The sequence below is a fragment of the Dendrobates tinctorius genome, unplaced genomic scaffold, assembly GCF_039654945.1.
Source record: "Dendrobates tinctorius isolate UK_male_01 unplaced genomic scaffold, ASM3965494v1 ptg000099l, whole genome shotgun sequence".
NCBI lineage: Eukaryota > Metazoa > Chordata > Amphibia > Anura > Dendrobatidae > Dendrobates > Dendrobates tinctorius.
In genome coordinates, this window is record NW_027361767.1 from 2814520 (window position 1) to 3058312 (window position 243793).

Here is a 243793-nt window from a genome sequence, read left to right on the forward strand (position 1 = left end):
CTACCAGGGGCAACAGAAGGTCTGCCACAAGTGCGGCGACCCCACTCACTTCAGCGCTAGCACAGAAATGTGCCTTGTGTGGTGGGGTAGGTCATCTGGCCGCCTCGTGTAAAGACATTCGGTGTCACCTGTGTGGTGACCTAGGTCACCCTCTCAGCCGCTGCCCTCGCTCCTTTTCTAATGCCGCTGCAGGCCCGGCAGGAGGAGTCCGTGAGGGAGAAACCTCTGGCGGCGCTCCTGCAGCTGTGGCAGGTGGTGGTGGAGGGGAAGGGGCTGAGGGACCGGTGAGGAAGGGCAGTGCCAAGGTGAGGGGCCCCGCGTACGTGCGGAGGCAAGAAAAACGCCATTGGGGTGGGGGGCAGGTGACGTCTCGGGCAACCGGGTCGATGCCTGCTCCTCCCTCCAGGCCCGTGGCAAAAGCCTCTGAGGTCCTGAGGGAGAGTGTGGTGAGAGAGGAGATCAGGAGGATGGAGAGGGAGGATAAAGCGGCTGACTCGGACGGGTCCTCACAGTATGAAAGTGTTGATGAGGAGGTCCAGGAGCAGACTACAGCAGCGGGTGGCAAAAGTAAACGTGCCAATTGTAACAATTCGGGGGGAAGAAGGCTGGCAAGCCTTCAAAATCTCCCCCACCCCCGACCACCAGGGTGCGCACGGAAGGGCCCGCTGACCCCCCTCTGATTGATCTCTCCAACCGGTTCAACGTCCTCTGAGGCTCTGATGATGGGCCGCAAGACGAGGATGCTGGGCCGGGGGTACCACCGGAGGGTCCTTCGGGGGATGGTGGGGTCCGTCTCTCAGGGGGCAGTGTTCCTCCTGGGGAGGGGACAGACCTGGAACCCGGGGGCGAGGACACCGGGGGGGGGGGTGGGATGGACACAACGGGAGCTTCCCTGAAAAGGAAGGTGTCCGACCTCTCCCCAGGTGGAGGTGATAGCAGTGGTAAGAAGTTGGCCATCCAACTTGATCACCCATGATGGCGGAACTCGCCCCGTTGATGCTGGCATCTATTAATGTTGCCAGCATAAAGTCAGATGTGGCTCGCTTCACGGCCTTTGATTTTTTCTCCCGAATTGAGGCAGAAATTTTATTCTTGCAAGAGACCAGACTAACAGACATGGGGGCCATCTATAAAGCACGGAGGGAGTGGAGGTGCGGGCCCTCATACTGGTCTCTTGCGGCCGAGCCGTATAGCGGGGTGGCAGTCCTGGCCTGGCTTATGATAGCGTCGCGTTGAATAGCATAACCAGTGAAGCTCGCCTGGTGGATGTCCACATCCGGTACACCCCAGGTCACGGGGGTTTCACCTAACATAGGGGTAGCAGTAGGTCTAGAATAGACAGGTTTTTTTTGAAGGAGGATGCCATCTTTTCTGCTGTGTCCGCCGTTGAGGTGGAGTTCTCCGATCACTGTCTAATTTTCTTTTCTCTGAATGTAACAGAGACTCCTCGGATGGGAAGAGGGCTGTGGAAGCTCAATTCGTCCCTGCTGGAAGAAGCGGAGGTGAGACAATCCTTCGAGGATTTTCTTCAGAGCCAGGTACCGCTGTTGGATCTCTGTAGTAGTAAGTCAGAGTAGTGGGAGATCTTCAAAAAGCGGGTGGCGGGGTTCTTCTGCCAGCTCTCGAACCTCAGAAGTCTGAACAGGCACCGCTTGTATCAGGCTCTGGGGAGGAAACTCGAGCAGCTTGTCTCGACTGGAGGTGACCGTGAGGAAATCTCCAGAGTGAAATCTTTACTCAAGAGGTGTCAGTATGATAGACACACATCTTTGGTTTTTGAGAGGGACTTCGGGAGGTACCGCTCGCCCGACCCTTACAGAAACTGTAAGATGTCAGTGAATTGTAAGATGGTAACAGGACTGATCGACAGTACGGGGTCCCTGAACAGATCCAAATCAGGGATCCTGGAGGTGGTCAGATCCTTCTACTCACACCTCTTGGAGAAGAAAGATCTGGATCGGGACGGGATGTCGGCTTTTCTGGCTGAAACCGTCCCTGAGCCAGGGGGTGATCCCTCTCTTGGTGTTTTGGCAGAAGAAATCAGGGAAGAGGAAGTGAGACTGGCCATTGATGGGCTTCGGCCCAAGAAATTGCCAGGTCCGGATGGCTTAACATCCGAGTTCTATAAGACTTTTAGGGACTCCTTGGTCCCCCTCTTGACAGGGGTCTTTAATGAGTGTCTCTCCTCGGGCACTCTTCCCGACTCAATGAGGAAGCCAGCTCTCATTATTCTGTCAAAGGGTAAGGATCCGTCCCGTATCGAGAATTGGCGTCCCATAGCGCTTCTCGATACGGACCAGAAGGTTCTGGCCAAGGTGCTGTTTAATCGGCTGGTGAAGTTTGCACCCCGACTCCTTTCAGGGGCCCAGCATTGCTCTGTTCCAGGCCGCAGTACTTTTAGTGCTGTGCTCGGTGTCCGAGAGGCAGTGGAGCAGGGTAGGGCAGGTCACTGGAAGGGGTACTTGCTGTCATTAGATCAAGCGAAAGCCTTTGACCGGGTCAACCACGAGTACCTCTGGTCCGTCCTTTTGAGGTATGGTCTGCCTGGGAGGTTTGTAAAATGGTTAGAGATCTTGTACCAAGGGGCTGAGACTTTTCCGCTGGTGAACGGTTGGTCAGGTCGCCCTTTTGAGGTGGGTTCTGGGGTCCGTCAGGGCTGTCCGCTGAGCCCGCTTTTATACGTGTTCGCGATCGATCCCTTCCTAAGGAGGGTATATCGTGGACCGTTGGCGGGAGTCGGGATGGACCAGGCGGGCTCTGGGTCCTCTCTGAGGGTGGTGGCATACGCCGATGATGTTTCCCTTTTCGTGTCCTCGAGAGGGGAGGCGGATTGGGTCATGTCGGAGGTAGTGCGCTACTCGGAGGCATCCGGGTCCTTGATCAACCGGGATAAGTGTGAAAGTCTCTGGCTGGGAGGGGGAGATCCCAGGTTTGATCTCCCGGACACCCTTCCAGGGCCCCAGGTCACCGCCAAAATTCTAGGCATCGAATTTGGCCCCGGGGATTACCCCCAGCAAAATTGGGAGGGCAGACTTAAGATCGCCGCCCAAAAGGTGGACCAATGGAAGGGTTGGTCTTTAACCCTGAGGGAAAGGGTTGCCCTGGCTAAAGGCTTTCTGCTACCTTTATTAATATACCTGGGCAGTGTGTGCATCTTGCCGGAACCTCTCTGGACACGGGTCTATAGCCTGTTCTTCCAATTGTTATGGGGGAATAGGCTTAACCTAATCAAGAGGGAGGTTACATACCGTACGAGGAGACTAGGCGGGTTGGGTATGGTCAACCCGGTGGTGTTTCTAGTAAACACCTTTCTTAAGACTAACATCTCCAACCTCTGGCTAGAGAGGGCTCCTCCGTGGGTAGTCTCTTGCAAGGGTTGGCTTTGGCCTTTCTTCCAGGAATGGGAGACAGGAGGGCAGGTGAAGGACCTACGCACACCTCATGGGCATCTCCCGGCTTACGCTACCCCGGTTGTGAAGGTGATCCGCCGGTGGGGTCTGGGAATGTGGGAAATCAGGACCATGTCGAGGCAGTGCCTTGACAGGAGGGTCCTGTTGACCCATTTCCAGAAGCCCCTGGCCCTTAAGGATTGCCCAGGCCGGGATCTGGAGGTTGGGCTGGGGCTTTTAAATTCTAAGCGGATCCCCATGAAGTTTTGGGACTTCACCTGGCGTTGCTTCCACGGGAGGCTGTATGTAAAGGATAACTTGAAGTGGAGGAAATCCGATGATCGGGGTTGTCCCCGTGAGGAGTGTGGCGACGTGATGGAAAGCATGGAGCACTTCCTGCTTCATTGTCCCTTTAATGCAGAGGTTTACAACAGGGTGGGTGCTTCCATACGTTGGCCGCGGCTGGCGTCCCTCTCCTACGCTGAGTGGGCCTATGGAGCGTTCAGATCCCTGGGTGGCCGGGACCCGTGCACTTTATTCCTAGTCAGTGTAGTGGTTAGGTTCTACACTTGGAATGCACAGTGCCTAGTTTCGACGCAGAAAAAAACCCTCACAAGGGATGAGGTGGTAGGAAACATCTTGGGTGACCTGGTGAAGGTCCGTTCTTTGGAGTTCGAAAGGTTGGGTGTGAGGAAGGCCTCTTGGCTTTGGAGAGGCCTCTCCTCTTAAAAACGCACTCAAGGGAGAGCTAGCTCCGTATGAATGAGGGTAGGGATAGCATAAGTTTCACTGGGTGTGTTAGGGACAGAAGTAGGGGCACATAGGGACAGGGAGGGGCAGGCACTGAGGGACAGATAGAGAGTTAGTTATGTTAAGTTAGGTAGAGTAGGGACAGGAAGGGACAGATAGGGATAGTTTTCTTTAGGGACAGAGGTAGGGACAGTTTTAGTTTTAAGGGACAGGGTGAATGAGTTAGTGAGGGACGGGGCCTTTTGAACTCCCATTTCCTGGTGGTGGGCTACTGCATGGCACGCCTAGATTTTTGTTTTGAGATAAAGGCAAAATGGATATTGGGCATGCAGGCACTGATCTTGGGTCTGCAAAGGAAAGTGTGTGGTGGCAAGCCAAAACAAAGATGGTAATAATGTTATGTGGTGTATATGTAGATATATATTGTATATTTGTATTATTGTTGTGTATTATGCATATGTACATACTTTCTTTTGTTTTAGTTAGGAGTGCATGGTAGGGTATAGTGAGGTTGGGAGGGGGGTGAATGGGGGGTGAGAATGGGAAAAGAGGACCTTTATCTGAAGGGAAAGTGGATGGACAAATCGTGGAAAGGAAAAGAAGAATGGACCACGTGGTAAATAGCATAGGTTTTGGGTGGAGCCGGGTGAGGGTTTTCCTCTTGGAGCATAAACTGTTGTTGCCAAGAGATAGATGTGATAGGCCATGAACATTGATGGACCTTTTGTGTTTCGTGTAATGGGCCATGGACCTTTGGACCTTGGGTGTGGTGGGGGGATGATAAATAAAAAAAAAAATAAAAAAAAATATTAAAATTGAAAAAAAAAAAATTTTCGTAGAGGTGTTAGGCTGGTGCTGGGGTTTTACCAGTATAAGTGGCTATGGTTTTTTTTTTTAAGGCAGAAGGGCCGGAATATGTTTTTTTTTTTCTTTATTACTTGTATATAGGTATGGGTGCAAAGTGCGAATGGAGTGTGAAAGGGTGTGCGTAGGGGATGAATGTGTTATATCGGGGTTTCTTTATTTCAAGTTGTATAGGGGTGGAGGGATCCTGCTGGGGCCCTCTAGGCTGGAAAGCCTGGGGGATCAGGTTAAATTGCAAGGTTTGCACAAATATTTATGTCGGGAGCATTGTTTGTCTGCTATGTATTGTGTTTTGTATTATATAGTCTGTTATGTGTTTTTGCTACTTTTATAATAAAGAAGAGCTACAGGATGTAACTCAGGATCAGTAATGTAATGTCTGTACACAGTGACTGCACCAGCAGCATACTGAGTGCAGCCCTGTACACGCCCAGGAAGAGGAGGAGCGTCGCAGCTGAGCGTCTGCAGGCTGGGGTTTTGCTAAGCTCCTGGGAAGGGAGGTTTTTTTTCCTGCAAGGACTTTCCATCTGCCCCCTTCCCGGGAAAGAGGACTCTCCCTGGGACTGAGCGCCGGGGCTGTGCCCCTGGCTCCCACCCCCCGGCAAGCCAGCTGGGGGTGGGGGGCCTCATCCACCACCAGGAGGCCCAAGGCACAGCCAGCCAGTCCCAGGGATGGGGAAAAAGCGGACCCCAGGGGGCCGCAAGGCTCCAGGGTCCGGGACCCCTGAAGTGAAGGCTGTGGCGGGCCCTTCCCCCGGAGGTGCAGCAGCCGGCAGAGGTGAGGCGGGGCCCCCCCTTAACATCTGGGGCTCCAAGGTTGCGGGAGAGCCAGCTACCACCTACGCCTCCCGCATTCATGCCCACCTCTCCGAGTACGAGGAGGCCGGCAAGCAGCTCAGGAGACTCCGGGGGGAGTTGGAGGGAGCCCGGGTCATCAGTAAAAACAGGCTCCCTGCCTCAAAGAGAGCGGAGGTCACCGCCACGGTCAAGCGGCTGAAAGGGGAGATTCGGGCCCTGGAGGACCGGCGAAGTTCCATCATCGCTGGCAGTGGCCCCTTCCAGGAAAAGCTTCAAAACGAGGACCGGTTCAGGGCCTTGGCCGGTGGGTCTCCTGGGGAGTCAGGAGGCCTCATCCAGGTGGAGGAAAGCGAGGAGGAGGAAGAGCAAGATGGCGCCCACATCACACCCGGGCCACCTCCACCTGAAGACCTGGCGGACACCAGCGTGAGCCAGGTAACATGCAGTGGGATAGCCCCCGAGCAGATGGCCCTCCCGCTGGACTCCAGTAACGCGGAGGAAAGCGGGAGCGAGGGGGAGGATGGAGGGAGCGGGAGTAGTTCTGAGGGGGGCTGCCTCATCCTTAAACAAGTACGGCAGACGGAATCCCCAGCACGGTTTGGCACGCTGTTGTTTGGGTATGAAGTCTGCCCAGAGGATGAGGCAACCGGGAAGAGGAGAAACAGGAGGCGCAGGCGTAAGGCCTCTGAAGGCGTGGAGGAACAACTGGTTTTTGCTCCTCTTCCCGGGGCCCCTCTGTCCCGCTGTGTGGAACCCGCTACCCACCCCGGCTCGGGCCCTGTGGTGGGTCCGCAGCGAGGAAGCGGGGAGAGAGATGACTGTTGTGACCTGACTGTCGCATCTGGTTACAGTTCAGACCAGGGCAGTGACATGGAGGTCGGTGCTGGTTGTGGTGTTGGTGGTGGTGTCCAGGCTCGGCCCTCGGTGGCAGGGGGGCTGGCCTGGCACCAGGTAAAGTTGGTACAGCCAGGGCCGAGTGCTGGGGCTTCTGGACCCCCCACGCATGGATCCGCTAAGTCTGGATCGCTATTGGGGGTCCAGAAGCCTAGGAAGGGCGAACAGAACATCAAGCAGCAGCTGAGGTGGTGCAAAGTGCTGGTCGCTCCCATGTCGGCGCCTGTGGTGAGAGCAGGGTCTCCGGCACGTCGACCCAAAAAGGGGTCCGTGCAGGGGGCTCCGTCGCCGCTGGGTGACGAGGGGGAGTGGCCGGCCTTGCCTGTCTCAAGTGGTGGGCATAGGGTGGTGGCGGTGGTCCATGAGGGGGGCATGGCCTCCCCGAGTGTTGCCCGGCCTGCAAAGGCTGGGGCGTGCGGGGGGGCATGTCCTCCTCGGCCGTAGTCCCACCCGCTGCGTCTGCGTCGCCCGGGGGGGCGTGGCCTTGCAAGGGGTCGCTGCTCTGCCCGTGGTGGCTGTGACTGGCGGTGGGCGTGGCCTCAGCGGTCGCAGCTCCGCCCGCTGTGCTTGCGTCATCCGGGGGCGTGGCCTCGCAGGGGGCCGCGGCTCTGCCTGGGGTGGCTGCGACCGGCGGGGGGCCATGGCCATGGCGGGCCCGCTGCCCTCTGTCCCATCCACCCTTCCAAGTATTGCTGTGCTGCCCCCAAAAGCTGGTGGGGAGTTGTCGGGGTCCCCGGCCCACCTATCTTCCTCTGAGGGTGCGGGGACTCTGGCGCTCCCTGGCAAGCCGGCGGCAGGGGTGAAGAAAAGTGCAGGGCAGGGAGCGGTGCCAGTGGCCGTCCCTGCCCAGAGCAAGGAAAACTCAGGAAAAGAAAAAAAAATGGAGCTGAAACCAGGAGCTGCTGTTGCTCCTAGGCCCAGCCAGGGCAGAGTGCAGGATGTCATCAGCACTGAGGCATTTAAAGGGGCAGCGGCGCTCCTGGAGAGGAGCTGGAGTAGCTCCCAGCAAGAGAGCTCAGGGCTCCCAGCAGGCAAAGAGAGGAACTGCACTGGTTCAGGAAATGTAAAAAATGTAAATAATGTTGCTATGTACACCAATTGTGCGAGTGAGAGTGAGTACGAAAGCGGAGTGTACATATTTGAGGAGATGTTTGCTGAAGTGAATGGTGATATGAGTGACATGGATGAGGGAGTGAGTGCTACTGTGAATGTGGGTGAAAGTGCTGGAGTGAATGCTGGGGTGAATGCAATTAATAAAAGAGTGAATGGGAGAGTGACTGGGAGGACGAATGAGGGTGCTGGCACAAGTGGTGGGAGGGCTGGCCAGTCTGCCCCTCCGGCCGCGAGACCCCAACGCAATTATGCGGGGGCCGCGTCTGGGGGTCGGGGTGGTCCTGGGGGGGTCTCCTCGCCTCCGGGCTCCAGGGACGGCGTTTCGCACCGCCGTTTCCTGGAGGCTCTCAAAAGGGGAGATAGATCAATAGTGGTAGAGAGGAGGATGGTGGACTTGTCTTTCTGGATAGAGAGACATGGCCTTGCTGCCTTCCAAAATCAAAGGGAGGGAGGGACTGTTTGGTCTCTCCCCACAGCCGGGCAGGGGCCGCCAAGAAGGAATGTGGTCCGTCTTAGGTGGGGGGCAGGGAAGCTTGTCCACCTAGGAGCAAGGTGGTGGAGCTCATCCTTAAGATGGGCTTCGGGGCGAATGACATCTTTGCCCTGATACATCCTTCGGCGTCCTGCTTCTTCGACGTCAGCTTCGCGCGGTCAGAGGGGCTTGAGCTCTTCTGGTCAAATTACGAGCTGGTGCGAGAAGAGCCCGGATGGCGAGACTTCGTGGCTCGAGCGGTGTCTCGCCAAAATTCCGTCAAGCGAGTGACCGTGGTTACATGTAACGAGTCACTCGCAGGCGTGGACATCATGACGTGGCTTTCCCGTTATGGGGAGGTCACCGAGGTCCCAAAAAAGAACAGGGACGAGTTCGGCATCTCGTCGGGGGGCTGGACCTTCATGGTTAAATTGAAAGTTTCCGGCGGCACGGTCACCCACATCCCTTCCTCGGCGTTCCTGGGAAGGGACAGGATCCTGGTCTTCTACCAGGGGCAACCGAAGGTCTGCCACAAGTGCGGCGACCCCACCCACTTCAGCGCCAACTGCAAGGTGCAGAAGTGCACGTTGTGTGGTGGGGTAGGTCACCTGGCCGCCTTGTGTAAGGATATTCGGTGCCACCTGTGTGGTGACCTAGGTCACCCTCTCAGCCGCTGCCCTCGCTCTTTATCTAATGCCGCCGCAGGGCTGAGGGGCCAGTGAGGAAGGGCAATGCTGCAAGGGGCCCTGCGTACCAGCGGAGGCAGGAAAAGCGCCAGGGAGGTAGGGGACAGGTGGAGCCTCGGGCAACCGGGGCGATGCCTGCTCCTCCCTCCAGGCCCGTGGCCAAAGCCTCTGAGGCCCTGGGGGAGCCCTGGGGGAGAGTGTGGTGAGTGAGGAGATCAGGAGGATGGAGAGAGAGGAGAAAGCGGCTGACTCAGACGACTCCTCTCGTTATGAAAGTGTCGACGAGGATGTCAGAGAGCAGCCTACAGCATCAGGTGGCAAAATCAGGCGTGCCAAGCGCAAAACGGGGGGAAGAAGGCTGACAAGCCTTCAAAGTCTCCCCCGCCCCCGACCACCAGGGTGCACACGGAAGGGTCCGCTGACCCCCCTCTGATCAGACTCTCCAACCGGTTCCGTGCCCTCGGAGGTTCAGATGATGAGCTGCAAGACGAGGGTGCTGGGCCGGGGGCAACACTGGGGGTCCTTCGGGGGATGGCGGACTCCATCCCTCAGGGGGCACTGCTCCTCCTGAGGGGGGGGACAGACCTGGAACCCGGGGGCGAGGACACCGGGGGGGTGGGATGGACACGTCGGGAGCTTCCCTGAAAAGGAAGGTGTCTGACCCCTCCCCAGGTGGAGGTGATAGCGGGGCAGGGAAGAAACTGGCCATCCAACTCGATAACCCATGATGGCTGAACTCGCCCCGTTGACGCTGGCGTCCATTAATGTCGCCAGCATTAAGTCAGATGCGGCTCGCTTCACGGCCTTTGATTTTTTTCTCCCGGATTGAGGCAGAAATTTTATTCTTGCAAGAGACCAGACTAACAGACATGGGGGCCCATCTATAAAGCACGGAGGGAGAGGAGGTGCGGGCCCTCATACTGGTCTCTTGCGGCCGAGCCGTATAGCGGGGTGGCAGTCCTTTTTAAGACTGCAGCTGTTGAATGCCGACGGGTTACTGAGTTGGAAATGGGGAGGTGCCTGATCCTAGATGTCTTCATGAGGGGACAAGAGCTCCGGCTCATCAACATCTACGGCCCGCAGTCCAAGTGGGACCGCAAATGTCTCGTCCTGAGGATCAAGCCCTTTCTTTTTATGAGCCGACAGGTGGTCTTCGGTGGGGACTTCAACACCATTACGAGGTCCCGTGACCGGGGGGGTCCCGGAGATCGCCTGGCTTATGATAGCGTCGCGTTGAATAGCATAGCCAGTGAAGCTCGCCTGGTGGATGTCCACATCCGGCACACCCCAGGTCATGGGGGTTTCACCTACCATAGGGGTAGCAGTAGGTCTAGAATAGACAGGTTTTTTTTGAAGGAGGACGCCACCTTTTCTGCTGTGTCCGCCGTTGAGGTGGAGTTCTCCGATCACTGTCTAATTTTCTTTTCTCTGAATGTTGCAGAGACTCCTCGGATGGGAAGAGGGCTGTGGAAGCTCAATTCGTCCCTGCTGGAAGAAGCGGAGGTGAGACAATCCTTCGAGGATTTTCTTCAGAGCCAGGTACTGCTGTTGGATCTCTGTAGTAGTAAGTCAGAGTGATGGGAGATCTTCAAAAAGCGGGTGGCGGGGTTCTTCCGTCAGCTCTGGAACCTCAGAAGTCTGAACAGGCACCGCTTGTATCAGGCTCTGGGGAGGAAACTCGAGCAGCTTGTCTCGACTGGAGGTGACCGTGAGGAAATCTCCAGAGTGAAATTTTTACTCAAGAGGTGTCAGTATGATAGGCACACATCTTTGGTTTTTGAGAGGGACTTCGGGAAGTACCGCTCGCCCGACCCTTACAGAAACTGTAAGATGTTAGTGAATTGTAAGATGGTAACAGGACTGATCGACAGTACGGGGTCCCTGAACAGATCCAAATCAGGGATCCTGGAGGTGGTCAGATCCTTCTACTCACACCTCTTGGAGAAGAAAGATCTGGATCTGGACGGGATGTCGGCTTTCCTGGCTGAAACCGTCCCTGAGCCAGGGGGTGATCCCTCTCTTGGTGTTTTGGCAGAAGAAATCAGGGAAGAGGAAGTGAGACTGGCCATTGATGGGCTTCGGCCCAAGAAATCGCCAGGTCCGGATGGCTTAACATCCGAGTTCTATAAGACTTTTAGGGACTCCTTGGTCCCCCTCTTGACAGGGGTCTTTAATGAGTGTCTCTCCTCGGGCACTCTTACCGACTCAATGAGGAAGTCAGCTCTCATTATTCTGTCAAAGGGTAAGGATCCGTCCCGTATCGAGAATTGGCGTCCCATAGCGCTTCTCGATACGGACCGGAAGGTTCTGGCCAAGGTGCTGTTTAATCGGCTGGTGAAGTTTGCACCCCGGCTCCTTTCAGGGGCCCAGCATTGCTCTGTTCCAGGCCGCAGTACTTTTAGTGCTGTGCTCGGTGTCCGAGAGGCAGTGGAGCAGGGTAGGGCAGGTCACTGGAAGGTACTTGCTGTCATTAGATCAAGCGAAAGCCTTTGACCGGGTCAACCACGAGTACATCTGGTCCGTCCTTTTGAGGTATGGTCTGCCTGGGAGGTTTGTAAAATGGTTAGAGATCTTGTACCAAGGGGCTGAGACTTTTCCGCTGGTGAACGGTTGGTCAGGTCGCCCTTTTGAGGTGGGTTCTGGGGTCCGTCAGGGCTGTCCGCTGAGCCCGCTTTTATACGTGTTCGCGATCGATCCCTTCCTAAGGAGGGTATATCGTGGACCGTTGGCGGGAGTCGGGATGGACCAGGCGGGCTCTGGGTCCTCTCTGAGGGTGGTGGCGTACGCCGATGATGTTTCCCTTTTCGTGTCCTCGAGAGGGGAGGCGGATTGGGTCATGTTGGAGGTAGTGCGCTACTCGGAGGCATCCGGGTCCTTGATCAACCGGGATAAGTGTGAAAGTCTCTGGCTGGGAGGGGGAGATCCGAGGTTGGATCTCCCGGACACCCTTTCAGGGCCCCAGGCCACCGTCAAAATTCTAGGCATCGAATTTGGCCCCGGGGATTACCCCCAGCAAAATTGGGAGGGCAGACTTAAGATCGCTACCCAAACGGTGGACCAATGGAAGGGTTGGTCTTTAACCCTGAGGGAAAGGGTTGCCCTGGCTAAAGGCTTTCTGCTACCTTTATTAATATACCTGGGCAGTGTGTGCATCTTGCCGGAACCTCTCTGGACACGGGTCTATAGCCTGTTCTTCCAATTGTTATGGGGGAATAGGCTTAACCTAATCAAGAGGGAGGTTACATACCGTACGAGGAGACTAGGCGGGTTGGGTATGGTCAACCCGGTGGTGTTTCTAGTAAACACCTTTCTTAAGACTAACATCTCCAACCTCTGGCTAGAGAGGGCTCCTCCGTGGGTAGTCTCCTGCAAGGGTTGGCTTTGGCCTTTCTTCCAGGAATGGGAGACAGGAGGGCAGGTGAAGGACCAACGCACACCTCATGGGCATCTCCCGGCTTACGCTACCCCGGTTCTGAAGGTGATCCGCCGGTGGGGTCTGGGAATGTGGGAAATCAGGACCATGTCGAGGCAATGCCTTGACAGGAGGGTCCTGTTGACCCATTTCCAGAAGCCCCTGGCCCTTAAGGATTGCCCAGGCCGGGATCTGGAGGTCGGGCTGGGGCTTTTAAATTCTAAGCGGATCCCCATGAAGTTTTGGGACTTGACCTGGCGTTGCTTCCATGGGAGGTTGTATGTAAAGGATAACTTGAAGTGCAGGAAATCCTATGATCGGGGTTGTCCCCGTGAGGAGTGTGGCGACGTGCTGGAAAGCATGGAGCACTTCCTGCTTCATTGTCCCTTTAATGCAGAGGTTTACAACAGGGTGGGTGCTTCCATGCGTTGGCCGCGGCTGGCATCCCTCTCCTACGCTGAGTGGGCCTATGGAGCGTTCAGATCCCTGGGTGGCCGGGACCCGTGCACTTTATTCCTAGTCAGTGTAGTGGTTAGGTTCTACACTTGGAATGCACGGTGCCTAGTTTCGACGCGGAAAAAAACCCTCACAAGGGATGAGGTGGTAGGAAACATCTTGGGTGACCTGGTGAAGGTCCGTTCTTTGGAGTTCGAAAGGTTGGGTGTGAGGAAGGCCTCTTGGCTTTGGAGAGGCCTCTCCTTTTAAAAACGCACTCAAGGGAGAGCTAGCTCCGTGTGAATGAGGGTAGGGACAGCATAAGTTTCACTGGGTGTGTTAGGGACAGAAGTAGGGGCAGATAGGGACAGGGAGGGACAGGCACTGAGGGACATATAGAGAGTTAGTTATGTTAAGTTAGGTAGAGTAGGGACAGGAAGGGACAGATAGGGACAGTTTCTATAGGGACAGAAGCAGGGACAGTCTTAGTCGTTGAGGGACAGGGTGAATGAGTTAGTGAGGGACGGGGCCTCGAGAACTCCTTTTCCTGGTGGTGGGCTAAAAGCATGCCACTCTAGTCTTTTGTTTTGGAAACATAGAGCATTAATGGATATTGGGCTTGCAGGCACTGAACTTGGGCCTGTAAGAAAAGTTTTGAAGGGTATGGTGTATTTAGTAATTAATTATATTTAATTGGTTATCTTGTATTGTATTGTATGTTATTATGTGTTGTGTATGTGTTATTATTTTCTTTTAGTTAGAGGGCATGGGAGGGTATAGTGAGGTTGGGAGGGGGGTGAATGGGGGAGGTGAGAGTGGAAAAAATCAAAGGACCCCAAGTCAAAGGGAAGTGGCAAGTGGAGATATCATACCACGGACCATGGAGGGAAAAGGCATGCTGGAGCACATCGGAGGCAAATGGTGGAGGGTTTTTTTTTCTTGAGGGGCATAAAACTGTCGTGCTCCTCAAGTAGATGTGATAAGGCCACGAACTGTTATAGACCTTGTGGAGTGATAGGCCATGGACATATATGGACCTGTGGTGAGGAAAAAAGGTGGGAGGGAAAAAAAAAAAAAAAAGATAGGGGTGTTAAGCTCGGTGGGGGTTTCTTGCCAAGTTAATGGCTAAAGTTACTTTTGAGGCAGTATGGGCCGGAAATTTTTCTTTTGTTATTTGTATATAGGTATGGGTGGGAAGCGTGAATGGGGTGTGAAAGGGTATGCATGAGGATGAATGGATTATATCTGGGTTTTTATTTTTATCTTTTAAATTGTATAGTGTTGGTGGAGAGTTCCTGCTGGGGGCCTTCCAAGCTGTAAAGCTTGAGGACCACAAGGTACATTGCAAGTTTTGCACAGGCGTTGTATGTTTCTGTATGGTTTTGTCTTGGTTTTTAGTTCTGGAATGTTGTTTTTGTCTGTCTTATGTATTATGTATTGTGTTTTGATATTTTTATAATAAAAGAGATACAGGAGGTAACTCAGGATCAGTAATGTAATGTATGTACACAGTGACTGCACCAGCAGAATAGTGAGTGCAGCTCTGGAGTATAATACAGGATGTAACTCAGGATTAGTAATGTAATGCATGTACACAGTGACTGCACCAGCAGAATAGTGAGTGCAGCTCTGGAGTATAATACAGGATGTAACTCAGGATTAGTAATGTAATGCATGTACACAGTGACTGCACCAGCAGAATAGTGAGTGCAGCTCTGGGCGCGCCAAGGAAGAGGAGGAGCGTCTGTGCTGAGTGTCTGCAGGTTGGGGTTTTGCTAAGCTCCTGGGAAGGGAGGTTTTTTTTTCCTGCAAGGACTTTCCATCTGCCCCCTTCCCAGGAAAGAGGACTCTACCTGGGACTGAGCGCCGGGGCTGTGCCCCTGGCTCCCACCCTCCGGCAAGCCAGCTGGGGGTGGGGGGCCTCATCCACCACCAGGAGGCCCAAGGCACAGTCAGCCAGTCCCAGGGATGGGGAAAAAGCGGACCCCAGGGGGCCGCAAGGCTCCAGGGTCCGGGACCCCTGAAGTGAAGGCTGTGGCGGGCCCTTCCCCCGGAGGTGCAGCAGCCGGCAGAGGTGAGGCGGGGCCCCCCCTTAACATCTGGGGCTCCAAGGTTGCGGGAGAGCCAGCTACCACCTACGCCTCCCGCATTCATGCCCACCTCTCCGAGTACGAGGAGGCCGGCAAGCAGCTCAGGAGACTCCGGGGGGAGTTGGAGGGAGCCCGGGTCATCAGTAAAAACAGGCTCCCTGCCTCAAAGAGAGCGGAGGTCACCGCCACAGTCAAGCGGCTGAAAGGGGAGATTCGGGCCCTGGAAGACCGGCGAAGTACCATCATGGCCGGCAGCGGCCCCTTCCAGGAAAAGCTGCAGAACGAGGACCGGTTCAGGGCCATGGCCAGTGGGTCTCCTGGGGGGTCAGGAGTCCCCAACCAGGTGGAGGAAAGCGAGGAGGAGGAAGAGCAAGATGGCGCCCACACCACATCCGGGCCACCTCCACCTGAAGACCTGGCGGACACCAGCGTGAGTCAGGTAACATGCAGCGGGATAACCCCCGAGCAGGTGGCCCTCCCGCTGGACTCCAGTAACGCGGAGGAAAGCGGGAGCGAGGGGGAGGATGGAGGGAGCGGGAGTAGTTCTGAGGGGGGCTGCCTCATCCTTAAACAAGTACGGCAGACTGAATCCCCAGCACGGTTTGGCACGCTGTTGTTTGGGTATGAGGTCTGCCAGGAGGATGAGGCAACCGGGAGGAGGATAAACAGTAGGCGCAGGCGTAAGGCCTCTGAAGGCGTGGAGGAACAACTGGTTTTTGCTCCTCTTCCCGGGGCCCCTCTGTCCCACTGTGTGGAACCCGCTACCCACCCCGGCTCGGGCCCTGTGGTGGGTCTGCAGCGAGGGAGCGGGGAGAGAGATGACTGTTGTGACCTGACTGTCGCATCTGGTGACAGTTCAGACCAGGGCAGCGACATGGAGGTCGGTGCTGGTTGTGGTGGTGGTGTCCAGGCTCAGCCCTCGGTGGCAGGGGAGGCTGGCCTGGCACCAGGTAAAGTTGGTACAGCCAGGGCCGCACCTCCGGCGGCGAGTGCTGGGGCTTCTGGACCCTCCACGTACGGATCCGCTAAGTCTGGATCGCTAGTGGGGGTCCAGAAGCCTAGGAAGGGCGAACAGAACATCAAGCAGCAGCTGAGGCGGTGCAAAGTGCTGGTCGCTCCCATGTCGGCGCCTGTGGTGAGAGCGGGGTCTCCGGCACGTCGACCCAAAAAGGGGTCCGTGCAGGGGGCTCCGCCGCCGCTGGGCGACGAGGGGGAGTGGCCGGCCTTGCCTGTCTCAAGTGGTGGGCATGGGGTGGCAGCGGTGGTCCGTGAGGGGGGCGTGGCCTCCCCGAGTGTTGCCCGGCCTGCAAAGGCTGTGGCGTGCGGGGGGGGGCATGTCCTCCTCGGCCGTCGTCCCACCCGCTGCGCCTGCGTCGCCCGGGGGGCCGTGGCCTCGCAGGGGGCCGCGGCTCTGCCTGGGGTGGCTGCGGCCGGCGGGGGGGGCGTGGCCGCTGCGGGCCCGCTGCCCTTTGTCCCACCCACCCTTCCAAGTAATGCTGTGCTGCCCCCAAAAGCTGGCGGGGAGTTGTCGGGGTCCCCGGCCCACCTACCTTCATCTGAGGGTGCGGGGACTCTGGCGCTCCCTGGCAAGCCGGCGGCGGGGGTGAATAAAAGTGCAGAGCAGGGAGCGGTGCCAGTGGCCGTCCCTGCCCAGAGTAAACAAAACTCAGCAAAAGAAAAAAAATGGAGCTGAAACCAGGAGCTGCTGTTGCTCCTAGGCCCAGCCAGGGCAGAGTGCATGATGTCATCAGCACTGAGGCATTTAAAGGGGCAGCGGCACTCCTGGACAGGAGCTGGAGTAGCTCTCAGCAAGAGAGCTCAGGGCCCCCAGCAGGCAAAGAGAGGAACTACACTGGTTTGGGAAATGTTAAAAAATGTAAAAAATGTAAATAATGTTGCTATGTTCACCAATTGTGCGAGTGAGAGTGAGTACGAAAGCGGAGTGGACATATTTGAGGAGATGTTTGCTGAAGTGAATGGTGATATGAGTGACATGGATGAGGGAGTGAGTGCTACTGTGAATGTGGGTGAGTGTGCTGGAGTGAATGCAAATAATAAAAGAGTGAATGGGAGAGTGAGTGGGAGGACGAATGAGGGTGCTGGCACAAGTGGTGGTAGTGGTGGGAGGGCTGGCCCGTCTGCCCCCCTGGCCGCAAGACCCCAACATAGTTATGCGGGGGCCGCGGCTGGGGGTCAGGGTGGTCCTCGGGGTGGTCCTGGGGGGGTCTCCTCGTCTCCGGGCTCCAGGGACGGCGCTTTGCACCACCGTTTCCTGGAGGCCCTCAAAAAAGGAGAAAGGTCGATAGTGGTAGAGGGGAGGACAGTGGACTTGTCTTTCTGGATAGAGAGACACGGCCTTGCTGCCTTCCAAAACCAAAGGGAGGGAGGGACTGTTTGGTCTCTCCCCACAGCCGGGCAGGGGCCGCAAAGGAGGAATGTGGTCCGTCTTAGGTGGGGGGGCAGTGAAGCTTGTCCACCTAGGAGCAAGGTGGTGGAGCTCCTCCTTAAGATGGGCTTCGGGGCGAATGACATCTTTGCCCTGATACATCCTTCGGCGTCCCGCTTCTTCGACGTCAGCTTTGTGCGGCCAGAGGGGCTTGCGCTCTTCTGGTCTAACTATGAGCTGGTGCGGGAAGAGCCCGGATGGCGAGACTTCGTTGCGCAAGCGGTGTCTCGCCAAAATTCCGTCAAGCGAGTGACCGTGGTCACTTGTAACGAGTCACTTGCCGGCGTGGACATTATGACGTGGCTTTCCCGTTACGGGGAAGTCACCGAGGTCCCCAAAAAGAACAGGGACGAATTCGGCATCTGGTCGGGGGGCTGGACCTTCATGGTTAAACTGAAGGTTTCCGGCGGCACGGTCACCCACATCCCTTCCTCGGCGTTCCTGGGAAGGGACAGGATCCTGGTCTTCTACCAGGGGCAACCGAAGGTCTGCCACAAGTGCGGCGACCCCACTCACTTCAGCGCTAGCTGCAAGGTACAGAAATGTGCCTTGTGTGGTGGGGTAGGTCATCTGGCCGCCTCGTGTAAAGACATTCGGTGTCACTTGTGTGGTGACCTAGGTCACCCTCTCAGCCGCTGCCCTCGCTCCTTTTCTAATGCCGCTGCAGGCCCGGCGGGAGGAGTCCGTGAGGGAGAAACCTCTGGCGGCGCTCCTGCAGCTGTGGCAGGTGGTGGCGGAGGGGAAGGGGCTGAGGGACCGGTGAGGAAGGGCAATGCCAAGGTGAGGGGCCCCGCGTATGTGCGGAGGCAAGAAAAACGCCATGGGGGTGGGGGGCAGGTGAAGTCTCGGGCAACCGGGTCGATGCCTGCTCCTCCCTCCAGGCCCGTAGCAAAAGCCTCTGAGGTCCTGAGGGAGAGTGTGGTGAGAGAGGAGATCAGGAGGATGGAGAGGGAGGATAAAGCGGCTGACTCGGACGGGTCCTCACAGTATGAAAGTGTTGATGAGGAGGTCCAGGAGCAGCCTACAGCAGCGGGTGGCAATAGTAAACGTGCCAATCGTAACAAATCGGGGGGGAAGAAGGCTGGCAAGCCTTCAAAATCTCCCCCGCCCCCGACCACCAGGGTGCGCACGGAAGGGCCCGCTGACCCCCCTCTGATTGATCTCTCCAACCGGTTCAGCGTCCTCGGAGGCTCGGATGATGGGCCGCAAGACGAGGATGCTGGGCCGGGGGTACCACCGGAGGGTCCTTCGGGGGATGGTGGGGTCCGTCCCTCAGGGGGCAGTGTTCCTCCTGGGGGGGGGACAGACCTGGAACCCGGGGGCGAGGACACCGGGGGGGGTGGGATGGACACAACGGGAGCTTCCCTGAAAAGGAAGGTGTCCGACCCCTCCCCAGGTGGAGGTGATAGCAGTGGTAAGAAGTTGGCCATCCAACTTGATCACCCATGATGGCGGAACTCGCCCCGTTGACGCTGGCATCTATTAATGTTGCCAGCATAAAGTCAGATGCGGCTCGCTTCACGGCCTTTGATTTTTTCTCCCGGATTGAGGCAGAAATTTTATTCTTGCAAGAGACCAGACTAACAGACATGGGGGCCATCTATAAAGCACGGAGGGAGTGGAGGTGCGGGCCCTCATACTGGTCTCTTGCGGCCGAGCCGTATAGCGGGGTGGCAGTCCTTTTTAAGACTGCAGCTGTTGAATGCCGACGGGTTACTGAGTTGGAAATGGGGAGGTGCCTGATCCTAGATGTCTTCATGAGGGGACAAGAGCTCCGGCTCATCAACATCTACGGCCCGCAGTCCAAGTGGGACCGCAAATGTCTCTTCCTGAGGATCAAGCCCTTTCTTTTTACGAGCCGGCAGGTGGTCTTCGGTGGGGACTTCAACACCATTACGAGGTCCCGTGACCGGGGGGGTCCCGGAGATCGCCTGGCTTATGATAGCGTCGCGTTGAATAGCATAGCCAGCGAAGCTCGCCTGGTGGATGTCCACATCCGGCACACCCCAGGTCACGGAGGTTTCACCTACCATAGGGGTAGCTGTAGGTCTAGAATAGACAGGTTTTTTTTGAAGGAGGACGCCATCTTTTCTGCTGTGTCCGCCGTTGAGGTGGAGTTCTCCGATCACTGTCTAATTTTCTTTTCTCTGAATGTTGCAGAGACTCATCGGATGGGAAGAGGGCTGTGGAAGCTCAATTCGTCCCTGCTGGAAGAAGCGGAGGTGAGACAATCCTTCGAGGACTTTCTTCAGAGCCAGGTACCGCTGTTGGATCTCTGTAGTAGTAAGTCAGAGTGGTGGGAGATCTTCAAAAAGCGGGTGGCGGGGTTCTTCCGTCAGCTCTCGAGCCTCAGGAGTCTGAACAGGCACCGCTTGTACCAGGCCCTGGGGAGGAAACTCGAGCAGCTTGTCTCGACTGGAGGTGACCGTGAGGAAATCTCCAGAGTGAAATCTTTGCTCAAGAGGTGTCAGTATGATAGACACACATCTTTAGTTTTTGAGAGGGACTTCGGGAAGTACCGCTCACCCGACCCTTACAGAAACTGTAAGATGTCAGTGAATTGTAAGATGGTGACAGGACTGATCGACAGTACGGGGTCCCTGAACAGATCCAAATCAGGGATCCTGGAGGTGGTCAGATCCTTCTACTCACACCTCTTGGAAAAGAAGGATCTGGATCGGGACAGGATGTCGGCTTTCCTGGCTGAAACCGTCCCTGAGCCAGGGGGTGATCCCTCTCTTGGTGTTTTGGCAGAGGAAATCAGGGAAGAGGAAGTGAGACTGGCCATTGATGGGCTTCGGCCCAAGAAATCGCCAGGTCCGGATGGCTTAACATCCGAGTTCTATAAGACTTTTAGGGATTCCTTGGTCCCCCTCTTGACAGGGGTATTTAATGAGTGTCTCTCCTCGGGCACTCTTCCCGACTCAATGAGGAAGTCAGCCCTCATTATTCTGTCAAAGGGTAAGGATCCGTCCCGTATCGAGAATTGGCGTCCCATAGCGCTTCTCGATACGGACCGGAAGGTTCTGGCCAAGGTGCTGTTTAATCGGCTGGTGAAGTTTGCACCCCGGCTCCTTTCAGGGGCCCAGCATTGCTCTGTTCCGGGCCGCAGTACTTTTAGTGCTGTGCTCGGTGTCCGAGAGGCAGTGGAGCAGGGTAGGGCAGGTCACTGGAAGGGGTACTTGCTGTCATTAGATCAAGCGAAAGCCTTTGACCGGGTCAACCACGAGTACCTCTGGTCCGTCCTTTTGAGGTATGGTCTGCCTGGGAGGTTTGTAAAATGGTTAGAGATCTTGTACCAAGGGGCTGAGACTTTTCCGCTGGTGAACGGTTGGTCAGGTCGCCCTTTTGAGGTGGGTTCTGGGGTCCGTCAGGGCTGTCCGCTGAGCCCGCTTTTATACGTGTTCGCGATCGATCCCTTCCTAAGGAGGGTAGATCGTGGACCGTTGGCGGGAGTCGGGGTGGACCAGGCGGGCTCTGGGTCGTCTCTGAGGGTGGTGGCGTATGCCGATGATGTTTCCCTTTTCGTGTCCTCGAGAAGGGAGGCGGATTGGGTCATGTCGGAGGTAGTGCGCTACTCGGAGGCATCCGGGTCCATGATCAACCGGGATAAGTGTGAAAGTCTCTGGCTGGGAGGGGGAGATCCCAGGTTTGATCTCCCGGACACCCTTCCAGGGCCCCAGGCCACCGCCAAAACTCTAGGCATCGAATTTGGCCCCGGGGATTACCCCCAGCAAAATTGGGAGGGCAGACTTAAGATCGCCGCCCAAAAGGTGGACCAATGGAAGGGTTGGTCTTTAACCCTGAGGGAAAGGGTTGCCCTGGCTAAAGGCTTTCTGCTACCTTTATTAATATACCTGGGCAGTGTGTGCATCTTGCCGGAACCTCTCTGGACACGGGTCTATAGCCTGTTCTTCCAATTGTTATGGGGGAATAGGCTTAACCTAATCAAGAGGGAGGTTACATACCGTACGAGGAGACTAGGTGGGTTGGGTATGGTCAACCCGGTGGTGTTTCTAGTAAACACCTTTCTTAAGACTAACATCTCCAACCTCTGGCTAGAGAGGGCTCCTCCGTGGGTAGTCTCCTGCAAGGGTTGGCTTTGGCCTTTCTTCCAGGAATGGGAGACAGGAGGGCAGGTGAAGGACCTACGCACACCTCATGGGCATCTCCCGGCTTACGCTACCCCGGTTCTGAAGGTGATCCACCGGTGGGGTCTGGGAATGTGGGAAATCAGGACCATGTCGAGGCAATGCCTTGACAGGAGGGTCCTGTTGACCCATTTCCAGAAGCCCCTGGCCCTTAAGGATTGCCCAGGCCGGGATCTGGAGGTCGGGCTGGGGCTTTTAAATTCTAAGCGGATCCCCATGAAGTTTTGGGACTTGACCTGGCGCTGCTTCCACGGGAGGCTGTATGTAAAGGATAACTTGAAGTGCAGGAAATCCGATGATCGGGGTTGTCCCCGTGAGGAGTGTGGCGACGTGCTGGAAAGCATGGAGCACTTCCTGCTTCATTGTCCCTTTAATGCAGAGGTTTACAACAGGGTGGGTGCTTCCATACGTTGGCCGCTGCTGGCGTCCCTCTCCTACGCTGAGTGGGCCTATGGAGCGTTCAGATCCCTGGGTGGCCGGGACCCGTGCACTTTATTCCTAGTCAGTGTAGTGGTTAGGTTCTACACTTGGAATGCACGGTGCCTAGTTTCGACGCGGAAAAAAACCCTTCCGAGGGATGAGGTGGTAGGAAACATCTTGGGTGACCTGGTGAAGGTCCGTTCTTTGGAGTTCGAAAGGTTGGGTGTGAGGAAGGCCTCTTGGCTTTGGAGGGGCCTCTCCTTTTAGAAACGCACTCAAGGGAGAGCTAGCTCCGTGTGAATGAGGGTAGGGATAGCATAAGTTTCACTGGGTGTTAGGGACAGAATTAGGGGCAGATAGGGACAGGGAGGGACAGGCACTGAGGGACAGATAGAGAGTTAGTTATGATAAGTTAGGTAGAGTAGGGGCAGGTAGGGACAGATAGGGACAGTGTTTTTTTTTAGGGACAGAAGTAGGGACAGTCTTAGTTGTTGAGGGACAGGGTGAATGTGTTAGTGAGGGATGGGGCCTCCAGAACTCCTTTCCTGGTGTTGGGCTGGTGCATGTCACTTTAGCTTTTTGTTTTGGAAGCATGAAATTTAATGGATATTGGGCTTGCAGGCACCAAACTTGGGCCTGTGGCAAGGTTTTTGGAAATGTGGTTAATACTTATTGTTTGGGTAATATTATCAATGGTTATAGCAGGTCGTATCTTAGGTGTATAACAAGTGTAGTATGTGCTTTTTGTGTATCTGTACATGTATGCAGTATTGTATGTATGTCGCTAGGATGGTGCTTTTAAAAAAAAAATGTATATATTATAGTTAGGAAAGGGGGAAGGGGTACAGTCAGGTTGGGTGGGGGTTTCTTGCGGGAGGGAGGGGGGAAGTTTGGACCCTGGAATGGACCCTGAGAAATCAAGGGCCGAAGATCAGAAGGAGATGGCCTGGGAACTACACCAAGGACCATGGGAAATATATAAGGAAATGTAGATACGGGCCATAAACTTTCCTGGACCCTGAGGTGCTGTTTTTTTTTCTGAGGCCATAAACTTTCATGGACCTAGGTGTGGAAAAGGCTACGAACTTGTGGACCTGTGGTGTGGGTGGTGGGAAAAAAAAAAAAAAATATATACATATATATAAAAAAAAAAAAAAGGGAAAAAGGGGGGTGGTTTCTTGCTGTGTTGAGGGGAAGTAGTTGAGGGTCTGCCAAGATGGCTGTTTTTTCTGTTTAAGGCAGTGGGCCAGAAAAAGTGTTTACTTTCCTGTTTTAAATCCAGTATATAGGAATGAATGGGAGCATGAGTGAAGGTGTGAATGGGGTTGAATGTGAAGGAATGGATTTTTGTTTGTTTGTTTGTTTTCTTTGTTTTTTTTTTTTGGAGGTTCCTGCTGGGGGTCCCTCAGGCTGCAAAGCCTGGAGACACTGCACTATGTTCTTCAGAGATGGACTGTCGTAAACTAGCATATTTGCACAAGTTTTTTTTGTATGTCGGTGTGGTTTATTTTAGTTCATGTATCGTGGTTTTTGATTTCTGGAATGTTGTTTTTGTCTGTCTTATGTATTGTGTTTTTGATATTTTTATAATAAAAGAGATACAGGATGTAACTCAGGATTAGTAATGTAATGCATGTACACAGTGACTGCACCAGCAGAATAGTGAGTGCAGCTCTGGAGTATAATACAGGATGTAACTCAGGATTAGTAATGTAATGCATGTACACAGTGACTGCACCAGCAGAATAGTGAGTGCAGCTCTGGGCACGCCCAGGAAGAGGAGGAGCGTCTGTGCTGAGTGTCTGCAGGTTGGGGTTTTGCTAAGCTCCTGGGAAGGGAGGTTTTTTTTTCCTGCAAGGACTTTCCATCTGCCCCCTTCCCAGGAAAGAGGACTCTACCTGGGACTGAGCGCCGGGGCTGGGCCCCTGGCTCCCACCCCCCGGCAAGCCAGCTGGGGGTGGGGGGCCTCATCCACCATCAGGAGGCCCAAGGCACAGCCAGTCCCAGGGATGGGGGAAAAAGCGGACCCCAGGGGGCCGCAAGGCTCCAGGGTCCGGGACCCCTGAAGTGAAGGCTGTGGCAGGCGCTTCCCCCGGAGGTGCAGCAGCCGGCAGAGGTGAGGCGGGGCCCCACCTTAACATCTGGGGCTCCAAGGCTGCGGGAGAGCCAGGTACCACCTACGCCTCCCGCATTCATGCCCACCTCTCCGAGTACGAGGAGGCCGGCAAGCAGCTCAGGAGACTCCGGGGGGAGTTGGAGGGAGCCCGGGTCATCAGTAAAAACAGGCTCCCTGCCTCAAAGAGAGCGGAGGTCACCGCCACGGTCAAGCGGCTGAAAGGGGAGATTCGGGCCCTGGAGGACAGGCGAAGTTCCATCATGGCCGGCAGCGGCCCCTTCCAGGAAAAGCTGCAGAACGAGGACCGGTTCAGGGCCATGGCCGGTGGGTTTCCTGGGGGGTCAGGAGTCCCCATCCAGGTGGAGGAAAGCGAGGAGAAGGAAGAGCAAGATGGCGCCCACACCACACCCGGGCCGCCTCCACCTGAAGACCTGGCGGACACCAGCGAGAGCCAGGTAACATGCAGCGAGATAGCCCCTGAGCAGGTGGCCCTCCCGCTGGACTCCAGTAACGCGGAGGAAAGCGGGAGCGAGGGGGAGGATGGAGGGAGCGGGAGTAGTTCTGAGGGGGGCTGCCTCATCCTTAAACAAGTACGGCAGACTGAATCCCCAGCACGGTTTGGCACGCTGTTGTTTGGGTATGAGGTCTGCCCGGAGGATGGGGCAACCGGGAAGAGGAGAAACAGGAGGCGCAGGCGTAAGGCCTCTGAAGGCGTGGAGGAACAACTGGTTTTTGCTCCTCTTCCCGGGGCCCCTCTGTCCCGCTGTGTGGAACCCGCTACCCACCCCGGCTCGGGCCCTGTGGTGGGTCCGCAGCAAGGGAGCGGGGAGAGAGATGACTGTTGTGACCTGACTGTCGCATCTGGTGACAGTTCAGACCAGGGCAGCGACATGGAGGTCGGTGCTGGTTGTGGTGTTGGTGGTGGTGTCCAGGCTCAGCCCTCGGTGGCAGGGGGGGCTGGCCTGGCACCAGGCAAAGTTGGTAAAGCCAGGGCCGCACCTCCGGCGGCGAGTGCTGGGGCTTCTGGACCCCCCACGTACGGATCCGCTAAGTCTGGATCGCTAGTGGGGGTCCAGAAGCCTAGGAAGGGCGAACAGAACATCAAGCAGCAGCTGAGGCGGTGCAAAGTGCTGGTCGCTCCCATGTCGGCGCCTGTGGTGAGAGCGGGGTCTCCGGCACGTCGACCCAAAAAGGGGTCCGTGCAGGGGGCTCCGCCGCCGCTGGGCGACGAGGGGGAGTGGCCGGCCTTGCCCGTCTCAAGTGGTGGGCATAGGGTGGCGGCGGTGGTCCGTGAGGGGGGCGTGGCCTCCCCGAGTGTTGCCCGGCCTGCAAAGGCTGCGGCGTGCGGGGGGGGCATGTCCTCCTCGGCCGTCGTCCCACCCGCTGCGTCTGCGTCGCCCGGGGGGGCGTGGCCTCGCAAGGGGTCGCTGCTCTGCCCGTGGTGGCTGTGACTGGCGGGGGGCGTGGCCTCAGCGGTCGCGGCTCCGCCCGCTGTGCTCGCGTCGCCCGGGGGGGCCGTGGCCTCGCAGGGGGCCGCGGCTCTGCCTGGGGTGGCTGCGACCGGCGGGGGGGGCGTGGCCGCTGCGGGCCCGCTGCCCTCGGTCCCACCCACCCTTCTAAGTAATGCTGTGCTGCCCCCAAAAGCTGGCGGAGAGTTGTCGGGGTCCCCGGCCCACCTACCTTCATCTGGGGGTGCGGGGACTCTGGCGCTCCCTGGCAAGCCGGTGGCGGGGGTGAAGAAAAGTGCAGGGCAGGGAGCGGTGCCAGTGGCCATCCCTGCCCAGAGCAAGGAAACCTTAGAAAAAGGAAAAAAAAATGGAGCTGAAACCAGGAGCTGCTGTTGCTCCTAGGCCCAGCCAGGGCAGGGTGCATGATGTCATCTGCACTGAGGCATTTAAAGGGGCAGCAGCGCTCCTGGACAGGAGCTGGAGTAGCTCCCAGCAAGAGAGCTCAGGCCCCCAGCAGGCAAAGAGAGGAACTGCACTGGTTCGGGAAATGTAAATAATGTAAATAATGTTGCTATGTTCACCAATTGTGCAAGTGAGAGTGAGTACGAAAGTGGAGTGGACATATTTGAGGAGATGTTTGCTGAAGTGAATGGTGATATGAGTGACATGGATGAAGGAGTGAGTGCTACTGTGAATGTGGGTGAGTGTGCTGGAGTGAATGCTGGGGTGAATGCAAATAATAAAAGAGTGAATGGGAGAGTGAGTGGGAGGACAAATGAGGGTGCTGGCACAAGTGGTGGTAGTGGTGGGAGGGCTGGCCCGTCTGCCCCCCTGGCCGCAAGACCCCAACATAGTTATGTGGGGGCCGCGGCTGGGGGTCGGGGTGGTCCTCGGGGGGTCTCCTCGCCTCCGGGCTCCAGGGACGGCGCTTTGCACCACCGTTTCCTGGAGGCCCTCAAAAAAGGAGAAAGGTCGATAGTGGTAGAGGGGAGGACAGTGGACTTGTCTTTCTGGATAGAGAGACACGGCCTTGCTGCCTTCCAAAACCAAAGGGAGGGAGGGACTGTTTGGTCTCTCCCCACAGCCGGGCAGGGGCCGCAAAGGAGGAATGTGGTCCGTCTTAGGTGGGGGGGCAGTGAAGCCTGTCCACCTAGGAGCAAGGTGGTGGAGCTCCTCCTTAAGATGGGCTTCGGGGCGAATGACATCTTTGCCCTGATACATCCTTCGGTGTCCCGCTTCTTCGACGTCAGCTTTGTGCGGCCAGAGGGGCTTGAGCTCTTCTGGTCTAACTATGAGCTGGTGCGGGAAGAGCCCGGATGGCGAGACTTCGTTGCGCAAGCGGTGTCTCGCCAAAATTCCATCAAGCGAGTGACCGTGGTCACTTGTAACGAGTCACTTGCCGGCGTGGACATTATGACGTGGCTTTCCCGTTACGGGGAAGTCACCGAGGTCCCCAAAAAGAACAGGGACGAATTCGGCATCTGGTCGGGGGGCTGGACCTTCATGGTTAAACTGAAGGTTTCTGGCGGCACGGTCACCCACATCCCTTCCTCGGCGTTCCTGGGAAGGGACAGGATCCTGGTCTTCTACCGGGGGCAACCGAAGGTGCGGCGACCCCACTCACTTCAGCGCTAGCTGCAAGGTACAGAAATGTGCCTTGTGTGGTGGGGTAGGTCATCTGGCCGCCTCGTGTAAGGACATTCGGTGTCACTTGTGTGGTGACCTAGGTCACCCTCTCAGCCGCTGCCCTCGCTCCTTTTCTAATGCCGCTGCAGGCCCGGCGGGAGGAGTCCGTGAGGGAGAAACCTCTGGCGGCGCTCCTGCAGCTGTGGCAGGTGGTGGAGGAGGGGAAGGGGCTGAGGGACCGGTGAGGAAGGGCAATGCCAAGGTGAGGGGGCCCGCGTATGTGCGGAGGCAAGAAAAACGCCATGGGGGTGGGGGGCAGGTGAAGTCTCGGGCAACCGGGTCGATGCCTGCTCCTCCCTCCAGGCCCGTGGCAAAAGCCTCTGAGGTCCTGAGGGAGAGTGTGGTGAGAGAGGAGATCAGGAGGATGGAGAGGGAGGATAAAGCGGCTGACTCGGACGGGTCCTCACAGTATGAAAGTGTTGATGAGGAGGTCCAGGAGCAGCCTACAGCAGCGGGTGGCAAAAGTAAACGTGCCAATCGTAACAAATCGGGGGGGAAGAAGGCTGGCAAGCCTTCAAAATCTCCCCCACCCCCGACCACCAGGGTGCGCACGGAAGGGCCCGCTGACCCCCCTCTGATTGATCTCTCCAACCGGTTCAGCGTCCTCGGAGGCTCGGATGATGGGCCGCAAGACGAGGATGCTGGGCCGGGGGTACCACCGGAGGGTCCTTCGGGGGATGGTGGGGTCCGTCCCTCAGGGGGCAGTGTTCCTCCTGGGGGGGGGACAGACCTGGAACCCGGGGGCGAGGACACCGGGGGGGTGGGATGGACACAACGGGAGCTTCCCTGAAAAGGAAGGTGTCCGACCCCTCCCCAGGTGGAGGTGATAGCAGTGGTAAGAAGTTGGCCATCCAACTTGATCACCCATGATGGCGGAACTCGCCCCGTTGACGCTGGCATCTATTAATGTTGCCAGCATAAAGTCAGATGCGGCTTGTTTCACGGCCTTTGATTTTTTCTCCCGGATTGAGGCAGAAATTTTATTCTTGCAAGAGACCAGACTAACAGACATGGGGGCCATCTATAAAGCACGGAGGGAGTGGAGGTGCGGGCCCTCATACTGGTCTCTTGCGGCCGAGCCGTATAGCGGGGTGGCAGTCCTTTTTAAGACTGCAGCTGTTGAATGCCGACGGGTTACTGAGTTGGAAATGGGGAGGTGCCTGATCCTAGATGTCTTCATGAGGGGACAAGAGCTCCGGCTCATCAACATCTACGGCCCGCAGTCCAAGTGGGACCGCAAATGTCTCTTCCTGAGGATCAAGCCCTTTCTTTTTACGAGCCGGCAGGTGGTCTTCGGTGGGGACTTCAACACCATTACGAGGTCCCGTGACCGGGGGGGTCCCGGAGATCGCCTGGCTTATGATAGCGTCGCGTTGAATAGCATAGCCAGCGAAGCTCGCCTGGTGGATGTCCACATCCGGCACACCCCAGGTCACGGAGGTTTCACCTACCATAGGGGTAGCTGTAGGTCTAGAATAGACAGGTTTTTTTTGAAGGAGGACGCCATCTTTTCTGCTGTGTCCGCCGTTGAGGTGGAGTTCTCCGATCACTGTCTAATTTTCTTTTCTCTGAATGTTGCAGAGACTCATCGGATGGGAAGAGGGCTGTGGAAGCTCAATTCGTCCCTGCTGGAAGAAGCGGAGGTGAGACAATCCTTCGAGGACTTTCTTCAGAGCCAGGTACCGCTGTTGGATCTCTGTAGTAGTAAGTCAGAGTGGTGGGAGATCTTCAAAAAGCGGGTGGCGGGGTTCTTCCGTCAGCTCTCGAGCCTCAGGAGTCTGAACAGGCACCGCTTGTATCAGGCCCTGGGGAGGAAACTCGAGCAGCTTGTCTCGACTGGAGGTGACCGTGAGGAAATCTCCAGAGTGAAATCTTTGCTCAAGAGGTGTCAGTATGATAGACACACATCTTTAGTTTTTGAGAGGGACTTCGGGAAGTACCGCTCACCCGACCCTTACAGAAACTGTAAGATGTCAGTGAATTGTAAGATGGTAACAGGACTGATCGACAGTACGGGGTCCCTGAACAGATCCAAATCAGGGATCCTGGAGGTGGTCAGATCCTTCTACTCACACCTCTTGGAAAAGAAGGATCTGGATCGGGACAGGATGTCGGCTTTCCTGGCTGAAACCGTCCCTGAGCCAGGGGGTGATCCCTCTCTTGGTGTTTTGGCAGAGGAAATCAGGGAAGAGGAAGTGAGACTGGCCATTGATGGGCTTCGGCCCAAGAAATCGCCAGGTCCGGATGGCTTAACATCCGAGTTCTATAAGACTTTTAGGGACTCCTTGGTCCCCCTCTTGACAGGGGTATTTAATGAGTGTCTCTCCTCGGGCACTCTTCCCGACTCAATGAGGAAGTCAGCTCTCATTATTCTGTCAAAGGGTAAGGATCCGTCCCGTATCGAGAATTGGCGTCCCATAGCGCTTCTCGATACGGACCGGAAGGTTCTGGCCAAAGTGCTGTTTAATCGGCTGGTGAAGTTTGCACCCCGGCTCCTTTCAGGGGCCCAGCATTGCTCTGTTCCGGGCCGCAGTACTTTTAGTGCTGTGCTCGGTGTCCGAGAGGCAGTGGAGCAGGGTAGGGCAGGTCACTGGAGGGGGTACTTGCTGTCATTAGATCAAGCGAAAGCCTTTGACCGGGTCAACCACGAGTACCTCTGGTCCGTCCTTTTGAGGTATGGTCTGCCTGGGAGGTTTGTAAAATGGTTAGAGATCTTGTACCAAGGGGCTGAGACTTTTCCGCTGGTGAACGGTTGGTCAGGTCGCCCTTTTGAGGTGGGTTCTGGGGTCCGTCAGGGCTGTCCGCTGAGCCCGCTTTTATACGTGTTCGCGATCGATCCCTTCCTAAGGAGGGTAGATCGTGGACCGTTGGCGGGAGTCGGGATGGACCAGGCGGGCTCTGGGTCCTCTCTGAGGGTGGTGGCGTATGCCGATGATGTTTCCCTTTTCGTGTCCTCGAGAAGGGAGGCGGATTGGGTCATGTCGGAGGTAGTGCGCTACTCGGAGGCATCCGGGTCCATGATCAACCGGGATAAGTGTGAAAGTCTCTGGCTGGGAGGGGGAGATCCCAGGTTTGATCTCCCGGACACCCTTCCAGGGCCCCAGGCCACCGCCAAAATTCTAGGCATCGATTTTGGCCCCGGGGATTACCCCCAGCAAAATTGGGAGGGCAGACTTAAGATCGCTGCCCAAAAGGTGGACCAATGGAAGGGTTGGTCTTTAACCCTGAGGGAAAGGGTTGCCCTGGCTAAAGGCTTTCTGCTACCTTTATTAATATACCTGGGCAGTGTGTGCATCTTGCCGGAACCTCTCTGGACACGGGTCTATAGCCTGTTCTTCCAATTGTTATGGGGGAATAGGCTTAACCTAATCAAGAGGGAGGTTACATACCGTACGAGGAGACTAGGCGGGTTGGGTATGGTAAACCCGGTGGTGTTTCTAGTAAACACCTTTCTTAAGACTAACATCTCCAACCTCTGGCTAGAGAGGGCTCCTCCGTGGGTAGTCTCCTGCAAGGGTTGGCTTTGGCCTTTCTTCCAGGAATGGGAGACAGGAGGGCAGGTGAAGGACCTACGCACACCTCATGGGCATCTCCCGGCTTACGCTACCCCGGTTCTGAAGGTGATCCGCCGGTGGGGTCTGGGAATGTGGGAAATCAGGACCATGTCGAGGCAATGCCTTGACAGGAGGGTCCTGTTGACCCATTTCCAGAAGCCCCTGGCCCTTAAGGATTGCCCAGGCCGGGATCTGGAGGTCGGGCTGGGGCTTTTAAATTCTAAGCGGATCCCCATGAAGTTTTGGGACTTGACCTGGCGTTGCTTCCATGGGAGGCTGTATGTAAAGGATAACCTGAAGTGCAGGAAATCCGATGATCGGGGTTGTCCCCGTGAGGAGTGTGGCGACGTGCTGGAAAGCATGGAGCACTTCCTGCTTCAGTGTCCCTTTAATGCAGAGGTGTACAACAGGGTGGGTGCTTCCATACGTTGGCCGCGGCTGGCGTCCCTCTCCTACGCTGAGTGGGTTTATGGAGCGTTCAGATCCCTGGGTGGCCGGGACCCGTGCACTTTATTTCTAGTCAGTGTAGTGGTTAGGTTCTACACTTGGAATGCACGGTGCCTAGTTTCGACGCGGAAAAAAACCCTCCCAAGGGATGAGGTGGTAGGAAACATCTTGGGTGACCTGGTGAACGTCCGTTCTTTGGAGTTCGAAAGGTTGGGTGTGAGGAAGGCCTCTTGGCTTTGGAGAGGCCTCTCCTTTTAAAAACGCACTCAAGGGAGAGCTAGCTCCGTGTGAATGAGGGTAGGGATAGCATAAGTTTCACTGGGTGTGCTAGGGACAGAAGTAGGGGCAGATAGGGACAGGGAGGGACAGGTACTGAGGGACAGATAGAAAGTTAGTTATATTAAGTTAGGTGGAGTAGGGACAGGAAGGGACAGATAGGGACAGTTTCTTTAGGGACAGAAGCAGGGACAGTCTTAGTTGTTGAGGGACAGGGTGAATGAGTTAGTGAGGGACGGGGCCTCGAGAACTCCTTTTCCTGGTGGTGGGCTAAAGCATGCCACTCTAGACTTTTGTTTTGGAAACATAGAGCATTAATGGATATTGGGCTTGCAGGCACTGATCTTGGGTCTGCAAAGGAAAGTGTGTGGTGGCAAGCCAAAACAAATATGGTAATAATGTTATGTGGTGTATATGTAGATATATATTGTATATTTGTATTTTTGTGTATTATACATACTTTCTTTTGTTTTAGTTAGGAGTGCATGGGAGGGTGTAGTGAGGTTGGGAGGGGGGTAAATGGGGGGTGAGAATGGGAAAAGAGGACCTTTATCTGAAGGGAAAGTAGATGGACAAATCGTGGAAAGGAAAAGAAGAATGGACCACGTGGTAAATAGCATAGGTTTTGGGTGGAGCCGGGTGAGGGTTTTCCTCTTGGAGCATAAACTGTTTTTGCCAAGAGATAGATGTGATAGGCCATGAACATTGATGGACCTTGTGTGTTTCGTGTAATGGGCCATGGACTTTTGGACCTTGGGTGTGGTGGGGGGATGATAAATAAAAAAAAAAAAAAAAAAAATTATTAAAATTTAAAAAAAAAAAAAAAAAAAAAAAAAAATTTCGTAGAGGTGTTAGGCTGGTGCTGGGGTTTTGCCAGTATAAGTGGCTATGGTTTTTTTTAAGGCAGAAGGGCCGGAATATGGTTTTTTTTCTTTATTACTTGTATATAGGTATGGGTGCAAAGCGCGAATGGAGTGTGAAAGGGTGTGCGTAGGGGATGAATGTGTTACATAGGGGTTTCTTTATTTCAAGTTGTATAGGGGTGGAGGGATCCTGCTGGGGCCCTCTAGGCTGGAAAGCCTGGGTGATCAGGTAAAATTGCGAGGTTTGCACAAATATTTATGTCGGGAGCATTGTTTGTCTGCTATGTATTGTGTTTTGTATTATGTAGTCTGTTATGTATTGTGTTTTGATACTTTTATAATAAAAAAGAGCTACAGGATGTAACTCAGGATTAGTAATGTAATGCATGTACACAGTGACTGCACCAGCAGAATAGTGAGTGCAGCTCTGGGCACGCCCAGGAAGAGGAGGAGCGTCTGTGCTGAGTGTCTGCAGGTTGGGGTTTTGCTAAGCTCCTGGGAAGGGAGGTTTTTTTTTTCCTGCAAGGACTTTCCATCTTCCCCCTTCCCAGGAAAGAGGACTCTACCTGGGACTGAGCGCCGGGCTGGGCCCCTGGCTCCCACCCCCCGGCAAGCCAGCTGGGGGTGGGGGGGCCTCATCCACCATCAATAGGCCCAAGGCACAGCCAGCCAGTCCCAGGGATGGGGGAAAAAGCGGACCCCAGGGGGCCGCAAGGCTCCAGGGTCCGGGACCCCTGAAGTGAAGGCTGTGGCAGGCGCTTCCCCCGGAGGTGCAGCAGCCGGCAGAGGTGAGGCGGGGCCCCACCTTAACATCTGGGGCTCCAAGGCTGCGGGAGAGCCGGCTACCACCTACGCCTCCCGCATCCATGCCCACCTCTCCGAATATGAGGAGGCTGGGAAGCAGCTGAGGAGACTTCGGGGGGAGTTGTAGGGAGCCAGGATAATATCTAAAAACAGGATCCGTACCTCAAAGAAAGCGGAGGTCGCTGCCACAGTCCAGCGGCTGGAAGAGGAGATTCGGGCCCTGGAGGGCCGGCGAAGTGTCATCATGGCCAGCAGCGGCCCCTTCCAGGAGAAGCTGCGGAACGAGGACCGTTCAGGGCCATGGCCGGTGGGTTTCCTGGGGGGTCAGGAGGCCCCACCCAGGTGGAGGAAAGTGAGGAGAAGGAAGAGCAAGATGGCACCCACGCTACACCCGGCCGCCTCCACCTGAAGACCTGACGGACACCAGCAGGAGTCAGGTAACATGCTGCGGGATAGCCCCTGAGCAACTGGCCCTCCCGCTGGACTCCAGTAATGCGGAGGTAAGCAGGAGCGAGGGGGAGGATGGAGGGAGTGGGAGTAATACCGAGGGGGGCTGCCTCATCCTCAGGCAAGTGCGGCAGATGGAATCCCCAGCACGGTTTGGCACGCTGTTGTTTGGGGATGAAGTCTGCCCGGAGGATGAGGCAACCGGGAAGAGGAGAAACAGGAGGCGCAGGCGTAAGGCCTCTGAAGGCGTGGAGGAACAACTGATTTTTGCTCCTCTTCCCGGGGCCCCTCTGTCCCGCTGTGTGGAACCCGCTACCCACCCCGGCTCGGGCCCTGTGGTGGGTCCGCAGCGAGGGAGCGGGGAGAGAGATGACTGTTGTGACCTGACTGTCGCATCTGGTGACAGTTCAGACCAGGGCAGCGACATGGAGGTCGGTGCTGGTTGTGGTGTTGGTGGTGGTGTCCAGACTCAGCCCTCGGTGGCAGGGGGGGCTGGCCTGGCACCAGGTAAAGTTGGTACAGCCAGGGCCGCACCTCCGGCGGCGAGTGCTGGGGCTTCTGGACCCCCCAAGTACAGATCCGCTAAGTCTGGATCGCTAGTGGGGGTCCAGAAGCCTAGGAAGGGTGAACAAAAAATCAAACGACAACTGAAGCGGTGCAGGGAGCTGGTCACTCTCATGGCGGCGCCCGTGGTAAGAGCGGGGTCTCCGGCACGTCGACCCAAAAGGGGGTCCATGCGGGGAGCTCCACCGCCACTGGGCGACGAGGGGGAGTGGCCGGCCCTGCCCGTGGCAAGTGGTGGGCACAGAGTTTTGGAGGAGGTCTGCGAGGGGGGCGGGGCCTCCCCGAGTGTTGCCCGGCCTGCAAAGGCTGTGACATGCGGGGGGGGGCATGTCCTCCTCGGCCGCTGTCCTGCTCGCTACGTCCATGTCACCTGGGGGGGCGTGGCCTCGCAAGGGGTCACTGCTCTGCCCTTGGTGGCCATGACTGGTGGGGGGGCGTGGCCACGGCAGGCCCGCTGCCCTCTGTCCCACCCACCCTCCCAAGCAGTGCAAGCAAGCTGCCCCCAAATGCTGGCGGGGGGTTGTCGCGGTCCCCAGCCCACCTACCTTCATCTGAGGGTGCGGGGACTCTGGCGCCCCCTGGCAAGCCGGCGGAGGGGGTGAAGAAGGATGCAGGGCAGGGAGCGGTGCCAGAGGCCGTCCCTGCCAAGAGCAAGGAAATCAAAAGAAACTCTGAAAAAAAAAAAAAAAATGGTGCTGGAGAAACCAGGAGCTGCTGCTACTCCCAGGCCCAGCCAGGGAAATGTGCAGTATGTCATCAGCACTGAGGCACTTAAAGGGGCAGCAGCACTCTTGGCCAGTAAGGGCAATCATGGAGCACCTGGCCAGCTAGGGCCCCCAGCAGGTGGGAGGGAAAATTGCGGCAAAGGAACTGTTAATGCTGATGTAAATAAAAATGTAAATATAAATAAAATTGGTGCTGAGGAGTATGAGGAGTGCGTGAGTGAATGTGAGAGCGGGGTGACTGATATTTTTGAGCAGTTGTTTGCGGACGTGAATGGGTATGTGAGTGACATGGATGAGGGAGTGAATGTGGCTGAAAGTGCTGGAGTGAATGCTGGGGTGAGTGGGAATAATAGAGTGAATGGGAGAGTGAGTGGGAGGACGAATGAGGGTGCAGGCACAAGTGGTGGTGGGAAGGCTGGCCCATCTGCCCCCCCGGCCGCGAGACCCCAACGTAACTATGCGGGGGCCGCGGCTGGGGGTCAGGGTGGTCCTGGGGGGGTCTCCTCGCCTCCGGGCTCCAGGGACGGCGCTTTGCACCATCGTTTCCTGGAGGCCCTTAAAAGGGGAGAAAGGTCGGTAACAGTAGAGGGGAGGACAGTGGACCTGTCTTTCTGGATAGAGAGACACGGCCTTGCTGCCTTCCAAAATCAAAGGGAGGGAGGGACTGTTTGGTCTCTCCCCACAGCCGGGCAGGGGCCGCCAAGAAGGAATGTGGTCCGTCTTAGGTGGGGGGGCAATGAAGATTGTCCACCCAGGAGCAAGGTGGTGGAGCTCCTCCTAAAGATGGGCTTCGGAGCGAATGACATCTTTGCCCTGATACATCCTTCGGCGTCCCGCTTCTTTGATGTCCGTTTCGTGCGGCCAGAGGGGCTTGAGCTCTTCTGGTCGAAGTACGAGCTGGTGCGAGAAGAGCCCGGATGGCGAGACTTCGTTGCGCAAGCGGTGTCTCGCCAAAATTCCGTCAAGCGAGTGACCGTGGTCACTTGTAGCGAGTCACTTGCCGGCGTGGACATTATGACGTGGCTTTCTCGTTACGGGGAAGTCACCGATGTCCCAAAAAAGAACAGGGATGAATTTGGCATCTGGTCGGGGGGCTGGACTTTCATGGTAAAGCTGAAGGTTTCCGGCGGCACGGTCACCCACATCCCTTCCTCAGCGTTCTTGGGGAGGGACAGGATCCTGGTCTTCTACCAGGGGCAACCGAAGGTCTGCCACAAGTGCGGCGACCCCACCCACTTCAGCGCCAGCTGCAAGGTGCAGAAGTGTGCGTTGTGTGGTGGGATAGGCCACCTGGCCGCCTTGTGCAAAGACATTCGTTGCCACCTGTGTGGTGACCTAGGTCACCCGCTCAGCCGCTGCCCTCGCTCTTTCTCCAATATCGCTGCAGCCCCGGTGGGGGGAGGCCGTGAGGGGGCAACCTCTGGCGGCGCTTCTGCCGTGGCAGGTGGTGGCGGAGGGGGAAGGGCTGAGGGGCCGGTGAGGAAGGGCAATGCTAAGGCAAGGGGCCCCGCGTATGAGCGGAGGCAAGAAAAACGCCATGGAGGCAAGGGGCAGGTGGAGCCTCGGGAAACCGGGGTGATGCCTGCCCCTCCCTCTAGGCCCATGGCAAAAGCCTCTGAGGCCCTGGGGGAGAGTGCGGTGAGTGAGGAGATCAGGAGGATGGAGAGAGAGGAGAAAGCGGCTGACTCAGATGACTCCTCTCGTTATGAAAGTGTCGACGAGGATGTCAGGGGGCAGCCTACAGCATCAGGTGGCAAAAACAAGTGTGCCCACCGTAAATCGGGAGGGAAGAGGGCTGACAAGTCTTCAAAGTCCCCCCCGCCCCCGACCACAAGAGTGCATACGGAAGGGCCCGCTGACCCTCCTCTGATCAGACTCTCCAACCGGTTCAGTGCCCTCGGAGGTTCAGATGATGATCCGCAAGACAAGGGTGCTGGGCCGGGGGTAACACCGGAGGGTCCTTCGGGGGATGGTGGAGTCCGTCCCTCAGGGGGCACTGTTCCTCCTGAGGGGGGGACGGGCCTGGAACCCGGGGGCGAGGACACCGGGGGGGAGGGATGGACACGTCGGGGGCTTCTCTAAAAAGGAAGGTGTCTGACCCCTCCCCAGGAGGAGGTGATAGCGGGGCAGGGAAGAAACTGGCCATCCAACTCGATCACCCATGATGGCTGAACTAGCCCCGTTGACGCTGGCTTCCATTAATGTCGCCAGCATTAAGTCAGATGCGGCTCGCTTCACGGCCTTTGATTTTTTCTCCCGGATTGAGGCAGAAATTTTATTTTTGCAAGAGACCAGACTAACGGACATGGGGGCCATCTTTAAAGCACGGAGGGAGTGGAGGTGCGGGCCCTCATACTGGTCTCTTGCGGCCGAGCCGTATAGCGGGGTGGCAGTCCTTTTTAAGACTGCAGATGTTGAATGCCGACGGGTTACTGAGTTGGAAATGGGGAGGTGCCTGATTCTAGATGTCTTCATGAGGGGACAAGTGCTCCTGCTCATTAATATCTACGGCCCGCAGTCCAAGTGGGACCGTAAATGTCTCTTCCTGAGGATCAAGCCCTTTCTTTTTACGAGCCGACAGGTGGTCTTCGGTGGGGACTTCAACACCGTTGCGAGGTCCCGTGACCGGGGGGGTCCCGGAGACCGCCTGGCTTATGACAGTGTCGCGCTTAATAGCATAGCTAGTGAAGCTCGCCTGGTGGATGTCCACATCCGGCACACCCCAGGCCACGGGGGTTTCACCTACCATAGGGGTAGCAGTAGGTCTAGAATAGACAGGTTTTTTTTGAAGGAGGACGCCATCTTTTCTGCTGTGTCAGCCGTTGAGGTGGAGTTCTTCGACAACTGTTTAATTTTCTTTTCTCTGAATGTTGCAGAGACTCCTCGGATGGGAAGAGGGCTGTGGAAGCTCAATTCGTCCCTGCTGGAAGAAGCGGAGGTGAGACAATCCTTCGAGGATTTTCTTCAGAGCCAGGTACCGCTGTTGGATCTCTGTAGTAGTAAGTCAGAGTGGTGGGAGATCTTCAGAAAGCGGGTGGCGGGGTTCTTCCGTCCGCTCTCGAACCTCAGAAGTCTGAACAGGCACCGCTTGTATCAGGCTCTGGGGAGGAAACTCGAGCAGCTTGTCTCAACTGGAGGTGACCGTGAGGAAATCTCCAGAGTGAAATCTTTGCTCAAGAGGTGCCAGTATGATAGACACACATCTTTAGTTTTTGAGAGGGACTTCGGGAAGTACTGCTCGCCCGACCCTTACAGAAACTGTAAGATGTCAGTGAATTGTAAGATGGTGACAGGACTGATCGACAGTACGGGGTCCCTGAACAGATCCAAATCAGGGATCCTGGAGGTGGTCAGATCCTTTTACTCGCGCTTCTTGGAAAAGAAGGATCTGGATCGGGATAGGATGTCGGCTTTCCTGGCTGAAACCGTCCCTGAGCCAGGGGGTGATCCCTCTCTTGGTGTTTTGGCAGAATAAATTAGGGAGGAGGAAGTGAGACTGGCCATTGATGGGCTTCGGCCCAAGAAATCGCCAGGTCCGGATGGCTTAACATCCGAGTTCTATAAGACTTTTAGGGACTCCTTGGTCCCCCTCTTGACAGGGGTCTTTAATGAGTGTCTATATTCGGGCACTCTTCCCGACTCAATGAGGAAGTCAGCCCTAATTATTCTGTCAAAGGGTAAAGATCCGTCCCGTATCGAGAATTGGCGTCCCATAGCGCTTCTCGATACGGACCGGAAGGTTCTGGCCAAAGTGCTGTTTAATCGGCTGGTGAAGTTTGCACCCCGGCTCCTTTCAGGGGCCCAGCATTGCTCTGTTCCAGGCCGCAGTACTTTTAGTGCTGTACTCGGTGTCCGGGAGGCAGTGGAGCAGGGTAGGGCAGGTCACTGGAAGGGGTACTTGCTGTCGTTAGACCAAGCGAAAGCCTTTGACCGGGTCAACCATGAGTACCTCTGGTCCGTCCTTTTGAGGTATGGTCTGCCTGGGAGGTATGTAAAATGGTTAGAGATCTTGTACCAAGGGGCTGAGACTTTTCCGCTGGTGAACGGTTGGTCAGGTCGCCCTTTTGAGGTGGGTTCTGGGGTCCGTCAGGGCTGTCCGCTGAGCCCGCTTTTATACGTGTTCGCGATCGATCCCTTCCTAAGGAGGGTAGATCGTGGACCGTTGGCGGGAGTCGGGATGGACCAGGCGGGTTCTGGGTCCTCTCTGAGGGTGGTGGCGTACGCCGATGATGTTTCCCTTTTCGTGTCCTCAAGGGGGGAGGCGGATTGGGTCATGTCAGAGGTAGTGCGCTACTCGGAGGCATCCGGGTCCATGATCAACCGGGATAAGTGTGAAAGTCTCTGGCTGGGAGGGGGAGATCCTAGTTTTGATCTCCTGGTCACCCTTCCAGGGCCCCAGGCCACCGCCAAAGTTCTAGGCATCGAATTTGGCCCCGGGGACTACCCCCAGCAAAATTGGGAGGGCAGACTTAAGATCGCCGCCCAAAAGGTGGACCAATGGAAGGGTTGGTCTTTGTCCCTAAGGGAAAGGGTTGCCCTGGCTAAAGGCTTTCTGCTTCCCTTGTTAATTTACCTAGGCAGCGTGTGCATCTTGCCAGAACCTCTCTGGACACGGGTCTATAGCCTGTTCTTCCAGCTGTTATGGGGGAATAGGCTCAACCTAATCAAGAGAGAGGTCACATACCGCACGAGGAGACTAGGTGGGTTGGGTATGGTCAACCCGGTAGTGTTCTTAGTGAAAACCTTTCTTAAAGCCAACATTTCCAACCTCTGGCTAGAGAGGGCTTCTCCGTGGGTAGTCTCCTGCAAGGGTTGTCTTCGGCCCTTCTTCCAGGAATGGGAGACAGGAGGGCAAGTGAAGGACCTCCGCACACCTCATGGGCATCTCCCGGCTTATGCTACCCCGGTTCTGAAGGTGATCCGCCGGTGGGGTCTGGGAATGTGGGAAATCAGGACCATGTCGTGGCAATGCCTTGACAGGAGGGTCCTGTTGACCCATTTCCAGAAGCCCCTGGCCCTTAAGGATTGCCCAGGCTGAGATCTGGAGGTGGGGCTCGGGCTTTTAAATTCTACGCGGATCCCCACGAAGTTTTGGGACTTGACCTGGCGCTGCTTCCACGGGAGGCTGTATGTAAAGGATAACCTGAAGTGCAGGAAATCCGATGATCGGGGTTGTCCCCGTGAGGAGTGTGGCGACGTGCTGGAAAGCATGGAGCACTTCCTGCTTCAGTGTCCCTTTAATGCAGAGGTTTACAACAGGGTGGGGGCTTCCATACGTTGGCCGCGGCTGGCGTCCCTCTCCTATGCCGAGTGGGCCTATGGAGCGTTCAGAACTCTGGGTGGCCGAGACCGGGGCACTTTATTCCTAGTCAGTGTAGTGGTTAGGTTCTACATTTGGAATATAGCCACATTAAGGATAAGCAACCCATAAACACTAATGTATACAGTAAAGTAAAGGGTTTAAGGAACATATGGACAATCGCAAAAACATAACCATAGACACAGAAAAGAAAAGCGATCAAAAAAAGTCCAAAAGACTAGATAATTCAAAAGATAAAACATTGAATCTTTATTGAAATATGACCAAGGTACAGGGAAAGTGAAAACAAGTCAAACATGACCATGTAGCACAAGGGCGACAAAGTGGGGCATACATTGGGCTTGTGGACAGTGTAGGGGAAAACAAGTTGCTTAGGCATTGTTATGTTGGCAATATTGAAAATATAGCACCCATCCCCAAGATACACATATTATAAATACCACCCAACAGGATATATTAATATAAAGACACTAAGTCAAGGTATACACATCTTTACCTGTTGGAATGGGAGATGGAGGTCCACCCAAGTATGACCCCCCCCAACGCACGTTTCGGCAACTGGCCTTTCTCAAGACCAGTTCTCAAGAAAGGCCAGTTGCCGAAACGTGCGATGGGGGGGTCATACTTGGGTGGACCTCCATCTCCCATTCCAACAGGTAAAGATGTGTATACCTTGACTTAGTGTCTTTATATTAATATATCCTGTTGGGTGGTATTTATAATATGTGTATCTTGGGGATGGGTGCTATATTTTCAATATTGCCAACATAACAATGCCTAAGCAACTTGTTTTCCCCTACACTGTCCACAAGCCCAATGTATGCCCCACTTTGTCGCCCTTGTGCTACCATGGTCATGTTTTTATATTAATAAAACTTTCCCTGTACCTCACTTTCCCTGTACCTTGGTCATATTTCAATAAAGATTCAATGTTTTATCTTTTGAATTATCTAGTCTTTTGGACTTTTTTTGATCGCTCTACAATTGGAATGTACGGTGCTTAGTTTCGACGTGTGACCTGGTGAAGGTGCGTTCTTTGGAGTTCGAAAGGTTGGGTGTGAGGAGGGCCTCTTGGCTTTGGAGGGGCCTTTCCTTTTAAAAACGCACTCTAGGGAGAGCTAGATTTTGTGTGAATGTGGGTAAGGACAGCATAAGGTGGTGTGGGTGGTGAGGGACAGAAGTAGGGGCAGATAGGGACAGGGAGGGACAGGCACTGAGGGACAGATAGAGAGTTAGTTATGATAAGGTAGGTAGAGTAGGGGCAGGTAAGGACAGATAGGGACAGTTTCTTTAGGGACAGAAGTAGGGACAGTCTTAGTTGTTGAGGGACAGGGTGAATGTGTTAGTGAGGGATGGGGACTCTAGAACTCCTTTTTCCTGGTGGTGGGCTATTGCATGGCACACCTAGATTTTTGTTTTGAGATGGAGAAATAATGGATATTGGGCTTGCAGGAACTGAACTTGGGCCTGTAAGTAAAGGTTTGTGGTGTGGTAATATTCAGTAAAGCAAATGATTTAATGACATTGCATTGTAACATTGTATTGTAATATGTATTGTAGTATATGTATTGTAGTATGTGTTGTTATTCTTTTCCGTAGTCAGAGGTGCATGGGGGGCGTAGTGAGGTTGGGAGGGGGGTGAGAGCGGAAAAAAAAGTAAAAGGACCCTAAAACAAGGGGAAAGTGGCAAATGGATATACCATATACCATGGACCATGGAAATTATGGAAAATGGACCATTTTTGAGCACATCGGGGGCAAATCGGTGAGGGTTTTGCTTGTGGGCATAAACTTTCGTGCTCATCAGGCCTAGACGTGATAAGGCCATGGACATTTATGGACCTGTGGTGTGGGTGGTGGGAAAAAATAATAAAAAATAAATAAATAATAAAAAATAATTAAAAAAAATAATATATATATATATATGTATAGAGGTGTTAAGCTGGTGTAGGTAATTTTGCCAAAAAAGAATTGGCTAGGTTTATTTAAGGCAGCATGGGCCAAGAATATTATTTTTGTTTTCCTGTATATAGGTATGGGTGGAAGTGTGAATGGGGAGTGAAAGAGAGTGAATGGGGGTGAAAAATTAAAAACTGTTTTTCATTATTTTATGGGAAGAGTTTTCTGTTGGAAAGTTCCTGCTGGGGGTCCCCTAAGCTGGAAAGCTTGGGGACTATAACAAGTTGCGGTTTTGCACAAGCTTCTGTATGTCCTAAGTGTATGATTAATGTGTGTATTTTGGTTTATGTGTTTTCTTTTCTGGAATGTTGTGTTGTATTGTTATTGATATTTTATAATAAAAGAGATACAGGATGTAATGTAATGTAAGTACGGAATGGCTATTTCTGTCGTCTATCTCTATAGGTAACCTGTGAAGTAGTGTGCAGCATTTTGTGCTGACCTTGGATCTTCCCCAGTTTTATATTGGCACAATACATTTCCTTTAGTGCAGAAAGATGAAAACCAGAGTGAACCAATTATTCGGTGACAAATAGTGTGGGTTTCCTGTACTTTTCCTGTGTTGATGTCTAGGTTTCGGTGTTTTCACCCCACATTTTCCCAGTACTCGGCTCTACTCTTTTCCAGTACTAATACACCAGTTACTCAGATTAAGATGTTTTGTCATACGTGAAGTATAATAAAATAATGGAGTACAATGTGGTAAAAAAAACCAAACACATTTATTACAAAAAGTGGTAAAAAAATACAAAAAGGTATTCACAGTGGCTTGTCAGACTACACAGGGAGCAGGAGGGCATTACACTGCGGGGGCCTATGTACAGAGGTTGGGGCTACAGCACGATGCTATGGGCTCAGTTCTCGGCCCACATGTGGGGTATAGAGATATACATGTGACTACATACAATTGATCAGATTAAGACAAACCCCGGTGGGAATACATGAAATCACTTCACTTCATTGGAACTTCTCTAGGGATGGACCAAACCTACATTTGCGATCTCATCCAAGGAAAGGGATGTAACATATGCCTATATCCTAGATGTCATGGAGAGAACAGGAGAAGGTCGCTACCTTGTGGAAACTAGACTGTAAGAGCAAAGAGAGCGCAAAGTCGAGAACACAAACACTGTGATGATTGTGCATATGTTACGATATGTCCAGTCCCCATAGTATGTCCACAGACCATGCGCACTCCTCTGTCTTTATAGTGCATGTCTATGTGTTCTCCACACTTCGCCCATGGCTTCTTCTCAACACTGGGAGTAGATGTGGGTCGGTAATTGGGCACAGATGCTGTTCTGGTAAATGTTTGGAGACGGTGGAGGACTTTCTTCCCCCGATTCGGACATGAGAAGGTAAGCATACTTCAGAGGGTGGCGCGGAGGAATGGAGCGTGTCCTGGGGGATAAGAGCCCCTCACACGTCTGTAAGGCTGTGTACTCAAAGCTGGACCCTGGACTCGGCCTGCTATCCTCCGAGTTCAGCGAGTCCTCTCTCTGGATGGTCAGAGAGCCCGGCTTTTCTTTGGTAGGATATCTCTCGTTGCCCCCCACAGGTGGGACCTCCTCAGCTGTTATCTCCACCAAGTCTTCTTCTGCTCTACCCTCACCCCTGGAGGTTTTCTGGCCTGGAGCCTCTGTAAGACCCAGCCGCTCCATCTGGGCATCCATTTGTCTCTGAGTTATCATCCATGCTGGAAACTGAGGCAGGAAAGTCTTGTCCAGGGTCACATAGCTGTCTTTGTGAGGTGGTTGTGTTGAAGGAAGAGGTGGAGGCATAGGAAGTTCAGACAGGACCTCGAGTGTAGCGATGGGGCCTTCATGATAGATGTTTCTGGAGATCCACTTGAGGTAGGAGTCCGTCTGATCTACCCACAGCTGCCACATAAAATGGAAAATAATATGGAAAATCAGCAACGCATTTATAAAGCTATCTACTATCATGCTTCATAAGAGGCTTTGTCCGTACCATAAAATTGCCTTTATGAGTTGTGTATAGCTCCTTGAAGTGATGTTCTGGACTCGGTATTTTTGGCCATACCTTCTTCTTGAGGAACCTGTGGCAGTACAGGAGATGGGTCTCAGTCATGGAGTTCAATTTCCTAACTTGTCATAATAAGCTTCAAAAATGTCAGGTACCTTCTATGATACACAGTGATCAGGATGATGGCAGCACTCGGGATCAGGCCGCAAATCACGTACAGGATTATATACAGAACATCAACTGAGGAAACACAAGGTCTGTTTTTAGAGAGCTCTCTGCTGCCTCCTGTTACTGAAGCGCTGCTCTCTGCTGCCTCCTGTTACTGAAGCGCTGCTCTCTGCTGCCTCCTGTTACTGAAGCGCTGCTCTCTGCTGCCGCCTGTTACTGAAGCGCTGTTCTCTGCTGCCTCCTGTTACTGAAGCGCTGCTCTCTGCTGCCTCCTGTTACTGAAGCGCTGCTCTCTGCTGCCTCCTGTTACTGAAGCGCTGCTCTCTGCTGCCTCCTGTTACTGAAGCGCTGCTCTCTGCTGCCGCCTGTTACTGAAGCGCTGTTCTCTGCTGCCTCCTGTTACTGAAGCGCTGCTCTCTGCTGCCTCCTGTTAGTGAAGCGCTGCTCTCTGCTGCCTCCTGATACTGAAGCGCTGCTCTCTGCTGCCTCCTGTTACTGAAGCGCTGCTCTCTGCTGCCTCCTGATACTGAAGAGCTGCTCTCTGCTGCCTCCTGTTACTGAAGCGCTGCTCTCTGCTGCCTCCTGTTACTGAAGCCTGCTCTCTGCTGCCTCCTGTTACTGAAGCGCTGCTCTCTGCTGCCTCCTGTTACTGAAGCGCTGCTCTCTGCTGCCTCCTGTTACTGAAGCGCTGCTCTCTGCTGCCTTCTGTTACTGAAGCGCTGCTCTCTGCTGCCTCCTGTTAGTGAAGCGCTGCTCTCTGCTGCCTCCTGTTACTGAAGCGCTGCTCTCTGCTGCCTCCTGTTACTGAAGCGCTGCTCTCTGCTGCCTCCTGTTACTGAAGCGCTGCTCTCTGCTGCCTCCTGTTACTGAAGCCTGCTCTCTGCTGTCTCCTGTTACTGAAGCGCTGCTCTCTGCTGCCTCCTGTTAGTGAAGCGCTGCTCTCTGCTGCCTCCTGTTAGTGAAGCGCTGCTCTCTGCTGCCTCCTGTTACTGAAGTGCTGCTCTCTGCTGCCTCCTGTTACTGAAGCCTGCTCTCTGCTGTCTCCTGTTACTGAAGCGCTGCTCTCTGCTGCCTCCTGTTACTGAAGCGCTGCTCTCTGCTGCCTCCTGTTACCGAAGCGCTGCTCTCTGCTTCCTCCTGTTACTGAAGCGCTGCTCTCTGCTTCCTCCTGTTACTGAAGCGCTGCTCTCTGCTGCCTCCTGTTACTGAAGCGCTGCTCCCTGCTGCCTCCTGTTACTGAAGCGCTGCTCTCTGCTGCCTCCTGTTACTGAAGCGCTGCTCTCTGCTGCCTTCTGTTACTGAAGCGCTGCTCTCTGCTGCCTCCTGTTACTGAAGCGCTGCTCTCTGCTGCCTTCTGTTACTGAAGCGCTGCTCTCTGCTTCCTCCTGTTACTGAAGCGCTGCTCTCTGCTTCCTCCTGTTACTGAAGCGCTGCTCTCTGCTTCCTCCTGTTACTGAAGCGCTGCTCTCTGCTGCCTCCTGTTACTGAAGCGCTGCTCTCTGCTGCCTCCTGTTACTGAAGCGCTGCTCTCTGCTGCCTCCTGTTACTGAAGCGCTGCTCTCTGCTGCCTCCTGTTACTGAAGCGCTGCTCTCTGCTGCCTCCTGTTACTGAAGCGCTGCTCTCTGCTGCCTTCTGTTACTGAAGCGCTGCTCTCTGCTTCCTCCTTTTACTGAAGCGCTGCTCTCTGCTGCCTCCTGTTACTGAAGCGCTGCTCTCTGCTTCCTCCTGTTACTGAAGCGCTGCTCTCTGCTTCCTCCTGTTACTGAAGCGCTGCTCTCTGCTGCCTCCTGTTACTGAAGCGCTGCTCTCTGCTGCCTCCTGTTACTGAAGCGCTGCTCTCTGCTTCCTCCTGTTACTGAAGCGCTGCTCTCTGCTGCCTCCTGTTACTGAAGCGCTGCTCTCTGCTGCCTCCTGTTACTGAAGCGCTGCTCTCTGCTGCCTCCTGTTACTGAAGCGCGGCTCTCTGCTGCCTCCTGTTACTGAAGCGCTGCTCTCTGCTGCCTCCTGTTACTGAAGTGTTGCTCTCTGCTTCCTCCTGTTACTGAAGCGCTGCTTTCTGCTGCCTCCTGTTACTGAAGCGCTGCTCTCTGCTGCCTTCTGTTACTGAAGCGCTGCTCTCTGCTTCCTCCTGTTACTGAAGCGCTGCTCTCTGCTGCCTCCTGTTACTGAAGTGCTGCTCTCTGCTGCCTCCTGTTACTGAAGCGCTGCTCTCTGCTGCCTCCTGTTACTGAAGTGTTGCTCTCTGCTGCCACCTAGCTGTGGCGCAGGATGGATAGCAGTGTTTTTGTTCTCAGTGTGTACTCACCATTTGATATCTTGATGTGAACATCTTCAGGCCATTGGCTCCAGTAGCCGTTATACTCCTGATACGCTTTGGCTCTGACACTCAGTGTGTACTCGGCTCCATTTAGAACACCATAGAGGAAAAGCTTCACGTAGCCCTGCTGCGCTCTTACCTGAACGAAAACAAACAAGCTGGTGATTAGAAAGCAAACCATGAGTGCAGTGATGTTATTGTAGGACCGCATTATGCCTTGTTTAGTGCAAATGATGTTGTTGTAGGGCCGCATTATGCCTTGTTTAGTGCAGTGATGTTATTGTAGGACCGCATTATGCCTTGTTTAGTGCAGTGATGTTATTGTAGGACCGCATTATGCCTTGTTTAGTGCAGTGATGTTATTGTAGGACCGCATTATGCTTTGTTTAGTGCAGTGATGTCATTGTAGGACCGCATTATGCCTTGTTTAGTGCAGTGATGTTATTGTAGGACCGCATTATGCCTCGTTTAGTGCGGTGATGTTATTGTAGGACCGCATTATGCTTTGTTTAGTGCAGTGATGTCATTGTAGGACCGCATTATGCCTCATTTAGTGCGGTGATGTTATTGTAGGACCGCATTATGCCTTGTTTAGTGCAGTGATGTTATTGTAGGACCGCATTATGCCTTGTTTAGTGCAGTGATGTCATTGTAGGACCGCATTATGCCTTGTTTAGTGCAGTGATGTCATTGTAGGACCGCATTATGCCTCATTTAGTGCGGTGATGTTATTGTAGAACCGCATTATGCCTTGTTTAGTGCAGTGATGTCATTGTAGGACCGCATTATGCCTTGTTTAGTGCAGTGATGTTATTGTAGGACCGCATTATGCCTCATTTAGTGCGGTGATGTTATTGTAGGACCGCATTATGCCTTGTTTAGTGCAGTGATGTTATTGTAGGACCGCATTATGCCTTGTTTAGTGCAGTGATGTCATTGTAGGACCGCATTATGCCTTGTTTAGTGCAGTGATGTTATTGTAGGACCGCATTATGCCTCGTTTAGTGCGGTGATGTCATTGTAGGACCGCATTATGCCTTGTTTAGTGTGGTGATGTTATTGTAGGACCGCATTATGCTTTGTTTAGTGCGGTGATGTTATTGTAGGACCGCATTATGCCTTGTTTAGTGCGGTGATGTTATTGTAGGACCGCATTATGCCTTGTTTAGTGCAGTGATGTTATTGTAGGTCCGCATTATGCCTTGTTTAGTGCAGTGATGTTATTGTAGGACCGCATTATGCCCTGTTTAGTGTGATGATGTCATTGTACGACCACATTATGCCTCATTTAGTGCGGTGATGGCACTGTACACCCACATTACACCTCGTTACATTGTTTTCTTACATTTGTAAACATCTCGGTTTTCTGCAGGCTGCTTTCACCGCTCGTGTATTTCACTTCGTACATCAGGGAGTTGGACAGCATAGAAATATTAGTATTGTTGAACGTGATCAATAATCCCAGTGGCTTGAATTGCTCTTTTACTGTGATGTTTACAATGGGCTCTAAATAGACTTCAAAGAGAAAGAGAAAATGTTTGGAAAGGTTTCTATTAAGAAGCCAAATTGACAAATACTAGTCATAGCCCCATTATGATATCTGGTGGCCCTGGCTATCCTCATGGTAGAGGTTCACCGGACACTTAAAAATCTTTTAAATAAATAACTCAAAAATGGTATCAAATAGTAAAAAGTTAATAATCACCGCAACATCAATTGTGACTCCAGCCTCTATGCTTCTCTGGAATCCCACCTGCCTCTGCGCATCCTGCTTTGTTTTGTTAGATATTTAACATCTGCAGCCAATCACTGAACTGTAGCCAGTGATTGGCCGCCTTCATCTGGAAAGACTAACTAGTTCAAAGTCTGTCTTGGCAATGACTGGTCTTTTTGGACAGAGAAGTGATTGCTGCAGACAATCACTGTCCGCAGTGCTAATCAACATGGTAATATAACTACAGTGATTGGTCACATGTCTGCCAAGAAAGGATGGGTAGTATTGAGTTGGTCTTTCTACTTCCTGCTCACATGTGATCACTGCAGCCCATTACTGGCTGTATTAGGGATGTGCTGGTCTCAGCTTCAAGCAGTGATTGTCTGCAGTGGTCATGTGTCTAAAGCAGGAAGTATAAATGGTGACTCTGTACTACCCATTCTGTGTGGATGGACATGTGACAGCTGCAGACATTCACAGCCCATGGCAGTAATGTGTTGGCGGGTGATTGGCTGCAGCAGTCACCTGCACAAATGGAGCAGAAACTATAAAGGATGGAGGCGAACCCAAGAAGCACGGGAGCGGTGGTGAATCAGTAACGTGGTACTGTGAGCGCTTTATAAAGGCATTTAGCAGCGCCGCTATTATATGCCAGTCAGTATGAACATCCAGAAGCTCAAAAGTGATCACTAGTGGTCGTTGGCAAAAAAAAAAGTGCTGAATGTAAGGCAGTGGTCCCTCTTCTTAACTGAGCTGGCCTGCCTGGGGGTCTTCCTGAATCCCCCATTACACATGGGCTAACCATTATGACTGTGAGGTTTCTGGTGCCGTGGGTCAGTACATTACATGCAGAGGGTTTCTTACCAACTTCTTCAGGGCTGCAGTTTCGGCTGAAGCTGCTGTTCTCCCAGGTGTCCGTCACTGCGATATGATATGGATCCAGATTAAAAGCACGAACCTTATCACCGGGAAACTGGCAGACGTGCCACCAGGTGCCATTGCGAGCAGCCACCGTCCTTAAGGTGCAAATTTCTGTTTTCCCGTCACTGATAAAAAAAAACATCAATTCATACAGTGGGACTTAATATGTTAGAAGTGCGTGTAAATACCCGGGTAATGGCGGCCAGACCAGGCGATTGCTGGCAGCGGTTTCTGAAGTTTTTTTTGATACTCACAGTTCATAGTGAAAGGTATAGCTGGAGGCGTCCGATCTGCCGCTTTCCCAAAAACACTTCAGGTCAAACAAGGTGGTTGTGAAGCAGAAAGGAAGCACGGACTGATCTTCGATAACGCTGGACACTGTAGAAACGAGGAGAGTAACATCGATGGCTTTTTCCAAACTGATGCCTGCGACGTGCTCCATACAGCGGCGCAGGGCACAGTCTGCAGCCTCTCCTGTGCCTCCTAATCTCTTGCTTAAAGCTTCATTCACACCTCTGCAGGTGACCGCTGCAGCCATTCACTGGGTCCGAAGCCTGCGCCGTCTACATCTACAGAGCTGCTGAGCCCGCTGTGGCTGCAGCGGTCAAGTGTTCTGGAGTCACCGCTGCAGACAATCAACAAAGACCAAAGCAGCAGCAGAGAGGCATCGCTGAGCCTGGGAGAGTGAGTATTGGTGTGTTTGGGGCTTTCAATGTCTGCAACCCTATATTAAAAGAAAAATGTATATATTCCCGGACAACCCTTTTGAGAAAGTCATTTAAAACTTAAAATATGATGTAGATGACCCAATAGAAGAGGCAGAGCATCTCGGGTACGGTCACCCAACAGTCCAAATTCATCCATTTTTGGGCCGGTCTTTATGAAGTTGCTGGCATATCTCATCAATTGACTGGATTGGCTCTTTTTCCTGCCCAGACCTGAAGACTAGTTTAATGTCCTTCCAAGTGTCTGTTCACACTGCATTTTTTTCTGCCATTTTTTAGGAGGTGGTTCAGTAAAAAAAAATGGCTGAAAAAGAGCTAACAAAACGATGAAAAGAAAGGTCCTGTTGATTTCCATGGGAAGACGACTTGCTGTTCAGACGTCTGTTAGCCAGGTTTTCACAAGATGCCGAGCGTTTAAAAGAAGTGAGGCCGTGTTCCCACGACGTACGGGCGTGAAAAATCTGCTGCGCCAAAAATATCAAATAAAGAGGAAAGTGCATAAAAGATTGCAGCAAAAACACAATAATCAGAGAAGCTCTGCAGGTCACTATTTTGTGTGGAGGATTAACAAAAATATCCTGGGAAACGCTTAGGGGTGACGGACGAGGCACTCGGCACTTTATATGTGAGTTACTAGTATGATTATTTAGCGGAGACTGAGCCCGGGCAGTGTGGACATATATTGTATCTGCTCCATTCATTATTCACAAGTATTGGCTATAGCTTGCTAGGCATTGAGATATGTGTTTAAGAGGTTTCATATTATTAACTCCTTACAGCTACAATTAAAGGGCCAGTACCTGTTTATTTTGATATATGTATAATCACATTTTTTAAGTGCTCTGTAGCCTCTTTTGTTTGTCCCACCACAGAGGTGAATTTTTGGCTTGCACTATTTTCTTTGTAATTTATGATATTTTTAAATAATTTTCCACGTGGAATAATAAAACAATTTTTTAATTTGTTGAAATATGGTGCCAGTTTCTGTTTATTAAATTAATATATGTAACAGATAAGTGGGTTTAGCATCATCCACAACTGTTGTCTTACATAGAGTCCAGGCATTTTTGAGTTCTCAAGTTCATCACGGACCTCTTTTTTTTTTCTTCTTTTTTTTTTTACAGAATGTACCAAACTGCTGATTTGGCCACCCCTAACATTTCTGCTATCTCGCTGTTGGATTTCTTTTTTTTCACAGCCTAAATAAGGTCTCTTCCATTGAAAGCTCCCTTGATTGCAAGTTGTGGGTTCACAGCAACAGCTTCCAAATTCAAATACCTCACCTGGAATCAGCTCCAGACCTTTCACCTGCTTAATTGATAATGGATTAATGAGGGAATAGTCTATATGGCCCATTTAAGAGCTTTTGAGATAATTGTCTAATTACTTTTCGTCCCTTTAAAAAGGGGCAGCTACATATTAAAGAACTGGAATTCATAAACCTTTACTCCAGATAGATTGTGAATACCCTCAAAATAAATCTGAGAGTCTGCACTTTAAGCCAATATTGATTATCTAACTGAATATGATTTGGTAAACAATTAAAATTACAAAATTTGTGTCATTGTCCAAATATTTCTGGACCTAGCTGTATGTATGTCATGTTGTGACTGAAATCATAATAACAGAGACGGCTGAGAGGTGGATGCCTGATAGTATAGAAAAGTCAGTTCAGAGCAGTATGGACGCCAGTGTTATAGTCAGAGCTGTTGGCGTAACTTTTACTTCCAGTCCGGATAGTGACATGTGAGGGTATATGGCCTGAATGCTGCAAGGAGAACCGAGCACTGCACATGTCCTGGCACACCTCCTAGTCCTGTACATCTGCTGCACCAGATAAGACGTTCTGTGATAACTACTACAGGACGATGACGACTGTTCTCCCAGGACATGGCCACAGCCTTCTTCTGCTCGAACACAAAATATGTTTTCTCACATTCCTGGAGATTTAGGGTTTAGATCAGAACTTGTTATTGTAAATGTGAACATGTTTTTGGAAACATGTTATTTCATCATGAGGTGCCCAACCCCACTCGTCCATCCAAATGTTCTTCGTTCCCCACTCTTTTCTCCAAACGTGTCTCCTCCTCAATTCTTCTCTCCAAATGGGACCACTCTCCAACTCTTCTCTATAAATGGGACCACTCTCCAACTCTTCTCTCTAAATGGAACCACTCCCCAACTCTTCTCTATAAATGGGACCACTCCCCAACTCTTCTCTATAAATGGGACCTCTCCCCAACTCTTCTCTATAAATGGGACCACTCCCCAACTCTTCTCTATAAATGGGACCACTCCCCAACTCTTCTCTATAAATGGGACCTCTCCCCAACTCTTCTCTATAAATGGGACCACTCCCCAACTCTTCTCTATAAATGGGACCACTCCCCAACTCTTCTCTATAAATGGGACCACTCCCCAACTCTTCTCTATAAATGGGACCTCTCCCCAACTCTTCTCTATAAATGGGACCACTCCCCAACTCTTCTCTATAAATGGGACCACTCCCCAACTCTTCTCTATAAATGGGACCACTCCCCAACTCTTCTCTATAAATGGGACCACTCCCCAACTCTTCTCTATAAATGGGACAACTCCCCAACTCTTCTCTATAAATGGAACCACTCCCCAACTCTTCTCTATAAATGGAACCACTCCCCAACTCTTCTCTATAAATGGGACCACTCCCCAACTCTTCTCTATAAATGGAACCACTCCCCAACTCTTCTCTATAAATGGGACCACTCCCCAACTCTTCTCTATAAATGGGACCACTCCCCAACTCTTCTCTATAAATGGGACCACTTCCCAACTCTTCTCTATAAATGGAACCACTCCCCAACTCTTCTCTACAAATGGGACCACTCCCCAACTCTTCTCTACAAATGTGACCACTCCCCAACTCTTCTCTACAAATGTGTCCACTCTCCCACCACTCTTCTCTGCAAATGTTTTTAGTTCCCCATTCTTCTCTCCAAATGTGTCCACTCCCCCACTCTTTGCAAATGTGACCACTCCTTCACACTTCTTTCCAAATGGTCCACCTCCCCCACTCTTCTCTTCAAATGTCTCTTCAACCATTCTTCTCTCCAACTATGTTCACTCTCCCACTCCTCTCCAAATGTGACCACTCTCCCACTATTCTTCTCTCCAAATATGTCCTCTCCCTCACTCTTCTCTCCAAATGTGACCACTCTCCCACTCTTTTCTCCAAATGTGTCCCCTCCTCCATGTCTCTTCCTCCACTCTTCTCTGTCTCTTCCCCCACTCGTATCTTCCTCTACTCTTCCAATCATGTGTATCAGGCCAGCACCTAAAGATGTCGTCGAGTGCGTATAACTTTAGACCTGCAAGCGCGGTAGCAATGTCATCAGCAACACGAGATCACATTGTGGGAGGCTTATGAGGGGACAGAGGGAGCTCCCTCCTTCTGTCTAGCCACCTAGATGCTTTGGTCAGTAATGAATCTCGACATTTAAAGGGTTAAAGAGTCAGAATCAAATGTTTCCGCCATTACGCCAGGAACTCAGCCATCAATCGTGATGATTACACGAGCAGTGCTTCTGAGCCCAAGCTTTCACTGTGACATACAGGTATGTCTTAGTGCCATAACTGAGGGAATTCCATGATCTACCTGTACCTCATGGAGCCTCAGGGGGATACCCAACTGTAAGCTTTTTGCCAAAAAAAAAAAGAGCCTCTACTCCATTTTTTTTCTATGATTCTGATGCAGAAAGCTGGATACTTTTCTCTTCTATTTCCCATAGACAATGAATGGGGCAGAGGTCGAGCCTGGGCAACTAAAGGCTGAAGTGCAGAACCCGGGTCCTGGGTACCTGAGCCCCATTTTCAGGATTGGACCCCAGTGATCAGTAAGTTATCCCCCTTCCTATATAATTGCCTATTAAAAGTCTCAAGTTGGAATAGTGCAACATTAAAACCTACTGAGCACAACAGGCGGCCAGGAGATGAATGAAGCGACCAGTGCCCTGATGCTCCACTCAAAGTCTGTAACACCGACAGAGCTATCGACGCTCCATTCACCTCTTTCTTCTGGCTTCTGTCGCCTGACCAGGACAGGAGGAGACATAACCCACTCACCGCGGGGGTCCCGATGTCAAGAAATTTACCAATCTAAGAATTCATCAACTGTCCAGCAACAACTATACCAACTATACCTGTACAACAAAGAAAATCTATAGCTGATACTTTACAGCAAGTAGCACAAAAAAGCATCAAACCACGGCAGCTCAAGACGAAAAGTAACAAAAACATAAAAAAATAAAAAACTTCAATCTTCAAAAATAATTAAAAAAAACAAAACACGTTCCTTTATGGCTGTGTCAATGTAAAATAAAAAAAAAGTAAAAAAAAAAATGATATGTACCCATCATACATATTCGCCATCCCATAATCCAGTGCCCATATACCCATCACACATCCTCCATCCCATAGTCCAGTGCCCATATACCCATCATACATATCTTCCATCCCATAGTCCCATGCCCATATACCCATCATACATATCCTCCATCCCATAGTCCAGTGCCCATATACCCATCATACATATCCTCCATCCCATAGTCCCGTGCCCATATACCCATCATACATATCCTCCATCCCATAGTCCAGTGCCCATATAGCCTATGACACTCTCGGGGTCCAGACGTGTGACTGTGCCAAATTTTGTGGCTGTAGCTGCGACGGTGCGGATGCCAATCCCGGATATACACACACACATACACACTTTGAGCTTTATATATTAGATATATATACTATATATAATATATACTAGCTGAAGAGCCCGGCGTTGCCTGGGCATAGTAACCAACTGTGGTTAGTTATAACAAATTATAATTATTATATTGCACATAAAACCATTTCACATCATATATTCAACACTACAGATTTGCAACACAAATTAACTAAACGATTACCCAAGTATCCTCTCCTGTGTGATACTTTCTGCTGAGCTGTGTATCTAATCCTCTCCTGTGTGATACTTTCTGCTGAGCTGTGTATCTAATCCTCTCCTGTGTGATACTGACTGCTGAGCCGTGTATCTAATCCTATCCTGTGTGATACTGACTGCTGAGCCGTGTATCTAATCCTCTTCTGTGTGTTACTGACTGCTGAGCCGTGTGTCTAATCCTATCCTGTGTGATACTGACTGCTCAGTCGTGTATCTAATCCTATCCTGTGTGATACTGACTTCTGAGCTGTGTACCTAATCCTATCATGTGTGTTACTGACTGCTCAGCCGTGTATCTAATCCTATTCTGTGTGATACTGACTGGTGAGCCATGTATCTAATCCTATCCTGTGTGATACTGACTGCTGAGCTGTGTATCTAATCCTATCCTGTGTGATACTGACTGGTGAGCCGTGTATCTAATCCTCTCCTGTGTGATACTGACTGCTGAGCTGTGTATTTAGTCCTATCCTGTGTGATACTGACTGCTGAGCTGTGTATCTAATCCTATCCTGTGTGATACTGACTGCTGAGGCGTGTATCTAATCCTATCCTGTGTGATACTGACTGCTAAGCTGTGTATCTAATCCTATCCTGTGTGATACTGACTGCTGAGCCGTGTATCTAATCCTATCCTGTGTGATACTGACCGCGTATCTAATCCTATCCTGTGTGATACTGGGCTCCCCCTGCAGTCTGTGTCAGAGGGTGGTCTGTGTTGGCACGGTAATATATTGTGTTATTTCCAGCTTTACAGAAGGACGATAACACCATAGAAATGATAAGAATAATAGGCCTCAGTTACCACAACTACAACTGTCTACAAAGCGTGGCGAGTTTTGAGTGGCGACTTTTGTGTTTGGACTTTTATGTGGCGAGGTTGGTGTATGTGTGGTGAAATGTGTGCTGAGGGTGGTAGATGTGGTGAAGCACGTGGTAGTGTGTGGCGCATGTTGTGTGTTCATATCCCCGTGTGTGGTGAGTATCCCATGTCAGGGCCCCATCTTAGTAACTGTACGGTATATACTCTTTGGCGCCATCGCTCTCATTCTTTCAGTCCCCCTTGTTCACATCTGGCAGCTGTCAATTTGCCGCCAACACTTTTCCTTTCACTTTTTCCCCATTATGTAGATAGGGTCAAAATTGTTTGGTGAATTGGAACGCGCGGGGTTAAAATTTCACCTCACAACATAGCCTATGACGCTCTCAGGGTCCAGACGTGTGACTGTATCAAATTTTGTGGCTGTAGCTACGACGGTGCAGATGCCAAACCCGGACATACACACATACATACACACCCACATTGAGCTTTATATATTAGAGATATATATATACATATATATAATCTTATTATGTTATTAATATTCATTATATATATATATATATATATACACTGTATATACATACACACACAGTTGTGCTTAAAAGTTTGCATACCCCGGCAGAATTTTTGCTTTCTTGGTCTTTTTTTCAGAGACTATGAATGATAACACCAAAACTTTTTCTCCGCTCATGGTTAGTGGTTGGTGAAGCCATTTATTGTCAAACTACTGCGTTTTCTCTTTTTAAGTCATAATGACAACCCAAAACATCCAATGACCCTGATCAAAAGTTCACATACCCTGGTGATTTTGGCCTGATAACGTGCACAGATGTTGACACAAATAGGTTTGAATGGCTACTAATGGTAACATCCTCACCTGTGACCTGTTTGCTTGTAATCAGTGTGTGTGCGCATAAAAGTTGAGTGAGTTTCTGGGATCCAGACAGACTCTTGCATCTTTCATCCAGCCACTGACGTTTCTGGATTGTGAATCATGGGGAAAGTAAAAGAATTGTCAATAGATTTACAGGAAAAGGTAGTTGAACTGTATAAAACAGGAAAGGGATACAATAAGATATCCAAGGAATTGATAATGCCAGTCAGCAAACTGTGATTAACAAATGAAAAATCAGGGGCTCTCTAAAAACAAAACCACAGTCAGGTAGACCAACAAAAATTTTGTCCACGAAGACTTCCGGTTCCGGCGCCCGCATGTGAGGAGCAAGGCTTCCAGCGCTCCCCAACCCCCTGCTAAAAGGCAGCATCTATACCGCAAACTTGATCCCCGGATTACCGGGAACGGGAGGAGAGGAAGCCCCGGCCCTGCTGCACCGCTGCATGGACAGATACGTCCTCAGGAACAGCGGTAAAGAGGCAGCTCAAAACCGAGGGGGAGAGACACGCGCGCCTTCCAAGATGGCGCCGGCGCCGACCTCAGCGGCGGCAGCAGCTGCTTCAAGGCAGACGGTGAGGAGAGGGGAGCAGGGAGGAAGGAGAGACGGCAGGGCTGAGACACACAAGTCTGGGAAATCCGCGATTGAGAAGCTCAGGGAGACCCAGGGCACCCCTAAGCCATGTACTCTTCCTGACGCGATTTATGCCCCTGCATCCCCCACTGCTATGGAGGACTGCGGTGATTGTGAGGAGCGTGACCTCCCTGGATCGCACATACCTGAGATGGACTATAAAAAGCTGGCAGGGGAGGTGGCAGGTCATTTACTGCCTGAGATCACGTCAAAGCTGAGGGAGTACATAGGAACGGCCTTGCATGATATGCAGAAGCATCTAGATGAAACCGCTGAGAAGGTGTCCGCAATGGAGACACGTGTATCTACACTGGAAGACAATGTATATGATGATCAGTCAACAATATCTAGATTATCTAAGGAAAACCTGATTTTGAGAGATAAAATTGATGATCTGGAAAACAGATCCAGACGGAGTAATATTCGGATTATAGGAATCTCTGAAAAATTCCCCATAAAGGACTTAAGAAATCTGTGCGAAAAGATGATCCCCGAGGCTTTGGGGTTAGAGGCGGGGAAGATAATTGAGCGGGTACATCGCATTGGCCCCCAAAAGAACCCGTCCGAAATGGGCAACCAGATAAGACCTAGACAAATCATTACCAAGTACCTGAACTTTTCGGACAAAAATGATGTCATTCAGTCCTATAAAAGACTTAGACGACCCCTTGAAATTAGGGGGGAAAAAGTGCTCTTATTTGAAGACTTTTCTGCTGAAGTGACCAGGCAACGCAGAGCTTTCAGTGTGATATGCACAGAACTACACAAAAACAATGTGCGGTTCCAATTGAGATACCCGGCAACCCTCTACATTAGGCATCAAGATGGCTCTTCACATTCATTTTACAATCCCAAAGAAGCAGAGAAGTTTCTCAAGACCTTGAGAGTCGTTCACACAGAGGATGCAAGATCGCAGGGAAGCGCAAACAGTCCCAAAGAGCATCTAAAGGACTGGCCGACATACACGGAGGACAGAAGCCCGAATCTAGTATCGGATTCACCGAAGGCCCAGAGAACGTCCAAACAATCCGGGAAGGTTTGAAGAAGGGTGTATGGATCGCTACTGAGGACAGATTGGGGTTTGACGTATAGTTGTTTTCTTCTCTTTCTGGGGTCTGATCTCCTCTCGGACCGCCCGAGGGATTTGTATTCTATATGTCTGTTTATAACTGATCACGCAATAATGGGAGAGGGGAAAGGGGGGAGGGGAGCAAGGGAAGGAAAAGGTGCGGGGAAGAAGTGAAGTCAAAAATGGTATGCCAATCTGGACAAGGATCCTGGAGATGTTCTCCAGGCTCCTTAGGGGATAAAGGGGCAGGGAAAAGGTTAATCTTGGTTCAACTTGTTTGTGGGGGATATAACTGTATTTTTGATTTTGAAATTGGCTCACATGGACAGAGAAGCTTTGCTCGTATCCCAGTGTTGGGTGTCACTAAGTTAACTACAGTTGGCCCACCTAAAAAAAAAAAAAAAAAAAAAAAAAAAAAAATATATATAATTAATAAGAATTTATGAGGATAGTTACCTGGAATGTAAGGGGCCTGAAGTCCCCACAGAAGAGGTTAATGATTCTCAGACATCTTAAGCGTATTAAGCCAGATATAGCCCTATTACAAGAGACACATTTGGAATTGTCAGACTTTAAGAGGATGGAAAAATTGTGGGTGGGCAAAACATACGGGTCACCAGCTGTTAATAATAAGGCAGGAGTACTAATGTTGATAGATAAAAATTTCCAACACCAGGTGGTGAACACTAAAACGGATCATGAGGGGAGGCTACACTCGATTACCATAACGGCATCAGGCAGCACATACAAAATAATGAACGTATATGCCCCCAATGAAAATAATAAAACATACTACCATTTTCTAGAACAGGAGATACTGAAAGATCCCATACATGACCTGATAATCGGGGGGGATTTCAACTCGGTGGTAAATGTCTCAGAAGATAGAAAAAACGAATCACAGGGGACACCGGGGCTGAGAGGCCAAGATAAAGTAATTTCCCCAATGCTAAAAAACACGGGCCTGACTGACACTTGGAGATATCTGCACCCGCAGGATAGGGAATTCACTTTCTATTCACCTGCCAGAGACGCGTGGTCGAGGATAGATCATTTCTTGGTCTCCCCGACTGTCCTTGGCAGGGTGTTGTCGTCTACAATACATGATCTGGTGATATCGGATCATGCGCCTGTGATAATAGAACTGGCAGATGCGTTCCCTAGAGGAACAGACTATTTATGGAGATTTCCTAGATATTTACATGACAACGAAGATTTCGCATTAAAACTGAAGGAGTGGTGGGGAGAGATAAGAGAGGATAATAGGTCTCACGAGACTAACTCACCCCTAATATGGGAAACAATTAAAGTAGTCATGAGGGGAAAAATAATTTCATACACGTCAGCTTTAAAAAGGAAAACACAGGAAAAGTACACAGAACTCACGAACAGGCTCAGACAGACTTATACCCTGTTTCAAAGTCACCCCAACAAAATAAATAAAGATAACTGGTTAATGGAGCAAAGAGAATTTAATACTTGGATGACTAAGAGGGAACAATTATTTAAATCATCTCATGAAGCCAAATTCCATAGATTTGGAAATAAAGCAGGAAAACTGATGGCCTCTATGGTCAGGAATAGATTCTTTGCACAAGGCCCTTTTCATCTAAAAGACCAAAATGGTAACATACAAATTAAACCAAAAGAAATAGCCAATATTCTGGGAAAATACTATAAGAACCTTTATATGGATAAGGTGGATCGGAGATTTCCGAAGACCACATTACTCGATCGACCAGATATCCCGAAGTTGTCAGATGAACAAAAACAACTCTTAAATTCACTCATTACACAAGAAGAAATTAAACAGACAATTAGGAACTTGGGGAATGGGAAAGCCCCGGGCCCTGATGGCTATTCGGGAGAATTTTTTAAGATTTTACAGGATGAAGTATCCCCTGTTTTAGCAAAAATATTTAACGGGATACTAGAAGGGAAGCCCATGACGAGGCCCAGCAAATTAGCATATATCAAAGTTTTACCAAAACCAGGAAAGGATCCCCTGTCGCCGGGATCTTATCGTCCCATTTCCTTAATAAACGTAGATAATAAAATTATGTCTAAAATCCTGGCTGATAGATTGGCAGAAATATTACCAAATCTAATATCGGAATCACAGGCGGGTTTTGTTAAGGGTAGGTCAGCAACGAGTAACTTGAGAAAAGTCATGTTGGTCTTGGACAGGGTAAACCTTAATCCCACTCCAAGTGAAAAACCAGCATTACTAACAATCGATGCTGAGAAAGCATTTGATAATGTCAGGTGGGAATGGCTTTTCAGGGTGTTGGTAAGAATGGGTTTTGATGGCTCCTTCCTGACCTACATCACAGAGTTATATTCAAGGCCGGAGGCCCAGATCTACATTCCAGGTTTCCTCTCGGACAGGTTCCCACTGTCCAGGGGGACAAGGCAGGGGTGTCCTTTGTCGCCTCTGCTATTCAATATAGCTCTGGAACCTTTGGTGAGAGAGTTGTCTGACCCGCAGCGGTTTCCTGGCATTCAGATCGGTGGGGAGACAGTGCGTGCTACTTTCTTTGCCGATGATATTTTGCTTTTCCTTAGGGATCCCTTTGCGCAGGTGGAACCGGCTATAGAAACGATAAATACATATGGGGATTATGCGGGCTTTAAAATTAACAAGATTAAATCCGAACTGCTTCCCCTGGGAAGGTGGGACGAGACGAATAGACAGGAATTAAATAGAGCTCAATTGGGGGTGGGTATGGCGAAATCTTATATTAAATATTTAGGCATTAAAATAGGGGGAGAGCCATCTTCTATATACAAATTAAACTACCCTCCTTTAATAACAAATATAGTAAATGATCTAGTAAAGTGGAAAGATCTGCCATTAAATTTAACAGGGAGAATACAACTTATTAAAATGATGAGTACTTCGAAATTAATGTACTACCTTCAAACAATCCCACTCCTGCTGAAACACACGGATGTAAAAGCATTGACTTCTGCGTTCTCCAAATTTATTTGGAGGAACAAAAAACCACGCATAAGTCTTAAAAAGATGATGAATCCAAAGACGGAAGGGGGCTTAAACTTATCAAGTATTAGAAATTATAATATAGCGTGTCTGACAAGGTACTTTTTAAATTGGTTGCATGGTGAGAGTAAATATTCGGCCTATGTCATAGAGAAGGAATATGCCCAACCTTGGGATCTTAGGTCCTTGTTACATGCAAGATTAAAGATGCTCCCAGCCAAAATCAAAAATTCTTTGATATTCCGGGATACTATTGCCACCTGGAAGACGGTGAGAAAAAAATATAAACTTTCGTTCCGAATATCTAAATACCTCCCAATGTGGAACAACATAGAGTTTTTACCGGGAGTAGAGAATAAACTGTTTAAGGAATGGAGAGATAGGGGTATACAGGAGATAGCTCATCTGGTTCATCCTACAGAGAACAGATGGCTAAGACAAAACGAAATAATAGAAAAATTTGATCTCCAAAAATTTCAAACGTTACAATTTGAACAGATTAGGTATCATATCATGTCCCACTTAGTAGACACGCAGGCGGAGTTCACATGCAACGAGTTTGATAAAATGGTTGATGCAGCAAAAAATTTTTCGTCTATTACATTGCTGTATAACACGATGAGAGGGGTGCTCTTAGATAGTCATCCAGATACCTTCTATAAAAAATGGGAATCGCAGCTGGAGGACAGGGCTATTGGAGACAAAATAAGGAAGGGGTGGACTAAAGCTCGTCAGTCCCTTATTAATGAGAGTTGGAGAGAAACTCAATTCAAAATAATACATAGGGCAATATACGCCTTCCAGTTTCCAAGGAGTTCTGATAAGCCAGATAGAATCACGCAGTGTCCCAAGTGTAATGTCCCATTTACTGACTTACTCCATGGCCTACTAACTTGCAAGCACGTGGCGGATATGTGGGGTGCGGTTAGAAAATATATAAAGAACATATGGGATTGGGGTGATGAAATCCCGAGAGATTTGATCTTATTTCATTATTGGGAGAAGCCCCCCGTTGCTCATGAAGGGGGGGGAGGACCCCCGGATGTCGTCCATATAATCATAATGCTCATGAAAAAAATATTACTAACAAATTGGCTGCAAAAGGACATGCCCACCATAAAAGAACTCTCGGGTCGCCTGAAACATGTAATGCTAATGGAAAGGTTGGAAGCAGAAAAGAGGAAGTCTTGCGAAACATCTAGATTTTTTACAAAGTGGAGGCATTATATTGTGGAACATTGTAACAAGGAGGAAATTCAACGCATAGTTATTCCTTTCAGGGACACAACATGGTACCACAAGGAATCTTTGGGGGGAACACTGGGAAGATTAAAACTGAACTGAGGCAAATGATTTCTGTGAGCCAATGAAAGTCAATTATGGAGAGTCATAGAGCCTGTGAGTGGGTAGGCTCTCCACAAAGCAAGGGAGGAAAAGGTTATAGGGTGTTGGGGGGGGGGGGGGAGAGATTCTTGGGGAGGGAAGAGGGTAGCAGAGTTAAAGCTGTTCTTTAAATATGTAATCTTAAGGAAGAAGTGGACGCCATCGACTTCTGGACAGATTGTTACCAGAGATACATGCTCTTGATTAGAGCCGTGATATTGCGTCTCTCTGAAGAATGCAAATTTGTAACATGATATGTACTTGTATGGCTTTTTCTTTTTGTACTTTCTTTTGTTGTTAACAAAAAAAAAATTTCTAATAAAAATTTTGTCCACAACTGCCAGAAAAATTGTTCGGGGCGCAAAGAATAACCCACAAATAACATCAGCTGAAATGCTGGACTCTCTGAAAACTAGTGCTGTGGCTGTTTCAAGATGCACAATAAGGAGACACTTGAAGAAAAGTGAGCTGCATGGTAGAGTCGTCAGAAGAAAGCCATTACTACGCAAATGCCACGAAGTATCTCACCTACAATATGCAAAACAGCACAGAGATAAGCCTCAAAACTTCTGGAACAAGGTAATTTGGAATGATCAGACAAAAATTGAACTTGGCCACAGCCATAAATGTTACATGATGAAAGGAACACCATTCCTACTGTAAAGCAAAGGCACAGGAAACTTGGTCAAAGTTGAAGGAAAGATGAATGCAGCATGTTATCAGCAAACACTGGAGGCAAGTTTGCAATCATCAGCCTGGAAGCTGTGCATGTGATGTACTTGGACCTTCCAACATGACAACGATCCAAAACACAAGGCCAAGTTGACCTGTCATTGGCTGCAGCAGAACAAAGTGAAGGTTCTGGAGTGGCCATCTCAGTCTCCTCACCTCAATATCATTGAGCCACTCTGGGGAGATCTCAAGAGCGCAGTTCATGCTAGACAGCCCAGAAAATTACAGGAACTGAGACATTTTGCCAAGAATTACCATCTGAGAAAATAAAGAACCTTATCCACAACTACCACAAAAGACTTCAAGCTGTCATTGATGTTAGAGGGGGAAATACACGGTATTAAGAAATGGGGTATGTGAACTTTTTATCAGGGGCATTTGGATGTTTTGGGTTGTCATTATGATTTAAAAAGAGAAAACGCAGTAGTCTGACAATAAATGGCTTCACCCAGCCACTAACCATGAGTGGAGAAAAAGTTTTGGTGCTATCATTCATATTCTCTGAAAAAAGGCCAAGAAAGCAAAAATTCTCCCGGGGTATGTATACTTTTGAGTACAACTGTATATCTTTGCTGGCGCGTTTGTACCGCCCCATAGAATAAATGTGGCCATATTATTTATAGTTAGGAACAAAAGTTAATAAATTAAATAACTACGACATATCCTGCTAACAAAAAAAAAGCCCGTATTCGGCTTAATGGTTGATAATACGGTTACGTTCACACAGTGTTTTTTTTTTTTTGCTGAAATCACAACAATAAACGCACTACCCCCACGGTGACAAAAGAACTGCAATGTGTGAACAACTGAGTTCCCCAATAAAAAAGTACAGTTCTGATGGGATGGCGTACTTACCTTCATTCAGTAGAGAGGACAGCGTGGTATCGTTCACCTTCCCACTACACACCGCCATCCACATGCTCAGAAACAGACATTTGCTGTAAAGTGCCCGCGGCTTTCTGGACATATTCTTGGGATAGGCTGTACCCGTCCAGCTGGGCATGTTGTCCTCCAGTTGGCTCACATGAATCTTTCCTGTGGCATCAGTCCATGTGCCCCTGAATGCATTGGTGCATGCTGGCTGTTGTAGTTCTCAGTGCGTGTCTTCGGTGGCTCTGTCTCCGCTGTGTGACTCGGTTTCTGAATACTGAGGCGAGATGAGCTCTGCAGTGGGAGATAAGGCCGGGTGTGTACGAGGGATGGATACGGCAACAGTGCAGTTCTATGACAGGCTGTATCACAGGCTGTATGTCTGTGGTTTGTAATTAGAGATCACTTAAAGGGGATGTGACCCTTCATGGGAAATCCAGCGCTTCCCGGTTATGAGGCTCCTCCATTTTTGATAGCAGGAATGAGCAATGTGATTTGTGCTGGACTGGTTGGTCAGGTACACTTACTAGGCCCTACATAGCCATGGCATCACGTGAGGCCTAGTAACCCAACCACATGAAGGACACTAACGAGCTTCAGTGAATAACATACTGTGATCGATTGTTTTTTTCTTCCATCTTTGACGAATCTTCAACTGAGGCTCCGACAGAAAGCGATGAGCTGCAATCTGTGAGAAAGTCTGGCAGAAAGTGTTCAACCCCCCTTTTGCCCCTCGTTCAGTCTCCCCCCCACCCCATGCCCCTCACTCAGTCTCCCCCCACCATGCCCCTCACTCAGTCTTCCCCTCACTTCATGCCCCTCACTCAGTCTTCCCCTCACTTCATGCCCCTCACTCAGTCTCCCCCCCACCCCATGTCCCTCGTTCAGTCTCCCCCCACCACATGCCCTTCGCTCAGTCTCCCCCAATGCCCCTTGCTCAGTCCCCCTCTCACCCCATGCCCCTCACACAGTTTCTCCCCCTCCACATGCCCCTTGCTCATTCTCTCCCCAAGCACATGCCCCTCGTTCAGTCTCCTTCCCACCCCATGCCCCTCGCTCAGTCTCCCCCCATGCCCCTTGCTCAGTCTCTCTTCCACCCCATGCCCCTTGCTCAGTCTCCCTTCCACCCCATGCCCCTCGCTCAGTTTCTCCCCCACCACATGCCCCTCGCTCAGTCTCCCCCTTACCCCATGCCCCTCGTTCAGTCTCCCCTCCACCCCATGCCCCTAGCTCAGTCTCCCCCAATGCCCCTTGCAAAGTCTCCCTCCCACCCCATGCCCCTTGCTCAGTCTCCCTCCCACCCCATGCCCCTTGCTCAGTCTCTCCCCCACCACATGCCCCTCGCTCAGTCTCCTCCCCACCCCATGCCCCTCGCTCAGTCTCCGCCCACCACATTCCCTTTGCTCAGTCTCCCCCAATGCCCCTTGCTCAGTCCCCCCTCACCCCATGCCCCTCACACAGTTTCTCCCTCACCACATGCCCCTTGCTCATTCTCTCCCCATCACATGCCCCTCGTTTAGTCTCCTTTCTACCCCATGCCCCTCGCTCAGTCTCCCCACCACACCCCATGCCCCTCGCTCAGTCTCCCCCCCATGCCCCTTGCTCAGTCTCCCTTCCACCCCATGACCCTCGCTCAGTTTCTCCCCCACCACGTGCCCCTCGCTCAGTCTCCCCCTTACCCCATGCCCCTCGTTCAGTCTCCCCTCCACCCCATGCCCCTCTCTGTCTCCCCCAATGCCCCCTGCTCAGTCTCCCTCCCACCCCATTCCCCTCGTGCAGTTTCTCCCACACCACATGCCCCTTGCTCAGTCTCTCCCCACCACATGCCCCTCGCTCAGTCTCCTCCCCACCCCATGCCCCTCGCTCAGTCTCCCCACACCCCATGCCCCTCGCTCAGTCTCTCCTCCCTCACCACATGCCCCTCGCTCAGTCTCCCCCTCACCTCATGCCCCTCGCTCAGTCTCCCCCCACCCCATGCCCCTCGCTCAGTCTCCCCCTTACCCCTCGTTCAGTCTCTCCTCCCTCACCACATGCCCCTCGCTCAGTCTCCCCCTCACCTCATGCCCCTTGCTCAGTCTCCCCACATCCCATGCCCCTCCCTCAGTCTCTCCGCCTCACCCATGCCCCTCGCTCAATCTCCCCCTCACCCCATGCCCCTCGCTCAGTCTCTCCTCCCTCACCACATGCCCCTCGCTCAGTCTCCCCCTCACCTCATGCCCCTCGCTCAGTCTCCCCCCACCCCATGCCCCTCGCTCAGTCTCCCCCTTACCCCTCGTTCAGTCTCCCCCCCACCCCATGCCCCTCGATCAGTCTCCCCTCCATCCCATGCCCCTCGATCAGTCTCCCCTCCATCCCATACCCCTCGCTCAGTCTCCCCTCCATCCCATACCCCTCGCTCAGTCTACCCTCCACCCCATGCCCCTCTCTGTCATCCCCCAATTCCCCTTGCTCAGTCTCCCTCCCACCCAATGCCCCTCGTGCAGTTTCTCCCACACATGCCCCTTGCTCAGTCTCCTCCCCATCCCATGCCCCTTGCTCAGTCTCCCCACATCCCATGCCCCTCCCTCAGTCTCTCCGCCTCACCCATGCCCCTCGCTCAATCTTCCACTCACCCCATGCCACTCACTCAGTCTCCCCCCACCCCATGCCCCTCGCTCAGTCTCTCCCCACCCCATGCCCTTCGCTCAATCTCCCCTCCACCCCATGCCCCTCGCTCAGTCTCCCCTCCACCTCATGCACCTCTCTCAGACTCCCCCAATGCCCCTTGCTCAGTCTGCCCCCCACCCCATGCCCTTCACTCAGTCTCCCCTCCACCTCATGCCTCTCTCTGTCTCCCCCAATGCCCCTTGCTCAGTCTCTCCCCCTCACATGCCCCTCGCTCAGTCACCCCCCCACCCCATGCTCCTTGCTTAGTCTCTCTCGCACCCCATGCATCTTGCTCAGTCTCCCTCCAACCACATGCCCCTCACTCAGCCTCCCCTCCACCCCATTCCTCTCATTCAGTCTCCCCCACCCCATGCCCCTTGCTCAGTCTCCCCCCTGGTCCCTTGCTCAGTCTCCTTTCCACCCCATGCCCCTTGCTCAGTCTCCCCCTCACTCACTCGTCTCCCCTCCACCCCATGCCCCTCGCTCAATCTCCCCTCCACCCCATGCCCCTCTCTGTCTCCCCCAATGTCCCTTGCTCTGTCTCCCTCCCACCCCATGCCCCTTGTGCAGTTTCTCCCACACCACATGCCCCTTGCTCAGTCTCTCCCCCACATGCCCCTTGCTCAGTCTCCTCCCCACCCCATGCCCCTTGCTCAGTCTCCCCCCCACCCCATGCCCTCGCTCAGTCTCCCTTCCACCTTATTCCCCTCTCTGTCTCCCCCAATGCCCCTTGCTCAGTCTCCCCCCCACCTCATGCCCCTCGCTCAGTGTCCCCTCCACCTCATGCCTCTCTCTGTCTCCCCCAATGCCCCTTGCTCAGTCTCCTCCCACCCCATGCCCCTCACTCAGCCTCACTCAGTCTCCCTCCCACCCCATGCCCCTCGTGCAGTTAATCCCACACCACATGCCCCTTGCTCAGTCTCTCCCCATCACATGCCACTCGCTTAGTCTCCTCCCAACCCCATGCCCCTAGCTCAGTCACCCCCCACCCCATGCCCCTCGCTTAGTCTCTCTCCCACCCCATGCATCTCACTCAGTCTCCCTCCAACCACATGCCCCTCACTCAGTCTCCCTCCAACCACATGCCCCTCACTCAGTCTCCCCCTCACCCCATGCCCCTTGCTCAGTCTCCCCCACCCCATGCCCCTTGCTCAGTCTCCCCTCCACCCTATGCCCCACATTCAGTCTCCCCCACTCCATGCCCCTCGTTCAGTCTCCCTGTAGGAGGGAGGGCCCCCGAAGAGTGTCCGGGCCGGAACCAAAGGGACCGCCATCTAGGTTCCTAAGGGAACTGTTCCCGGGGGGCAGAGGGAGAAGGTGGACGCGGAGACTGACAGGACAGCAGGGGGAGGAGCCAAGATAAAAGGGGCAGGGAGCGCGCAGGGGAGTGAGACAGCAGAACGGCAGAGATGGAGCAGGAGACTGTGGGAGCGCCAGAGAGCCAGAACCACAAGCAGTGACCAGAGAGGAGGCCAGCAGCAGACAGGAGAGTTTCGGTGGCTTGCTGGGAGAAGGCGCTGGGCTGACCGACAAGAGACTGCCACTTCACTCCAGCCCGGGGTCGCGGCCTGCCCACTGCCGCCCGCGGCCGTTGCCGCTGTACCCCAGCCTGTTGCGGCCTGTCCGCTACCGCCCGCGGCCGTTGCCGCTCCACTCCACCCCGCGGTTGCGGCCTGTCCACTGCCGCCCGCGGTCGTTGCCGCTCCACTCCAGTCCGCGGCTGCGGCCTATCCGCTACCTCTCGCAGGCGCCACCACCCCGCTGCAGTCGGCAGTTGGGGCCTGCTCCTTGCCATCAGTGAAACTCTCCGCACAGCCCCAGGCCGTGCGTGCGGTCTACCAACCGCCACTCCACGTAACTGTGGCTCACCTCTGCCCGGGGACTACGGCCTCCCTCATCCCGCTAACAGGCGGAAACCCGCTGCCTTTACAGGGGGTTGCTCCAGCAAAAGACTCGCCTAGGGCCTGTTGTGTCCCCACCTCGCCTGGGTGTCGGAACGCCCGAAGACTACGACAGATCCTCAGCGGCTGGGCCCAGTGGCTGCGACGCCAAAGCACCATCCTCTGGGACGCCGAGGGACCTCAGGACGGATAAGTGACACAATAGAACTAAGGACCCGTAGTCGGCCATACCGCGGCCCTATAGTGCCTTGCCTTCGCTGGGGTAGTCATGTTCTCATTATTAGTGTTTATTTGTGCTGAGTACCTGGGGGGACAATTACTGTTATTTTGTTTGGTTGCTTAGGATAGCCCTAGCGGCTTCCAGTTATAAAAGTTACTATCTAAAGCCCAAATTAGTCTCGCGTCTTGTCACTGCATCCCGCGTACCTGCTATTACCACATCCCCCCCACCCCATGCCTCTCGCTCAGTCTTCCTCCCACCCCATGCCCCTTGCTCAGTCTCTCCCACACCACATGCCCCTTGCTCAGTCTCCTCCCCACCCCATGCCCCTCGCTTAGTCTCTCTACCACCCCATGCACCTCGGTCAGTCTCCTTCCAACCACATGCCCCTCGCTCAGTCTGCCCACCACACCCCATGCCCCTCGCTCAGTCTCCCCCCCACCCCGACCCCATGCCCCTCGCTTAGTCTCTCTACCACCCCATGCACCTCGCTCAGTCTCCTTCCAACCACATGCCCCTCGCTCAGCCTCCTTCCCACCCCGTGCCCCTCGCTCAGTCTCTCCCCCACCCCATGCCCCTCCCTCAGTATCTCCCCACCCCATGCCTCTCATCCAGTCTCCCCCCCCCTTGCCCCTCGCTCAGTGTCCCCCCCATGTTCCTGACTCAGCCTCCATTCGGGGAAGTGAAGTATTTCATAGATCTCATGGAAATCTATAGCAATTAAGTCCACAAGGCCATTATGAGAAATCCATCATGTCTGTGACGGACGTCCATGACTATAAGGCTATGTGCGCACGCAGCGGTTTTTGCTGCGGATCTGCAGCAGTTCTGCAGACAGTGTACAGTAGCATGTTATCCTATGGGATTTACAATCTGCTGTGCACACACTGCGGATTTTTAACTGCAGAAAAGCTGCGGTTTTGAATCCGCAGAAAGAAATGACATGTGACTTCTTTTCTGCGGATTCTGCTGCGGTTTACCATCTCCTCCATTGCAGAGGTGATAAACCGCAGGCCATTTTACCAATCCGCAGCGTGTGCACATAGCCTTAGGCCCCCGTGCACATTAAAGTCAGCTGAACCCACTTATCTTGGGAGGATCGTACGTCAGTCTAATAGGTATGTGGCAACAAATAATGGATGTAATTTTAATCTGATCGTTTTGAGTCTCTCTCATAGTGAACTCAAGGGCCCCGAGACGAGTGTTTCTGTGTACGAGGTGGGAGAAAGCTAACCTAATGTATATTATTATTATTTATTGTTATAGCGCCATTTATTCCATGGCGCTTTACATGTGAGGGGGGTATACATAAAAACAAGTACAATAATCTTAAACAATACAAGTCATAACTGGTACAGGAGGAGAGAGGACCCTGCCCGCGAGGGCTCACAATGTATATGGGGGGCTTTATACTATAGGAGTCACCCCTGTACCTTAGGATATTGGCACACAACATATTTTTCAGGTGAATTGTACTTGGAATCCTCCTGAAGAAGAAAAGCAGAACCGTCGCAAAAAGTGAACATCGTGCACAGCAATGAAAGAACAACACTGCTGCGCACAGGGTCGGACTGGCCCACCAGAGAACCGGGGAATCCTCCGGTGGGCCCTGGCTTCTTCTTCAGGAGCGTTCATAGTGCAAACCTTGCAGCTGCATTGGGTGTCTTGAGTGGGGGAGAAAGGTGGGCCCTCAGAATCAAATTCTCTGGTGGGTCCAGTGTTCTTCAGTCTGACTCTGGCTGCGCACATGTTAATGCTACAGCTTCAGGGTCCGGAAACTATGAAGCGAGTAGAAGAAGCTGTGTGTTCAGTGTACGGTGCTCAAAATCTCATAAATCGGTAAGTTCAGCTGATTTTCTTGTGTTTGCAGTGTTTTCTATCAGGATCCTCTTCAGAGAAGTGACCTGCGATTTCTTTTTATAACACTAGGCGTTTTTTAAAACCTTTTCAGGAAGCAAAAAAAAACAACCTAAAAAACCTCTTTGTATGGACAGCAAAGTAGATTTCCCATAGAAATTAATAGGGAGAGTTTCCCAGATGCTTTATTTAGGAGGAGGATTTTGGAGACGATGTGGTAGAGAAAACTTTAAAAAAAATGTAGGCCCGATACATAAAAACGTTTTTGCCATAAATCTGGTGGAACACACTTTGATAAGTCACAAATTTTGTGCGCAACTTGAAATTGCACAAAAACACTGCAAGAACTTTTGGCCAGTTGTTGGCGCTATGAAGGGAACTAATTCATGATCATCTGTGGCGTTCCTTACATCAGAAATCTTTCTCCAGTCCTTAACTGGAGTAAGATATGTGGTGAAGCGCACGCCACTTCTCAGATGCGCTGGATTTATTAAGAGGTGTGCGCCTCTTAGTGAATAAAAGTAATATAGAAGAAAATGCCCCCTTATCAAGACCATCGTGAAGAATGCCGGTCATGATGAATCGGCTCCTTATAGTGTGAACATAGCCTTACATTTTGCCATAACTTCCTGTTCTGGCCCATTGGAGACTTCCTCTATTACCTTCATATATAGTAATAAGTCCTAAAGGACTTCTCAATCAGGAGTGTTCAATCAACTAGCTGAATGCGAGAACTGTATTAGATCTGATTTTGGCACTGATGACATGCGAATGGTCACTATTATTTTTCATTGACCTGAATAAGCAACTTCTGTCATAAAAATGACCCAGAAGAGGGCCACATTCACACGTCCGATTATCACGTACGAGCGCTGTGTTTTCTCGCATAACAATCATACCTGTGAAGGTGCCATTCAAATGGCTGTGATTTTTCACGGGCCGAGCGCTCTGCAGAAAAATTGCAGAGACATGTCTCATTTTGCAAGTTAATGGGTCTGTTAAAAAAAATTGGACCGCACTTGGATGACATCTGAGTGCGGTCCGATTTTCACGGATTGCCAGAATGGAGGAGGTGGGGTTTTTTTTTTCGTTTCTCCACATATGTGAAAATTGGATTTTTCTATGTGGACCATCGAAACGTGTAATGGGTCAGTGCCAGTGGACAAAGTGGCAGCACACGAACGGCAATCACTAACGAATAAATGAGGCCTTAGGAGGCTGAACAGTAATCTGTTCCACTGAACACTACAGGCAGGTCTACAGACCACAGGCACTAGAGGAAACTTAGGGGTCATTTCTGATCATCATGAGCTATTGAGAAAATGTGGAGACCCCAGAGGTCACATTTTAGTGACCTAGTTGTTTGGTCTGGTAAAGAGGTCCGATGTCAGGCCAGTGAATGTTACATGATGTAAAAGGGAGGCGCACACCAAGAGATAAGGTGGAGGACGAACGTCCAGGACGGTGCCCGCCGTATTCTTATCTGTCGCAGCAGACACAGTCCCTCCTAAGCAATACTCCCGCCACTACGCTCTGTGCTGCCTGCACCAAAACCAATCTCTATCAGATTCTACAAAATGAGAAACGTTTTACGCTAGGAAGATAATCTCTATTTTCATGACATTTTATAACAAGTACATTTCCGGATTATATACCGGCCGTCTGGATGCTACAAGCGCCCTCCAGAATGGCATGCAGAATGGTGGGTGCACCATTAAACGTGACTCTCTCCTGACGGGCAACTGCGTTACAACCTGAACGCTGCCATCACCCTTACAGGTTTTTGTATAAAATCCGTGAGATGCGCCCCATGTGGAGGTAGAAGCGCCCCATGTTGAGGTAGAAGCACCCCATGTGGAGGTGGAAGCGCCCCATGTTGAGGTAGAAGCACCCCATGTGGAGGTGGAAGCGCCCCATGTGGAGGTGGAAGCGCAAAATGTGGAGGTAGAAGCGCCCCATGTGGAGGTGGAAGCTCCCCATGTGGAGGTAGAAGCGCCCCATGTGGAGGTAGAAGCGCCCCATGTGGAGGTGGAAGCGCCCCATGTGGAGGTAGAAGCGCCCCATGTGGAGGTAGAAGCGCCCCATGTGGAGGTAGAAGCGCCCCATGTTGAGGTAGAAGCACCCCATGTGGAGGTAGAAGCGCCCCATGTTGAGGTAGAAGCACCCCATGTGGAGGTGGAAGCGCCCCATGTGGAGGTGGAAGCGCAAAATGTGGAGGTAGAAGCGCCCCATGTGGAGGTGGAAGCTCCCCATGTGGAGGTAGAAGCGCCCCATGTGGAGGTAGAAGCGCCCCATGTGGAGGTGGAAGCGCCCCATGTGGAGGTAGAAGCGCCCCATGTGGAGGTAGAATCGCCCCATGTGGAGGTAGAAGCGCCCCATGTGGAGGTGGAAGTGCAAAATGTGGAGATAGAAGCGCCCCATGTGGAGGTAGAAGTGCCCCATGTGGAGGTAGAAGTGCCCCATGTGGTGGTAGAAGTGCAAAATGTGGACATAGAAGCGCCCCATGTGGTGGTAGAAGTGCAAAATGTGGAGATAGAAGCGCCCCATGTGGAGGTAGAAGTGCAAAATGTGGAGATAGAAGCGCCCATTGTGGAGGTAGAAGGGCCCATTGTGGAGGTAGAAGGGCCCATTGTGGAGGTAGAAGCGCCCCATGTGGAGGTAGAAGGGCCCATTGTGGAGGTAGAAGGGCCCATTGTGGAGGTAGAAGTGCCCCATGTGGAGGTAGAAGCGCAAAATGTGGAGGTAGAAGCGCCCCATGTGGAGGTAGAAGCGCCCCATGTGGGAGGTAGAAGCGCCCCATGTGGGAGGTAGAAGCGCCCCATGTGGGAGGTAGAAGCCCCCCATGTGGAGGTAGAAGTGCCCCATGTGGAGGTAGAAGCGCAAAATGTGAAGGTAGAAGCGCCCCATGTGGAGGTAGAAGCGCCCCATGTGGAGGTAGAAGCGCCCCATGTGGGAGGTAGAAGCACCCCATGTGGGAGGTAGAAGCGCCCCATGTGGAGGTAGAAGCACCCATTGTGGAGGTAGAAGCGCCTCATGTGGAGGTAGAAGCGCCCATTGTGGAGGTGGAAGAGCCCCATGTGGAGGTAGAAGCTCCCCATATGGAGGTTGAAGCGCCCCATGTGGAGGTAGAAGCGCCCCATGTGGAGGTAGAAGCACCCATGTGGAGGTAGAAGCGCCCCATGTGGAGGTGGAAGCGCCCCATGTGGAGGTAGAAGCGCCCCATGTGGAGGTAGAAGCGCCCCATGTGGAGGTAGAAGCGCCCCATGTGGAGGTGGAAGTGCAAAATGTGGAGATAGAAGCGCCCCATGTGGAGGTAGAAGTGCCCCATGTGGAGGTAGAAGCGCCCCATGTGGGAGGTAGAAGTGCCCCATGTGGTGGTAGAAGTGCAAAATGTGGACATAGAAGCGCCCCATGTGGTGGTAGAAGTGCAAAATGTGGAGATAGAAGCGCTCCATGTGGAGGTAGAAGCGCCCCATGTGGAGGTAGAAGCGCAAAATGTGGAGATAGAAGCGCCCATTGTGGAGATAGAAGCGCCCCATGTGGAGGAAGAAGGGCCCATTGTGGAGGTAGAAGGGCCCATTGTGGAGGTAGAAGCGCCCCATGTGGAGGAAGAAGGGCCCATTGTGGAGGTAGAAGGGCCCATTGTGGAGGTAGAAGCGCCCCATGTGGAGGTAGAAGCGCAAAATGTGGAGGTAGAAGCGCCCCATGTGGAGGTAGAAGTGCCCCATGTGGAGGTAGAAGCGCAAAATGTGGAGGTAGAAGCGCCCCATGTGGAGGTAGAAGCGCCCCATGTGGGAGGTAGAAGCGCCCCATGTGGGAGGTAGAAGCGCCCCATGTGGAGGTAGAAGCACCCATTGTGGAGGTAGAAGCGCCTCATGTGGAGGTAGAAGCGCCCATTGTGGAGGTGGAAGAGCCCCATGTGGAGGTAGAAGCGCCCCATGTGGAGGTGGAAGTGCAAAATGTGGAGATAGAAGTGCCCCATGTGGAGGTAGAAGCACCCCATGTGGGAGGTAGAAGCGCCCCATGTGGTGGTAGAAGTGCAAAATGTGGACATAGAAGCGCCCCATGTGGTGGTAGAAGTGCAAAATGTGGAGATAGAAGCGCTCCATGTGGAGGTAGAAGCGCAAAATGTGGAGATAGAAGCGCCCATTGTGGAGGTAGAAGGGCCCATTGTGGAGGTAGAAGGGCCCATTGTGGAGGTAGAAGGGCCCATTGTGGAGGTAGAAGCGCCCCATGTGGAGGAAGAAGGGCCCATTGTGGAGGTAGAAGGGCCCATTGTGGAGGTAGAAGCGCCCCATGTGGTGGTAGAAGCGCCCCATGTGGAGGTAGAAGCGCCCCATGTGGAGGTAGAAGCGCCCCATGTGGGAGGTAGAAGCGCCCCATGTGGGAGGTAGAAGCGCCCCATGTGGAGGTAGAAGCCCCCCATGTGGAGGTAGAAGTGCCCCATGTGGAGGTAGAAGCGCAAAATGTGGAGGTAGAAGCGCCCCATGTGGAGGTAGAAGCGCCCCATGTGGGAGGTAGAAGCGCCCCATGTGGAGGTAGAAGCACCCATTGTGGAGGTAGAAGCGCCTCATGTGGAGGTAGAAGCGCCCCATGTGGAGGTGGAGGAGCCCCATGTGGAGGTAGAAGCGCCCCATGTGGAGGTAGAAGCGCCCCATGTGGAGGTAGAAGCGCAAAATGTGGAGGTAGAAGCGCAAAATGTGGAGGTAGAAGCGCCCCATGTGGGAGATAGAAACACCCCATGTGGAGGTAGAAGCGCCCATTGTGGCGGTAGAAGCGCCTCTTGTGGAGGTAGAAGCGCCCCATGTGGAGGTAGAAGTGCCCATTGTGGAGGTAGAAGCGCCCATTGTGGAGGTAGAAGCGCCCCATGTGGAGGTTGAAGCGCCCCATGTGGAGGTAGAAGCGCCCCATGTGGAGGTAGAAGCGCAAAATGTGGAGGTAGAAGCGCAAAATGTGGAGGTAGAAGCGCCCCATGTGGGAGATAGAAGCACCCCATGTGGAGGTAGAAGCGCCCATTGTGGCGGTAGAAGCGCCTCTTGTGGAGGTAGAAGCGCCCCATGTGGAGGTAGAAGTGCCCATTGTGGAGGTAGAAGCGCCCATTGTGGAGGTAGAAGCGCCCCATGTGGAGGTTGAAGCGCCCCATGTGGAGGTAGAAGCGCCCATTGTGGAGGTAGAAGCGCCCATTGTGGAGGTAGAAGCACCCCATGTGGAGGTAGAAGCGCCCATTGTGGAGGTAGAAGCGCCCCATGTGGAGGTAGAAGCGCCCCATGTGGAGGTAGAAGGGTCCATTGTGGAGGTAGAAGGGCCCATTGTGGAGGTAGAAGTGCCCCATGTGGAGGTAGAAGCGCCCCATGTGGAGGTGGAAGCGCCCCATATAGAGGTAGAAGCGCCCCATATGGAGGTAGAAGCGCCCCATGTGGAGGTAGAAGCGCAAAATGTGGAGATAGAAGCGCCCCATGTGGAGGTAGAAGGGCCCATTGTGGAGGTAGAAGGGCCCATTGTGGAGGTAGAAGCGCCCCAAGTGGAGGTAGAAGCGCCCCATGTGGAGGTAGAAGGGTCCATTGTGGAGGTAGAAGTGCAAAATGTGGAGGTGGAAGCGCAAAATGTGGAGGTAGAAGGGTCCATTGTGGAGGTAGAAGCACCCATTGTGGAGGTAGAAGCGCCCCATGTGGAGGTAGAAGGGCCCCATGTGGAGGTAGAAGGGTCCATTGTGGAAGTAGAGGCGCAAAATGTGGAGGTGGAAGCGCAAAATGTTGAGGTAGAAGGGTCCATTGTGGAGGTAGAAGCGCCCCATGTGGAGGTAGAAGCACACCATGTGGAGGTAGAAGCACCCCATGTGGAGGTGGAAGCGCCCCATGTGGAGGTAGAAGCGCTCCATGAGGGAGGTAGAAGCGCCCCATGTGGAGGTGGAAGCGCCCCATGTGGAGGTGGAAGCGCCCATTGTGGAGGTAGAAGCGCCCCATGTGGAGGTGGAAGCGCCCCATGTGGAGGTGGAAGCGCAAAACGTGGAGATAGAAGCGCCCCATGTGGAGGTAGAAGCGCCCATTGTGGAGGTAGAAGGGCCCATTGTGGAGGTAGAAGGGCCCATTGTGGAGGTAGAAGCGCCCCATGTGGAGGTAGAAGCGCCCCATGTGGAGGTAGAAGCGCCCCATGTGGAGGTAGAAGCGCCCCATGTGGAGGTAGAAGCGCCCCATGTGGAGGTAGAAGGGTCCATTGTGGAGGTAGAAGGGTCCATTGTGGAGGTAGAAGCGCCCCATGTGGAGGTAGAAGCGCCCCATGTGGAGGTAGAAGCGCCCCATGTGGAGGTAGAAGGGTCCATTGTGGAGGTAGAAGGGCCCATTGTGGAGGTAGAAGGGCCCATTGTGGAGGTAGAAGCGCCCATTGTGGAGGTAGAAGGGTCTATTGTGGAGGTAGAAGTGCCCATTGTGGAGGTAGAAGGGTCTATTGTGGAGGTAGAAGTGCCCATTGTGGAGGTAGAAGGGTCTATTGTGGAGGTAGAAGTGCCCATTGTGGAGGTAGTCTAAGACCAGGCTCCAATGTGAAAAAACACATTTGTATTTTTCCTCTACTTTTTCTCCAGTAATGAAAAATAAATGACATATGGACTGAAGTAAGCATTAAATACCATAATCTTAACATAATTAACAATATCTCCTGTGAAAAGGTCAATAGGTCATGCAAAAGAACAATATTATAGGCGTGCTATGAAAGTGTCCTGCAGACGGAAAGGAATCAGACACATCCCATTGTCCCTACAGGGGAGAAATCATCTCAAAATGTTGAGCTTTACACATTAATATTACTCTGCTTTATTCAGCCTCTTTACATCTTTATGGATTGGTCTTCAGGGAAAACAATAATGTGTTAAACTCACCATTTTGAGAAGCTGATTTCTCAACAGTAGGGACAATAGTAGACCGTGCCACCTCTTCAAATGTGCGACCCAGGACTGTGGAGTCAGAGGTGTGGAGTCGGTATAGAATGGACCAACTCCGACTCCTAAAATATATAATAAATTGATACAGTAGTTCAATACAGGATGTGATGTAATTTTTTTCATACGAATTTGGGAAAGATATGAAATGTTCTAAAAATGTCTGTTCTATTCCTTATCTAAGGATCTCGGCTTTTAATTGAATGAATCTGTGCTGCACTTTATGCACATGCTCAGTAGTGACCAGTGCTGTGGAGCCATAGATGAGATGAATCTGTGCTGCACTTTATGTACATGCTCAGTAGTGACCAGTGCTGTGGAGCCATAGATGAGATGAATCTGTGCTGCACTTTATGTACATGCTCAGTAGTGACCAGTGCTGTGGGGTCATAGATGAGATGAATCTGTGGTGCACTTTATGTACATGCTCAGTAGTGACCAGTGCTGTGGGGTCATAGATGGGATGAATCTGTGCTGCACTTTATGTACATGCTCAGTAGTGACCAGTGCTGTGGAGTCGTAGATGAGATGAATCTGTGCTGCACTTTATGTCCATGCTCAGTAGTGACCAGTGCTGTGGGGTCATAGATGAGATGAATCTGTGCTGCACTTTATGTCCATGCTCAGTAGTGACCAGTGCTGTGGGGTCATAGATGAGATGAATCTGTGCTGCACTTTATGTACATGCTCAGTAGTGACCAGTGCTGTGGAGTCATAGATGAGATGAATCTGTGCTGCACTTTATGCACATGCTCAGTAGTGACCAGTGCTGGGGAGTCGTAGATGAGATGAATCTGTGCTGCACTTTATGCACATGCTCAGTAGTGACCAGTGCTGTGGAGTCATAGATGAGATGAATCTGTGCTGCACTTTATGCACATGCTCAGTAGTGACCAGTGCTGTGGAGTCGTAGATGAGATGAATCTGTGCTGCACTTTATGTACATGCTCAGTAGTGACCAGTGCTGTGGGGTCGTAGATGAGATGAATCTGTGCTGCACTTTATGTCCATGCTCAGTAGTGACCAGTGCTGTGGGGTCGTAGATGAGATGAATCTGTGCTGCACTTTATGTACATGCTCAGTAGTGACCAGTGCTGTAGGGTCATAGATGAGATGAATCTATGCTACACTTTATGTCCATGCTCAGTAGTGACCAGTGCAGTGGGGTCATAGATGAGATGAATCTGTGCTGCACTTTATGTCCATGCTCAGTAGTGACCAGTGCTGTGGGGTCATAGATGAGATGAATCTGTGCTGCACTTTATGTCCTTGCTCAGTAGTGACCAGTGCTGTGGGGTCATAGATGAGATGAATCTGTGCTGCACTTTATGTACATGCTCAGTAGTGACCAGTGCTGTGGAGTCGTAGATGAGATGAATCTGTGCTGCACTTTATGTTCATGCTCAGTAGTGACCAGTGCTGTGGGGTCGTAGATGAGATGAATCTGTGCTGCACTTTATGTACATGCTCAGTAGTGACCAGTGCTGAGGAGTCGTAGATGAGATGAATCTGTTCTGCACTTTATGCACATGCTCAGTAGTGACCAGTGCTGTGGAGTCGGAGATGAGATAAATCTGTGCTGCACTTTATGTACATGCTCAGTAGTGACCAGTGCTGTGGAGTCATAGATGAGATGAATCTGTGCTGCACTTTATGTACATGCTCAGTAGTGATCAGTGCTGTGGGGTCATAGATGAGATGAATCTGTGCTGCACTTTATGTACATGCTCAGTAGTGACCAGTGCTGTGGGGTCATAGATGAGATGAATCTGTGCCGCACTTTATGTACATGCTCAGTAGTGACCAGTGCTGTGGAGTCATAGATGAGATAAATCTGTGCTGCACTTTATGTACATGCTCAGTAGTGACCAGTGCTGTGGGGTCATAGATGAGATGAATCTGTGCCGCACTTTATGTACATGCTCAGTAGTGACCAGTGCTGTGGAGTCATAGATGAGATGAATCTGTGCTGCACTTTATGTACATGCTCAGTAGTGACCAGTGCTGTGGAGTCGTAGATGAGATGAATCTGTGCTGCACTTTATGTTCATGCTCAGTAGTGACCAGTGCTGTGGGGTCGTAGATGAGATGAATCTGTGCTGCACTTTATGTACATGCTCAGTAGTGACCAGTGCTGAGGAGTCGTAGATGAGATGAATCTGTTCTGCACTTTATGCACATGCTCAGTAGTGACCAGTGCTGTGGAGTCGGAGATGAGATAAATCTGTGCTGCACTTTATGTACATGCTCAGTAGTGATCAGTGCTGTGGAGTCATAGATTAGATGAATCTGTGCTGCACTTTATGTACATGCTCAGTAGTGATCAGTGCTGTGGGGTCATAGATGAGATGAATCTGTGCTGCACTTTATGTACATGCTCAGTAGTGACCAGTGCTGTGGGGTCATAGATGAGATGAATCTGTGCCGCACTTTATGTACATGCTCAGTAGTGACCAGTGCTGTGGAGTCATAGATGAGATAAATCTGTGCTGCACTTTATGTACATGCTCAGTAGTGACCAGTGCTGTGGGGTCATAGATGAGATGAATCTGTGCCGCACTTTATGTACATGCTCAGTAGTGACCAGTGCTGTGGAGTCATAGATGAGATAAATCTGTGCTGCACTTTATGTACATGCTCAGTAGTGATCAGTGCTGTGGGGTCATAGATGAGATGAATCTGTGCTGCACTTTATGTACATGCTCAGTAGTGATCAGTGCTGTGGGGTCATAGATGAGATGAATCTGTGCTGCACTTTATGCACATGCTCAGTAGTGACCAGTGCTGTGGGGTCATAGATGAGATGAATCTGTGCTGCACTTTATGTACATGCTCAGTAGTGACCAGTGCTGTGGGGTCATAGATGAGATGAATCTGTGCTGCACTTTATGTACATGCTCAGTAGTGACCACACTGACCAGTGCTGTGGGGTCGGACTTGGAGTCAGAAGTCAGGGATATTGATGAGTCTGAGTCGGAGGTTTGGCTTATTGACTCCACAGCCCAGTGACCTATACTTATTCCCAAATATTTTACATATGAGTTGGCTATCGGGCTTCCATGATGATTATTCATCTGCTAACAGAAAATGTTGTGAATTGCAAGTCAAATGCCACACCTGAAAACGCCGTAACACTACTAGCCACAGCCCCCACATATCAGTGTTATCCGTTAGCAAGCCTGATTGGTTTCAATGAGAGCATTATTACTGATGTTTGTGGGGTATTGTGACTGCTACTTATGGGGGTGATATTGGCATTTATGAGGAAGGTGTAGTAGAGTCTTATGTGGAAAATTGTTCTATAGGAACCATGGTGGAATTGGCTTGGTGTAAAAAATCACTTTACTTGTTGTAGTGAATACCAGGGTTCATAAAGGGCAGTGGAACGTGTTACATCTAAAAACACAAATATAACACTTTGCCAGGATTGTTTCCTGAAGGTCGGGGCTTTACGGCTTTGGCTGCGACACAGGTCATACGGCCAAAGATAGCGATGTGTCGGTGCTACAGAGAAGCGCAATATAAGTGAAAGGGGGTCGCGTTGTGACCACTAGACTACCGCAATATCAACATGAAAAATGGAAAAAAAGGTATAATCCCGTCCAATTCTTTTCTGCTTGCTTATCCCGCTAATCTGTGGGGTCGCAATTTCACCCTATTCACTTATAATGTGCTGCAGTGTAGCAGTGACACATAGCAATCTTTGGCCCTGGGACCCGTGTCATCGCCAAAGTAAAGGAGCATCAACCTTCTTGAATAAGTGATAATAACTAGATGTGACCCGTACAAAGAATCAAATCGGAGGCAAATTCGCAGCAATATCTGTTAGATTTTTGTTCCAGACTTGGTACTGCTCAGCAGCAAAATGCAAAGTTGAAAATCTACAGCCTGTGAACGTGCCCCTGAAATCTAACTCCAGTTTCAACTTTTCTGATAACATGTCAGACGTTTTGATTGTTGAGTGTCCAGGTGCTGTGAGTCTCCAGACACCGAACAATGGCTGAAACAAAGGGGAATAAATGCTGAGCCCAGTGCATCTCCCCATAGACTTTGCTTGGAGTGGTGGGGTAGGAGTGTATGTAGAAAGCCATACACTGCTCTGCTCACGTCTCCTTGGGTCATCTGAATACAGTGGAAAGCGCACAGAACTCCGACCACCACCTCTAACCCTCAGTTTCACCGATTGGTGGCAGTCTAACCACATTGACCCTTAAAGGAAATCTGACAGAATTTCACCTCCCAAATAAAAACTATTTACGGTATAAGTGCATGTAGCTCTTTCAAAGACAAGTCCAGTGATACCTTAACATGTTGAATTGATAAGGAAATGGATATGGAAAATATGAAACCTCTGTCACTCCAGCTCTATACCCCATCAAGCACCGCCACCTCCTGCTTGATTCTTGGCTCCTTTGCCTGGAGTTACACAGCACAAAGAGTCAAGCAGGAGAAGGCGGCACTGTGCGTGGAATAGAGCTGGAGTGACAGAGGCTTCAAATCCTGCTGACAGATTCCCTTAAAGACCACATTCATATTGGACCAAACAATAATTCGGCTGACCGCTCTCTCCCTGCCCCACGTCTATGCATTTTCAAAGTGGACGAGGCAGGTATTGGTGGGTTCAGAAGACTTTAGTCAATTCTGTTTCCGGACCTTTATTGAGCAAAACTTCTGAGCTGATGTCATGCAAATATTTAGGCGCGATTTAAGCTGTCCGTCCACTTGAGATAAAAGTTGCTAGAGCTTGCCCTCATTACAAGCCCCCTCCACCTCCAACTGCATTGGCTGTATGTCCGGCCCTTTACATAGGAGTCTTCTGACATTTATTTTCCCTTTCTTTCCTATAAAAGAGCCCTCCAGAGCACTGCACAGAGTGAGGGCTACTTATCTGTGGTCACATAGGAGGTGCTCCATTACAAAAGTGACCTGTGACGGAGAGATAAGAGCCCGGAAGGCAGAATAGAAGGAAGTACAACTGTGTTTTTGTTTACGAACCTGTCATCATCATCATCAAATATTTGACTGAAGCATAAACATCATTATCAGCCGCCACCAGATTATATTCAGTTTTTACCGTACACGCTAGGGCAGAAAGGAGGGAAACGGTTTATGATATTTTTGGGTGCAGGTAGAATCATAAACCCTTCCCTAAAGGGTAGCAAGGAGGCAAAGTTGGCCGAGATTAAAGTTACATGAGCCAGGAAAAATACTGGGATTAGTTGGCTCTCGGCTATGCTGTGCTTAGATTGGTTGCCACATTTTGCCCTCCACCAAAAAAAAAAAAAATATATATATATATTGACTTTTTAGGATTGCTACTTAAAATTCCCAGGGGCGCATTGCATGGGGTATAATAAAGCCCGACATACACATTAGATAGCTGTCGGATGAACAATGCTTCCACTATACATGGAAGCGCTCGTTCAGCAGAGCACTCCTGTGTTCTCTATGAGAAAGCTGCAGAATGACTCGGCGGCTGGTGTCTTTTCTCCAGGAAAACAATGCAATCGTCAGTCCGAAATCGGACATGCCTAGAAAACTTCCATGACCATCAGTTAGCTGGCCCTCCATACTCCTTAGACTGTCGGCTGCACCTGTTAATTTGGCCAACATTAGGCTAATGTATATGGGGGCCTTAAATCTTACGCCGACTTGGCGCTCTCCACAAAGATGATGGGGCGTACGTTCCGTGTGTTCACGGTGCACTGACATAAAATAGTGAAAGTTGTGCACCTGCGTGAAAGAGAGACGGCGGTGGCGGTCCACAGGGGTGTGGTAACGTGATTACTGGAACGAGTAGTCTGGGGGAAATCAATACCCCATCGACTAGTTTGAAACTAATTAGCATATTGGGAAAAGATTTTGGAAAAGACTTGTTAGGCAGGGTGTTAACATTAGAATAAGCACAATTTGGTGGTTTTGGGGGGCTATGGGGGACCTTTCAGTTTCCTTTAACTGAGAATCCATCAATGAACATATTGTAATGGCCCAATGGGACAGTTTGTGTCTTTTCTCATCTCCTCTCAGCTGATTTATGACCACAGACCACATCAAAGTTGAATGTGCAGGGAAAGAAATAGTCTGGAGTAGCAAAATAGGACAAGAGAATGTGAGGGCAGGTTGATATGACATTCTACCCTAATTCCAGAGGAAGCACGACATTGTTTTTAGCATGCCTGTCATGACCAGGTGCTCCTTCCCTGTCCCTAACACTAGTGGCCCACTAGCTCGCCTTAATCCCCGGGATGCTTCTGAAGGTGAAGATGCCGGGGCCTCCACCCATGCCTTACCTCCTGAGTTAGCCCTCCGTCTGTTCTCTTCCCCCACCCAGGAAAGAGGGGCGCTACTGTGCACTGTAGTACACCAACCCGACCAACAAGGCCACAAACACCAGGGTTAACAGAAAACTCCAGGCATACAAAATATTCACTCACATGTAACAGAGGAATGCACCGGGGTGTGAAGGTAGGGGAATAAACCAAAATAGAGAAGTTTAGGGAATTACCACGCATACAAACCAAGCAACAGTCACTAATAACTCTTTCAACTCTTCTTCTCATATGTCCTCCTCTGCGCCGTATAGCTATGCAGCAAATGCTAGCTCTGACAAGGATTTGTAACAGAGCCCAGATTATAAAGGGGAAAGGCGAGGCTAACCGAGCTCAGCAGTGAGCACAGGGATTTCCAACATGGCCGATTAACCCCTGTGCTACCAGAAGAAATAAACCCATTTAAGGAGAAGTGCTTCTTCTCAGCAATGGAGAAGAAGCCATAAGACTTTGTGGTCTTCTGGCTCCACACTGTCGCGGTAACCCCATGACAATGCCTTTGCCTCGTGATTGCACCACACCTGACAACAATGCCCTGGGAGGTGCACTGGTTACAGTTTGTTCTTGAAACCAGGTGGTATATTGGAAACAAGAAAGTATTTTCTTTTGTTGATTTGGGAAAGAGTATAAAAAATGCTCCCCAAAGATGGAAAAAAGTTCTTAACCTTTTGTTCTTTTTGTTGAGCAGCCTCCAGACAGTTATTATTCATTACGAAAGCCAGAATGGCCGAGTTTTTTTTTTCCCAGTATTACAAAATCGCTTTCTTACCATGTGTACAGAATCATAGAATGGTAGAGTTGGAGGGGACCTCCTGGGCCATTTGGTCCAACCCCCTGCTCAAAGCAGGATTCACTAAATCATCCCAGACAGATGTCTGTCCAGCCTCTGTTTGAAGACTTCCATGGAAGGAGAACTCGTCACCTCTCGTGGCAGCCTGTTCCACTCATTGATCACCCTGTTGAAAAGTTTTTTCTAATATCTAATCTGTGTCTCCTCCCATTCAATTTCATCCCATTGTTTCTAGTTTTTCCTTGTGCAAATGAGAATAATGATGATCCTTCTACAATGTGACAGCCCTTGAGATATTTGTAGACAGCTATTTAGTCTGTCTTTTTTTTTGCAAGCTGAACATTCCCAAATCATGTAACCGTTCCTCATAGGACATGCTTTGCAGACCGGTCACCATTCTGGTCGCTCTTCTCAGAACTTATTCCAGTTTATTGATGTTTTTTTTTAAATGTATTCCCAAAACTGGACACAGCATTCCAGATGAGGTCTGACCAAAGAGGAGTAGAGGGAAATAATGACTTCACGTGATCTAGACTGTATGCTTCTGTTAATACATCCCAGAATTTGATTTGCCTTTTTTGCTGCTGCATCACACTGTTGACTCATGTTCAGTTTATGATCTATTAGTATACCCAAGTCTTTTTCACATGTGCTGTTGCTTAGCCCTATTCCTCCCATTCTGTATATTTTTTTTTCATTATTATTGCCCAGATGTAGTACTTTGCATTTTTCCCTGTTAAAACCCATTCTGTTAGTTGCTGCCCACTGCTCCAGCTTATGTATATCTTTTTAAATCCTCTCTCTCTCTTCTCTAGTATTAGTAGTAGTGGCTAGTGGTATATAGTATGTAGTAGTAGTATGTATGTGGTATGTAGTAGTTGGATATAACTTCATCATGATGAAATATTGTCCATAAGGCATCCAACTGGGATGACACTTATAAATTACGAGTTGGAGTTTTCTTCGTAGTTACTGCACTCTAGGACCAGAGCTGACCTGTGTAAGGGTGTGGTGAGCAGATGTGGTTCATCAACGTTCTGTGGCACTTATGACCAAATGTCGCCAACTGCTGAGCGAACAGAACAGACCAGAACTAAAAGATGGAGGAAGCTTTTCTGGAAGGAAGAACTTGAAGTGGACACCAGGTCAGGTGGTAGCTGTGGGACAGTTATCTAATATAAAAGACCAAGGTAGAAAAGAGACAGAGAAGATGTATGAGCTGTGGAACGCAGAAGCAGAATGACTGAAGAGTGGCTGGAGAATGAGGCATGCGAGACATCATTGGTCATGTACCAAAGCCCAGACTTCACCGGTCAAGATCTGAGGTCCAGTCTTCACCAGTCAAGACCCAACATCCAGAAGTAACAGGTCAAGCACTCAAGGTCAGACACCTGCCATGGTGATGAAGAGACCCGAGTGAACCAGGTCATTACTTCCAGTGTATATGTATGGTACAGGGTGTGGGTTGTGGCAACGTTTCAGAAGGGAACGAGGGAGGCCCATCTCACCAACACACAGGATACTAAGGGACTCGCTTATGAAGGACAGGAAATACCGGTGCCAGTACTACAATGGAGAGTGCTTGAAGAGCATATTACAGTGACGGACCTAAGAAAAGTAGGCATTAATAGTCGTTTAACTGAGAGATAACTAGATAGAACATAGAAAAGGATATCACAATTGACCTGTCCTGTTTGACCTCTCCACCCCTGACCTTGACTACCCCTACTAATCTTGGGCTGACTGCCTTGACTTCAGACCGTCTGACCACATTTCTGTCTTTGCCCTCCTGTACCATATATTCGTGCCTCTGACCCTTCGGTCAGCTGCTGCAGTCCCAGATATTGCCCCGGAGTAATACCTGGCGTCTACCTGCGGGCAAGCCTATCCTCACCACTAGAGGCTCTATCTAAAACCAGGAAGTTGCTTAGTCACGCCCCTCCAGGGTAAGCGTGGCCCGTGGCACAGTGGGTCCACACCCACCAGCATTACAGTATCGCTGTGTCCGTAAAAGTCCAATTTATCTAAATATTAAATTAATTAACCTGATCGGTAAAAAACACAAACAGGAAAAAAAAAAGAAATGACTGAAAAATGAAAATGTATCTTGGAAAATTGCAGCATATGTGATTATTTTGGGAGGATATCCACTTTTTTCACCACTTAGAGAAAAAAAAGAATTGGTACAAATTTGGTATCAATGTACGGTAATTGTATTGAGCTGGAGACTCATGTTGAAGGGTAATTCAAAAGACAATTGAGGAATTAAGGTTTTTTTTGTGCAATTTCACCAAACTTGGATTTTTTCCCACAATTTTCCAGTACATTGAAGAGTGTCACTCAAAGCTACAACTTGTCCCGCAAAAACTACAGCTATGTGGAAGGAAAAATAAAAACGTTATTGAAAAAACAAAATCGCCTGGTCAGTGGTGCACCGTTGCACCCGACTAAGCGGAAGAAGAGCCTGGAATGCTGGAACATAGGAAGATTCACCAGCATCCCATTCAGCGGTCACAGATTACCGACATTGTCGATGAACCAAAGTTCTGCGAAACGATTCTCCCATCTCTAGTTGATGGTACTTACCTTGTCTCAAAGGGTCCGATAACTTCAGTTTAGGTATCCTTTTTGGAGTGATGTCGCTACTCGTCACACAGAGCAAGAAGAAAACCCCAAAGGCAAAGAGAAACTACCCCTCCAAGGTGTCATTGTATGATCCTACAAAAGAGACAGGAAGTGATTCCCCTTTATACTGTTAGTCAACAGTGACTTGTGTGTAGAGTTGTGATGCTTCTTCAGGGGCTTCATAAAATCGTGTCTGACCATTGTCGGTGACCTATAATTTTGTGGGTTACTGACGTTGGAAACAAATGCCGTTTTCATGCAGAAGTTTACAAACCATGGTAAATGCTTCATTTTTTGAAGATCCTTTTTGAGATATCATGAAAGATCATGATTTTATGACCTTTGATACGGAGACCCTACGCTAAATATAGGCTTTGAGTGCTTCTTCTCATGACCAATTATGATAACAAGGTATTACAGCTCTCGGTCTACCCTTGTCTCCATCTGTTTGGATACCCAATCAATGTTACCTTTTTTTCGGTTAGTGGATTACAGGTGGGAGCTGTAGATGTAAAGCTGCCTTTTGGTCTACTGCTAGGTAGACGGCCAATGCGTCAGCAGGAACGTCTTCAGGATATCTATAAAATGCAAACTGTAACGCCGGTATCTCTGCACTCTGCCTTCCTCCCTCGGTAGAGACGCCGACTCACTCATAGCACTCCCTCCTCTGCCTCCTGCTACGTCTGCCCATTGTCTGAGCATTACTTGCACTTCCCCAGGCACCTTGCTTAGGGAGCACGTGCGGTCCCACCCTTAGAGGGCCAGCACACGCCGTCCTAAAGATACTATTTAAGGCACCTCCACCTAATGGGAAGTGCATTTGCAACACTGTAGTTTGTTTCTAACACACTTACTACTTCTCAGATCCCAGTTCTCGTATTTCAGTATACCAGTCCTGTATATCAGCCATGCCCCGCCTGCCTGTCAGCTGTGCTCAACTGCCCATTAGTTGTGGTCAACTGCCTATTAGCTGTGCCTATACGTCAGCAGTGCCCGCCAGCTCCTGCCGGTCTGTATAACAGCTGTGCCAGAAAATGGAGATGAATAGCTTTGAGACTTTTTGAGCCACCTCAATAGCATGTAATTATAGAGGTTTGGGTAGATACTGTAACTGGTTAGCCGTCTGGGAGACATTAGGAAGGATAAGGTCTCAATCAATAAATCCAGAGATGGTGATGTGACTACAGCTATCGGTTGTACTTTTAAGGCATTTTTCTTCTGCTGACAGGAAATTTTGCCTTGTGAAGGTACAGTAAGGCTGGTTTCACATTAGCGTTTTTTAGCGCAGCGCATCGTGCGCGTCAATGCGCATGCACCCATGTTTAGCATGGCGGGCGCATGGTCTAGCGTTTGCACGCGCACGTATGCGTTTTCGTGCGTATGTGCTTTTTGTAGTGTGCGCCTAGGCGCGCCCGACGCAACCTGTTGCATTTTTGGGTCCGTCCAACGGCATCAAAAAAACGCATGTGCATGCTAGCGCACGGAATGCGCAAAAATAACACATTACAGTCTATGGGAGTGCAGGCGTGCGCATGGACATGCGCACACTTGCGTTTGAAATCGCATGCGTTTTAAGAGTTAACATGGCTACAAACTGGATAAAATGCATGCGCCTAAAAAACAGAAACGCATGCAAAACGCAAGATGCGTTTTTTTGCATGCGTTTTTACTGCGCACAAAGCGCAGCGCTAAAAAACGCTAATGTGAAAGTAGCCTATGATGCAAGAGAATTGAGGCAATAAGTGAAATTGCAGCTGCTGAGTAGAGTCTAAAGGGGCCTTTACACATAGCGATATCGCTAGCAATATCGCTAAAGCGTTACCGATTTTGTGACGCAGCAGCGATATCGCTATGTGTGATACTTACCTCCGACCGGCTCCCCCGCTGTCTGTCGCTGATCGAGCGAGATCGTCCACGTCCATTTCTCGTCAGCTTCCTGCTGGGCTTCCTGCTGGCGCCGACGAGCAACGCGTGGACGCGGGCGGGAGGACGTCGTCATCGCCGCGTCTGACAGGTAAGTAACGACCGCTACTGCGTCGCTACATCGCTGTGAGGTCTGCCTGTGTGGCAGCTCACTAGCGACCATTTAGCGATGCACCAGCGATCCTGACTGGGTCATATCGTTGTCGGGATCGCTGGTGCATCGCTAAATGTAAAGGGGCCTTAACACTTGGTCATTCAGCAGAGAAATGTCCTCTAAGTTTTATCCGGGAATTAACTTAGAAAGTGTGTATGTAAAGCTGTAGAAAGCAGAAGGAATGCAAAATGGATCAGATATCATCATGGCGTAAAAAGAAGAGCAGATAGCTCCAAACACTGGTAGTTACAAATGACCAAAGTGTGTTGAAGATCTTAGGTTTCTCATAGGAGTGCTGTCCCACAATTTGCAAGCTGACCACAAGATGTCAGGATATTCAATGGAGAATCATCTTACAGTGATAAACAATATTTAATTATGCAATACTTCAACAGCGCTTTACAGATCCCATTGGGGATATATGCAGGTGTTTCTCACAAAATTAGAATATCATCAAAAAGTTAATTTATTTCTGTTCTTCACTACAAAAAGTGAATCTCACATATTCTATAGAGTCATTACACAGAGAGTGATCTATGTCACGTGTTTATTTCTGTTAGTGTTGATGATTATGGCTTACAGCCAATGAAAACCCAGAAGTCATTATCTCAGTAAATTATAATAATTATCAAAAATCACCTGTAAAGGCTCCTATGTGTTTATAAAGTTCCCTTAGTCTTTTTCAGTAGCTCCACAATCATGGGGAAGACTGCTGACAGATGTCCAGAAGGCAGTCACTGACACACTCCACAAGGAGGGGAAGCCACAAAAGGTCATTACTAAAGAAGCCGTCTGTTCACACAGTGCTGTATCCAAGCTTATTAATGGAAAATTGAGTGGAAGGAAAAAGTGTGGTAGAAAAGGTGCACAAGCAACCGAGATAACCACAGCCTGGAAAGGATTGTTAAGAAAAGGCCATTCAAAAATTTCGGAGAGATTCACAAGGCGTGGACTGCTGCTGGAGTCATTGCTTCACCACACACAGACGTATCCAGGACATGGGCTACAAGTGTCGCATTCCTTGTGTCAGCCACTGATGACCAATAGACAACGCCAGAAGCGTCTTACCTGGGCCAAGGAGATAAAGAACTGGACTGTTGTCAGTGTTGTTTTCAGATGAAAGTACATTTTGCATTTCATTTGGAAATCAAGGTCCCAGAGTCTGGAGGAAGAGCGGAGAGGCCACAATCTAAGCTGCTGGAGGTCTAGTGTGAAGTCTCCACAATCAGTGATGGTTTGGGGAGCCATGTCATCTGCTGGTGTAGGTCCACTGTGTTTTATCAAGACCAAAGGCAGCGCAGCCGTCTACGAGGATATTTCAGAGCTCTTCATGCTTCCCTCTGCCGACAAGCTTTATGGAGATGGAAATGTCATTCTCCAGCAGGACTTGGCGCCTGTCCACACTGCCAAATGTACCAATACCTGGTGTACACACAACAGTATCACTGTGCTTGATTGGCAGCAAACTCGCCTGACCTTAACCCCATAGGGAATCTCTGGAGTATTGTCAAGAGGAAGATGAGAGACACCAGACCCAACAATGCAGACGAGCTGAAGGCTACGATCAAAGCAACCTGGGCTTCCATAACCCCTCAGCAGTGCCACAGGCTGATCACCATGCCTCGCCGCATTGATGCAGTAATTGATGCAAAAGGAGCCCCGACCAAGTACTGAGTGCATTTACTGAACATACATTTCAGTAGGCCAACATTTCGGATTTTAAAATCCTTTTTCAAGCTGGTGTTATAAAGTATTCTAATTTACTGAGATAATGACTTTTGGGTTTTCATTGGCTGTAAGCCACAATCATCAACATTAACAGAAATAAACACGTGAAATAGATCACTCTGTGTGTAATGCCTCTATAGAATAGAGGAGAGTCACTTTTTGTATTGAAGAACTGAAATAAATTAACTTTTTGCTGATATTCTAATTTTGTGAGAAACACCTGTATTATATTATTATAGAAATAATAAACAATTTTACCCCAGTCACCATGGTTTCACCGCATTGAACCTGAGAAATCAGCGTTTGAATTGATATGCAAATGTGGCTGAAGTGCTACGGTAAATCTAAAGCATTTGGCACTCCAGCTCTATTCTCCACCCAGTGCTGTCTCCTCGTGCTTGACTGGCAGCCTCTGTTCTGTCTACCGTCAGTCAGGCAGGAGATCTTCTGACAGATTCCCTTTAATGGATGTAAAATAACCAAAAACATCTAAATAATGGCTCAAAAAATGCTCAACAAATCCTCAGAAAACACCCAAACAATTCACTCATATACACTAAGGCTGCTTTCAGGCACCTTATACCAAAACGGGATTTGGGGGTATGCGCCAACGGGGCCATAGAGTATAATGTTGCCGACAGAGCAAATGTGCTTTCTACCGTGCATCATTTTTGGGTGTAGTCGCCTACTTTTCACACAAATTGACTGCACACTTTTCATTTTAGACTGGACAACCCCTTTAATTCACCTGCATAACTATGCAAAGAGGGTGAAAAAAAGTAAAAAATTGTGAATTTTAGGCCCCGTTCACACGTTCAGTATTTGGTCAGTATTTTACCTCAGTATTTGTAAGCCAAAACCAGGAGTGGGTGATAGATGCAGAAGTGATGCCGTGTTTCTATTATACTTTTCCTCTCCTGGTTTTGGCTTACAAATACTGATGTAAAATACTGACCAAAAACTGAACGTGTGAACATGGTACCAATGAAAATTACAGCTCCACATGCAAAAAACACTGCTCTAAAGATGAAAAAAACAAAAAAGTTATGGGTCTCAGGAAATTGTGACAAATTATTCCGACAATTTTTTATTTACTACCTTTTTTTTATTATTATTAATATTATTTATTTATTTTTTTACTATACAAGTTTGGTATCGTGACATTCGTACCAACCTCAGCAATAATTTATTTTTACTGCACAATTAGTAGTGTGAAAAATGAACCTAAAAAAACGATGGTGGAATTATTATTAACAACATTTGGAATTTTTCATCCCTTTTTTCTGTACATGATGCGGTAAACTGAATGGAGTCTAAGATGGATAGACAAAAATAAAAATTGTAACATGGGGGAAAAAAATAAAATAATTAAAAATACTATAAAATTGTAAAAAAAGGAAAAGAAAAAAAACTAAGTAAAATGGTAAAAAAGGGAAAAAATAAAATAGTAATAAAAATAATATAATTGTAAAAAGGGGGGAAAAAAATAAAATCACTGTCCTGACCAGTGAGAAGACATGGCTGCTTGCATCTCATACACATCAGCCATTTGATAATATTTCTGAGGTGTAGCCATCCTGACAGGAATATCTGGGACTTGTAATAGTACAACACACGTCAGTGTGCGCCGCTTTGTCTCCTACCAGACTCCACCCCTCACCTCAGAACAGGCCAACCAGCGGTCAATACCTGTGACGCGCACAAAATGGCGGCGGTTCCCACCAAAGTATGGCGCTGACTGACAAGCTCAGGTGTGTCTAGATCGGAGTTGATTTTTTGAGGACCTCATTTTAACAACTCCACTCCACAGCCCTCCCACACAGAACGATGCCCCCACACACAGTACAATGCCACCAGAATGTAAAATGCCCCCACAGCCCCAGTCACAAATAGTACAATGTCCCCACACAAAGTATAATGCCCCCACAGCATATGATGCACTACAGCAGGCCCGGATTGGCAATATAACCAACCGGGCATTTTCCCGCTGGGCCGCTGTCACGTGGGCCGCAGGCATCTGGCCGCTTGCCAGCTGCTGCGGCCACTGTTGCTCCTGCCGCCGGCCCTCTGCGGCACGGCGGTGATAGTTTCAAGTTCCTCCCGCACTGCAGGGAGATAAGCTGCCACGCCCCCCCATCCACGCCTTAGCATGAGACCCCCGCCCCGCCCCGCCCCTCACAGCGTCGCACTCGCTTGCCTGCTCGCTCTGTTCGCAGGACCTGTGATGAGGTCACAGGAGGGGAGGAGTCAAGGGGGGGTCACATGATCAGGAGCCTTTGTCCAGACCCCCGTTCATGTCACCCCTGACTCCGCCCCTCCTGTGACCTCATAACAGGTCCTGTGCGCTCAGCCTTGCCTCTACCGTCTGCAAGACTCTGCTTTGCTGTTGTCATGGTGCTGGTTGAGGTAAGTATGTGTGGGGTCAGGATTTACAGTGTGGATGTAGCAGAGCTGTGTGTGTACGAGGTGTACGGAGCGGAGCCGTGTGTACGAGGTGTACGGAGCGGAGCCGCGTGTGTACGAGGTATACGGAGAGGAGCCGCACGTGTACGAGGTGTACGGAGCAGAGCCGTGTGTACGAGGTGTACGGAGCGGAGCCGTGTGTACGAGGTGTATGGAGCGGAGCCGTGTGTACGAGGTGTACGGAGCGGAGCCGCACGTGTACGAGGTGTACGGAGCGGAGCCGCACGTGTACGAGGTGTACGGAGCGGAGCCGTGTGTACGAGGTGTACGGAGCGGAGCCACGTGTGTACGAGGTGTACGGAGAGGAGCCGCACGTGTACGAGGTGTACGGAGCGGAGCCGCGCGTGTACGAGGTGTACGGAGCGGAGCCGCGCGTGTACGAGGTGTACGGAGCGGAGCCGCGCGTGTACGAGGTGTACGGAGCGGAGCCGCGCGTGTACGAGGTGTACGGAGAGGAGCCGCGCGTGTACGAGGTGTACGGAGAGGAGCCGCGCGTGTACAAGGTGTACGGAGAGGAGCCGCGTGTGTACGAAGAGGAGCCACGCGTGTACGGAGAGGAGCCGTGTGTACGGAGCGGAGCCGTGTGTACGAGGTGTACGGAGAGGAGCCGCGTGTACGAGGTGTATGGAGCGGAGCCGTGTGTACGGAGCGGAGCCGCGTGTACGAGGTGTATGGAGCGGAGCCGCGTGTACGAGGTGTATGGAGCGGAGCCGTGTGTACGAGGTGTACGGAGCGGAGCCGTGTGTACGAGGTGTACGGAGCGGAGCCGTGTGTACGAGGTGTACGGAGAGGAGCCGCGTGTGTACGTGGTGTACGGTGCGGAGCCGTGTGTACGTGGTGTAAGGTGCGGAGCCGTGTGTACGTGATGTACGGAGCGGAGCCGTGTGTACGAGGTGTACGGAGCGGAGCCGCGTGTGTACGAGGTGTACGGAGCGGAGCCGCACGTGTACGAGGTGTACGGAGCGGAGCCGTGTGTATGAGGTGTACGGAGCGGAGCCACGTGTGTACGAGGTGTACGGAGAGGAGCCGCACGTGTACGAGGTGTACGGAGCGGAGCCGTGTGTGTACGAGGTGTACGGAGCGGAGCCGCGCGTGTACGAGGTGTACGGAGAGGAGCCGCGCGTGTACGAGGTGTAAGGAGCGGAGCCATGTGTGTACGAGGTGTACGGAGAGGAGCCGCGTGTGTACGAAGAGGAGCCACGCGTGTACGGAGAGGAGCCGTGTGTACGAGGTGTATGGAGAGGAGCCGCGTGTGTACGAGGTGTACGGAGAGGAGCCGTGCGTGTACGAGGTGTACGGAGAGGAGCCACGCATGTACGAGGTGTACGGAGAGGAGCCACGCGTGTACGAGGTGGACGGAGTGGAGCCGTGTGTGCGCGGAGTGGAGCCATATGTGTACGGGATGTACGGAGCGGAGCCAAGTGTGTACAAAACATACAAAGCGTGCTTTTCCCATGGACACAGGAGTATACGGCGGAGCCCCGAGGAGCATTTTAAAGCACACACATGACGTTCCACCGGAAGTGACGTGCTGGAAGCTGACCGGAAATGAGATAATTTCTTGAGGAGATTGTGACGGAACCAGGAATGCTTCAGATCCATCACCGTGTCCTCCTCCGACAGCGCAGACAGCAGGATCGCCTTGGAATCGGGGATGCCGGCCATGTGAGCGGATCATGATAGGTCCTGCACCGGGAGGCTCAGGAGGGCACTACAATGGGAGCCGGGCTGCTATAGTATCTTTATAGAATCTTTCTTTATTTCTTTCTCTCTTTTTCGTTCTTTCTCTGTTCTTTCATTCTCTGTTCTGTCTTTCCCTCATTTTCTTTCTCTCTCTGTTCTTTCTTTCTTTCTCTCTCTGTTCTTTCTTTCTCTCTCTAATCTTTCTTTTTTCTCTCTCTGTTCTTTCTTCCCCTCTTTCTTTCTTTTTCTTTCCTCTCTTTCTCGCTGTTCTTTCTTTCTTTTCTTTACTTCTTTCTTTCTCTCTCTGTTCTTTCTCTGTCTCTCTCTGTTCTTTCTTTCCCCTCTTTCTTTCTCTCTCTGTTCTTTCTCTGTCTCTCACTGTTCTTTCTTTGTCTCTCACTGTTCTTTCTTTCCCCTTTCTTTCTCGCTCTGTTTTCTTTTTTCTCTCTTCCTTAGTGCCAGTCAGTGTGCCCATAATGCCAGCCACTGTGCCCTCAGTACCAGTCAGTGTGATCAGCAGTGCTAAATGGGTGCGATTAGGTGTGGACATGGGTGTGACTAGTTGTGAAATGGGTGTGGCTGGGCGTTGCCAAAATTTGCAGCGGCAGTCTTTGTCCATCTTTCCCTTCTTCAAAAGTTGGGAGGTATGATAGGGGCGGCTATGACCAGGGGGTCTGGTTGTCCAATAGAGAGTAGTTCTGCCAGGAATTCTGTAATCATGCATACCAAAGGGGACAGAGATTTGGGAGGAGTACTGTACCTAAAAGCAATAAATAGGACTGAGCTGAAATACTGGGCACAGCTGTGACTACATGTTATATAGTCGTGTTAATCTCCTCTCACTTCTTGTAAACTACAAGTGTACAAAGATATTATATAGTCACCATGTGACTAGTGGGCCTGTGTAACTTCAAATGCCAGGGCTGAATTTTAGTCCCAGTCCGGCCCTGCACTACAGCCCCAGCCACACTCAGTGCAATGCCCACACACATAGTACGATGCCCCCCAGAGCCTCAGCCACACACAGTACGATGCCCCTACGGCTCCCCAACATAATTTGATGGCCCCACACACACACAGTATGATGGCCTGACAGTATGATGGATTTCAAAGCACCCCCCACACATGGTTTGATGGTCCTCACAGAGTAATCACACCCATATACTCCAACAGACAGTAATGATGGTCCACACAACCCTCCCCACACACAGCACGGTCCTCACAGGCAGCCGCACACGGTATGACTGTCCTCACAGCGCAACACAAGATATAATGGTTGTCATGGGCCCCTATACACAGTATAATCCCCTACAACACCCCAGAAAGTATTGTGTCACCACAGCCCCCCTATATAGTATGAGTCCCCACACACAGCCCCCCCATATATCGATGACACCCCCACACACAAAAAAATACTCACTTTGTTCTCATTCTCCTGGTGCTCTGCACCGGTCTTTCCTGTGTGCACCCACATTCTGCACAGTAGACGCAATGTAGTGACATCATCGCGTCGGCTGTCACAGTTGTTGTGGCTGCCTTCTTCTCCAATAGATTCACGCAGGCAGGGTTGCCTCCTACACCATATATTGGGACGTTGCTAGGGTTGCCTCCTCCACCGTATATTGGGATGTCGGTAGGGTTGCCTCCTCCATCATATATTGGGATGTCGGTAGGGTTGCTGTTGTGAGTTCATTTTCCCCTGCACTACTGAGGCCCGAGGAACTCCCTCTTCTGGTGAAGAAAGGTAGTGAGCCTGATTATCAAACACCTGAGCCTGATGATGATGACTGGCTGAGTGGAGTTACTGACTGGATATAAGGCTGCCGACGCCCTTCTGCCCTGCGGGTGATTTCTCTGTGGGATCCTTGGAGACCAGTCTGAATTCCTGCTCTTCTAAAGCTAAGTTTTCTGCTCGGCTTTTTGCATTTGTGCTTTGACTTTGTTTTGCTTTGTTTTTCTGGATTTCTGCCATTCCCTGCTGGGGTGAGCTGAATTCCTTTAGCTCTGTCTTCTGAAAATACCTGAGTGCTGATTTAGTTTTTGAAGCCTAGCTGCTTCAGGGTCTTTTTCCATATCAGCTTGTTGGCTTATGTCTTTGGTTTTGGCAGATTGCAGACAGCAACCTTCCTTTCCTGTTCTGTTTAGTTAGCTTGGGCCCCATCGTTTGCTCAGCCTATCTTTCTATCTGTGTGAGTGTTTTTTCATCTTGCTTCACCGTCATTATATGTTGGGAGCTGCCTTTTACTTTGGGGTCTGCTCTGGGGCAGTTTAGATTTCCTTTTCTGTCTTTAGGCTATTTAGCTCTCCGGCTGTGATCGAGGGGTCTAGGGCACCGTAGGAACCCCCCACGGCTACTGCTAGTTGTGTTGATAGGTTCAGGGGTCTGCAATCTGATAGTTGCCAACTTCTCTGGTTTTCTGAACGTAGCTTCTATTTTTGTGTCTGCCTCCTACGGTGACTCAATCATAACAGAATCACCCGCCATACTGCAGATCCTAGGGTACTCAATAGCAGGAAAGAATTGTAAAAAAAAAAAAAAAAAAAAGTGTGTATATTTTTTTCTCTATATCTCTGAGGCCGTAGGGGGAATTTTTTTTCTCTCAATGGAGATAAAGCAATTGTCTGATCGTGTGGAGCAGCTCGCTGCGGAAGTGCGGGGAATTTCCACCTACCTTGCTCATTCACATGCTGCTGAACCAAAGATTCCTACACCTGATGCATTTTTTGGGGATCGGTCTAAATTTTTGAATTTCAAAAATAATTGTAAATTATTTTTTGCCTTGAAGCCTAACTCGTCAGGGAGCTCCGCGCAGCAGGTTAAAATTGTCATCTCTTTGCTGCGTGGCGATCCCCAGGATTGGGCATTTTCTTTGAAACCAGATGATCCTATTCTGACTAATGTGAACGCATTTTTTCAGGCCTTGGGGTTGTTGTATGACGAACCTAATGCCATTGATCAGGCTGAAAAGACCCTGCTGGCATTGAACCAGGGTCGAGATTCTGCAGAATTGTACTGTCAAAAATTCAGAAAGTGGGCAGTACTTACTACCTGGAATGATAATGCCTTGGCTGCTCTCTTTCGGAAGGGGTTGTCAGAAGCCGTAAAAGATACTATGGTGGGATTTCCAGTTCCCTCTGGTCTTGACGATTCTATGTCATTAGCCATTCAGGTTGATCGGCGTTTGCGCGAACGCAAAGCTGCACGAGAGGTGTTGCCACCTGTTGAACAAATGTCTGAACCTATGCAATGTGATAGAGTTTTGTCCAGAGAGCAGCGTCAGGAGTACAGAAGGCGTAATAAGTTGTTTTTTCTGTGGAGATGCCTCGCATATTATTTCTGTCTGTCCTAAACGAGAGAAACGCTTTGCACACACGTTTTCTGTTGGTGGTGTTCAACCTAAGTTTCTTCTGGCTATTACGCTGATCTGCTCCCTGTCCACATTTTCCGCCAAGGCTTTTGTGGATTCGGGAGCAGCCCTAAACCTAATGGACTTGGATTTTGCTAAACGTTGTGTATTTCCGATGACACCTCTGCAGACGCCTATCCCTTTGAGGGGGATTGATGCTACTCCTTTGGCTAAAAATAAACCTCAGTTTTGGACCCAGGTGGTAATGCGGGTCGCCCCAGACCATCAAGAAAATTGCAGATTTTTGGTGTTGCATAATCTGCATGATACTATTATTCTGGGGTTTCCCTGGTTACAAATTCATAATCCAGTTTTAGATTGGAAATCTGTGTCTGTGGTGAGTTGGGGTTGTCGGTGTGCCTTTAGTGAGGCTCCGGTGTTTTCCACCTCTCCTCAGTCGCATGATGTTCCTGATTATTTGGCGGACTTTTATGATGTATTTAGTGAGAATGAGTCTGCGTCTCTGCCTCCTCATAGGAGTTATGACTGTGCAATTGAACTGAGCCCGGGGTGTAAATTTCCCAAGGGTCGGCTCTTCAATTTATCTGTACCCGAGCACGAGGCTATGCGATCCTATATTAAGGAGGCGTTGGAGAAGGGTCATATTAGACCATCCTCGTCACCCTTAGGTGCCTTTTTTTTTTGTAGCCAAAAAGGATGGATCATTAAGACCTTGTATTGATTATCGTGCCCTCAACAAAATTACTGTTAAATATCAGTATCCGCTACCCCTGATTTCTGATCTATTCTCCAGAGTTAAAGGTGCTTGCTGGTTTACCAAGCTTGACCTCAGGGGGGCGTATAATCTTATTCGCATTAAGCATGGGGATGAATGGAAGACGGCGTTTAATACTCCGGAGGGATATTTTGAGTACCTGGTGATGCCTTTTGGGCTCACTAATGCCCCTTCTGTCTTCCAGTGCTTCATGAACGATATTTTCCGAGATTTTGTCGATAAATTTTTGATTATCTATCTGGATGATATTTTGATCTTCTCCAAGGATTGGGATTCTCATGTGGAACATATTCGGACTGTGTTCCGGATCTTGAGGGAGAATTCCCTGTATGTCAAAGGATCTAAATGCCTTTTTGGAGTACAGAGGATTTCTTTTTTGGGATTTATTTTGTCCCCGTCAACTGATGAAATGGACCCGGCCAAGGTACAGGCCATTTACGATTGGGTTCAGCCCACTTCTTTGAAGGCCCTCCAGAAGTTTTTGGGTTTTGCTAATTTTTATCGGAAATTTATAGCAAAATTTTCTAGTATTGCCAAGCCATTGACTGATTTGACTAAGAAGGGTGCTGATGTGTTAAATTGGTCTCCGGAGGCTGTTTCTTCCTTTCAGGAGCTGAAGCGAAGATTCACCTCCGCCCTGGTTTTGCGGCAACCTGATGTCTCACTTCCGTTCCAGGTAGAGGTGGATGCTTCTGAGATTGGTGCAGGAGCTGTTTTGTCCCAAAAGGATCCTGTAACATCTAAAATGAATCCCTGTGCTTTCTTTTCCCGAAAGTTCTCTCCATCTGAACGTAACTATGATGTGGGGAATCGGGAACTGTTGGCCATGAAATGGGCATTTGAGGAGTGGAGACATTGGTTGGAGGGAGCTAAGCATCAAGTCGTGGTCCTCACTGACCACAAGAATTTGATTTACCTAGAGTCGGCTAAGCGCTTGAACCCTAGACAGGCTAGGTGGGCCTTGTTTTTTACACGTTTTGATTTTGTGGTTTCTTTTCTTCCTGGAACTAAGAATGTCAAGGCAGACGCCCTCTCTAGGAGCTTCTTTGCTGATTCTCCTGTGGTGACCAAGCCTGCTACCATCTTAGGCTAAGGGGTAGTTCTTTCTGCCATCTCGCCCGATTTGAGACGTGCTCTGGAAGAGTTCCAGGAGGACAAACCTGAGCGTTGTCCCAGTGGAAAGTTGTATGTTCCTGACCAGTGGAAGAAGAGAGTGATGTCTGAAGTTCATTGCTCTGCTTTGGCTGGTCATCCAGGTATTTTTGGTACTAGAGATCTGGTGAGTCGGTCTTTTTGGTGGCCCTCCTTGTCTCGTGATATCAGGAGTTTTTTGCAGTCCTGTGGGACGTGCTCCCGGTCTAAATCGTGTTCTTGCGCTAGTGGGCTGTTGATGCCTTTGCCTGTCCCCAAGAGGCCATGGACCCATATTTCAATGGATTTCATCTCTGATATGCCTGTCTCTCAAAGGATGACTGTTATTTGGGTGATTTGTGATAGGTTCTCTAAGATGGTTCATCTTGTACCACTCCCTAAGTTGCCGTCTTCCTCTGAGTTGGTGCCCCTGTTTTTGCAACAGGTGGTTCGCTTGCACGGGATTCCTGAGAACATTGTATCTGACAGAGGAGTTCAGTTTGTGTCTAGATTTTGGAAAACTTTCTGTTCCAAGCTGGGAATTCAGTTGTCCTTCTCCTCTGCTTTTCACCCTCAGACCAATGGGCAGACAGAGAGAACAAACCAGACCTTGGAGTCATATTTGAGATGTTTTATTTCTGCTGATCAGGATGATTGGGTTTCATTTTTGCCCTTGGCCGAATTTGCTTTAAATAATAGAGCTAGTTCTGCCACTTTGATGTCACCTTTTTTTTGTAACTTTGGGTTTCATCCTCGATTTTCTTCAGGGCAGGTGGAGCCCTCTGCCTGCCCAGGTGTTGACACTGTGGTGGAGAGAATGCACCAGATCTGGGACCAAGTGGTGGATAAGTTATCTCTCTCCCAGGAAAAGGCCCAGCGGTTTTCCAACCGACATAGGACCATTGGTCCCCAGTTTAAGGTTGGTGATATGGTGTGGTTATCATCAAAAAATATTGCTATGAAGGTGGCTTCTCCTAAGTTTAAGCCTAGATTTATTGGACCTTACAAGATTTTGGAGATTATTAATCCGGTCTCTTTTCGTTTGGCTCTTCCTGTCACATTTAAAATCCATAATGTGTTCCATAAATCTTTGTTAAAGAGGTTTGTTGAACCTGTTGTTCCGGGGGTGGCACCGCCAGACCCTGTATTGGTTGAAGGTAACATGGAATATGAGGTAGAGAAAGTACTGGATTCCCGTCTGGCTAGACGTAGACTCCAGTATTTGGTTAAGTGGAAGGGTTATGGTCAGGAGGATAATTCCTGGGTCTCTGCCTCTGATATTCATGCCAAAAGATTGGTGCGTGCCTTTCATCGGGCTCACCCGGATCGCCCTGGTGGCATGGATGAGGTTCGGTGACCCCTCCTCAAGGGGGAGGTACTGTTGTGAGTTCATTTTCCCCTGCACTACTGAGGCCCGAGAAACTCCCTCTTCTGGTGAAGAAAGGTAGTGAGCCTGATTATCAAACACCTGAGCCTGATGATGATGACTGGCTGAGTGGAGTTACTGACTGGATATAAGGCTGCCGACGCCCTTCTGCCCTGCGGGTGATTTCTCTGTGGGATCCTTGGAGACCAGTCTGAATTCCTGCTCTTCTAAAGCTAAGTTTTCTGCTCGGCTTTTTGCATTTGTGCTTTGACTTTGTTTTGTTTTTCTGGATTTCTGCCATTCCCTGCTGGGGTGAGCTGAATTCCTTTAGCTCTGTCTTCTGAAAATACCTGAGTGCTGATTTAGTTTTTGAAGCCTAGCTGCTTCAGGGTCTTTTTCCATATCAGCTTGTTGGCTTATGTCTTTGATAGGGTTTTGGCAGATTGCAGACAGCAACCTTCTTTTCCTGTTCTGTTTAGTTAGGCTGAGCAAACGATGGGGCCCAAGCTATCTTTCTATCTGTGTGAGTGTTTTTTCATCTTGCTTCACCGTCATTATATGTTGGGGGCTGCCTTTTACTTTGGGGTCTGCTCTGGGGCAGTTTAGATTTCCTTTTCTGTCTTTAGGCTATTTAGCTCTCCGGCTGTGATCGAGGGGTCTAGGGCACCGTAGGAACCCCCCACGGCTACTGCTAGTTGTGTTGATAGGTTCAGGGGTCTGCAATCTGATAGTTGCCAACTTCTCTGGTTTTCTGGACGTAGCTTCTATTTTTGTGTCTGCCTCCTACGGTAACTCAATCATAACAGGTTGCCTCCTCCACCATATATTGGGATGTCTGTAGGGTTACCTCCTCCACCATATGTTGGGATGTCGGTAGGGTTGCCTCCTCCACCATATATTAGGACAACGGTAAAGTTGCCTCCTTCACAATATATTTGTCATGATCCAGGCTGGGTTTTGTATCCTGTCTCTCTTTCCTGGTCTGATCATGTCAAGGGTTAACTTTTCTCTGCCTCGTTCTGGCTTCAGGCCAGCTATTTCTCTCCACTGCATCCTGCAGGGGGTGTCAGTTATAGTTTCTGCCTACAGCTTGTGTAGCTGACTCTGCTTGCCCTGATTTGTCCTGCTGCTTTTGCTGACTGTACCCGTGTCTGTTTTTCCCCTCCTCCCGTCCCGACTCTGTGTTCCCCTTTTGTGTTTTGACTCCCTGGTATTTGACTTGGCTTTGACTTCGACCTGCTGTTTGTCTCTTGTCTTTGGCATATCTGCTCCTGACCGGTATTGACCCATTTGGCTTGTTTCTGACTCTGTGCTTGTTTATTCCTTTGGTACTGCGCTACAGACTAATATCGACCTGGCTTGTTTGACTGTTCCGCTGCCACCTGTTAGTAGCCTCGCTGCTGTGCTGCAGGTCTGTTCTTGCTGTGTGCAGTCTTCTCTCCAATCTATTGCCATCTAGTGGAGCTTGCATCTACCTGCATAGCAGCAGCGTGAATTATTGGGATGCCAGTAGGGTTGCCTCCTCCACCATATATTGGGACGTCGGTAGGGTTGCCTCCTCCACCATATATTGGTACGCCGGCAGGGTTGCCTCCTCCACCATATATTGGGACGCCGGTAGGGTTGCCTCCTCAATATATTGGGACGCCGGTAGGGTTGCCTCCTTCACAATATATTGGGACGCCGGTAGGGTTGCCTCCTCCACCATATATTGGGGCGCCAGTAGGGTTGCCTTTTCCACCATATATTTGGGCGCCGGTAGGGTTGCCTCCTCCACCATACATTGGGACGCCGGTAGGGTTGCCAACCTGACTTATGTTTTTCTGGACAGCTAATTAAAAAAATCAGACACGCAAAAAACATTTTCTGCATAAGTTTCTTCAGCTTTAAAAAAAAAAAAAAAAAAAAAAATTGCAGACACCTTTTTTTTGTACAGACCGGGCAAAAAATTGCCATCTTTTCATAGCTTGTCCTGGAATTTGTGGACAGTTGGCAACTTTGGTCGCCGAGAGGGCAATCGCACGGTGCAGCCCGTTGGCAACTGTTTTCAGGTCCTTTGGCTGCCTCAGTCCACGACCCAGACAGAAAGTTAGAGGGCTGGATATCCTGCGTGCTGCAGTATGCCCACGTCTAATGTATATCTAATATACCATATTTTAAGATGCACTAGATTATAAGACGCACCTCAAATTTTGAGAATAGTAAGAATAAAACCATTTTTTAATAAAATGGTAGTGCTTCTTATAATCCATGTGTCTCATTGCTTACTGGGGGTGGTGGCTGCGGTGGAGCGGGGTCCCAGGGTTGCTCCTGGAGAAGGGAAGAGTGAAGCGTTGCTGCAGACTGGGATGAGGGGGTTTTCCGATGTGCGCTGCTGCGTGTGTTCAGTGGTGCGGGGGCTCTGCCAACATTTTGTAAAAACCCAGAGCCCCCGCACTTACATGGTTTACTGTGCTGTGGACTGCGAGAAAATGGCTTCCGGGGGCAGATGGAGATCTCAGCACTAAGATCTCTGGAGATGAGATCTCAGCGCCGACATCCCATCTCCCAAAATCTCCATCTACGCATACACCTTCCTCGGCAGCCATTTTCCCGGAGTCCACAGCACAGTAAACCATGTAAGTGCGGGGGCTCTGGGCTTTTACAAAATGTTGTACCAAACACCCGCAGTGGCACACATCGGAACTCCCCCTCATCCCAGCCTGCAGCAACGCTCCACACTTGCCTCCTCCAGCAGCGACCCTGGGACCCCGCTCCACCGTGACCGGTAAGGTATATCCGCATTATAAGACGCAGCTCCATTTTTCTCCCAAATTTGGGGGGGGGGGGAAAGTATGTCTTATAATCTCAAAAATACGGTACATAGATTTGAGTTACTGCAAATTATGTCCTTCTTGGCTAAAAATACTCCTTAACAATTTTGAAGAGTATTTTTACACCTCAGTAATATGTAGTGTGACCTCTATGGGTCACAGAGAATGGCAAGTGGTTACAGAAGGCCGGCATACACCGAGAAACAATGCTGGGTCCTAATAAATTGTTTATTATGTTTTTATTTACTTTTTTAAAAAGTACTGTATTTTTTGGACCATATGACGCATCAGACCATAAGAGGCACCCCAAACTTTGGTGAGGAAAATAGGAAAAAAAAATAAGATTTTTACTAAAATGAGAGTCTGTCTTACAGTCCGAATTTATGGTAGCTTACCTGGGGAGCGGTGGATTAGGGTAACAGGAGGCAGGGTCCGTGCTGCACAAAACGGTGGTGGCGATGCTGTAGGCCCCGAGTGGGAGGAGCGGGTGTCCCAGAGGTGCAAGGCTGTGGGTTCTGGGCTGGAAGGAGGGGTGTCAGCAGTCACACAGAGAGGAATGCACTGATTTCCTGACAGTGGGCTTCAGGAAGATGGCTGCCCCCGACAGCACAAGCGCAGATTGGGTTCTCGCGTGAGGTCTCACAGCCTCACACCACTTCTGCTGCTGGCTTCCTGCAGCAGGGACCCTGCCTCCTTTGACCCCACTCCACAACTGCTGCTGCACCACTCCTGTAAGCTATATTAGGACTATAAGACACCCCCCCCTACCTATTTTTCTCCCAAATTTTTTTGGGGAAAAAATTGACTTTTCTAGTCCAAAAAATATGTTAAATACTGCTGAGGGCAAAAAAAAGTCAGTGCGTTCTGAATGATTTAGTGTGGGTCTACTGGTGAGGACTTTGCTGCAGATCGCTTCCCCAACAAATTGCAATGTGAGCACACCCCGAGCTTTAGAAAAGTAAAAATTCATCCCATAGTTGTCAAACAGTTTTATTTAAAACTCATAAATAAGTCTAACAAAAAGGAGACAGATAGAAATCAATTCATACATACAAGTCTGTAACAATGAACTTTACAAACAATAAGTAGAACTAAGCCACGTTAGAGATAAGTAACAAAAACAATGCACAGGAGTGACAGCACCATATCCGCCCCGCCCCACCAACATGCAGCCTCACGAGTGACATTACCCACTGCCCGACACAGCCACAAAGGATTCACAAATGTGAAGAAAATCCAGCTTCTTGGAAATTGCAAAATTTATTGCAAAATAGATAAAAAATCAAAACGTGCTAAACTGCAAACAGCATAGCAACGCGTTTCAAACACACATGGCGCCATGTGCTAGGCTGTCTCTGCAATTTAACACGTTTTGATTTTTTATCTATTTGTCACAACACTTTGTAATTTCCAAGAAGCTGGATTTTCTTCATATTTGGCCCCAGGGATTCCGTGTTTCTATGCACCTAGAGCTTGGGTAAGGCCTGCTTCACATTTCCGTTATTGGCGGTCAGCTGTCATCCGCCAAAAATGAAAAGTAACGGATCCGCACAAAGCGCTGGAAATTTAAAGCGATCGCGGTCTGGAGAGATAGATTTTTTTTTTCGGCGCTTCCAGAACGGTATTTAGGGTTAATATGCTCGGCAGGGGAAACTGCCGGGCATGTGGGCGGACCGTCGCTGCAAAAAAACGTTGCATCTTCCGTCCCATCCACCCGGGAGACGCTAACATTTTGTCGGATCCGTCAAAAAACGGGTGGGACGGACGACCGTCAGTCAAGATCCGCCGCTAATGTAAGTCTATGGGGGGGGGGAAAACCGGATCCGTCCCTTTTTCTCCACACAGCCCCTCATCATCCCACCCTTCTCCACACAGTCCCTCATCATCCCCCACCTCTCCACACAGCTCCTCATCATCCCACCGGATCCGCCCCTTTTTCTCCACACAGCCCCTCATCATCACACCATTCTCCACCCAGTCCCTCATCATCCCCCACCTCTCCACACAGCTCCTCATCATCCCCCACTTCTCCATACTTCATCATCCCCCACTTCTCCACACAGCCCCTCATCTCCCCACTTCTCCACACAGCCCCCCCCATCAACCCCCCTTCTCCACACAGCTCCTCATCACCCCCCTCATCACCCCGTCACTTCTCCACACAGCCCCCCATCATCCCCCTTCTCCACACAGCCCCTCCATCATCCCCCCTCTTCCCCACAGTCCCTCCATCATCCCCCCTTCTCCACACAGCTCCTCATCACCCCCCCTCTTCCCCACAGCCCCCTATCCCCCCTTCTCCACACAGCTCCTCATCACCCCAACCCCGCCCCTCATCATCCCCCACTTCTCCACACAGCCCCTCCATCATCCCCCCTCTTCCCCACAGTCCCTCCATCATCCCCCCTTCTCCACACAGCTCCTCATCATCCCCCTCTTCCCCACAGCCCCATCACCCCCCCTTCTCCACAGCTCCTCATCACCCCCCACTTCTCCACACAGCCCCTCATCACCCCCTCATCATCCCCCACAGCACATCAGCCCCCCATCATCATAACCTTCCCTATGCATGCCCACTTAAGTAACATCAACCCTTTCCAAATATACATCCTCAGAGCCTCACACCGAGTCCTACGTCCTCAATACCCTCTGTACCCGGCTCCACTGTATCCTCTCCAGCAGCCTCAGCAGCACTCTGCCTCTGCTGCTTCCTGCTATCCGGGTCTTCAGTCACTAACACAGGCCCCGCCCCTTCCGGTGACATCATTCCCTCAAAAAATCACCTCCGTTATTCTGGTTGCTACCGACTCCCGCCAAGTGATGTCTGGGACGCTGCGGCGGGTGCTGAGGGAGCTCAGCGGCTCCCAGGAGCCCGGTGATCGGGGGGCTGCGGAGTGTGACCCTCCAGCGTTGATCTTAGGGCCCCCGGGCTGTGGAATAAGCGGGCTTCTGTTTATGGCGGCGGCTCTGGCGGCTGAGGAGGAAGGCGCTGTGCTGTACCTGCGTCCGGAGCCGCTGCAGACTGTGCCCGGAGCGGGCAGAGTGGCCCGGGATCCCCTCATACTAAAGGTGCCCTGCTTATATAGTCAGCCTCTGAGGTGTTGCCAATAGCAACCAATCAGCGCGCTGCTTTCATTCTCCCGCTGTAGGTTTGGCAGATGAAAGCTGAGCTCTGATTGGTTGCTTTGGGTAATAAAAGGCATTTTCTGTCGGAACTAAACCTGAGGTAATCCTTTCCCCGACCATTGGCCGACGGTGTGTCCCCCATCCCTACTGCTGACCGTGCGACGAAACCTGTCCGTATATCGGCAGCGCCTCTCGGCTACCGATGCGGGAAGGAGAGGCGTTTGTCCCTCTTTGTGACTTGGCGATTGTTTATTTTTTGAGAACCATAGCTTTTATTTTTTTTCTGTCAGCATGGCCGGGTTTGTTCGCAGGACGAGTTTTATTTCTGAATGACGCCATTCATTTAACGCCTTGCACTTGTTCTTTATAGTCCATAGTTTTTAAACTTCTGTCACCTAATAAATAATTGAAAATGACATGGAGTCCCCCTTATTATTGATAACCAGCTCAGGTAAAGCAGACAGCTGCAGGCTGATGTTATTGGGCCCTTCCCAGCCTGTAGCCGCCCCAGAAGTGGCCCATCATATTACATGTGCCAATTCTGACTTCGCTTGGTGTTTTGGCAATCGGGTAATGTTTTCTTTGGATTGATATTAGCAGCTGGTGCTGACATCAAGCCTTGGTGTTAATAATGGAGAGGTGTCTGTCAGACATCCCCGTTACTAACGCAGTATTAGAAAGAAATAAACACAACCTTTTATTTAAAAAAAAAAAAAAAAATCCCCCAACTCTTTCCCTGGTTCACCATTTTATTTGAAAAAAAAAAAAAAAATCCAGGGAATCCGACGTAGACTTCAAATGGAAACCTGAGCAACGTAAAAAGAGAGAAATTGAGACAAGACACTGTCCTTTGTTCACCAATTTATTAGAAAAAAAAGTTCCCACACAAGTCCGACAAAGTCCGTGACATTCCCACGATTATCCCCAGAATCTGACGTCCAAAGGCTATGGAGCCCCGATGCGCTCCGCGATACCCGGCGGCTGTAATGAGATCACCGGTCATCACAATCGCCGGGTCTCGCGGAGCACATCAGGACCCGGAGTGGCTGCTGCTACAGCCTATAGAGCTTCGTTCACTTGAGAGTCCATAGTGTTTGGACGTCAGGTTCGGGGATCGTCGTGGGAACACCATGGACTTCGTTGGACCTGCGTGGATACTTCTTGTTTTATAATAAATGGTGAACGAGGGATAGTGTCTCGTATCTTATTTCTTTTTATGTTTTTCAGGTTTCCTTTTTTCAAATAAAATGATGAACCAGGGAAAGTGTCAGGGAGTGATTTTTTTTTTTTTCTTTTTTTTTTCTTTACAATAAAGATTTTTATGTGTTTATTACTGGGTGAATAATGGGGGGTGTCTGACAGATACTCCTCTACTACTAACACCAGGGTTTGATGTCAGCCAGCTGCCGATATCAACCCCAAAAAGCATTGCCCTAATTGCCAATGCACCAGGGCAGTAGTGAAGATCATCTGAGGTGGCTGACGGCTGGTATTTTTAGGCTGGGAAGGGTTCAATAACCATGGTCTTTCCCAGCCTGATAACATAAGCTCACAGCTGTCTTCTGTACCTTGGCTGGTTGTCAAAAATAGGAGGTTACCTCACTTCATTCTTTTCAATTAGCAGGTGAAAAGGTTGGGCCATAAAGTACATATGCAAGGCACTGAAGGGTGCCATTCTATAATATATGGGGGGGGGGGGGGGGGTGAAATTATGTATCTGTAGAATATCTTTTCTATCAACCTCTATTTTGAGTGTGTGGGTGGGCTTGCTTCAATTTTCTGGTTTCTTTGAGATGTGTGCATAAAAATCAGATGTCATGACAGCCTGGGATCTACTGAAAGCTACCATGGCCGCCATCTTGGCATTCCTATGAGGACCGAGAGATTGTCAATTGCACTATACACTACTACACTAGTAAAAATAATAAGGTTCAAACCACCGCCCTCCTTTTCCCAGTTTAAGGCTGTGTGCCCACGATGCTATTTTTAAGCGTTTTTGCCGCAATTTTCAGCGCGAAAACGTTTAAAAATCGTGCACAAAACGCCCCCCATGCATTCCTATGGCATTCCGCACATGCTGTGCTAATGCTGCGCTTTTTCCGCGGTGGAAACGCATCGCGGAAAAAATCGCAGCATGCTCATTCTTTTGTGCGGAATCACAAAGAATTGCCGCGATTCCGCACCCATAGGAATGCATGAGAATCGCTTACTTCCCGCATGTGGCTGCGGTTGGTACCCACGGTGTGGAGGAGAGGAGACTGTCCTCCAGGCCCTGGGTACCATACCCCTGTAAAAAAAAGAATAAAAAATCGGGGTATATTTACCTTCCGGCGTCCCGCGCTGCATTCCCGGCCTCAGCGTTCCCAGTAATGCCTTGCGGCAAGGTCCTGTGATGACGTGGTCTCGTGAGATCGCTATAGTAACGCGAGACCAACGTTATCACAGGTCTCGCAAGGCATTACTGGAAACGCTGAGGCCGGGAATGCAGCGCGGGACGTCGGAAGGTAAATATACCCCGATTTTTTTATTTTTTTAACATTTTATCTTTTTACTACTGATGCCGCATAGGCGGCCTCAATAGTAAAAAGCTGCTCACACTTGTCAAACACTATGACGAGTGTGACCAACCTGTCAATCACTTTCCAAGCGATGCTTCAAATCGCTTGGAAAGTGCTTGAGAAAATCGCGAACAATTGCGGTGAAATCGCGCGGAAAAAAACGCGCGATTTCTGGGAAGGAGTCCTGTTTTTAGTGTGCGTTTTAAAACGCTACGTGGGCCCATAGCCTAAAATGAAACAAAAAAAGTTTGGTATCATGTACGTAAGAGACAGATCAAAATAAAAGCTATGACTATTTACTACGTAATGAACGCCATAAAAACAAAATACAACTGCAGATTTGCATATTTTGGTGCAATTTCACTTCACATGGATTTTTTTTAACTGTTTTTCCAGCAAATTGCATGGTGGGGGGAGAGGGAATAATGTGCAATAACGTGTTTTGTTCCATGGTAAAGCCATATAAAATCAGTGACTACTAGAGACCTAATGACTCTTATCTGGAAGAAAAAAAAGTATTAAAGGATTGGTTATCCGAACTTATCCACGTTTGACCCAGAAATCGACCACAAAGACTTTGTTCTGGAACTTGGATCCAGCCACATAAAATCTGTATACTAAACGGATCCACATACTGATTTTTATTTTTTGTTTCCTTGTAGCAAATCCGTTTTGTGTACCCGCCTTCTATGAAGGAGCTTCTTCAGTTCTTCTCTTCGCTTCATTTAACGTCTCCTCCACCTTCTCTCATCCTGGTTGATGGACTTGAACGATACTTCCAGCCTGCGTGCAGCCTCCACGATGGCGCTCGTGTCTCCGCCCTGATGTTGGACTCCGTATCCCACTTTCACTGCGGCCTCATAGTGTCTGCAGCACCAAACTACGAAGGAACCGACGGGGCCTTTCTTGCTGTCGAAAGGTACTTCCCGAACCAGTGTGTGGTGTATCACGATCTATCGTCTGGAGATAAGGAGAAAGTGTATAAAATGAGCTTCATGTCCTCCAGGCCGCAGTGGAATATGCACGTTGAGGAAGACGGGGGTGTACGCCTCAGTCCTTGTGACCCTGACGTACAAGACTAACTACCAGACTGGCTTCCTAAAATTTGATATGTTTTCATAAAAAAAAAAATTATCCAGATTAATGACAATCCTGCAAATAAAGTCGAATGGCGTGAAAAGGTGGCAAATTCCAAGCTCGCTTTCTTCTCCTTGTATCCATCTCTTTTATGACATCTGTCTGTCTCCCCTGTTTATTAGGTTATCAGGAATTTAGAGACTCATGGCTAAGGGATTGTACCAACTTGTAAGATTGGAGAACAATGACATCTATTGAATAAAACTAATACATTATCTATACTGTTGCTCCATGGCAAGATATCTTGGGCGATTATTGACCTTTCTGTGGAATGACACCAGGTGTGGACAAGTGAATGCAAGATCAAGCAAAATCTTGTATTTTTTGAATATACCTTTGCAATTTATTTTGTAATAGGTAGGACTTGGATGCTTTCCCTCCTCTCCACACTCTCATCTGCTGGCAGGCTGATCTGATGACACAAAGCTAGGAGGGATAGCTAATACTAGAGAAGAGAGAGAGAGGATTCAAAAAGATTTAAATAAACTGGAGAAGTGGGCAGCAACTAACAGAATGGTTTTTAACAGGGAGAAATGCAAAGTACTACATCTGGGCAATAAAAATGAAAAAAGCATATATAGAATGGGAGGAATAGGGCTAAGCAACAGCACATGTGAAAAAGACTTGGGTATACTAATAGATCACAGACTGAATATGAGTCAACAGTGTGATGCAGCAGCAAAAAAGGCAAATGCAATTCTAGGATGTATTAACAGAAGCATACAGTCTAGATCACGTGAAGTCATTATTTCCCTCTACTCCTCTTTGGTCAGACCTCATCTGGAATATTGTGTCCAATTTTGGGCACCACATTTTAAAAAAGACATCAACAAACTGGAGCAAGTTCAGAAAAGAGCGACCAGAATGGTGACCGGTCTGCAAACCCTGTCTTATGAGGAAAGGTTGCAGGATTTGGGAATGTTTAGTTTGCAAAAGAGAAGACTGAGAGGAGACTTAATAGCTGTCTACAAATATCTAAAGGGCTGTCACATTCTAGAAGGATCAACTTTATTCTCATTTGCACAAGGAAAGACTAGAAGCAATGGGATGAAGCTGAATGGGAGGAGACACAGATTAGATATTAGAAAAAACTTTTTGACAGTTAGAGTGATCAATGAGTGGAACAGGCTGCCACGAGAAGTGGTGAGTTCTCCTTCAATGGAAGTCTTCAAACAGAGGCTGGACAGACATCTAACTGGGATGATTTAGCGAATCCTGCTTTGAGCAGGGGGTTGGACCAGATGGCCCAGGAGGTCCCTTCCAACTCTACGATTCTATGATTCTATGTACAACCTCCTCCCCCTTCCTGCTCTTCTCTCTTGAGGTCATTATACACAGGATGACTTATCAGAAGAATGATAACTGGCCAGCAATCGATCATCAGAACGCTTGCTAATTATTGAGTGCAGAAAAACCTGCTATAAGATCAATCGGTTCTCATTTTGGGCGATTTGCCAACAGAAAACTAAGCAAAGTGCATACAAGTCAAAAGGTTCCTGTCTCAAATTTGGTTGCTTAACACCCTCTACAGACTGTGATCTGCAATGTACACGCTTTCCTGTTCCCTGCTATCTATAAAGTACTTTTTATCACAGGGTGATTATTGCAAGACGTCGCATGTAGATGTGAATATATATGAATTTTGAGATTATACCCATGCAGTTTTTTTCTTGCAAAGTGAATATTTGGATGCTTTTCCCCCTCTCCACACTCTGCTTTATCATATAAAACCTCCTGCCGCTCCATGTTGCTGTCTCTAAAGTTTTGTTTTTTTAACACGGCAATGAGTATCGCAAGATTGAACGTGCGTTTAGCAATAATTACCCAACTATAGTGTTATTTTTTTAATTATTGATCATATCTGTTATGCAGACATAAAAAATTATCATTGGTCAGAAGCACGTCCCTTTAAGTTAAAAAAAAAAAAAAAAAAAGGCGGCTCAGTGGTTAGCACTACAGCCTTGCAGCGTTGGGAGTCCTGGGTTCAAATCCTATCAAGGACAACATCTGCAAGGAGCGTGTATGTTCTCCCCGTATTTGCGTGGGTTTCCTCCGGATTCTCCGGTTTCCTCCCACATTGCAGAGACATACTGATAGGGAATCTAGATTGTGAGCCCCATCGGGGACAGCGATGATAATGTTTGTAATGTGCTGTGGAAATAATGGTGCTATATAAGTGAGTGAGATAAATAAATATGGATCCCTTATTCCTTTCAGCTGTATTCTATGAAAAGATTTGCTGCCACCCATATCGTAAAGTGTATGACAGGAGGAAATGAGCGATCATCGTGCGAACAATCTTCCCAATATCGTTTTACATGTAAAAGGTCCTTGAATGAATACGCAATGGTCGACTTCCTACATTAGCGATCATTGCAGGTTGCGGTGAATTTATCTGTGTAAAACTGCATTGATGTAGGCTTAGAACAGAGCCCTTGACATCTTGAACGCTTTTCTCCAGACTTGGATGCTTTCTTCCCTCTCCACAGTCTGAACTGCCATGTACTACAGTCTTTTCCTCCCAGCCACTATCTGTAAAGGGCTTTTAAAACACAGCCCAATCCCTACAGTTTCTCTCATCAGTAATGTGACCCTTTAGGCTTCTCGCTTGTGGCTGTAAGTGGGTTCATTTCCATCTCCAAGGCAGGGGAAGGAATCAGTTGGATCTGTGGGATGACTATAGAATCCTGCCTCTAGTTGCCACGGTAACTCTTGTTTTCCTATGGTTCCGTTGACGGAATGCTGACATCAGTGTTAGTGCTTGTGACTTTACGGTGAATGCCCCAACAGGGTAACTCAGAGATGAAGCGACTCCTAGTCATCGTTATTCTGCTCCTTCTTCATCTGTTCTGGGTTCTAGGTAACTGGGCGGTAAATCAGGGGTCTATAGACATATAGTTATTTACCATATGTGCCCATGAGGTGAGCTGTACCTGGTGATAGCGATGCTGGATTTACCACTTTTGGGGACTAATTTATGGCTTAGAGAAGTGAGGAGGATGTAGTGTGGTGGTCGTAGTCCGTAGCTATTGAGGGAGTCTTGGTTTTGGTGGGGTGTCGTGATTTTAGTCTAACGTATGGGTTTAGTACTGTACATAGAGAGTGAAGCGTGAGAGGTGTTGTCAGGTGTATGGGATTTAATCCTTTGGATAACGAGTGTAACGCATGGGATTTAGGACTTTTTGATTAAGTGTAGTATGGGGGTTGTAGTATAGTGTGTGGGGGTTAGTACTTTAGGTAAGGAATGCAGTGTGGGTTTTTTGTTTAGTCCAGTGTATGGGATTTAATGCTTTGGATGAGGAGTGGACTGTGGAGGTTGTTGTCCAGTTTATGGGATTTAGGATGAAGAGTACAATAATATGGGAGTTGTCCTCTTTTATATGGGGTTTGGTAGATTGGGAGTGTTTTGTGAGAGTTGTGGAAAATGTGTCACAATTTGACGTAACTTGTTAAACCAAAGAAAATCCACCAATAGGTGGTGTAAAATTATACACGAATAAAGCAGGATATCATTGTTTATATCATGAACTGTCTCCACAGGGGCCCCGCACAATTCCACCAGTGTAAGCGGCCTGTTTCAGAGATCTGAGAAGGGATCTGATGAGGGATTCAAGCCGCCATGGTGGTTTGGATTAGGTAAAAGATTTAAGCGTTTTACTCTCCCTCCGAACCCGACGGGAACGTCCCGGATAATTCTTGTATTTTCCTTGTAGTTGTGGCGCTGCTCGTTCTGCCCATCATCATCTATCTGCTGTACAGATGCTGCCACCCTCGAACTGTAGCGCAACAATTCCTGTAAGTCTTATTCATACAGCCACCGGCGACCAATGGCTGAGTATACACAAGTGTTTGTACGTGGGGAGTGTGAATGACGCCTGTGGACGCGGCACTGAGAGCGACTGACGCCTGTGGACGCGGCACTGAGAGCGACTGACGCCTGTGGACGCGGCACTGAGAGCGACTGACGCCTGTGGACGCGGCAGTGAGAGCGACTGACGCCAGTGGACGTGGCACTGAGAGCGACTGACGCCTGTGGACGCGGCAGTGAGAGCGATTGACGCCAGTGGATGCGGCAGTGAGAGCGACTGATGCCTGTGGACACGGCAGTGAGAGTGATTGACGCCTGTGGACGCGGCAGTGTGAGGGACTGACGCCTATGGACGCGGCACTGAGAGCGACTGACGTCTGTGGACGCGGCAGTGAGAGTGACTGACGCCTGTGGACGCGGCAGTGAGAGTGACTGACGCCTGTGGACGCGGCAGTGTGAGTGTCTGACGCCTGTGGACGCGGCACTGAGAGCGACTGACGCCTGTGGATGCAGCAGTGTGAGCGACTGACGCCTGTGGATGCGGCAGTGAGAGCGACTGACGTCTGTGGACGCGGCAGTGAGAGTGACTGATGTCTGTGGACGCGGCAGTGTGAGTGTCTGACGCCTGTGGACGCGGCACTGAGAGCGACTGACGCCTGTGGACGCGGCAGTGTGAGCGACTGACGCCGTAGACGCGGCAGTGTGAGCGACTGACGCCTGTGGACGCGGCAGTGAGAGCGACTGACGCCTGTGGACGCGGCAGTGAGAGCGACTGACGCCTGTGGACGCGGCAGTGAGAGCGACTGACGCCTGTGGACGCGGCAGTGAGAGCGACTGACGCCTGTGGACGCGGCAGTGAGGGTGACAGCGAGCTATCTATGTGGGGCTGATACTACATAGTAATGAGAGGTGTTTGTGACCCAGGGATGACTGAAGAAGACGTTTCTCCTGATAATGAAACTAATTTGACCTTGTAATCTTTTATAGGAAGTCTTACGGCTTTCAGTGAAAAGGTGAGCACTGGATAGAGAAAATATGCATGTGGTTGTACTGTGTTTTCTTATTTATTTTTTTCCGTGAACCTTCAGTTACTTCTGTATTGCAATGATTTGTACTTTTTGCGTCCTATAAAGAGCTTCATAGTAGAAAGATGACATAGAGGCCTTCAGTAAGTCCCAGTTGCCACCCTAACCCATCAGCACCCTGCGTTCTTGTTCCCGGGGCTAGGTAGGGTGCCTAAACTCTCAATTTCCTGACTAACCGTTTGGATGCAGTAGGTGCTACTGGTCAGTGTCATCTAGGGGATTATGCGATTAGCTAGTTCCAGGCAGATGCACCTGTCATGTATGGAGCTAGAAAGATGAGTGCTGAGCCCACGCCGTAACTGGACACCTGGTACATGTATGTCGGGAAGGGGTCATTGATGAAGGATGATGAGAGGGAGGAGAGCTCTAATATTGTAGGATAAAAAGGAGTGTTTCCAAACTGACTGGCGAGGAATGCATTTTAGTGACCACAATCTGACATTTCTCATTAATCTCATTGCAGGCTTTTATGGTCAAGATCCTACAAGCGTCCTACATTTGTGTGACCATTTTAAACATCAAGAATAAATTATGGAAATACGTCATGTTGTTCTATTTCTGATCTGTCGTTTCTTTGTTTTGACCCTTTCCACAAAAGCTGCCACTATAAAATTCTGGCTGCCTGAAGCCACCACTAGAGGGAGCACGGGAGCTTATGGCATACTGTTATTACTGAGTTATAGACTCCCTCTAGTGGTGGCTGCAGGTAACCGCGTGTGACCTTACCATCCTATGCAGGGAATGTAGATCTGTTTCAGATAAACAAGGAGCAATAAAAATAAATTAGGACATTAATCATCTTCAAAACCCAAAATGGTATTTAAGAATGACCACAGACAATTTTCATTTTCACATTTTTGTTTTTTCCTCCTCCCAAGAGCCATAACTTTTTTTAATTTATTTTTCTGTCGACACAGGTGAATTGGGGCTTGTTTTATGCAGCATGAACTTTAGTAGTGAATGACACTATTTCATTTTACTAACAATATACTGAAAACAAGGGAAAAACTTCTAAGTAGAGCAAAATGGTGAAAAAAAAAAAGCACAATATATTGTTTCTTGGGTTTTGTTTTACGGCGTTCATTATGTAGTGAAAATGACCTAATAATATGATTCCCCTGATCAGATCCCCTACCGTGATACCAAACTTGTATGTTTTATTATTATTTTAGTGACTCTAAACCTTTCTCTAATTTGAAAAATTTGTTTTTTTTAATTTTTCTTAGATCCATAGCTGTTTATTTTTCCATCGATGGAGCTATGAGTTTTTTTTTTTTGGCGTGCCGAGGTGCACCTTTAAGCAATTTTTTAGCAATGTAATTTTGATCGCTTTTTATTGCAGGGACTGAAAAACAGCAATTTTGGTGGGGTTTTTCTCCACAATGTTTAATGGGTTAATTATATATTTTCATCGATCTTTTAAGTAGTACGCATAGTTTTATGATTTTTTAAAAAAAAATAATTTTAAAAGACTTGAACCTGCGATTGATTGATGACCTGTTGTAAAATCTGTGAGTGTAAATCACAGATCACGGTCTCCTGCGAGGGCAGCACCGGCCCGATGTTGTGTGGACTCGGCTTTTCACCCCCGCCGTTTGACCCTTCTATGCGATGTTATGTAGCAGGAAGGGCTTAATACTTTTGCTGATCTTATCCCCTTATGTTTATTGCCCGGTGAACCAGTAAAACCAGTCCTTGCGGTGGTGATTCACCCCTGTGTGTGACCTATATAGACATGATTTAGTGCCCTGTAATTACAGCCTGATATGGGAGTTTATAATGTTGTAATATATATCTATATATGTTCTGTGGCCCAAACATTGTAACACTTGTTGTCACGCAGACCTATGAATTGTGTATATACAGTATATATATATATATATATATATATATATATATATATATATTATAAGTTACCCATCTTCGATCCTAAATTAAATCCTAAAAGGGTTTTCCTACAAATTGATGAATATCAAGATTCAGTTCACCGGACACTGGTGTTATAAGAGGCCTCCTCCACCTATATAGTAGCGGACTGTTTGGGTTTGAAGGAATTTTTGACTAAACTGAGGAGTGTTTTCTTTGACTGGTCTCCCTGAGGTCAGTGATTGATTCATGATGTTGGTCTAGTAGGCATTGCTCCCACCTAGCCAGAATCCTACTCCACACTGATGAGGGGCAACACCCCGAAACAGCTGTCTGTGGATGGATACCGGGCCTTGGTATTTCCCTTGTCATACCTGTAGACTCGTAAAGAGCTGGATATTGACTTAAAGGGCCACTTAATATGGTGGTAATGGTGGTTTCCGAAAGGAGCCACTCCTTGGCTGGGTCCTTCCCTGGAGGAAGATCTGGCTAGTCCCGTGTTTGAGACTCTTAAATGAGGCTCCACGGACTTTATTTGCATATTCGTTAATCCTTATATATACGGATCTGGAAGATTCCCTGGTCACAGCCAGAAGGTGGTCACGGTTAGCAGCTGGTAGACAATGTTAGAAAGGCCTGGGCTGGGTGGAGAGCAAAATACCAGCCCTTTGTATATAAAACTTCACCAATGTAAGTACAGCTTAGAAAATTACCAGTACACAAATAATGGATTAAGGCAAAAGCCAACGCATTTCGGACAGACCTGCCCTCAATCATTGTAGCCAAGGGTGGAGAGTACCAAGATCGGTAGACATGTAAGTGGTCAGGGCAGGCGGCAGACTACAGGTGAAGAAACAAACCTTGTTGGTGTTAGTACGATCTGCTTAAAAGGTAACCGTAACACTTTTTTTGGTTTAAATATATATATGTTCTTTTGTTACCCATCCTGCAGGTCGTGGTGGGGTCTGAGCCCTTCACAAGCGTGCACAGAGCATTATACGGGCTCATTAGAAAGTCTATGAACCCAAATGCCGTTTTGGGCATAAGCTAACACTTCTGTCGCAATTCAGAGCAGTTTTTCAAGCAATCGGTCAGGAGTCTCCATACCTCGGCCTTCACACATCACCAACAGTGGTAACAAAGGCTGAAAACTTGGATGCATTCCGATCGATTAATATATTGAAAGTCATTGCACGCAAAGCATTCAGCACCAGAGGTTGATGTTTTGGACTCTTCAAACCCGGACAATTTTTCATTTTTGCATTTTCATTTTTTTTCTTCCCTTTCAAGAAATGTTGCTTATTTATTTTTCTGTAGATATAGCGTTCAAATTGGTGGGATTTCCGAGCAGTAAAGTAATAATTTGTCATTACCTTGAGGCATCTATAATGGACAACATAGCAAACATCGAACCGCGTCTTTCGATCCTGCTAAGGTTTGAGTAAGCTAAAGTGGAAGTAATTCTTGAAGGAGGACCACAGAAACTAGAGTATTGGGGAACTGTTCCCTGTTGGGCCGATAAGTCCACCATAATGGACTCCATGATCCATTCAGTAATCGTCTACCTAATGGAGGGCACTATGATTTCCAATGGGTAAGAAAGTAGCATAATTTCCCCTTCTCTAAGGAAATTGGACCAAGAAAAGAGCGCGACCTGAGGAGTGTCTAATCCTTTGTCATATGGTGTACATCAATTTGTGGATAGTTATTCAATTCAGAGTAAAGATTTTAAGTCAATTCGACTCAGACTGACGTTGCCAAACTTTCATAAACCCTGGCACACAATCTGAAGAGGTTGGGTCTGTGGGAGAGACTCCACTTCAGGAGGACCTGTCCCACAGGGTTATTAAAGATTGTGTCAGTGATAAGAAATCAGTAATTAATGTCTACTCATGGGAGGAACCATGGCAATAACCTAATTGTGTGGGAGAGAAGTTTTGATTTCAACCCATAGTGTCTTAGGTGTACTCTGCATCCAATAATCTTGTTAGGAGGACTCCATAATAATAGTCTGGAATGCCTAAACCCCCCCCTTCGATGTTGTAAGGAACCTGTGGCTTAACCCTTGTAAATAAGATTTTGCATTGCTAATTGGCACAGTTTGAAAGAGATATAGGGTGTAGGGGTTGGGTAGCTACTTGGATACACGTAGCACAGCATTTTATTTCAAAGTATCGTGTACTTTATCGTCCATCATAAACTTGACATTTCCAAAATAAAAACAAACCCCAAGATAAATAAATAATAAGCAAATATCCTGCAGCAAATAAATAGCAATAGTGCATGAAAATAAATAATATAGGGTGCTTAATTAACATAATTTTGATTAAAAAAAAAACTTATAAGCCATCCCACCACGTCACGGTGACCCTATTCGGGATGTTCCTAACCTCTAGTATTAAAACCTTACCATTTGTCAAGTGACGTACATGTGGATAAGGGCTGAGAAGGACTGAGACTCGGGTAATGGTCAGCCATGCATGGGGAACTGCATGCATACCAACTTAACCTTTATCCTCATGTATGTTACTTGACAACTAGTAAGGTTTTAATACTAGAGGTTAGGACCATCCCGAATAAGGTCACTGTGAAGTGGTGGCTTATAAGTTGTTTTTTTTTTAATCAAAATTATGTTAACTAATCACCTTATATAACTTTCAATGCATTATTGCTATTTATTTACTGCAGGGTATTTGCTTATTATGTTTTTATCTTGGGTTTTGTTTGTTTAGTGGGCAGTGTGAACATGCGCCTATACCCTGCAACACCAACTTATATTCCAGTTCATCACTTAAGGTTTTTTGCTTCCGAAAAGAAAACATTCTTCCTTCTGTATCGATGGTTATCAGAAACAGTCCTTTCCTTCAGGCTGAATGAAACAGCATGGTAGCAGTCTTGCCAAACTCTGTATTCCCAGCAGCAGCTTACACTAATATTAAATGTGTTCACCAAACAAACACCTCTCCGTTTGGCTCCAGCACACCTCTCTTTGACGAACAGACTAACCAGCAGCTCTGTCTTTCTCCAGTCTCGGCACAGTCCACACTGCTGAGCTAACCTAGCTGCTGCTAATTGGCCTGTAAACCCCGGACTGGATCATAGAATTGGCACTTCCCAGCCAGATTTTTTTTGGATACTCAAAAAACCCAGACTCAAAATCCAGTCACTTTAAACTGTAGTAACCTAGTTTTACTGGTACCGCTTACATTACCAACACATATGTACCATCCAGAATCTTACTGACTGAACCAAAAGAACTGGGAGCAATTGTAAACTTTCAGATTATGAAAATTTCCTTGCAGCTTCAGAAAACCCCTATCCTACAGCTGCATTTGATATTACACAAAACGACTGAAAAAATGTTTCTTTTTTCACCCTCATTGCGTCCAGGACTGAGTCTCCACCACTGCTACTGTTATTGTCTACAGCGCTGCAGTCAGTCAGTAAGCTCGGCAGTTTGGCCGCCTACTTGGGCACAGCCGCGGAGACCACTCATTGGCTGCAGTGCTGATGATGTGACATTAGCAGCGCTGCAGACAACAGCCACCGGACATGGCAGCATAAACCCAGCGCTGGATCTGGGAGGGTAATAATAATAATAATCTTTATTTTTATATAGCGCTAACATATTCCGCAGCGCTTTACAGTTTGCACACATTATCATCACTGTCCCTGATGGGGCTCACAATCTAAATTCTCTATCAGTATGTCTTTAGAATGTGGGAGGAAACCGGAGTACCCGGAGGAAACCCACGCAAACACGGGGAGAACATACAAACTCCTTGCAGATGTTGTCAAGTAAAACGCAGTTTGTTTTAAAAAATTTCCGAGAAACGGTTTTTATTTATGTCCTTAATTTTATTCTGGCAAAGTGGAAATTTAAACTTTTATATTTAATTTTTTTTAAAACATTGTTTTAGACCACTTTGGTGACTTGAATCTGTAGAACAAAATTCCTGATCTGTGAAGCCCAGCCATTGTCTGAGCTTCCTTCTACCATCAGTACAATGCTCTATTAAATGTATCTCACAACCCGGGTACCACACTTGAAAATTGCCGGCCGTAACATGTCAAAGGTAAGGTGTTGTGTACTTGTTGTCTTCTCCAGCACAAGGAATCTTGATCTGCCACACCAGTGTAATAAGTTCCATATCGACCCATCACTAACACTTTAATGCGCCCATCAACAACTAGATTTCTCACTGATTCATATTTTTATTATATATTAGAAAGCAGCTACAAAGATTCTCTCTCCTGTGGGGGAGCCGTAAGTGGACAACTCACTGATTTGAGCTTGGACTGTGTAATGCTTTGTTTCACCTGCAGGAGTGCTGTAGAGAAATTCAACACTTGCAGATCACAACTGATTTCTGAGGTTGCCAGCCTGTGGTGTACTGTATTATAGAGGGGTTCAGGTCCATGTTTAGATCTTGTCACGATCACCTGCCCGTCTGGCTCTGTCAGTTAATATAAACTGCTGATGTGGACAAACCCTTTAAGTGCGCTTAGGTACTGTTGTTCTTTAGGTTGAGCCACATTTCCTAGCCCTTGGCCAGAAACAAAAACCATGTGCAGTGACGCTGCTCATTAACTAGAGATGGTGCAAAACAATTCGCAAGGCCCAGTCCAGTGTCTACGTCCCTAATCTGCGGCTGCATGACGAGAGCCCTGAGAACTGCCACTAATCTGCCAGCATCCGCAACTCTTCATGTCACGCCTCAATGATGATGTCGCGCCCAGCTCGCTAATCAATAGAGCCAGGGAGGCCGTCAGCTAAGAGGTGGTTCACAGGGCTCCCACCTGGTGGCAGAAGATTACTAATGTGGCCGCTGGACCGAGTTGTGTATCGATTAACGCTTGGAAAATTGTGGTAAATCCACAAATATTTGGGACACAATTGTCTGCACACTCCACCTTACTGCATCTCATCAGTGACATTATCACTCCCAACCCCCAGGACCATCCCAGACATTGTCCCACCCACAAAAAAATGACGTGAAATCTCATATTAAAGTGCTTTTTTTATTTTACGACTCAAGTAGTTAGTGGTCACATTATTTTGGATGTCCGTCGTATTGGTCCGTAGGATGATAGTTGCAAAATTAATGTCCATTGTTTGGTCATAGTGTGCACGCCTGGCTACGCATGGTGCAATTTTTTGTAAAGATGAGAAATAAATTGATTTTTTAGGGCTTTTTGTGATTGGATTTTAACTCTCTTGCAGCATGGAGAACCAGTCTATCGTATAGCAGACAGAACTTCCATTGACTAATTTCATGTATGGACATAAATGGTGGTCACCCAAACAACGGGGTCAGGCGTTTGCTTCTCTTTGGCCCTTGTCATATACATTTTTGTCTATTATTTGGATCGGAGGAAGGTAATACAGGCTTGTCTAGCACATAGAGCCAGTCTATTGTATGGCAGATCCACCTTCCTGGGACGACTTTCAGATCTCTACATGTACAGTAAATGGTGGTCACCCAAACAGGAAGTCGGGTGCTCGTTAGCCTGAATTTCCAATAAATTGAGCAAGAATTAAATTAGGAAATAATCGTAGATTCATCAATTGTATCCAAAACTCATGATACAAGATGAAGTCAACGTCTACAATAGACCGAGCCTTTAAGGCCATTGAATATTCGGCCTGTTACCCAGAGCTCAGGAATAGGTCATCATATTTACATATGGAATAGATGAATTCTGTCCTGTCATCCCAAAATTTCACCCCACAAAACCCATTTTTTTGGCTCAGTCCGCACCACGGTCAATAATTGAACTGTCATAAGCAATTAAAGGGGATTCCTTACTGCCTCCAGATCTCCTGACCTAGCATGTGGACGAGATATCCATGTGAATAGTGAGTGTCTGTACCTTCATTTTGTATTACAGTTTCGGGCCTAAATACTTAAGAGGACCTGTCGTTTGCAAAAAAAAAAATCTCATTTTATTTATCTGGTGTACATGCCGCTGTTCTCCTGAATCTGGCAATGTTTTTGTTTTCTTCCTGAGCCTCTCCATTCCCGAGATATGGCCTCCTCTACCCTATATATGTCTAGAAAAGTGGGCGTGGTCCTCAGGTAGACTCCTACTTTGTAACGTTTATGTCCCATCCCACTTGTCTAACAAGACTAAATTTACAGACAGTAAAGAAAGGGGCGATATCTCAGGAACGGAGAGGCGCAGGAACAAAAGAAAAACAACGCCAGATTCAGGAGAACAGTGGCGTTCACACCAGAGAGAACAAAAAAAAATCATTTATGGTAAGTGACTGGTCCTCTTTAATCCGAGGGATAGATAAGAGGGTTTTCATAAAATTCTAAGAACAATTTCTATTAAATATAAATATGATTAAAATGTAATATATTAAGAGCAATTCCTGCCACAATTGATTCAAATTAATTTAGAATGAACATTTTTTTTTTTTATAAACACTATTTTGATTCTATGTCTCTCCTCAAGTGTTATATCTCCTCACCTGGAAGGAGCTTTATTACCTGCTGATTAACAAGCGTAATACTATCCGTCCAGGCAACAAAACGTGGTGCCTTGAGAATGTGACTGTTATAATACTGTCCCTTATGAACTAAAATATACTATAGCACGGCCTCCTAAGGACAAGGATAGAGCTACTATTTTACTGCCTTCTCTGGGTCTGAATATGGTCACTATAATACCGCCCCCTATACACACAGCTATAACTACTATAATACTGCTCCCCATGGTCCTGCACAAGTAGAATTATCTTTATATAAGTCTGGAATTGCCCTCTAAGTAATAAATCACAGGCCGTATGCCTCTGTCCAAATCCACATGACTGAAACGCGGTCAGAGTATGGACCACGATGTTTGTACTGACCACGGGTCTCATGACATGACCCACAGCCAGTCCGTACATCCACACGTCTGAATTCAGCCTTAAAATTTACCCAGGAAAAGTGTCACGTCCCAATTACTTTCCCCAATCCATTTTGTCAGGTCCCTTTTCATAAAATAAAATGATCACACCAGCTTTCCAGTTATCTCATCCATTTTCTGGATCCATAAATTGGGATTACGGCGTCCAATCAAGAACAAAAATATGAGGTGCGCATGTACAAAAATAATCGAATTTTTTGAGAACTTTCTAGGGTGCTCTTCTATAAATTGTCTCGGGGGAATAGACATGTTGAATATTGGGTGCACATTAGTAGCCATAATTTAGGGGTAACCACCAGAAACTTTTGTAACAGAGCGTGGGTCAAGGCAATCTGAAGGAAAACAAGTTTAGAAGATGGACTTTCCAGTTGATATAGTCTACGTTGTCATAATAAATATATATGAATAAAGTGTTATATTAGTGGAGATGTAGTCCTCAGTGGCAGTTCTGCGGTATTGGCCTTTGGCAGCTCTTAAAATCAGCTGATTTTGACTCTCCTGCGTAACACAAAGTCAAAGTTGGCAGAAGTATTCATGGCATAATACACGTTGGCAGTGTCCGGGATGGTCAGTTCTGTAATGAATTGCAGAGAGAGAAAATTATGGTGGAAACCAAACAAATTTGGATATGTAACAGATGCTAACACTAAACAGTGGGTCACGTCACACGATAATCATCTCGGTTCAACACGTCAGTACATCGTCTTTAAAAAACATTTTAATACATCATCTAAAGACGCGACCTTAGTGCACCACTCTATCATCTTAGTACACCACATTGTTACATCATCTAAGGACGCGACCTTAGTACACCACTCTCTTAGTACACCACATTGTTACATCTAAGGACGCGACCTTAGTACACCACTCTATCATCTTAGTACACCACCTTGTTACATCATCTAAGGACGCGACCTTAGTACACCACTCTATCATCTTAGTACACCACCTTGTTACATCATCTAAGGACGCAACCTTAGTACACCACTCTATCATCTTAGTACACCACCTTGTTACATCATCTAAGGACGCAACCTTAGTACACCACTCTATCATCTTAGTACACCACCTTGTTACATCATCTAAGGACGCAACCTTAGTACACCACTCTATCATCTTAGTACACCACCTTGTTACATCATCTAAGGACGCAACCTTAGTACACCACGCTATCATCTCAGTACACCACCTTGTTGCATCATCTAAGGACGAGACCTTAGTACACCACTCTATCATCTTAGTACACCACCTTGTTACATCGTCTAAGGACGCGACCTTAGTACACCACTCTATCATCTCAGTACACCACCTTGTTACATCATCTAACGACGCGACCTTAGTACACCACTCTATCATCTCAGTACACCACCTTGTTACATCATCTAAAGACGCGACCTTAGTACACCACTCTATCATCTCAGTACACCACCTTGTTACATCATCTAAAGACGCAACCTTAGTACACCACTCTATCATCTTAGTACACCACCTTGTTACATCTAAGGACGTGACCTTAGTACAACACTCTATCATCTTAGTACACCACCTTGTTACATCATCTAAGGACGTGATCTTAGTACACCACTCTATCATCTTAGTACACCACCTTGTTACATCATCTAAGGACGTGATCTTAGTACACCACTCTATCATCTTAGTACACCACCTTGTTACATCATCTAAGGACGTGACCTTAGTACACCATCTAAAGACACAACCTTAGTACACCACTTTAGGACATCATCTAAGGACACTACCATCTTAGAATGTTGTCAACGGACCTTAGTAAACTATCTTGAGACACCATCTAAGGACACAACTTTAATACACTATCTTGAGACCCCATCTAAGAACACGGACCTTAGATACACCATGTTATAACTTTATCTAAGAATATGACCTTACGGCACCATCCAAAGACAACCTTGTTATATTGCTTTAGTTAGCACAATATCTTGAAATACCATTTTAATACCACGTTAGTATTTTATCTTAAGACATAATCTAAGGACAACAACTTAGTACACCATCTTAAAACGTGTATACCAGGATGGGGATGAGGGGGCCATGTATACCAGGATGAGGAGGCTATGTATACCAGGATGGGGGTGAGGGGGCCATGTATACCAGGATGGGGTTGAGGGAGCCATGTATACCAGGATGGGGATGAGGGGGCCATGTATACCAGGATGGGGGTGAGGGAGCCATGTATACCAGGATGGGGATGAGGGGGCCATGTATACCAGGATGGGGGTGAGGGAGCCATGTACAGTGGGGAAAAAAAGTATTTAGTCAGTCAGCAATAGTGCAAGTTCCACCACTTAAAAAGATGAGAGACGTCTGTAATTTACATCATAGGTAGACCTCAACTATGGGAGACAAACTGAGAAAAAAAAATCCAGATAATCACATTGTCTGTTTTTTTTTCATTTTATTTGCATATTATGGTGGAAAATAAGTATTTGGTCAGAAACAAGCAATCAAGATTTCTGGCTCTCACAGACCTGTAACTTCTTCTTTAAGAGTCTCCTCTTTCCTCCACTCATTACCTGTAGTAATGGCACCTGTTTAAACTTGTTATCAGTATAAAAAGACACCTGTGCACACCCTCAAACAGTCTGACTCCAAACTCCACTATGGTGAAGACCAAAGAGCTGTCAAAGGACACCAGAAACAAAATTGTAGCCCTGCACCAGGCTGGGAAGACTGAATCTGCAATAGCCAACCAGCTTGGAGTGAAGAAATCAACTGTGGGAGCAATAATTAGAAAATGGAAGACATACAAGACCACTGATAATCTCCCTCGATCTGGTGCTCCACGCAAAATCCCACCCCGTGGGGTCAGAATGATCACAAGAACGGTGAGCAAAAATCCCAGAACCACGCAGGGGGACCTAGTGAATGAACTGCAGAGAGCTGGGACCAATGTAACAAGGCCTACCATAAGTAACACACTACGCCACCATGGACTCAGATCCTGCAGTGCCAGACGTGTCCCACTGCTTAAGCCTGTACATGTCCGGGCCCGTCTGAAGTTTGCTAGAGAGCATTTGGATGATCCAGAGGAGTTTTGGGAGAATGTCCTATGGTCTGATGAAACCAAACTGGAACTGTTTGGTAGAAACACAACTTGTCGTGTTTGGAGGAAAAAGAATACTGAGTTGCATCCATCAAACACCATACCTACTGTAAAGCATGGTGGTGGAAACATCATGCTTTGGGGCTGTTTCTCTGCAAAGGGGCCAGGACGACTGATCCGGGTACATGAAAGAATGAATGGGGCCATGTATCGTGAGATTTTGAGTGCAAACCTCCTTCCATCAGCAAGGGCATTGCAGATGAAACGTGGCTGGGTCTTTCAACATGACAATGATCCAAAGCACACCGCCAAGGCAACGAAGGAGTGGCTTCGTAAGAAGCATTTCAAGGTCCTGGAGTGGCCTAGCCAGTCTCCAGATCTCAACCCTATAGAAAACCTTTGGAGGGAGTTGAAAGTCCGTGTTGCCAAGCGAAAAGCCAAAAACATCACTGCTCTAGAGGAGATCTGCATGGAGGAATGGGCCAACATACCAACAACAGTGTGTGGCAACCTTGTGAAGACTTACAGAAAACGTTTGACCTCTGTCATTGCCAACAAAGGATATATCACAAAGTATTGAGATGAAATTTTGTTTCTGACCAAATACTTATTTTCCACCATAATATGCAAATAAAATGAAAAAAAAAACCAGACAATGTGATTTTCTGGATTTTTTTTCTCAGTTTGTCTCCCATAGTTGAGGTCTACCTATGATGTAAATTACAGACGCCTCTCATCTTTTTAAGTGGTGGAACTTGCACTATTGCTGACTGACTAAATACTTTTTTTCCCCACTGTATACCAGGATGGGGATGAGGGGGCCATGTATAACAGGATGGGGATGAGGGGGCCATGTATACCAGGATGGGGATGAGGGGGCCATGTATACCAGGATGGGGATGAGGGGGCCATGTATACCAGGATGGGGATGAGGGGGCCATGTATACCAGGATGGGGGTGAGGGGGCCATGTATACCAGGATGGGGGTGAGGGGGCCATGTATATGAGGATGAGGGGGCCATGTATACCAGGATGGGATGAGGGAGCCATGTATACCAGGATGGGGATGAGGGAGCCATGTATACCAGGATGGGGTTGAGGGGGACATGTATACCAGGATGAGGAGGCCATGTATACCAGGATGAGGATGAGGGGGCCATGTATACCAGGATGGGGATGAGGGAGCCATGTATACCAGGATGGGGATGAGGGGGCCATGTATACCAGGATGGGGATGAGGGGGCCATGTATACCAGGATGGGGATGAGGGGGCCATGTATACCAGGATGGGGATGAGGGGGCCATGTATACCAGGATGGGGATGAGGGGGCCATGTATACCAGGATGGGGATGAGGGGGCCATGTATACCAGGATGGGGGTGAGGGGGCCATGTATACCAGGATGGGGGTGAGGGGGCCATGTATACCAGGATGGGGGTGAGGGAGCCATGTATACCAGGATGGTGATGAGGGGGCCATGTATACCAGGATGGGGATGAGGGGGCCATGTATACCAGGATGGGGATGAGGGGGCCATGTATACCAGGATGGGGATGAGGGGGCCATGTAACCAGGATGGGGATGAGGGGGCCATGTACACCAGGATGGGGGTGAGGGGGCCATGTACACCAGGATGGGGGTGAGGGGGCCATGTACACCAGGATGGGGGTGAGGGGGCCATGTACACCAGGATGGGGGTGAGGGGGCCATTTTCACCAGGATGGGGGTGAGGGGGCCATGTATACCAGGATGGGGGGTGAGGGGGCTATGTATACCAGGATGGGGGTGAGGGGGCCATGTATACCAGGATGGGGGTGAGGGGGCCATGTATACCAGGATGGGGATGAAGGGGCCACGTATACCAGGATGGGGATGAAGGGGCCACGTATACCAGGATGGAGGTGAGGGGACCACGTATACCAGGATTGGGGGATGAGGGGTACCATGCCTACCTGGATGGGGATGAGGGGACCACGCCTACCAGGATGGAGATGAGGGGGCCATGCATACCAGGATGGGGATGAGGGGGCCATGTATACCAGGATGGGGATGAGGGGGCCATGTATACCAGGATGGGGGTGAGGGGGCCATATATACCAGGATGGGGGTGAGGGGGCCATGTATACCAGGATGGGGATGAAGGGGCCACGTATACCAGGATGGAGGTGAGGGGGCCACGTATACCAGGATTGGGGGATGAGGGGTACCACGCATACCAGGATGGGGATGAGGAGGCCACGTACACCAGGATGGGGATGAACGGACCACGCATACCAGGGAAGGGATGAGGAGGCCACGCATACTAGGGGACAACGGGACCATGCTTACCAGGTTAGGGATGAGGGCCATGCATACCAGGATGGGGATGAGGATGTCATGCATACCAGGGTAGGGGATATTAAGTACAGAATTGACCACATTTTTTGTGTCAATTTTTTCTCTAATTTCCTCCTCTAAAACCTAGGTGCGTCTTATGGTTCGGTGCGTCTTGTAGTCTGAAAAATACCTTAATATAGGGTGAAAATAAAAAACAAGAAAGAAAATGATGTATAATAATAAAGTAAAGAAAATAATAAAGTAAAGAAAATAAAAACCGGAGACCTCTCCGTCCTCACCTCTACCCTCGGATAATAGCTGCACCAGCTGGAAATCGTCCGGTTTACACGACTCAATGTTGTGTTTATGTAAGGCTTTCTGTATTACAATGCGGGATTTATCTTGGCTGGTGAGCTGGAGAAGAGACACAATATTAGAAAATGACACTTTTTGTGGGTGGGGAGTGGGTGATGTCATGCAAAAATTTAATCTGACAAAAAGTGAAAAAAAAAAATCTTAAAAATTGTAGTTGGGATGACAAGCCCCATCGTAGCTGTATTGGCAGTCATATTGATTGTCATCCATCTTTCCCTACGCTCACATAGCCTCTTACCAGTATGCTCTTATACAGGTTTCCATGAGTGTTTTCCATACTGACACGGATAATACAGAGATCTGCAATCTGCTGGTTGTATATAGGGAGGGAGGGGGAGACCGGGGAGCGCGGTGACGAAATACATCGCGGTGCGTCTTCTCTGACCGGAGTGCTGGGCGGAGTGAGAGGTTCCATCATACTGCCCCGATCCTGCAGGAGTCATAAATTACACATTACATATATATAGCAGAAGGATCAAATTAACCCTACAATACCTATCATCACTGTTCCTTGTTCTAGTGAGCTCGTAGACGTGTGTCATTATCCCAGTGCAGGTTTTTGAGCTGCACGGCAGGGGTTAATGTCTGGAGCTCGGTGCAGGTTTTGACCTGCACACCTGGGGTTAATGATTGTGGCCTCTTTTTGTTTCTGGGAGAGCTTCTTAAACCCCTGGGAAGCTCCCATCCCCGTCAGTTATACTTTCGCCCTTGGCATTGTGTGGTGACCCCTGAGTGTGTTTGTGCTGTGTTCTGTACTTGATTCTCTGTGTATGACTCGGTCTGTTCTCTGGATATTGCTTTGGATTCTGCTTGGTACCTTCTATGTCTGTTTGGTTTTGACCCCTGCTTGGCCCCGACTATCCGTTCTGTCTCATCCCTGGTACTTTACTGCTATCTCTGTGTATGACCTCCGTTTTGTGTGACTCTGAGTATTTCTGTATAGTGTCCTGCCATCTCTGGAAGCAGGACGCTAAGCCCCGCCCCTTGCAGTCACATGACCGTAGGTCCTTCACTGCTTGCTAACCTTCAGTGTCCCCAGGTCCTGTTTGTACTTTCCGGCCGTACCTGACCCCGGGCCCCCCTACAATGCGGGTGTGCCCCTGCTCAGTGTAGGCTGCACGCCGGCGCTGACAGGACCCTGACACATGTATACTGCAGGTGTATATAAGGGGATATGGCAGTATACTGGTGCATAATATGCAGTGTGCTGTTTATGACGGGGCATGTAAGGTTATATGGAGGCATAATGATAATATGGAGCTACACTAAGGTAATATGGTGGTGTATGAAGTTGAGGTATACAGGTTATATGCTCTGATTTGTGAGGTTATTTGGAGGTATATTGACAATACGGTATATTAAGTATTACGGAGGTAAAGTGTTTTTTAGTATGTTATATGATGGTATCTTAGTCATGAGGATGTGTATTGGTTTACGGAGGTATACAGTATGAGATTCTAAGAGCAGGAGTATATACACATTGATCTAAAGCCCCCCCATAAACATTAGGCTTATCCTGGCAGAACCCTCGATATCAGTGGACTCGGCCGACAGTATAATGTGTAAAAAAAAGGCTTCATGACTCTCCCCTGACAGATAATGTTGGGGGAGAGAAGGAAAGCGGCATATCCAGTTTTGGACGGCCAATCCTTTTGTTCTCAGAGTGACTTCTGGCAGCGACACTAACAGACAGCACAGTAGCGCTGGGCAGAGGCGGGAGAGACAGCTGCCGGACGGACCTTTCTTCAGCTGACAGCCATCTACAGTGGAGGATATTTACATTTGTCTTTATAGGATACATACAATAACCCGAGCCTTCTGCAGCCACCTGGCTTTTGATCTTCCCATAACAATGAGCAGTTTTTTATGATGCTTATATTGGTGTGTAGATGAAAGCAGGAAAGGATAAAATCTTCAATTCTATTTAGGAATTTACAGATAGGTTGTATCATTCCTTATCATGTACAATGAAAAACTGACGCCCGGCTGCTGGGGACAGGTTTTACTTTGGATGTCTAGGAGGTAAAAATCTATTATTGCTTACTGTAAATCTTACCGTTTGCACAGGACAAATGCCTAAGCCTGATTGTCCGGCCGTGTGACTTTACCTCTGCATTTCAAAAGAATGAGAAGTACAGTGGTCACCACCAAGACAATATCACCTGATAACAATGCTCTACAGCCAATTTGGTTAAGAGACAAAAACAATGGAACTTGACTAATTTTGCTGAAGTGATTCTGCTGCTTAAATTTTGTTGATTGTCTCTAATTTTTGAGATCTAGAGGAGGTTGTAATTAAGGCCCCGTCACACTAAGCGACTTACCAGCGATCCCGACACCGATATCAAGGTGTCAGGATCGCTAGTAAGTCGCTATGTGATCGCTGGTGAGCTGTCACACAGACAGCTTCACCAGCGATCAGCACAGCGATGCCGAGCTCCCGGCATCGCTGGCCATCCTGTAAAAAATAGAATCAAAATAAAAAATATAGTTATTCTCACCTTCCGACGTCCCGTTCAGCCATCCTGCCTCTCTCCACGCTCCGGTCCCAGTGATCCTTTGCACGAATGACCGCGAGATGTCACGGTCTCGAGGGATAACAAAGTCTCGCGGTCATTCGTGCAAAGGCTTACTGGGACCGGAGCGTGGAAAGAGGCGGGATGGCTGCGCGGGACTTCGGAAGGTGAGAATAACTATATTTTTTAATTTTTTTATTATTTTTTACACCTGATCGCTGGTCTCCCGCCTGTCACACGCAGCGATGCGTGCTGGCCAGAGGGAGACCAGCGACCAAAGAAATTTCCAGAGGTTTCTTCCAGCGATCAGCGATACAGGCAGGGGGGCCGCTTGCTGATCGCTGTCACACACAGCGATCTCGCTGGTGAGATCGCTGTTACGTCACAAAAGTTGTGACTCAGCAGCGATCTCGCTACCGAGATCGCTTAGTGAGACGGGGCCTTTACTTATGACTTCTTTCATGCAGGCTTATAGAAAACTGGTGATTTTCTGATCATTATTGCATTGTTAGTAGCTCATCTATTACGTCGTCGGTTTAGTCTATTGAGCCTTAAGGCTGGAGTCACACATAGCGACTCACCAGCGATCCCGACAATGATATGACCTTGTCAGGATCGCTGGTGAGTCGCTATGTGATCACTGGTGAGCTGCCAAACAGACAGCTTCACCAGCGATCAGCACCAGCGACGCCGAGCGCGCGCGTCACTGTGTACTTTAGTTACCAGCGTGCTGATGCAGGGAGCTGGTAACTAACGTACACATCGGGTTTCTAAGCGCAGCGCTTTGAAACCCTGCTTTTACCTTAGTTACTAGCTGATCGCTGGTCTCCCGCCTGTCACACGCAGCGATGCGTGCTGGCCAGCGGGAGACCAGCGACCAAAAAAATATTCAGGGCTTTCCTACAGCGATCAGCGATACCGGCAGGGGGGCGGTCGCTGATCGCTGTCACACACAGCGATCTCGCTGGTGAGATCGCTGTTACGTCACAAAACTTGTGACTCAGCGAGATCGCTATGTGTGACGGGGCCCTTAGGTATTCTATCATCTTAGGGCGATCAATCAAAAAACGCCAACTCAGCTCTGATGACGTAATCTTAATTACAGTGGCATCAGGCATCACCTACTCTTATAAATGCTCTCTGTGTAACGTATACAGGTTTAGGATGCCTTAGCTTAGTTTCATAGCATTTGGACATATCGGTTTTTTTCTAGATATGCCTCGTTCTTTCATTTTCAAAGCGGTTTGTATTTGCTAGATATTCCGGGAAGTCACGTATGCATTACAAAGGCAAAACTTGACTAACATGATAAGCAAAGCCTACAACCTGCATTTTGGCTGCAGAATAGGACATCAAGACAAGAGTTGGGCTCCTCACATAGGCTGCAATAGATGTGTATCACATCTTACCCAGTGATTGCATGGGAAGAAGTAATCTGTGCCTTTTGTAGTCCCAATGATCTGGAGAGAGCCAACCGATCACACTATTAATTGCTATATCTTCATAGTGCCCCATTAGTAGTGGAGTTTCAAGGAAGAAGAGGACTTTACAGTATCCAAACCTTCCATCTGCATTAGTCCCAGTACCACATACAGAAGCACTGCCGGTTCCAAAGCACCAGAAACATTTTCAGTCTAGTCAAGTGAGGAGGAAGTGGGCGCTTGGTGCCATGAAGCATCTCCTTCTCACTACCAAGACTTAAAGGGGTTTTACACATAGCGATATCGCTTGCAATATCGCTAAAGCGTCACCGATTTTGTGACGCAGAAACAATATTGCTAGCGATATTGCTACATGTGATACTTACCTCCGACCTGCTCCCCCGCTGGTTATGGGTGATCGCGCGAGATCGGCCTGGTCCATTTTTCGTCGGCGGCTTCCTGTTGGCGCCGACGAGCGACGCGTGGACGCGGGCGGAGGACGTCATCATCGCCGCATCTGATAGGTAAGTAACAACCACTGCTGCGTCGCTGCTGAGATCTGCCTGTGTGGCAGCTCACTAGCGACCATTTAGCGATGCACCAGCGATCCTGGCCGGGTAATAATGTTTCAAATTTCTGAAACTTTTATGCATTAATTATAATAATAACTAATTATATGTAGCTGTAAAAGGAAAACTCAAGTCTTTGATATTATAGAAACAAGAGCCAACTAAAAATTTTCATTGTTAAATTTGTATTCAGGAGGTCAAAATAATTAAGAAATGACCGATTTCATAACGGAACCTGACAACTTTGGAAAATATGTAGAAAAATGCAATCAGCCTGACAGTTTAGTGGATGGGGATGAGATCTGGGCTCTATGTGGCCAGTCATATTCTTTCCTCCATGTCTGTATGGACCTTGTGCACAGGGCGCAGTCATGGGGAACAGAAAAGGGCCTTCAACAAACTGTTCCTGCAAGGTTGGAAGCTACAATTGTCCGACCCCTGATAAACCAGCCGTGTAGTTATGGAGTCAGCAGACTTTTCTGCCCTCTGCTCCTCAGCGCTCGGCCTCCCGCTGTATAACGTGATGGGGTCTGCACTTTGTGGCTGAGTTGCTGCGGTTTCTTCCACTTCTCAATAATATCACTCACAGGTGATGGGGGAAAAGTCAGGAGGGAAGAAATGTCAATAATGGACTTGTTAGCCCGGTTGCTCCTAAGACGTAGGGCCCAATACTTTTCTCTATACAGGTATATTGGTCATATGGTGGTGTATGATGTTATAGGGAGGTATACCAGATATTTGGCAGTGTATGAGGTTTTTATGAGAGTATATCAGCTACATAGCGGTGGAGAGGTATATGGCATTACCTTAGCCGCGAGAGGCTCCGCAGGACACAGTGCAGCAATAAGCCCTTCATCTATCTCACAGCTGCTGCAGGAACCAGATGGCGACACACGTTCTCCATTCATCTTCGGGCTGAACACTTCTGAGCCTAATAATAACCTGAAATAGATGGCAATATAACTGAGCAGTTACAATGGTGCCTCATTAGATTTTACAGTAAGAAGGAAAGCAAGGGACAGGGTGTGGTTAGTGAAAGGGGAGGGACTATGCACCCAGAGAACCATGGGAAAGTTACAAGGGTGCCACAGTGAATACTCAGGGCACTTACGAGCTGAATCTCTTGGTCAGTTTCCGGCGGATTCGCGGAGAATTTGGACAGGAATCTGCTGGCGGCTCAATGCTGCGAGATATCCTGTAACTGCAAGAATAAAGAGGAATATGTTATTGTTGATATACGGACTCCAAAACTCAAAGTCTACAGCGCAGGACCTATTTCATAAAAGGAAGATGTCCACAGACTTATGTGTCACTGGACAATAATTTGGACACAGACTCCTGAATGGCTGCCTTATTCTTAGTTCCCCTTTCGCTATGTAGGAGCAGCAAGCAAAATAAGTCATATTGGTAATCATCCAGCTTTTCAAGGTACAGATAATGAAGAATGACTTGAAAATATGTTTTTAAAAGAAAATGATGACTGATATTTGGTATTTTTTTTTACTTTACTGGAAGTAAGGGATCATGTAGTAAAAGCACCCAAAATAAAAGTAAAGGGTATGCCAACTTTTGCAACTAGTTTTTTAGAGCTCCTATGAATAAACATGAATAAAGTCTTGATAAAAATTATCTACAGTTTTGTGTCTAAAATACAAATACAATCTTACATGTTTCCAAGGTAAAAGACTACAAACAGCCTCTGTGTAAAATAATACAGATGATAAAGTGAGAGAATTCTGTATGGATTTGTTATACTTAGTCCTGAAGTAAAATTTCTCTTCCAGGATACATATTACCTTCAAACACAAGGCACCGCGATGGGCTCCAATGTACCCCCACACACATGCAAATTGTTATGTGTCATCTTTCAAGGTACACTGTGTTTTCCCCAATGAACTCTTTTTGATACACTCCATGATATTGCATTGCTCTATAGATGACATTTCTGTATGCTCATCTCAACAGCATATGACCAGAACTCCAGTTCACCAGTCACTCAGAGAAGAACAGAATTAGATTATTAGATGCAACAATTATAAAACATACAGAAGGTATTTTATCCATTGATCTATTTGTGAAGGCGACAGTCTACAATAAATTACTTCATTGTACAAGTTGTCACCACACGGTCACTACAAAGTCTATTCTCATTGCACAATTCGAGAGAGGCTCTAGAATTGTATAGAATGATCACATACATTAAATCCGTGTATATGAGCTATAACAGAAATTTACCCATGGGGTATTCTGAAAAACTTCTTAAGCAAGGGAGGGAACAGCGCCAACCCAAAAGAATGAATATTACACAAATGAGTTCAGTTTGTACATACTGTACATTCCATCCATTTTCTTACTGTATCCACAATGTACACAATAGATAATGGTACACCCTGAGTAACGGTTATCTTTTGGAGGAGGCATTCCAAATGCCCTTTCTTCAATGCTATAGGCTACCACCAAATTTCAGAAGCAAACTTGGGAGAGCCGATGAGGGCTCCACATAAAGAGTTCCTACTCAGACGAATGAAAGACACGTTCCCATGTTTACATTGTATTCAAAGTAACAATGTTTGAAGGGCTATCCCAATCAGAGGTTATTTCACTAGCGAGTCCACATTTATAGTCTATGTTATCAAGTGCCCTTGTGGCTTAATATACGTAGGCGAAACAACCCAACAAATTTAGAACAGGATTTCTCAACGTAAGACACAAGAGGTTACATGTAACACTCCCTTACCAGTTTCAGAAAATTATTCACACAGTTGCCCAATTAAGATTTCAAGTTTTAGAGAGACGTTCTGAATCCACTGCTTACAGACTCAAGACATTCAGAGACGACCTGTCATCAGGTCAATGTGGCCAGTTCCCATAGTTGTGTAGCAGACCGGGGGCGGCACCGGATTAGTCTCGGCTCCAAGTATTGTCCCCGACCAGATCTTCAAACTTCGAACAGAGCATTTCAGAAAATAACATAGCTGTCTGCAATCGTGTGGTCAGCCTCTGATTCCTGTTGCCCCAGGTTCGGGCAGTATGAAATAACGGACAGATTCCCGTTAAGGGTTATGTTAATGGCGGTCTGCCGAGTTTCTTCATTAGTCTTTGAAACTTTGGAATTAGTGTTTGCCGACCTACCACCATATTTTCTCCCAGGTCTCCTCTTTTTATATCTTTCCTTTGATGAATTGTCTTCAGCTGTAGCTATTCTCACACATTAACACTAAACACTATGGTTGTAATGGAATTTGATATGTTGAGATTCCGTCACACACATTATATTTTTGCTTCTTTGTCGCAGCTTGGTCAGACGAAAGTCCTGGATTGTGGACCGAAACGTCGCTCTCTTTTGTGTTGGATCGCTGAAGAATAAAAGCCTACACTCATTGTAGATGTTGGAGGGCTGAGTTAAAGGGGTTTTCCACATGATGGGTGATAACTTGCTGATCAGTGGGGGTCCCTGAGCGGCAGAATGGGGAATTTTTATCCCCAACATTACAAGTATGGACGCCCAAACGCCAGACTCATTAATTTCCTATGGGGCTGCCAGAAAAAGACAAGGTCAGTGCTTGGCAACCCAGAGATAATAAATGGAGCCAGGTGCCCTGTTCTGCCAATTGGTGTGGAGGACAGCACGAATAGGTGAGAACTTGTTTTAACAAGACATACCCCTTTAATCACTTCCATTACTTCCCTACTTCTTGCTATTGTACATTCAGTAATGTAAAAGATGTGGGTATTTCTAAAACTACCATTTTGTGTCCACAGCTCCTACACAGACCTATATGTTTCCATGGCAGCAGACTACAAACAGCTCCCGTGTAGTCTGATACTCCCTCTCTTTCCTTCCCTATCATATATTCTGCAGTACTGAAGATGGAAGGGAGTATGGCTACACAGCCTGTAATCATGGAGGTATATGTTTCTGCAGAAGAGCTGTAGATAAAAACAGTAGGAAGGTTTTTTTGTGTGTTTTTTTTTTTTTAAATGCTTTGGAGCTTTATAAAATGACTAGCTGACGTTGTCCGGGCATAGTAAGTAACGGTGATTACTTATATCAAATTATAATTCCGAGTATATTCCCCGCTAATATATTCCCAGCTCTCGTCTCTGATCCCGGATATATTCCCCGCTCTCGTGTCTAATCCCGGGTATATTCCCGGTTCTCGTCTTTGATCCCAGGTATATTACCCGCTTTCATCTCTGATCCCAGGTATATTTCCCGCTGTCTTCTCTGATCCTGGGTATATTCCCGGCTCTCGTCTCTGATCCCGGATATATTCCCCGCTCTCGTGTCTAATCCCGGGTATATTCCCGGCTCTCGTCTTTGATCCCAGGTATATTACCCGCTTTCATCTCTGATCCCAGGTATATTTCCCGCTGTCTTCTCTGATCCTGGGTATATTCCCGGCTCTCGTCTCTGATTCCGGGTATATTGCCCGCTGTCGTCAGGGAATAACCACAGGTTGGCCATACAGAGTGCGGATTACCCATGATGCTGGTGTTCATGTCGCTGCTCTTCTCCAGCGCAGACTGACAGGGGGGCTCTGTCTGTGTGTGGTGGGTTTCTTCTTTCCTCCTTCCTGCCAGGCCAGCAGCTGGTGCACAGATGCCAATCCCGGCACCGGAGAGTTCTGGGCTTTATGTGCCAATCAGCAAATTGACGGCGGTGATCAGCGCAGACAGAGCGAAACTCCGGAGAGGGTTCCTCTCTTCCCTGTAGATGCGAGATCCTAGGCAGCTAAAGGACCTGTGATGATGTTACGATCATGTGACCAGTCACGTGCTTGGGAGGAAGAGTCAGACGCAGGGCTGTGCTGGTGCTGGAGTAGAAGTGTCAGCTTGTGTCACAGAGCAGGGTATCACATCACTGGGGGAAGTATAGTAACCCCGTACACATGGGATCAGAGGGTCCCTGCACCAGAGCTGTGTGTGCAATGTATGTGAGGCCAAACTGTGTGTCACATCTGTTGTTGGGTGTCCCTGGACCAGGGGCTCTTTCCCCGTGGCTATGCGGAGTGGGCGGGGCTCTGTGGAGTGAGCGTGGCTTGATACATACCCACACATACATACACTCAGCTTTATATATATAAATTGCAAATGTGGACATTCCATCCTTCTGGATTCTTTTTGTAGAGATTGGCAACCTAAAAACATATCACAATATCCTCATGGAGGAGCTCCAAAGGATCTCCTCCTTTGTACTTTTACATTTACTTTGCTCCTGGAAAATAATCATAGGACCCCCTCACCTCTGGTCCTCAGTCAGCTGCCGATGGGTGTAGAAAGCTTGTAAGATTTCCGGCTTTGGCGTCAGAACATAGTGACGACACGTGAGCTGAAGTTTCTGGATCTTACTCAAGACTTCATACTCCTAGAAAAAGTAGAGTGTGAGCTCTGGGGACAAGATGGTAGTGTTTATAGCGAACCTGATCTAGTGGTATTAGCGGGTGTGGGACAAGACTTACCTTCCTCCTCTTCTCAAAGTTTATGAGCCCACCCTGCAAAGAAGAGAAAACGGTAAAAGGAGGAAGTGCTGAAGGACAGGTACTCAGGGTTGTACTGGCCCACCTGAGAATCTGAGGATTCTCCAGTGGGTCCAGGCACTGACACCTGGTGGCATACTGGCCAGCACCTGCCTAGGGCCACCACTGCTCCATGGGCCCCCAGCCAGTGGCGTGTCGCTAATAGCGGCACACCCAGCAGCTATGGGGCCCCTGAGTCAAGGGGGCCCACCCTTTGCCAGCGGAGCAGCAGCTGGAGACAGGATCCTGTCCTCGCTGCTAAAGAGAAATTAATATTCAGGCTTCCCCATGCCCCCATGGGCGTGGAGAGGAGTGAACACCATTTCACTTTAATAGCGGGCTAACACTGCCCGCATGTAAAGCCAGTGCGGCTGCATCGGGGCCCCAGAGGTGGGCCCCTGCAGGGTGGCTCACCCTGAGGGCAATCGGCGGGCAGGGAGCGATCCCTGCAGCTTGGCAGTGGAGCTGCAGGGATCCGATGGCGTCCTGCTTCCTGCTCGGAGCTTCCTGTCTGACACAGCGCGGCTGGATGACGTCATCACAGAAAGCTGCCGGCGAGGAAGATGCTGTTGGGATGTTTTGCGGCTGCGGGGAACATGCGGAGAGATGAGTGGTGCTGTGTGTGTGTCTGCTTGCGTGTGTGTGTGTATGTGGTGCGTGTTTTGTGTGTGTGTGAATGTGAGAGTGGTGCGGTGCTTTGTGTGTGTGTGTGAGAGAGTGGTGCGGTGCTGTTTGTGTGGTGATGTGTGTGTATTGGAGATTGGCAATGATGTCGGTGATGGCGAGAGCAGTGATGGGGTGGTGGAAAGGACGAGGGGGGTGGTGGAAAGAACAATGATTATGGGGTGGTGGGGGAGAAGAGAATGATGGTTATGGTGGAAAGGACAATAGTGGTGGTGGGGAGGAGGCAATGATGGAGATGTTGAAATGGCCAATGATGGGGGTGGTGGGGGAGAAAGCAATGATGGTAGTGGTGGAAAGGACAATGGTGGTGGTGGGGGAGGCAGCAATGATTGAGGTGGTGGAATGAGCAATGATGGGGGTTGTGGGGGAGAAGGCAATGATGGAGGTGGTGATGAAGACAATGATGGGGTGGAGGGGGAGAACAATGATGGAGGTGGAGAGGGGCTGCATACTTTATGAGGGGGCTACATTATATTCTGTGGGGGGACTGCATTATTCTCTCGGGACTACATTATATTCTGGGGGGGGCTACATCATACTATATAAGGGGGGCAGCATTATGCCCAATGAGGGGCTACAGTATACTCTATGGGGGGCTGCATTATACTTTGAGGGGGCTACATTATATTGTGTGGTGGGGCTGCATTATACCCTATGAGGAGGCTACATTATATTCTATAGGGGGGACTGCATTATACCTTATGAGGGGGTTGCATTATACAGTATTTTGTGGGGTGCTGCATTATATTCTATGAGGTGGTCTGCATTATATTCTATAAGGGGGGCTGCATTATATTCTATGAGAGGGGGCTGCATTATATTCTATGAAAGGGCTACATTATTCTATGAGGAGGGCTGCATTATATTCTATAAGGGGGGCTGCATTATATTCTATGAGGTGGGCTGCATTATATTCTATAAGGGGGGCTGCATTATATTCTATGAGGTGGTCTGCATTATATTCTATAAGGGAGGCTGCATTATATTCTATGAGAGGGGGCTGCATTATATTCTATGAAGGGGCTACATTATTCTATGAGGAGGGCTGCATTATATTCTATGAGGGGGCTACTTTATATTCTATGAGGGTGCTACCCCAACCCCTGCTATATAATTAAGACGTGTACTACTTTATATTATACCCGGATATCAGCGTGTTTTACCGCACAATTGGTGGTCTTGTATTTATTTCTATGTAGCTACATAGTGGACCCCAAGAATGATTTTCTCTGGTGGTACAAAGGTGCTCCAGTCCGACGCTGTGTGTTCTACAGGGTCAATCAAAGGGGTCTCACCTCTACAGTGTCGGGCAGTGCTGTGTCCAGCATAACAAGGTCTGTTAGAAATGTCCCAAGATACGGCACGGTCCCTTGAGCTGGTCTCTGAAATAAGATTGAAAGACATCTATTTTAGTTTCTATCACTTCTTTTATTTCTATCATTTTTCTAATACAAAGCTCCAAACCTTCTGCATATACATAGTTAAACAATAAAACTCTGCTTCCCTGTAGCTACCACTAGAGGGAGTTCCAGAGCTTACTGCATACTGTCCAACAAACTGCATACAGTGTGCTCCCTCTCGTGGAGAAAAAAAATTACCATTTAATTTTAGGTCTATGCAGGGGGCAGGAAAAGTGAGCTCTGATCACATCATTCATGCCATTTTAAAGGGAATATGTCATTAGGTTTTTGCAATGTAATCTGAGAACAACATGATCTAATGGAGAGACCCTGATTCCAGTGATGTATCATTTTCTTTGCTGCATGTTGTCATTTCAATAAAATCAGTGTTTTATTAGAAGTAGATTATCACTACAGTAGGTGTCTTATGCTTCCTAGTCCTGCTACTCTGTGTAACCTTACCCCCTCCACTGATTGATAGCTTCGTGCCTATGCACTGTGTACACAGAAAGCTGCCAATCAGGGATGTGGGTGGGTTTATACAGGACTCCACATTCTGAGCTCGGCTAGATTTGCAGCAGAGAAAAAATTGTATAAAAATAACAGCAAGCAGCCCAGTATGAGGCACATGGCTGGAATCAGGGTCTCAGCCCCTATATAATGCTGCTCTCAGATTTCCTGTTTGGGACATACAGCATTATATGGCATATTAACCCCCAAGGGTGGTTTGCACGTTCATGATCGGGCCAATTTTTACAATTCTGACCACTGTCCCTTTATGAGGTCATAACTCTGGAACGCTTCCATGGATCCCGGTGATTCTGACAATGTTTTCTCGTAACATATTGTACTTCATGTTAGTGGTAAAATTTCATTCATATATCTTGCGTTTGTTTGTGAAAAAAGCGGAATTTCGCAATTTTCCAACTTTGAATTTTTATGCCCTTAAATCACAGAGATACGGCACACAAAAAACTTAATAAGTAACATTTCCCACATGTTTACTTTACATCAGCACAATTTTGGAACCATCATTTTTTTTTTTTAAGGAAGTTATAAGGGTTAAAAATTGACCAGCGATTTCTCATTTTTGCAAGACCATTTTATTTTTACGGACCACATCACATTTGAAGTCACTTTGAGGGGTCTATATGGTAGAAAATACCCAAAAGTGATACCATTCTAAAAACTGCACCCCTCAAGGTGCTCAAAACCACATTCAAGAAGTTTATTAACCCTTCAGGTGCTTCACAGGAATTTTTTGAATATTTAAAAGAAATGAACATTTAACTTTTTTTCACAAAAAAAATACTTCAGGTTCAATTTTTTTATTTTCCCAAGGATAACAGGAGAAATTGGACTGCAAAAGTTATTGTGCAATTTGTCCTGAGTACGCTGATACCTCATATGTGGGAGAAAACTACTGTATGGGCACACGTCGGGGCTCGGAAGGGAAGTAGTGACGTTTTGGAATGCAGACTTTGATGGAATGGTCTGCGGGTGTCATGTGCGTTTGGAGAGCCCCTGATGTACCTAAACTATTGAAACTCCCCACAAGTGACCCCATTTTGGAAACTAGACCCCCTACGGAACTTATCTAGGTGTGTGATGAGCACTTTGAACCCCCAAGTGCTTCACAGAAGTTTATAACGCCCGGGCGTGAAAATAAAAAAAATCATTTTTTTCCACAAACATGATATTTTTGCCCCCAATTTTTTTTTTTCCTAAAGGTAACAGGAGAAATTGGACCCCAAAAATTGTTTTGTAATTTGTCCTGAGTAGGCTGATACCCCATATGTGGGGGTAAAACACTGTTTGGGCGCATGGCAGAGCTTGGAAGGGAAGGAGCACCATTTGCCTTTTTCAACGCAGAATTGGCTGGAATTGAGATCAGACGCCATGTTGCATTTGGAGAGCCCCTGATGTGCCCAAACAGTGGAAACCCCCAATTATAACTCCAACCCTAACCCCAACACACCCCTAACCCTAATCTCAGCCCTAGCCCTAATGGTAAAATGGAAATAAATACATTTTCTTTTAGTTTTATTATTTTTCCCTAACTAAGGGGGTGATAACGGGGGGTTTGATTTACTATTTATGGCGGTTTTTATGTTTGGCGGCTGTCACACGCTAAAAGACGCTTTTTATTGTAAAAATAGTTTTTGCATCACCACATATTGAGAGCTATAATTTTTCCATATTTTGACCCACTGAGTCATGTGAGGTCTTATTTTTTGTGGGACGAGTTGACGTTTTTATTGGTACCATTTTCGGGCACGTGACATCTTTTGATCGCTTTTTATTCCGATTTTTGGGACGCAGAATGAACAAAAACCAGCGTTTCATGAATTTCTTTTGGGGGGTGCGTTTACACGGTTCCGCGTGCGGTAAAATTGATAAAGCCCTTTTATTCTTCGGGTCAGTACGGTTACATCGATACCTCATTTAGGTCGTTTTTTTATGTTTTCGCGCTTTTATGCAATGAAAACAATTTTATATAAATAATTATTTTTGCATCACTTTATTCTGCGAGCTATAACTTTTTTATTTTTTCACTGATGACGCTGTATGGTGGCTCGTTTTTTACGGGACAAGATGACGTTTTCAGCGGTACCATGAATATTTATATGCGTCTTTTTGATCGCGCGTTATTGCACTTTTTGTTCGGCAGTATGATAATAAATCATTATTTTTTGCTTAGTTTTTTATTTTTATTTTTTAAAGGGTTGGGTAAAGGGGTTAACTAGTGGGACAGTTTTATAGGGCGGGTCGTTACGGACGCGGCGATACCAAATATGTGTACTTTTATTGTTTTTTTTATTTCCAAAAAATTAATTTATTAGGGAATATTTTTTTTTTTTAATTAGCGATTTTTTAAAAATTATTTTTACACTTTTTTAACTTTATTACATTGTCCCGGGGGGACATAACTGTCATGTGACACATGTGACGCTGATCTGTCACATCACAGATCACTGTGACAGATCAGCGATCTGTCACAGGCACTGCAGTCTTTCCTTATGACTGCACTTTGCAGGCATGAGGAAGTCAGCTCCCTGCAGGCCCCCGAAGGTCCCCATTGTCATCTTGGATTCGGGGGCCTGCAGGGATGGAGCCCCCCGCAGCAGCGCTACACATTGTGCAAGGGGTTAACGTGTCGGGGGCGGTCCGTGACCGCCCCTGACACATTGTGCTGGGTGTCAGCTGTGATAATCAGCTGACACCCGGCAGCAATCAGCGGCAATCACAACGTGGGCGCCGCTGATCGCTGTGACGTACTATCCCGTCCCTGGGAATTAAGTCCCGGGTCACATGGACGGGATAGTACGTCACATGACAGAAAGGGGTTAAAAGGTGTCATTCAGAACCAGAACTCGTCCAACAAGAAATACAAGAATACAAACCCTCATATGTCTATATTGACAAAAAAATAAAAATAGATCTCAGAAGAAGGGGAGGAAAAAAAAACGAAAGCGCAAAAAAAAAATTGTCCAATCCTGACGCGGTTAAGGTCTGTATTGATCTTACAGCTAAAGATCAGCAGGTTTTTACTATTTATAATTTGAGAGCAGCATGATGGAGGGGCAGAGAGCCTGATTACAGCGATATGTCACTTGGTGGGCTGTCTTTTGTAGTTTTAATACAATCAGTGTTTTATCAGCAGGAGATTATCACTGCAGGAATGGGTGTCACCTGCCAGGCAGTCCTGCTAATTTGTGTAACCCCGCCCCCACCACTGATTGGCAGCTTCCTGACAGTGTACACAGGAAGCTTCCAATCAGGGGTGTGGGTGGGGTTATACACAGATCAGCATTCTGACCAGTGCTACATTTACAGCAGAGAAAACAGGGATTCTATCAAGACTACAGCAAGCAGCACAGGAAGTGACACATTGCTAGAATCAGGCTCTCTGCCCCATACATCGTGCATTCACTACAAGCGTACTTATTAAAAAAACAATAGTTTAAAATTCTGAAAAAAATAAAGTATACATTGCAGTATATTTGGACTTTATTTTTGATGGTGGAAAAAGAGAGGTGATACGAATTTCTATTTTTTATTTATTTTTTTCGGGGGGTTCATAATTTTAAACTTTTTTTTATTTACTTTTTACTGTATTTTGTAGTCTGCACAGGGGACTTTTAGGGACTACAAAGTACAGTAAAAAGTAAAAAAAAAGTTTAATATTCTGAAAAGAAAAATTGAAAAAACATAGAAATTTGTATCACCTCCCTTTTTCCACCATCTATCTATAAAATTGAATGTGTGTGTGTGTGTGTGTGTGTGTCAGCCAACCAATCACAAAGCATCTTTCATATCACCAGAGCTGTTTAAAAGAAGCTGAGCTGTAATTGGTTGATATGAGCAACAGTTCCCACTCCACAACACCTCAGCAGACACTGACATGGTGGGAGAAATCTAGCATCCCCGGGAACATAAGCTCCCAGCTATTGTCTGCCCCCCTGAAAGGAGCAGGGAGCACATGACAGAGATGAATCCCCCCTCCCTGCCCATATATCCATCACACATCCTCCATCCGATAGGTACATCTTCCCTCTTAAAGGGATCTCCGGTATGGAAGTCAGGGCAAATCCCTCAGCGCTCTGATTCTGACCCCAGGCCTCTCTTAAAGGGATAATTGGTATGGAAGTTAGGGCAATTCCTCTAAGCTCTCTGGTTCTGACCGCAGGCCCCTCTTAAAGGCATCCCCGGTATGGAAGTGAGGGCAAATCCACTCTGCGCTTTGATACTGACCCCAGGCCACTCTTGAAGGGATCTCCGGTATGTAAGGAGAGAGAATTTTTTTTGTCCGGTACCCAGAAAGAATTTCGGGTTAAATGAGTGTCTGGAGGATCCGCCAGAGAAAAAAACGTTGCAAGCTCCGTTTTCAAATCTTTGAGGATGGTGTTTTGGCGGATCCTCAAAAAAAAACGGATGCAACGGACGGCAATCCGTCACAATCCGCCATTAATGGAAGTCAATGGGGGAAAAAACGGATCCTCATAAGAAAATTGAGGATCCCTTTTTTTTCAAAACCTGGCGGATTGTGACTGATTGTAAAAAACTGAAGTGTGAAAGAGGCCTAAGTCAGGGTAAATCCATCCAGCACTCTGGTTCTGACCCCAGTGTGGGGAGGAGGACTCCCATAGAGCGACTGGGCCGGAACCAAGAGGACCGCTATCAGGGTTCCTGAAGGAACAACACTGGGGGGGCAACGAAGGGAAGGACACTACTGAAGTTGTCCGGGCAACTGGGGGCGGGGCAAGGATAAAAGGAGCAGGGGGCGCGCTCGGGAGTCAGCAGAGAGGCTGACAGGAGAGGAGAGTCGGTGTGATCTAGAGAGGGACGTTGTAACGGGCGTGGAGGAGTTGAGAGACGATCAGGAGTCTGTGAGGGGTAAGCGACTTACAGACAATCTACGTGTGCCCGTCCCCTATCGGGGGCCGCCCGCCGTCCACGTACAGCCACAGCCGTGCCCGCTGTTCCGCGCTCCCTCGCAGTTGGTCCGCGACCCTCAGCAACTGCTGCCGCTGTGTTTCCACACGCTGCAGCCACCTGGACACTGCCTCCCTGTCTCCGCCCACGGCTGCGGCTTTCCACCACCAACTTCAGTGGACGCCATCTCGCCATAGGCATCAGCAGAGGCCTGCGTCCTGTCTGCAGAGGGACCCTGGGAGAGACCGGCCAACCGTCACCTGAGGTACTGCGTCATAACGGCGCTCCGGGGGCGGGAGCGACACAGTTCCTTCAGGGCCTGTTGAGCCCCAGCAGCACAGATCCTTCAGGGCCTGTTGCGCCCCACCGGCACAGATCATTACTGAACTTGAAAGGGTTCAAAGGCGGGCTACTAAAATGATAAATGGAGTTGGTTCACTACAATACCCAGAAAGGTTATCAAAATTAGGTCTATTTACTCTAGAAAAGAGAAGACTTAGGGGAGACTTAATATATATGTACAAGTATATCAGAGGGCAATACAGAGATCTCTCCAATGAACTGTTTGTACCAAGGACTGTGACAAGAACAAGGGGGCATTCTCTTCGTTTGGAGGAAAGACAATTTCTGCACCAGCATAGAAGAGGGTTCTTCACGGTAAGAGCAGTGAGGCTCTGGAATTCTCTTCCTGAGAAAGTGGTGATGGCCAACTCACTGAATGAATTTAAGAAAGGAATGGAGGCTTTTCTTGTGAGTAACAGTATAGAAGGTTACGAATAACAGAATATTATAGGTAGATGGTTGACCCAGCTTAGGGGAAGGAATTTTTTTCCCTATGGAGAAATTTGGCTTCTACTCTGTGGGTTTTTGCCTTCCCCAGGATCAACAATGCAGAACAGCTGCACTAAAAATAGGCTGAACTAGATGGACATAAGGTCTTCCTTCAGCCTTCAAAACTATGTTACTATGTTAGATCCTTCAGGGCCTGTTGAGCCAGAGCAGCCGCATCAGCGATCCCTACGCGGCCACGTCTGTGATCCTGAAAAGACGCCTGGAAGGATAAGTTGACTATAGGAAATAAGGACCCATAGTTTTGGCCGTACTTGGCCTATGACACCCGGCCTAGCCGGATTAGTCGCCTTTACGATAAGAAAAGTCTTGTTAATGTTGTTGAGTCCCTGCGTGGACAGATTGTTGTTATCCCCTTTGTTTGCTCAGCATAGCCCCAGTGGCTAAAATTTATTAACGTTGATTTCACAAATCACACTCTGTCTCGTGTCTCGTCACTGCATCCTAAGTACCTGCTGAACCCTAAACCAGGCCCCTCTTAAAGGGATCAATGGTATGGAAGTGAAGGCAAATCCACTCTGCGCTCTGATTCTGACCCCAGGCTGGCGGGATGATGTGGGATATCATAGTGAATGTGGCTATGCGGAGTGGGCGGGGCTCTACACTCAGCTTTGTATATATATACCGTTATATCGTATACAGTTAGGGCCATGGCCATATATATTTGGACAGAGACAACATTTTTCTAATTTTGGTTCTAGACATTACCACAATGAATTTTAAACAAAACAATTCAGATGCAGTTGAAGTTCAGACTTTCAGCTTTCATTTGAGGGTATCCACATTAAAATTGGATGAAGGGTTTAGGAGTTTCAGCTCCTTAACATGCGCCACCCTGTTTTTAAAGGGACCAAAAGTAATTGGACAGATTAAATAATTGTAAATAAAATGTTCATTTCTAGTACTTGGCTGAAAACCCTTTGTTGGCAATGACTGCCTGAAGTCTTGAACTCATGGACATCACCAGACGCTGTGTTTCCTCCTTTTTGATGCTCTGCCAGGCCTTCACTGCGGTGGTTTTCAGTTGCTGTTTGTGGGCCTTTCTGTCTGAAGTTTAGTCTTTAACAAGTGAAATGCATGCTCAATTGGGTTGAGATCAGGTGACTGACTTGGCCATTCAAGAATATTCCACTTCTTTGCTTTAATAAACTCCTGGGTTGCTTTGGCTTTATGTTTTGGGTCATTGTCCATCTGTAGTATGAAACGACGACCAATCAGTTTGGCTGCATTTGGCTGGATCTGAGCACACAGTATGGCTCTGAATACCTCAGCATTCATTCGGCTGCTTCTGTCCTGTGTCACATCATCAATAAACACTAGTGACCCAGTGCCACTGGCAGCCATGCATGCCCAAGCCATCACACTGCCTCCGCCGTGTTTTACAGATGATGTGGAATGCTTTGGATCATGAGCTGTACCACGCCTTCACCATACTTTTCTCTTTCCATCATTCTGGTAGAGGTTGATCTTGGTTTCATCTGTCCAAAGAATGTTCTTCCAGAACTGTGCTGGCTTTTTTAGATGTTTTTTAGCAAAGTCCAGTCTAGCCTTTTGATTCTTGATGCTTATGAGTGGCTTGCACCGTGCAGTGAACCCTCTGTATTTACTTTCATGCAGTCTTCTCTTTATGGTAGATTTGGATACTGATACGCCTACCTCCTGGAGAGTGTTGGTCACATGGTTGGCTGTTGTGAAGGGGTTTCTCTTCACCATGGAGACTATTCTGTGATCATCCACCACTGTTGTCTTCCGTGGGCGCCCAGGTCTTTTTGCATTGATGAGTTCACCAGTGCTTTCTTTCTTTCTCAGGATGTACCAAACTATAGATCTTGCCACTCCTAATGTTGTAGCAATTTCTCGGATGGGTTTTTTCTGTTTTTGCAGCTTAAGGATGGCTTGTTTCACCTGCATGGAGAGCTCCTTTGACCGCATGTTTCCTTCACAGCAAAACCTTCCAAATGCAAGCACCACACCTCAAATCAACTCCAGGCCTTTTATCTGCTTAATTGAGAATGACATAACGAAGGGATTGCCCACACCTGTCCATGAAATAGCCTTGGAGTCAATTGTCCAATTACTTTTGGTCCCTTTAAAAACAGGGTGGCACATGTTAAGGAGCTGAAACTCCTAAACCCTTCATCCAATTTTAATGTGGATACCCTCAAATGAAAGCTGAAAGTCTGAACTTCAACTGCATCTGAAACTGTTTTGTTTAAAATTCTTTGTGGTAATGTCTAGAACCAAAATTAGAAAAATGTTGTCTCTGTCCAAATATATATGGACCTAACTGTATACTCATGTATAAGCAGAGATTATCAGCCCATTTTTTTGGGCTGAAAGTCCCCTCTCGGCTTTTACACGAGTCATATACCTGGGGGTCGGCAGGGGCGTCAGATATCATATTTACCCCTCCTGGAGCAGTCTCTGCAGCCCCCCGCTTCTCCACGGTCACCCTTCCTGCCTTCAGCGGTCACGTGGTACCGCTCATTAAACTCATGAATATGCACATATTCATGAGTGTAATGAGTGGTATCACGTGACCGCTGAAGGCAGGAAGGGAGACCGTGGAGAACGGGGCTGCAGAGACCGCGCCAGGAGGGAGTAAGTATAGCGATATTCACCTGTCCCCGGTCCATCGGTTCTCACCGCTGTCTGCTGCGTCCTGTGTCAGTGACGTTTAGGCAGCAGAGGGCACGGTGATGTGGTTAGTGCGCGCTGCGCCCTCTGCTGCCTGAACAGTCACTGACACAGGAAGGGCAGACAGCGGTGAGCAGCGATGGACCCAGAACAGGTGAATATTGCAGGTGCTGGGTCTTGAGCAGGAGAGGGGAGTATGGCATTTTAATTTGCAGCAGCAGCATATGGGGCATAATATATGGAGCATTTTATGGGGGCAGCATATGGGGCATATTCTATAGAGCAACATATGGGGGCATATGCTATGGAGCAGCATATGGGGCATATTCTATGGAGCAGCACATGGGGGCATATTCTAAGGAGCAGAGCAGTATATGGGGGCATATTTTATGGAGCAGCATATGGGGGTATATTCTATGTGGCAGCATATGGGGGCATATTCTATAGAGCAGCATATGGGGGCATATTCTATAGAGCAGCATATTGGGGCATATTCTATGTAGCAGCATATGGGGGCATATTCTATGGAGAAGCATATAGGGGCATATTCTATGGGGCAGCATATGGGAGCATATTCTATGGAGCAGCATATGGGGGCATATTCTATGGGGCAGCACATGGGGGCATAGTCTATGGAGCAGCATATGGGGGCATCATATGGGAGCATATTCTATGGGGCAGCATATGGGGGCATATTCTATAGAGCAGCATATGGGGGCATAGTCTATGGAGCAGCATATGGGGGCATAATCTTTGAAGCAGCATATGGGGGCATAATCTATGGAGCATTTTATGGGCATAATCTATGGAGCATTTTATGGGGGCATAATCTATGGAGCATTTTATTGGGGCATAATCTATGGAGCATTTTATTGGGGCATAATCTATGGAGCATTTTATGGGGCATAATCTATGGAGCATTTTATGGGGCATAATCTATGGAGCATCTTATTGGGGCATAATCTATGGAGCATTTTATGGGGGCATAATCTATGGAGCATTTTATGGGGGCATAATCTATGGAGCATCTTATTGGGGCATAATCTATGGAGCATTTTTGGGGCATAATCTTTATGGAGCATTATATGGGGCATATTATTCTATGGAGCATCTTATGGGGTCATTATTAACCTTTATGGAGAATTATATGGGGTGTATTTTGTGTGGAGCATCTTATGGGGCCCATCATGAACTATATGGAGCATTATATGGGGCTCCTGATTCAATATGGATATTCAAAAACATTTAACCTACTGATGTCTCAATTAATTTTACTTTTATTAGTATCTATTTTTATTTTTAAAATTTACCAGTAGCTGCTGCATTTTCCACCCTAGGCTTATACGCGAGTCAATACGCTTTCCCAGTTTTTTTTTTGCAAAACTAGGGGGGGGGGGTCGGCTTATACATGGGTCGGCTTATACACGAGTATATACTGTGTGTATATATGTAGATATCATCATTATAATTTGTTATAACTAACAGTAGATAGTCAAAAATAAAGTCCAAATATTTCTGAATTTTAATTGTTTACTGTATTTTGTTGACTTGAATCTGCGATCGTCCGAACGCTTGTATTATATACTGTAACACGAAAGTATTGATGTCTATAGGAAAAATCAGGGTTTCTTTTGAAGACCAGCCACAGGCTGGGTTACAGTGGAACTCCATGATGGAATGCACAGGGGTCTTTCAAAGTTCTGCAGCTGTCAAGACCACCATTAAGCTAAGCGCCCCAATGCCGACAAGCTGTTAATGCCGCTTTATGGCTTTTAAAATGCGCTTCATTCAAAAAGGACATAAAGGAGTTAGAAAATCAAAGACATGAAAACGCTACGGTATTTAGAAATTCCGATAATCCAGCATCGAGTGACGGACTATTGGAATCTTGCTGCATTATGTAATGGGCTGCTGCCCCCTGTGAACCTCGGCTCCCTCGCGGGGTTAATATTATACCGCAGGACTAGTTACTCATTTCCATGTCACACCAGCATTGAACGGCAGCCAAGCGTGGAAGAGCCGGGTCGTTTCTGCCAACCTACCGTGGAGCGGACCTGCGACGCCGACCTCTGAAGCGGCCGGGGCTCGTTACGTGCACTGTTTGACCTGCGAAGCGGGATCTCATCCTGGTGTAATGGGTTAAAAACAAACATAAGAAGGGTCATATCCGAAGAGGAGACTAGAAACTAAATTATGAGGAGTCTGGGGACATTCTTCTTCCTTGCTGATGGTTTCCTTTTAGTACAGCAGTAATTCATTAATGCATTAAAGGGGTTCCTGCTCATAAAGAGGGGTCTTGTGATGAAGACCCCTCACCCAACCCCAGACACAACCAATAAGTGGCGCTATCTATGGAAAAACGCAGATTCTCTACCCTCCTTCCATGCTGCTCAGACCAAGCTCCGGCCATCGGTACATAGAGATTTACCTTGGTCAGGATTTCCCGGCTCATCTCGTGGTTGTTTTCATCTGAGAAGATGGCTGATAACTTGTGAAAGACATTCAGATTGTCTCTATGGGATAGAAGAAAGTCATTACCAATGAGGGGGGAGTAACAGGGAAGCCAAATCCATGGATAGCCCTAAATTTGGTCTTCCCCACCTTCGGTTTTAGAAATCATCCTGATAAAAAACAGCAAAAATTCTACATGCGAACAAGACCTTGGGCTTAGGCCTAGAGATAGGTTTAGGGATTAAGCTAGAGTTAGGGTTTGTCCCAGGCTTAGGACTAGAGTTAGGGTTACACCTAGATATAGGATTAGGGGATAATTATAGGGTTTGTCCCAAGGTTAGGGTTATACCTAGATATAGGGTTAGGGGATAGTTCTAGGGTTAGGGTTTTTCCCAGGGTTAGGACTAGTGTTAGGATAAGACCTAGAGTTCTAGGGTTAGGGTTTGTCCCAGCATTAGGGTTACACCTAGATATAGGATTAGGGGATAGTTCTAGGATTAGGGTTTGTCCCAGGGTTAAAGTTTTGGATAGTTCTAGGGTTAGGGTTTGTCCCAGGATTAGGACTAGAAATTAGGGTTAGGGTTTGTCCCAGAATTAGGACTAGAAATTAGGGTTAGGGTTTGTCTCAGACTTAGGACTACAGTTAGGGTTATACCTAGATATAGGGATAGGGGATAATTCTAGGATTAGGGTTTGTCCCAGGGTTAGAGTTTTGGATAGTTCTAGGGTTAGGGTTTGTCCCAGGATTAGGACTAGAAATTAGGGTTAGGGTTTGTCCCAGGCTTAGGACTAGAGTTAGGGTTACACCTAGATATAGGATTAGGGGATAATTATAGGGCTGGGTTTGTCCCAAGGTTAGGGTTGCACGTAGATATAGGGTTAGGGGATAGGGTTAGGGTTTTTCCCAGGGTTAGGACTAGTGTTAGGATAAGACCTAGAGTTCTAGGGTTAGGGTTTGTCCCAGCATTAGGGTTAAACCTAGATAAAGGGTTAGGGGATAATTCTAGGATTTGGGTTTGTCCCAGGGTTAGAGTTTTGGATATTTCTAGGGTTAGGGTTTGTCCCAGGATTAGGACTAGCATTAGGGTTAGACCTAGCATTAGGGATATTTGTAGAGTTAGGATATGTCCCTGGGTTAAGACTAGTGTTAGGATTAGACCTAGGTTTAGGGAAAGTTCTAGGGTTACGGTTTGTCCCAGGCTTAGGACTACAGTTAGGGTTACACCTAGATATAGGTTTGTCCCAAGATTAGGACTAGCATTAGTGTTAGACCTAGAGTTAGGCATAGTTCTAGGGTTAGGCCCTGCTCACACTTTATTTCTACAGTGTATTCACAGGATCCCACCTGATTTTGAAATGATATGAAGGGAGTTTACGTTAGCTCAGTTTGCATTTTTTCCTGAGAGTGTCCATCTTTTCATTTTCAGACGGACATGTAAAGTAGCTGGCTACATTTCTGGGCCCATTTTTGACAACGTGGACATTTTCAGGAAAAATGGATGACACTAGATAGGAATCGGTATTGGGCTAGGATAAGAAAGTAATTACATGAAAAAAAAAAACATGGTAGAAAAATAAAAAGTAAGAAAATACATGAGAAATATGTAACTCTTATTTTCAAGATTTTATGTCAGATTTCAGCAAACAATCTAGACGTCTGAAACCTGCTTTCCTGACAGTAAAATGCGAATGTTGCAGCGTTTTTTGAAGCTGCTTTTTTTGGTGCGGATTACAAGTGTGACTTGCCTGCGGTACAGGTTTACTCAGAGTATGCGGATCTCAGATTTAGTCAGGAAAAAAACACAAGAGAGAATACGAGATTTCTGGAATCCCATAGCTTTATCTGGTATTGTAAAACGCAGCTTCTTATCTGCATAAAAAATGCTGCAAAAATGCAACGTGCGAACATACAGCAGCCTGATGGAGACTTCTTTGTATCGCCTCAATATCTGGAAGTACAGGTAGCGCCTGACTGTCCAGGATTGTGGAGTCCCAGGAATATTCCTGAGTGTGACGCCTCCACAGTGACTTCAACACTTCCAGTGTAAACGGATATCAATGTAATATTAGTAAGTCAGGCCATCACAGTAATTACCTGCTCACTGCCGCCCATGATCTCTTCAGCCGATAGATTGAATTGGACTGAAGGGCTGACAATATGGCTCTAAGCGAGGAGAAGTTACGGAGAAATCTGCAGTACTGGAAAAAGAAAAGACTCCATGTCACATAGCTCCTCCCTCCTGACTGTCACCCTGTGATGTGAGGAGCGGACTCCATATCACATAGCTCCTCCCTCCTGACTGTGTCACCTTGTGGTGGGAGGAGCAGACTTCAAGTCACATAGCTCCTCCCTCCTGTGTCACCCTGTGGCGGGAGGAGCAGACTTCAAGTCACATAGCACCTCCCTCCTGACTGTGTCACCCTGTGGCAGGAGGAGCAGACTCCATGTCACATAGCTCCTCCCTCCTGACTGTGTCACCCTGTGGTGGGAGGAGCAGACTTCAAGTCACATAGCTCCTCCCTCCTGACTGTGTCACCCTGTGGCAGGAGGAGCAGACTCCATGTCACATAGCTCCTCCCTCCTGACTGTGTCACCCTGTGGCAGGAAGAGCAGACCCCATGTCACATAGCTCCTCCCTACTGACTGTGTCATCCTGTGACGGGAGGAGCAGACCCCAAGTCACATAGCTCCTCCCTACTGACTGTGTCACCCTGTGGCGGGAGGAGCAGATTCCATGTCACATAGCTCCTCCCTCCTGTGTCACCCTGTGGTGGGAGGGGCAGACTCCATGTCACATAGCTCCTCCCTCCTGTGGCGGTTTATATATTGGTCACACCTGTGCGATAGAGATCCATTTCTCAAGCACTTTTGCCCTCATCTGCGGCTTCATCTGGATGTCGTTCAAGACGGACGCAGTCACACAGGCTGCCACTGCATTGAATTGGGCTACGGTGGCTCGGACACTTGGAGCAACATGTCTGTTCTCCTTCTTGTCACGTTGAGACCAAATACTCCCAAGACAATGACAGGACTGCAATTTCTGGAAGAGATCCTGGAGCAAGACAGGAGATAAGATATTCATCAGTGGGATGAGGTCCAGCATTTGCCAAAGGACCTAATATATATATAACTGTCTGGTGTCACAGTTTATGACAAATGAATGATGTGTGTATATGGTTGGTTGCGCACATCCCTGAGCATTTGGAGTATAAAGCACCAGGTCTGACCTTGTAGTACCGATATTGTACGCCCTTACCACATCTATCAGCGTCAATTGTTCTGCCACATCCTGAGGAGGGTATGACAATAAACATGTGGTGTCTACGGAGGTGTCACAGTCACCTTCTGCTGGTCGGATTATAGATGTCCAATCTGGTTGAGAAGAAATGGTCAGTCTCATGGAAGAGATTCAGAGAAACTGGAGATGTATGAGAAGATTGGTCTTACCTTTTGGTGGAGAGTTGTCCTCTCTCTCTTCTTCTAAGCTCTTGACCAGACGAAGAAGCTGGCTGGGGTTCTCCCTGCTGTCTTGGGTTAAGTAGGAGGAGATGAGCTGAACACGTCGCGGAGAATCGCAGAAGTCTTGAGGGTGTCTTTCTAACCAGGTCTGTAGGACACCACGTACCACTCTAAAGGAACAAGATGGTCTTTTTTTGGTAAAGTTGGTTCTTTTAGCCATGACCATTTTTAATATGCCCCCCCCAGCCAAAATGAGAAACTGATTGTAGTCCTGAATCCTAGATAGAGAGACCATATATAGTACTTACTTCTACCTTCCAAGATGACAGAACGATAATCCCATTCAACCAAAAAGAGGTGCAGAGGTGATCATGCATGCTTGGAATGCCACCATTTGAGGTGCAAGATAGTCACAGTCTTGGCTTGCTCCATAACTGCCAAGGACCACGCACGTTTCTGATGTCACTATTTGAGGTCTACGATAATCACAGGCTTGGCTTGCGCCATAAGTCCCATGGCCTTAACGACTTCTACTATACTGTACGTCTGGGTCCAGGATGTCGAAAGAGACCACCCACTCCACAGAATATTTTACTAATTGGCTTGTTATTATTTTTTTTAACCATTTTTCCACCAACCTTAATTTGACCCTAACCCAAAGAAGTTATGCCTACAGGATTATGGATTTAGTTGACCCATTTCACTTGAGAATCAACAGTGATCGCTGACCTAATCGGAAAAAATCTGAATGTTGATTTCCCCTTTAAGAAAACCAAATAAATTCCGGTACAGAAAAGTCAACTAACCCTAGCATAGTAGAGGAATATACAATGTATGTGGCGGCGTGGCACTGACCTCTGCACAGATGGAGCATCTGGAACAGGGCAACCAGGTATCCTAGGTTCCTTATCACCAACCTTTTCAAGACGCCTGAAGAAGAAATTATGAAAACATTTTAGGCAGAGGCTTCTTAAGAAATGGTTAAATATGTGAAAACTCTAACTCCAAAAATTCTATGCATAACCCTTGTGTTAGGATATGTTTCCAAGTGAGGGTTTTCTTAAGTCAAAACTTCAAGACCACACGGGATTTTTCCACCTAAAAAAGTTCCTTGGGGAATGTTCACATAGAGTTTTTGAGGTGGATTTTGAAGTGAAATAAAGAGTATTCCAAGAGCATTTGAAGGTTTTTTTTTAATATAGACCCCATTTTTGGATATGTGGAACTTTATAGGCTATGCTTTCTTTGGGCATAAGAACAGAATAATGTTTACTAAGACCGTTCTGATAAATGAGGTCCATTGTGTCCAGGCGCTAGACATGGATAGTCCACACAGGTAGCCAGTTTGTTAACCAATAAAATGCTTCTGCCTAATGTACAGTATATACGGTAAGTAAAAAAAAAATTGGATGCCTTGGTTTGAATAAGGTCAAAATGAAAAATTTGCTACAAAAATATTAGGTGTAAAGAACTGAAGATCCTGAGTTGTAGCTACAATTTTTTTCACCTGGGCCAAATATTTGCCCCAGGTTACCCTGGCGCCTCATCGAAATATTTGCCCCAGGTTACCCTGGCGCCTCATCAAAATATTTGCCCCAGGCTACTCTGGCGCCTAATCTAAATACCCTGTCCAAGCACACAAGGTTTCCTCTTACTACATCCCTGAACACATTACGACCTAAAAATCACAAGGTATCCGGTTGGACTGGTCAACCTCAACAAAGGATATTCCAGTGGTCCCAAACGCTGACACAATAATAGGCCTCAAAGGTCCAGCATAAGCCAACACAATTTAGACATGTCTAGAGCCAATTGCTTGCCATTAGGGTCTATTTCTTAAGGGCTAATTCCCCAAAAACCTATTATATCTTATTGATGTTAGGTCTTCAGAATAATTTTTCGTCTGATGGTTCAAAGAATCCCATTCCGACACTAGTATGTGGCTGATGATGTTGAAGAAAATATGAAAATGGTATATATAGATGAGAAAAGGAAATCTAAGGGTAACATTAGAAGGCCAAAGAAAAGAAGTCTAGAGAAGAAGTAAGGTCTATATACTGTTGTTCCCACCTGTCAAGTAGAAGCTCCATGACCTTTTCAGGTGAGGTAAAGGCACGGTAGGTACTCAAGAAGGTGGGCACATACCCAGGATCACTTCCCTGATACTCCACCAGAAGGTTCTCCACCAGCTTCTCCAGAGTCCCAGCACGGAGACTGCGGACCTTACACGTCTTATAATGGACATATCCAGGAGAGGATGCGACATCCTAAGGACAATGGGAGCAGGTTAAACAAAGTAGAAGATGAGACGACAGGCGGAAAAAGGAGAAGAAAGAAAAATACTACATTTAGAAGAGATATATATCCTACAAGAACAAGGCGTCATGTATCAACCAATTATACAAAAAGTATAAATTTTATTAGAAAAGCAAAAGATACAATAAAAAACATATATTGATACAGTCCGAATCAAAGGTGAAAACTCAAGCTAACAACAACATGATATGATACAGACTCTATGGAGGAGCAAAAGCAGTAGATGTGTATGCAACCCTGACTCGCGTTTCGCGTGGGCTTCCTCTGGGGGTTATCATATTTTGTGATGGGGATACTATTTAAAATGGTCCTGCACACAAAATGTGACGACCCCAAGTGGAAGCCCACGTGAAACGCGCGTCGGGGTTGCACACACATAGTATTTGTACATGAAGCAAAGGGTAAGCAACAGTTCTCTGACCATACTTTGTTTCTGTGAATTTTATACCCACTCAGTACTAAATTACTTATTCTGATCCTTTCTTTTTCTACAAACTATGGGCTTAAAATCCCCATGGATTTATTTTTAACTAATCTGCTGCTTTTGCCCCTCCACACATTGTGTATAATACAATGGTGTTGTTAACTTGAGTCTCAACCTTTGACTTGGATCTTATCAATTCATGTTTATTATCGTATCCTTTGCTTTTCTTATAAAATTTGTCCTTTTGGTGGATACATGACTCCTTGTTCTTGTAGGATATATATTTGTTATTTGGAGTCCCTGCCCCTTATATATTGGAGTTACATTGTATGTTCTATGACCTTTCATTTTATATGTTTTCTTGACCCTTTCGGTGTGGAATGAGTGTGTATCAGGTCATTGTGAAGGAGGAGGAGCAGGGTCAGCTGTAAAATAGCCTATTGTGATTGGTAGATTCTGTGTTATCATTGTATTCCTGCCTCTGATGATAAGAAGCCTGCTGAAAACTCTTCCTGAAAGAACAGGAAATACGAGTCTAAAAAAACACCCAAATGGTCAGAGTGAAAAACTGCAGGATTACAAAAAAAACATTGCCACATTTAAGCAATAGGTAATTTTCTGATTATACACTCCCTTTAAGGGGGCTGTACAGGAATAAGTAATAGCACCACACCTGTCCATGCATAGTTTTTGGTGCTGTGATTCATTAATGTTAATGAAGCTGCCATACCACCTACATAGTATGGAGAAGTGAGGAAATTTGGAGGAAGAATTTAGCTATGTTTTATAACCCTAAAATGCCTTTATGTTAAAGAGAACCTTTCAGTGGATTTTTTTTTTTTTTATTTATCCTCAGTACCTCCTCCAGTTGCTGCTGCTCCACTGACTTTGGAACAGTTTTTCTTTTCTTTCTGTGCCCCTCCATTACAAAGATATGCCCCCAATAATAAAAAAGAGAATTTTTCCGTCAACTGACTGGGCGTGTACTACAGAATATCTGGCCAATCAAAACACAGCCCTGCCCACAGAGAAGTTGTATGGTATACGCCCAGTTTGTTGAAGGGAAAATTTGCTTCTTTATTACCAGAGGCATACATTTGGAATGGAGGGGCACAGAAGGAAATCAAAAATTGTTCCAAAATCAGTGGAGCTGCACCAATTGGAGGAGGCACACAATTTACATTTAGAAAATCTAGTAAAATGTCCCCTTTACTCACTTGCATAGGCAGCTTTATTCCTTGCACTCTTTCAGCCCATTACTGATGTGATGTTTATCCTTCTCCACATTCAGCAGGTACAGAAAGTATTCAGACGCCTTTAAATTTTTCACTCTTTGATTCATTGCAGCCATTTGGTAAATTCAAAAAAGTTCATTTTTTTCTCATTAATGTACTCTCTGCTCCCCATCTTGACTGAAAAAAAAACAGAGATGTAGAAATTTTTTCAAATTTATATTAAAAAATAAAAACTGAAATCTCACATGGTCATAAGTATTCAGACCCTTTGCTCAGTATTGAGTAGAAGCACCTTTTGAGCTAGTACAGCCATGAGTCTTCTTGGGAATGATGTAACAAGTTTTTCACACCAGGATTTGGGGATCCTCTGCCGTTCTTCCTTGCAGATCCTCTCCAGTTCTGTCAGGTTCGATGATGAACGTTGGTTGACATCCATTTTCAGGTCTCTCCAGAGATTCTCAATTGGGTTTAGGTCAGGGCTCTGGCTGGGCCAGTCAAGAATGGTCACAGAGTTGTTCTGAAGTCACTCCTTTGTTATTTTAGCTGTGTGCTTAGGGTCATTGTCTTGTTGGAAGGTGAACCTTCGGCCAAGTCTGAGGTCCAGAGCACTCTGGAAGAGGTTTTCATCCAGGATATCTCTGTACTTGGCCGCGTTCATGTTTCCTTCAATTGCATGATGCTGCCACCACCATGTTTCACTGTTGGGATTGTATTGAGCAGGTGATGAGCAGTGCCTGGTTTTCTCCACACATACCGCTTAGAATTATTACCAAAAAGTTCTATCTTCATCTCATCAGACCAGAGAATCTTATTTCTCATAGTCTGGGAGTCCTTCATGCGTTTTTTAGCAATCTCTATGCGGGCTTTCATATGTCTGGCACTGAGGAGAGGCTTCTGTTGGGCCACTCTGCCATAAAGGCCTGACTGGTGGAGGGCTGCAGTGATAGGTGACTTTATGGAACTTTCTCCCATCTCCCTACTGCATCTGTGGAGCTCAGCCACAGTGATCTTGGGGTTCTTCTTTACCTCTCTCACCAAGGCTCTTCTCCCATGATTGCTCAGTTTGGCTGGATGGCCAGGTCTAGGAAGACTTCTGGTGGTCCCAAACTCCTTCCATTTAAGGATTATGGAGGCCACTGTGCTCTTAGGAACCTTGAGTAGTGCAGAAATACTTTTGTAACCTTGGCCAGATCTGTGCCTTGCCACAATTCTGTCTCTGAGCTCCTTGGCCAGTTCCTTTGACCTCATGATTCTCATTTGGTCTGACATGCACTGTGAGCTGCGAGGTCTTATATAGACAGGTGTGCGCCTTTACAAATCAAGTCCTATCAGTTTAATTAAACACAGCTGGACTCCAATGAAGGAGTAGAACCATCTCAAGGAGGATCACAAGGAAATGGACAGCATGTGACTTAAACATGAGTGTCTGAGCAAAGGGTCTGAATACTTATGACCATGTGATATTTCAGTTGTTGTTTTTTTTATAAATTTGCAAAAATTTCTACATTTCTGTTTTTTTTCAGTCAAGATGGGGTGCAGAGTGTACATTAATGGGGTCTGAATACTTTTAGTACCCACTGTATAATAAACTGTTGTGCATGTAACGTTAAGCCGGTGAGATGTCTCACTACTTCTGACAGCAAGTAGTCCCTTAGACACCAATAGAGAGAATCTGCAGCTTCATCTCCCTCCTCTCTCTCAATATTTTACAGTATTACTTAATACTTTTCCCATTTATTCATAAAAACTACCGATTTTAGTAAAAATAGTGACAGGTATGCTTCAAGAAAGTGAAAGCAGGTGTCGTGTGTTGGAACAGTATGGAAGAATTAAGGCTGGAGGTAGGAGGAACCTCAGAGACGGTGGATGGGAAAATGGATAACAGTCAGGAAAGACCAGTAAAAGCAGAATAAAGGAGTCCTGAGGAAGGGGTGTCAGTCTTCCTACTTGTATGTCATTGACACTTGGTCAAGGCAGGATGTAAACTATTCACATACAGTACAATTCCTTTAATCTGGCATTCAGTAATCCAGAAAGTGTGATTCTTCATTTTCTACAGAATATATGGGAATGCTATTAAGCCCTACTAATGATATTTTACTTTATGGGTGCATGTAAGTTTAATTTTGGGTGCAGAGCTCTATATAACTAGCCGAATATTACCGGTAATAGTCATCAGATACAATGCCTGGGTCACGTATGACTGGCCCAAATCTGGCACATTTGGCTTCTATGTCAGGCCAAACAGCAGGATGTCCAGCAGATGCCATGTGATACCGGATATTGAGATAATAATCACAGGCGCGGAGGACAGATGACAGGATTATAAAGGGGCAGAGGGCGCCATCACACCTGCGGGGCTTACATCATACTACATCCTATTTGCGTTGTGTAGATTTATAGGGGAAACAGTCAGCAGGATAAACATAAGTCAGAAAGTGGACAGGCAGGGTATATATAAGGCAATGTAAGAAAAATGGATACAGACTGGTTACTTATGAAATATAAAGGGGTACAGGCCGGACATTTATTATAAAGGGGTACAGGATGGGTTTCACAAAATATTTAGGGCACGGACAGGACATGATATTATAATAAAGGGGTGCAGGATGGGTATACCAAAAATATAAAGGGGCACAGAAAAGTCATGATATTATGAAGGGGTACAGGATGGCTATACAAGAAATATCTTACGCAAGCAGGTGACGCACGTGGTTTGTGGACCCACTGTGCTACAGGGCCGAGCTACCTAAGAGGGGCATAGCTAAGGGGTTACCTGGCATTCACTGGAGCTCCTGATGGCGCAGTTAGGCTTCAGCTGCAGGTGGCTGCCTGATACCAGGTAGTCCCTGGTACCGCAGCTGCTGACCCCAGGGATCAGGTATGCAGACACAGACTGGACTCTGTTCTGTTCAGACTACTCCACGGGCAGGACGGAATACTGATACGGAATCACAGACAGAGCTGTATTCGGAGACTGCTATAACAGTCCGGATACATGAAGTACAGGTTCACACACGCGGGTCTCGGGAACTGATTTAGGCACTGGCCACACATGGGTCTCGAGAACTGATTCAGGCACTGGCTGCACAAGGACCAGGGGAGCAGGCTCAGGCACTAACCACACATGGACCAGGGGAGCAGGCTCAGGCCCTACCCACACATGGACCAGGGGAGCAGGTTGAGTAATGGACCACACAAGGATCAGGGGAGCAGGTTCAGTCACGGGCCACATAAAGATCAGGGGAGCAGGTTCAGGCACGGGCCACACAAGGATCAGGGGAGCAGGTTCAGGCACGGGCCACACAAGGATCAGGGGAGCAGGTTGAGGCACGAGCCACATAAGGATCAGGGGAGCAGGTTCAGTCACGGGCCACATAAGGATCAGGGGAGCAGGTTCAGTCACGGGCCGCACAAGGATCAGGGGAGGAGGTTCAGTCACGGGCCGCACAAGGATCAGGGGAGGAGGTTCAGTCACGGGCCACACAAGGATCAGGGGAGGAGGTTCAGTCACAGGCCACACAAGGATCAGGGGAGCAGGTTCAGTCACGGGCCGCACAAGGATCAGGGGAGGAGGTTCAGTCACGGGCCGCACAAGGATCAGGGGAGGAGGTTCAGTCACGGGCCGCACAAGGATCAGGGGAGGAGGTTCAGTCACGGGCCACACAAGGATCAGGGGAGGAGGTTCAGTCACGGGCCACACAAGGATCAGGGGAGCAGGTTCGGTTACGGGCAACACAAGGATCAGGGGAGCAGGTTCAGTCACGGGCTGCACAAGGATCAGGGGTTCGAGTTCAGGACCTGACTGTGATGCTAGTCACTTCTCACGGCCAAGCCGTGCGTCAGAGTGGCCAAGGAGTCCAAGGTCAGAAGCTAGGAGGGTAAGTCATAAACAGAAGGAAGAGGCAAAAGCGTAGTCAGGTAACGTTCCGGGGTCAGAGTACCGGGAGGATAACGGATCAGAGCTGAAGGGGTTATACAGGTGGATGGTCTGAACAAAGTCGAAGGTCACACACGGTTCTCAAGAACCGATTCAGGCACTGGCCGCACATGGACCAGGGGAGCAGGCTCAGGCACTAACCACATATGGATCAGGGGAGCAGGTTCAGGCACTGGCCGCACAAGGACCAGGGGAGCAGTCTCAGGCCCTAATCACACATGGACCAGGGGAGCAGGTTCAGGAACTGCCAGCACAAGGACCAGGGGAGCAGTCTCAGGCACTAACCACACAAGGATCAGGGGAACAGGTTCGGGCACGGGCCGCACAAGGATCAGGGGAATAGGTTCGGGCACGGGCCACACAAGGATCAGGGGTTCGAGTTCAGGACCTGGCCGCACAAGGATCATGAGAGCAGGTTCAGTCACGGGCCGCACAAGGATCAGGGGATCGAGTTCAGGCACTGCCAGCACAAGGACCAGGGTTCAGGTACTAAATTCAGGATACTAGGATATGGGACGACCTGGCAACATACAGTTGCACACACTATCAAGTACTAGGAAACTATAGGGGATGCCTCCCTAAAGGGGACAGTGCCTTTTATACTCAGATGCCTCCCAGGGGAACTATGAAGGGGCACCGGAATTAGCGTTACAAAATATAAAGGGGCATGGACAAGTCATGACTTTACAAAGGGGTGCAGGATGGGTATACAAGAAATACAGAGGGCATGGACAGGACATGATATTATTATAAAAGGGGACCGGATGGCTATACAAGTAATATAAAGGGGCATGGACAAGTCATGATATTATAAAAGGGTACAGGATGGGTATTCATCAAATATACAGGGGCACGGAAAGATCATGGTATTATTATAACATGAAGTGTTGTTCACAAGATACACATGAAATAAAGTGGGTTACTGGTATATATCCACAGGATAGGTAATAAATGTGTGATCACTCGGGGTCCAACCTCTGGGAACATCACTGATTATGAGTGTATGGAGCAGTACTGAGCATGTGCGACCGCTACTCCCTTCACTTTCTATAGTTGTTGTTGCACATGGTCACTACCGCCCCAGTCACAGTAGAGACTTTATGCCCGGGAAGGATGGTGGTCTCAGCAGCAGGACACCCATCGATCATACATGTATCTGTCATCTATCCTGTGGATACGTGATGTATATTTTTTATGGTACAGGATAAACAATAGAGTTTTCATATTGAGAGTCAGATCCGGCACACGCTCCCCCCCTATTTATTACCAGGAGGTCTCCGCAGGGTCTCTCCGTCCTGACTCTTCTCAGGGTCACTCCGTAAATCGCTCCATCTTCCACCTCTTCCCCCCATTCCTGCAGAGGATTCTGAGAAGAGAGAACAAGTTCAGGGTGAATATCCTCCCCGAGGCCCTTGTATCCATGATAGGTGTCCTCCCTGCTCCGGTTTTTGTAAAAGTCTCACTTGGTGATGAAGCGGTTAATTCTCATCCTTCCAAATCTAAAGTCACTTGTCTGGTTTGGTCAGGTCCCCCACCACTACTCCTCCGCCTTCTCCTCTATGTCTCTGCTGCCCTATTAACTCACCAGGCCCAGATCCGTAAACCAAATTATACATTAGGGAAGATCGTGTATTTCTGGGCTCAACGAAGAAGTCCCAGCCTGTCCCACCCTTCACGCCCCAAATTCAACCTCTTCACTAGTCTGGTGTCCATCGTACATGCCGCATACAAGTCTATAGGCCTTACAGTGCTCCTCCTTACCATGGAGGTTGTGAGGAGTCATGGGGCTCTCTGGACCTCCATATCAGTGATCAAACATGGCAGTCGGGGGTCTGATGAAGGCCCTTATCACTGCCATCTTGGTAGTCCTGTGAAGCTCTGCCATAGACTGAGCTACAAAGGAGACAGTGATTTACGCTACATACTTTAGGGGACTAAAAAAAGTAATAGTGAAGAATAAAAAATGTTTATAAAAAACTATAGAAACCACTTTCCTTCTCCCCCATTAAAAATAAAAACATTTAAAAAAAATAAACATAGTCAAGTGTCGCGGCATCCATAAAATTCCAATATATCAAAATATAAAATGAATTAACCTGTACGGTAAAGATCATAAAGAGAGAAAAAAAATAAAAACACCAGAAATGTGATTAAAAAAACCCATAAATATAATATAAAACATAATAAAATACAATAAAAGAAGATAAAAATATCGTATATAGCCAAAAATCAATAAACCCCCCAAAACTAGTTTTCACCCAGCTTAATCAATAGAAAAAACAAAAATGTTACGGGTCTTGGAAAATGGCAACATCCACCCCATCCCAATTTTTTCTTACAAATGTAAGTTTTTTTCCCAAGTTATATAAAATAAAACTTAACAAAATATATGATAATAAGTGATCAAAATATCGTATCTACTCCAAAATGAAATCAATAGTACTGCAAAATACAAGCCCTCGCACAGCTCCATCAACCGAAAAATGAAAAAAGTTACGGGTCTCAGAAATTGGCAACAAAAAAAAAGTTTTGGAGGAAAAAGTGAAGCACAAAAAAGGTTTTTAAGGGGTTAAGTAGACTCGTCCTTTATTAGTAATGTAATAATGGTTCATTATTCGGGGGAAGGGGGGGTCTCCTATCAGGAACCTTATTTTTCTATCACCCAGAGAGACCAGGCACATCTTGATTTAATGTGTATCATTGTAATTCCCCATCTCGCCTGCGGAAGCGCTGCAGGGAATCTGAGCACTTACTGCCAGCTTCCCTCACAGCTGATCCGTTGAGAATGTCTTCAGCAAGACAATATGCGATCATGGTTTTATTGAGGAACCTTTCTAGCAAAAAGAGACTTTTGTAAACTGAAAATTCCTCTGAGCATGAAGCACCATGTGCCTCGTGTCTCGGGACTTTTTCCTGTGTCCAAATTGATGAAACTTCATGAAAGCAGCATATCGGTCATGGATTAGGTTCTGACTAAAAATAGTAATCACTGTGGCTGGCTGATCAGATCCAGACCATCAAATATCTGATATTGGTGGTCTACCCTAAGGATAGGACAGCAATACTAAAGAACTAAAATACCCCCTATAAAGCAGATTTACAAGATTAACCCTTTAGGTGCATCATGTCTCTGCCCCTATGTACAATGCACTTATCTTATGACAAGTGCACTTTGAGGAACATCTGCCTTTCCTTAAAAATTTCCTCACGCAAAGGGCTTGGACCCTGGATCCAGGAATCTTCTTCTACTTCATCAGTGATCCTGGTAAAGGGTTGGACCTCAAGGGATTGACCATTAAGAGGTTACACCACCATTCTTTCCTCCAGGGGCAGTGGTTCCCAAACTCCAGTCCTCACAGACCCCAACAGGTCATGTTTTCAGGATTTCCATAGTGTTACTCGTGAGAGAACTCCTCATGCTTGATGATACTTCTGTCACCTGTGAAATACTAAGGAAATCCTGAAAACATGACCTGTTGGTGTCCGTGAGGACTGGAGTTTGGGAAACACTGTTCTAAGCTATCTCTGAGGGCCACTGACTATTCATACACAATGCCCAAGTGATCAAACGTACCATAGTGATCTCTTTGCCCATGGCACGGGAGGGCTTCGTCTCGCGGGGTTCCTCTTCGTCCGACATTTGGGACCTCAATGTCTACTTTCAGACACCATGTCACAACGAAAGGATCAACGTATAGGAGGAATATAGGACCACCTGCCCCGGTGAAGCCATACTGATAGCTCAGGAAAGAGATGGGGGCAGAAGGGTGAAGTTAAAAGCGAGACCACTATAATTGTATTACAGATGGGAATTTTTGGCAAATCCCACACAACGTTATATTCATTCGTAGACTCCTCTTGAGATGCCACCACCCATAAATCTGGATCACTCCAAGATGAAGATACCTATCCTTCGGATATCCATATCTCCAAGCTGTCTATATCCTACGACTTCTGACAATAAGTGGTTCCTCCATGAGTCACTTGCTTACTATCTTCTCTTTCTCGCTGACTGTTCCTTGACTTGTTTGTTCTTTCTTGTTTCTTCTAACTTCTCCTCCGTCATCCACATAGCACCAACCTTGGCAATGTCTCCGGAAGAAACTTTTCTCCAGGACTTTTCTCCCTGCCCACCGTCCTTGGCTTCCCCTGTCTTCTTCCTACTCTGTGGTCAGCCTTATGTGTTGTGGAAAGTTTCTTTCTTTTGAAATCCTCAGACTGATATCATCAAGGGATTAAATCCCTGCCCTCCAGAGAAAGAGAGAAGGGAGGAGAGTGGGGAGGAGAGACCTGGGAAGTTGGGAGGAGGGGAGAACATAGGGGTAGGAGATAAGAGGCAGAGGAGGAAAAGAGAGATCAGAGACAATGCTCAGGGATCCTGAGAGTGGAGCAAGATTTGGGCAGGAGGAGGACATAGGCAGGAGGGTATAGGAGGAGGACACAGGAGACCTGTGCAAGAGGGAGAAAAGGAGGATGGTGCTGCTCCAATATCTCAAGTTCACTACAAGGTTACAGATGTCTTGAGAAATGGTTAACTCAGTAGGCTAAGGAGACTTAGTGGGGGAGGGGGAATGAAGACATAATACCCTATTGTGTGAGCATATTATCTATTACGCCTGCGTCCAATAGTTTAAAAAGTCTGCATATCATGGAGACTAATATAAAAACATTCACTTATCTATATGGCGTACAAATGCCTTTAATCCAGGAGGTCTGCAGCATTCATCTGAGGGTGTAGAAATTTTAATGCAGCGAAACTCCTTTAATGCGGCATCCAACAGTCCAGAAGGTCTGCACATTATATTCCACATATATATACGGTAACAGAAGAAATAAATTCCTTTATTCTGGTATCTAATAGTCCAGAAACTCCGGGTCTTATATCTGAGAGTACAGAAGTTACAAATACTGTATGGATATACAGCTAGATAGAAGTTTAGTAACATTTCTTTTATTCCGGTATCCGATAGTCCAGAAGTCTTCGTATTAAATGTGTGTAATGTAAAATTCTGGGGCATTTGTGAGGTCAGACCTTGATGTTAGGGGAGGCCGGGCTCACAGTCTCTGGTGTAGTCCTTAGATGGGGCTGGGGTCTGTGCGGACAGACATGTCCCCCCCATATCTGTATGGACCTTGTGCACTGGGCACAGTCATGGGGGGTCTTCCCCAAACTGTTCCTACAAAGATGGAGGCTACAACTGTCCATAATGTCTTGTGCTGAAGCATTAAGATTTCCCATCAGTGGAGCTAAGAGTCCGACCCCTAGTAACAGCCCAGAGCGTTACCCTCCTCCACCATCTGTATAGCGGCACAGTCACGGGGTAACGTCCTCCTGGAATCACCAAATCCAGACTCCTCCATCAGATGGCACATAGAGAAGTGTGATCCGTCACTGCACAGCACACGTCTCCTCCAGAGTTCAGTGGTGGCGGCTTTACATCCCTGCATCCAACGCTCAGCATTGTGCTTGGTGATGTATGGCTGCATGTAGCTGCTCGGCCATGAAGCTCCCGGCGGGGGTGTAGGGTTTGTGCTGATGTTATATCAGAGGAGGTCTGGACTCTGCAGTTATGGGGTCAGCAGAGCGTTGGTGACTTTTGTGCCCTCTGCTCCTCAGCACTCGGCCCCCACTCTGTAACATTACGGGGTCTCCACTTTGTGGCTGAGTTGCTGCGGTTCCTTCCACCTCTCTATAATATCACTCACAGGTGATAGGGGAAGAGTCAGGAGGAAGAAATGTCATGGATGGACTCGTTACCCCAGTGGACCCTATTACAGGACCGGACCGGTATCAGTGAGCTCTGCACCACCGACCGTTCTGTCAGGTGTTATAAAGGCAAATGGCATGGTGGGGGGGCCGGAGGGTATACACTGGATGTGAGGGGTCAGATGATATACACTGTGGCTGAGGGGCCGGATGCTTTCCATTTGGGTTGAGGGGTCAGATGTAGATGTTATACAACAGGGGGGGGGTGAGGATTGAGATGTTACAGTATACATGGGAGGTGAACGTCCGGATGTTATACACGGGGGCTGAGGGTCTGGTTGTTATACACAGGAGGGTGAGGAGCCAGATGTTGTACACCGGGAAGGGAATGGAGGGCGGATGTTATACATGGGGGAGGTGAGGATTGGGATGTTATACACTGGGGGTGAGGAGCCGGATGTTATACACCAGGGGGACGAGGGGTTGAATGTTATACACCAGGGGCAATGGGACTAATTGAGAACCCTCAGATCAATCATTACAATGTGGGTCTCAATACGTTTTGTCTAAATATATGTGTATATATAAATATATTTATATACTGTATATATACTGTATATATATTCGGTATCCAACAGTCCACAAAATGTATAAAATTATTTTAATCCAACGTCCAATAGTCCATAAATTCTGATACCCCAGCAGAGAACTGTGGACAGAATCTTCCTGTGAGGGGCGTCTCACCATGAAAACCAGTTTGGAAAAAGAACCTGGCTCAGTAATCAGTTGATTGCTGCAGATCTGGGCAATACATTACCCTGCAGCGGCCACTACAGGGCAAATGTAGCATTACATTGCGTCCATTCAAATCATTTGTTGACCATTTACATTACAAGGACAGAGTCTGGCAGAGCGAGTGCTGCACAGTCCTATAACACCATTATCACCTGTCATGTCCTTATGCCCTAATAGTTCATAAAAATGGGCTGTCGTTGTGACGACTCCTTAAGATGCTTTCACGGTGTTCCAAATCCTTCTCAGCCAATCAAAACCACCAAGATGACTAAAAGGGCGCTACACTGACCTACGTGCAATCTCTAGTTCCTTCAGTCAGAGGGTCAAGAAATTAATTAATGTATTATGTATGCACATGGACCACCACCACCAAAGACAACCTCATCTTCTCACCACACTCAAAGAGGACATACCACCTCGTCAAGCCTGCCAGTGACACCTGAATTCGGCCTTGTTTTGTATACACACATAACGCTCATTTTAGTTGTTGCCAAAACATAAAAATTCAAAGCAAAAACCAAAGTCACTCTGCGATCAGCAAATGTTCTGCACAGATCACAGAGGCCAGATGGGAAAGAAGAGGTTCAGGAACAACTCCAAGTTTACAATATTCTCTTATGTTTGAGTTCCATCAGACACATGATATACAAAGAAGCTGAAAATGGATCCATTAATGAAAGTCTGTGGCTCACTGTTTCTACCTCCTGTAGACAATGTTCTAGGTTTGAGCCCCATCAATAATAATAATAATAAATTTTATTTCTATAGCGCTGACATATTCCGCAGCACTTTACATTTCAGAGGGGATTTGTACAGACAATAGACATTACAGCATAACAATAATCACATAGATCATAACAGATACCAAGAGGAATGAGGGCCCTGCTCGCAAGCTTACAATCTATGAGGAAAGAGGAGACACGGAAGGTGGGTGGTAACAGTTACCCTGATTGTATGGACCAGCCATAATGTTAAGTGTGTAACAGTACAGACACAGAGGGCTAATGGATGCATAAAGCATATGGGAACATGATGCGGGGAACCTGGTTATGGTAAAAATTTTGGCTGTGCCACACAGGGATAGATTAGGTTGATGTGTTAAGGCGGTAGGCCAGTCTGAATAAATGCGTTTTCAGGGCACGCTTAAACTTGTAGGGATTGCGGACTAATCGTATTGACCTGGGAAGTGCATTCCAAAGAATTGGCGCAGCACGTGTATAGTCTTGGAGACGGGAGTGGGAGGTTCTGATTATTGAGGATGCTAACCTCAGGTCATCAGCAGAACGGAGGGCGCGGGTAGGGTGGTATACTGAAACAAGGGAGGAGATGTAGGGTGGTGCTGCGCCATGGAGGGCTTTGTGGGAGAGGGTAATAAGTTTATACTGAATTCTGGAGTGGATGGGTAGCCAGTGTAATGACTGGCACAAGGTAGAGGCATTGGTGTAACGATTGGCGAGGAATATGATCCTGGCTGCAGCATTCAAGACAGATTGGAGAGGGGAGAGTTTGGTAAGAGGGAGACCGATTAGAAGAGAGTTACAATAGTTGAGAGGAGAATGAATAAGAGAAACAGTCAGAGTTTTTGCGGAGTCAAAAGTAAGAAAAGGTCGAATTCTAGAAATGTTTTTGAGGTGCAGATAACAAGAGCGAGCCAGATATAGGCCTGATACTCGAAAAAGCTGAAAATTATCTAAATTAATTAAAGTTATGGCTCATTGTTAATATTTCTGCCTCCTGTAGACAAGGTTTTATGTTTGACTCCCATCAAAGACCTGAAATACAGAGGTGAAAATGAAATTAAAGTCTTTGGCTCACTGTTAGTGTTTCTGCCTCCAGTAGGCAAGGTTTTACGTTTGAATCCCTTCAAAGACCTGATATATGAAGAAGCTAAAAATGAAATTAAAGTCTTTGGCTCACTGTTAGTGTTTCTGCCTCCTTTAGAAAAGGTTCCTCCGAGTTAAGTCCCATGAGATGCCTGATATATAGTATGAAGAAGCTGGAAATTAAATTAATTTAAGTCTGTGGCTCATTTTTAGTATTTCTGCCTCCCGTAGATAATGTTCTACTTTTAATTCGCATCACAGACCTGATATTCACAGAAGATGGAAATTAAATTAATTAATGAAAGTATGTGGCTCACTGTTAGTGTTTCTGCCTCCTGTAGTCAAAGTTCTAGGTTTGAGTCCCATAGATACCTAAAAAAAACCTGAATCTAGAGAACAAGTTAACAAGTGACGCACGTCGCTTAGTTACCCACTGTGTACCTTAGTTACCAGCGCGCTGGTGCAGGGAGCTGGTACCCAAGGTACACATCGCGTTTCTAAGCGGCACGCGGCACTTAGAATCCCGATGTGTACCTTGGTTACCAGCTCCCTGCACCAGCGCGCTGGTAACTAAGGTACACATTGGGTTTCTAAGCGCTGCGCGCTGCTTAGAAACCCGATATGTACCTTAGTTACCAGCGCCAGCTCGCTGATCGCTGGTCTCCCACCTGCCACACGCAGCGATGCGTGCTGGCCAGCGGGAGACCAGCAATCAAAAAAATGTCCTGGCCATTCCAGGATGATCAGCGGTACCCGGCAGGGGGTCCGGTCGCTGGTCAGTGTCACACACAGCGATCTCAGCTACAACTTTCCGTAACATCATGGACTGATTGGCACAATTGTATGTGTGCCATGTTAGGGTTGCATGTAGGAAAGAATGAGGGCAATACAAAGGAAACAAGCACTTTTTGGAATCCTGGGGAAACCTTACTCAGGGCTACCATAAATTATAATTCTTCACAGTACAGGGGAGGTAACGATTTACAGGCACACAGCTATGATACAGTTAAGAGCTGATTTTGATCACAGGCTTCAGTCAAACTTCTTTTCATCACACAGAATCACTTCTCTTCATGCAATGCTTCTTCAACAAATATGAAAGTCTCTTCACAGATAACTTCTCTTCGCACACAGGGTCTTAACCTAAGCAGAACTGTACTTTTCTCATGCAGTGAGGTGGGGTGAGGGGGAATGAGTCCGGTGCTGTAGCTCTCTCACTTCTATCTTGATGTAATAAAGATGCTTATGGCTGTCCTGACTGCTTCTATGATTAAAGCAATCACTTCCCAGGAAGAACTGGTCTTTACACCTTGTCTGATATCAGTCTGATAGGAGACTCTCTAGCACATACTCTTGGTTGTCCAGGCCATAATAACTAACAACTTTCCTAGTACCCCCTGGGACTGAGCTAACCACTTCTTGTCTGCTATAACCATTTTAACTCCTATAGTTGCTGGATGATTCTAAATCAACAGCGCAGCTTCTACCTGTCACATACGCTCTCAATATTTGTGACTTTAGGAGATATACAACTTCTATTACAGGTAAACTCGAGACTCACCTTGTATCTGCAAGCTTCATCGTCATTGGCGAGGCAGCGATACGCTTGTAAAACGATCCCCCAACTCATATCAAGGTCCAGAGACAGACTGCTGCATGAGCCAGGATCACCAAACATTTTGATCTTCTAGAAAAGAGAGCATTTCAGACTTAAGAGGCTGCAGTGCACGTAACTTCTTATGATGGGGCAGAGGAAGCTACTTGGGCGTCCTCTGATGGGAACATGTGCCCCAAACCTTGGTAATGGTTGTCTTAAAACTCAACATTTTATAGCACATAAAACATAAAGGTGTTGTTGGGTCTACTTATAACATGCTGGACTTTACTCTTCAGTCTATGAGGTTCTAATTGATTTGGACAAGAATCAACTTATTTTTTATCATCCTTCTTTCAAAGCCATAATAAAGGGGTTTAATTTTTGCTGGAGAGTCTAATTCCTAGTTGTATGGCCGCGTTCTCAAATGTCTGGCAGACGTTTCTGAGGTAACACAATTCCCTGCCTGTTTTATCACAGGAGTGAGTGTTTCTGCCACATTACCAGTCCTGTGAGCTTATCATAAATCAACTTAAATAAAACAGGAAGGATAATGTGTTACCTCAGAAATCGGCAGCTGAAAGCCCCTGGGGTTTCATCTGCATACTAACAACATAAGTAATATATGCTATTTTCTCTGGCCATTTTGTGTATACAATATTATGTATATTCAATGCCATTTTATGACAAAAAATATTATACACATACGGTATACTATATACAATGCTTGGAAAAAAAGTATTCATACCCAGAGAAGTTTTCCACATTTTTTCACGTTAGAGCCACAAAGTAAAATAATGTATTTTCTTGGGATTTTGTGATACCAACACAAAAGTAGTAAGTATTTGTGAAGTGTAAAGGAAATGATATGTGGTTTTCTAAATGTTTAAAAACATAAATCTGAAAATTGTGACGTGCATTTGCATTCAATCGCTTGTAGTCTGAAAATCCTAAATAAATTCCTGAGTGACCAATTGCTTTCAGAAGTCACGTAATTAGTAAATTGCGTCCACCTGTGTGTAATTTATTCTCAGTAGAACTACAGCTGTTTTGTAAAGACCTCAGAGGTTTGTGTGAGAACATTAGGGATCAAACAGCATTATGAAAACCAAGGAACACACCAGGTCAGGGATAAAGTTGTTATAAAAAAAAAAAATAGCCCAAGCTCTGAATATCTCATGGAACACTGTTCAATCCATCATCCAAAAATGGAAGGAGTACGACACAACTGCAAACCTACCAAGACATGGCCGTCCACCTAAGCCGACATTCAGCAAGGAGAGCACTAAGTAGAGAAGCAGCCAAGAGGCTCATGGTCACTCTGGAGGAGCTGCAGAGATCCACAGCTCAGGTGAGAGAATGTGCCCACAAGACAACTATTACAAAGTCCAAAAGAATTCGAGGCACCAGGAAAAAATTCTCATTGGGATAAAAATAACATTTATTCTTTCTTTAAAAGCATATGGCAGTCGTTACAAATGAGGTAGAAGAATCCAGCAATGTTTTGGCCATGATAAGCCTTTTTCATGCCAAAAATTGCAAGTTTACTAAAAGTCAGCCATAACATAACATTTCTTTCTTTTGAAGAAAAAATAAAAGTTATTTTTTATCACAATTAGATTTTTTTTTCTCCTGGTGCCTTGAATTCTTTTGGACTTTGAACCTGTTTTGGAACTTGTGGGGGGTGACTTAGCCCTTGGTGCTTGAGAAACATCCACTGGACATAGGACAACTATTAGTCGTGTACTCCACAAATCTGGCCTTTGAGGAAGAGTGGCAATAAGAAAGACATTTTTGAACGCAAGCCATAAGAAGTCTAGTTTGCGGTTTACAAAAGTCCATGTAGGGGACACAGCGAGCATGTGGAAGAAGGTGCTTTAGTCAGATGAGACCAAAGTAGAACTTTTTGGGCTAACTGTAAAACGCTATATTTGGTGGAAACTAACACTGCACGTCACCCTGAAAACACAATCCCCACTGTCAAACATGTTGGTAACATCATCATGCTATGGAGAGGCTTTTCTTCAACAGGGAGATGGAAGCTGGTCAGAGTTGATGAAGGAAAAGTTGTTAGAAACGTCAAAAGACTCGAGACTGGGGCGTAGGTTCACCTTCCAGCAGGACAATGACCCTAAACATCCTGATAGAGCTACAATGGATGGTTTAGATCAATGCTTGATCTGTGTGTTAATGGCCCAGTCACAGTCCAGACTAAAATTGACAAGACTTGAAAATTGCTGATCACAGACGCCTCCATCCAATCTCGCTGAGCGACAGTGAGTGTGCAAAGAAGACGGGGCACAAATGTCACCTCTAGATGTGCAAAGCTGGTAGACACAGACCCCAAAAGACTGCAGCAGTAATTGAATTTAGAAAACCATGTATCACTTCCTTTATACATCACAAATACTCCCTACTTTGTGTTGGTATATCACATAGAATCCAAATATAATACAATTAGGTTTGTGGGCGTAACATTAAAAAATGTGGAAAATTTCACTGGGTGTGAATACTTTTTCAAGGCACTCTACCACCTTTTATCACACATATACGCTATGACATTCTGTGTTTGGAAACATGATGGGATATTTGGAAGTCATTTTACCGAGCTAGGACGATAGAGAACAAACAAAATCTGTAAAGTTCGCTTTCGCCGCTCTTTATATGGACGGGGCTTGCTTCTCGAACTTCCCAGACGGAAGTGTTGTCTGAAGACGTGGTAAAGCCTTCATTATAGGAATACTTGATCCCGGGAAGTTTCATCTGCATTTCCGTCTCTGTAGTACGTATAGGAAACATATAGCGAGACGTATACATGGAAGGATCACACCCACACCCCGTTCTACGATTTGGGGACAATTTAGATTTGTGATTGTTACATTTTTGCTCAAACAAAATGAATTTTATCACAATAACATAAGATTTTTTTTGTAACAATAGATATAGATTTTTTATGGCATCCCGCTATATGCCTACAACACAGAAGTGAAGGGCCCCTAACGGTTTGTTTGATACAGCACCACTCCCTAACTGGTTGGGTAGGAGCTTCAAGATGGCCCAAACCTATCCATCGTTCTAGTACACGGTGAGGGCTCGGAGGAAGATAACATGTCATAAAAATACAGGTAGTGATTTTCCATGATCATCCACCAAAATTTTGCACCACTTTTCTATAGCAGCAGCCAGATTTGAACAAAATCAGGAAGCCAATGGGAGCATCTCTGGGGTGCATCTAAGGTGAAAAGGTGTCCATGGGGAGCATTCAAGGTTACAAGGTGCCTATGAGGAGTATCTGAGGTTACAGGATCCATATGGAAGCACCTAAGTTATAAGATATCTATGAGAACATATACGTTTACAGGATGTCTATGAGCACACCTAAAAATAAAGGGTGCCTATGCGAGCACTTAAGGTTACAGGGTGCCTATGGGAGCACCTAAGGTTAATGGGTGCCTATGAGATCACCTATGGTTACTGGGTGCCTATGGGTGCACCTAAGGTTACTGGGTGCCTATCGGAACATGTAAGGTTACAGGGTTCTGATAGGAGCACCTAAGGTTACAGGGTGCCTATAGGAGCATCTAAGGTTATATGGTGCCTATGGGAGCACCTAAGGTTACTGGGTGCCTATGGGAGCACCTAAGGTTACAGGGTGCCTGTGGGTGCACCTAAGGTTACCGGGTGCCTATGGGAGCATATAATGTTACAGGGTACCTATGGGAGCATCAAAGGTTATAGGGTTCTCATAGGAGAGAAAAAAAACACATTTGAAAGGTTGACTCACCAAACCCTGAGTGCTGGGTTACTGTAATATAGTGCTGAGCACCCCGCCTGCTAATACTATGGGCGTTATTAATAGGCTGTTCAGACACTTTGCACCACACTTATCTGTGTGACTGATGTCCTATGCAAGCCCTATTTGTGTGCATTTTTTCCACTAGGCAGCCAGACCCTCTTGGGTTACTGGCTGTTTTAATCAGTGGTTTGCACCTGTGCTGCCCCAGCCTTTATCAATGAAGGTCTGCTGCATCCTGCTAGTGCATTAGTCAGGGTTTGGTGAGTCAACCTTTCAAATGTGTTTTTTTGAATTTTTGGGAATTTTTTCCTTATGTGTGCTTCTCATAGGAGCACCTAAGGTTACAGGGTGCCTATGGGAGCACCTAAGGTTACAAGGTGCCTGTGGGAGCACCTAAGGTTACAAGGTGCCTGTGGGAGCACCTAAGGTTACTGGGTGCCTGTGGGAGCACCTAAGGTTACTGGGTGCCTATGGCAGCGCATAAGGTTACAGAGTGCTAACTGGAGCAACTAAAGTTACAGGGTGCCTATGGGAGAACCTAAGGTAAAAGAATGTCTATGAGATTATCTAAGTTTCCAAGGTGCCTATGTGAACATCTAAAACTACAGGGTGCCTATGGGAACACATAAGGTTACAGGATGCCTATGGCAGTAGCTAAGGTTACAAGGTGCCCATGGAAGCATTTAAGGTTACAGAGTGCCTACAGGAGCAGGCACAGTTAAAGGATGCCTATGGAGATTATTTCAGATTACAGGGTGCCTACAGGAGCGCCTAAATTTACAGGATGCTTAGGAGAGCACCTAAGGTTACAGTGTCTAAGGGAGCACCTACGTTTATAGGGTGTCTATGGGAGCATTTAAGGATGGAGGATACCTATGGGAGTATCTAAAGTTACAAGGTATCTATGGGAGCACCTAAGGTTACTGGGCCCCTATAGGAACCCCTAAGGTTACAGGATGTCTATGGGAACATCTAAGATTACAGGATATTTACAGAGAGCCTCTAAGGTTACAGGGTGCCTATAAAGAGCCTCTAAGGTAACAGGGTGCTTATAGGGACCCTAAGGTAAAAGGGTGCCTATAGGGAACCTCTAAGGTTACAGGGTGCTTATTGCAGCATCAAAGGTTGTAGGGGGCCTATCGAAGCACTGAAGGTTACAGGGTGACTATGGGAACATCTAAAGTTACAAGGTGCCTATGGAAAAAGTATTTAAGTATTTAAGGTTGTAGGGTGCCTTTAACGAGCATGTAAGTTTAAGGAGTGCCTATTGGAGCACTAAGCTTACAGTATGCCAATGTAAGCACCTAAAAATATGTGGTATCTTCAGGAGCACCTAAGGTTACAGGGTGTACATGGGAGCATCTAAGGTTACAGGGTGTACATGGGAGCATCTAAGGTTACAGGGTGTACATGGGAGCATCTAAGGATACAGGGTGGGAAAAACCTAAGGTTGCAGGGTGCCTGTGGGAACCTCTAAGGTTACATGATGTGTACGGGATCATCTAAGGTTACCTGAGGTTAGAGGGTGCCTAAAGGGAGCCTCTAAAGTTACGGTGCTTACAGGAACATTTAAGCTTACAGGATGCCTATACAGAGCCTCTAAGGTTACAGGGTGCCTATGGGAACATCTAAAGTTACAGGGTTCCTATAGGGAGCCTCTAAAGTTACAGGGTGCCTATAGGGAGCCTATAAAGTTACAGGGTGCTTATAGGGAGCCTCTAAAGTTACAGGGTGCCTATGGGAACATGTAAAGCTACAGGGTGCTTATAGGGAGCCTCTAAAGGTACAGGATGCCTATGAGAACATCTAAGGTTACAAGGTGCATAAAGGGAGCCTCTAAAAGTACAGGATGCCTATGAGAACATCTAAAGTTATAGGGTGCCTATAGGGAGCCTCTAAAGTTACAGGGTGCCTATGGAAACATCTAAAGTTAGAGGGTACCTATAGGGAGCCTCTGAAGTTACAGGGTGCCTATGGGAACATCTAAAGTTACAGGGTGCTTATAGGAAGCCTCTAAAGGTACAGGATGCCTATGAGAACATCTAAGGTTACAAGGTGCCTATAGGGAGCCTCTAAAGGTACAGGATGCCTATGAGAACATCTAAGGTTACAAGGTGCATATAGGGAGCCTCTAAAGGTACAGGATGCCTATGAGAACATCTAAAGTTACAGGGTGCTTATAGGGAGCCTCTAAAGGTACAGGTTGCCTATGAAAACATCTAAGGTTACAGGGTGCCTATAGCGAGCATCGAAAGTTGCATATCCGTGTAGGGTATAAATACAGGTATCAACAGACACAGAAGTCTCTGTACCTTACAAAAAAAAATGTGCATCTTATATAATCCTGCATATAATACGTTCTCTTTCCTCACCTCATAGCTTCAATTCCCAAAATCACCCGCCAGAATTAGAAAAGTTTGCAAGGAAGATAATAAAAATCCATGACAAGGCTTGGAACAGTCGGCAGTGTCCCCCACTCTTACACCCCACAGAGACGCAGCTGTGTGAACCGGTGTATGGAAGGAAATATAGATGATGTCCCCGTTACCTTTGATCCCTGTTTTTTACTTGTGTCACTTTTTCTCTCTCCCTTCCTCCCTCTATCCCACTTTGCTGGAAGCCGTCCTCTGACATCCTGCTCCCCCTCCTCCGAATACTGCAGACTCAGGAGAGGGTGGTGGGGCGGAATGTCACTTCCTCTGACCCCTCTCAGGCTTTTTCCCAGACCATAAAAACAATGGCAGATTTTTGTTGTTTTCAAAAGCTCAAAGATTAGATTAAACTCAAATGAGATTTCATCATTCTGCAGAACCGAAAAGAAATGAAAAAAATGCTGAATTACATGAAAATTTTCAGCTTATGAATTACTTAATAGATCACTAAAGTAATAAGATCAGGAGCCGGGTTACTGTAATAAGAGGTTACAGGGTAATAAGAGGGTCAGGAGCCGGGTTACTGTAATAAGAGGTTACAGGGGAAATAAGGGCATCAGGAGCCGAGTTACTGTAATTAGAGGTTACAGGGTAATAAGAGGATCAGGAGCCGGGTTACTGTAATAAGAGGTTACAGGGTAATAAGAGGACCAGGAGCCGGGTTACTGTAATAAGAGGTTACAGGGGAAATAAGGGCATCAGGAGCCGAGTTACTGTAATTAGAGGTTACAGGGTAATAAGAGGATCAGGAGCCGGGTTACTGTAATAAGAGGTTACAGGGTAATAAGAAGATCAGGAGCCGGGTTACTGTAATAAGAGGTTACAGGGGAAATAAGGGCATCAGGAGCCGAGTTACTGTAATTAGAGGTTACAGGGTAATAAGAGGATCAGGAGCCGGGTTACTGTAATAAGAGGTTACAGGGTAATAAGAGGACCAGGAGCCAGGTTACTGTAATAAGAGGTTACAGAGGTAATAAGAGGATCAGGAGCCGGGTTACTGTAATAACAGGTTACAGGGTAATAAGAGGATCAGGAGCCGGGTTACTGTAATAAGAGGTTACAGGGGTAATAAGAGGATCAGGAGCCGGGTTACTGTAATAAGAGGTTACAGGGGTAATAGGATCAGGAGTCGGGTTACTGTAATAAGAGGTTACAGGGGTAATAGGATCAGGAGTCGGGTTACTGTAATAAGAGGTTACAGGGATAATAAGAGGATCAGGAGCCAGGTTACTGCAATAAGAGGTTACAGGGGTAATAAGAGGATCAGGAGTCGGGTTACTGTAATAAGAGGTTACAGGGGTAGTAAGAGGATCAGGAGCCGGGTTACTGTAATAAGAGGTTACAGGGTAATAAGAGGATCAGGAGTCGGACTACTGTAATAAGAGATTACAGGGTAATAAGAGGATCAGGAGCCGGGTTACTGTAATAAGAAGTTACAGGAGTAATAAGATAATCAGGAGCTGGGTTACTGTAATGAGGTTACAGGGGTAATAAGAGGATCAGGAGCCGGGTTACTGTAATAAGAAGTTACAGGAGTAATAAGATAATCAGGAGCTGGGTTACTGTAATGAGGTTACAGGGGTAATAAGATCAGGAGCCGGGTTACTGTAATAAGAGGTTGCAGGGTAATAAGAGGATCAGGAGTCGGGTTACTGTAATAAGAGGTTACAGGGGTAATAAGAGGATCAGGAGCTGGGTTATTGTAATGAGGTTACAGGGGTAATAAGAAGATCAGGAGCCGGGTTACTGTAATAAGAGGTTACAGGGGTAATAAGAGGATCCGAAGTCGGGTTACTGTAATAAGAGGTTACAAGGGTAATAAGAGGATCAGGAGCCGGGTTACTGTAAAAAGAGGTTACAGGGTAATAAGAGGATCAGGAGCCGGGCTACTGTAATAAGAGATTACAGGGTAATAAGAGGATCAGGAGCCGGGTTACTGTAATAAGAGGTTACAGGGGTAATAAGAGGATCAGGAGCCGGGTTACTGTAATAAGAGGTTACAGGGTAATAAGAGGATCAGGAGCCGGGTTACTGTAATAAGAGGTTACATGGTAATAAGATCAGGAGCCAGGTTACTGTAATAAGAGGTTACAGGGTAATAAGAGGATCAGGAGCCGGGTTACTGTAATAAGAGGTTACAGGGTAATAAGAGGATCAGGAGTCGGGTTACTGTAATAAGAGGTTACAGGGGTAATAAGAGGATCAGGAGCCGGGTTATTGTAATGAGGTTACAGGGGTAATAAGAAGATCAGGAGCCGGGTTACTGTAATAAGAGGTTACAGGGGTAATAAGAGGATCAGGAGCCGGGTTACTGTAATAAGAGGTTACAGGGGTAATAAGAGGATCAGGAGTCGGGTTACTGTAATAAGAGGTTACAGGGGTAATAAGAGGATCAGGGGCCGGGTTACTGTAATAAGAGTTTACAGGGGTAATAAGAGGATCAGGAGCCGGGTTACTGTAATAAGAGGTTACAGGGTAATAAGATCAGGAGCCGGGTTACTGTAATAAGAGGTTACAGGGGTAATAAGAAGATCAGGAGCGGTTACAGGGGTAATAAGAGGATCAGGAGCCGGGTTACTGTAATGTGGTTACAGGGTAATAAGAGGATCAGCAGCTGGGTTACTGTAGTAAGAGGTTACAGGGGTAATAAGAGGATCAGGAGCCAGGTTACTGTAATAAGAGGTTACAGGGGTAATAAGAGGATCAGGAGCGGTTACACGGGTAATAAGAGGATCAGGAGCCGGGTTACTGTAATAAGAGGTTACAGGGGTAATAAGGGGATCAGGAGCCGGGTTACTGTAATAAGAGGTTACAGGGGTAATAAGGGGATCAGGAGCCGGGTTACTGTAATAAGAGGTTACAGGGGTAATAAGAGGATCAGGAGCCGGGTTACTGTAATAAGAGGTTACAGGGGTAATAAGAGGATCAGGAGCCGGGTGACTGCAATAAGAGGTTACAGGGGTAATAAGAGGATCAGGAGCCGGGTTACTGTAATAAGAGGTTACAGGGGTAATAAGAGGATCAGGAGCCGGGTTACTGTAATAAGAGGTTACAGGATACGCACTGGTGTAACTAGAACAGTCCTTGTAAAAGTGTACGAGAGATGGATAAAGGAGTTGGAATAATGAGTGCAGGAATGAGTATAGTTCCTCACAATCTTGGAGATCCGGTGACACAGAGCAGCTCTTCTTAATTTAAAAAATGGGTAACTTTGGTTCCAACATCATGTTCCTAATTCCTGAGATGACAGCTTTGAAGCATAATCTCCTGCTTTAGGAACTGAAATTCATAGGTGACATGATAGCAAAAAACCATCCCCACTTCTAAGCAAGGGGCCCGGAAGTATGGGAGTTATTATTTGGGAATTGACCTCGGCCATAACTCTGTAGCTCGCTCTCTGTCTGCCGTCACTGTGTACGATCCTCGGTCTGGTGACGACCCTGTCACGTACATTTCTGTTTTGCTTTCGCTTGGGTGCAAGGGTATACGTAAAGCGATATCTGGTGGAAACGTCCAATACGTAGTGGCAGACAATACACAGGGTCTCTCTGGTTATTAACGTAGGGAGAGAGACAGGGTTTTTAGAGAATTTTTATTTATTTGTTATAGGGAAAACATAAGAGGTCACATTTCAGCGTGTCTCGTGTCTCAGGATCACGTCACAAAGCAGCTGTTCCCACAACACTTCTGATCTTGGCAGCGTCATGAGAAGTCAGAGTCCGATTCTCTGCCCCCTGTCTGAGCCACTTACAGAGAGGGAAGGAGGCTGACATGGGATGCGGACAGTGGTGGACTGAAAGAGACTGCACATGTACACGACTGTAAATCTAGGATGCAGGACAGGTAGACGACTGCAGATCTATGAAACAGGACAGGTGGACAACTGCAGATCTATGAAGCAAAGCAGGACAGGTAGACAACTGCAGATCTATGAAACAGGACAGGTAGATAACTGCAGATCTATGAAGCAAAGCAGGACAGGTAGACAACTGCAGATCTATGAAACAGGACAGGTAGATAACTGCAGATCTATGAAGCAGGATAGGTAGGTGACTGCAGATCTATGAAACAGGACAGGTAGACAACTGCAGATCTATGAAGCAGGACAGGTAGACAACTGCAGATCTATGAAGCAGGATAGGTAGAAAACGGCAGATCTTTGAAACAGGACAGGTAGACAACTGCAGATCTATGAAACAGGACAGGTAGACAACTGCAGATCTATGAAAGAGGACATGTAGACTACTGTAGATCTGAAACAGGACAGGTAGATGACTGCAGATCTATTAAGAGGGACAGTTAGACGACTGTAAATCTAAGATGCAGGACAGGTAGATGACTGTAGATCTATGAAGCAGGACATGATTGTAAATCTATGAAGGACTAGTACATGATTGTAGAGGACTAGTAGATTGTAGATCTAGGAAACAGGACTGGTAGATGGTTAACCCTAAGCAAGTCAGGAAGATGAACCTAGTCCTATAAAATAAGGCAGGCAGATAAGCGGACAGATAAAAGATTGAAGATGTACAAGAAAGAACAGGTTGACAATTGTAGATTTATGAAGCAGGACTGTTAGATGATTACAGATCTTTAAAGCAGGACTGGTAGATGATTACAGATTTTCTGAAGCAGGACTGGTAGGTAATTACAGATCTATGAAGCAGGACGGGTAGCTGATTACAGATCTATAAAGCAGGACTGGTAGACGATTACAGATCTATGAAGCAGGTCTGGTAGATGATTACAGATCTATGAAGCAGGTCTGGTAGATGATTACAGATCTATGAAGCAGGTCTGGTAGATGATTACAGATCAGAACTGGTAGATGATTACAGATCTATGAAGCAGGACTGATAGGTTATTGTAGATCTTGGAAACAGGACTTGCTGTACAAAGTGGATCAGATTATTGAGTGTAGACCTAGCTATGTCAGGTGTAACTCTAGCAGGACTAGGGTGCCACCGCTATCCCTCACTGCTTCCCCTTTTTCTTCTTGGGCCGGGCCTTTCTCTTGGTCTTAGACTCTATGATTTGCTGGGACTGTTTCTTTAGACTGGCGCGGGTCACCACATCGCCGTCGTCCTCTCCGCTGTCATCGTCATCTGTAGACAAATATTAACAGGTAGTGAGTCGCCTACAATAAAAATATTCACTAATCAAGAGCTGTTGGCTCCCCACTTACCATCAAATGTGTCCTGCTTGGCCGGTGCCGGCAATGGGATGCGAACGTTAAATGCTGGAAGTTTACCCTCGATGGAAGCCTGGAACTGGAGACAAGAGGTAATGTGTTAACACCCCGCTGGTATATAAAGCTTATTCTGACATGCAGAAAAAACTTCAGTGGAGATGAGCAGTAATACTAGACACAGCCTGCGTGCCTGGAGTTGCATACATATATCGGTAAGGTTTTACGACGAACCAACGCTGTGCAAGGTAACTCTTTTGATCTCGCACATGTCATCCATCTTGGTTTTTCCAGACCCTTCATCTTACCGCCTCCTCCTCCATCTGCCTTATGATCTCTCCAATGTTCTGCCCATCTAACTCCTCCATGAGTTTCTGAAGCTTCTGGTCAGTCGTGTGCAGGACGTCCAGTACATACTCATCTGACTGAGAAGACAGATCCTTTGCAGGAAAATGGCTCCTGGGCTGATAAAAGAGAATAACAGCAGTAAACACATACCAAATGAATTCTGCGTTCTCTATTCACTGGTTTCGCTCCCCACCATAACTGAGTACTCACCACCTTGACATGCTGCACTTTGGTAGATAGGTGCTCCACTCCAGACTTTGCTGCCACCAAGATTTTGGTCATTTTCTCCAGCTCTTCCTTATACTTGTCTCGTCTCTTCTCTTCCTTCTGTAGATGAGTTTGAAGCTCTTCTAAAACCTGCTGACCGCTGTGGTTGCGGCACATGGGACATGACTAGTTAAACAGGTGTAAGGTCTGGACATATTTCTAAAAACTGCTCTAGACATCTACCACAATATAAGGGTCCCAATTCTGAAGTATCACAGCCTTCCTCAGCTGCCCACCAATTAATGCAATGGGGGCCAATATGGAGGATAATGGACATAACAGGAAGCGTTTGTCTTTTTTAGGCCACTTTCTGGGTTCCACCTAAGTGGTTGTGATCTAACAGCCACTTTATGTTTAGAGGGATCATTGGACAAGAAGCATTTCACACTGGTCCCTGCTTTTAAGACCACTCTTAAAATTATCCAATATTCTGGAGGTTTCCAGAAGAATTGACGCATTACTACAAATGAGCGATTCGATTGGCCCGGAATCCAGTATGGTCCTCCATGACAGCTGGACCAGGCAGTCTTCAATTCTGTGCCCAGTATACTGGCATTGTTTGCTGCTTTTTTGGCCCTACAACGTAATGAGGTGTCAAGAATACCATGCAAGGCCGAATTCTAAGGAGGACCGGACTGGGCAAAACAAATTGCACAAGTTTAAGCATTTAACATGCAGGAATACTGTGATGTACAATGTCTGTGAGGTATGGGGTTTTGTCCACAAAATATGATGTTTTCTGTTGTAACTTTCCAGAAAGATCCGGCAGATATGACAATCCAGGCTGCTAGCTCTGCAGCTTCATCCCTCCTCCCTTCACACACACACACAGAGCAGTGCCACCCCCCCTCCTCTACAGCCTGTGTTCGCACTAGTAATAGGAGACCCCCCTGCTGTTACAACCATTTGTTTCCTTCTCTCAGCTGAAAAATGCGGGAAAAGGTCTTTGTTTGAAATAAAGGTTAGTAGTAAACCTTTAAGAGCCTGCCCTGCGAAAACCGTACCAAGTAGAGATATGAAAATCATATTTTTGTAATCCGGGCGGTCACAGCGTCGCTGCCGTGGTTCTGGCGAAGCGTAATCCTTTCAGAACCTGAGATATGTGTTCCAGCTAAACGGTGTATCAGAACTACTGCATATTTGGTCTTGAATTATTGTACTCAACAAATCACAGCCAATGATGCCCTATATGTGTCTGTGCGGGCTGCCCCCACGGAGTTATGATTAGTATAAGTTTTCTAGTGTAATTCTAAATCCAAAAGGGAGAGGTGGGATTAACCCAGCATGCATCTCTCCGTGATGTCACATAGCAAGTCTATAAAGCATTTCCTGGACAAAACCAGGGCAGAACAGCTCAAGTCGTCGTGCTAGAAAGACCCAGATGAGCGGAGAAGTGCAGCTCCGCCTCCACCCACCTTAGCCGCATGGTCTGCCTAAGGAACAATATGGAACTGTGAGTGTACTCTCTTTGTTTTCTCCACTTTTATTTTATACCTGTACTGTACATATTTTATGTCTCAATTTTATAGCAACTTTTATCTGTAATCACTGTCCTCTTTCGGAAAATAAATGAAATAATTATTTAGATCTGTCTCCATGCTCTAAGAATCGAACTATACGCCTTTGATAGATAATCGCTACTAATTCAAGGGGTTTGCCACGGACCCTCTTAATTTAACACTGTCAATTAAGTAACCGTGACTGGTGGTAGCGTGTTGTGTACGGCTATTGTGGCTTGCTGGCAGTCTAGAAGGGTCTTATATTGCTGAATGAGGGGCTGCGGCCACAGCATTAATAATTCCCTTACTGCAGAAGCCTGATTGCCAGTTCACAACAGGCAGCCCGTCCGGCGACCAATTATCCTAGGTGCAGTTCCCTGACTGACCTGAGGGTAAGGGGGGCGCCGGAGAGCTGCGAGTTCCAAAGTGGAACTGAGAAAGTGGGATATACATAAATCCCCGCAGTACTTGGAAGATTGATAGCAGTGGTGGGGCATCCAAATTAAACCCCCCCTGCGGCAAATTGTAGAGCGAGAGTAGCTTGCTGGATATTTTGGTCACATGGTGCCAGTGGCGGGATACTAAGATAAGCCCCAACTGTGCCTGTGATAGCCGTGTGCCGGCAGTGTGTCTCGTCCCTCCGTCCGCTGATACACCCGTGTCAGTGGTGGGACTGTGACATAGTGGTGACACAGGGTCCGCTGTCCGTCGCGTTTTGGTGGCAGCGGGACCCCCGTTAGTCGCCCCGTATTTGGACGAATGGCCGTGGGCTGTTCGTCACATATTGGTGGCAGAGCGGTGGGATAATCCTAGAGCATTAGTGATTTGGTTTGAGCAATCATTCCTCTCACTAAAAACCTGCACGGTTCCTGCGGGAATCCTGCATCATAGGTTTTGGAGAACAGACTCAGTGGTTACTAGTTCTGAGACATTTGTGTGTACGTACAAGTATTCCCTCCCATTTCTTCGTTTTTCTTTTCTATCTTTGATTTGGCAACCATGGCTACGTGGGGAGAATCTTATTATAAGCAGCTTAATAAGGACATCCTGAGGTCCCTGTGCACGTCAAAGCAGATTGATGTCGCCGACAAGACCAAAGCCCAGTTGGTCGCGGCTCTAGTGCAATGGGAAGAGAGCCAGGGCGCAGAAGGCAGCACCCGTGCCGATGGTGCAGCCGCAGGGGTCCAGATGGTGCAGACCGCCGGCCGGGAAGTCCTGGACCCCTATCTGCAATTGGCTCTACAGCAACTCCCTGCCGAAGACCATGTTGGACGTCTGCAGCTGATCCAGCAAGCTCAGGAGAGAGCTGAGCGCCAAAGAGAGGCTGAGAGAGCCGAGCGCCAGGCGCAGAGGGCCCATGAACTGGAGGTACTCCAGCGGGGTGGGAATGCCCCCACAGCCCGAAGCCGTGAGCCCAGCAGCGTCCAGACTCCTAAACCCCGGCCAGAGCATTTTCCCGTGATGGAAAAGGATAGGGACTTGGACACGTTTCTGCGAGCCTTCGAGAAAGCCTGCAGACAGTACCGACTGCCCGAAGACCAATGGGCCAGGTACTTGACCCCAGGGCTAAAAGGCAAAGCTCTGGAGGCGTTTGCTTCTCTTCCGAAAGCGCATGATGATGACTATGACGCCATAAAGCAGGCGCTGATCGCCAAATACCGGCTGACACCTGAGGTATACCGAAAGAAGTTCCGGCACCTCCAACGTGGCCCACACGATAGCTACAGTGATGTGGTGCAAGGACTCAGGACCCACTTTGACCAGTGGATCCATGGACTGTCCGTTGAAACCTTTGAGCAGCTACGGGACCTGATGATCAAAGACCAGTTCCTGCATCTCTGCCCAGCTGAGGTCCGACAGTTCATCCTGGACCGCGAACCGACGAACGCGGACAAAGCGGCGCAGATCGCCGACAACCACGAGGCCAACCGGAAGCCCGAGATGCGGAGGCCAGTCGCCACCAGCTGGAAAGGGGGTAAGCCAGCAACCAACCCCAATGCCCCAGCTAGCCATCCCTCCGGAGGCCCTGTCCCTGTTGCCAACAACAGGCCGGCTACTGACAGTCGCCTGTGTCACCACTGCCAGCGGCCTGGTCACTTCTTTTACGCCTGTCCGAACAGGCCGAAGAACCCCCCAGCCAAGGCCCCCGGGCCCAACGCCTCTGTTCTTTTGGTGGGAGGTGTGGTTGGGAGGGCTGACGACAACGTTCAACCTGTTCAGGTGGGGGCCCGTCTTGCTACAGGCCTCAAGGACACCGGGGCTGAACGAACCCTCATCCGTCCTGGACTGGCGGCCCCTGAAGAGTTTGTTGAGGGGAAAACCCTGACTGTCACCGGGATTGGAGGCACCCGTTGTCCCTTGCCAGTGGCACGAGTTTATCTCGATTGGGGTGCTGGGAGCGGGTTGAGGGAGGTGGGAGTGTCTGAAAACCTGCCCACTGATGTTTTATTGGGGACTGACTTGGGGCGGATGGTTGCATACTACGTCCCTGACACCCTTCCCCAAACTGATAATAAGGGTAACGTTAACCCTGATGATGTTGATGATGGGAAACTGAATGTGTTACCTGCTAATGCCTTGATGAGTAATGATGTAACTAACAACCATTCTTTCCCCAGGTATGATGCTGATGCTGATGTGAATGTACCAAAGCAAACTGATAACCATTCTTCACCTAGGAAGGATGATGATGATGTTGATGTATCTGTGCCGACTGAACCCGTTAACCCTTTCTTTGAAGCGGTAGATGTGTCCACAGGTACCGAAGTGCTCAGTCCCGTCACTCCGCGGAGTGAGACGGCTGAGGAACCCCTGGCAGGAGTAAGCAACGGTGCTCAAGGAAATGGGGAGGTGCATGGGGACCATGAGGAAGGTAATGCCATGCAGCTGACCAGTGCCACCGAGGAAGGTAACTGGCCCATAAGTAGCCCTGCTCCTGAAGTGTTGGGGGTGGATGGGGAGGTAGAGCACAGGGCAGCACCGGCTGGTGGGTCTGTAGAAATCCCCAGGGAGACAGCATACATAGCAGCTGTCACACGCAGTCAGAGTGCCCAGATCGCAGGTAACGCACTGTCTTCTGGACCCTCTGCTGCTACAGGAGAGACTGAACCAGAGGTGAACCCAGAGCCGGTTCCAGAGGGTCCCAGTAAAGGAGGTACCCTGACGTCACTTCTGGCAGCCTCCAGCATGGAGTTCCAGGCTGCTCTGCACTCAGATGCCAGCCTGGAGAAATTGAGAGGTCTCACCGAGACGCCCACCTCCAAGCCTGATAAGGAGAGGTGTTCTGGGAACGAGGAAGGTTGTACCAGGAGACAGTACCCGGAGATCCTAAAAAGGAGTGGTTGAGGGAAAGACAGCTGGTCGTCCCCTATCAGTTCAGAACTGAGTTGTTGCGGATTGCCCATGAGATTCCACTCGCTGGACACTTGGGGATCGGCAAAACAAAGGCACGGCTGTCTCAACACTTCTATTGGCCCAAGATGGGGACAGATGTAACACACTACTGCCGCTCCTGTGCCACCTGTCAAAAAGTGGGTAAGGCGGGGCCTGCTCCTAAGGCTCCCCTTATTCCTTTGCCGGTGATAGAGGAGCCTTTCCAGAGAATCGCGGTGGACATTGTAGGACCGCTGTCCGTCCCCAGCAGCTCCGGAAAGCGATACATTCTCACCGTGGTAGACTACGCTACCCGGTACCCAGAGGCAGTAGCTCTGTCTTCAACCAGGGCAGATAAGGTGGCTGACGCACTGGTGACCATTTTTTCAAGAGTAGGATTTCCCAGGGAGATGCTTACCGATCAAGGGCCCCAATTCATGTCTCGCCTAATGGAGGCTCTCTGTGAGAAAATGCAGGTGACGCAGCTGGTATCGAGTCCGTATCACCCACAGACTAATGGTTTGTGTGAACGTTTCAACGGTACCCTCAAACAGATGCTCCGCATACTGGTTGAGACCCAAGGGCGCGACTGGGAGCGGTACCTCCCACACCTGCTGTTCGCTTACAGAGAAGTTCCGCAGGCCTCGACCGGGTTCTCCCCCTTTGAGCTCCTGTATGGCAGGCGAGTCCGGGGACCCCTTGGGTTGATAAAAGAATCCTGGGAAGATGAGCCAAACCCCACAGAAGTGTCCATCGTGGATTATGTCATGCGCTTCCGTGACAAGATGCAGACCTTGACGCAGTTGGTGCATGACAACATGACGCAGGCTCAGGCTGACCAGAAGCGCTGGTACGACCAGAACGCCCGGGAGCGGACCTACCAGGTGGGTCAAAAGGTGTGGGCGCTGGTCCCTGTACCAACGGATAAGCTTCAGGCAGCCTGGGAAGGCCCATACGTCGTCCACCAACAGCTCAACCCGGTCACCTACGTGGTCACGCTTGACCATGCTCGGGGTAGGCGCAAGGCCTTTCACGTCAACATGCTGAAGGCGCACTACGAACGTGAAGCTTGCGTCCTACCGGTCTGCAATCTCCCAGAGGATGGGGAGGAAGATCCCCTCCTGGACATGCTGGCCCAGGCCAAGGCCGATGGGTCCATTGAGGACATGGAGATAAGTGGTTCGCTAACCATATCCCAGCGGTTGCAGTTGATGGCCACCCTGGAACTCTTCCGGCCCGTGTTCACCAACCGTCCTGGGAGGACGGAGTTAGCGGTTCATGACGTGGACACCGGGAATCACGCCCCATTACGGCGAACACCTTATCGGATCTCTGAAACGGTGCAACAAGTCAAGAGATAGATGAGATGTTAAGGCTGAGGGTGATTCGACGGTCAAAAAGCGCGTGGGCTTCACCTGTAGTCCTCGTGCCTAAAAAGGATCGAACCACCCGGTTCTGCGTGGACTACAGGGGGCTCAACGCCATCACAACCTCTGATGCCCACCCAATGCCGCGCATCGAGGATCTGCTCGAACGGTTGACAAACGCCAACTACATATCCATCATGGATTTGAGTCGGGGATACTGGCAGATTCCCCTGAGCCCTGAGGCGCAGGAAAAATCCGCCTTTATCACCCCCTTTGGACTGTACGAGTCCACGGTCATGCCCTTCGGCATGAAGAATGCCCCTGCCACTTTCCAGCGGATGGTCAACCACCTGCTTCGGGGACTGGAGGAGTACGCAGTGGCGTACTTAGACGATATTGCCGTCTTCAGTTCCACCTGGGAGGAACACCTTCAGCACCTCCAGGAGGTGCTCAAGCGTCTTCACCAGGCAGGCCTGACCATCAAGCCGGGGAAGTGCCAGATAGGCATGCGCGAGGTCCACTACCTGGGGCACCGGGTAGGCGGGGGTTCCATGAGTCCGGAGCCAGAAAAAGTGGACGCAATCGTGTCCTGGCCCACCCCCAGGACCAAGAAACAGGTGAAGTCCTTCTTGGGCACTGCAGGGTACTATAGGCGGTTCGTACAGGACTATAGCGCCCTTGCCAAACCCTTGACTGACCTCACCAAGCAGAGGCTACCCCAAACAGTCAACTGGACAGATGACTGTGAGGCGGCTTTCCAAGCTTTGAAAGCAGCCCTGTGCAACTCTCCAGTGTTGAGAGCAGTCGACAGCAGTCGCCCGTTTCTGGTACAGACCAACGCCAGCGAGTTTGGCCTCGGTGCTGTGCTTAGCCAGGTCGACTCGGGGGACCAAGAGCACCCCGTGTTGTACCTGAGCCGGAAACTTTTGCCGAGGGAAGTGGCATACTCGACCATCGAGAAGGAGTGTCTGGCCATGGTGTGGGCACTGCAACGTTTGCAGCCCTACCTGTACGGGCGCGCCTTCACGGTGGTAACTGACCACAACCCTCTGAGCTGGTTGCACACAGTGTCCGGAACCAATGGAAGGTTGCTCCGCTGGAGCCTTGCCCTTCAACAGTACGACTTCACTGTAAAACACAGGAAGGGCAGTGAAAACGGCAATGCCGATGGGTTGTCCCGCCGGGGCGAACCCGCTGAGGTGCGCATGGCCGATTACCGAGAGGTAATGCCTCCTTAGCGCCCTCTTAAGGGGGGGAGGTCTGATGTACAATGTCTGTGAGGTATGGGGTTTTGTCCACAAAATATGATGTTTTCTGTTGTAACTTTCCAGAAAGATCCGGCAGATATGACAATCCAGGCTGCTAGCTCTGCAGCTTCATCCCTCCTCCCTTCACACACACACAGAGCAGTGCCACCCCCCCTCCTCTACAGCCTGTGTTCGCACTAGTAATAGGAGACCCCCCTGCTGTTACAACCATTTGTTTCCTTCTCTCAGCTGAAAAATGCGGGAAAAGGTCTTTGTTTGAAATAAAGGTTAGTAGTAAACCTTTAAGAGCCTGCCCTGCGAAAACCGTACCAAGTAGAGATATGAAAATCATATTTTTGTAATCCGGGCGGTCACAGCGTCGCTGCCGTGGTTCTGGCGAAGCGTAATCCTTTCAGAACCTGAGATATGTGTTCCAGCTAAACGGTGTATCAGAACTACTGCATATTTGGTCTTGAATTATTGTACTCAACAAATCACAGCCAATGATGCCCTATATGTGTCTGTGCGGGCTGCCCCCACGGAGTTATGATTTGTATAAGTTTTCTAGTGTAATTCTAAATCCAAAAGGGAGAGGTGGGATTAACCCAGCATGCATCTCTCCATGATGTCACATAGCAAGTCTATAAAGCATTTCCTGGACAAAACCAGGGCAGAACAGCTCAAGTCGTCGTGCTAGAAAGACCCAGATGAGTGGAGAAGTGCAGCTCCGCCTCCACCCACCTTAGCCGCATGGTCTGCCTAAGGAACAATATGGAACTGTGAGTGTACTCTCTTTGTTTTCTCCACTTTTATTTTATACCTGTACTGTACATATTTTATGTCTCAATTTTATAGCAACTTTTATCTGTAATCACTGTCCTCTTTCGGAAAATAAATGAAATAATTATTTAGATCTGTCTCCATGCTCTAAGAATCGAACTATACGCCTTTGATAGATAATCGCTACTAATTCAAGGGGTTTGCCACGGACCCTCTTAATTTAACACTGTGAATTAAGTAACCGTGACTGGTGGCAGCGCGTTGTGTACGGCTATTGCGGCTTGCTGGCAGTCTAGAAGGGTCTTATATTGCTGAATGAGGGGCTGCGGCCACAGCATTAATAATTCCCTTACTGCAGAAGCCTGATTGCCAGTTCACAACAGGCAGCCCGTCCGGCGACCAATTATCCTAGGTGCAGTTCCCTGACTGACCTGAGGGTAAGGGGGGCGCCGGAGAGCTGCGAGTTCCAAAGTGGAACTGAGAAAGTGGGATATACATAAATCCCCGCAGTACTTGGAAGATTGATAGCAGAGGTGGGGCATCCAAATTAAACCCCCCCTGCGGCAAATTGTAGAGCGAGAGTAGCTTGCTGGATATTTTGGTCACATGGTGCCAGTGGCGGGATACTAAGATAAGCCCCAACTGTGCCTGTGATAGCCGTGTGCCGGCAGTGTGTCTCGTCCCTCTGTCCGCTGATACACCCGTGTCAGTGGTGGGACTGTGACATAGTGGTGACACAGGGTCCGCTGTCCGTCGCGTTTTGGTGGCAGCGGGACCCCCGTTAGTCGCCCCGTATTTGGACGAACGTCCGTGGGCTGTTCGTCACAAATACGTTGGGTCTTTCCTCTTGTATAAACCACAAATGCCGAAATACAGCATTTTATTGGGGTATTCTCATGATACCCCCCTAGGATATGCCATAACTAACTATGGTAGGAATATCCCTTTGATTGCAGCACCTGTCTGACTTGTGTGTAGGTACCTAGATAGCTTGGCCTCCCCCGAATACTTCAGCTCCTGGAAGGCGTCCTGCAGTCTTTCTTTTTCCTCTTTAAGCCTCACCAAAGTCCGCTCATTCTCGCTCTTCAGCTCCTCCAAGTGTTTGTGGGTCTCCCCCTGGGCAATGAAGCGTCTCACCACTTCCTAATCAGTGGAGGATACAGAAAAAAAATCGGTTAACTTTAATGGGGTCTATTTTGTAAAGCGATCATCAAATTGTGTCATGTTCCCTGCATCAGATAATATATTCCCCTCATTGTCCTGTGTGTGGCCTGCTGCAGGAGCCTCTCCCCTCTGCCCTATCTGCAGTAGGACAAAGTATTGCAAAGCTTTGACCGCTTACAATGGATTTAAAAAGTCTACACACGCCAGGTTTTCATCATGGAAAAATAAATCCAACCAAGAAGAATCATTTCAAAACTTTCATGTCGTCTATAATCTGTACAAATCCATTGAGAAAGAAACTCAAATCATTTTGAGGGTAAAACACAAATTAACAAAACTAAAATAATGTGGATGCATAAGTGTGAACACCCTGTTATAATTGGGGATGTGGTTGTGTTCAGAATTAGCCAATCATATTTACCCTCATGTTACATAGCAGTCAGTGCTCAGCCACCATCATTTACAAGGATTCTGATTACCCTGATAGAAAATGTCGCTGTTCTAGAAGGATTTTCCTGACATTTTCTCAGTTGCATTGTAAAATCCATGGTCTGTAAACACCTGATGACACAGCAAAGGGATCTCACTGTTTAAAGTGGCTGGGAGCATTTCACTATGTGCACGCTGCCCCTTTAAGAGCAGGGGCATGCACAGGCACGCTGCCGAGAAGTGCTGTGGCGCATACAGCTGGAGATAGGGAGCACACCATGGACCATGGCCGGGCTGATGAGTATGATGGTGTCCGAGCATGGAGGAAGAAGGGGAACCATGCAAGGATGCCAGCAAATACCATTACAGTACACCTCCTTATGCCCCCTCTTCTTCAAGCTACCGGACTCTCTGCAGAGAAGTTGGAGGCCGACACTTCTTCACGGACTCCCACAACTTCTCTTCAGGACCACGACTTCTCTTGTCCACTAGAAGAAAAGTGACACCTCTCACCATCTTCACGACTAGGATGCTTCTCTTCATCAAGCCATCCTCAGCTTAGGAGAAAGCGAGCATAGTACCAGGAACTTGTCATTAGGATGTCTCTCTCCGTTTGCTGATCAGCTACCAACCCGGTAGATTCAAGGACAAACTGGAGTTCCTCCGCCTGGTTGGTGGGTCGCAGAGACTTGGAATATGCAGCCGCCTTGATGTTCTCTTCTGGGTCCATCTTCAGCCTGGTCTCCAAGACGACATGTCCACAAGGGAGGATCCTGGGAGCAGATCACTGGAACAAGTGTCGGGATGTGTGAGGACATCGCCTCTGCTTCCGTTCTTTCGGAGACGCCAGTCCACACCGTGTCGGCGACAAGCAGACCTTGCGGAGAAGGTGGCAATACTACTGATTGACCTGGACATATGGGGACCAGACGTCTCGTGACTCAATTGTCCCCAATGAAGCACCACAAGGGGTTTTCAGACTAGAACGGGCATCTGAGTTCTCAGCATTGGACTACCTATGCGAAAAGCAGACAGCACATGGAAGGGAGCTTCTCCATACACAATGCTCCAATCTGTGGCTCTAGTTGCTTGGAAATGACTTGATTGTCTTTTGGCAGGGCTCGTATTTCACCTGACAACACCCTCACCGGATTCAGGAGCTGTCAGACAGGTACCTGACACTGACTCTTCACAGCTTGCAGCACAAACTTTCGTGCCAAACAGAAGCCTCCACCTGCCACGGATACTGTCACAGTCAACGGTGGAGAGGGAATACTCCCGCCAAGGACAGCCTCTCCTACTGGCCCAAGGCTTTGGAGTTTTTTTTAAACCATCAGGAAGTTCTACACAATCGCAGCGATACCGCAATCATTCACTACGGAGTTCTGGCTTAGGCTCAGCCTGCCATACACGGTCGCCCTTCATGAATTCTGCACGGGTTTCTGCCTCAACATGTTCGTAAACTAGTGGTCTTTGGAAGAGCAAAGCCAGATGCGACTGATTCCTCACAAGCATCACCTGTCTGGGCTGCTCCTGGAAGCTGGGAACGGAAGATGTTACAGAAGATTCCGGATTTCGCTCAGCAAACACCTCTCGGAAGGCCACCAGGAAGGCCTGCAAGTCCGTGGTGATAGGAGAAACTTTTTCCTATAAGAGCTTGAGCCATGCCAGAGCATCTCCTGCTAGGTAGGACATTAAGAATCCCAACTTGACCCGATCGGAGGAAAACTTATGGCCCAAAACTTCGTAGTGCCGCATTCACTGCTCTAGGAACCCACGGCACTACTTCGGATCCCCACAGTAAAAAGGTGGATCAGACAGGACAGGTTCCACTCCAGAGGCATAAGTTTCAGGTTGAGTAGGCACAACCATAGGTAAAGCAACTTGGGCTGGCGCAGCTGATGTCAGGGCTTCCAATCGGACATCTAGTGTCTACAGATGGAACCTCTCGCTGTTAACTCAGCTGCTGTCACAGCTCTGAGTGCAGGGAGGACTGGGGATCGGCGGGGCCCATGGTGAAGTAAACAGTTATGCAAGCAGATAGCGCATGTGCTTTAGCGGACCCACTGTGCGATGGGGACAGGCTTACCTAGGAAGGGGAACAGCTAAGTGGCCATCTGTTGTTCACTGGTACTCCTGATAGTGGAATCAGGTTTGGCTGTAGAACAGTTACTGACACTGACACGGGCTCCGTTCAGACTACTAGGCTCAGGATCCTCTGCAGAACGGTTACTGACACAGAGTCTCAGACAGGGCTGATTTAGAGACTGGATGTAGCAGTCCAGATATACGGGGTACTCAGGCACACTTTCAAAAACACATGTCTCGGATACTCATTCATAAGGTCTGGGGAACGAGGTTCAGGCACTGACAGCACTAGGACCATGGACTTCGTGTTCAGGAGGACTGGCCACACCAGGACAAGGGCCTAAAGGCCCCGTTACACATAACGATGTCCCAGCGATCCCACCAACGATCCGACATGGATGGGATCACTGGGACATCGTTAGGCTGATCGCTGGTGAGCTGTCACAGACAGCCCCTCCAGCGATCAGGACCAGCGAGCAAGCTGGTTTCCAATGTAAACAGCGGGTATCCAGGAGCCGCTGCGGGCCTCGAGCTGGGAGGAAGGGGGTGTTCGGCGTTGCAAAGCTACTGGGGGCCCATGGTTTTCAGAAAATGTCAGCGGAGTCTCCGCACTTCCCATTGTTTTCACTGCGGTGAACTTCGGGAATATGGCCGTCGGAGGCGCAGATTGAAACCTTGGCTCCCGAGATCTCAATCTGAACATGCCCGACACAAAAAGACTGAATGTTACCAGAAATTCAAAGGAGAAAACAAAGTACAGGTGCATCTCTCAAATTAGAATATCATCAAAAAATTAATTTATTTCAGTTCTTCAATACAAAAAGTGAAACTCCTATATTATATAGAGTCATTACAAACGGGATCTATTTCCGTGTTTATTTCTGTTAATGTTGATGATTGTGGCTTACAGCCAATGAAAACCCAAAAGTCATTATCTCAGTAAATTAGAATATTTTATAACATCAGCTTGAAAAATTATTTTAAAATCCGGAATGTTGACCTCCTGAAATGTATGTTCAGTAAATGCACTCAGTACTTGGTCGGGGCTCCTTTTGCATCAATTACTGCATCAATGTGGCGAGGCATGGAGGCGATCAGCCTGTGGCACTGCTGAGGGGTTATGGAAGCCCATGTTGCTTTGATAGCAGCCTTCAGCTTGTCTGCATTGTTGGGTCTGGTGTCTCTCATCTTCCTCTTGACAATACCCCATAGATTCTCTGTGGGGTTAAAGTCAGGCGAGTTTGCTGCCAATCAAGCACAGTGATACTGTTGTTCTTACACCAGGTATTGGTACTTTTGGCAGTGTGACTCTAGAATATATGAGATTCACTTTTTGTATTGAAGAAGTGAAATAAATTCACTTTTTGATGATATTCTAATTTTTTGAGAAGGACCGGTATTAGTATATGGGTGTGCAGATTTACACAACCCCATTATTTTACTTATTTTTATTTTCCCACCTGAAAAGATTTCAGCTTGTTTCCCAATGGATTTGTACAGATTATGGGTGACATTAAAGGTCGAATAAGCTCTGAAATGATTCTTCTGGGTATGATTTTATTATATGACAAAAACCTGCGATTGTAACAGGGGTGTGTAGACTTTTATATCCATTCTAGCTTAGGGGGGCTTAGATTAAGTATGCCACGAGGAAAAGATCAGTAAGAGATTAACCTTGTTCTGTGCAGGATTTCAGCTCCTGTGGAAAATGCTGACAGACAGCGAGGGCGACTATTTCTTGATTACTATATATTGAGTGTTAGATTTCGTGTTCCTTTATCCTTGGTGGCCTCTCAACGTCCAACCTGCCATCTATCTCCAACCTTGCAACCTCTCACCTGTGTATCTGTCACCCCTGTGGCCTCCTTTATCCTATGAAAAGCCTCCTGATAGGTCCGGATTGCCTTTTCTTCCTCCTGTCCGTTAGATACCAGTTGGATGTCGGTAGGAGCGTCCTCTCCTGGCAAAATCACACGCTGAGCCTAAAAAGTCAAGAATGGAGACAGTGCAAGTTAAGAATATGTTGACACCTGGCAGGAGCCATCGCTCACCTGCTATAAAACGTATAGATAGTTGTCGGACCCTACAAAAAAATCTGTGGCCAAAATGATAACTGTAAGGTGCCACCACTAGGGGGAGCTCACATGCAGTAACACCCAATGCTCCCCCTAGTGGATGAGCTAGCAGTGGCATCGGCGGGTTCAGAAGATGGGACATTGCTGGTCACAAATGGCTACTTACTCTTCTTTCCGCGCGCTCGGCGTACATGCGTCTCTCTTCTGCCTGACGCTTGTACTCCTGAAGGATCCGCTCCCTCTCCCTGCGCTCGCGGTGAAACTCCTCTTCCTGCTGCTGCAGTTCTGTCTGTAATGGAGGATAAGACAAAACAATGTTGGGTGTTGGAGGACCCTAATCAGTGGAGACCCCAAAGCCACTGGCCGATTTGCCCATCAGAGGTAGGAATTTGCATATTTGTGGATTTGCTGAGTGATGGAGACCCCCTAACTGCCTCTTTTGTGCATTAATGGTCCATTTACATGTGTCTGATCATCGGCTTGTGCAAACACGTCACCAATCAGCCGACAAATGAGCAACATGTATATTCGTTGGATGATTGGATTGCTTATGCAGACCTAAAAGTCATCATTCTCTGCAGCACATCCCCAAATATAAGTAGTGGGATGTGCCGACAACATGCATGCTGTATGGGGATAGATTGACGTTTCGGGCCATTAAACGAGCGCCGATCCACCTCTATACAGTCGGTTGGCACTTGCTTATGGGCTGAAATCGGCCGGTGTAAATGGGATTTTACTATGTAACCCCCTACATACCTGGCCCAGCCCCCACATATCCGGACCACCCCCCCCCACATATCCAGACCACCCCGCCACATAACCTGGCCACCCCCCCCACATAACCGGACCACCCCCCCCACATAACCTGGCTACCCCCCCACTTACCCAGGCCACAACCTCACATACCTGGTCCACCTCCAACATATCCGGGCTACCCCCCAACATACCCAGACCACCTCCCACATACACGGGCTACCCCCCCTCATACACACACCACCTCCCACATACCCGGGATACCCCCCCACATACTCAGACCACCTCCCACATACTCGGTCCACCCCCCACATACCAGGGCCACCTCACATATATCCGGGCTACCCCCCACATACCCGGGCCACGTCCCACATACCCGGGCCATATCCCGTGACATCACCGCATCCTTGTTCATCATCTGGAGTTCCTTCAGTTCATTCCTCTGTCGGAGGATCTCGGCCTCCAGTAGATCCAGCTGTGACTGAAACGTCAGGCTTTCCTCCTGCAGAAATGGTAGCCAAGTAACGGACAACCCGGGACCCTCCGACATAACATGGCATGGGGTGGGGAGGAGAGGGCGTCTCGTATGTCACCTGCATATGGTCCTTCAGTTTCTGGTACACGCTGTATATGTGTCCTGATTCCTGTAATTTCAGCTGTGCTTTTTCAAGACGATTTTCCAATAGGCGCAGAGACTGGAGGAAGAGGGCATGTAAAGGGTTAAAAGCCATCCATTAAGAGGTATAGAATAATGGAGTAATTATAGAGGAGGACAGGAGGGGTATCGTTGCCTGGTGTATCCCAAAAAATAAGTTCTGCCACCCGGAATGGCATGCAGCCTGTCCTCAGCAGAGGGGATGACCTGTCCTCAGTCGAGGGGAAGACCCGTCCTCAGTCAAGGGGACGACCCGTCCTCAGCAGAGGAAATGACCTGTCCTCAGCAGAGGGGGATGACTCGTACTCAGTCGAGGGGAAGACCCGTCCTCAGTCGAGGGGACGACCCGTCCTCAGCAGAGGAAATGACCTGTCCTCAGCAGAGGGGGATGACCCGTCCTCAGCAGAAAGGATGACCCATCCTCAGTAGAGGGGATGACCCATCCTCAGGAGAGTGGATGACCCATCCTCAGGAGAGGGGATGACCCATCCTCAGGAGAGGGGACGACCCTTCCTCAGGAGAGGGGACGACCCTTCCTCAGGAGAGGGGACGACCCTTCCTCAGGAGAGGGGAACGACCCGTCCTCAGCAGAGGGAACAACCCATCCTCAGGAGAAGGGATGACCCATCCTCAGGAGAGGGGATGACCCATCCTCAGGAGAGGGGATGACCCATCCTCAGGAGAGGGGACGACCCTTCCTCAGGAGAGGGGACGACCCTTCCTCAGGAGAGGGGAACGACCCGTCCTCAGCAGAGGGAACAACCCATCCTCAGGAGAAGGGATGACCCATCCTCAGGAGAGGGGATGACCCATCCTCAGGAGAGGGGATGACCCATCCTCAGGAGAGGGGACGACCCTTCCTCAGCTGAGGGGAAGACCCGTCCTCAGCAGAGGGGATGACCCGTCCTCAGTAGAGGGGACGACCTGTCCTCAGCAGAAGGGATAACCCCTCCTTAGCAGAGGGGATGACCCTCAGGAGAGGGGACGACCCGTCCTCAGCAGAGGGGACGACCCGTCCTCAGCAGAGGGGATGACTCGTCCTCAGCAGAGGGGATGACCCGTCCTCAGGAGAGGGCATGACCCGTCCTCAGCAGAGGGGATGACCTGTCCTCAGCAGAGGGGATGACCTGTCCTCAGCAAAGGGGATGACCCGTCCTCAGTCGAGGGGACGACCCGTCCTTAGGAGAGGGGACGACCCGTCCTCAGGAGAGGGGACGACCAGTCCTCAGCAGAATGGATGACCCATCCTCAGGAGAGGGGATGACCCATCCTCAGGAGAGGGGATGACCCATCCTCAGGACAGGGGATGACCCATCCTCAGGACAGGGGATGACCCGTCCTCAGGAGAGGGGATAACCCGTCCTCAGGAGAGGGGGCAACCCGTCCTCAGGAGAGGAGATGCCTCTACGTCTTATGTGGTTAACATTGCAAAGGGCTTATAAAATACGAGCAGGATCAAGGTTGCCTCTATTACAAAGAGCGTAGTTTGGACCAGAGGTGCCAACATGTTGCAGGTGTGAACTGTGAAACATCAGGAGATCATTGCACCACGGTGAAGCAGGGAGCCGAGGCATGGGAGCAGTAAGCTCCTGAAAAAAATGAAGTTAAGACAACCCCTTTAATAAATCTTGCCAAATCAGACAAGGTGATTTTCTGGATTTGTTTTCTCATTTTGACTCCCATAGTTGTGGTCTACCTATGATGTCAATTACAGGCCTCTCTCTTCTTTTTTTAAGTGGGAGAACTTGCACAATCGGTGGCGGACTAAATATTTTTTTCCCCACTGTAAGTCTATTGTGTAAGGTGGGCTTAAAGGGGTTGTCCAGGCTTGTGAATCCTCTTAGTCAGGATTCCCCGGCGCCATAAGCGGGTGCTCATGTGACTGCAAGTATGTGATTTACAAACTTCTGGTCACATTCTGACTAGACATGTCCATCCTGACTCATTTGACTTGTATTGAGTGAGGCTGTGCACAAGTCTAGTCGGAACGTGACTGCATAGATGCAAAATTACATACCTGCGGTCTTGCACCTGCTGCTCCTTACTGCAGACTTGAACTCCAAGTCTGGACAACCCCTTGAAGTCCAGGATAACCCATCTAAGAGATTTGTTTGTTCCCTTCAGACCCATAGGCAGTGATATGGGGGCCTCACGTGGACCAAATGTCCCCATCTGTGCCAGAATTTAGATGCAGATGAGCCCAATGTAAGCCAAGAGTCTAAAGATGCCCCAAATGTATCCTCCGATGTGATAAAGATTCTCAGACGTCTGCTCCAAGTTTTTGCTGTCTACATATATTAGTTGGGATTACGCAGCGGCCCCCGTCAGAGTCACAGGAGACACAAGAAGGTTTGCAATTAATAATTAGTAAATAACCTGCTGAGGAGTTTCCTCCTGTTCTGAGGCTTCAATCTGCGGATGAAACAAGTAGAAGATGAAGACACAGGATTATATGGCTGCATAGTGTCATCATATGGAGGTAAGGCTTAAAGGGGTGGTACAGGATTAGAAAAACGTAACATGGTTGTCGTCTTCCTAAAACAGTGCCACACCTGTCCACGGGTTGTGTCTGGTATTGCAGCGCAGCTCCATGGAAGTAAATGTGGCTGAGCTACAATGCCAGACGCAACCCGTTGTTGGGTGAGTAGCTGCTTTTGGAAGAAAGCGACCATGTTTTTTTTTTAATTCTGTTCGACCCCCTTAACCTACGTCCTACCCACTCCTGAAAAGCAACGTGGCTGCTGAAACAAGCTCAAAAATGGACCTAAATGATTATGTAGATATGGGAACATCTGCCTGACAAGGAAGATTTGTCATTCAGGAGTCTGGAAAAGCTGAGTGATCCCCCAATGTGGGGGCTGTGATGGCAGAGAGAGGATATATCCCTACTGACCAGGAAAAATTTCACATTGAGGACAAGCTCGGTATGGGGCGCTGTGATGGCAACCATTACCCAGCTTTTCCAGAAACATATTTAAGGTGGACCAGGCAGGATAGAAATGATGGAGACTCATTGGCTTTAGAAAAGCCGGTGGGAGGATGATGGGCGTCTAAAGCTAAACAACCAAATGATTTAGTATTTGGGTTGCTCAGCTAGATGGAAGGACGCTGCCTCGTCCACAAACCGACCCTTAGGCCACAATCACCTGCTCCTCGTGTACCGCTCTGCCATCTTTCTCGGGCTTGTCTTCCTCCTCACCACAGCTCTGCTTATATACAGTCTGCAGTTCCTCCAAGCGCTTCCTCCGTCCGTCCGTCTGGTGGCGAAGGGCATTGAGACGCTTGATCTTGTCGCAGAGTTTCTGGTCCATCAGCTGGACGGCAGCCTGAGAACACAATTATATTGTTATCACTGCTACGTTGGTTGTTCTATCAAGTTGTTAAAGGGGCCGTGATACTAATGACCAGAGATGAGTAAATCAATTTTCAGGACAAAGGTCCATCGGCTGCATTAGTTGTCCGTGGCCACCGGAAACAAACCATGCGATCCTTTGCTTCCCTGCTGGAAATGAGCCCTGCGATCCTCCTCCTTCCCAGCCAGAAACAAGCCCTGAAATACTCCTCCTTCCCTGCCAGAAACGGGCCCTGCGATCCTCCTCCTTCCCTGCCAAAAACGAGCCCTGCGATCCTCCAACTTCCCTGCCAAAAACGAGCCCTGCAATATCCCTCCTTCCCTGCCAGAAACGGGCCCTGCGATCCTTCTCCTTCCCTGCCAGAAAAGAGCCCTGCGATCCTCCTCCTTCCCTGCCAAAAACGAGCCCTGCGATCCTCCTCCCCTGCCAAAAACGAGCCCTGCGATCCTCCTCCTTCCCTGCCAAAAACGAGCCCTGCGATCCTCCTCCTTCCCTGCCAAAAACAAGCCCTGCGATCCTCCTCCTTCCCTGCCAAAAAACGAGCCCTGCAATACTCCTCCTTCCCTGCCAGAAACGGGCTCTGCGATCCCTCTCCTTCCCTGCCAAAAACGGTCTTTGCAATACTCCTCCTTCCCTGCCAAAAACAAGCCCTGCGATCCTCCTCCTTCCTTGCCAGAAACGGTCTCTGCAATACTCCTCCTTCCCTGCTGGAAACATGCACTGTGATCCTCCTCCTTCCCTGCCTGGAACGAGCCCTGCGATCCTCCTTCTTCCCTGCCAGAAACGAGCCCTGCGATCCTCCTCACTCCCTGCCGAAAATGAGCCCTGTGATCCTCCTCCTTCCCTGCTGGAAACGAGCCCTGTGATCCTTCATCCCTGCCTGAAACGTGTCCTGTGATCCTCCTCCTTCCGTGCCAGAAACGGCCCTGCGATCCTCCTCCTTCCCTGCCAGAAACGGTCTCTGCAATACTCCTCTGTTATGAATGAGTCACCGTAGGAGGCAAAAACAGAAATACTAGCTAAGTCCAGAAAACCAGAGAAGTTGGCAGCTATCGGATTACAGACCCCTGAACCTATCAACAACAACTAGCAGTAGCCGTGGGAGGTTCCTACGGTGCCCTAGACCCCTCGATCACAGCCGGAGAACTACATAGCCTAAAGACAGAAAGGGAAATCTAAACTGTCCCAGAGCAGACCCCAAAGCAATAGGCAGCCCCCAACATATAATGACGGTGAAGCAAGATGAAAAAACACTCACACAGATAGAAAGATAGGTTGAGCAAACGATGGGGCCCAAGCTAACTACAAAGGACAGGATAGAAAAGTTGCTGTCTGTAATCCGCCAAAACCCTATCAAAACAAGAGCCAACAGCTGATAGGGAAAAAAGCCCTGAAGACGCTAGGCTTCAAAAAGACTATATCAGTACTCAGGTATTTTCTGAAGACAGAGCAAAAAGGAATTCAGCACACCCCAGCAAGGAATGGCAGAAATCCAGAAAAACAAGGAAAAACAAAAACAAAACACAAATGCAAAAAACAGAGCAGAAAACTTAGCTTTTGAGGAGCAGGAATCAGACTGGTCTCCTAGAATCCCTCAGAGAGATCACCAGCAAGGCAGAAGGGCGTCGGCTGCCTTATATCCAGTCAGCAATTCCCGTCACCCAGTCATCATCATCCTGCCCAGATGCTTGGTAATCAGCCTCACTACCTTCCTTCACCAGAAGAGGGAGTTCATCAGACCTCAATGGTGAAGGGGAAAATGAACTCACAACAGTACCTCCCCCTTGAGGAGGGGTTACCGAACCCTCATCCACGCCACCAGGGCGATCAGGGTGAGCCCGATGAAAGGCACGCACCAATCTTTTGGCATGAATATCAGAAACAGAGACCCAGGAATTATCCTCCTGACCATAACCCTTCCACTTAACCAAATACTGGAGTCTCCGTCTAGCCAGACGGGAATCCAGTATCTTCTCTACCTCATATTCCATGTTACCTTCAACCAATACAGGGTCCGGTGGTGCCACCCCAGGAACTACTGGTTCAACAAACCTCTTCAACAAGGACTTATGAAACACATTATGGATTTTAAATGTGACAGGAAGAGCCAAACGAAAAGAGACCGGATTAATAATCTCCAAAATCTTGTAAGGTCCAATAAATCTAGGCTTAAACTTAGGAGAAGCCACCTTCATAGCGATATTTTTTGATGATAACCAAACCATATCACCAACCTTAAACTGGGGACCAATGGTCCTATGTCGGTTGGAAAACCGCTGGGCCTTTTCCTGGGAGAGAGATAACTTATCCACCACTTGGTCCCAGATCTGGTGCATTCTCTCCAACACAGTGTCAACACCTGGGCAGGCTCCACCTGCCCTGAAGAAAATCGAGGATGAAACCCAAAGTTACAAAAAAAGGTGACATCAAAGTATCAGCAAATTCGGCCAAGGGCAAAAATGAAACCCAATCATCCTGATCAGCGGAAATAAAACATCTCAAATACGACTCCAAGGTCTGGTTTGTTCTCTCCGTCTGCCCATTGGTCTGAGGGTGAAAAGCAGAGGAGAAGGACAACTGAATTCCCAGCTTGGAACAGAAAGTCCTCCAAAATCTAGACACAAACTGAACTCCTCTGTCAGATACAATGTTCTGATCAACAAAAATTTTAACCACACGATAGTGTCTCAGACCAATGACGAGGAAGGGAGGTATATTTACATCAAGCTTTCCAGTCCACAGGGAGAATTTGGTATACATAACATATATGCCCCCAATAATGAACAAACTTCTTTTTTTAACTTCATCACTCAGGAATTGGAAAAGGATACAGAACTCAAAAGGGTGGTTGGAGGGGACTTTAATGCGGTGGTTTCAAGGGGGGAAGACAAGAGATATAGTAGGGATGATGGTAGGCCGATTAGAGAGGTTAAAGGTTTAATGGCCAAGCATTTGGAGGACACAAATTTGAAAGATAGCTGGAGATTGCATCATCCAAATGACCGGGAGTACACTCACTATTCACATCCTCATGAAGCGTGGTCCAGGATTGACTACATTTTGGTTGACCAACTTTTGATGCATAGGGTTAGAGATGTGGTTATTGAGGATATGGTGATATCGGATCATAGCCCAGTGCTTTTAGACATCAATGATACAATACAGAGGGGGACAGATTATCTGTGGAGGTTTCCGTCGTTTTTGCTTAGAGACAAGGAATTTGCCAAAACTCTGATCGAATGGTGGGATGATTATAGCAGTACTAATAGTGAACATGCGGCGGATGTAATGTTGTTCTGGGAAACTGCAAAAACAGTACTGAGAGGTAGATTGATGGGACATGTAGCTAAACTTAGAAAGCATACTCATAAACAATACCAAAAAGCAAGCGAGGCCCTCAGAGAGAAATACGCGGGGTACTTAGCAAACAAGACACAAAGTGCGAAAGAGGAGTGGAAGGCAGCGAGACAGGAATTTCACTCTTGGGTGGGGAAAAGAGAGGACCTGATACGATCACAACAGGAAGTTGATCTACACAAATTTGGCAATAAAGCGGGGAAATTATTGGCCAATCTGGCGAAAGGACGACGACCAATGACCTTGATAACTAATATGACTAGACCGGACGGGAGCAAATCCTCAAACCCAAAGGAGATTACAGAGATTTTGGGGAAGTACTATGAGAATTTATATAGCAGGGGGGAAGAGACGGGAGACAGGGGAAGTGATCTGTTGGGAAAAATAAAACTTTCGCAAATAAATTCGGAAGAGCTGTCTACATTGAACGCGGAAATAACAATAGAGGAAGTACAGTCGGTAATAAGGGATTTGAATATACACAAGGCACCGGGACCTGACGGGTTCAATGGGGAATTTTATAAAGAAATGGGAGAGCAGATAGCGCCGGTTTTGACTAGAATGTACAATAAAATACTGGGAGGATGTGGAATTTCGGGACATCTCAACACTGCGTACATAAAATTGATACCCAAGGGCGATAAGAATCTAGACAATCCAGCAAACTATAGGCCAATTTCACTAATAAATCAGGATCTTAAAATCTTGGCCAAATTGATGGCCAATAGGTTGGCGGAGATAATACCAAATTTAATTTCACTGGCACAATCGGGGTTTGTTAAAGGGAGGGCAGCGGTGACAAATGTGCGGAGGGCCATGTTGGTAATGGATGCTATTAGACACAGGGATCTTCGAAAGGAGGAATGTCCAGCCATGGTCACACTTGATGCTGAAAAAGCGTTCGACAGCGTGGGGTGGACATGGTTGGAGACGGTACTCGACAATATGGGGATAGAGGGAGCCTTTCGTACGTTTATAGGAGTATTATACGCGAATCCTCAGGCGAGGGTGGCAACGCCCGGGTTCCTGTCGCAGTCTTTCCCTTTGAACAAAGGGACTAGACAGGGATGTCCATTGTCACCCCTCCTGTTTAACCTTGCCATTGAGCCATTGTCTCGACTGTTAAATGAAGGAGATTGTTTCGAAGGCATTAGTGTTGGGAAGGAACGATTGCACTCAGCGCTGTTTGCGGATGATATTATATTATTCATGAACAATCCTCAGAGGGACCTACCGAAAGTGATAAAACAGATAGAGGAGTTCGGGAGCTTGTCAGGTTTTAAATTGAACAGAACAAAGTGTGAAATACTATTTCTCTGTGGGCAAAGGATGCCACTAATGGTAGCAGATGGAACAAGGGGGGAAATCTGTGGGATACCAATAGCAAAGTCACATCTTAAATATCTAGGAATACAGATGGGATGTACGTCAGCATCGATATATGACTTAAACTACAAACCTTTGATACAGAAAATAGAACGGGATTTGAAGTTGTGGGAAGGGCTACCGTTATCTCTGCTAGGTAGAAATCATCTCTTGAAAATGATGTGCTTTCCAAAGTTACTCTACCCAGTGCAGACCATCCCCATGTTGTTGAAACATACAGACATAAATAGATTGAATAAAGCATTTTCGACATTCCTATGGAGGGGGAAAAGACCGAGAATTAAAACGGAAAAATTGATGCAATCTTTGAAACAAGGAGGCATTAAACTGCCAAATATTAGAGGGTATAATTTGGCATGCCTGATGAGACATGCCATAGACTGGTTGAGGAAGACAAATGGGCATTCTGACATACGTTTGGAGAGTGAGTTTTGTAAACCCTGGGATTTAGGGGCACTATTGCACACGTCATTGGCCAACATGCCAAGGAACATTAAACACTCACTGGTATGTAGAGATACGGTGATGGCCTGGAAAGCAGTGAGGAAAAAATTCAAATTGTCTTGGAGAATATCCAAGCATCTTGATATATGGAGGTTCCCAGATTTCCCAGCGGGAAGAGACAACAAATTATTTTCAGAATGGAAGAACAAGGGGATAAAAAGGGTGACAGATCTAATCCATGAGGTGGAGAATAGATGGCTGACATACCAGGAAATCGTGACAAAATATGGGCTATCCACATTCCAAATCCTCCAATACAAACAGATAGAAAAGGGGCTAATGTCACAACTGAGGGATGTTAGAATGGAACAGGTGACGAATGACTTGGACAGAATTATTATGAAAGACCGACATGAGAATTCTATCTCCGCATTATATAAAGCTTTGAGGGAGGTTTTGATTCCAATCTGCCCAGAACAGGTCTGGAGAGCATGGGCAAGACAACTGGGTGACTCTGAAGCAGGGGATAAGATATTACAGGGGTGGATGAAGATGAGGAAGGAGGTGATTAATGAAGGTTGGAGGGACACTCAATATAGACTGATGCATAGAGCAATTTATGGTTTTAACATCCCAAATACACAACAGATAAACAGAGTGACTCAGTGCCCCAAATGTAAATTGCCAAAAACAGATCTGTTCCATGGGATCTGGCAATGCCCAGAGAGCCAGAAATTCTGGAAAGGATTACAATCATTTCTGCAAAAAGTGGGGAGTGTGGAAATTGAAATGGATCCATTGCTGTGGATCTTTCATTATAGGAATAAGGGACAGGTAGTAAGAGGTGGAGAGGAACAGAGGCCCAAATTACCAAAATTGTTTCATGGGGTGGCTATGATAGGTAAGAGGGCTCTACTGTCCAAATGGCTTGAGGGAAGTGTGCCGTCGATGGAAGAGGTGATGGGACAGATTAAATCTTTACTCAGAATCGAACAGCTGGAGGCGGAAAGGAACAAGGAGGGTCTGACGGGTAAATTCTTTAAAAAATGGAGGCTTTTCATAGTAAGACAATGTGATGAAGAGGAAATAAGGAGAATAGTAAGGCCCTTTAAATATACTGAATGGTACCTACTGGAAGACATCCAAAACAATTTGGGGAATCTGAAGTTGGCTAATGAAGGCGAGGTGTAAGGTCCTGGTAGGGACAGGAGTTAAAAAGGATAAATGTGTGGTGATATTTTACAGAGGCGATGCTGGCAATCTGTGTTTTACAAGTGGTCTAGACATAACATGTGTGCGAAGTTGCTAGGTGAGACAATTGAAAATGTAAGAGGAAGAGGGTTTGTTTAAGGGAGGGTAGGAAGGGAGGATGATAGGCTGAGTTATTGTCTGTTTATTGGAAAAATGACTTGTCATGTGAAATGAAGCAATGTCTATGAAAATTTGAAAATTTGAAATAAAATTTGTGTTTATACAATGTTCTCAAGAATCCCGTGCAAGCGAACCACCTGATGCAAAAACAGGGGCACCAACTCAGAAGAAGATGGCAACTTAGGGAGTGGTACAAGATGAACCATCTTAGAGAACCTATCACAAATCACCCAAATAACAGTCATTCTCTGAGAGACAGGCATATCAGAGATGAATCCATTGAAATATAGGTCCATGGCCTCCTGGGGACCGGCAAAGGCATCAGCAACCCACTAGAGCGAGAACAAGGTTTAGACCGGGAGCAAGTCCCACAGGACTGCACAAAATTCCTGACATCACGAGACAAGGCGGGCAACCAAAAAGACTGACTCACCAGATCTCTAGTACCAAAAATACCTGGATGACCAGCCAATGCAGAGCAATGAACTTCAGACATCACTCTCTTCTTCCACTGGTCAGGAACATACAACTTCCCACTGGGACAACGCTCAGGTTTGTCCTCCTGGAACTCTTCCAGAGCACGTCTCAAATCGGGCGAGATAGCAGAAAGAACTACCCCTTCGCCTAAGATGGTAGCAGGCTTGGTCACCACAGGAGAATCAGCAAAGAAGCTCCTAGAGAGAGCGTCAGCCTTGACATTCTTAGTGCCAGGAAGAAAAGAGACCACAAAATCAAAACGTGTAAAAAACAAGGCCCACCTAGCCTGTCTAGGGTTCAAGCGTTTGGCCGACTCCAGGTAAATCAAATTCTTGTGGTCAGTGAGGACCACGACTTGATGTTTAGCTCCCTCCAACCAATGTCTCCACTCCTCAAATGCCCATTTCATGGCTAACAGTTCCCGATTCCCCACATCATAGTTACGTTCAGATGGAGAGAACTTTCGGGAAAAGAAAGCACAGGGATTCATTTTAGATGTTACAGGATCCTTTTGGGACAAAACAGCTCCTGCACCAATCTCAGAAGCGTCCACCTCTACCTGGAACGGGAGTGAGACATCAGGTTGCCGCAAAACCAGGGCAGAAGTGAATCTTTGCTTCAGCTCCTGAAAGGAAGAAACAGCCTCCGGAGACCAATTCAACACATCAGCACCCTTCTTAGTCAGATCAGTCAATGGCTTGGCAATACTAGAAAATTTTGCTATAAATTTCCGATAAAAATTAGCAAAACCCAAAAACTTCTGGAGGGCCTTCAAAGAAGTGGGCTGAACCCAATCATAAATGGCCTGTACCTTGGCCGGGTCCATTTCAATAGTTGACGGAGACAAAATAAATCCCAAAAAAGAAATCCTCTGTACCCCAAAAAGGCATTTCGATCCCTTGACATACAGGGAATTCTCCCTCAAGATCCGGAACACAGTCCGAACATGTTCCACATGAGAATCCCAATCCTTGGAGAAGATCAAAATATCATGCAGATAGATAATCAAAAATTTATCCACAAAGTCTCGGAAAATATCGTTCATGAAGCACTGGAAGACAGAAGGGGCATTAGTGAGCCCAAAAGGCATCACCAGGTACTCAAAATGTCCCTCCGGAGTATTAAACGCCGTCTTCCATTCATCCCCATGCTTAATGCGGATAAGATTATACGCCCCCCTGAGGTCAAGCTTGGTAAACCAGCAAGCACCTTTAACTCTGGAGAATAGATCCGAAATCAGGGGTAACGGATACTGATATTTAATAGTAATTTTGTTGAGGGCACGATAATCAATACAAGGCCTTAATGAACCATCCTTTTTGGCCACGAAAAAAAACCCAGCACCTAAGGGTGAAGAGGATGGTCTAATATGACCCTTCTCCAACGACTCCTTAATATAGGATCGCATAGCCTCGTGCTCGGGTACAGATAAATTAAAGAGCCGACCCTTGGGAAATTTACACCCCGGGCTCAGTTCAATTGCACAGTCATAACTCCTATGAGGAGGCAAAGACGCAGACTCAGTCTCACTAAATACATCATAAAAATCCGCCAAATAGTCAGGAACATCATGCGACTGAGGTGAGGTGGAAAAAACCGGAGCCTCACTAAGGGCACACCGACAACCCCAACTCACCACAGACACAGATTTCCAATCCAAAACTGGATTATGAATTTGCAACCAGGGAAACCCCAGAACAATGGTATCATGCAAATTATGCAACACCAAAAATCTGCAATTTTCTTGATGGTCTGGGGCGACCCGCATTACCACCTGGGTCCAAAACTGAGGTTTATTTTTCGCCAAAGGAGTAGCATCAATCCCCCTCAAAGGGATAGGCGTCCGCAGAGGTGTCATAGGAAATCCACAACGTTTAGCAAAATCCAAGTCCATTAGGTTCAGGGCTGCTCCCGAATCCACAAAAGCCTTGGCGGAAAATGTGGACAGGGAGCAGATCAGAGTAATTGCCAGAAGAAACTTAGGTTGAACACCACCCACAGAAAACGTGTGTGCAAAACGTTTCTCTCGTTTAGGACAGACAGAAATAATATGTGAGGCATCTCCACAAAAAAAACACAGCTTATTACGCCTTCTGAACTCCTGACGTTGCTCCCTGGACAAAACTCTATCACATTGCATAGGTTCAGACACTTGTTTAACAGGTGGCAACACCTCTCGTGCAGTCCTGCGTTCACGTAAACGCCGATCAACCTGAATGGCTAATGACATAGAATCGTCAAGACCAGAGGGAACAGGAAATCCCACCATAGTATCTTTTACGGCTTCTGACAAACCCTTCTGAATGAGAGCTGCCAAGGCATTATCATTCCAGGTAGTAAGGACCGCCCACTTTAGGAATTTTTGACAGTACAATTCTGCAGAATCTCGACCCTGGCTCAATGCCAACAGGGCCTTTTCAGCCTGATCAATAGCATTAGGTTCGTCATACAACAACCTCAAGGCTTGAAAAAATGCGTTCACATTAGTCAGAATAGGATCATCTGGTTTCAAAGAAAACGCCCAATCCTGGGGATTGCCGCGCAGCAAAGAGATGACAATTTTAACCTGCTGCGCGGAGCTCCCTGACGAGTTAGGCTTCAAGGCAAAAAAGAATTTACAATTATTTTTGAAATTCAAAAATTTAGACCGATCCCCAAAAAACACATCAGGAGTAGGGATCTTTGGTTCAGCAGCATGTGAATGAGCAAGGTAGGCGGAAATTCCCCGCACTTCAGCAGTGAGCTGCTCCACACGATCAGACAATTGCTTCATCTCCATTGAGATGAAAAAATAAAATTCCCCCTACGGCCTCAAAGACATAGAGGAAAAAATATACAAAAAAAAAATTCTGACACTTTTTTTTTTTTTACAATTCTTTCCTGCTATTGAGTACCCTAGGATCTGCGGTATGGCTGGTGATTCTGTTATGAATGAGTCACCGTAGGAGGCAAAACAGAAATGCTAGCTAAGTCCAGAAAACCAGAGAAGTTGGCAGCTATTGGATTACAGACCCCTGAACCTATCAACAACAACTAGCAGTAGCCGTGGGGGGTTCCTACGGTGCCCTAGACCCCTCGATCACAGCCGGAGAACTACATAGCCTAAAGACAGAAAGGGAAATCTAAACTGTCCCAGAGCAGACCCCAAAGCAATAGGCAGCCCCCAACATATAATGACGGTGAAGCAAGATGAAAAAACACTCACACAGATAGAAAGATAGGTTGAGCAAACGATGGGGCCCAAGCTAACTACGAAAGACAGGATAGAAAAGCTGCTGTCTGTAATCCGCCAAAACCCTATCAAAACAAGAGCCAACAGCTGATAGGGAAAAAAGCCCTGAAGACGCTAGGCTTCAAAAAGACTATATCAGTACTCAGGTATTTTCTGAAGACAGAGCAAAAAGGAATTCAGCACACCCCAGCAAGGAATGGCAGAAATCCAGAAAAACAAGGAAAAACAAAAACAAAACACAAATGCAAAAAACAGAGCAGAAAACTTAGCTTTTGAGGAGCAGGAATCAGACTGGTCTCCTAGAATCCCTCAGAGAGATCACCAGCAAGGCAGAAGGGCGTCGGCTGCCTTATATTCAGTCAGCAATTCCCGTCACCCAGTCATCATCATCCTGCCCAGATGCTTGGTAATCAGCCTCACTACCTTCCTTCACCAGAAGAGGGAGTTCATCAGACCTCAATGGTGAAGGGGAAAATGAACTCACAACACTCCACTTTCCCTGCTGGAAATATGCACTGCGATCCTCCTCCTTCTCTGCCTGAAACGAGCCCTGCGATCCTCCTCCTTCCCTGCCGGAAATGAGCCCTGCGATCCTTCTCCTTCCCTGCCAGAAACGGACCCTGCGATCCTACTCCTTCCCTGCCAGAAACAGACCCTGCAATACTCCTCCTAACCTGCTGGAAACATCCCCTGCGATCCTCCTCCTTCCCTGCCTGAAATGGGCTCTGTGATCCTCCTCCTTTCATGCCAGAAACGGGCTCTGCAATCCTCCTCCTTCTCTGCCGAAAACAAGCCCTGGGATACTACTCCTTCTCTGCTGGAAACGTACCCTGCGATCCTCCTCCTTCCCTGCCTGAAATGGGCCCTGCGATCCTCCTCCTCTGCCGAAAACAAGCCCTGGGATACTACTCCTTCCCTGCTGGAAACGTGCCCTGCGATCCTCCTCCCTCCCTGCCAGTAATGAGCCCTGCAATCCTCCTCCTTCCCTGCCTGAAAGAGCGCTGCTATCCTCCTCCTTTCCCTGACGGAAACGAGCCCTGCGATCCTCCTCTTTCCCTGCCAGAAACGAGCCCTGCGATACTCCTCCTTCCCTGCTGGAAATAGCGGAGCCTATTCTGATTTGTAGGTCTGATTTGCACACACAACGTTGTGTCAGGCTGACAGAAGACTTATGCAAGGTCATCAACATCAGATCAGTGGGGTCCGACACACTGCACCCACACCGAACATACCTAGTGCTGTGGCCAGTGGGAGGTCACCTTGTAAGAGCTGGAACAGCAAAGCTCAGATCAAATACACAACAGTGTGATCAAACAGGACAAGGGAGATCTGCAGTTGCAAGCCATGGCATGTCGGCCAGTAGATACAGCACTGCAGACTGGCATGTCTTCTCTTGAAGGACTCACTGGAGCGCCAGTATAAGTGAACATGGACTATGCCACACATGACCACATAATCACTTACTTGTCCGCTTTTGCTCCTCATGGCCGCCCTCTCCACCACGTGACTGTGGAAAGCCTCCTTAATCACTTTCTCGTCCCCCTGAGGAGCAGAGCAAGGAAATGGATGGTGCTGAGAACGTTCTGGGCCAACTCCATAACAAGCGAACACACAGAGGACCTTTTCATGAAATCAGGCTTATGGTGAGCTACACATCGGCCCGCCAATCCGCCTCCTGGACCTTACCGCCAGGGTGTCCGCCAACTTCTTGTGCAGCTTCTTGTTCTCCTGCCGCAGGAACTGAATGGTCTCCCGGTTTTTGAGGATGGTGGAGCTGGCGCTCTCCTGGTACGCCTTGTTGTCGCCATCTGCCAACAGTCCATTACAATGTGCATTATTCCTGACCGCCACACTACATTACCATGAGATGCTGCGACATCGGCCTATGCATTTACAAATTGGCTGCCAAATCAGTGACCACTGGGTCCACACTGCTCATGGCCCCCACATCCGGGGTCATCAGTAATTGTGCAGCACACCGCAGATGTTCTTACCCAGGAGCTGGATCTTCTTCTGCAGCTCCGTGATCTGCTCATGAATGGGAGGCTTCACCCCGGAGAGCGCGGCGGTGCTGGGCATGGCTACCTGTCAGAGGGGAGAAGATGAGGGACAAGATCACACAGGCATCACACACGTGTGTAGGGGCAGCCATCGGTGAGGGAGCACAGTCAGCAGGAAAGAAAAACCTGTACTGACCTCCCACAGCTCAGTCTTTATGTAGGAGTAGTCCAGAGAGGGGTCTGCATAAAGGGGTAGTCCGGTGTGGGGGTCTGTATTTATGAGTAGTTCAGTCTGGGGTCTGTATTTAGGGGTAGTCCGGTCTGGGGGTCTGTATTTAGGGGTAGTCCAGTCTGGGGGTCTGTATTTAGGGGGTAGTCCGGTCTGTGGTCTTTATTTAGGGGTAGTCCGGTCTGGGGTCTTTATTTAGGGGTAGTCAGGTCTGGGGTCTGTATCTAGGGGTAGTCCGGTTTGAGGTCTTTATTAAGGGATAGTCCGGTCTGGGGTCTGTATTTAGGGGAAGTCCGGTCTGGGGTCTTTATTAAGGGGTAGTCCGATCTGGGGTCTGTATTTAGGGGAAGTCCGGTCTGGGGTCTGTATTTAGAGTGATCTGGTTGAGGGTCTGTATTTAGGGTTGTCTGGTTGAGGGTCTGTATTTAGGGTGGTCTGGTTGAGGGTCTGTATTTAGAGTGATTTGGTTGAGGGTCTGTATTTAGGGTGGTCTGGTTGAGGGTCTGTATTTAGGGTGGTCTGGTTGAGGGTCTGTATTTAGAGTGATTTGGTTGAGGGTCTGTATTTAGGGTGGTCTAGATGAGGGTCTGTATTTAGAGTGGTCCGGTTGAGGGTCTGTATCTAGAGTTTTTTGGTTGAGGGTCTGTATTTAGAGTGCTCTGGTTGAGGGTCTCATTCTAGGATGGTCTGGATGAGGGTCTGTATTTAGAGTGGTCTGGTTGAGGGTCTGTATTTAGGGTGGTCTGGTTGAGGGTCTGTATTTAGGGTGGTCTGGTTGAGGGTCTGTATTTAGGGTGGTCTGGTTGAGGGTCTGTATTTAGGGTGGTCTGGTTGAGGGTCTGTATTTAGGGTGGTTTGGCTGAGCGTCCCTCTTACCAGGGGCCTCTGCGGGTTCTGTATAGGTAATGTCGCCCCCTGTAGGCGTCTCTGGTATATTTGCCTATGCACGCTCATTTATATGGCACGTACTGCCACTGCCGCCATTTTATTAACCCCTCTACAGGCAATAAGTAGTTGCGGCACTAATAAAACACGCAGGACCATGGAGGAGATCTCCGGAGCATTATTCCTCCTCCTTGGAGACACGGCTGCTCCCCCATATTTTGCTCGTGGCGCTGTCTCCCCGTCCCTGCACCATTACTGTATATATCACCCAATGCACAGGACTCGGTGCTCACCTTCTGATGTGTCTCCAGCAGCAGCTCCTCTGTCTCCAACAACTGCTGCTTAGCAACTGTTTCCCTAACAACGACTGACACTTTTCTATTGGTTGAGCCCTATCCGCCATCTTGGTACTCTCACACCATTTCCGGCTATAGGGACATATCGACCTTATTGAGGCACCTATCTCCTAAATGACTAATATAACCAATCATTATACCACAGTCATTGATTAAATAATGTCTATACTTCGAAATCGGGTAAAAAAAAAAAAGCATTAAATCAACTGCCTCAACCAAGATGGCCACTCGTGTAGTCCGGAAGTGACGTTGACGGAAGTGTCGCTTCCCGGAGACTTTGCTCTCGACTAAAGAGGCTTCCGAAGGCGGATATTGAGTTCCTGGTGTGCGGAGATGCAGACCGTGGTTGTTTTCCTGGTGCTCCTGGCGGGGCTCGGTTGCCGGGCGGTGGAGGTGAAGAGACCCCGCGGGGTCTCCCTGTCCAGTGAGTGCTGACTTCATTCATTATCGCTGCTATGCGATGCACTAATATGCAATACCTCCTCCGGGGCTCCGGGTGGCGCTGTGACACTGGCTCGTTTCCTACTGTTGTTGGTTATAAGCTTCATTCAATAGTCTGTACCTTATTCCAGTCACTTGTCTGTAGGGTGCAGCGCTCTCTGCTGGCTGTCCTGTGAACTGCACCAGGAAATCTAAGGCGCTGCTCATATTCTAGACTTTTCTGTATGGGCCACGTAATATGTCAGTAAGGTGTCACCCAGCTTTCCCGGACGCCTGAATGGCAAATCAGCTTATTTACGTCTTTCTACATCCCACACACCCTTAAAGGGGTTGTCCAGGCTCATACTGTTCTTTATGCCATAAATGTCTGTGAGACACTGGGAAAGCTGGGTGATCGGAGCCGTAGCCATGTCCATAATGACCACAGCTCACATCGCTCGTCACTTAGCTTTCCCAGAAGTGTGTTTCTGGGGGTATTTATAATAAGAAAACTAAGCAGATTTGCCTGTCAGGACACTGGGAAAGCTGGGTGGCAATATGACTTCTAAATGCAGTTGCATGGATGCAGAAATGGGACACATGAGTACGTCTGCAGGAAAAACATCCAACATCTTTTATTTTGCAGACTTGCCGTTATGTATTCTCAAAAATCCGGGTGACGACTCCTGCACTGGCCGTTGCTGCGACTACATTGTGTCACCCAGCTTTCCGAGCCGATCAAATCAGTGTAATTCAACTGTAAAATGTCTGTTGCATCCATAGCCGGGCAGTCTTGTTGCTCAGGGGTCTGGGAAAGCTGGGTGACATTATATTATGTTAGTTGTAGTGGCGGCCATGTATTGGTTATCCATGTTTCTTAACTTCAGAATATCACCCAGCTTTCCCAGACAGCTGCGTGGGAAATCTGCTCAGCTATGGATGCAGCACATGAATTGCAATTGGATTTCCTCAGACGTGCCATTCGGGAGTCTGGGAAAGCTGGGTGGCGTTCAGTAGTTGTTGCCAGTCTTTGGCCACTACTACGACTCTCGCATACAATGCCACTCAGCTTTCCCAGATTCCTGAATGGCAAGTCTGCTCAGCTACGGGTGCAGCAGATGAAGTGATCTGATTTGCGCAGTCTGGGATGGCAGATGAACGACCACCACTACATCTCTCCCATGCGCTGTCACCCAGCTTTCCCAGACTCCTGAGTGGCAAAACCACTTTGTATTCTCCCCCACCCGACCGTAGCGCTGTGAATATGCCGAACAGCGACCACGTCAGGGCTGGCTGTAGTGATAGCAGATGACGCTGTGCCTTAAAGGGACGTGCCGTTACGCATCCGCCATGTTCTCAGTGTCGCCTTCTTTCCCAGATCGCAGCTTCTACGATGAGACCAAACCCTTCACCTGCCTGGACGGATCCAAGACCATCCCCTTCGACCGCGTGAACGACGACTACTGCGACTGCGCGGACGGAACCGACGAGCCCGGTAAGGAGTCAACCAGGAGAGCGCCATCTGCTGGAGAAATGTGGTATTACACGGCGCCCAATCATGTGCTACAACGGTCTGTCGGCCATGGAGAGCATTTTGCAATAAATCTATTTAACCCCTTAATGACCAGGACTTCCTCCCATCAGGCACCGCCGCGTGCTCCAATGGAAAATTCCACTGTACCAACGCTGGGTTCAAGCCTCAGTACATCCCAGCATCGCGGGTCAACGACGGCATCTGCGGTAAGGAATCATGTCGTCAGGACGGGGCCCCTCGTGTCCTTGACCCTGTGGGACTACAACTCCCAGCACATTGGAAGTCGTATTTTCCTATGCACTACATGGGGGGGGGGGGGGGGACTGTAAAGAGGTCACTGCGCTGCGTCCCCGTCATTCGTGTGATGAGTGAGGGTCCCAGTGGTCAGACCGGACCCCCGCAGGCCCTGAGATGGGCATATCCCTTTAATTGAGGAGCCGCAGAGCTGACAATCGTTTCCTCTCCCCGCAGATTGCTGCGACACCACGGATGAGTATAACAGCGGAGCACGCTGCCAGAACACGTGCCGGTGAGCAGCGCCCCCCTGTGGAGAGGATGGTGTATTGCTAGCACTTTTGGGGGGGATTTTTCACTTCTCTCTCTCTCTGGCCTTTCTCAGAGAGATGGGAAAACAAGAGCGAGAGGAGCTGGAGAAGAAGGCCGAGATGGCCCGCGAGGGCATGCTGCTGAAGCAAAGGTTTATCGAGGAAGCCCGAAAAGGCCGAGAAGAGAAGCAGGTGATTGGGGTCGTGGATGACCCTTGGCGGGACGGGCTGACCATCCAATGTGACTGAGGGGATTGGGCATATGGATTTAGATCTGCCTGATCTGTTATCAGACGAGATCAGCCGCTGCTGGGGTGAAGAGGGGAGGTGTCAGGCGGGATCACTTACGGCGTCTTGTAGGGGCCTCACACTTGCAGCATAGTTAATCCCGAGTTGTAATCGCCATACTGACTGTTTCCCACGCAGGTGCAGCTGCAGGAGCTGGTGGAGAAGCGGCAGAGCGTGCAGGCGCAGGTGGACGCCCTGCGCACCGAGAAGGAGGCGGCTGAGAAACCGGAGAAGGAAGCAACAGATGCTCACAAGAAGGAGTGGGAAGGTGCTGCCCATCGCCCGCCCGTCACCCACGGCCATATTGCCCTGGATTTCGGGCATTTACACATGCTTGCCTCTTGCAGAGTGGAGGGATGCTGAGAAGGCCGCGAAGGAGAAGAAACGCGCCCTGGAAGTGTTCACCGAGCTGGACCAGGACTCAGACGGCATGTGAGTAGCGCAGATCAGAGGGCCACGCTGCTGCCATTTTGTGTATACAGCTCCTATGCAGAGCTATGCCTTCATCAGGTCTGTTTTTCTATAGGGTTTCCACAGCGGAGCTGCTCTCTCACATGGAGCTGGATTCAGACGGGGACGGATCATTGTCCGATAAAGAAGCCCTGGTGAGGCCCGTGGTTGGAGGGGCACGTGTAAAAGGGGTGTTGCAGGATCTAAACCCCCATAAGTTGGGGCAGTGGTGAAAGCTGTAGTCTGCAATCATCCCCTTTATCACGGCCACTTGGGATCTTATTTCTTGAACCCCCTTCTGATCTCATTTATCCAGTCAGGTGAGATCCAGCAGCCCCCGGAGGTACAGCATGGCGCCGTACACAGCGTAGTGGCTGTGATTGGGTACTGCAGCTCCTATAGAAGTGAATGTGACCCGAGCCGCAGTACTGTAACGGCGTGGATTTTGGAGCTACAAACATCCGATCCGTTGGGTTTCCTGATGTCTGACCGCTACCTACCATCAATTGGACAACCCCTTTAAAAATTTGTGACTTGCGTGATATCCAGGGGTAGGAAGACGTCTGTCATAGGAACTTTTTGGACTCATGCGCTAGCTGTAGTATAAATCGGGCACCAAGGGGGGAGACATCTTCCCCGTTATCAGTGTCAACTCAGTGAGGTTCCGAGTGTTGGCAGCCCCACCAGTCACCCGAGTGTCTGTGACCGGCACAACGCCATGCATCTTGTAGAGGCCATGTCTAGTATTGCAGCACAATCCCATTCTGACCAGGGCCAGTCGGTACAGGGAGGGAATGATAAAGGGGCTGTGCTGCTGAGCGGACCACCTCGGGACCCTAATCGGGTGTGGTATCTTCTTGCTGCAGGATCTCCTCGGAGGGTCGTACTCGGTGGATGCCGCCACGTTCCTGGACTCTGTGTGGGCACAGATTAAAGAGAAGTTCAAGTCAGAGGTTGGTGCCGATAGAAGGCTTTCTGGGCGCCACGTGTGGCCGATATTCATGTGGGGTTAATGTCCGCCAGAGCGATGCCCCACCATTGCCCCCAATGGAAGAAGGGACAGAAAGCCACCCGGAAATCCCCGCTGAGGAAGATGAGGATGATGATGACGTAGTTGAGGGTGATGAGGAGGATGATGATGACGACTCGGATGAAGATCACAGGGTGAGTCCATAAGAAAACCTTCCCAGAGCCACCACTAGAGGGAGCTAATGAGTGTGAGGGATTTATTATAACCTTCATTATAGTATAGCGCTGTACAGCGCGGCATGTGGGGGAGGGGAAAGGTGTAACGTAAGGTTTCATGTGTCTGATCCATTCCTTGTGTTCATCACAGGCTTCACCAAGCAAGTCACCCACCGAGGAGGTGGAGATGCCCCCATACGACGAGGCCACCCAGGCTCTGATAGACAGTGAGTGATGTAATCTATCCTCTAAGTAATGACTACCACCCCTATCATCCTTCAAAAACCTCTCAATATTGTCTTCATTGCAGCTGCTCAAGTGGCTCGTAATCAGTATGATGAAGCGGAGAAGTCGCTGCGAGAAATCGAGGATACAATTAGGTTTGTAGTAACCCGGCTCCTGATCCTCTTATTACTCCTGTAACCTCTTATTACAGTAACCCGGCTCCTGATCCTCTTATTACCCCTGTAACCTCTTATTACAGTAACCCGGCTCCTGATCCAATTACCCCTGTAACCTCTTATTACAGTAACCCGGCTCCTGGTCCTCTTATTACCCTGTAACCTCTTATTACAGTAACCCGGCTCCTGATCCAATTACCCCTGTAACCTCTTATTACAGTAACCCGACTCCTGATCCTCTTATTACCCTGTAACCTCTTATTACAGTAACCCGGCTCCTGATCTTATTACCCCTGTAACCTCTTATTACAGTAACCCGGCTCCTGATCCTCTTATTACCCTGTAACCTCTTATTACAGTAACCTGGCTCCTGATCTTATTACCATGTAACCTCTTATTACAGTAACCCGGCTCCTGGTCCTCTTATTACCCTGTAACCTCTTATTACAGTAACCCGGCTCCTGATCCTCTTATTACCCCTGTAACCTCTTATTACAGTAACCCGGCTCCTGATTCTCTTATTACCCTGTAACCTCTTATTACAGTAACCCGGCTCCTGATCCTCTTATTACCCCTGTAACCTCTTATTACAGTAACCCGGCTCCTGGTCCTCTTATTACCCCTGTAACCTCTTATTACAGTAACCCGGCTCCTGATCCTCTTATTACCCCTGTAACCTCTTATTACAGTAACCCGGCTCCTGATCCTCTTATTACCCCTGTAACCTCTTATTACAGTAACCTGGCTCCTGATCCTCTTATTACAGCTGTAACCTGTTATTACAGTAACCCGGCTCCTGATCCTCTTATTACCCCTGTAACCTCTTATTACAGTAACCCGGCTCCTGATCCTCTTATTACCCCTGTAACCTCTTATTACAGTAACCTGGCTCCTGATCCTCTTATTACAGCTGTAACCTCTTATTACAGTAACCCGGCTCCTGATCCTCTTATTACCCCTGTAACCTCTTATTACAGTAACCCGGCTCCTGATTCTCTTATTACCCTGTAACCTCTTATTACAGTAACCCGGCTCCTGATCCTCTTATTACCCCTGTAACCTCTTATTACAGTAACCTGGCTCCTGATCCTCTTATTACCCCTGTAACCTCTTATTACAGTAACCTGGCTCCTGATCCTCTTATTACAGCTGTAACCTCTTATTACAGTAACCCGGCTCCTGATCCTCTTATTACCCCTGTAACCTCTTATTACAGTAACCCGGCTCCTGATCCTCTTATTACCCCTGTAACCTCTTATTACAGTAACCCGGCTCCTGATCCTCTTATTACCCCTGTAACCTCTTATTACAGTAACCCGGCTCCTGATTCTCTTATTACCCTGTAACCTCTTATTACAGTAACCCGGCTCCTGATCCTCTTATTACCCTACAACCTCTTATTACAGTAACCCGGCCCCTGATCCTCCTATTACCCTGTAACCTCTTATTACAGTAACCCGGCTCCTGATCCTCTTATTACCCCTGTAACCTCTTATTACAGTAACCCGGCTCCTGGTCCTCTTATTACCCTGTAACCTCTTATTACAGTAACCCGGCTCCTGATCCAATTACCCCTGTAACCTCTTATTACAGTAACCCGGCTCCTGATCCTCTTATTACCCCTGTAACCTCTTATTACAGTAACCCGGCTCCTGGTCCTCTTATTACCCTGTAACCTCTTATTACAGTAACCCGGCTCCTGATCCAATTACCCCTGTAACCTCTTATTACAGTAACCCGGCTCCTGGTCCTCTTATTACCCTGTAACCTCTTATTACAGTAACCCGGCTCCTGATCCAATTACCCCTGTAACCTCTTATTACAGTAACCCGACTCCTGATCCTCTTATTACCCTGTAACCTCTTATTACAGTAACCCGGCTCCTGATCTTATTACCCCTGTAACCTCTTATTACAGTAACCCGGCTCCTGATCCTCTTATTACCCTGTAACCTCTTATTACAGTAACCTGGCTCCTGATCTTATTACCATGTAACCTCTTATTACAGTAACCCGGCTCCTGGTCCTCTTATTACCCCTGTAACCTCTTATTACAGTAACCCGGCTCCTGATCCTCTTATTACCCCTGTAACCTCTTATTACAGTAACCCGGCTCCTGATTCTCTTATTACCCTGTAACCTCTTATTACAGTAACCCGGCTCCTGATCCTCTTATTACCCTGTAACCTCTTATTACAGTAACCCGGCTCCTGATCCTCTTATTACCCCTGTAACCTCTTATTACAGTAACCCGGCTCCTGATTCTCTTATTACCCCTGTAACCTCTTATTACAGTAACCCGGCTCCTGATCCTCTTATTACCCCTGTAACCTCTTATTACAGTAACCCGGCTCCTGATCCTCTTATTACCCCTGTAACCTCTTATTACAGTAACCCGGCTCCTGATCCTCTTATTACCCTGTAACCTCTTATTACAGTAACCCGGCTCCTGATCCTCTTATTACCCTGTGACCTCTTATTACAGTAACCCGGCTCCTGATCCTCTTATTACCCTGTGACCTCTTATTACAGTACATAAACAGACGCCCAATACTCTATATAGAAACAAAGGCGGTAACCATAATGAATAAACCGCCATCATGTATAATATTCCACTCCATAAATAATGCAAGCAAGAGGAGAAATGAGGAGCAATGGATTCAATAGTAGATATAAAAATACAAAATTTAGTAATTTACACATGCACAGAAGGGTAATGAGTCAAGCTTCAGAGTTACATAAAATCAGACAAAAACAGGACAGACCCGGACAGGGAAAAGTAAATTACCAACCCGTGCACACAATATTGTATTACTTGAATTTTTGTGATGATGTAAAGTGTCATGCAGGATTAGCCAAATCCGTGAATACTGCGGCCAAAGAGGTATAGCAATAGCCTGTAAAAGCAGGCTATCCTGCCAATATAGAATAAAGTGATGATGGGGATAAGCATAAACCTACAAGGGTAATCCCCAAGCACTTAATGTAAGTATATTCTGTAAAGGTAGGTTGCTTACCAAGATGCACGGGTAACCAGGTCCTGGACGGCGACCCCCGACGCGCGTTTCGCACCTACTACGGGCGCTTTCTCAAGGGAGTGAAAGCTGTATGTGAACCGGACCTTTTTTGTCATAATGACGTAATCACACATGCGGTCACATGGTATGGGTGGACGTACTGGGCCGCGCCAGCGGCACATGTGCCATGTAATGCCCAAGTCCTCCTACCAGGAAGTGAACGAAGATGTAATCACATGATGTGAGAGAGAAAAAAGTCAAAGCCGCGATAGCGTCGTGTAGCAACCCGGTCCTCTGACAGTGACACAGGCGTCAGAGCGCATGCGTCGGGGAAGGAAACCTCCCCGCGCCTGTACCCGAGGCACAAAGACGCCCACCTCCATGCAGAGACACCAGGGGAACACAGACCATGCGCACCATGGCAGATTGTAATGTCACCTAAACAATAAAGTGTACAGACTCCGTGTCTATGAGCAGAATGGTAGAGTCCATATAATAATAATAATCTTTATTTATATAGCGCCAACATATTCCGCAGCGCTTTACAGTTTAACAGTTTCAAAACACAAGTCATAAGTAACAACGCTGACAATACAATAATTAAAGCAAAATAAGACGACCCTGCTCGTGAGAGCGTACAATCTACAATGAGGTGAGGGAGATACAGAGTACAGGTGTGTATTTACAATGGTGTATTTACAATGAAGGACCAGCCATCTTGCAGGAGTGAAGGATGGATGGAGATAGTGAATGGGCTACGCACGCACACTTACACAGAGAATGACTTTGATTAGTGAATGTGATAGGCCGCTCTGAACAGGTGTGTTTTGAGGGAGCGCCTAAAACTATGCAAATTGTGGATAGTCCTGATTTCTTGGGGTAGAGCATTCTAGAGGATAGGAGCAGCACGGGAGAAGTCTTGGAGTCGGGAGTGGGAGGTACGGATTAGTGCAGAGGTTAGTCGAAAGTCGTTTGCAGAGCGCAGCGATCGGCTAGGCCGATAGACAGAAATGAGAGAAGAGATGTAAGGGGGTGCCGCACTGTGGAGAGCTTTGTGGGTGAGAACAAGTACTTTGAATTGGATCCTATAATGAATGGGCAGCCAATGTAAGGACTGGCGAAGAGCGGACGCGTCCGAGTACCGATTACCCAGATGGACGATCCTGGCTGCTGCATTGAGTATGGACTGGAGAGGGGATAGTCGAGTGACGGGGAGGCCAATTAATAGAGCGTTGCATATAAGATGTCTCTGTGTATAGTAACCACATCGTAGGTGCCAAATTTGACAATATGGGTAACAGTGCATCTGGTAATATACATACTGAATAGAGGTGCATATATAAAGCATACAGCAAATGTATAATGGTGAAATCAATGTAGTATGCAAAACCCATATAGGCCAATATGTAGTACCACAAATAGAGATGGCATGCGGCCAAAGTCATATGGCCATTATAGGTACATCTTACCAAAGACATATAATGAGACAGAAATTGTCCATAAGAGATGATCCAAAGAGTTGAAGGTAACAGAGATTCTCCCATTGTGGTCAAGCATAGTACACAGTAGGTGGGCAATAGATGGTAACAAATCCTCATCCCACATCCAGAGGAAAATAAGGATGTGAACACGTCCGAGGTCCATGATATCCACAAAAAGCCAGCACTGAGTAATATGAAATAAACTAAAATAGAGAGAACAAACAAAAGTTAAAAACCATAAAAAATTGCCGACAGGAGCTGGAATTTTAACAATGGGAAATCCAGCGGAGACAGCATAAACTATAAAAATGAGGCGAAGCTCAGAGACTCGTTGAGACCCTTCGGGGTCAGTGTCCAAGGCGACAATCCACTTGGCCTCTCTCTGGGCCAATGCCTTTTTGTAGTTGCAGGCCCGAATACCCAAATGGATACAATCAATGCCCCTTGCCATAAAGGTCTTTGGATCACAATTGTGAAAAGCCCTGAAATGGCGGGGGGTGGTTTTAAGAGTAGAAGGGTCGACCACTGTCTTGGCCACCCGGATGTCCCTGACATGCTCACGCACCCTCACACTTAGTTCTCTGGACGTCAGGCCAACATATATCATGGGACACCCGCATGTCGCGTAGTAAATAACATTAGTACTACCACATGATATATGCTGCCTGATCTGGAAATTTTTGGATCCATCGGAGGACTGAAACATAGAGCAGCGTAGGAAATTCGGGCGGGCAACACAGTGGCCACACGGAAAGGATCCCAAAACTGGACCTCTAAATCCAAAAGGGTTGGCAACTACCGGGGCGTAATGGCTTTTAACCAGGAGGTCCCTAAGGTTCTTGGATCTCCTTGAGGTCATCATAGGATAATCACCGATAGCCGGGCTCAAAGAGGGTTCAGAGCTTAAAACCGCCCAATGTTTGGAAAGTAACCTCAAGTGGTCCCACTCGTGATTGAAAGTCGAGATAAATCGGATGGGATTAGACCCACCCACCCCTCTACCTCTGCTAGCGGCGTCACTTCTTGGGTACAACAGATCCTTACGGACAGTAGCCCTGGCCCTATCATAACCCCTCCCTATACACCTGTTGCTATATCCTCGGTCGCGGAAACGAGCCCGCAGGTCTCCAGCACGTCTTTCAAATCTATCGTTGGTGGAGCAGATCCGCCTCATCCTGAGAAATTGACCGACAGGAACGGCCCGGATGGTAGAGATATTGTGTGAAGTGTTATGAGCTCATTTTCTCCTTCACCTTTGATGTCCCTCTGCTGGTGAAAGGAGGTAGTGAAATTGATTTGGATGGTAAAAACCTGTCATCTGAACAGGTGGAGTGTGATTGGACATCCGGAATCTGAGTGGATATAAGGCCACCGACGCCCTGCTGGGTTGCTGGTGATCCTCTCTGCTCTGAGCTCTGGCCTCCAGTTTAGTCCTGTCTACTAAAGCTAAGTTTTTGCTCTGCTATTGTTCCATGAGATTTTGTCTGGTTTACTTAGTGTTTGTGTTCAGCCAGCCCTGGTTGGGACGGGCTGAACTCCATTTTTGTCTCTGATCAGTTGATCTCTTTGCTCTGTTTTCAGAATATACCTGAGTGCTGATATAGTGATTTTGAAGTCTAGTGACTTCAGGGCCTTTTCTATCAGACGTGTTGGACATTATTTTTGGCAGGGTTTTTGCGTGATTGCAGCCAGTTGCTTTTCTTTCCTGTCCTATCTAGTTAGTGAGGGCCCCATCGTTTGCTCAGCCTGTCTTTCTGTCTCTGTTTCTTTCTTTAGGTTTATTTAGTTCTCCGGCTGTGAACGAGGTGTCTAGGACCACCGTAGGAACACCCCATGGCTACTGTTAGTTGTTGTGAATAGGATCAGGGGTCTGCAATCCGCTAGCTACCAACCTCTCCGGTTTTCTGGACTTGGCTTGTATTTTTTTTTCCTCCTCCGGTGACTCATTCATAACAGTGAAGAATCGGCGTGGAGTAAAGAATTCACAGAGGTGGGCTTTCCTATAAACGTCAGTTTGGATGAGACGCTGATCGTCTATCTCCAAAGTGACGTCCAGAAAGTCAATGCTTCTGAAATCATACCTAAAAGTGAGTTTGATATTATAAGTATTTACTTTAAGCCACGCCATAAAATCCCCGAGCTGCTGCACTGTCCCATCCAGAGGTCGCGCTACATATTTTTCAGAGGAGTAAAAATACTCCTCCCAATATTTTTGAGGAGTATTTTTCACCACGGAGGAGTACGCAATTTGTATGAATTAAAATTGGCCATACAGGGGTATACATTGTGTAAGAACTTTTTATGCAACTTATTTTTTTTGTTTGAGGGTGGATGAGTAGTGCCATCATTACTTATTGCCTCTGAAAGACTTGGTATGTTAGGGTCACTATCATTAATACTACTGCAGCCGGGTTTGTCCTCAGCCTGAATAGCAAAGTTCAACATCGTTCTGTATGGAGTGAGCACAGTACTCAGTATGAGGGCTATATTCTGTCTCCTCCTGACTATTTTCAGTATTTGCAATTATCTTGGACGTGCTGCTCTTGCTAAAATAGTTCAACAAGCTCACTTGCTTTCGTTTACCAGACTCCATCGCTAATCTAGACAAAAAAAGGGAGAATGCAAAAATGCTATCAGGATTTCTCTAACATAACTATGCCCCGCACCCCACTATGCATATACTGCACCCCCATCTCCATAATAGTGCTGACCACGGTACGAGTGACACCCACGTCGCATGCCGCCAATAACGCACAGCCACCGAGCCCTGCCCCCGGCTGCCATTGGCCGCGGAGAGGCCGACTGATGCTACACACACTGAGATGCACAGAGAGCGCGCCGCGATGACGTCAGTCGCGCGGGTCACGTGTCCGTACGGCCGCTGCCGCACGCTACCACCCGCTGAGACAAGGACAGAGGAGGGCGTGCCGCGATGACGTCAGTCGCTCCGCAACATCTGATACTGCCCTTTCCCCAGCTCCGTCCAACTTGCTGCCACTGTAGCTTAGAACGATGCGTCCCGTGGATGTATCGTACTAATCTGAAGGCGTTTTTTTGCCTGCCTGTGCGTCATAGACGCCCAGACAGGCGTTAATGCGACCTCTGGTCCCATCCCAAAAAAAAAGAAAATCATCAATATAGCAGTGCCAGCACAGCACATTGGCGGTGGCCGGTGCGCCCCCGTCACCAAATATAAATCTCGCTCAGGAAGAGATTAGCGTACGAGGGCGCACAGGCCGCACACCGCTGAAGGTAAAACTGATCCTTAAAAACAAAAAAGTTATGGGTAAGGACAAATTGCAGCAGCTCGAGGATCAAATCACACAAAGGGCCGTCCAGGTCGGACATACCCAGGAAGAGGCGGACCGCATCCAAACCAAGAGTATGATCAGTACAGGGATTCAACGTCCGTGGTCACCAAAATGTTGTGAGTGTCCACAAAGACGCCGTCGACCCGTGTGAGGACGTCCGTTGTGTCCTTAACGTAAGATGGTAGCAGCTCAACCAGTGGCTTAAGATAGTAATCCAAAAATTTGCACACTGGGTCACATAGTCCTTCGATACCAGAAACGATCGGACGACCAGGGGGCTCGACGGCATCCTTGTGGATGTTGGGCAAGAGGTAGAGGGTGGGTGTTTTCGGTGTCCTGACCATCGATCCATCAAAAAACATCTTAGTAATAATGCCCTCATCTAATGCACGAACAAGAATGCACTGGAGTGAGAGTGAAAAGGAGGCAGTCGGGTTAAAAGATAGTTTTTCGTAAGTACCACGATTTTTTTAATTGTTTATAGGCCTCACGTTCGTACATATCTGTGGGCCAGACCACGATATCCCTCACCTTGTCAGCCGGCTGGAAAACCACCCCTGGGATAGATTGCAGTTCAGCAATCACTTGCAGGTTTGTGGGCGAGGTTGTCAAATCTTCGCCGGGAAGATAAATTTTTAAAATCCTCTGTGACAAGTTTAGTGAAAATTTCTATAGCAGGGCTTAAAGACAAAGGGGGGAATCTCGTGGATCTAGGTATAATGTTAGTGGGAAACTTGCTCTGAATAGGAGGTGCCTGTTCCTCAAGGAGGTCCTCCAAAATCTGAAGTGCCTCCCTCTCATTCTCAGTCATCGGCTCTTTGGATGAATTCTTATGATGTAACTTTCGTAACAGTAACTTTCTCGCAAAAAGATGAAGGTCTTTTAACGCTACAAAAGAATCAAATGGATTAGTGGGGGAGAAGGACAGGCCACGGCTCAGGACCTCCAATTGAGGTTGAGTGAGAACACATGAGGAGAGGTTAATTACCTGAAGACCGCCAACAGGGCCCTCCGGGTGGTTGCGCCTATGTTGTACTTAGCTGACTGGCGCGTAAAGACACGTCTAGAAGGTGGATGAGAGGTGGAATTCCCACCAGAACAAGATGGCTGTATGGATACATCATCATCCATAGAAAAATTTGATTTAATAGAAGTAGATCTAGACCTGGATCGAGACATATTTCTATGTGGTTGTCTAGACCGATCAGAGGGGTTGCCGCACCTATACACTCTTGAGGTCAGCTTGTCCTGTATGTCTCTTTTCAACTTTTTTGTTTTCGTACCCGGCTCCTGATCCTCTTATTACCCCTGTAACCTCTTATTACAGTAACCCGGCTCCTGATCCTCTTATTACCCCTGTAACCTCTTATTACAGTAACCCGACTCCTGATCCTCTTATTACCCCTGTAACCTCTTATTACAGTAACCCGGCTCCTGACCCACTTATTACCCCTGTAACCTCTTATTACAGTAACCCGGCTCCTGACCCACTTATTACCCCTGTAACCTCTTATTACAGTAACCCGACTCCTGATCCTCTTATTACCCCTGTATCCTCCTATTACAGTAACCCGACTCCTGATCCTCTTATTACCCCTGTAACCTCTTATTACAGTAACCCGGCTCCTGATCCTCTTATTACCCCTGTAACCTCTTATTACAGTAACCCGGCTCCTGATCCTCTTATTACCCTGTAACCTCTTATTACAGTAACCCGGCTCCTGATCCTCTTATTACCCCTGTAACCTCTTATTACAGTAACCCGGCTCCTGATCCTCTTATTATCCCTGTAACCTCTTATTACAGTAACCCGGCTCCTGATCCTCTTATTACCCTGTAACCTTTTATTACAGTAACCCGACTCCTGATCCTCTTATTACCCTGTAACCTTTTATTACAGTAACCCGGCTCCTGATCCTCTTATTACTCTGTAACCTTTTATTACAGTGACCCGGCTCCTGATCCTCTTATTACCCTGTAACCTCTTATTACAGTAACCCGGCTCCTGATTCTCTTATTACCCCTGTAACCTCTTATTACAGTAACCCGACTCCTGATCCTCTTATTACAGTAACCCGGCTCCTGATCCTCTTATTACCCCTGTAACCTCTTATTACAGTAACCCGACTCCTGATCCTCTTATTACAGTAACCCGGCTCCTGATCCTCTTATTACCCCTGTAACCTCTTATTACAGTAACCCGGCTCCTGATCCTCTTATTACCCCTGTAACCTCTTATTACAGTAACCCGGCTCCTGATCCTCTTATTACCCTGTAACCTCTTATTACAGTAACCCGGCTCCTGATCCTCTTATTACCCCTGTAACCTCTTATTACAGTAACCCGGCTCCTGATCCTCTTATTACCCCTGTAACCTCTTATTACAGTAACCCGACTCCTGATCCTCTTATTACAGTAACCCGGCTCCTGATCCTCTTATTACCCCTGTAACCTCTTATTACAGTAACCCGGCTCCTGATCCTCTTATTACCCTGTAACCTCTTATTACAGTAACCCGGCTCCTGATCCTCTTATTACCCCTGTAACCTCTTATTACAGTAACCCGTCTCCTGATCCTCTTATTACCCTGTAACCTCTTATTACAGTAACCCGGCTCCTGATCCTCTTATTACCCCTGTAACCTCTTATTACAGTAACCCGGCTCCTGATCCTCTTATTACCCCTGTAACCTCTTATTACAGTAACCCGGCTCCTGATCCTCTTATTACCCCTGTAACCTCTTATTACAGTAACCAGGCTCCTGATCCTCTTATTACCCCTGTAACCTCTTATTACAGTAACCCGGCTCCTGATCCTCTTATTACCCCTGTAACCTCTTATTACAGTAACCCGGCTTCTGATCCTCTTATTACCCCTGTAACCTCTTATTACAGTAACCCGGCTCCTGATCCTCTTATTACCCCTGTAACCTCTTATTACAGTAACCCGACTCCTGATCCTCTTATTACAGTAACCCGGCTCCTGATCCTCTTATTACCCCTGTAACCTCTTATTACAGTAACCCGGCTCCTGATCCTCTTATTACCCTGTAACCTCTTATTACAGTAACCCGGCTCCTGATTCTCTTATTACCCTGTAACCTCTTATTACAGTAACCCGGCTCCTGATCCTCTTTTTACCCCTAGTATTATGTACCTTGGTTCCTTGTTGTGCTTTGACACTTCGTCTGTGTTTAGGAATCTGGAGAAGGAGATTTCCTTGAATTTTGGATCACACGGGGAGTTTTCTTATCTTTATGGACAATGCTACGAGCTATCGACGAGCGAGTAAGTATAATGGAGACGCTCCTGGGTTCCTGTGTTATAGATCTCCGGATATTGGATGTTGTGTTCAGACTATTACAGGACATTTCTGTGATTTTTCTTTCCTAGATATATTTATCGTTTGTGTCCATTTAGTCGTGTGACGCAGAAGCCGAAGGTTGGAGGCTCGGAGACTAATTTGGGGTGAGAAGTGTTTTTTTTTGTTTTTTTTTTTTTCCCTTCATTATAGTGTTGTGTAGATGTTGGGCCTAAGTATTTCTGATGATTCTTCTTTTCCACAGATCATGGGGATTCTGGTCAGGACCCGAAGATGATCGTTTCAGTACAATGAAATATGAGCAAGGCACAGCCTGTTGGCAGGGACCAAACCGATCGACACAGGTGAGTGATACAAATTATTTCCCCCACCACCCCCCCACCCCACATGTTGTGACCCAGAAAGGAGTAGGTGGAGCTACGTGACATGGCGTCTGCCCCTCCCACCACTGTGGAAAAGGAGGGGAGGAGCTATGGGACATGGTGTCTGCACCTCCCACCACTGGGGAATAGGAGGGGAGGAGCTATGGGGCATGGTGTCTTCCCCTCCCACCACAGGGGACTAGGAGGGGAGGAGCTATAGGACATGGTGTCTGCCCCTCACACCGCTGGGGACTAGGAGGGGAGGAGCTATGTGACATAGCTCCTCCCCTCCTAGTCCCCTGTGGTGGGAGGGGCAGACGCCATGGGACATGGTGTCTGCCCCTCCCACCACAGGGGACTAGGAGGGGAGGAGCTATGGGATGTGAAGTCTGCCCCTCACCGCTGGGGACTAGGAGGGGAGGAGCTATGGGATGTGAAGTCTGCCCCTCTCACCACTGGGGACTAGGAGGGGAAGAGTATGGCACACAGCGTCTGCCCCTCCAACCACTGGGAACTAGGAGGGGAGTGCTGCGGCCGTAGCATTTTTGTTCCTGTTTTCTGTGCTCGTCCTCTGTGTGCTGCCGGTGATGGACGCCCTGAGACACGTGAATAATGTGGTTTCCGTTCCACAGGTGAAGCTGTACTGCGGTAAGGAGACCGTGGTCACGTCGACCTCTGAGCCCAGTCGCTGCGAATATCTCATGGAGTTCTTTACTCCTGCCGCCTGTCATCAGCCGGTGGACATCCCCCAGGAGGAGCATGATGAGCTGTGATACCAGGAGAACAGGTGCCACATAACACCACACGTGTCCCTCCATCTGGTCAGGACGGGCGCTGACCTTGACCGAGGGGGCCGGAGCACAACACCACCATTATTCAGCTCTTTCCATCCAGGCCAATAATAATGGGTCTGTGTTAAGAGATTGGATAATTTTTCTTTAACCCTTTAGTGCAGAATCTGGTACATGTACCTCTACGCTTCTCTGAATGCTGAGCTCTGTATAACCCCGCCCACACCACCGATTGGCTGTTTCCTGCTGTGTACACTGTGCATAGGTCGAAAGCTGCGAATCAGTGGTGTGGGCAGGGTTATACAGAGCTCATGACTATAGAGGACTAGATGGCAGCAGGTTTACTAGTCCTCTAGTGATAATCTCCTGCTGATAAAATCGATTTTATGTAAACTACAACAAGCAGCGAAGTGAGTGACCCATCGCTGAGGCCCGATGTTATGTCGCTCTCAGATTAGGTGGCAAAAACCCGCTGACTAATTCTCATTGGGTATGTGCACACAGTCACTATTTTCAGCAGAAAAATTTGCAGATACCAGAGCGTTGGCAGGGAAAACATTGGTGGCGGGTGGTTTTGTTGTTCCGTCATTTGGGTGAAATGAAGTGAATATTGCAGATTGGAAACTGGTTCAAATCTGCAGGGAAAAAATAGCAAAGTGAATAAGACCTGAAGTCTCGAGCACACGCTGCTCAGAGTAAAACGGTGCGCTGCTTCATGGTGACGCCGCAACGCTTCAGCAAGCCCTTTTTCATGACTCTTAATGCTTGATAGAAAAATTTTCCTCCCAGGAGGATTTATTTTATTTATTTTTTTACAAATCTGAGCACTTATTTTTTTTTATGGAAAATTTGTAGTGTGTGTGTGTGTGTGTGTGTAATAAATAAATATATATATATATATATATATATATATATATATATATATATATATATATATATATATATATATTATATCTTTTTCTTACAGGTTAAATCAATTTTATATTTTAATTCTGGACAATTACGGATTTTATGGAAGCAGCAATAATATTTCTTTGTAACTGTGGGAAGGACAAAGGATTCAAGTTTTGAAAATTTTTTTTTTTTTTTTTTTTTATCCTGCGATTCTGTTCGCTTCCGCTATATACTGTCATTTCACAATATTGCAGAATATATAGAAAACCGCACTGTCCTGTTAGGCCCAGCCATAGACTGGACTGCATTACAGGCACGGAGGGACCTTCAGTCAACCCACTGGCTGCCATGGAAATCTATCAGTACCCTGTGATTGGGGGGCTCATGATTCCAGAGTGCACATCTCAGATGATAGCAGCATTTATTGGGTTAACTGCAGCAAGCGGCGCTTGACTCTGGTAGCTGCTGTTGTAGGAAGATGTCGACTGTATAACAAATCCAGCATCTGCCGGGTATGGTGCGGGCTCAGCTCCTGAGCCTGCTGTATCATAGAAGAGAACCTGAAGAAAATGTCTACACATATTCTCCAAAAACATACTGATAGGCTCGATTGTACCCAATGGGGACGGGGATCGACGTACATCATGTGTACCTGCTTTCATATTGAGCCCACACTAATGTTTATCTATTTCCTTTGTCCGCAGCGGACGTAGAGAAGACCGTGTGTGAACGGAACCAGACAAACTGTGAAGAGTTGGATCTGACAGCCGCGCTTGTTCCTCACTTCCACATCGTCCTCCCCCCTCCAACCTCATTCCTGACCCTCGTCCCACCTTCACCCCTTCTCTGCAGTAAAGGACACAGGCAACCGAAAGACACATTCCATCCACCATCCCTCCATCGCTGCTGCCCTGCGTCACCTCCACTTTGTTCTACACACTTGGGACTTAAAGGGGATGTCCATAATTTTTTTTTTTTTTCTCTTTAGAAGCAATGCTACTTCTGCCCGCTGGTTGTGCCTGGTATTACAGCTCTTTATCATGCAAGTAAACTGCAAAATCAGACAAAGCCCAAGGACAGAAATGGCACTTATTATTGACAAATGTAATTTTTTTTTTTTTTTTTTATATATATATGTAAATCATGGATATCCCATTTTTTTTAAATTGTATTCCAAGTAGCTGCTATAGTATTTCTTGTTTCCATGCCAATGGTGGGATTGTTCTGTGCTCAAAAAATACATGTTTGGTCTCTATTTAAAACTGAAAGTGTCCTTGCTTTTTTTTTTTTTTATTCACTAATTTGTCTGTACTTTCACCTTCTGGGTGTGGCTCTATATCTTTTCACCCTGCTGGTATATCCTCCTGGTGAGTCTCAATTTGATGTACAGCCACACTGCAGTAGTTTGTCAGTCAGTGAAAGACCAGCTAAGGTTTTATTTCTCTGCTGTTTTTGTCCTTTATCCTGCACCTATCTTCTGTTTCTTTTATAGGAAGTAGGCGGATTATTCTCTAACAATGCTTTCTTAATCCTATTTTGTGGTTTGTTTTGCTCATTCTGGTATGTATTTCAGCACACTTTGCCTTCTGTAGGTAATTTGCACTCTGCTCTGCCTACCAATTCTTTAGGAGAATCGTAAAGCGCTCAAAGGCCTTTGAGGCAGCATTGGTCCAATTGCACTTGTTCCCCTGCTCTTAAATGGGCAGCAGGCAAACTTAATGCCCCCAGCAAATAGCTAGCAGGCATTTACTATACACTCGTATAGCTGGGAGGAATCTTGTTTAAAAGGCATCCACCCCAATAGGGAGGTGCCAAGCAGCTGTGAATCATTAGGTAGTGTGGTAGTCTACTAATGAGTTGTGCGGTTCTCTAGTTCTGGTGTGGCCAGTGTTCTGAAGCCGTAGTCCCTTGTCCTTGTGAGACCAGTCCTGAACCTGTAGTCCCGGTCCTTGTACGGTCAGTTCTGAACCTGTAGTCGCTGATCCTTGTGCGGCCAGTCCTGAACCTGTAGTCCTAGTGCGGCCAGTCCTGAACCTGTAGTCCTTGTGCGGCCAGTCCTGAACCTGTAGTCCTTGTGCGGCCAGTCCTGAACCTGTAGTCCTTGTGCGGCCAGTCCTGAACCTGTAGTCCTTGTGCGGCCAGTCCTGAACCTGTAGTCCTTGTGCGGCCAGTCCTGAACCTGTAGTCCTTGTGCGGCCAGTCCTGAACCTGTAGTCCTTGTGCGGCCAGTCCTGAACCTGTAGTCCTTGTGCGGCCAGTCCTGAACCTGTAGCCCTTGTGCGGCCAGTCCTGAACCTGTAGTCCTTGTGCGGCCAGTCCTGAACCTGTAGCCCTTGTGCGGCCAGTCCTGAACCTGTAGCCCTAGTGCGGCCAGTTCTGAACCTGTAGTCCTAGTGCGGCCAGTCCTGAACCTGTAGTCGCTGATCCTAGTGTGGCGAGTGCCTGAACCTCATCCCTCGGTTCGTGTGCAGCCAGTCCTTGTATCAGTAACCCGTGTATTTGAACGTGTGCCTATCCGAATATTCCATATATCCAGTGTCCCAACAATCTACGAATCAACCCTGGGTGAGACTCCGTTTCAGTAACTTTTCTACCGGTGGATTCTGAACCTTGTAGTCAGAACAGTCAGAATCCATGATGTCAGTCACTGTTCTGCAAAGGATTCAAACCTATTAGTGTGAATGGAGCAAACGTCCTTTCCGTGTCTTGAGTACCCGACTCTTTAGATCAGCAGCTGCAGTACCAGGGATTACATAGAAGTGGTACCTGGTGGCTACTTACAGCACAAGCTTGACTCAACCCTCAGGAGCTCCAGTCAAAATCAGGTAGTCTTCTCCTAGGTAAGCCCGACCCTGTGGCACAGTGGATCCATGAACCACATGCATCACCTACATGCATAACAAGCAGTATTACAGTAGTGATATACTTGTACACTGGGAGCAGTATTATAGTAGTTATATACTTGTACATAGGGAGCAGTATTATAGTAGTTATATGCTTGTACATAGGGGGCAGTATTATAGTAGTTATATTCTTGTACATAGGGGCAGTATTATAGTAGTTATATTCCTGTACATAGGGGGCAGTATTATAGTAGTTATATTCTTGTACATAGGGGGCAGTATTATAGTAGCTATATACTTGTACACTGGGAGCAGTATTATAGTAGTTATATTCTTGTACATAGGGGGCAGTATTATAGTAGTTATATTCTTGTACATAGGGGGCAGTATTATAGTAGTTATATTCCTGTACATAGGGGGCAGTATTATAGTAGTTATAATACTGCCCCCTATGTACAAGAATATAACTACTATAATACTGCCCCCTATGTACAAGACTATAACACTGCCCCTATGTACAAGAATATAACTACTATAATACTGCCCCCTATGTACAAGCATATAACTACTATAATACTGCCCCCTATGTACAAGAATATAACTACTATAATACTGCCCCCTATGTACAAGAATATAACTACTATAATACTGCCCCCTATGTACAAGAATATAACTACTATAATACTGCCCCCTATGTACAAGAATATAACTACTATAATACTGCCCCCTATGTACAAGAATATAACTACTATAATACTGCCCCCTATGTACAAGAATATAACTACTATAATACTGCCCCCTATGTACAAGAATATAACTACTATAATACTGCCCCCTATGTACAAGAATATAACTACTATAATACTGCCCCCTATGTACAAGAATATAACTAATATAATACTGCCCTATGTACAAGAATATATTAGTTATATTCTTGTACATAGGGCAGTATTATAGTGGTTATATACTTGTACATAGGGGGCAGTATTATAGTAGTTATATGCTTGTACATAGGGGGCAGTATTATAGTAGTTATATTCCTGTACATAGGGGGCAGTATTATAGTAGTTATATTCTTGTACATAGGGGGCAGTATTATAGTAGCTATATACTTGTACACTGGGAGCAGTATTATAGTAGTTATATTCCTGTACATAGGGGGCAGTATTATAGTAGTTATATTCTTGTACATAGGGGGCAGTATTATAGTAGTTATATTCCTGTACATAGGGGGCAGTATTATAGTAGTTATATTCTTGTACATAGGGGGCAGTATTATAGTAGTTATAATACTGCCCCCTATGTACAAGAATATAACTACTATAATACTGCCCCCTATGTACAAGACTATAACACTGCCCCTATGTACAAGAATATAACTACTATAATACTGGCCCCTAGGGGGCAGCATTATAGTAGTTATATGCTTGTACATAGGGGCCAGTATTATAGTAGTTATATTCTTGTACATAGGGGGCAGTATTATAGTAGTTATATTCTTGTACATAGGGGGCAGTATTATAGTAGTTATATTCTTGTACATAGGGGGCAGTATTATAGTAGTTATATTCTTGTACATAGGGGGCAGTATTATAGTAGTTATATTCTTGTACATAGGGGGCAGTATTATAGTAGTTATATTCTTGTACATAGGGGGCAGTATTATAGTAGTTATATTCTTGTACATAGGGGCAGTGTTATAGTCTTGTACATAGGGGGCAGTATTATAGTGGTTATATTCTTGTACATAGGGGCAGAATTATAGTAGTTATATTCTTGTACATAGGGGGCAGTATTATAGTAATTATATGCTTGTACATAGGGGGCAGTATTATAGTAGTTATATGCTTGTACATAGGGGGCAGTATTATAGTAGTTATATGCTTGTACATAGGGGGCAGTATTATAGTAGTTATATGCTTGTACATAGGGGGCAGTATTATAGTAGTTATAGTCTTGTACATAGGGGGCAGTATTATAGTAGTTATATTCTTGTATATGGGGGCAGTATTATAGTAGTTATATTCTTGTATATGGGGGCAGTATTATAGTAGTTATATTCTTGTATATGGGGCAGTATTATAGTAGTTATATTCTTGTACATAGGGGCAGTATTATAGTAGTTATAGTCTTGTACATAGGGGGCAGTATTATAGTAGTTATATTCTTGTACATAGGGGCAGTATTATAGTAGTTATAGTCTTGTACATAGGGGGCAGTATTATAGTAGTTATATTCTTGTACATAGGGGGCAGTATTATAGTAGTTATATTCTTGTACATAGGGGCAGTATTATAGTAGTTATATTCTT

The 243793-nt window shown here is 48.0% G+C and overlaps 5 protein-coding genes and 1 long non-coding RNA gene across 8 annotated transcripts; 3 read left to right on the top strand and 3 right to left on the bottom strand.

The window, feature by feature from the left end:
- Nucleotides 1-42832: 42832 nt before the first annotated feature.
- Nucleotides 42833-64838, bottom strand: EPOR (erythropoietin receptor). Of its 2 annotated transcripts, XM_073587443.1 has the most exons (9): nucleotides 64323-64388; nucleotides 56634-56736; nucleotides 49491-49614; nucleotides 49180-49361; nucleotides 47947-48116; nucleotides 46590-46740; nucleotides 44271-44355; nucleotides 44101-44188; nucleotides 42833-44009 (listed from the first exon to the last, which is right to left on the bottom strand). In XM_073587443.1, exons 1-9 carry the CDS (start codon nucleotides 64326-64328, stop codon nucleotides 43383-43385), a joined length of 1536 nt encoding a protein of 511 aa, XP_073443544.1. In that variant the 5' UTR covers nucleotides 64329-64388; the 3' UTR covers nucleotides 42833-43382. The 2 variants fall into 2 exon arrangements, with proteins under 2 accessions (XP_073443544.1, XP_073443543.1); XM_073587442.1 differs by lacking the exon at nucleotides 56634-56736 and having other exon boundaries at nucleotides 64323-64838.
- Nucleotides 64839-107608: 42770 nt separating this feature from the next.
- Nucleotides 107609-112085, top strand: SWSAP1 (SWIM-type zinc finger 7 associated protein 1). Its single transcript, XM_073587444.1, has 2 exons — nucleotides 107609-108112; nucleotides 111390-112085. Exons 1-2 carry the CDS (start codon nucleotides 107609-107611, stop codon nucleotides 111807-111809), a joined length of 924 nt encoding a protein of 307 aa, XP_073443545.1. The 3' UTR covers nucleotides 111810-112085.
- Nucleotides 112086-115452: 3367 nt separating this feature from the next.
- LOC141099265 (uncharacterized) lies at nucleotides 115453-117302 on the top strand. Its single transcript, XR_012234464.1, has 4 exons — nucleotides 115453-115500; nucleotides 115578-115659; nucleotides 116660-116685; nucleotides 117221-117302. It is a non-coding gene; the product is annotated as an uncharacterized lncRNA (long non-coding RNA).
- Nucleotides 117303-123626: 6324 nt separating this feature from the next.
- On the bottom strand, nucleotides 123627-182629 carry RGL3 (ral guanine nucleotide dissociation stimulator like 3). Of its 2 annotated transcripts, XM_073587445.1 has the most exons (19): nucleotides 182256-182629; nucleotides 176055-176180; nucleotides 167436-167534; nucleotides 160324-160520; nucleotides 159109-159183; nucleotides 158242-158423; nucleotides 158051-158166; nucleotides 157631-157846; nucleotides 156889-156992; nucleotides 154771-154855; nucleotides 154385-154468; nucleotides 143316-143402; nucleotides 141280-141312; nucleotides 141064-141185; nucleotides 136929-137018; nucleotides 136624-136759; nucleotides 131550-131741; nucleotides 131236-131350; nucleotides 123627-126115 (listed from the first exon to the last, which is right to left on the bottom strand). In XM_073587445.1, exons 2-19 carry the CDS (start codon nucleotides 176169-176171, stop codon nucleotides 126021-126023), a joined length of 2145 nt encoding a protein of 714 aa, XP_073443546.1. In that variant the 5' UTR covers nucleotides 176172-176180; nucleotides 182256-182629; the 3' UTR covers nucleotides 123627-126020. The 2 variants fall into 2 exon arrangements, with proteins under 2 accessions (XP_073443546.1, XP_073443547.1); XM_073587446.1 differs by lacking the exons at nucleotides 176055-176180; nucleotides 182256-182629 and adding an exon at nucleotides 169743-170645.
- A 3264-nt stretch (nucleotides 182630-185893) lies between these two features.
- Nucleotides 185894-220895, bottom strand: ODAD3 (outer dynein arm docking complex subunit 3). The gene is made up of 15 exons (XM_073587447.1): nucleotides 220578-220895; nucleotides 219165-219255; nucleotides 218857-218978; nucleotides 218635-218712; nucleotides 206697-206876; nucleotides 205927-205962; nucleotides 203489-203590; nucleotides 203272-203397; nucleotides 202306-202428; nucleotides 201903-202046; nucleotides 197366-197526; nucleotides 188062-188218; nucleotides 187812-187967; nucleotides 187501-187585; nucleotides 185894-187420 (listed from the first exon to the last, which is right to left on the bottom strand). The coding sequence occupies exons 2-15, from the start codon at nucleotides 219247-219249 to the stop codon at nucleotides 187290-187292; spliced, it is 1686 nt and encodes a 561-aa protein (XP_073443548.1). The 5' UTR covers nucleotides 219250-219255; nucleotides 220578-220895; the 3' UTR covers nucleotides 185894-187289.
- Nucleotides 220896-220898: 3 nt separating this feature from the next.
- PRKCSH (PRKCSH beta subunit of glucosidase II) lies at nucleotides 220899-239901 on the top strand. Its single transcript, XM_073587448.1, has 17 exons — nucleotides 220899-221064; nucleotides 222439-222555; nucleotides 222705-222800; nucleotides 223066-223123; nucleotides 223214-223331; nucleotides 223566-223695; nucleotides 223775-223859; nucleotides 223954-224032; nucleotides 224744-224830; nucleotides 224901-225041; nucleotides 225214-225289; nucleotides 225373-225442; nucleotides 236469-236558; nucleotides 236664-236738; nucleotides 236837-236936; nucleotides 237587-237741; nucleotides 239344-239901. Exons 1-16 carry the CDS (start codon nucleotides 220974-220976, stop codon nucleotides 237725-237727), a joined length of 1554 nt encoding a protein of 517 aa, XP_073443549.1. The 5' UTR covers nucleotides 220899-220973; the 3' UTR covers nucleotides 237728-237741; nucleotides 239344-239901.
- The last annotated feature ends 3892 nt before the right edge of the window (nucleotides 239902-243793 follow it).

Excerpts from the sequence above, each read along its gene's own strand:
- EPOR (XM_073587442.1), bottom strand. The coding sequence starts at position 64,470 with ATGCCCAGCTGGACGGGTACAGCCTATCCCAAGAATATGTCCAGAAAG. Across the intron at positions 49,362-49,490 it reads TATACCTTTCACTATGAACT|TGACGGGAAAACAGAAATTT; the intron begins GTGAGTATCAAA and ends TTTTTTTATCAG. Across the intron at positions 44,010-44,100 it reads CTCATAAAGGCAATTTTATG|CTGTGGGTAGATCAGACGGA; the intron begins GTACGGACAAAG and ends TTTATGTGGCAG.
- SWSAP1 (XM_073587444.1), top strand. The coding sequence starts at position 107,609 with ATGCATGCCCACTTAAGTAACATCAACCCTTTCCAAATATACATCCTC. Across the intron at positions 108,113-111,389 it reads GGGATCCCCTCATACTAAAG|CAAATCCGTTTTGTGTACCC; the intron begins GTGCCCTGCTTA and ends GTTTCCTTGTAG.
- RGL3 (XM_073587445.1), bottom strand. The coding sequence starts at position 176,171 with ATGTTTGGTGATCCTGGCTCATGCAGCAGTCTGTCTCTGGACCTTGAT. Across the intron at positions 157,847-158,050 it reads AATTGACGCTGATAGATGTG|GATCTCTTCCAGAAATTGCA; the intron begins GTAAGGGCGTAC and ends GTCTTGCTCCAG. Across the intron at positions 141,313-143,315 it reads CACTGCCCGACACTGTAGAG|GGTGGGCTCATAAACTTTGA; the intron begins GTGAGACCCCTT and ends TCTTCTTTGCAG.
- ODAD3 (XM_073587447.1), bottom strand. The coding sequence starts at position 219,249 with ATGCCCAGCACCGCCGCGCTCTCCGGGGTGAAGCCTCCCATTCATGAG. Across the intron at positions 197,527-201,902 it reads CAGGGGTGACAGATACACAG|GAAGTGGTGAGACGCTTCAT; the intron begins GTGAGAGGTTGC and ends TCCACTGATTAG. Across the intron at positions 187,421-187,500 it reads CAAGCAGGACACATTTGATG|ATGACGATGACAGCGGAGAG; the intron begins GTAAGTGGGGAG and ends ATTTGTCTACAG.
- PRKCSH (XM_073587448.1), top strand. The coding sequence starts at position 220,974 with ATGCAGACCGTGGTTGTTTTCCTGGTGCTCCTGGCGGGGCTCGGTTGC. Across the intron at positions 222,801-223,065 it reads GGTCAACGACGGCATCTGCG|ATTGCTGCGACACCACGGAT; the intron begins GTAAGGAATCAT and ends CTCTCCCCGCAG. Across the intron at positions 223,124-223,213 it reads CGCTGCCAGAACACGTGCCG|AGAGATGGGAAAACAAGAGC; the intron begins GTGAGCAGCGCC and ends GGCCTTTCTCAG.